The sequence below is a fragment of the Phoca vitulina genome, unplaced genomic scaffold (assembly GCF_004348235.1).
Source record: "Phoca vitulina isolate PV1807 unplaced genomic scaffold, GSC_HSeal_1.0 scaffold52, whole genome shotgun sequence".
NCBI lineage: Eukaryota > Metazoa > Chordata > Mammalia > Carnivora > Phocidae > Phoca > Phoca vitulina.
Window position 1 is genome coordinate 2,338,444 of NW_022589755.1, and position 255,788 is coordinate 2,594,231.

The 255,788-nt window shown below is 50.4% G+C and overlaps 15 protein-coding genes and 2 pseudogenes across 28 annotated transcripts in view; 5 read left to right on the forward strand and 12 right to left on the reverse strand.

Moving 5' to 3' along the window:
• ZNF787 (zinc finger protein 787) overlaps positions 1-9,223 on the forward strand; it is a 22,451-nt gene extending 13,228 nt beyond the window's left edge. The window contains exon 3 of the mRNA XM_032388172.1: positions 7,488-9,223. Within this exon, the coding sequence (XP_032244063.1) occupies positions 7,488-8,560 (1,073 nt within the window). The 3' untranslated portion in view covers positions 8,561-9,223. The remainder of the gene's footprint in view (positions 1-7,487) is intronic.
• A 16,051-nt stretch (positions 9,224-25,274) lies between these two features.
• LOC116622423 (NACHT, LRR and PYD domains-containing protein 5-like) lies at positions 25,275-45,452 on the reverse strand. The gene is made up of 11 exons (XM_032388894.1): positions 45,149-45,452; positions 43,589-43,666; positions 40,061-41,651; positions 38,531-38,701; positions 36,846-37,013; positions 35,205-35,375; positions 33,080-33,250; positions 30,853-31,023; positions 28,662-28,832; positions 27,247-27,417; positions 25,275-25,652 (listed from the first exon to the last, which is right to left on the reverse strand). The coding sequence occupies exons 1-11, from the start codon at positions 45,435-45,437 to the stop codon at positions 25,520-25,522; spliced, it is 3,285 nt and encodes a 1,094-aa protein (XP_032244785.1). The 5' UTR covers positions 45,438-45,452; the 3' UTR covers positions 25,275-25,519.
• An 11,192-nt stretch (positions 45,453-56,644) lies between these two features.
• Positions 56,645-76,191, reverse strand: LOC116622424 (NACHT, LRR and PYD domains-containing protein 8-like). The gene is made up of 10 exons (XM_032388895.1): positions 76,109-76,191; positions 75,750-76,075; positions 74,254-74,328; positions 71,142-72,741; positions 67,631-67,801; positions 65,733-65,900; positions 63,494-63,646; positions 61,773-61,943; positions 59,623-59,793; positions 56,645-56,819 (listed from the first exon to the last, which is right to left on the reverse strand). Exons 1-10 carry the CDS (start codon positions 76,189-76,191, stop codon positions 56,645-56,647), a joined length of 3,093 nt encoding a protein of 1,030 aa, XP_032244786.1.
• Positions 76,192-98,291: 22,100 nt separating this feature from the next.
• On the reverse strand, positions 98,292-98,779 carry LOC116622052 (annotated as a pseudogene).
• Positions 98,780-110,466: 11,687 nt separating this feature from the next.
• On the reverse strand, positions 110,467-111,373 carry LOC116622045 (annotated as a pseudogene).
• A 3,898-nt stretch (positions 111,374-115,271) lies between these two features.
• Positions 115,272-136,438, reverse strand: NLRP9 (NLR family pyrin domain containing 9). The gene is given in 12 exon segments (XM_032388896.1): positions 115,272-115,422; positions 116,374-116,557; positions 117,004-117,161; positions 118,533-118,703; positions 123,202-123,244; positions 123,247-123,362; positions 131,689-131,844; positions 133,126-133,656; positions 133,658-133,718; positions 133,721-134,494; positions 134,497-134,679; positions 136,106-136,438. Coding segments are annotated over 12 exon segments (2,808 nt in total). The 5' UTR covers positions 136,386-136,438.
• Positions 136,439-157,146: 20,708 nt separating this feature from the next.
• Positions 157,147-171,479, reverse strand: EPN1 (epsin 1). Of its 2 annotated transcripts, XM_032388142.1 has the most exons (11): positions 171,279-171,479; positions 168,193-168,519; positions 164,054-164,303; positions 162,927-163,051; positions 162,504-162,578; positions 161,841-161,924; positions 160,200-160,485; positions 159,451-159,561; positions 159,216-159,299; positions 157,858-158,115; positions 157,147-157,758 (listed from the first exon to the last, which is right to left on the reverse strand). In XM_032388142.1, the coding sequence occupies exons 2-11, from the start codon at positions 168,418-168,420 to the stop codon at positions 157,550-157,552; spliced, it is 1,710 nt and encodes a 569-aa protein (XP_032244033.1). In that variant the 5' UTR covers positions 168,421-168,519; positions 171,279-171,479; the 3' UTR covers positions 157,147-157,549. The 2 variants fall into 2 exon arrangements, with proteins under 2 accessions (XP_032244033.1, XP_032244034.1); XM_032388143.1 differs by lacking the exon at positions 162,504-162,578.
• LOC116622044 lies at positions 158,133-159,100 on the forward strand. The gene has a single exon (XM_032388179.1). The coding sequence runs from the start codon at positions 158,148-158,150 to the stop codon at positions 159,060-159,062; it is 915 nt and encodes a 304-aa protein (XP_032244070.1). The 5' UTR covers positions 158,133-158,147; the 3' UTR covers positions 159,063-159,100.
• Positions 171,480-172,037: 558 nt separating the features above from the next.
• U2AF2 (U2 small nuclear RNA auxiliary factor 2) lies at positions 172,038-189,333 on the reverse strand. 2 transcript variants are annotated; one of them, XM_032388163.1, is made up of 12 exons: positions 189,121-189,333; positions 185,612-185,747; positions 184,841-184,885; positions 184,439-184,542; positions 183,957-184,108; positions 182,551-182,667; positions 182,269-182,407; positions 176,931-177,010; positions 176,726-176,848; positions 176,349-176,447; positions 175,886-176,134; positions 172,038-172,790 (listed from the first exon to the last, which is right to left on the reverse strand). In XM_032388163.1, exons 1-12 carry the CDS (start codon positions 189,167-189,169, stop codon positions 172,656-172,658), a joined length of 1,428 nt encoding a protein of 475 aa, XP_032244054.1. In that variant the 5' UTR covers positions 189,170-189,333; the 3' UTR covers positions 172,038-172,655. The 2 variants fall into 2 exon arrangements, with proteins under 2 accessions (XP_032244054.1, XP_032244055.1); XM_032388164.1 differs by having other exon boundaries at positions 176,361-176,447; positions 189,121-189,332.
• A 1,445-nt stretch (positions 189,334-190,778) lies between these two features.
• CCDC106 (coiled-coil domain containing 106) lies at positions 190,779-195,154 on the reverse strand. 3 transcript variants are annotated; one of them, XM_032388184.1, is made up of 6 exons: positions 194,601-195,148; positions 193,913-193,988; positions 193,658-193,765; positions 193,387-193,563; positions 192,074-192,286; positions 190,779-191,638 (listed from the first exon to the last, which is right to left on the reverse strand). In XM_032388184.1, the coding sequence occupies exons 2-6, from the start codon at positions 193,941-193,943 to the stop codon at positions 191,322-191,324; spliced, it is 846 nt and encodes a 281-aa protein (XP_032244075.1). In that variant the 5' UTR covers positions 193,944-193,988; positions 194,601-195,148; the 3' UTR covers positions 190,779-191,321. The 3 variants fall into 3 exon arrangements, with proteins under 3 accessions (XP_032244075.1, XP_032244074.1, XP_032244076.1); XM_032388183.1 differs by having other exon boundaries at positions 194,605-195,147; XM_032388185.1 differs by lacking the exon at positions 193,658-193,765 and having other exon boundaries at positions 194,605-195,154.
• A 934-nt stretch (positions 195,155-196,088) lies between these two features.
• ZNF581 (zinc finger protein 581) lies at positions 196,089-212,537 on the reverse strand. 5 transcript variants are annotated; one of them, XR_004297507.1, is made up of 4 exons: positions 212,334-212,537; positions 208,514-211,053; positions 206,188-207,967; positions 205,054-205,131 (listed from the first exon to the last, which is right to left on the reverse strand). XR_004297507.1 is itself a non-coding variant. In XM_032388189.1 (3 exons), exons 2-3 carry the CDS (start codon positions 211,015-211,017, stop codon positions 196,837-196,839), a joined length of 663 nt encoding a protein of 220 aa, XP_032244080.1. In that variant the 5' UTR covers positions 211,018-211,053; positions 212,334-212,412; the 3' UTR covers positions 196,089-196,836. The 5 variants fall into 5 exon arrangements, 3 of the variants coding, with proteins under 3 accessions (XP_032244080.1, XP_032244081.1, XP_032244082.1); XR_004297508.1 differs by lacking the exon at positions 212,334-212,537 and having other exon boundaries at positions 208,514-210,465; positions 210,938-211,024; XM_032388189.1 differs by lacking the exons at positions 205,054-205,131; positions 206,188-207,967 and adding an exon at positions 196,089-197,419 and having other exon boundaries at positions 210,938-211,053; positions 212,334-212,412.
• ZNF580 (zinc finger protein 580) lies at positions 198,431-200,525 on the reverse strand. 2 transcript variants are annotated; one of them, XM_032388192.1, is made up of 2 exons: positions 200,401-200,525; positions 198,431-199,372 (listed from the first exon to the last, which is right to left on the reverse strand). In XM_032388192.1, exon 2 carries the CDS (start codon positions 199,358-199,360, stop codon positions 198,842-198,844), a length of 519 nt encoding a protein of 172 aa, XP_032244083.1. In that variant the 5' UTR covers positions 199,361-199,372; positions 200,401-200,525; the 3' UTR covers positions 198,431-198,841. The 2 variants fall into 2 exon arrangements, with proteins under 2 accessions (XP_032244083.1, XP_032244084.1); XM_032388193.1 differs by lacking the exon at positions 200,401-200,525 and adding an exon at positions 200,143-200,241.
• Positions 212,538-217,581: 5,044 nt separating the features above from the next.
• Positions 217,582-221,654, forward strand: ZNF784 (zinc finger protein 784). The gene is made up of 2 exons (XM_032388178.1): positions 217,582-217,740; positions 218,951-221,654. The coding sequence occupies exons 1-2, from the start codon at positions 217,663-217,665 to the stop codon at positions 219,815-219,817; spliced, it is 945 nt and encodes a 314-aa protein (XP_032244069.1). The 5' UTR covers positions 217,582-217,662; the 3' UTR covers positions 219,818-221,654.
• Positions 221,655-221,723: 69 nt separating this feature from the next.
• Positions 221,724-232,906, reverse strand: ZNF865 (zinc finger protein 865). Of its 4 annotated transcripts, none has more exons than XR_004297499.1 (2): positions 222,741-229,224; positions 221,724-222,418 (listed from the first exon to the last, which is right to left on the reverse strand). XR_004297499.1 is itself a non-coding variant. In XM_032388112.1 (2 exons), exon 2 carries the CDS (start codon positions 226,592-226,594, stop codon positions 223,415-223,417), a length of 3,180 nt encoding a protein of 1,059 aa, XP_032244003.1. In that variant the 5' UTR covers positions 226,595-226,621; positions 232,632-232,906; the 3' UTR covers positions 221,724-223,414. The 4 variants fall into 4 exon arrangements, 2 of the variants coding, with proteins under 2 accessions (XP_032244003.1, XP_032244004.1); XR_004297498.1 differs by having other exon boundaries at positions 221,724-222,656; XM_032388112.1 differs by adding an exon at positions 232,632-232,906 and having other exon boundaries at positions 221,724-226,621.
• A 1,110-nt stretch (positions 232,907-234,016) lies between these two features.
• On the reverse strand, positions 234,017-235,056 carry ZNF524 (zinc finger protein 524). The gene is given in 2 exon segments (XM_032388373.1): positions 234,017-234,856; positions 234,858-235,056. Coding segments are annotated over 2 exon segments (792 nt in total). The 5' UTR covers positions 235,026-235,056; the 3' UTR covers positions 234,017-234,232.
• A 2,422-nt stretch (positions 235,057-237,478) lies between these two features.
• On the forward strand, positions 237,479-242,638 carry FIZ1 (FLT3 interacting zinc finger 1). 2 transcript variants are annotated; one of them, XM_032388276.1, is made up of 3 exons: positions 237,479-237,592; positions 238,996-239,347; positions 240,346-242,638. In XM_032388276.1, exons 2-3 carry the CDS (start codon positions 239,036-239,038, stop codon positions 241,543-241,545), a joined length of 1,512 nt encoding a protein of 503 aa, XP_032244167.1. In that variant the 5' UTR covers positions 237,479-237,592; positions 238,996-239,035; the 3' UTR covers positions 241,546-242,638. The 2 variants fall into 2 exon arrangements, with proteins under 2 accessions (XP_032244167.1, XP_032244166.1); XM_032388275.1 differs by lacking the exon at positions 237,479-237,592 and adding an exon at positions 237,610-238,420.
• A 6,430-nt stretch (positions 242,639-249,068) lies between these two features.
• ZNF579 (zinc finger protein 579) lies at positions 249,069-252,240 on the forward strand. The gene is made up of 2 exons (XM_032388303.1): positions 249,069-249,138; positions 250,143-252,240. Exon 2 carries the CDS (start codon positions 250,145-250,147, stop codon positions 251,828-251,830), a length of 1,686 nt encoding a protein of 561 aa, XP_032244194.1. The 5' UTR covers positions 249,069-249,138; positions 250,143-250,144; the 3' UTR covers positions 251,831-252,240.
• The last annotated feature ends 3,548 nt before the right edge of the window (positions 252,241-255,788 follow it).

Below are 255,788 nucleotides of genomic sequence, written 5' to 3' on the forward strand. Positions count from 1 at the left end.
ACGGGGCCGGGGTGACCGGACCACAGAGGAGGGTGTGATGTGTACCAGTTGTGGGGGGAAAGCTGAGTATCTGGGTTTTTAGGGGAAATCTTCCACTTTTTCACTATTGGTACCCTGTTGTGTTTAATAAAGCATTATTTGGGTTGAATAAAACTCACCTTTGAGCACACGGGGCCTGGGGTTTGCTTGCCGAGACACTCCTTTCCAGGGGTTTTCCTGTAGGGCACCCGAGAAATAAAGCATGGACTTGGCTTTCATGCTGCTGTTGGTGTGTTTTCGTGCCGGGTGTTATGCCGGCGTGGAGTCAGCGGATGTGTTTTTTGCTGTAGAGGCCAGAGGAGAGAGATTTCTGGCTTTGCAGACCCTGTGCTGTTGCAGCGGGAAGGCGCCCGGCCAGTATGGAAGTGAGTGGGTGTGGCCACGTGCCGGTCGAACTTCACGGACGGGACGGGCGCTGGGTCTCGGCCCCGGGGCCGGCATCCCGCAGTCGTCCTCAGGGAGGGCCACGGGGACCTGCACCATGGTTGGGGGAGGGTTTTTAAAGTCTCTTGGCCTCCCCCTACGCATTAATGTAAGATCACCCCGAGGAGAATAAAGAGAAGCTCCCTGCAGGCAGGCCGGGACGGCCCTGGTTACCAAGGAGGACACGGAGTCGTGGGGGCTCCATGCTCACTCTGACCCGGCTGCCCTCCGTGGGGGAACCATGCCCGCCCTTCCCCGCTGTGCCCCTCTGGGCCTGCTTCCCCTGCCTCCCCCGATGCACGTCCTTGGCCTTCTAGCCCTTTTAGAATTAATTTAAAAGTCTGCATATTATGGGAACATTCGAGCTCAGTCACGTCATGACTTTGCCTGCACTCAGCCTCAGGGTTAGAGACCCCTTTCCAGTCTTATTTCTCCGTTTGCACCCTTTTCTCCCTCCTGGAGAGTTTAAAGAACATCCCAGATGTCCTGTCTTTGCACCCGTAGGTCCTCCAACAGGTGCGGGCTCTTTAAGAGCAAAAACGAAACGACAGCTACGAAACGCTTACCTCACCCAACAAAACACCCAGTCTGAGTTAACAACCCCAGTTTTCTCCAAAACGTACATCTGCCTTGGAGTAAGTCAGGTGTAATCCTACGAGTCCTCCGTTAACCCGTCCCCCTTATAAAACTTGTACGATGTGCAGGTGGGTTCTCACCTCCCCCTCGTCCAGCCTGCTGTCCTGAGCCTGCTCTCCCCCAAGGGAATCTGTTGGACGTCCCTGCTCCAGCCACCCCCTGCTGGGGGCCACACCATTTTGACCCCCCCCGCCCCCCCTTTGCTCAGCTCGCGGGCCTTGTGCCTGGATGCTTCTAAGTGGCCGTGCATCCCATGGTTCTGGGTCTGCCCCGGGGGGTGCTGCCCGCCTGGGTGTGGGGCCTCCTGTGGGGTGACCGTGCCAGACTCCTGCCCTGAGACACCAGCCTGATGCCCATGGTAGCTCTGGCCTGCAGGGCAGGGGCTGGGGTCTGTGCTGGCCCCCTCGAGAGTGGGGCAGGGCTGGGAGAAGGCAGGCAGGTGGGCTCACCCCCTGGCCCAGGGTCTGAAGATGGCAGGTGGAAAGTGCCGTCAGAGCCCTGAGTCGCAGCCTCATGGCCCAGCTGACCGTGGGGGCTCCCCGGGGTCCCCCCCAATCTGATTTCTGGCCCATCGAGTGTCCACTCACAAAGTACCTTCTGGATGTGGCCACGGAGCCCCCCTGGCTCCTGGATTGCCACCCTGCACTGACCTCCACCTAGTCCCTGCGTCCATCCCTGTCCAGAGCCCCCCGCATGAGCTTCTTGAGATGGGCGTGAGGTCCTGGCTTGCCGGGAGTGATGCCCGTGCCCTGCACTGCTCACCGTGCCCGGAGTCAGCCACACGCCATCTGCGGCACGGAGGCAAGCTCTGCCTGTGTCACCGCTCCTGTGGGGGAGGGGCTGGGGACGGTGTGCCTGAGGCCGACTCCCTGTCTCCACGGGGCCCACAGACTGGTGGTGGTTACAGAGGGGACTGCCGTGGAGACCGCCTCACCAGAGGGCCCAGCTCGTCGGGGGCAGGGAGGCTTCGCCAAGGAAGGGGCTGCCCACCGCGGGAGGTGCGGGCCGCTGGCTGGAGAAGAGCGCGGCTGGCTGTGGATCGGAGGCCCCGCGGACAGCTTGAGGCAGGGGACGCGGCAGCGAGGCAGGACTAGCAAGAGCCCTCCTGTCGTGGCTTTAACTGGAACGGTGTGTAGCCGTCTGGGACACCAGGCTGCACACAGGGCACTTCCAGCCATTTCTCCACGAGCCGCCGACATCCTGGCTCTGGCCGGCTTTGTGTGTGCCGTCCTGGCCACATGCCTGAGGTGGTACCTCAGCTCTGGCCCTCACGTCCCCCTCCCTGCTGAAGATGAAGGACAGGGAGGGGGCGGGGCAGAGGCAGAACTGGCTCCTGGGGCCTCTCTTCCCGGCAACCCCATGTGCATCCTGATCGGGGATGCGCGACCTGGGAGGTGGCTTCAGGGTCACCATGCCTGCCTTATCCCAGCTCAGCCCTGTGCTTGGGATTTTCTGGTGAGGAAGAGGGGACTGACCGTGGGCAGCCCCAGCAATGTCACCCCAGGGAGAAAGGCGTTCCTTGGGGGCTCAGGAGTGCTTTGGAAAGCTTTCTGGGGCTGCTGTGGGGGAAGGAGCACCGAGCCCCGGGCACCTTGTTTTTGCCTGGAGGCAGCCAGCCCCTCAGGAGCCATGGGCGATTGTGGGCCCGAGGCTCCTTCCCTAGGGAAGGCTTTGCCTCAGGGCCCCTGGGAGACCACGGGTTGGGTGGTGGGGCCTCAGGTGCAGATGAGGAGGTGGGCGTGGCGGGCTCCCCCCAGGATGTTGTCTGAAGGACTTTCCAGCTCTCTCTGTCCCCACAAGTTGGAGCCGCCCCGCCCTGTGTCTTCCTGCTTCGGGTGACTCCACTCCATGACAAGGAGGCAGAGGGGGACCCACGGCATGTCTTCTGACCATCGTCAAGGCCTGAGTCGTTCTGCACACGCCCTCAGCCCAGCCCCACGTGTGTTCGTGTGCCACGGAAGCGAAAGTCCCAGTCCTCCCTGTTGGCAGCACGGGCACTGTGTTCGCTTCTCCTCCCACCGTATTCCGTGTGGATCGCCTCTGGCCTGCTCCACACTGAGCTGACCCCTGCTGCCGGGCTGTGACCCAGGTGGAAGCTCGCTGGGGCGGAGGGCAGACAGCCGGTCACCTGGGCGGTGCTTCTCTGGCAGCTCCGTGCACATGAGACAGAAAAGAGCCAAGGGGTCGCATTTCCTTTCCATGACCTGGACCTGCCCAGGGCGTTTGTGAAACCTCAGGAATTGTAGCATTTTCTTCCCTGGATTTGGGTATTTTTGGGAATGGTGTGCAGACTGAGCGGGTGCCATTGTTCACAGCGGCTGGTGCTTTAGAAGCGCTTCCTGTCGGTCCTGCGCTCCCTCCAGCCGCCGGGCCATCCTGCGAGGTTGGGTTGCCAGCTAGAGTGCTGGAGCGGAGAGGCCAGGCCACCCACGCAGGCTGAGGCAGCTGGGGGGGGGGAGGGCGGGGGGGGGGGGGGGGGGGCAGGGGGGGGGGGGACAGCCGGTGTCTGCTGCGCTGTCCCCGGGGGAGGGCAGCCCTTCCGACCTGCTGCCTGGGGCTCCTCCTGATGGCCCCAGCCTGGCCATCCAGGGTGCAGGTGGTCGGAGGCCTGGGATCAGGTGGTGGCGTGCGGGGTGGGAGAGCCATCCAGGCCTGTCCTGGGGCTTTAGCTACAGGGTATTCAGAATGGAAAGTAATCCAAAAGAGGAATACATAAATAAAGATGACATTGTGATTCTGAGGAGGGAGCTCTCCCAACAGGAAAGAAGTGAGCTGGTGTCCTGGAAGGCACCCACTGGGGGACGGGGTTCTGACCTCCCTCAGCCAAGCTCTGGCTCTCACGTTGAAGTGCGCTTCAGAGTCATTCCAGGGGGCTGACCTAAAATGCATCCGGCCCAGAATGATGGCAGCCCTTAAGCCTCCCCAGACCTCCACAGAAAAACCATGTGGCAGAACCCAGATCCCTCCGGCCACACTGATGACAATACTCCTTAGGTGTGAAGGTGCCCCCGTGACCCCAGAATACAGTTGGATGGGGACAAACCAATGGTCACAAGCCTGTGTGGTGTTGGCATTGTGTCGGAGGGAAGGAAGCAAGGAGGAGCCCCAAATAGCCCTCAGGGGTCACTGGGAAGCTTGGGGGGTGGTCCCACTGAGACCAGCAGCTGAGACTGGAGGTGTTCTGTCCAGACCGGGAGCAGGGAGCTTGGGGCCACAGGAAGGTCTGGGGCTGGAGCAGCCTGGGGGCCCACGCGTGGGCTCTGATGCCAACCAGGGAGAGCGTTCTGCCCATGGCAGGACCCACTCAGAGCAAAACCTTCTGGGAGGGAACTCAAAACTGAGTGGGACCCCTGTCCTTGACCACAGGGAGGAAGGAAGGAGGAGGTACAGATAAAAACAGGGAGGCTGTGGCGCCAGGAGCCCGGGACACTGTCACACACTCCGATATGGTGTGAGAACGTCAGAGGAGGGAGCTCGGAGAACCTCGCCCCCTGGGAGTCGGGGGACCTTGCCCCCTGGGAATTGGGGACCTCGAGCCCCCAAAGTTGGGGAACCCTTCCGCACAAAAACGAGCAACAGGAACAAACTGAGCATAACACTAGTGCCCCCCCACCCCAAAATCGTTAGAATAAAAGAGAAAATGGGCAGGTAATATCTCCCCCGATCGCGAGGCCCTTGGAGATACACCACCTGGTCAGAGAGGTGACAGCCTGTGGAAGAAGCACGAAATCAGAACAGCTCAGAAGCGAGGATGCAGGACTCAGCAGAAAATACGAGCAAAGCCGTTTCAAAATGAAAACTGAAGGAGATAACCCAAGAGGGAATAAAAAGAACACATTCCCTGAGAAAAGTTGGAGGTAAAAAGGAGGGATGTTTAAAATTAAAAAGAAATGAAGGTTAAAACGAAGTATAAAAACAAATGAAGTCAGAATCCCAGCGCGGGCCTGGGGAAGTCCTTGCAGAAATCCAAAGCAAAGGAAGAGAATAAACAAGCCAAGAAGACTCCTGAATTGTCAAAATTAGGTCTTGAAAGAGCAAGTCACAAGTCTGAGAATACCTCCTCAGAGGTCACCGGAAGAAGCAAATCTTTGGGGCACCTAGGGGCAGTGCTTTATGCCAGAAGACAGTAGGGCCATATTTATGGTTCCCAGGGAAAGAAAAGGCGAGCCAAGGGTCTCCTTAAAACTGACCTACAGATTGGAAGGGCAGAGGAGGAGTTCAGTCCACAGCGTTCTGGGCCCTTTCGGGGGATCTGTTAGCAGGCGAGCCTCGGACAGCCACTGGCTGGAGAGAGACGGGCAGCGAGCAGGGCCGCGGGAGGTTGGGTGGGACAGGAGTGGCGCGCGCAAGGCCGTGCTTTGTGCTTTCAGAAATTGCAGTCGGCAGTGGTGGATTAGAGTGGTTATCTCAACACCGCAACATGGGGTCAGCAAAAGAATAATGACAGACTATTCAAACTCTCTTCTCCCTTTTGAAGAAGGGAGATGCAGACGTCCCCAAAAAAAGACTCAAGAAAAACCTGTAGGTCCGGATTTGTCTGGGAAGAAGTGTTGGTGTGAACTCAGCAGAATATTACTGTAAGGAAAAAAAAAAGCAGTGACCATTTCCAGATTTGGGTCTTGAAGTACTTTCCACCAGAAGAAACCAGGGCCTCCTGGAGAAACAGTGATTGCACGTCTGGGCGTCTCATGAGGCTGAGGAGCAGGGAAGCTGCCAGGGCCCACCAGGGTCCTGCCCGAAGGATGGGGCGCCTCCTTAGAGCGGCGGCAGGTGGGACGGCAGTGGATGGAGACCCACCAAATACGGGTAAATCCAGGAGTTCGTAGCGATGTTCAGAAAGGGGAGACTGGAGGGTGATCGAGAATGGTTCATCTGGCGAAGCGAGCGTGGATTCTGCCACAGCCATGTGTGGCTGACCGTAGTGATGGGGAGCACGTGTGGGAAGCCTTCCAGCTGCCAGTGCCACGAGCAGCTCCGGGCCGCGCTCCCCGGTGAAGCGGTCGTGAGTGCCCCAGAAAGGCGCCGAGGCCGCCATGTGCCTCTGGAGCAAGAGCGGGGTCTTGCCTTCAGCCCGGCTGCTCTCCAAGGCGCCCCCTGAACCTCATGCAGCGAGCGGGCAGAAGCCAGGGGCACTAGAGCAGGGCTCTCCCAGGTTGTGATTCCTCTCCTGGTGCTGGGGTTCTGTGCTGTAAAGACCCGAGTTCCGTAGCGCCTCCCTTACAGGACGTAGACGCATTGAAGCTTGTTGAGTGCGTGGCGCCCACCTCGGTGCATCCTAACGCCTCTTTGCATGTTTGTGAGTTACCCTGGGTCAGTGTGTGAGTGCTTCGGGCCTGGCTTGTGCCCTGGTGAGGGAGGGAGGGAGCGGGGAAGCAGTGTTCCCAATGCATGCTTGGAAGGGAAGCTGCAGGCACACCGTGGAGGGCCACGCCGGGCTGGTGGGCACCGTGGAGGAGTCCCGGCTGAGGCCCAGGCTCCGCTGGATTGGGGAGCAAGAGTCCTTGTTGCAGGTGCTCACAGGTCGGTCTCTGAGCTGGGCAGGTTGCCCGGGGGAGGCCAACGCTCTTTCCCTGGGAGATGGCTCAGGGCCAGGTGTGGTGCAGACTTTGGACAGGCTTTGAGTCCTCACTTCACAGCCGGCAAGACCAGGGCTCCATGCTCCTCTGTCGTCTGCATGGGGCAGCAGGGATAGGGTCAAGGACGTCTGTCACGGAGACTCCGGTATGCGGGGGTCGCACTCCCAGGTACTGGGGCAGGCGGGATCCCATGCTGGCCTGTGATCCCGTTAACCAGTCCTATTCCTCCTTCCTCTTCTCCACCTGCACCGGGATAGTCTTCCTGGAAGCCAGGTGCGATGCCATTACTCCCGGGCTTGCCTTGTTCCTGGGCCAGGGTGTGAGCCCCTCTCCCTGGACCCTCCCCGCCCCTGCCTGGTGCTTTGGGCTTCAAGTGTCATTTCCTAGACTTCCATCCATGTTCGTTTATGTGGATGCTGTTTATTTCCCAGACATTTCTGGAGTCCCTGCTACGTTCCAGGCATTGTTCCAGGTGTGGGGGAAGCAGCTGGGAAAGAAAAGTCTTGACGGTGGGTAGTGAATGACCACACGAACGTTCAGTGCAGTGTCAGGGAGTGAGCTCTGAGGAGAATACGGCGGGGAAGGAGGTGGAGAGACGGGCATCTGCGGAGGGCCAGGTCTGTGCACCGACCCGGCCGAGCTGCCCTCCGGGGCCGCCGGGCATCCTGAGCCGGCGCGCAGGCGAGGCTTTGCGCATGCCCGGTGGCAGGTGAAAGAGCCCCGTCGAAGCCCCCGGCCCGCGGCCCCGGCCCGGCCCTCTGTCGAGCCCGGGCTTCTCTGACTCTCCTCCCCTCCCACCCTCTTGCCTTCTAGTGGACATCCTCATCATGGATGACGACGACGTCCCCAGCTGGCCCCCGACCAAGCTGTCCCCGCCCCAGTCGGCGCCCTCGGCCGGCCCCCCGCCCCGGCCGCGGCCGCCGGCGCCCTACATCTGTAACGAGTGCGGCAAGAGCTTCAGCCACTGGTCCAAGCTGACGCGGCACCAGCGCACGCACACGGGCGAGCGGCCCAACGCGTGCGCCGACTGCGGCAAGACCTTCTCGCAGAGCTCGCACCTCGTGCAGCACCGGCGCATCCACACGGGCGAGAAGCCCTACGCCTGCTCCGAGTGCGGCAAGCGCTTCAGCTGGAGCTCCAACCTCATGCAGCACCAGCGCATCCACACGGGCGAGAAGCCCTACGCCTGCCCCGACTGCGGCCGCAGCTTCACGCAGAGCAAGAGTCTGGCCAAGCACCGGCGCTCGCACAGCGGCCTCAAGCCCTTCGTGTGCCCGCGCTGCGGCCGCGGCTTCAGCCAGCCCAAGAGCCTGGCGCGTCACCTGCGGCTGCACCCCGAGCTCGCGGGCCCCGGCGTGGCGGCCAAGGTGCTGGCGGCCAGCGTGCGCCGGGCCAAGGCGCCCGACGAGGCGGCGGCGGCGGACGGCGAGATCGCCATCCCGGTGGGCGACGGCGACGGCATCATCGTGGTGGGCGCGCCGGGCGAGGGGGCCGCGGCGGCCGCAGCCATGGCGGGCGCGGGGGCCAAGGCGCCGGGGCCCCGCTCGCGGCGCGCCCCGGCCCCCAAGCCGTACGTGTGCGTGGAGTGCGGGAAGGGCTTCGGGCACGGGGCGGGGCTCCTGGCCCACCAGCGCGCCCAGCACGGGGACGGGCTCGGGGCGGCGGGGGGCGAGGAGCCGGCGCACATCTGCGTGGAGTGCGGCGAGGGCTTCGTGCAGGGCGCCGCGCTGCGGAGACACAAGAAGGTGCACGCCGTGGGCGCGCCGTCGGTCTGCAGCCGCTGCGGACAGAGCTACTACCGGGCGGGCGGGGAGGACGACGACGGCGACGACGACGAGGCGGCTGGCGGGCGCTGCAGCGAGTGCCGCGGCGGGGAGGGCCGGTAGGGGCGGAGGCCCGGGGGGGCAGGGCCCCTCGGGCTTGGCGGGGACGATGGCGCAGGGCCCGGAGACCGGAGAGAGACGGACAGAGGGCGCCACGGGCGGCGGAGGCCTCGTCTCCCTCCCTGCCGCGCCCCGCCCGGCGGTCCGCGCTGTGGGGACGGGCGGCCCGGGGCGCTAGGGCCCTCCCGCCCCCGCCCTGCGCCCTGCGGCCTGCCCCAGCCTGGCCTGCCCTTCTGGTTCTCGGCGAGCCCGGGAGAGACCGCGCGTGGGAACTGGAGACGAGGGAGGACGGAGCCCACGACCGAAAGAGCGGCCCCTGGTCCCTCTTTCTCTTGCCCCGCCGCCCGGAAGGCCCCGCCCTTCCGCTTCACGAGGGCCACGCGGAGCGAAGGGAGGGGGTCCTTTTCCCCTCAGAGTTTTCTTTTGATCACACCCGCCTCCCGACCACCCTTCCATTATTTTGTCTCTACTTCCCCGCGGGTCCTGTTCTTCTTCTTGGCCCTCGTCCTCCCTCCCCTTCCTGGGTTCGGGGTCGTGGAGGAGTGCTGGAGCAGGACTAGGCCCTGTTCCCAGCAGACCCCGCAGAGATGGGGTCCCGTCTATTCCCTGGCCTGGACGCGGCTGAAGGAGGGGCGCGGGGGCAATAAATCGCACTATCTGATTGTCCCTGCTCTGCGTGGTTCTTGAGTTGGGAGGGAGAAGGGCAAGAGCATGACTTGAGGGCTCCCCAGCCCGCAGTCACAGAGGGGACACCGGGCGAGGGCTGGGCCGTGGAGAAAGCTGCTGAGTTGGTACCCTCCTGGGCTGATGTAGACTGGGCTGTCCTCCTGAAGAGTGACCCGACCCAGTCACCTGCAGTGGGCCGTGGGCTTTCCAGACAGAAGGCCACCGGACTTGGAATATTCCTCGGGCTTGTGAGGAGCTGGGGCTGGTTCCGAGTAGGGCCTGCTTCTTGCAGCTTAGAGGAGGAATCCCACAGCCTCAGTGGGTTAACACAAGGCCGTTCCTCACTCGTGGGACAGTGACAGCAAACGAGGTGCCGTGCTCCCCACTGTGGCTCCCCCCCCAGCACCTGAAGCCCCTTCCTGCATCTAGCTTCTTGGAGAACTTGGCCTGGAGGGGACCCGTCTTTCCCCTGCTCGCATCTCATTAAGTGTGTGTGTGTGTGTGTGTGTGTGTGTGTGTGTGTGTGTGTAGGGGGGGCAGTCACAGGGTCACATCGCACTGCACAGGAGGCTGGAAATGTCCCTGGTCAGGCCACTGTTTTCCAGTGGGGAGCTACACCATGGAGGAGGACTTTGGTGGGTCCAAGTGGAGGAGCCAGCTGAGGGGCTGGGGGGATGAAGACAAGGGTATTGACGGCTTATTGACGGTTTGGGGGCACTTCTGTGTCCCAGGCGCTGTGCTCTGCGCCTACAGACACGGTCCTGTAGGGTCATTGCAGCCGTCCTGTGAGGTGAGGCCCGCTAGTAGGTCGTTCATCAGGATAGGCCTCCCCCCATGCTGATGCCGATTCCAGTTTCCTGGGACCCACAGCCAGAGTCTGGGTGCCCACGTCCCTGGATTTGTGGGAGGCTGCAGTGGGCTGTCCTGGGGGAGAAAGGGCCCCACCAAGGGGTGTTTTCAGCCTGGTGTCCCTTTTACCTCTGGGGAAAGAGGAGTTTGCTGGCATCAGGGAGTTGAAGGAGGAAGCAAGATTTCCAGCGTGAGCTCGGAATCTGGCACCTGGTACTTCCCTGTCCTTGGGCAGGTCATGCTCCCCACTCTCCCCCCCGGCCTCAGGTCCTCCTCCGGAGGATGAGGGGCTCAAAACCAAGGTCACAGGTGGCCACCTGGCGGGTGGGAGCCTGACTCCCGGGAGGATCTTTTAGACTCTCTCTGGTTGTGATTGTAGGTCAGAAAAGCATGGTCTCAAGTGGCATTTCCTTGTTTGGAAATTGGTTAATGTGGTTCAATTTGGTTTGAAATCTCAGATTGCTTTAAAGGGGCGGGGGGTGGGGTGAAGCTCTTGTTTCTCCAGAGAGGGCACGCATAAGCAGAGCCCTGAGAAAACACGGCCTCATGCCCTTGGGTCCCCTCTGTGAAGCACTGACCTTGGACCCCTTGGGAGGCGGGGGTGAGGAGTTGTGGGAGCACAAGTGGTGGTGGGTGGAAGGAAGCAGCTGGGCCTTAGGCCTGCGTCTTCTGCTCCCTACCCCAGGAGGTGGGGAGGAGCTGACCCCTAGGGCTTGTGACCCTGGGCAAGTGAACTCTGACCCTCGGGTTCCCCTGCAAAGAGCTTGCCTGTCCCACTTGAAGGGATACCTGGGGCATCTGTCCGTGCCTCTCCAAGCCTCAGCTTACTTCACTTAACACAGAACTCAGTGAGCTAACAGGACCGTGTACCATTAATATTAATATTACCATTATTGTTGTCCCGATGCTTTCCAGGAAGACGAGTCATTGACTCACTGGAGTGAGACTAAATACATTTACCTACAGTGTTAACAAGGACACAGGATAATCATTCCCTGGGTGCACTTACTATGCTGTCCAAGACGCCAGTTCAATGTTTCTTCATCCAAGAGACCATGTATGCCCATGTGGAGAACTAATGCGCTGCACAGAATAGATCAAGCCCTCTCAGCATCAGCAGTATTGACGTTTGGGGCTGGGTCACTCTGTGACCCAGTCCCCAGTAGGGTGTTGAGCGGCATCCCACCCAATCGATGCCAGTAGCACCCTCCACCAGTGTCAGTCCAGCATGTCTCCAGACATTGCCAGATGTCCCCTGGGTGTGGGGCAAAGTCGCCCCTCGTTGAGAACCACCGAATGAAATTGAAGAAGCCCCGCAGCCCTTAGCTTTCTCCTCTCATGGAGTGAACATTCCCCCCTTCTTTCCCGCAGCCGACTCTGCCTTTCCTGGCTCTTCTACCACGTGCTTGATGTCTTGGCTTCAGGTCTCGGTGGTGCCTGGTCTGAAAAGTTCACCTGCAAGCTGCAAGCTTAGATTCTTGTGGGGTCCAGGCAGGGGACGGAAATGAGCGAGGGCCCTGGGAAGATGACCCCCCAGCCAGCGCGGGGCCTGCGGAATGTGGGCGTGGTATTGCCTGGCCTGATTTTCCAGGAGAGATCAGAATTAGGATTTTTAAAAATGGGAAACCCCCCCATTTTCTTTTAATGTTAGCAACTAATTAAAAAAGAATTAAAGCCCAGTGTGAACCAATCCAAACATACCGGTGACCGATTTGGGTTTAGGGGCTTCAGTTTCTAATCCTCTCTTTAGCATCGATTTGAGAGAATTAAGTTCTCACCAAACACAAAACAAAACAACCCCCCAAACAAAGCAAAGGTAACCGTGAGAGGTGAGGGGTGTGTTAATTAGGGGGTGGGAACTTTGACAGTGTACCCGTGTATCAAATTAAGATGCACACTTCAAATATCTTACAATTTGTCAATTTTACCTCAAAGCTGGCAAAAAAAATTTTTTAAAGGGGGAATTAAGGTTTTGGAGTCCCGTATCAGTAACCTTTGTCTCCTTTTCATGATCTCGAGCCAGAATTTTAAGTTGGAACATATCACATAAAAGCATGGATTCCTGGCTTCTCTTGGAAGTTCTGCAACACTGGGTCTTCATGCTGTGTGGGGACAGTTGGCCGGAGGTGAGGGTATGTGCGTTAGCGTGTGTACGATAGGGGTAGGGACCTTTCTCATGCTTGGTCACAGGACCCCAAAGCAGGTCTTTGCAGTGTACAGACCCAATACGTTTTGGTTTCCTCTTGAGCTCGTACGGTTAGTTCTGGAGGTCAGAGATTTTGACTCTGGGCTAAACATTCTGAATTGCAACTGGGGAAGGCCGTGGTGGCCATGATGCCCAGGACTCTGCTTACTGAGCATTTCGGGTGATTTGGACGGCTGCCCTAGTGGGGAAGCTGCCTGCTCCAGAATAAACTCAGACCTTCTCCACTGGGAAGGAATATGTGCTCTGTGTTGGGGTCTGCTGTCCTTGAGCTTCGACGGGCATGCGGATGTGGAGGGGCCGTTGCTGACCAGGCAGATGCCTGGGACCTGTCTTCTCATGCATCTTGTCATGTAGTCCTCGTGGTACGCCTACCCTGCAGCCGTTCACCTAGGGCAAAGATGAAGTATTCGGGGGCACATGAATTTGGGGGACCTTTCCAATTACATGAGCCCAGAGTGGTAGTGGTAGAAAGAATCACACTTGCTACCATGTATTTAGTGCCCACTTGGGGGCAAGGCTGACTTCCTGTCCCTCACAGCTCAGTCCTCACAAAGGCCCGTGGGGTTGGCATCAAGTTCTCCCTTGTTGGTGATGGAACTGCTACCAGATCATGGTCTGCAAAGCAGTAGAACTGAGATCTGAACCCAAAGCCCCAAACTTCACACTCCTTCTACTGTGTCCACATCTACTTCCTTATTTGTGTTTATTGAGCACTTACTACTTGTCTGGGACCCTGCCAAGCACTGGGGATGCATCACTGAACATAACAGGCACAGTCTGCCCTTGAAGCTACCCTCTAGTGTGTGTGTGTGCAGGGGTGGGGAGTGACACGCAGGCGAGGATTGATGTGGAGAAAGCCCTGGGGTGGGGAAAGGGGAATGGGCGGTCGTCTGGAGAGGTGAGGCCTCAAGGAGTGGAAGTCAGACAGTCACGGGATGTCTTATTTCCTGCTTATTTCCTGCTGTGAATGCGATTATCTGGGAATGTTGTGTTCCACGTATCCCCACACCAGGACTGTTAAATGAACATTTATTAAGTGGAGCACAGATGGTGAGCTGTGGCTCAACAATAGACCACAAGAGAAACTGAAATAGGGAAGTTTATTACTTACGGGTCCCGGAGGAAGTACAGAGCACGCCTCAAGGGGCCACATGGGGAGGTCAAGGCAGAGTGCAGACAGAGCCAGGACCTGGCGCACTTGCCTTTCTTGGGGTCTGTGGGTGGAGTGCTCTGGGGTTCCCGGGCCAGGACTGGACTGGGATTCAAACCAAAAGAGTGGGGTTTTGGTGAGCCCCACAGGGGTCTTAACCAAGGGGTGGATGAGGGATATAAGCTCTGGGAAGCAGGGGAGACTTGCTCACAAAGGTGGTTGGGGGAGTCGCCAGGAACTTGCCTTTGCTCATTACTCTAAGGTGTGTGCTGCTGGGAGGGGCGAGTGTCAGGTTCAGGCTCCCACAGGCCACCTGGCCACACAGAAGGGATGCTGAGGCAGCCATTTCCTGGAGTAGCTTAGCTAAGGTCTGGACACCACCTTTCCCAAAGTGTGCCCTGGGGAAGGTAGGTTCCAGGGAATGTGCATAAGGTGTTTGGAGAAAACAGGATCCTGTGTTCATGGAATTTAGGAAAATGTTGTATTTGAACTTTTTTTTTAAGATTTATTTATCTATTTGAGAGAGAGAGAGAGAGAGGTGGGGAAGGGGCAGAGAGAGAGGGAGAAGCAGACTCCCTGCAGATCGGAGAGCCCGCAGGGCTCAATCTCAGGACCCCAAGATCATGACTGAGCTGAAACCAAGTGTTGGGCACATAGTAGGTGCGAAATCAAGATTTTTTCACTGAATAAATCATAAAACAAATTTTTGTTTGTTCCCCTTCAGGAGCCTTTCATTGCAGTGGTCGGGGTGGAGGGTACGTTGTAACTTCTGGCACTTTCTGAACGTGTTTGATCATGAAACCTTCCACTGATAGAGCATCTTGGGGGCTTGTGGGCTCCAAGCCATCCCTAGAGAGGTGCATGTTGTGTGTGTGTGTATGGGTGTGCATGCATGTGTACATGTGTGTGTCCTTGTGTGTCTTCACATCTCTGCATGTCTATGTCATTGTGTGTCATTGTATATGCATGTGTGTGTGTATCTGTAGATGTGTGTGTCTCTGTGTGTGTGTGTCTGTGTATTTATGTCTGTGTTTCATACACGCACTCATCTGTTCTCTTCCACTTACCTTCCAAAGAAGCTATAGGTGTGGAGGGGATTGGTTCTGGCCCCATCGATTTTGCCTGCTCTCTGCCTCGATAGACGAAAAGTCTATCCACAAACCCTCCCCATTCTCATGCCTTGGCCAGATCCTTCAGCACCACGGACAGAGCCCCCATTGCTGGGTCTTGGGTGTTGGGAGTCCAGCTTAATCCACATGCATCATCTTCTGAAGCTTCCCAACCATCTCATGAGGAGGTATCATCCCCATTTTACAGATAAGGAGAGGCTCAGGGGAGGTTATTTCCCCCAGACTCTCCCAGCTCGTAAGTAGCAGAGCTATTTAATAGTGAAATCAGTTACCCATACTTACAGTGGTCTCTACTTCATGCCATTTGTGAAATTGATGTGGTCACCAGCTAGCAAAGCAATAAGAGTATTTCGATGGACAAAGTCATTATGGCTTCTGGGGGCTATGCCTAAGGAATTTGGGTCAAGAATTGATCTGTTTGAACACAAATAAGATCTTTTTCTTTTTTAAGTATTTATTTATTTATTTGAGAGAGAGAGAGAGAGCACAAGCAGGGAGTAGAGGGAGAAGCAGGTTCCCTGTGAGCAGGGAGCCCGATGTGGGGCTTGATCCCAGGACCCTGAGATCATGACCTGAGCTGAAGGCAGACACTTAATAGACTGAGCCACCCAGGCACCCACAAATAAGATCTTAAATAGAATAGATACTTGGAGGAAAATTACCAAGTCTCTTTTATACCAATTCCCAGATTCCTCATTCCTCTTCCTACATTATTCTTTGAGATACTCAATGAATATACAAATGTTTTTATTTATTTATTTTTAAAAAGATTTTATTTATTTATTTGACAGAGACACAGCGAGAGAGGGAACACAAGCAGGGGGAGTGGGAGAGGGAGAAGCAGGCTCCCCTCCGAGCAAGGAGCCCGACTTGGGACTATCCCAGAACCCTGGGATCATGACCTGAGCCAAAGGCAGATGCTTAACAACTGAGCCACCCAGGCGCCCGGAATATACAAATGTTTTTAAAAATAATTTACCAAATGGGAGCACATCATGCATATTATTCTGCTACTTGCCTATGTATGTATGTATGTGTATACGATGTATCTGTGTATCTACTCTTGTATCTATGTATGTATCTATCTAATCTGGATATCTATATTTCTATCAACTGTCTATGTATCTATCCTTGTATCTATATATCTATGTATGTATGTGTCTGTCATCCATCTTTCCACTACCACCTAGCTAGCTAGCTACCGATCTACCTGTGTATCCAAGATTGTTCCAGAGAGGCCCATATACATCATCTCATTCCTTTCAATATTTTCACAACATTTCATTGTGGATATAACATTTTATTACCTAGTAACACAGTAAGACTGTCTCTTGTCTTCTGCTATGATAACAATGCTCCAGCAAAACTCACTGCTTCTCTCCTGGCTTCCAGGAGCTGCATGAAGGGGAATGTGTATTTGAATTCTGACAGATACGACCTCTCCCCAGAGGCTAGACTGATTGATTGTGTCCCCAACAATGTACGAAGTGACACTTTCTGCCTGCCCTCCCCGTGAGGGTGATGTGGTTTGGAGTGTTGGGGTGCGGAGCAGACCACCAAGAAAGAATTCTTGAGATGTCTTTGGTGCAAAAAAAAAAAAAAAGGTGGTTTTATTAAAGCACGGGGACAGGACTGGTGGGCAGTAAGAGCTGCGTGAGGGGTGACTCATTATATACTTGGGAGTTGGGGGAGGTAAGGAAAAAGGGGGGTGTCCAAAGCGACTTTGATATGCTAAAGAAGACTCACCAGATTCTGGCGGCCTGGCTATTGTCAAGCTAAGGTTGTTTTTCCCTCTACTAAGGCATTAAGACAGTTGGGAGTTTCCTGGAGGAATGTTGTACTCGGCCTATCTCAAGTATTTATCAATAGGCTGCAGGTTATAAGGAAATTCCCCTCTGCCTTTGTTTCCCACAACACTGAGGAGGGGAGGGTGATGTTAGCCTCCAGGAAATGGAGTCTATGGGTCTCTGGAAGTTAGGCTAGTGATAAAAGTGCTTTTTCCTTGTAAATCACTAAGACATTTGTAAACTGATGGAGACTCCTGTCCTGTAGGACTGTGATCTCTATCAGTGAACCATTGGTTTTTTTCCCTTCCCTTAGTTTTAGGGCAACCAGGAATGCCTGAGGAGTGTCACATGTACCCCAGCTGGGGGGCAGAGGGGTTGTAGGGTCTCAGCTTGCGCTTGGCCCTCCGCTTGCCTTCGCTCCCTCATCAAGGGGACACATGAGCGAGGGTTTTGAGATGGCCATTATCTAGGGAGATACAATCTAATGTGCACCTACTCTGTGTCCGGTGCTTCATAGATATCATCTTGCCTAATTCCACACCAAAACTCGGAAGCAGGAGCTGCTTTCTCCGTCTGACAGAGAAGCAAACCTCAGAGAGGGGACGTGACACATCCTAAAAGCCGCTAGATTTTGTTATTGTTAAGTGGCCCAAGATCTGGTGATTCATTATCACTCCCCATGGGATAGAAAAGCTGCCCAGAGCTCCATCGAGTTTGGCAGCTTCCTCCAACCCACCCCCCTTGTCCTGGACCTCAGAGGCTCCTCCCTCTCCTTAGCTGCCTTTCATGTGGGAAATAAAGGCAGAAGAAAAAAAATAAATTTCCTTACTGCCTACAGCTCATTGACAAGTCCTTGAAACGGGCAGAGTGACATTCCTCTAGGACCCAGCTGCCTCCATATTAATACTTTGCTGAGGATAAAAGGCAACCTTAGCCCAACACCCAGGATCCTGTAAGTCTACTTTAACATATAAAAATTCCTTTAGAAATTTCCTTTATCTCTAAACCTCCCGAGAGACATGTTGGCAATCACCCCCCAAGCATATGATCCACCGATATATGTCTGAAGGGTCTCATGACTCACGTTTTTTTTTTTTTTTATTTAAAGAAAAAAAATCTTTATTTCATACATAGAAAAAATAAGAAAGTAATTAAGCTTGAATAATTTTTATTTTATTTTTAAATTTTTATTTATTTATTTATTTATATTATGTTAATCACCATACATTACATCATTAGTTTTTGATGTAGTGTTCCATGATTCATTGTTTGTGCATAACACCCAGTGCTCCATGCAGAACGTGCCCTCTTTAATACCCATCACCAGGCTAACCCATCCTCCCACCCCCCACCCCTCTAAAACCCTCAGTTTGTTTTTCAGAGTCCATAGTCTCTCATGGTTTGTCTCCCCCTCCAATTTCCCCCCCTTCATTTTTCCCTTCCTTCTCCTAATGTCCTCCATGCTATTCCTTATATTCCACATATGAGTGAAACCATATGATAATTGTCTTTCTCTGCTCGACTTATTTCACTTAGCATAATCTCCTCTAGTCCCATCCATGTTGATGTAAAAGTTGGGTATTCATCCTTTCTGATGGCTGAGTAATATTCCATTGTATATATGGACCACATCTTCTTTATTCATTCATCTGTTGAAGGGCATCTCAGCTCCTTCCACAGTTTGGCTATTGTGGACATTGCTGCTGTGAACATTGGGGTGCATATGGCCCTTCTTTTCACTACATCTATATCTTTGGGGTAAATACCCAGTGGTGCAATTGCTGGGTCATATGGTAGCTCTATTTTTAACGATTTTTTAAAGATTTTATTTATTTATTTCACAGAGAGAGATAGCAAGAGCAGGAACACAAGCAGAGGGAGTGGGAGAGGGAGAAGCAGGCTTCCCGCTGAGCAGGGAGCCCGATGTGGGCTTGATCCCAGGACCCTGGGATCATGACCTGAGCTGAAGGCAGATGCTTAATGACTGAGCCACCCAGGTGCCCCTCTATTTTTAACTTTTTGAGGAAACTTCATACTGTTTTCCAGAGTGGCTGTCCCAGTGCATTCCCACCAACAGTGTAGGACTGTTCCCCTTTCTCCGTATCCCCGCCAACATCTGTCGTTTCCTGACTTGTTAATTTTTGCCATTCTAACTGGTGTAAGGTGGTATCTCAATGTGGTTTTGATTTGAATTTCCCTGATAGCTAATGATGATGAACATTTTTTCATGTGTCTGTTAGCCACTTGTATGTCTTCTTTGGAGAAGTGTCTGTTCATGTCTTCTGCCCATTTCTTGATTGGATTGTTTTTTGGGTGTTGAGTTTGAGAAGTTCTTTGTAGATCTTGGATATCAGCCCTTTATCTGTAGTGTCACTTGCAAATATCTTCTCCCATTCTGTGGGTTGCCTCTTTGTTTTGTGGACTGTTTCCTTTGCTGTGCAGAAGTTTTTATCTTGATGAAATCCCAAAAGTTCATTTTTGCTTTTGTTTCATTAGCCTTTGGAGACGTGTCTTGAAAGAAGTTGCTGTGGCTGATGTCGAAGAGGTTACTGCCTATGTTCTCCTCTAGGATTTTGATGGACTCCTGTCTCACATTGAGGTCTTTCATCCATTTTGAGTTTATCTTTGTGTATCGTGTAAGAGAATGGTCGAGTTTCATTCTTCTGTATATAGCTATGACTCAGGTTTTATTAGATGGTAATAAATGACCTTTTCCCAACAATAGCTAGCCCCCTCAAAGTCCTGGAAGCCTTACTTCCAAAATTCCTTAGAGACTTATGCTATCCCTAACCCCCTCCCAATTTGAAAGTATATCATGGGCCACTCCTCATGACCCCAGTGCAGCTTTTTCTACCATGGGTTCTCTCCCCGTGCTTTAAAATCACCTTTTTGCACCAAAGACGTTTCAAGAATTCTTTCTTGGCCGTCAGCTTCAAACCGTAATGTCTTTCCTACATCATATTCACTGCTGTGAATACATCCAGAACAATCTATTTTTTATTTATTTATTTTAGATAGAGTGTGCCATGTGAGTGGGGGGAGGGACAGTAGGAGAGTGAGAATCTGAAGCAGACTCTGGCTGAGCTCTGGCCTGGGTGGGTGGGCGGGGAGGGGGGTCGATCCCACTGTGAGATCATGACCTGAGCTGAGACCAAGAGTCAGAAGCTTAACCAGCTGAGCCGCCCAGGCGCCACTATGTCGTATCATTTAAATGCATGGGTCTGAGTTACATCTTGTTTTGTTTGCTTGTTGAGGTAAAATGCACATAATGCAAAACCAACCATTTTTCTAAAACTTGGTAAGATTGTTTAACCAAAAAATTAACAAAATAACAAAATACCCTAAGCCATGTTCATTTTACTTTATAAAAAGTATAGATGACCTCATCATAACCTCATATATCCTAATCACCTCCCCTTGGCCCCACCTCCTAATACCATCAGATTGGGAGTTTCAGCATGTGAATTTGGGTGTTGGGGGGGACACAGACATTCAGTCCATAACAGTTATAGAAGGAGATTCTTTTCTTTTTTTAAAGATTTTTATCTATTTATTTGACAGAGACACAGTGAAAGCAGGAACACAAGCAGGGGGAGTGGGAGAGGGAGAAGCAGGCTTCCCGCCGAGCAGGGAGCCCGATGCGGGGCTCGATCCCAGGACTCTGGGATCATGACCTGAGCCGAAGGCAGACGCTTAACGACTGAGCCACCCAGGCGCCCCAAGATTTTTTTTTCTTTTAATAAAAATAGCTTCCTGAATTTTTGTCTCTCCGCTCCCCCTTCAACTTTTAATCATGGTCCCTAATCGTCTGTGGCAAAACAATGAAGAAACACCATTTCTGACACACGTGCTCCCAGACCATGAAATGACCTGACTTGGTTTTCACCAAGAATTTAAGAACTCTGCAGCCAGACTCTTTCTTTTTAAAAGAATAGACTTAATTTTTAAAAAAAGATTTTATCTATTTATTTGATAGAGAGAGAGAGAGAGAGAGAGAGAGAGAGCACGAGCAGGGGGAGGGGCAGAGGGAGAAGCAGGCTTCCCACTGAGCTAGGAGCCCGATGTGGGGCTCAATCCCAGGACCCTGGGATCATGACCTGAGCCGAAGGCAGACGCTTAACTGACTGAGCCACCCAGGCGTCCCAAAGAATAGACTTAATTTTTCTCAGGCAGTTCTGGGTTCACACAGTTCGTAGAAGGTGCAGAGATTTCCCAGTAACCGCCTGACCCACCCACGCACAGCCTCCCCCACTAGCAGCATCCCCAGCCGGAGTGGTGCATTTGTTACCACCGATGAACCTACACAGGAGCATCCTTATCATCCAAAGCCTGTAGGTTACATTAGGGCTCATTCTTGGTGTTGTATATTCTACTGGTTTGGACGCGTGTTCTAGCATCACACAGAGTAGTTTCACCGCCCTAAGACCACCTGTTCCTCCCGTCCGCCTCCCCCACTCCCTGGCAACCACTCATCATTTCACTGTCTCCATAGTCTTGCCTTTTCCAGAATGCCATATGGTTGGAATCGGATGGTGTGCAGCCTTTTCAGACTGGGCTCCTTTCACTTGGTAGGGTGCCCTCAAGTTCCCTCCATGTCTTGGCTTGATAGCTCATTTCTTGTTAGTGCTGAGAATATTCCGTTTTCTGGACGGACCACATTTCATTCATGCATTTACCTCCCGAAGGGCACCTTGATTGCTTCCACAGTTTTGGCGACTGTGGATAATGCCGTTACCCCTTGGGTGTCGGGTACACGGCCGTCCCTCTCCTATAGAAGAAGCCGCCGTGGAGGTATCCGATATCCTCAGCACTGCATGCTGACATGGGATTGCCTGGGGATCAGCCCGACCCACTGGGGTTCAGGGGAACCCACTGAGGGTGCGACTGAGGGAGGTTTTCTGCTGAATGTAGAGTGATGGTCCTCAGGTGAGGGCGATTGTGCCCCCGAAGTGACATCTGGTGGTGTCCGGAGTCATTTTTAGTTGTCACGACTGGGGGCAGGTCAGTGCTCCTGGCGTCTTAGTGGGTAGAAGCCAGGGATGCTGCTCAATATCCTCGAACGCGCAGGACAGCCCCCTCCCCCACAACAATGCTAACAGGGCAGAGGATGAAAACGCCGGTGCAGGGAGGTGTGAGCGGATCCTTCCTGCCGGTCCAGCTGTCGAAAGATAAGGATGGTGTTCTACTGCCATCTAGTGAGGATGGGGGGGAGGTTCAAGGGCATTGCAGAGCCACAGAAAGGCAGGCGGGGCATCCGACCCGAAGCCATATCCGTTCTGATGCGTTATTTATTTTTTTAATTTAATTTTATTATGTTATGTTAGTCACCATACATTACATCATTAGTTTTTGATGTAGTGTTCCATGATTCATTGCGTATAACACCCAGTGCTCCATGCAGAACGTGCCCTCTTTAATACCCATCACCAGGCTAACCCATCCCCCCACCCCCCTCCCCTCTAGAACCCTCAGTTTGTTTCTCAGAGTCCTTCGTCTCTCCTGGTTCGTCTCTCCCTCCGATTTCCCCCCCTTCGTTTTTCCCTTCCTTCTGAGGCTTTAGGCTGCACTCAGTAACGGCTCTGTGGGTGGCTGATTCCAGTTTAGTTAATTCAGCAATGCTGGGAGGTTGTGGGGATTAAGCGTGGGGTACAAGTGGGCATGAGGGATTTTTTTTTTTTTGGAAGATGAACTGTTCTGTATATTTTGGTGATGGCTATCCAACTGCTTGTCAAAACTCAGAACTGTACACTAAACAGAGGGCAATTTCTACTGCATGTAAATCATATCCCAAAACCAACTTAAAAAATTACAGGCAATGCAGAAGAAAAGCAGCCTTCTCAGGCTCTAAGGTAAAAAATGGCTGGCATGCTCTTGCTAACATGACTCTTCATAGGATGTACCGATTGAACATTTGCAGCTTGTACTTGTCGCCCCCCTCCCCCCCAGTTGCTAGAATGTAATAAGCTCCCAGAGAGCGGGGACCTTGTCGGTCTTGCATGCTGCTGAATTGTCAGCCCTGGCCCAGCAGCCAGCCCATAGGCGCTGGGCATTTCTAAGACTAATCAGCACCTCGCCGCCTCCTTTTGGAACTCGGAATCAAATGAGAGATCAGGAGTTAGATATAGATCAAGATGTCGCCTCTATTACTCAAAGCTCCATTGGTCCAATGGCCTATATTTGCAGATTTTTTTTTAAAGATTTGAGAGAGAGAGAGCGCGCACAAGTAGGGTGAGGGGCAGAGGGAGAGGGAGAAGCAAATTCTCTGCTGAGCAGGGAGCCCTATGTGGGACTCGATCCCAGGACCCTGAGATCAAGACCTGAGCCGAAGGCAGACTTCACCGACTGAGCCACCCAAGCGCCCCTGTATTTGCAGATTCCCAACACTTTGCCTTAATCAGAGTCGTAGGGGGAAAGAGTGCACATGTCCTAAGGACAGGCTGCTTGGAAGGAGTGCCCAGAGGGTCTAAGCCACACAGGCCTGGTGTTTTCCTTCTGTCCTTACCAACTAGGTAACTTCTTCTCTACCCTTGGAGATGGCTGGGGGGGTGGTGGTGGTGGGGACAAGACATTAACTGCCCTTTCCAACACGCAGAAGTGAGTTGAGAGTGGCTTCCCCCTAGAGCATAGAGCAGAGCATCGGACAGACTATAAGGTGGCCCAATGATCTCTTCATCCCTTCATGCCCTTCTGGGGCCTCTTCCCCTTGAGTGTGAGCAGGACTTGTGACTTACAGCCAAACAGAATATGGCAAAGTAGGTGGGACCTCACTTGTGTGGTAACATGAAATTTTAAGTCTGTTTTGCAGGGAGACTCTCTTGCTAGCTTTGAAGAAGCAACCTGCCGTGCAAAGGGGCAGCATGGCAAGTAGCTGGGAATGCCCTCTGACAACTTGCAAGAAACCGAGGCCCTCCGTCCAGCAGCCTGCAAAGAAATGAACGCCTCCAGGAACCACTTGAGTTTGGAAGAGGTTCCTCCCCCGGTTGAATCTCTGATGAGACCATGGCCCCATTGGACACATTCATTGTGGCTTTGTGAGACCCCGAGGCAGAGGACCCAGGTAAGCCACACCCAGACTCCTGACCCACAGAAACCGTGAGGTAATGTGTTTCAAGCTGCTAAGTTTGTAACAATATTTTGAGTGGCCATAGATATCACAAGTAGGTATTTAATAACATATTTGTGGGATGAATGTTCTAGCTTTGAGAGCTTTCCAGGAATTCATCTTCTCAAACTGCCCATAAGAAGTAGGTGCCATTTTCCTTATTTTACAGAGAAGGAAACGAAGGCTGATGGAGGTTGGCATCTGTCTTGTGTCATCAGTCATTTAGGAGAGCCAGGATGCCAACACAGGTCTGAATTAAAAACTCATTGCTTTCTCTCTTTGATCTTCCTTTTCGGGCAGTTTTCCAAAGCGGGACATATGTACCGTCGGGGAGAGGGGGACAGGCAGTGCTCAAGAGACTCCACTAAACACGGACGGCAGGTGTTAGGTACTTTTAGCTCCATGTCAGGTGATATTCCTTTAAAGACTAAAATAGTAATGCCTTATTAGCGGTTTTTTTTTTTTTAAAGATTTTATTTATTTGAGAAAGAGAGTGAGAGAGAGAGAGCACAAGAGGGGGGAGCGGGAGAGGGAGAAGCAGACTCCCTGCTGAGCAGGTAGCCCGATGCGGGACTCGATCCCGGGACTCCAGGATCATGACCTGAGCCGAAGGCAGTCGCTTAACCGACTGAGCCACCCAGGCGCCCGCCTTATTAGCGTTTAACACAAGCATTAGTGGTACTGCCTCACGGGGTCTGCTGGTCAGATGGTCATGTGTCCCAGGTGGGAGAGCCGGTATTCCGAAGACTAGGACGTCTCTAATTTAGGAGGTGTAACTGTGACCCCTCTCCCCCATTCACATCACACAAACCATGCCCCACTGGTCCAAGGCACAAGCATTATGTAGTCTGAGATACTCCCAGAACATGCATTTAAAAAGTATTCCTGCGGAGACACCACAGACTGAAGATAATGCTAGCAACATAAGCCCAAGGAAACTATAGGGCTGACATTTCTCCTATGCTCTGCATAAACTTTTCCTCAGCCATATTACAGGGCTGAGAGGAAGCAGGCTGATCACCATCTAATCGCCATCTGAGAGGGAACAAGCCTAAAACATTTCCAGGTTTGAAAAAAAATGAGGCTTGGAATTTGAAGACCAAATGAGTTAATTTGTAGATTGTGTTTCAAGTAGAGCCTGTGTTAGCGACCATCATCATGGACTAGAGAAATAAATGGAAGGACCAATAAATAGGGCACATTGGTGAGAACACAAGAATTTCCCACTTTCCTAGGAAGAGACTGGTTGATCTGTAGCCATGGTAACAAGTAGCTACCCAACCGGATCGTTAAATGGATCCAAGATGACTTGCCCCAGGGAACATGCTTTGACAAGGCAACGATGGACTCCCCTTAGCTTCTGAGATTCAGCCGATCAGGAAGGGATTCACTCTGATGAACACACTTGTGAATGCTAAGCAGTCTTACCTGAGGAACTACATGTCGCAGCTCACTCCAAAGACTCACCAATCCCTGAACTCCATGCTTCCCCAAATCCCTACCTACATAAGATCAGCAGTCTGCTCTTGGAGACAGTGGTAGACCAGTTCTTCACTACACTAAGCAATACATTTGGTTTGTTCATATTTAGATAGTGATAGTCACACCATCCTCCTCTGACTTTTAGATTGTGCTTTAATTTTTTTTTGTAACACCAGCAGAGTTGTATCATCAACATCTGGGGGCCACTTTTAGGACCTAAGTCCTCCCACTCTTCTCTTGGATCATATCCCCACTGCTCAAGAAGGTCACATGGTACTTACTCCCCAAATGCTCAGTGCTTATTTTATTTGATTTTCTCTATATGCTCCGAGGTAGGACAGACATTTCATAGATACAGAGATCCTAGGATTGGAAGGTCACAGCCTATGTCAGAGGCAAATGCAATAACCAAGTTATATTGGACACATGAGAATTGCCACCAGTGAGGGCTTTGTGAGAACCAGAACTCATATTCCATCTCTGAGAGGGAACTCCTGGGTACAGCTTGCCCCAGAAGACCGCTTTTATGTTCCTCCATCAGAGTGCGTGTGTGTGTGTGGTCGGGGGCGGGGTGGGAGAGTTTCATGTTTTCAGTTTTTCCACCAATACCGGTCATCTTCATCAAAAGAATACCAACCGTCACCAATTATAATCTGTGGCTTGAGTCGTTGGACCTCCTTCAGAAGCTTCTGTATTTGAGTGGGATATTGCCATTTCCACAACCTGGAGAGGCCGAAGGGGGACACATTACTCTGGGAATTTGCTTCTGCTTCTCCTTTCCTTAAAATTCCTGGAAACTCCATCAAGGATCTGAAACCTCTTCTTGTACTCTTGAGGTGCTCCATAGAGCAAGAGTAAATCCCTACATGTGAAGGCACACTTGCATGTATTAGGTGCTACACTGAGCTTTTATGGGCATCTGCCTCTCACCACGGTCCTCAGAGGCAGGCATGATTACTCATCCATCCATAAACTCCTTCCTGAGAACCTACTTTGTGCCAGGTCCTGTTATAGGGGTCAGAGGCACAGTGATGAGTAAGGCAAAGCCCCTACCCTCAGGAAGCTTATATCCTAGGGCAGGAGAAACAGGTATTCAAATAGATACACAGCATCATTTCCATTTTACAGATAGGGAAATAGGCTCCTGGAAGGTCCAGTAGTAAAATCCAGGTCTGACTCTTCAACTGCCAAGTCCCATGATCACAGGCTGAGCTTGTCCAAAGCTATACTGCTTCATGAGTCATTGATGCAAATATGCTCTCTTTCAACCCAATATTCTGCCTTTCCAGCTTCTCTGTTGAAGAGATCACTGTGACAGTTCTCCTTGTTCACACTGAAGTCTCTGAATCCACAGAGCCATGCCTTCCATTCCATCCTTCCCCTCAGATCCCACACTACAACTACTCTGTTACATCCATACGTCGACACTTGAGCCCTGCACAAACCCAACCACCGTAAGCTGGGCTACACAGAGGCAGTTTTTCAATCAGGGAGTTTGCTATTGAAATAAATATATGACAACCAACCTCAACGGTCTGTCCATCTTAACCGTTTTTCAGTGGGGAGTTCAGTGGTGTTAAGTACACTCGCACTGTTGTGCGGCCATCTTCACCATCTATCCTCATAACTTTTCATCTTCCCCAACTAAAACTCTGTGCCTATTAAACACCGACTCCCCATCCCCTCCCCCTCCCCCAGTGCCACCATCTACCTTTAGTCTCTATGGATTTGACTGCTCTAGGGACCTCACTTAGGTAGAATCATGCAGTATTCGTCTTCTTGCACCTGACTTACTTCGTCCATGTTATAACAGGTGTTAGAACTTCCTTTTGTTTTAATGCTGAATGATATTCCACTGTGTGGATATATCACACTTAATTTACCCATTCCCCTGACCGCAGATGCCTGGGCTGCTTCCGCCTTTTGACTACTGTGAATAATGCTGTTGTAAACATGGATGTACAAGTAATTCTTCTAGATCCTGGTTTCAGTTCTTTTGGGTATGTACTCAGAATTGTTGGATCATATAGAAATTCCACTTTTAGCTTTTTAAGGATAAACATCTGATTTGTATGTTGTCTCTACATTCTTCCTAAACCCATCCAGAAGTAAGCCCCATGATATCAGGCACCTTACCTCTGTCTCTATCCCTATCCTCAGTACGGTGCCCGGAACACAGTGGGCACTTAGTGGCTGAATCAAGGATCTGGTTGTTGAGCCACATCTCAGCTTCTGGGATAAAGCGTTTCTCCACCAACCAGCATGCTTTGTAGGAGAAGGAGGTTTGTATCTCGGAAGACAATCGCCAGGGACTCACCCGATTATTTGTAGGTTAGATGTGGGTTGTGCAAAGGCGGGACACAGCTTCATCATTCCTACGGGGCTGAAATTGTTCTGCATCAGATTCAGGCTGGTCAGGCGCTGGCTACAGAGGAGAGCCGAGGCGAGGGCCTCACAGCAGCCGGACGTCAGTCCACACGCCTCCAACCTGCAGGGCCAACACGCCAAGAAATGCCTCCAAAGTTCAGTGACCGACCCTTCAACCCACTGGCCTTTCATGGCAATGTTTAAGATAGAGGGGTGGGCTCTACCATTGGCGTTTCTGGTTTCTAATGGATTCCCAGGCGACGATGCTGGTTCTCCTGTTAAGAGCCGCTGGGTGACTTAATTACAGTCGTGGAAAGAATGAAAGATGAAGAAAGGGTGAGAGTGCTTGCAACTAGGGAACAAAGAAAGGCACATGGAGAAAGACTTGCTGAAAACCTGCATTTCACCTGGAACCCAAGAGGCAAGAAGGAAGCCAGGTGAACAGGGCAGGAAGTAGTGATATAGGCTTGGGAGTTGCACGCACCTGACCCTCGTGGAAGGAAGGCTGGGACATGTCAAAGACTCGGACAGTGAACCAGACAGCCACAGGGGAGTCAGAGGCCACGGTGTGAAAGGAGGCTGGGCATTTTAGGTCACATTAAGGATTTAGGATTTTATCCTAGGAGCAGCTGAGGGCCAAACAACTTTGTTGGATGTAATAATTGGATGGTGGCCGTGTTCTCCCATGTTGGAGACGCGTGTTGAGGTATTCAGAGGCTGAACAATAAACTATAACTCGCTATGAAATGGTTCACCAGATAGAGCAAAAGACTGATGATCGTTTAAACTGGGTGGTGAGCATGCGGGTTTTTAATGTCCCAATCATTCTAGAATCTGTGTATTTGGGAATGTCTTGTGACAGAGTAAAAAGTTGTGGCATGTGCTCAAGTATTTTTAAGTGCCTATAGTTAGATGGTGAGGTGGGGTTGAATAAAGCTTATTGTTATTATTGGTTTTGCCTCTAAAATAATATCTAAGCCTCTGTGAAAACAGGAAATCTCTACTAGGGAGGCTGTGGAAAGAGGTGAGGGAAGGTATTTCAGTGATAGCATAAGGCACTTGATAGATTCCCGATATGAGTGAGGTTAAGCTGATAGCGGTAGGGATTTTTCCTCTATTGTTTCAGAAAGAAGGGAACGTGGGTACAGATATTAAGTGGTTTCATGGTGGAACGTGCAGGGCTTTCCTATGAAATGGCTTCATGTTGATTCGAAGGGGGTGAGGTCATTTCTTAAGCACCAGGAAGAACAAGGCAGGTTCAAATGGAATTGTGAGAGTTGGAACACTGTCTTTGTTCAGCAACTTCACGCCCAGGTCCCCCTTCCTCTTCACCCAGCCCTCATACCGGGGACCCCAGGAACTCACCCGAGCCTCCTCAGAGAAGCCCTCCTGTGTTTCAGCCCCTCGCACAGCGCTATGATGCCTTCATCACCCAGGGCATTCACCGCCAGATCCAGGCTCTTCAGGTGTTTGCTCCTTGTGATCACATGGGACAGTTTCTTACAGCAGGCGGCAGTGAGATGACACTTAACCAGTCTGCAAGGGGAGAGCCCATGTCATTTGAGGAGACGGCTAGAGGGGGACGATGCCCAGAAACATCAGTGGGGCTTTCCTGGACTCCTTCCTCACTGGGAACCTTTCTGTCCATCCCTGGGAATGGCTTAGGTTGTGCAGCATCCAGTGGCTCAGGTAAGGAGGGATGATAGTGGCAGGTGGGGAAAGCATGTGATGTGGCTGGAGGGATCTCTGGAAAAAGAAATGAGCACATCAGAGCTTGCTTCCCACCTGCAGATGGGATGAAGATTCTCCCTGGTGGATGGAGAAAAAGAGACAGAAAAAAAAAATGAGAAGTTGGTAGAGTCCCTGAGAGGGTGAGAAAAGATGACAGATAACAGAAGGTACTGAAATGCTAGATGGGTTTGGGGTCCGAAAGGAGAGGCATCTTGTGCTTCTGTTTCCGGGACGAATGGGGAGGGTGGGGGCCGAGAAGGCCCCTGAAATACCGACTGCATGACTCATCTGAGTAGAGATGATGGGAACAGCTCCACTGTCTCCTATCTTCAGCTAAGAATAGAATGATCCCACTGGGGATGAGAGAGTCCATCTTCACGAGGCGTTCACACAAAGAATGAGCAAGAGCTCACACCTGCAGACCAGGTGTTAGGGCTCACACCTGTAGACCAGGTGGGAATGGCTAAGCCTAAGATGCCAGCAAGGATCAGTGATGATGATCCCCCAGCATTTAAACGTAACCCCAAAGAAGTGGCGCCTCCAAGTGATTAAGCTTTAGTTTCTACACCATGCAAAAGTAGAGCTCGAAACACTGATTTCATGAAAACAAACATAGGACTAATACTTGGGGGGGGGGCACTCAGATCTGTGGGCTATGATCTCTATCCAGTTTCTTTCTTTTGTTTATTATTGGAGAAGGAGAGATATTAAAATGGTCCTACTTTTTGGTTCACTGATTCTTTTTTTTTTTTTTTTTTTTTTAGGATTTTATTTATTTGACAGAGAGAGAGATAGTGAGAGAGGGAACACAAGCAGGGGGAGTGGGAGAGGGAGAAGCAGCCTTCCCGCGGAGCAGGGAGCCCAATGCGGGGCTCAATCCCAGGACCCTGGGACCACGACCCCAGCCGAAGGCAGATGCTTAACGACTGAGCCACCCGGGCGCCCCTCTACTTTTGTAACTGAGAAAAAGATACTACCAAGTACACAAAGATTTAGAAGGTACGCATGACTAAAACATTGGACGTAAGCTCAATGTCCAGCTTTAGGGGATTTTTAAAGTTATGATGCATCATTCAGTGTAATACCATACCATACTTAGTTTATGATTATGATCTGCAGATCCTCAAGGGACAGAATGTGAGACCAAAAGGCAAGGTTTGGGCTCCTAAGGGAGTTCTGGTTTCCCCTGCAAATGATTGGTAGGAGAACTACATGAGCCTAGACATGTGAAATATTTAAAGCCCTGTGCCTGCCATGTGGCAAGAATGCTTTCAGCGGTAACTGCTGGGATCCTTTCTTTGTAATACTTATGCATCCAGGAGGAATTTGCCAAAGTGTTAACTGCTTTGTCAGATTGGAGATTCATTTCTGTTCATTGATATCTTTTAACTTTTCTATAGTCTGTTTAAGGATGGAATATTCTTATTAAATAGAAACACTCCAATAAAAGGTAAAGAAATTTGAGCCCCAGAGGAAGAAGGTGTTGAGAGAGAGCCCCTCCATCTCCACCCTACATACAGAATGAACAGCTAAAGAGTAACTTAGGGCAAAAACAGGTTTTCTGAAAAGTGAACAGGTTTTAGAAATCGAGGGTGACCTAAGCTCCAAAAATCCAATCGTGGGGTTCCTGTCTGGACTCATTTCTGTGTCCTTCCCACACTCACTGTGGTAAACATATGAAAGCATGAGCATCAGTTGACCCAACTAGACCCAATTACCAAGAACTAATTTTTGGTACCAGTCTTCCTGCTCACATATCTGGACTTTCTAGGAACCCCAGTCCCCAATATGGTAGAACTGACCCCCGACAACCATTGAAACTTACTCCAGGTCCTGGAGGTGACAAGATGGTTCCATCAGGACCTCGCAGAGAAGGTTCATCCCACCATCTTCCACGGGGTTCATGCTAAGGCTCAGATGCGTCAGATGTTTGTTGCCCATAAGTGCAAACGCAAGAAAGCCACAGCCGGCGACATCCAGGTTGCATTCATTTAGTCTGTGGGGCGCACACAAGGGAAAGAGGAAGGTTATACTCGTGACTTGGTGTCACCTTGGGTAAGCCATTTCTGTTGGCCTCAGTTTCCTCCTCCTTTGGGAGGGTATTATGTAAGGGGGTACTTAGGGAGGTTTCAGCTTGGGTAACAGGATGACCATGAAGTGCTTGGTATGATATCTAGCAGAATGCATGCACTGGATGCCGTTCAAGATGCTCTTTTTAATTTTCCTTCATACTCAATGTGTCGCTTTCCTATGGCTACTGTAACAAATTACCACAAACTTAGTGGCTTAAAACATACATTTATTATCTTACAGTTCCGGAGTTCAGCAGATTTTGACTGAGGCAAAAATCAAGGTGTCAGCAAGGCTGTGTTCCTTCTGGAGGCTCCAGGGGAGAATCGGTTTTATTGCCTTTCCTAGCTTTTATAGGGCTGCTCATAGTCTTTGGCTTCTGGTCTTCAGTCAGCAATTATATCCTGTTACCATATCTCCTCTCCCACTTCTCCTCCTTTCCCTCATAAAAACCCCTTTGATTACATTAGCGCTACTCAGAGAATCCAAGATAATTTCCCATCTCAAGATCCTTAACTTGCTCACACCTGCAAAGTCCCTTTTGCCATGTGAGTTTACATATTTACAGGGATTAGGACATGGGCATCTTGGGGAGCAGGTCACTCTTCTGTCTACCATACTCAGCATCTTCCCATCACTTATTCACTGAAGAACCTTGGAACCCACAAGGTAGACATGTACATTAAAGTTATATTCTTTAACAGAATTTCTGGCTACAGGTATACCATTAACATATGTTGATTTTTTAAATTATAGAGTTATTGGTGAAGTAACTGGTCAATGGGGTGAAATGGCAGAAAGCAAAGTGACCCCAGCAAGGCAAGCTGACAGTGTGGGACAGGTGTAACACCCATCTTTTGTTCTCACCACCAGACCAAAGATGTAGGCTAGAAGAATAACCTGGCAATGGGGTAGCAGTTTTTAAAGCAGTTATGGAGACCCCTTGCTCTACGCTAGAGTACATGGCCTCCCCTCGCTGTGCATGTGGTACTATCCAGAGTGGTGGGGACACTACCTCTGTGGCTGCCAACCCTGTGTCACCATTACCATCATCCAAAAATCTCAACCATCCAGCTCTCCCTACCAGAACCTAAGCTCTGTGAACTTCGGGACCACATCGGTCATCTCTACATCACTGGCAACTAAAAGCGTTCGCCAGTTGCACGTGCTTACTATAGTCAGGCCTCATTATGCAGGGATTCTGTGTTTGCACATTTGCCTGCTTGCTAAAATTTATTCGCTACCCCCCCCAAGTCCATTTCGTGGTGCTCATGGGTCCTTCACGGACACACGTGCATGTGCAGAGAAATATTCGCACACGCTCCCCGCTGAGGCTGAACTCGTTTCAAATTCATTGTCAACAAGTATCCTTTTCATGATCCAGTTAGTGCCACGTTTTCCGCATTTTTGTGTTTTTTGTGGGTCGTTTTGTTGTTTAAGATGCGGTGCTAATGTGTGGAGCTGAAGTGCTGTCCAGCGTTCCCATGCCCAAGAAGGCTGTGCTGTGTGGAGAAAACGCTTCAGAGATGAGCTTCGTTCGGCCACGAGTCATGGCGCTGTCGGCCCTGAGCGCAATGTGAGTGAATCAACAATATGTATTAAATAAGGGGTCTTTAAACAGAAACACACAAAGCAAGGTTAGGTACTGTTTGGTTGATGAAAATGTGACCAGAGGCTCGAAGGAACCTAACCCTGTGTTTCCCCTGGGAGCAGTGGTTTGGTGTTTGTGACGACTTTATAGAACATAACTGCAGGAAATAATGAGAATCGCCTGTATTTGGATAAATGACGACTTCCCACTGTAAGAAAACGGGCCGAGATGGAATTTTCCAGGGAAGGAGGAAATTGGCGGGGACAGGATGCAGCCCTTATCTGTTCCCTTCATCATGACAACCGTCCTCCCACTGCTTTGAGCTTGCGAGCGTCACATGCTGTTTGTAACAAAGCAATGCAGTCCTCCCAAGGAAGCAAGCTGGACTCACGTCAGCCTCTGTAGCCCACAGGTGGGCACTTTTATGGCTTGACACAGCTGATTCACGCCTTCACTCCCCAGGCTGTTGCTCGACAGGCACACGTGCGTCAGACTCTGGTTGCTGGCGAGGGCTGAGGCCAGGTCCTGGCAGTCGGCAGCTGTGAGGTCACAGCTCCCCAGTCTGCAAGGAGAGAGCCCCCAGGAAGGAAAGGGTGAGGTCTGTGCTGAAGGTTCCCTCCCGCCCTCCTTCGCAAATAAGGGAAAGAAATCCTACCCCATGGCTGACCATGCTCTTGCAGACGTATGCTGATGTCACACTGTGTCTTGCATTTAACTTGCAAACCCAACCCTGATATTTATATAAATGGCGTGGGTGACTAGATCTGCCATCACCCACAACGGGAGACACATGGACAAGGTCAACCTGCTCCCCATCCAGGGGTCCTTGCTCCTTACATGCGCTGTGGTGTGAGGTGTTGCCCAGATTAGGAACCTTCCTATATAGAAAGTGCTCTTCCTATTCCATCCGTTTCTCAAAGCTTCATACACAATAGCACTTGAAAATAAGAATTTCATACTACTTCTCTCATGGGATTGTGGCAAAGTTAAATGAATTAACACATCTAAAATGCTTAGAGCAGTGCATATAGCAAACATTTACGCCCTATTACTGACAGTGATTTATTTTGATGAAGAAATACTGGCTGGGTTGGATTAGAAGGGGGTCAGAATATGTAAGCCTGAAATATGCCACTTGGGCATAAGGATGATCTTGAGCTGAAAGCAACTGAGAAAAAGCAGACACAGGAAGGGCTTGGTGCTCTCCCCCATCTGCCTAAAAACAGGGCATGAGTTTCCCCTGTACGTGTGTCCCTCCTCTTTGGTACCAGCAAGAGAATGGCCCTTGTCACCAGAGATGGACATGACATGGAGATGAGTCATCATATAACATTTATCTACCATTAATTCCTCTCATATACTTCCTAGTCACCTACCCACAATTTATCAGCCCCTAGAAGCCCCAAACGCCTTTTGTCTAGTCACTTCTCCACAATTTAGCGTAACTTTGTTAAAATGATATATAAGCTTGAGTCTAACCACTTCTTTGGGTTTCTCACATCTTTTCTGTGAAACCTCCATGCATGTTAAAAAAAAGTAGTACCAATACAATATGTGTGTCCTTTGTTCTGTCAATCATCAGTTTAATTTGCAGGCCTCAGACACTGAACCTAAGAGGATAGAGGGAAAGTTTTTTCCTTCCCCTACAGACTGAGGGAGAGAAATGTTGGCTTCTAATGTGATTCCCCCCCCCCCAGGAATTTAAAGGGTAATTTGTGCCATTTTGTTTTCAATTTCTGCTATGACTTTAGACTCAAACTCCCCAGGAAAGAGGGATGTTATTGACATGGCATGTTTTGGGAGTGATGGGGGGGGAAACAACTTTGCCCAGATTGTAGGTCATCGAGGGGGAGATTTCCAAGTCTTAGGTATCAAACCAGAGCTCATGTTTTAGTTTTGCCTTTTATTCCCTATGTGGCCCTAGACAAGAGATTTTTCTTTCTTCTGGATTCTGTTTTCCTTATCAGCAAATGGGGTGAAAATAATTCCTATGTGGCAGGTTGTGAAGGGTGGCATTAATGGGATTAGAACACTCAGCACAGGGCCTGGAAGGACGCCATAGACAGCAGCTCCAACCACAAGCTAAGACTCTCCGGGATTTTGGCATTGGTGCAACTTTCCAGTATATAACACGGCAGGGCTAACTCTAAGCAGAATGCCGTATGTGAGATCCCCAGAACTTATTTGTCTTTTAATGGTACATCTGTACCCTTAACCAACCTCTCCCCATTTCTCCCCCCAACCGCCAGCCCCTGGCGGTCAACGTTCTTCTCTCTGGTTCTACGCGTTTGGCTTCTCCCCTAGACTTTTATATCGTTCAGAGTTTGATAGCAAAGACACAGATGTTATTTACTGAGTCTTCTTTTATACCTCAATATTGGGGCACTCCCATGGGGTCAGAACTCCCATTCTAACCCTTGGCTTAGGCGTCCACTAATTCCCCTCCCCTCCTTCCCCACCATTTGGGCCATGTCAGCTAAGAGAAAGGAGCCCTGGTGGACAGAAGTGCAACTCACATCAGCTTCTGCAGGGTGCACTGTGAGGCAGTCAAGGCATTGCAGAGAGGCTTTATACCCTGGTTTGCCACCTTATTTCCTACCAGGCTGAGAGATTTTAGGCTGATGGACGTAACAAGGATTTGGGAGATCACCAGGCAACAGGCGGGGGTTAGTCCACAGTGATCCAACCTGCAGAGATAAACAACGTGAAATGCATTCTCACTTCTCCCCACAAAGCAACCCATTTCCCTGTGCACCAGCTACTCTGGCCATGTTGCTCATTTCTGGACACAGTTTGCTCTAGGCTCAGGGTCTGAGCATTTGCTATTCCTTGTGTTTGCACCATCCCTCCTCATCCCCAAACCCACATCTTTATGTGGTTCAATTTTTCATTCAGGTCTCCTGAATGTCACCTCTACTGAGTTCGCCAGTCTCACAACCTTATTTAACTGTGCCTGCCCCACCCCACTGCACCCGAAACCCCTCTATCCAGCATTATTTTATGCATAGCAATGATCACCAGCCAATGTTTCATATATTTGCACTTTAAAAAAATTGAAGTATATCTGACACGTAATATTGTGTAAGTTTAAGGTATAAGCATGTTGATTTGAAACATTTATATACTGCAATATGATTGCCATTGTAATATTAGTGAGGACCTCTGTCAGGTCACATAATTATTTCTTTTTTGTGGTGGGAATAATTAAGATCTAGTCTCTTAGCAAGTTTTATGTTTATAATACAATATTGTTGTCTATAATTATTATACTGTGTGCTAGGTCTCCAGGACCTATTTACCTACTAGTTGCAAGTTTTACCTTTCAACAACCTATTTCTACTTTCCCCCACCCCCAGTCCCTGATAAACACCATTTTACTGTGTTTTTATGAGTTCAGCTTTTTTAAGATTCCATATGTGAGATCATATGTATTTGTCTTTCTCGGACTTATCTCAGTTTGCATAATGTCCTCAAGGTCCATACATGTTGTTGCAAATGGCAGGATTTCCTTCTTTCTCAAGACTACTTGCACTTGTTTATTGTTTGTCTTCCTCTCCAGAATGTCATCTCGATGACCCTGGCTTGGGATGGCAGCTCGCAGGTTACAGAGCAAAAACACATGTGGTGCAAAGCGAAATACTCTTCCGCAGTTGCTCTGTGTCGATTAAAGCTCAAAACAGAGCTTATGTTTCTCTGTCTCAGCATGGCATCCAGTAGCAGTGTCTTTAGACCAAGTTAATCTAATTGACAAAACACATGCCCAGGATCTACAAAACCGTGTTAACAGCCCCAAACTGGAAATGACCAAATGTCCCTGGACAGGTGAATGGCTACACTAACTGCAGTGTATCTGTCCTACTGAATAGTACTCAGCCCTAAAAATGAACATGCGATTGATACACAGAACAGCATGGATGATGGATCTGAGGGGCATTTGCTGATTGAAAAAAAGCCAATCTCGGCGGCGCCTGGGTGGCTCAGTCGGTTAAGCATCTGACTCTTGATTTTGGCTCAGGTCCTGATCTCAGGGTCATGAGATCGAGTCCAGATTGCCCTCTTCCTTTCTGATAGGTTTGCAACTTGCTGCGAATAATTATTTAACAAGGAAAGACAACAACGACAAAGCCAAAAATGCAGAAGCCATACCCAGAATGTACCTCAAAGACTCCAGCAAGCAGTTTGGGTGTCTTAGCGCTTCACACGCCATCATCATATCTGCCTCCTTCAGGTGAGTGCTTTCCAAGTTCAGGTATTTAATATTACGGTTGGTAATGAGAGTCAACCAGAGATGACGAAGGCCCAGGGTAACCTGCGCACCTTTAAATCTACCCAATAGAAAGCAGAAAATACGACGAGACACAGGAAACATCTGTATCCCAATGTTCCCCTTTCCCCTCCTCTCCCATTCCAACTCTCTTATCTCTCAACTGGTGGCATTTATGTAATCTTAAAGATTTTTAAAAATTTGTAAGTGATCTCTACACCCAATGTGTGGCTCGAACCCACAGCCCTGAGATCAAGAGTTGCACACTCCACCCACTGAGCCAGCCAGATGGCCCACATTTAATTTTAAAGCAACAAATACTTGAGCATCTATGATGCATCAGGCACTGGAAACAGTATTAAGTGATGCTGATACTCCATGTTCTAATGGAGCTTGATCTCATGGGGAGACACTCATCAAAGAGCTGAACCAGAGTTATGCTGAAGAATGAAATATGGTTGGTCCATTAAGAACGGAGCTAGAGGGGCACCTGGCGGGCTCAGTCAGAGGAGCATGTGACTCTTTTGATCTTGGGGTCGTGAGTTGGAGCCCCATGCTGGGTGTAGAGATTGCTTAAAAATAAAATCTTAAAAAAAAAGAACAGAACTATAAACAGATATGGTCAAGTTCAGGCTGAAGAAAAAGGTCAAATGTCAGAAAAGTGTGTATATCGTGACACCACTTGGATTAAAAAAAAAGTCATTTGCCAATATATACATATAATTGCATGGGAAGTTTATGAGTAATTAGGGAGATAGGAAGTTGAAGAGGCATCAGAGGTTTTACTGAAAACCCTTGTAATGCCCGAATCTCGTTACCATTATGATGCATTACTGCTGTATTACAAATACAGTGATGACACAGACTTAGGCTCATCACTGCGTGGCAAGAGCTAAGAGCAGGGGTTCCCAGGGAAACGCTAGGGTAAAGCCGGCAGAGGGGTTTGGTGCAGGATGGAAGTGAACAGGGCATTGTCAAGACTCTGGCAGAGTCCAGCTTACGGAAACTACTTAGGGAAGGGATACAAGTGGCAAGAAGGGGAAGGGGTTTGTACGGAGAAGTTACATGTGCTTCTCTTGGTCTTGGAGGGAAGAGTCCAGAACAGAACCTTTGTCTGCGGCAGAACTAGCACTTCATCTCCTACTCCAGGTGCTTGGTGAGTACCCTGGGGTCTACCACAGACCCAGGACCTTATTGGGTGTTCATATATTTGTTACCTTATTGATGAACATAAAAGCATTAAGAACTGACTTAAAACCTCCCATGAGTCAAGTACTTTGATCTTGCAATGGCCTCGTGCTCCACCCATTTGCCTGCAATGAGCTCCCCGCACCTTTGGCCCTAACAAACTCCTATTCATCCTTCAATACCCAGAGTGAATGAACCTGCCTCAATAATCCCTTCACAGGGTCTTTAGTTTCTCCCTATTGTGTGCTTTTGGGAACTTGGCTCCTGTATCTTCCACAGCAGTTATCCCCTCTGATTACATTCTCAGATGGGTCTTTTCTGGTAGGTGGGAGAAGAGAGTGGTGACATAGCCATGCCAATGGGCATGTACCAGGGGCCGGGTAGCCTTACATTAGATTCTGTATTTTACAGGTTGGCTGCCTCAGTTTGATGCAGAGGGTCTTCATGGCCCATTCATTCAGGATACTGCCACTCAGGTCCAGCTGTCGCAGGCTTGGGTGGGTGCTGAGTACGAAGCAGAGACTTTTCCAGCACTCATCAGCAAGGGTCTTAATCGGCGTCCTACATTGGAGAAGGAAATCAACATTGGCTTCCACTGGATGGGGTTTAACATGAGCATCTGCCACAATAGTGTCAGAGGAGAGAAACCAGGCTGTTATGGCAAGACGGGGAGGACTTCAGAGGTCCTGAGGTCGATTTAGTGATGTCGCTTTGTGCTTTGAATGCATGCTTGCACACCCACCCTGCCTCCTGAACGGGGTACATACTAAGGTGATGCAGAGGCACCAGCTCCTGAATTGGGTTTGCCCTTAGACTCTAGCTCCCCCTTGAATGTAAAATGGTGCAGCCACTGTGGAAAACAGTATGGAAGTTCCTCAAAAAAGTAAAAATAGAGCTACCGTATGATCCAGTGATTGCATTTATAAAAATTCAATTTTGAAATTGAATTGAATTGAATTGAAATCAGGATCCTGAAGAGATCTGTGCACTATCATTCCCAACAGCCAAGATATGGAAACAACCTAAATGTTCGCTGATGGCTGATGGACGAATAAAGAAAACGTGACCCATACACGTATATATACACACCAGGGGATATTATTCAGCTTTAAAAAAAGAAGGAAATCCTGCCATTTGCAACAGCACGAATGAACCTAGAGGACGTTATGGTAAGTGAAATAAACCAGTAACAGAAAGATGCGTACGATCTCATATATAGAATCTAAAATAGCCAAACTCATGGAAGCAGAGAGAGGATGGTGGTTGCCCGTGGCTGGGGGAGGGGGAATGGGGCAATGTTGGTGGAAGGGTACAGAGTTTCAGTGACGCAAGACGGATATCTAACGTAGAGCAGTGTGACTGCCGATAACAATACTGTATCATATACTTGAAATTTACTAGAAGGATAGGTCTTAAGTATTAGCAACACACACACACAGAATGGTAACTAAGTGAGGTGATGGATATGCTAATTAGCTTAATCATGGTGATTATTTTACCAAGTTGTACATCTTAAATATGTATAATTTTTATTTGTCAATTATGCCTCTATAAAGATGAGAAGGAAGGGGCACTTGGGTGGATCAGTCAAACATCTGCCTTCGGCTCAGGTCATGATCTCGGGGTCCTGGGATGAAGCCCCGTGTTGGGCTCCCTGCTCAGCAGGGGGTCTGCTGCTCCCTTTGCCCCTTCCCTTGCTGTGCTAATAAACAAAATCTTAAAAAAAAAAAAAAAAAGAGGGCACGTGTGGTGATGGACACTGGGGGTTATATGCAACTAATGAATTGTAGAACACTGCATCAAAAACTAATGATGTACTATATATTGGCTAATTGAACATAATAAAAAATAAAATATAGGAAGAAAAAAAGACTAAAATGGCAAAATAAAAAAAAAAAAAGAATAAAATGAAGGACTCACCCTTGAGGAATGAGGGGCTGTGCCTCAGTGAACTCATCCTTTGAGAAGCTCTCGTGGACATCTATATGAATTTTCTGCAAATACTGGCAACGCTGCAGACAGAAAGAGGACACCATCAAGTCCATTCGGCGGTTTATCGGAAGCCACACTTCCTGGAAGCTGTTCAATGCCAAGCGAACAAACTCTTCATCTTGAGTCTCGAAAAGACAGTGGAAGGCGTCCAGCGAGTCTGGTGGGGCGGGGGTCCTGGCCTGTTGCCCCAGCAGAGAGATCCAGCTCAGAAGCCCCTGCTTCACCGCCAGGGGAACATGACATCCAAGCAGGACTTCCAGAGCCCCCGTCACTTCTTTGCTCATGAGGCCAAACAAGAAACGCTTCATCTGGAACAGGTGGGCATCAGAGCTGATCTGTCTGCGCTCCACCAAACTCCTCATGTTCTCCATGAACACAGGGTAGGGGTCCCTCTCCATTTCCAGTCCTTCCAGAACATAGTACAGGGCAGCAAAGAACTCCTGGAGGCTGACGTGAGGGAACATGTAGCACCTGTCGCCACCACGGTCTTGGAGGAGGATGTTCGTGTGAAACAGAGCGGAGAGCTCAGATTCCCTGAGTCTGTGAACACCGAGGTCATCTCCATAAAACACAAACTTCCTGTTCCACACTCCCTGCACAGCCATGAGGCACAGGCTCTTCAAAACGGCTCTCTCTTCCTGGTTGAGACAGTGCCGGGAGGCATCTCGTGGAGTGAGCTGATGGAACACAAAAGTGGCATATAAACCCGTGAGAGTTTGGCAGGTAGGGGGAAGGCTCTTTCCCGATGCCTCCTGTAGATTCAGAGCATCACAGATGAGCGACCCCAAGACGGGGACTTGGCACTCGTCCAACAACGGGTGGTTGTCCACCACCAAATGCAAGACTTGTGTCTTCTGATGCTCATTCTTCATGTGCCCAAGGAGCAACTGGATCCTTTTCTCCACAGAGATGCCCCCAACAAAGAGGTAACGGGGCGACGTGAGCATGGATTTGAGCTTCTCTATGCCCGTGTCTCTGATGGTGATCATCAGGGAGGACTCAGGGAGAAGGACTTTCTTCAGCAGACTATGCATCAGAACAGACATGGGTTGTTTAGCCGCCCAGTCTTCACAGAGATTTGTGTCATCGTCTTGGAAGGTGAAGTCCAGGTCATCGAAACCATCAACAACAAACAAGAGCCTTTCCGGTTGGGACATGATCTCCATCATTGGAACCTGGGAGTCTGGCCACTCTCTGGAAATTAAGTCTGCAAAGCTGCCCTCCCTCATGCATTGCATGTCTCTGGCACGGAGGAAGAAGACATAGGAGAACATGCCCTTGAAGAGGTCACCCTGTGCCCAGCACAGCAGGACCCTTCTGGCCAAAGTGGATTTCCCAATTCCTGATTTTCCATGCAAAACCACAGTGCGAGGCTGGAAGCCCCTCTGGTCTGGATTAAAAGCACCAAGCAATGTTTGCATTTCTGGACAGTCAGAGGCAAGGTTTTCAAAACCACGGTATTCATCCAACTCTGTAGCAAATTTTATCATCATGTAGCCCTTGTAGTCCCTTGTGTTATCTCCACGGCCCAGGTTGGACAGGGGAAGGGAGAAGAAAAACAGGAAACATTTTAAGAAAGTCTAGAATTTAGGAAAAAGCCAAAGCAAAACAAACCCCCAAACCCTGGACCTGGAATCAGTGGATCCTAAATCAGACAGTCTACATACATGGTTTTTTGTCCCTTCCTAGCAGTGTACTGATAACAAGCTCCATCCCTCAAAGATCACTTCCTCAAAGCTTAGGAACATCCTACAAAATAGCTCTATTTGTCCCTTTAGCCTCATCTTTCTTTTCAGCACTTAATACCTGACACATTACATTTTTGTTGGCTTACTGTCCTTCTCCCCTCAGTAGACTCTACTTGATGCCCAAGTTCACCAGAATCATAGGTTTTTGGAATTTATCTTTATACCCAGTCCCTGTAGATGATCACAGTGAACATACGTGACTCTGTCCTTGGTGAGGATTCTAGGAGCTCTTGGGGAAGAGACTGATGCACCAGAGACAAATGTGGATGAGCAAAGGGACAGTGGACTCCTCTGCCACCCAAACTCCATAGACTGGTTTTCACCCAGCTCCATCCCAGGGCAGGAAAAAAAAAAAAAAACAAAAAACGAATCAGTTTTCTTTACCTCCTTCTTTTGTCTCGGCGGCTATGACACCATCTTCTATAGCTTGTGAAATTTCTGCAATAAAGAGAGGAAGGATGGATTCCCCCACTCTTATGTGAGTATCCAAATCAGAGAGGGCACAGTCGTTGGGCATCTGCCTTCGGCTCAGGTCATGGTCCCAGGGTCCTGGGATCGAGCCCCGCATCGGGCTCCCTGCTCGGCGGGAAGCCTGCTTCTCCCTCTCCCACTCCCCCTGCTTGTGTTCCCTCTCTCTCTGTGTCTCTCTCTGTCAAATAAATAAATAAAATCTTAAAAAAAAAATAAAGCTAGGATAATAGTTTCTATGTTGTGGAGTTGCTCTGAAGATTAAATCAGGTGTTTTGTTGGAGGAATAACACAGCCTCTGGCATGTAATAGCTACCACTTTTCGACAATAATCATTATGTCTACTTATTAAAAAATAGTGTCTTTATTTCATATCATCACTAAATCACTAAGTAATCTTTAAATGCATAAGATACAATTTTATCCATGGAAAGATGATAATATATAGGACTCACCCTGTTAAGCTGACATTTATATTAAAATTGGAACAATTTATAACCTCTGGGATTCTGAGACTCTGACTCATCAATTGCTCAGACTTTCGTTTTGAAGGGGGTTTTCCTATCCGCAGCATGGACAAAGCTGTATCAACACAAAGTTGGTCCTGATTCTTTCAAGGTGTTAGACTTCGTGGTCAATGCTGACTGCTGGAAGATTAGTGATATACAAGTGGTAGTGTGGGTAACAGTGGGAAATGCATGTTGTCTATGCAAGCCTACATCTTTCCCTCTATGTTTTGGCTTCACTGCTTTCATCCCTTTTGTTAGTCTCCCTTTTCCTCCACTGAAGTATGAGCTTCATGAATTAAGGGGATTTGCACATACTTTGTACACGGATGTAACACGAGTACAGAGAGCAGTGCCTGGCTTGTCACCAGTTCTCAAATATTTGGGGAATTGTACTGAATCTGGTTTCATGCTATCTGGATCTCTCCACCAAAGCCTCCAAAACAGATCCTTAGGTGGAGCTTGTCCTGGCAAGGTCATGAAGTTCCCCAAACTGAAGATGGGAAACCAAAGAGTTGTAAGAAAGCTTTAAGATCACAGAGTTCTCTTGGACTTAGAATAAGAAAGACCATGATTACTAGATGCTCAGAAGCCATACAATCAGCTAACAACAGGATGCCAGACTAGAAAGAACACTGGACTATCAGAAGTCATGGTTCAAGTCCTGGATGGGCCACAAACTAATCACCACATGGCTTTAGACACATCCATTGTCCCACCAAATCCACACTGACCTGGCACTTCTTTCATGCTTGGTTCTTGGTCATTCTTCATTTGTGTAGAGTTTTCTGGTATTTCAGGCAGTGAATATTCTGCAACAGAGAGGAGATGACACAATAGTCTCAGTAAAGTCATAGCAATTACCCAGACTAGGGATGAGAGCATCCCCTGCCCAAATTACTGAGGGGAACCAAGACAAACCTCAGGATCTCACAGTTTGTTCCATGACTAGCTGGTAATGGAGACAATGGAGTCAGATCCTCCAGTGCCACCAGCACAGTAAAGCAGCAGAGACTGGTCACAAAGAGTGCTCAGAGTTTGAACTTGTAAATTCCAGTCCCATTTTGCTGTATGGCCTTGGGTTATTCACATGATGAGGCAGTATATTATGGTTAGGTGGAGTTTATCTTCAAGAGTCATCCTCAGCACCTGTCTTGAACTTCAACTAGTTAGTTAACTACTCACTAGAGGCCTGTGAATGATCCAAATAGAGGTGTCCAACTCATGAGTTCTAACACTGACCACTCTTTCTCCAGTCAACATATTTTCCACACAGGGCTTTTTTGAAGCTCAGAAGGGATGGCTTCTCTTAAAGTCCTTTGCAGCTGTAGATGTCAAGTTACATCTAGGGATGGCATACCTGTAGTCTTTAGGGCCAATCTGACTGCTTGCCCTTGGGACTCTAAGTTCTCTTTCTTTCTTTCTTTTTTTTTTTTTTAAAGATTTTATTTATTTATTTGAGAGAGAGAGCGAGTGCGCACACACGAGCAGGGGGAAGGGTAGAGGAAGAAGCAGAATCCCCGCCAGGCAGGGGGCCCAATGTGGGACTCCATCCCAGGACCCTGGGATCATGACCCACGCTAAAGGCAGATGCTTAACCGACTGAGCCACCCTGGACTCTAAGTTTTCTGTCCACAATTGAAGAGAAGAATTCCTCCTGATAAAGGAGGGCTATTTTTTCTACTACCTTTCTCCTAAATACCCTAAGCTAATCACACAGTTTGATCCAAATACATTGCTATAATAGGGACACCAACAGTCTGACAAGATCAGTCCTTAGAAGAGTTCCTTGAACTTTAGTCCTTTAGCTTGGGGCAAGAAATATGGGAAACACCCACTGTACAACCACCCTAGTGTTCTCAATAAATGAATGAGGATTTGTTAACAACTTCGTATACATTAGGTTATTGAGTCTTTGCAACAGCACAGGTGAGCATCAAAGTTACTGTTCCAAGATGTAGAACCCAAGGGGATTTGCCCAAAGTCACACATAGGACAAGTGGAAGGTCCAGAGCTCAAGCTTAGCAGTTAAGACTCCAAATCCTGTCTACAAACTTCAACCAAATTCTGTCTGGGTAGAGCGTCTGTCTACTCATTTCTTTTCTTTTTTCACAGGCTGGAGACTGCTCTAATTTCTAGCCAGACGGGATGACTAATGAGTGACTTCTCACAGTTCAGACTCACGCCATGGAGGTGGACCCAGTTAGTGACCAAGGATCCCTCTCCATTTCCATGGAAGCTTGAGGTAATCTCCTTTCTCTTCCACCCCCAGATTTGCCCCAAGTCTTACTCACTTTTCATCTCTTTCCTTGCCTTCTCAGAGAGTGTGGACATGTTCATCTTTTCAAAGATGTGAATGGATATTTTCCAGGCAAGAGATTCTTTATAATGCTCATGCAAGAGGGAGGCTAGATGTTCCACATTGGCATTGTTCACTTCAACCCATGGAAAAGAGTACATTGCCAACTCTGAAGCTTTTTCCATGAGCAATTCCTTAAATGTCTGAAACTCTTCCTTGCTTAGCTGCTTGAAACACCATTGCAGTCCATAGTTGGAAAAGGAGGGTAATTTGGCTTCTGTCATCTTAGTGCAAGGCTAAGAGCTCAGATTTTGATGGAAAAGTGGATTCTTTAATAATATGGAGAAATGGTACCTGTGAAAGAGTAATAAGATTCAAAAGAGAATCTTGCATCAAATTCTCAAGTTCATACAACCAACCTCGTCAGCTCACTAGAAACAACATTTTCTGTTCCTTTTGTGAAATACACAGAGAAGCCCAATTCATGGGTAACAATTCTTCATAGACTTAAAATTACTTGACATTATATCTATTTATCTTGTTATGAGAATATAAACTCTGGGATGTTTTGCTGCCCTTATCCCTAGTTCCCGAAACAGCACCTGGCATAGAGTCAGAATAAAAACACTTAAAGAATACAAAAACACTAATTGGAAGGTAGATGTGCACTGCTACATTTATTGCAACATTATTTACAATAGCTAAATTATGGAAACAACCCAACTGTCCACCTGAGAATAATTAAAAAAGATGTGGTATATACACAATGGAATATTATTCAGCCATGAAAAAGAATAAAATCTTGCAATTTACAATAACATGGATAGGCCTGAAGGGTATTATGCTAAGTGAAATAAGTCAGACTGAGAAAAACAAGTACCATATGATTTCAGTTATGTAGAATTTAACAAACAAAACAAATGAGCCAATGAAAAGGAAAGAGAGAGAGACAGACAGACAAACCATGCAACAGACTCTCAACTGTAGGGAACTGATGGTCAGTAGAGGGGAGGTGGGTGGGGACATGGGGGAAACAGGTGATGGGGATGAAGGAGTGCACTTGTCCTGATGAGCACTGGGTGATGTATGGAAGTATTGAATCACTATATTGTCCACCTGAAACTAATATAACAACAACAACAACAAAAACCCAAAACACTTGTCAGTGATGCTCTTGGCTAATATGTTATACTCATGGAAACTGGCAAATAAGTTACCACCATTTACGGAAAATTAGTCACTCTATTTATTTAAAGTAGGCTCTACACCCAACATGGGGCTTAAACACACGACCCTGCGATCAAGAGTTGCATGACAGCCAGGTGCCTAAATCACACGGTTTTTAGATCAGTTGATTCCTTTTGTGTGTGTTAACATAACATGAAGTTACATAAACATAGAGTTTTGGTGTAAAAATGGGTAAATATTTGAAAGTCTTATCTGATAAGGGTCTTGTATCTAAAAAGTAGAAAACCTTTTATAATAAAAAAAATCTAATTAAAAGTGGGCAAATGATCTGAATAGACATTTCTCCAAAGATACAGAAATGGCAGATGAACACATGATAAGACGCTCAACATCATTAGCCCTCAGAACTGATTCCATACCCCCGACCCCCTAAATCAGCTTGTTCTATAGGTGCACATCCATGACCTGTGCCATGCATTTCTTCTCCAAGTTCTCTGGAAGGCTTGTCTGTGATGACAAACATTTTGTAGTTATTAAGAATGCTCCAGGAAGAATTCTTAAACCTGGCAAATCTCCTCTTCCACCATTATATGGCCCCTATAAACAGTGACAACCAATATTGGTTGGGCATTTTTAGGCTGCTCTGGTCTTCCCCAACCATTACTTTGTGGTGGAAAAGAAAGCAATCAAAGGGATATCCTATAATATCCTATAATATATAATAAAACACTTTAAGGGGTCAAGTAGATGGCAACTTGTTTTCCCCCCCAGGAGCCCTATTAGGGTGGAAGTTAGCTGTGCTTGATGTTCCTACACTTGCTGTACTTCTGAGTCTGATCTGTAGATACCCACTGAGGTCCTATCTAGCTCCTTCCTGGTACTGGAACCTTCCCACCAAAGTACAACCAGACTGCAGGGGACAGGTCTGGTCAAACTCAGAGTTTTGCTGCTGCTGCTGAGGCAGACGGGGGGATATCTGCTCTCTGTTCCCTTGACCCACACACTTGTTTCTGGTAGGTCCTCTCTGCCCCGCTGCCTGCCGTGCTAAGATGATTTCAGTTTCCTATGAGAGAGTCAGGATAAAGAAACTGACGATTATAACATATAGGGAAGGAAACACAGAAGGAAGGGCTCTGTGCTGGTCAAAGAAGGGGACATAAAGATGCCATTGTGACAAAACGCTACATTTCCCAAGTTTGAGTATTTCAAACACTGCTTTCAGAGATGAAGTGGTCTACATGGGCACAAGGATATGAACTAAAAAAAAAAAAAAAAAAAACAGCAACTGGTTATGGCTTTTAAATGGACTTGAAATCAATGGTATAATTAATATGATAAAAAAAATTCCAATGATGTCCCATGTTTGACATTAAGCTAGCAGCGTCCATAATGTTTGATCATGCACTGCTTCATTACGGTGTAGGAAAAAGGTGCTCCTACGTTTTTGGTGGAAGTATAAACTCATGCCATCTCTTTGGGGGACAATTTGGCAAGATCTGTGCATTTTAAAATGCAAATATTATTAGACACAGGCTTGTGTGTAGCATCAGGACTGAAGACCATTGATCCATAACAGGTGGGTTAATTTAAGCAATTAAGCACTCTGCATCCTTAAAAATGCTCAATCAGCACAAAATGGTGCCCCAGTCTGTAGGACATTAACATAATCCCACCCCACCCCCAGCCCGCCCGCCACAGGATCTTTGGGGGATGAGCAGAAAGTGGGTTGAGTGGGGGACGATGAACTAACTGGGCCAAGGCAAATGTTAGGAGTTAGTTGGACAGATAGGCAGTCAGGGCCAGGATCCCCAAAAAGAAAATATGGGGTCAGGACAGCTAAGATAAAACAGCACTGACATCCTGTTTTGCAGCTTAGACAGGACCACATTGACATTCTGCTTCGCAGCCTTTACAGAAATGATTCTGCAAAACATCCTAAAATAAGACAATTAACCATAAAACATTTGTCACTATCGTGGGCAAGGGGCAGTTAAGACATAAGCCCCTCAGATGTCAGCCAAAAAAGACCATCGGCATGTAGACATTAACCTAATAGGTAGACGGATACGTGACCAGAGCCCTGATTGGCATGACTCAGTACACTCTGATTGCTTAAGACAGCTCTGCAAAAGAGCTCATAAAAAGTCCTAAACTTAGAAACTCCAAGGGCAACCCTCTTAGGCCCCTTCCCTCTCCGGGAGCTTTATGATATTACTCAATAAACTTTGCTTTGCTGCCTACCACTCTTCCTCTGGTCTACCTCTTCATTCTTCGAAGTGGTGTGACCAAGAAGTTTGCGTACTAAAGGCAGAGAATTTCTGCAAACAGAAGAACACTTTTCACTTTATGCCTTCTCATATGGTTTGCCTTTTCAAAATAATACTACCATTAAAAATCATTTTAGAAGCAACTAGAAATGTATTTTACTAACACAATTCTTACCATTACTCATCTATGAAAGACCAAAAAAAAAAAAAAAAAAAACTAGGGAGAGGGAGCCAGGTAAACATTACTAACGATGGGGAGAAGTTTATGTGCTGATTACTCAGAGCCCTTTCAAGAACATCAACTTTTCTGCACATTCCTATATATTTATGAAGAACACTGACCATATTGGTGGAAAAAGGGAAAATACTTATTTCTAACAAGTTAAAAAGTTTACATCCTAACCACAGAGCAATTAAAATTTTAAACTAAAATTTCCTAATTTTTTTCCCCTCCAACATAAAACAACTTGGATACATGGAGATTGAAAACAAAATACCCCCCACCCCCAATCTCCCAACTCTTTGGTTAAGTGACTAAATAAATATGGGAAGCTCATTTAAAAGAGAATGAATTTCAGATTGCCACACCTGAACACTGATATAGACATGATTTGAATTAAATGTTTGCTTTACTGTGCAAAGCAATCACTGAAGGGATCAGAGGAGCAAGAAGAGAACCATGGCTGTAAGAAGCCACAAAAATCTCAGTGATCTTGGGAAGGTTATTTTTTTGGATGAGATGAGTGACAAAGTTTATATGCTCAGAGTGAAGAGTAAGTAAAAGTACAAGCAGCAAACAAAAAAACTAAATGAGTACTTAACTCTTTTCTAAACGCCTTCTTACACAACTTATAGCAACTCATTTGAACTTCCCGTAAGTAATGTCAATATACAAAGAGCATTATTGTCTTCACTTTCCAGAGTTGAAAGCCGAGGTTCGGTGAAGTTGAACAGCTCGCTCTGCTTTAGGAAAAAGCATTTTAACGCATACCTAATTAGAATGCTCCACCTCTTCCAAAGCATCCCAGAGAGGGAGCTGATAATGAAACCCAACGGAGTAGAGAGGAGGAGAGCCCAGGTGGAAGGACTAGCAGTCCTAGGCAGATGGACACCTTCCCCTGTAAAACTGAAGAGGGACTGGGAAGAAGGTAAGGACATTATTCCCATAGAGGCAGGATTGTAGGTTGGAAGAATGTAAACTAAGAGTGGTGGTTAATGTTATTTTCTGGAAATAAAAGACTAACCAAAGCTCTCCCTTTGTCTCTGTCCTTTATAACCTCTACCTGCAACAGCTCTCTGCATGGGGACCTTGAATGATCCCATAGAAGCAGTCAAGACTACAGGGCTGGAGATCAGTCACACGCCGTTCTGAACATGGATTCACCCCTTGCTACCCCACACAAAGCCATTTAATTCATCTGTGGCTCAGTTTCCTCACTCAACAAAGAACACCCTCAGGACTGAATAGCACTTCAATAACCGTAAGCCATAAGTAACATAATTAGCACACTTAACACAGTGACACCCCCGATCTCCCACAAGTCCAGACGTCAGCTCATCTTGGACTCCGAACCACAGCATCCGCGACTCTGTCCTTTATTTTATTTTTATTTTTTTTGTTTTCTTCTTTATGTAGTGTTCAATGATTCATTAGTTGCGTATAAAACCCAGTGCTCACCACATCACGCGCCCTCCTTAATGCCCATCACCTGGCTACCCCATCCCTCCACCCACCTCCCTTTCCGCAACCCTCAGTTTGTTTCTGGGAGTCAAGAGTCTTTATTTTAGACCCAGAGGCTGGGAAGGATTGAGGACCGTACCCCAAGCGAATGTGAAAAACACCTGGGGCATGTGGGGGCACAGAGCAGAGCTCAAGGAATAGGTCCAAATCAGTAAATGGAGAAAGAAAGGAGAGGGAGAAGGCACTAAGAACAAGACAGGATAAAATACTCACTGACTCACCTCCTCGCCTACCAAACCAGAGCCTGCTCCCCAGCCCACAGGCAACCACACGGTGATGGGCTTTGGGGAATCCTGGGCCAGTGACGTTGTTGCTCCCCATTGGCTGCCCTGGGTTCGGAATGGCCAGACCCAGGATAGATGTGGAGGAGCTGCTTTCTGCACCTGTATGCACTGCCCCTCCCACCTGTCCTAACGCTCGTGGTGAAGACGCTGCCTCCACCTCAGCACACCTGTGCCCAGCCTCCACTGGGCTGTCCCACAGCAATAATTGTGCGTGGGTCCTTATTTTACACAACCTGTATTTACTGACCACTGTCTAATGCCGCTGCTGTTGTAGGTTCAATCTGCTTTCTCCATTAAACTCTTATCTGGATTCCCTGTGAACTCAAATAAGCATTCGTTTGTTGTCAGAAGAACGTTCTCCAAAATTCTCCCCTTCTCAAGTGTCCATCCTGGGTAATAGAAATACCAGCCACTTGGTGCCGTGAGTCTCCACATTAGTGGTGGTCTCCCAGAGTGTTTCTATCCTGTCCCTCGCGGCTTTATTGGGATATAATTGACAACACTGTAAGTTTAAGCTATGCAACGTATTGATTTGATACGCTGATTCACTGCAAAATGATTACCAGCTGTGGAAACAGCCCCTACTACAGTTCCCAAACTTTACCCCAGATTAGAATCACCTGGGGGAACTTTTAAAAACCCTTGATGCCTGAGCCACACCCTATTCCACTTGAGTCTGGAGGTCTGAAGTCCCCCCGCCAGGTAAGACGCTGCGCCACAAAACCTGGGGACACTGTCATACTTTCAAGCCTGGCTCTTCCCAAGGCACATTCCCCTATCGCTTTAGCAAAGGGGTGTCTCCTGGGCCTTATGGGGAAGATGTCAGTGGGTGGATTCTCTGGCTTTCTGTTGCCCAGCTCTGAGCCTGTTGACCCCAGGCAAGGCGGGTCAGCCTCACCTCACTCACTGCGGTGGTGCCTCACCATCGGCTCCAGCTGTTAAATTCTGGCCTCTGGAGAACAAATTAAAGCCAACTCTAAATGGAGAGTTTGACTTTGACAGACCTTTATTTTTCTCTACCCCTTAAGGATGGTGTGAGGGTGGGAGTGGGGTTGAGGATCCCAACTGCTCTGACTTTTGTAACAAAAACCCTTTTGGAGATCACTGCTTTGTAATATAGCTTGAAATCGGGCAATGTGATGCCCCCAGCTTGTTTTTCTTTTTCAACATTTCCTTGGCGATTCAGGGTCTTTTCTGATTCCATACAAATTTTAGGATTGTTTGTTCCAGCACTTTGAAAAATGTCATTGGAATTTTGATCGGGATGGCATTGAAGGTATAGATTGCTCTGGGCAGCATAGACATTTTAACAATGTTTATTCTTCCGATCCATGAGCATGGAATGTTTTTCCATCTTTTTGTGTCTTCTTCAATTTCTTTCATGAATGTTCTGTAGTTCCTAGAGTATACATCCTTTACCTCTTTGGTTAGGTTTATTCCGAGGTATCTTATGGTTTTTTGGTGCTATTGTAAATGGAATCGTTTCTCTAATTTCTCTTTCTATAGTGGCATTGTTAGTGTATAAGAAAGCAACTGATTTCTGTGCTTTGATTTTGTATCCTGCCAAATTACTGAATTGCTGTATGAGTTCTAGTAATTTGGGGGTGGAGTCTTTAGGGTTTTCCACATAAAGTATCATGTCATCTGGGAAAAGAGAGAGTTTGACTTCTTCTTTGCCAATTTGAATACCATTTATTTCTTTTTGTTGTCTGATTGCTGTTGCTAGGACTTCTAGTACTATGTTGAACAATAGTGGCTAGAGTGGGCATCCTTGACGTGTTCCTGATCTTAAGGGAAAGGCTCTCAGCTTTTCCCCATTGAGGATGATATTTGCTGTGGGTTTTTGATAGATGGATTTTATGAACTTGAGGAATGTTCCCTCTATCCCTATACTCTGAAGAGTTTTAATCAGGAAAGGATGCTGTATTTTGTCAAATGCTTTTTCTGCATCATTTGAGAGGACCATATGTCTCCTCTCTCTCCTCTTATTAATGTGTTCTATCACATTGATTGATTTGCGAATGTTGAACCACCGTTGCATCCTGGGGATAAATCCCACTTGGTCGTGGTGGATAATCCTTTTAATGTATTGTTGGATCTTATTAGCTGGGATTTTGTTGAGGATTTTAGAATCCATATTCATCAGGGATATTGGTACTGGCACAAAAACAGACATATAGACCAATGGAACAGAATAGAGAGCCCAGATATGGACCCTCAACTCTATGGTCAAATAATGTTCGACAAAGCAGGAAAAAATATGCAATGGAAAAAAGACAGTCTCTTCAATAAATGGTGCTGGGAAAATTGGACAGCCACATGCAGAAGAATGAAACTCGACCATTCTCTAACACCATACACAAAGATAAACTCAAAATGGATGAAAGACCTCAATGTGAGACAGGAATCCATCAAAATCCTAGAGGAGAACATAGGCAATAACCTCTTTGACATTGGCCACAGCAACTTCTTTCAAGATACATCTCCAAAAGCTAGTGAAACAAAAGGGAAAATGAACTTTTGGGACTTCATCAAGATAAAAAGCTTCTGCACAGCAAAGGAAACAGTCAACAAAACAAGGAGGTAACCCACAGAATGGGAGAAGATATTTGCAAATGACACTACAGATAAAGGGCTGATATCCAAGATGTATAAAGAACTTCTCAAAGTCAACACCCAAAAAACAAATAATCCAGTCAAAAAATGGGCAGGAGACATGAACAGACACTTCTCTGAAGAAGACATACGAATGGCTAACAGACACATGAAAAAATGTTCATCATTAGCCATCAGGGAAATTCAAATCAAAACCACATTGAGATACCACCTTACACCAGTTAAAATGGCAAAAATTGACAGGGCAAGAAACAACAAATGTTGGAGAGGTTGTGGAGAAAGGGGAACCCTCTTACACTGTTGGTGGGAATGCAAGTTGGTACAGCCACTTTGGAAAACAGTGTGGAGGTGCCTCAAAAAGTTAAAAATAGAGCTACCCTATGACCCAGCAATTGCACTCCTGGATATTTACCCCAAAGACACAGATGTAGTGAAAAGAAGGGCCATATGCACCCCAATGTTTATAGCAGCAATGTCAGCAATAGCCAAATGGTGGAAGGAGCTGAGATGCCCTTCAACAGATGAATGGATAAAGATGTGGTCCATATGTACAATGGAATATTACTCAGCCATCAGAAAGGATGAATATCCAACTTTTACGTCAACATGGTTGGGACTGGAGGAGATTATGCTAAGTGAAATAAGTCAAGCAGAGAAAGTCAATTATCATATGGTTTCATTTATTTGTGGGACATAAGGAATAACATGGAGGATATTAGGAGAAGGAAGGGAAAAATGAAGGGGGGAAATCAGAGGGAGAGATGAACCATGAGAGAGTATGGACTCTGAGAAACAAACTGAGGGTTTTAGAGGGGAGGGGGGAGGGGGGTTGGGTTAGCCCGGTGATGGGTATTAAGGAGGGCATGTACTGCATGGAGCACTGGGTGTTATATGAAAACAATGGATCGTGGATCACCACATCAAAAACTAATGATGTATGGTGACTAACATAACATAATAAAATTAAAAAAAAAAAAACCCTTTTGGAGAGCAGAGAAACCAATGCAGGTAATATGCTCATTATTTCCTGTAGAAAAAGATGATTTTTCAAAAGAAAAAAATGTATGGCTGCTTCTAGATCTTTGAGTTCCAAATGCTGTCCTAATACTTCAATCATGAACGGCATAGTTTAGACTTGAAAGAGTTCCATCTGCCCTGTGACATACAGTCCCTTCCCATGAGGTTGGAGGGGAGGTCACCTGCGTGTTCCTACACTTCTTGACGTCCTGCGGACCACTCTCTAGAGCAAGGCTCTAGTTCAGCCTGCTGCGTGTCCAAGAAACATCTCCCTTAACTTGTTCTATTTTATTAATGGACCAAATCCATTAAAAAGTTAGGAGTCACACTTCATTTTTTAAGAGAGTTCCTTAAACACAAGGTGAGGGACACCTGAGTGGCTCAGTTGGTTGAGTGACCAACTCTTGGTTTCGGCTCAGGTTGTGATCCTGGAGTGGTGAGATTGAGCGCCACGTCAGGCTCTGTGCTCAGCGTGGATTCTGCTTCAGATTCTTTCCCTACCGCTCCCTCTCTCTCTTTCTCAAATAAACAAAATCTTTAAAAAAAATGACGTGATTTCCCTTTTCCATCCCCCGCTGTATTATCTTCCTTGGAAATGTCCCCTGGACACTTTTTCAGACAAGGAACAAATTTCTTCCTTTTTTTTTTTTAAGATTTTATTTTTAATAATCTCTACACCCAATATGGGGCTCGAACCCACAACCCCGAGATCAAGAGTCTCATGTTCCACTAAGGGAGCCAGCCCAACACCCCCGAGATTTCTTCCTTCTCAACAGTTTGATATACTAGTCTACTGGTAAATAAATCACACTTGAAAAGTTTTCGAAGTGCATTCATGTATACATTTTTAATTAAATTCTTCCAATATCCTCAAAGGCCAGTCAGATATTTTTCAGAGACAATGTTAGCATGACAGATTCAGAGACATCTGGAAGCCAGGGGTGGAGGTGGGCTGGTGCCCCCAACTCAGTGACTAATCCGTGTCTAACACATGGCCCTCAGCATCTCCAAGGGAGGTGCTTAGAGGTCATGCCCCACACCATTTTCCGGAACCAACTGGGCCATTCCAGACTCAGAACGGCCCACAGAATAGGCCAACAATTCCCAAGGAAGAAAGTATGCAGGGCGCCACCGGGTCATTCTATCCATCTTGCCTCATCCCAGCAATCAGCGCTCCAGTCCTGTACGATCCTCAGGATTTTGTTCTTCACAACTGGGCCCTCCAGCCTCGTCATCATATTTGGGGCATAATTCTGTTTCGTCTCCCTGTGAAAGGTAAGAATCAGGCTTTGTGCCCTCACATTTGGTTTTCTTCTGTGGTCCTAGAGAAGTACTCACAACCTCAAGGACAGAAATTCACCACGCCGGAGACCACTCTGGTCCCACGCGGCAGACCGAGAACAATGGTGCTGCGCTTGGGAGTCAGGGATGGAGTCCAAGGGCCTGGGTTCAACCACTCACTGAGTGCGGTCCGCAGCCCCCGCCAGCTCAGTGATCCTGCCCGCTGTTACTCACACTCTGGGGGAGTCTCCTCCCTCACTGGGCTATGGTTCATCTGTGTGACCAAAAGAGTAAGGCCGAAGTGGTGGATGCCACTTCCAGCAGGAAGTAATCAAAGACTGCGGTCTTTTTTGGGTGCTCTCTCTCACTTGTTGTGGAGGAAGCCAGCTGCACTGTCATGAGCAGCCCTACAGGGAGCATCGAGGACTCTGGCCCACAGCCATATGGGTCAGTGTGGAAATATCTAGTCTCCATCCAACTCCAGTCGGGCTTACCTGAGGCTTCGGGGAAGACCATGAGCTAGACCCGCCCAGTCAAACTGCTTCCGTATTTCTGACCCTCAGAAATTTTATAAGGAAATTCATGTGTGTTGCCTTAAGTGACTAAACTTTGAGGTAAATTTGTTACAGGGCAACAGACAAGGAATACCCCAGGTGTCGTTACAACCTCCACCCAGAATCCACCGCTCGCTGAGAGCGTCGTGGTTTCATGCTTCATAGACACACTTCCTTTCCATCCTCACAAGACCTCCATGGAGAAGCCGCCATCCCACTTCACAGAGGGGGAAACAGACTCAGAAAGGTAAAGGAACTTGTTCACAGTCATATGGCTGTCAAGTGCTGATCGATCAGTTAAGACCAGGGTGGAAGGTGAAGGATAGAAAGAATTTAAAATCAGACGGGAGAATCCAGGTCAGTTTTCCCATCAGGCACAAGCAGGAGCTGGGTCTGATCAGCCACATAAGGGCGAGTATAAATCCCCAGGAGACGAGGGAGGGACATTAGCAACATCTGCACTAGCTTTTTGGGTCCAGAGTCTCCCTCTTTACGAGGAGCTTTGCTTGGGCGCTGTTTCTGCACAGGGAACCCAGCAGAGACTTACAGAACAACCTTCTCTCTCCACTTGCACTGCTGGAAGGCCTCCCACAGGAGCACTGTGCCCCTGCGCCCAATGTCGTTCTTGCTCACGTCCAGGTATCTCAGGCTCTGGTTGTGGAGGAGCATGGAAGCCATAGTCTGGCAGCAGACGGAGGTGAATAGGCACTTTTCCAGCCTGTGGGATGGAAGCAGACAGTAGACAAGTTGCCACGCCCCACATCTGAGAGCTCAGCCCATCCTAACCCTGTAAGTCCTAACTCCAGGAAGTTATGAGCCACATAACCTCTTTCCGAAATTGCCACCGTGCATCAGCTTTGCTCAACCAAAAAAATATTGACTTAGCACCCCCTGTGTACCAGGCACGGCCCTGGCCATTGTTGATACAACAGTGAGGAAAACAGCATCCCTGGCTTCCTGGAACTCATAACTGATTGGGGCTGGGGGAGGACGCATGTCACTAGATATATTCGAAGAGCACCGTTGGTTTCGCTATTCTAGTGTACAAGGGGTTCTGGTTCCTCTATGAATAGGTCCCTCTGCTTTCCCAGGCTGTGTGAAAAAAGCAGGAGAGATGGTCCCGAAAGGAGCTGCGTCACATAAGTACCGCATATCGTAAATTCAGAGCAAGCATAAAAGAGGAAGTGGTGTGTAGGTGAGCGAAAGGCACAGAGAGGGGGTGGTTTGGGGTCCCATTTTTGAGCAGAGTACAATTTCCCTGGGAGCAAGGCTATTATAAGCAATGCAGAACAGACAGGACAGAGGGGCCCTGGGGGTCCCTGTGTCTCCTACATGTGCATCCTTTGCTTTCTTTCCGGTGGCTTGCCTCCCCTGCCCTGTGAACCTCCGCTAGCTGATAAATGACAAGCTGGAAACTGCTGCCCAAGCCAAAACTACAAGGGCATGCATTCAGCTTTGCATTAGTTTATAAAGGTCCCGACCCTGTTTCTGTCAGGGAGGCACTTGCTAAACAGTGCACCAGCTAAAACATCCCTTAACCTTGATCAGAGTCAAGTAAATCATTTCCTTTCAACAGTAGAAGGAGGAGGGGTGCCTGGGGGGCTCAGCTGGTTCAGTTTTTGCCTTCGGCTCAGGTCATGATCCCAGGGTCCTGGGATCGAGTCCCGCATTGGGCTCCCTGCTCAGCGGGGAGCCTGCTTCTCCCTCTGCCTCTGCCTCTCTCTCTCTCATGAATAAATAAGTAAAACCTTTTAAAAAAAACAATAGAAGGAGGACAGTCATTCTAAAATAATTCTAACTATAAGTAAGACCCACAGGTATGTGAGGATTTTTTTTTTTTTTAAATGAAGAGAATAAGCAATAGAAACCTAGGTTCTTCTTGGGAAAAATAAAGATATAGATGGCTTTTCTACAAGACTAGAATTCCACAGAATGAAATCTAGGGGATTTTTAGATCAAGAAGTTTGGGATGGGGCAGTCCATGAATTTTATACTCAGCCAAGTTACTGCTCATCAGTGGAAGTAGATTATAAAAAGTAGTCTCACAAGCAAAGGCTTAGAGAACACTACGTAAATGCTCACCTGGAAATTTATTTCATTCTGGAAAATATATTTCAGTCTAAGAGATAAATCAATGCTTAAAACCTAAGATTAGATTTCTGAAGAAAAAGAATCGTGAGCTGGGGCGCCTGGCTGGCTTAGCCAGGAGAGCATGTGAGTCTTGATCTCAGGGTTGTGAGTTTGAGCCCCATGTCAAGTGTACAGATTACTTAAAATAAAAATTTTTTTTTAAATATTTTTTTTTTTTAGAGAGAGCGCACGCATGAGGAGGGGCAGAAGGAGAGGGAGCGAGAACCTCAAGCAGGTACCACACCGAATGCAGAGCCTGACGCGAGGCTCTGTCTCACGACCCTGAGATCATGACGTAAGCCAAAATCAAGAGTCAGGTGCTTAACCGACTGAGCCACCCAGGTGCCCCAAAATAAAAATTAAAAAAAAAAATGAGTTATAGTGAACACTGAATTTCCTTAGACTAGCTAATTATCAACAAAAATGAAATCCACTATCAGTACTAATCCTAAGAAATTACAGATGTAACATAAAACAACGATTTTAATGATCTAGTCTTCAAATCCTGATTATACTAATAGAGAACAGAAAATGCAGGCAGAAAAGAGGCAAAACAGTTTCATCCATGGATCACTAGAGAAGAGATGTTTCCAGATCTTTCCCAAACACTTAAATGTAACCATGATACGAATTAAAAATAGGATGGCTCTTGTCAAATCGCTGGCTAGTATGCATGTTGGCATAGAGACCATTTAGGAGAAGACAAAAAATTATGTGTAAAAAAGAATCCCTAAGTACAGACGCCGATTTCAGAAGACCAGCTACGTCAGGCATCAGTCCACAGCCAACAAAGAAACTTTTACCGAATGGAAGACTATTTCCTACAACCATGGTCCTCCAAGTGCACCATGCATGGGAGCCACCTGGGCGTGAAGGTTGAGGGGTCTGCGGGCTCACCCCCAGAGTACCGCCTGACCCAGCAGCCCCACCTCTGCGTCCCCATCCAAGGAAGTGGAACCAGGATCTCCAAGAGCACCCTCATCCCCTGCAGCATTACCCACAGTAGCTACCACACAGAAACAGCCCCCATGCCCACCAACAGGTGAATGGATACAGAAAATGTGGTATTTACACACGATGGAATATTATCCAGCCATAAGAAAGAAGGAAATCCTGCCCTTTGTGACATCATGGATGCACCTGGAGGGTTTTATGCTGAATGAAATAAGCCAGACAGAGAAAGGGAAACCCTGCAATGATTTGCATTTCTAACAACTCCCCAGAGGAAGAAGTTCCCGGTCTGAGGATCCTCTTTCTGAACCCTGCACTGAGGCTGCCCAGTCCTCCAACTAAATGGAGGAAAAACCCCGGAAGTGCAAAAACCCTTTCCCGTATTCTGCTCAGAGAATTTTACAGACCATTGTTGCAAAAGAGGAGACGGGGTGACTTACTCCAGAATCTGGAGGCCAGACTTGGGTTTCGTGAGGGCCTCAAAGAGCAGGATAACTCCATCATCCTTCAGGTTGTTAAAACCAAGGTCCAGGCTTCTCAAATTTTTGTTTTTATCCAGAGCGGAGGCCAAGTCTTGACAGCAGTCAGAGGTCAGGGCACAGTTTCTCAGCCTGCGAAGAAACATGTGTCAAGAAAACCAACCAAAACACCTTTAGATTTTACTCCTTTCCTGCCTTTTTTTTTTTTTTTTTCATAACAGCGTTATCAAGATATTCCTAACATAACCAATATCATTCACCCATTTAGATTGTACAAGTCAACATCTTTTAGTATATTTACAGAGGACATTTTTGTCACCCCAAAAAGGAAAACCCTGTACCCTTTTAATTCCCAATTTCTTCCCCCAGCCCACCCCCAACTCGAGCAACCTCTATCTGGTTCTGGATATTAATCCAAAGGAATTGGAATCAGGATCTTGAAAAGATCTTGAAAAAAATATGTCTTTCATTTACCATAATATTTTCAAGATTCACCCATATTGTAGCATGTATCAATACATTGTTCCTTTCTATAGTTCAATAATATTCCATCATTTGGATACACCACACATTCTCCATTCATGCATCAGCTTATCAACCCTTGGGTTGTTTCCACTTTTGGGCTATTACAGATAATGCCGCTATGAACATCTGTGACATTTCGGCGTGAATGTATGTTTTTCTGTTGCATATGTACCTAGCAGTGGAATTGCTGACTCCTACGTTAGGTCTACATTTAACCTTTTGAGGAGCAGCTAGACTGTTTTCCAAAGCACCTGCACCACTTCCTGCTTGACTTTGGGAAGCTAAAATTTAATGGGTTCAGGGGATATTTTGCGCCCCTTTTTTTCATTTCTGGTTTTAGGAGCTGGCAAATTTCTTTATGGTTTAAGACTGTCTAAGTTTATTTTCTGTTAATAATAGACAAAAGCACCCTACATTGGTGTTCTGAGTCCCATTTCAACATGTATGGGGGGGTCCCCCCACTAAGAAACAGGAAAGCCCAGATGGTAATGGTGTCTGAGAAATCCACTCAATTCTGACACTATGTACGGATCATCAGATTGTGCAGGCTAAGGGCTCAGTCCTACGAGACTGCTTCCCTCACCTCACTCCCCTCAGACACCAGCCGCAAGGCCAGGCTGGGCTTCTATAAACCGGAGGTTCCAACTCCAACCCAGGATGCCAATCACCAGTCAGGTTCCCATGACCCCCTCCTTGGATTCGGTTCATTTGCTGAAGCAGCTCGCAGAGCTCAGGAAACCCATTTACTCATTCGATTACCATTTTGCTATAAAAGGATAGAACTCAGGAACAGCAGATGGGAGAGATGCATAGGGAGAGGACACACAGAGCTTCCATGTCCTCTCCAGGTGAGCTGCTCTCCCTGCATCTCCATGTGTTCACCCACCTGGAAGCTCTCAAATCCCATTCTTTGGGGCTTATATGGTAGCTTCGTTACACAGGCATGATTAATTAAATCGTTGGCTTTGGGTGGCTGGTTCCACCTCCAGCCCCTCTCCCCTCCCCAGAGGCAGGGGGAAGGACTTAAAGTTCTTTTTTTTTTTTTTTTTTTTAAGATTTATTTATTTACTTGACAGAGAGACACAGCAGGAGAGGGAACACAAGCAGGGGGAGTGGGAGAGGGAGAACTGGACTCCCCGCTGAGCAGGGAGCCCGATGTGGGGCTCACTCCCAGGACCCTGGGATCATGACCTGAGCCGAAGGCAGACGCTTAATGACTGAGCCACCCAGGCGCCCCAGGACTTAAAGTTCTAACCCTCTAATCACAAGGCTGGTTCTTGGGGCAACAACCCCACATCCTTGGGTGCTTTCCAAAAGTCACTCATTAACATAATAATAGACACCTTTATAGTTCTCACCACTTAGGTATTTCCAAGGGTTTGAGGAACTCTGTACCAGAAACAGGGACGAAGACCAAATACATATTTCTTAGGTTATAAATCACAATATCACACATCCTGACGCCCAAGGGAAATCATCTAAAGAATTTATGATTGAGATCATGTGCACACACACACACAGCAGTTTTCTTCAATCACTCTATTCTACTCCAGGGATCCTCAAGAAGAGGATATTTTGGGACTCACACCAGCCTCTGTAGAGGACACGTAGGATGCTGCAGGGCGCTACAAAGCTGTTTGGCTCCTTCGTCCTTCAAGGCATTTTCTGCCAAGCTCAGATGGGTCAGCATCTCATTACTCTTGAGGGAAGAGGTAAGACTTTTACAGGTAAGCAGTGTGAGGTCACAATTCTCCAATCTGGGGGACAGAAACACACAGATGGGAGGCACTTTAATCCATGTGCATGACCAGATTTTCTTTGTCCCGTACTGAGAGATGAACATTGCCATCTGGGCTTTCCTTTTCGGTGTGAAAGCCTCATCACACCTCTGTTACCACCTCTTAGAGCTTCCAAGTCCTAAAGAAGAGTAGCAGCCTTCCTGTGAGGCTAGGGGAGTGGAGGAGATGTGGGTCAGGAAAATAGTTATAGGGATTAGAAGGACGGGAAAGAGACCACCAACAGCTAAAGAATACGTAACGGATACTGGGGTGGCCCACAGGAGACAGCCTTTCACAAGCTTAAAAAAATAAATGCTTACTCAAAAAAAAATATATATATATATAAAATAAATATACATAAATATATATACATATTTAAGCATATATATATATGCTTTAAAAAGATTCATTAAAGACAGGAACAGGCATTCGTAGTAGAGAAACCAAGATGAATAGTAAGGTCATGAAAACATTTTCATAGTAATGAGGGAAATATAGGTTAAAACAATGAGATATGATCTCCTGCTTGTCAGACTGGCAAAATCAGTAGGGAGAATACAGACGGTAACAATGGCCAGACAGGGACTCGGAGTTACGGGAAGCGGCATCCACCTGCTGGCGGGACTGAAAACTGGTGCAAAGACTCTGGACACAAGCTGGTAAAATGGAAGATGGATGCTCTCCATGACCCAGAGATCCCACTGCTGGAGTGCTCTTCACAGCGTGTGCGTGCGTGTACCATGTGCGTGTGTGCGTGCATGTAAACAGCCCAAACCTCAGGCCGGTAGGACGGATACCTACATTGTTGCATATTCACACAATTGTTATCATTCAGCAGTGACGAGGAATGGGCTTCTGAAGCAACTAAGCACAAAAATGTCAGTTGATCAGAAAAAGAACATATAGTAGCTGAGGCCACTTACGTGAAATTCAAAGCAATGCGAAACTGCATGGTGCTCTGTTTAAGAATACACATGTGAGGGGTGCCTGGGTGGCTCAGTCGGTTGGACGTCTGCCTTTGGCTCAGGTCATGATCCCGGGGTCCTGGGATCGAGTCCTGCCTTGGGCTCCCTACTCAGAGGGGAGCCTGTTTCTCCTTCTCTCTCTGTGTTCTCCCTCTCTCTTTCTCACAAATAAATAAATAAAATCTTAAAAAAAAAAAAAAAAAAGAATACATGTGTGAGGGGCCTGATCAGCCCAATTCAAGGCAGCTACCGTGAGGGGTAGGGCAGGGATCAATGTAACCCGTGAGGAAGGAAAACAGTACTGGTGAGGTTCTAGGGCATAAGCTGGATGACAGATACATCGGGCTCGTTGTAACTATGTTTTCCAGAGTATTAGGTATAAATGTGTACTTTTACATGGACATTCTCTCTCTCGTGTCTGGACTCTTCATGGACCCATCTATGCAGTTGACACCAGCACGAGACTTAAGTTGGCACACATTCCTCCATTACTGCTCTTCTCCCAGAATCACGCAATTCACCAAACAAATGAGCAACAGTCATGACAACAACAACAAGACTTACACCAGCTTCTCCAGTTGGGCCCCTGACAGGCAATACGCCCCAAATGTCTCCAGGCGGCTACTTCTTAGCATTAGTGTCTTCAAGTGTTTGTTACTTGCAAGATCCCTGGCAAGATCAACCCAACACTTAGGGGTAACCGAGCAGTCTTCCAACCTATGGAGGCCACACAAAAATGCCAAGCCTGAGCTCCTGGGGAAAATGGTACCCGTGTAGCCATGTAGATCCCGTCCACTGTCCCACATCCTTGTTCTTCACACAAGAGTGACTCCAGGGGCGATTTTCATCTTCTCCAGCTGGTAAGCTTGCACCAAATTCAGCATCTTAGTCACAGAGTATCAAATAATAGACACTTGGGGCCATAACCAGCTAGCACGGGCTTGCAGCTGGGCTCTATCCGTGAACCAGGGACTCAATTCAGCCCTTGAAATAAATGCAACTTCTTTTTACATTTATCTGCCCAACAATCTTCAAGACAAAGAACTGAGGTTTCAGTCACATGGGATCACAGCTGCCGTCTTGTCAAGCTAGGTTTCCATCGGAAGTCGACTGTTAACCCAACTACTGTGCTGAACCACCTCCAGGTCTGGCCACCTGAGCCTCGGAGGCTCCACTCAGCTCTGACCAGTGTGAAGGACCAGAGCTGCCAGGGGGAAACAAGAGGTTGCCCAGGCTTTGTCGGCACAACGTAACACACGGAAAGGCTGGTGGGGATGCTACGCACTTGGGTGCTGGGATGTGTTTAATTACTGACTCTGGCGAAAAAAGCCCTGATGTGCAGTGTTGGCCAATGTCTAGTGTGAATGCTCCCACGGTGGCTGATTTACCCATGCGGAGCTGTTAAATGCACAGCAGGAGCACCCCACCACACAAACTCAACAACCTCAGGAACACACACTGGGAGTTGGCAAACTATGGCCGTGGGCCAGTCTCCTGGCCACCTGGTTTTGTACAGCCTGTGAACTAAGAACTTAAAAAAAATTTTAAATGTTGGGCGCCTGGGTGGCTCAGTTGGTTAAGCGACTGCCTTCGGCTCGGGTCATGATCCTGGAGTCCCTGGATCGAGTCCCGCATCGGGCTCCCTGCTCGGCAGGGAGTCTGCTTCTCCCTCTGACCCTCCCCCTCTCATGTGCTTGCTCTCTCTCATTCTGTCTCTCTCAAATAAATAAATAAAAAATCTTTAAAAAAAAAAAAAAAAAAAAAAAATTTTAAATGTTAAAAAAAAAAATCAAAAGAATATTTTGTGACACATGAAAATTAAATGAAGTTCAAATCCCTGTACCCATAATAAATATCAGCAAATTATATAGTGCATAGTTATTAACAAATTGTATAATTCTTAATTATTAATAATTGGTATTAATAAATGGTATTATTAGCAGATATTCAATAAATTAATAATAATACAGTTTTATTGGAAGACAGCCACACCTGTTCATTTACATATTGGCCGCGTAAACTTTAGCCCTATAATGGCAGAGTTGAAAAGTAAAGACAAAGACCGTATGGCCCACAGAGCTGAAAATACTTATCTGGCCCTTCATAGAAAAAGTTTGCTGCACCTTGGCATTGATAATAGTATAGTAAAGAAATTAGGAGGTGATGGGTTTTGATAATCTATTAATTTTTTCTCATATGGTTTATTTAATTGTAAGTCTGTATGATTTAACTTTTCAATAATGCTCTTCGACAATCAGCTCACAAAACTGCCGTCCTAGCAATCTCCTCTTGTGAGCCAGTTTGAGGTAGGTGAAGCTCACCAATGGGGCTCTAGTCTCCCTATCTCAGACACATCTAGGACATGGTCCAATTGTAGAGCATGAAAAAGTGAGAGAATGGTGGTTGCCAAGGCAGGGGTGTGGAAGAAATGGGCGAGAATGTTCTTCTGGTTGTAAGATGCAGGAGTTCTGGAGATCTAATGTACAGCTTGGTAGCTGTGGTTGACAAAACTGTTGTATATACCTGAAATTTGCCAAGAGAGTGGATCTTAAATGCCCCTCCCCACAAATGATAACTGTGTGAGGTGGTAGGTGTGTTAATTAGCTTGATGGTGTTGATTATTGCTCAGTGTGTATGTATATCAAATTATCACATTGCCCACCTTAAAAAAAAAAAAAAAAGCCGAGTAAAACTAACAACGATGAGATCAAAAGAAAGATGACAGGAAGACCGCGCATGTAATCCCACCTCTGAAAGAACAGTCTGGGCGCCAGGGTCTCTCTAGATCCCAGGCTCATCTTACCTCAGACACTGCAGATAGCACTGTGGGCTTTTCAAGGCTGTGCACAGAAACTCCATGGCCTCACATCTCACTTCTGTGCCTTGTATTTCCAAGTATCTCAGATACCGGTTTTCAATCAAAACTTGGATTAAGTCTTCGTTCAACATGGAGGGATGTAGACGTCTAAAGCTGGAGAGGTAAGCAGTGCCTAGTTATAATAAGATCTCATCAGCTCATTAGTGCTTTTCTCAAAAACAGTTTTATTGAGGTATAAACAATATCAGTAAATGCATCTATCATATTTTAATGGTTACAACTTGATGAGTTTGGACATATGCATACACCCGGGAAACCATTACCACAGTCGAGGTGGCTAATTAGTCCTCCAGCTCTATTGAGATGTGATCGACACATAACAATAAGTTTAAGGTGTAGGACATGTTGATTTGATACATTAATATATTGCAAGATGATTACTGCCTTGGCATTGGGTAACACCTTCATCCCATCACAAAATTATCATTTCTTTTTCTTTTTTGTGATGAGAACACTGAAGATGGACTCCCAGCAACTTTAGAGTATACCATACAGTGACTACTGTCACAATGCTGAATATCAGATCCCCAGAACTTATGACCAACATCTGCCCATTTGCTAATCACTTCTAGATTTAATTCATCTATAAATATTTGAGGGCCTTTCTGTGAGGTCTGAACTGGGTTCTCAGCTCAGCGTGGCCTCCCTGGTTGGGTGACCTTATGTAGATCACTTACCTTCCAAACTTCAGTTTCGGGTCCACAAGAGAGAGTGCATGATGCCTTCTTCTTAAGATGGGTGTGGGAATTAATATACACGACACCTGTAATTGGCTCTGCAGAGTGCTTGATGTATAGTAGTTACTCAATACATGGGAGCTAATAATAGTCATCATAATAATAGGAGAGAAAATTGGCCAGACACTGGCTAGGGGCCACATGCTGTCTGGTGGGTTATTTCAAGGCATTTTGATGAGTTATTGGGTTTCTGGATCTTAAAAACCAGAGAACGAGAGCATGGTATAGTGGCTAGGAGAACAGACTCTGGAGCCAAGATGTGCAGGAGAGACTCTTGACTCCAGGAAACAAACTGAGGTTGCTAGAGGGGAGGTGGGTGGGGGGAGGTGGTAACTGGGTGATGGGCATTAAGGAGGGCGCATGATGTGATGAGCACTGGGTGTTATACACAACTAATGAGTCACTGAATGTTACATCAAAAACTAATGATGTATCATATACTGGTTAATTGAATTTAAATAAAAATTTAAAAATCTGTATTTTAAGTATGTATTAACTGTATCACCTTGCACCCCAGTTTGTTTATCTGTGAAATGGGGAAACCTACTCCATTTGTACGTCCTTTTTGGAAAAATGATCTCACTCATATGTGGAATCTAAAAAAGCCAACGAACCCAAAACTCAGAAAAAGAGATCAGTTTTTTGTTGGTGTCAGAGGCAGGAGGTGGAGGAATTGGGTGAGAGTGGTCAAAAGGGACAAGCTTCCATGTAAAAGATGCAAAAGTACTGGGAATGTGATGTACAGCCCGAGGACTGCAGTTAACATGGCTGGGTGGTATATTTGAAAGTTGCCAAGAGAGTAGATCCTTCTCATCACAAGGAATAAAAACATTTGGTCGCTCTAGGAGGTGATGAATATTAACTTACTGAAGTGATCATTCTGCAATATATGCATGTCAAGTCATTATGCGGCACACCGACACAAGGCTGTTTGTCCATTCTATCTCAATAAGACTAGAAGGGGAAAAACGATACACATGGATGCTTTCTGCAAGTCTATGTGAGTAGAGAAGGGGTAGAAAAACGGGATGGGAAACAGACTCTTTCCAAGGAATTCCTTCTAACCAAGGTCTGTTTTATACGCACATTAGTTTTTGCAGTTTACACCCAGGATGTCTCAGAGCCGTAGAAAGAACCTTCACTGACTCAGTCTCCATAGACGTGTTTGTCACAGTCAGGACTTCCAAATTCTCATGTGTCCTAAACACGGAGCAGAAGTCTTGCCACCAGAGAAAACACTGGTCACTGCTTTCTGGTCTATGTGCAAGAGAGAAAAGAGAACATGGCTCGTCGTCAGAGGTTAAACTTGAGAAAACCTACTTGTAAACCCAGGGCTGATGTTTCCGACCCTGGTTGTGATCACAGACCCTTTATGACTCCAGTAAGGCTCTCTAATTAAAAAAAAAAAAAATGCCCAGGAATACCATTGCAAGACTTCTCACTTTATTCCAGGAAAACTTGTGGCCTTAAATAAGGATACCTAGATTTTCCTATGACATAGGAAGAGAGTTGTTGTTTTAATCACTTAGGATTTATATGGGGGCAGAAATTGAATTATATCTGTATCCTATATTCTTACTCTTTGTTTAGAAAATTATTAAAAAGAAAAAAACTATGTAGGAACAGAATAAGGGAAAAATTAATTTCTTTTGGCATGGTGAGTACAGGAAAGGAAAATCCACAGCCAGACCAATATGGGATACAACTGGACTCTGGAAGGACCTGCTAAATATTTCCCTTCATTTTTCGCTGTGCAATCTTTTCAGAGAGGCTGGCCAAGAGATACTGTGAGGATTTTTGTTTCATGCTGTTTGTATTATAGTTGTAAATAACTGAAAAGCAAATGAAGGGGGGACTGGTTTAATAATCTCCAGTACACCTCGAAGACTTGAGTACACCTCATTGGAGAAGGTGTACCCAGACATTAAAATATTTCTAAGACATATTAGATGAAAAAAGAAAATTTCAGAATTCTTCTTACACTAGCATGCCATTTTTAAGATGAAATCCCATAAAATAAAACCATGTGCTTTTCACACCCATTTTAAATGCAAACACATAAAAATAATACTAACTCCATGTATGGGAGTGGGGGAAGTGGATACGGGTGGTCAAAGGGTACAAACCTCCAGTTATAAGATGAATAGGTTCTGGGGACGTACTGTCCGGCTGGATGACTATCAATGACAATACCATATTGTATATTGGAAAGTCGTTTGAGAGTAGAAGTTCTCATCTCACACACACACACACACACACACACACACACACACACACACACACACACAAACTGTAGGTGAGGTGATGGATATATTAGGTGACCTTATCATGGTAATCCTTTTGCCACGTGTACATATTCTCTACCTTGTATATACCTTAAACATACACAAGGTTACGTGTCAATTATAGCTCCAAAAAGCGGGGATAAATAGACCAACTCCCTTCCAGAACTGTCCCAAAAGTTATCAACAGACTGACCAACACAAAGGAAATTTCTCACCTTTTAAGAGTTCTGCTAGTGTTAGGTTTTAAGATTATTCAGACTTATATCAAGACATTATGGTTAGACTTTTGAGGTCTTTGTTGGGAAGACCAATATGCAAAACTGAGCTGTTTGGAGTTGCTCACATAAGTTGGAAGTAGACATAAAATAGTCTTTCCTGTGCAATCATTCCACCCACGAGATACTAAGGTTCCCTGGAGAGCAATTTGGAGCTATCTGTGATATAAAGTTAAAGATGTGATGTGTGCACCCTGTGATTGGGCAATTCCTTTTCTAACAATATACCCTAGCACAGGGGTCGGCAAATTTCTTCTGTAAGTGGTCAGCTAGCAAATATATTCAGCTTTCATAAACCAAAAAATTGGGGGAAACCTCCCAACTCTGCCGTAGCAGTGTGGTGGCAGTTGGGACATATGTCATAGGCAAGCATGGCTGAAATCTGACTAAAGTTTATTTACAAAAACCAACAGTAAACTGGGTTTGGCTCCCAGGCCGTAATTTGCTTACCTCTGCCCTGGAGAAACTCACATGTGCCAGAGGAAGATAGGGCATTGTTTGACGTGCGGACACACGGAGCAGAACCTAGATGTCCCCTAACTTCAGAAGAGGTCCATTTTATTTATCTAGCCATATGTTAGACTAATATAGGATATTTAAAATGAACCTGACAACAACCCAGCAACACGTTTAAGATTTATGCTGGCTTTCATGGAAGAAAAATGTGTCTGGAAGAGATTGTGGCTCCTTTACACAGAGCAACTAAGGAATGAGGGGTGCACTCTAATTTTGCATCAAAAAGGGTTGGGCTCCCTCCCATGACTCCAATCCCAGGGGTCAGTCTAGTTTTCTGGCTCTTCATCATAACCACCAGAGGTCTGATTTCAGTTTAAGTCTTAGCTTCAACCAGCTGTGTGACCTTGGACAAGTTATGACTCTATCTGACCTCCATTGCTTCATGGTGTCCAACGGTGACGTTAAAAGGAATAATTCACATAAAGTAAAAATACCTGGCACCATGTCTGGTACAGGGCAAAGTATGAAAACTGTATGAGAAAATGAGTGGTCAGTCTGTCACTTCTTAAGAAAAATAAATCCACTATATTTAAGTATAGATCTTCCAAGAGAGTATTTCAGTTGAGTGGTGGGAATAAGAATCACATTAGTAATTATAGCTTGTATTTATTGGTAGGAACTAAAGGCTGAGACAGGTTTGGTGTATCACGCCTATTATCTCATTTAATCTTCATAAAAACCTTGTGGGGTATGTACTATTTTTTTTAATCATTTTTAAAAAATCATTTACTCATGAAGAAACAGACCCAGAAAAGTTAGGTAAACTTGTCCAAAGACACACAGTTTGTTGGTCTCTGGAGGAGATGGAGAACTCAAGCTCTTGCCCAGGAAGCCAGAACACCCACTTCACATCACAGTGGGGAGTAGGGAAGAAACAGTGAGTAGAAGTGGTGTTTTCAAGGTGTTTGGTAGGAAAACAAGGAGGGAGATGTGATAGTCCCCTGATGAGGACATGTAGTTTTCAGTTCTTTTTTCCCTAATGAAAGATGGGAGTGATGTTTTTACACTGAAAGGAAATCTCCCTTGGAGCTGCACGGCCCAATATGGTGGCCACTAGCTACACGTGACTATTCAAATTTAAATTAATTAAAGTTAAATGAAATTTAAAATGTAGTGCCTCTGTCACACTAGCCATATTCCAAGTGCTCAGTAGTCACACATAGCTAGTGGATCTCCACCATCAGAGAAAGACCCATTGAACAGCACTTCCCTAGAGACTAACAAGCTGGTGGTATACAGAAGTGGGGGTGACACGTGAAGCAAGGTCCCCACATACGAGGGAGGGGAGGGCATGCAGAATAGAGATAGGGAAGGTAAACAAATCATCTTGCTTTTCCAGGATTCTCCTAGTTTTAGCATGGAAATCTGCATCCTAGGAGCACCTCCTGTCCTGGTTTTAGAACTGAAAGTCCCGTGTGTGAGGGACCGCCTCAGGACAGCTGGTCACCCTGGATGCCTGGGGGATGGTAGGCAAGGTCCCTGGGAAGCACAGGTTGCCAAAGGAAAGATAAGAGCACTCACTCAGTGGAATGGAGGGGATCCGGGTTGAGTGCGCACACTTGGGTGATGGTCAGGGTAATAGTCAGTTCTAGATCCCGCAAACGTTGACAGTGCTTAAGACAAAAAGCAGACACTTGCATGTCTTTCTTCTTGTTGATGATCAAAGCAGCTTTCTGACAATCACTTAGGATCTGACTTACAAATGCCTCCTCCTGGATTTCATGCAGACAGTAGAATAGCTGTGGGACGCCATGGTGCAGGGTTGGTGGGTTACATTCATATGACAGGGCTGCCACTTTCAGCAATTTCTTCTTATTACCCAGGGACAGCTTGCATCCAAATGACTTCCCTGCAGCTGAAGCACACGTTTCATTTAAAAGACCAAATAAGAAAAGCCCCATCTGAGCAAGATAGTTTTTTTTTCTTCCTGGATATGTTATCAGGCGTATGATCTGAACACGGTCCAACACGCGGAAATTTCTGAGTCTTTGTGGGAAGCACAGAACGTACAACAAGGCAGCAAAAAACTCCTGGAAGCTTATGACAGCAAAAGCATAACGGTCTCTGTCACCTGCCACCCTTTGAAAAATATTCACACGGAGAAAAGTAGCAACAGCGGTCTTATCCAGCTTGGCTTGCTCAAGGTCTTTCGTGTCAAATACCCATTGCATGTTCCACATACCTTCTGCAGCCAAGTAACACAGACCTGCCAGTTGCTTCTGATGAGTGTTACTGGGAAGTCTTCCAGGTTTGGTTGGAAATAAGCTAGACAGATATTGGACGAATACAGCTGTGGCATTTGGATATGACTGTGCAAGGTCTGCTCCTCTCTCCATCTGCTGCCTCAGACAAGAACACACCATCCAGCAAACTGCAGGGACCTGACACATGGAGAAGAGAATTGTGTTTCCCATGACAAAACTCAAGGCTTCATCAGCATCCCTCTTGTTTCTGAAATATGTTCTGAAATACTTGGCTCTTTCCGTCATACTAAACCCTGTAAGTGTTATAAAAGAGGGATGTTTTAGGAAGGGCTTAAGTTTCCTCCAAGACGTGAACCTCAGGGTGATCAGTAAGGTGGCTTCAGGGAGCATTTTTTTGCTCAGCAAACTGGTCAGGAGGACAGACCCAGGCAATTTCTGGCTCCAGTCGTCACTCAGGTCAGCTGGTCTATCTGTGAGGGTCAGTGATACTTCCTCAAAGCCATCAAAGAGGAGCAGAAGTTGGTCTGGTTTGGACATAATCTTGGACATGACGGACCATGCCCCGGGCCACTTATGGGCAATCAGCTCAGAGAAGCTCTGCTCGCCCACCTGGGCCATTTCCGTGCAATGGAAGTAGAAAGCACACCAGAACTTGTGGGGGTAGAACTTGTTTTCTGCCCACTCCAACATCACCTTTTTGGCCAAGCTTGTTTTTCCAACCCCAGCGACTCCCTGTAGGACCACAGTCTTGGGCTGTCTACCTTGAGGTCTTTTGGGAAGAAAAATACATGGTAAGAACCTCTCGTGTCTCTCTATGTCTTGGTAGAAGAAGTCTACGTGGTTCCCAAACCAAGTGGTCACGATACGTATCATGGAATACTCATCCATAATGTGCAGTTTGTACTCTTGTATTTTATCTAGATTAGCAAGGTGGGAGAAATACAGGGTACAGTGTCAGAGTTATTTAAGAACCGATCGAACGAAAAGAAAACTAGCCTTGACATCTACATCAAGTCCCATGACACACCTGCGCACATCATGCTCTTTTCCTGACAACACTGCACAATGAAGAAGCTGTGAGTAATCAGAAAAGTCAACTTGAAGTGGCTTAAACAGAGAAGGACCGCTTTTTACTTAATAAATTTGGGGAGGGGTGTGTAAAGCTGTTGAAATTGACTCGGTTCTGCAGCATCAGGGCCAAGTAACACCGCATTGCTGTAAGTACATTCTTTATACTTCTTGCCTCATGATTAAGAGATTACTGTTGTAGTTATGTTATCGTTATGTCCTAAGTTATATTTATATTCGAAGCAGAAATAGTGGGGAGGAGGGACATGTTCACAGCTCATGTATCCTTCCATCGGTACAAACTGAAGCACTCAGGAGACTTCTACTTACATCTCGTGGCCTAGCGCCATCAGATGGTTAACCCCAACTTTAAGGAAGCCCAGAAAAAAAGTATTTCCCTTAGGGCTGGGTCCATTTTATCCCTAAATAAATTATATTCTGTCAACACATGAGATATGGGGTAGGGAGTTAACAGGATCTGTCACAGCCTTTATCTCAACCTGTGATTCTCTCTCCCCTCCCCTCAAGAGGAAACTTTACAAATTAGACATGATGTCTGACTCCAACTTCATTCCCTCCACCTCCAGGTGATCGAGAGGAGAAAGCTTACTACAAGTTCAACATCTATTTACTTATTAGCTTTATGAGGATAAGCAAGTCACAGAATCTCTAAGCCTCCAGCCTGCCATCTCCAAAATAAAGTAGAGTTTACAACTCTGGCTCACACTGTGGTGTCAGAACCATCAGCCCTCCAGTGTTTGTTGAATGGGTGAAATCTAACTGTGCTAAGGCTGGAACTGGGGATCCCACACCCCACTTACTGTGTGCTTTCATAATAGATTAGAGTGTTGCCCTTGGGCCCTCAGCTCCTTTTGACCTCATCTCTTCACACAAGTACGTGGACCAGTCTTAACCAACCAGAGCTCTTCATCATTTCATTCATTGTTGAGCTCGTGAGCTCAGTTCATTCAGCTCAGTCAGTTCTAGGATGAGTGCTGGAGCAATGAGAAAATATTCCTCTTTCCGCTGATGGTGCTAAACAGATACAATGTAAGGTAGCTGGTGGCCAAGATGGCCACTGCGGTAGGAGAAACCACTCAAGGCTGAGTCCCACAGAGAAGAGAGAGCTAGGAGAAGGACAGAAGTGATGCCTCACTGACATCACTCAATGCCTCCAGCTGGGCTGGTGGCTGGACTTCTGAGTTAGGTATGTCTACAACTACTCTTTTTTCTTAAAATTCTGATTCATAGAAGAGACGCCTACGTACTAATTTACAATCTGCCTTGCCTCAGGAACCGAGCTTCTTACCCCAACCCACAGTCCGTTTTCTTCCAGGCTTTGTCACAATGCCAGGACATACCAGATTCTCCTTCCTCCAAATTCACTGGCATTTCTCTTGGGTTCGAGTCCTCTGGCTCCAGGTTGGGTAGAATGTCTGGAACAGACAGGAAAGGAGACTGTTGCACTGGAATGATTGACAGGACAGGGAAAGCCACATGGAAGGAATGGGCCCTTTCAGCATAGGAGCAACCACACCATCCGAGGGTCCCATTCTCTCACCACCTTAGTCCAGGGAGAAGAAAATTGCCTAGACTCCATCATGATGTTAGGAAGTGAGAAAATGGTGTTGTTTTAGGATGTACTGATGAAGTACTCAGTAACATAAATTGATAGCTCAGTCAAACACAGAGGGAGCAATATACACAAACACACATGCATATGTATATGTAAAATATATGCAGACTTTAAAATCTGCATGTGCACATATATATGTATGTGTATATATCTACATATCTACATATTTATATGTATGTATATGAAAATAATCATGTGTATATACACACAAACACATACATATAGAGTCATTGATTCTTCTTATTCATGCTATTTATGTTCTATAAAATTACTGTGAATATTCAATTAGCCCCATGAATATAGGGTTAGGTTCCTGTAGCCTCTGCTTACAACATTTTTGACTCTTCAATACATAACCATGGTCTACGTGTTTTTTTGTTTAAAGAAATCTAATTCAATATATATTATTGATTCATGAACACTGAACTCACAGTCAACAGCATTATAACTCATGCCTGAATGAAGCTTACCCAACACATATATTTTCTCTGTGCTTGTGATGCTAAACAGCCCTTCACCACTATGCTTGGGGAGGGGGCAGGTTAAATAGCAACATCACCAACAAGATACACAAAAACATAAAGAAGTAGCACCAAATAGACTGTGGAAAGGATGCTTGTTTACAGGATGAGTGCACAGGTAAGAAGGCAGAGCACTGCTTTATTCAACTGCAGCTGGGAACATCTGTGTCCAATTTTTCTCCACCCTACATGTCCGTAAATGACTATGAAAGTGTCACAATTACTGATTCTGGAGTTACAAATAAATTTTAATACACAGATTCACAAACATGGAATCCATAAATAATGAAGATAGAGTATATATAGATACCAGATAAGCAATATCTGGTTAAATTTTTTAAAACTATGCTAATATAATGGTCTTTGGCTTTTGGGGTCAGAGTCATCAGCATACTCCACTATTTGCCTTCTTGTTCAGGTGGCCAATATGGGTAGCCAGTAAAATATTTAGTTCTTTAACACTCAAATCCATTCCCATTTTTAAAAAATATTTTATTTATTTATTTGCTAGAGAGAGAGAGTACAAGCAGGAGGAGTGGCAGGCAGAGGGAGAAGCAGGTTCCTTGCTGAGCAAGGAGCCCGAAGTGGGACTTGATCCCAGGACCCTGGGATCATGACCCGAGCTGAAGGCAGCTGTTTAACCAACTGAGCCACCCAGGCGTCCCCCCATCCCCATTTTGTATACCAGATTATTACTCACCATTTAGCTCCATCTGTACCCGAAGACAGAGTTCTGTCTGGTTCATTTTGGCAAAGATGTCATGAGTCACATCCCAAGCTAGTCGTCCAGGGAAGAACTCCACCAAGAGATGAACCACCTCTCCCCATCTGGCTGTCCTCACCTGGTCCCAGGTGATCTGGACAGAGCCAGGCCGGGGCTTCTCATCCACTAAAAGCTGCTTGAATGTTTGTAGCTCCTCCTTGCTTAAATAGACCATGTACAGCATGACCCCATTTTCAAAAGGGGAGTTGGAGGAGGCAGAGGACATCAAGGATGAGATTAAATAACAAGGAGAAGAAGAAGAGCTAGAAGAGCAAGAGGAAGAACAGGAGGAAGACCAAGAGGAAGAGCTGGAGGAAGAACAAGAAGAGCGGGAGGAAGAGCTGGAAAAAGGGCCAGACTTCAGATTCACATCACTCATCTTCACTCAAGACCTAGAACCTTAGTGCCAGTGATAAAGACAACCAATTGGAAGAGAGAACAGACCAGACCTGTGGAGACATGAAAATATAAGAAAATGAAAACCCACCCAAGAGGACAGATTTATCTAATCCATATTTGGTAGAGCATACCATGTACCAGATACTCTCTTTAGCTCCTTCCCTGCAAGGTTCTTTCTCTTGTGGAAAAACCTAGGGACTTGTCCAGTATTTGGGCTTAGTGTTTGGACTCAAATCCACTTTGTAGTTTTTATTCTTTTTATTTTATTTTATTATTTTATTCTTGATGCCATGTATTAGCAAGGTCACTGGCCAAAGCACAGCACCTCTCTGTGCCTCTTTTCTGATCTTTGATCTTGGGACCAGAGCATAGCTATTGGTGAGGGTGTGAGGATTCTCAAAGAGACAAATCTACAGGTACATTCAGAGCTGTGCCTGGCACTTCATAGCTAACAATTATTTGGGGCTTAGGTCTATGCCACGGGTATTTTAAAGACTCAATGGGAGGGCGGAGCAAGCTGGCGGAGGAGTAGGAGACCTGGATTTCGTCTCCTCTCAGGAATTCAGCTGGATAGGGATCAAACCATTCTGAACACCTACAAACTCAACAGGAGATCGAAGAAAAGAATAGCAACAACTCTGAACAGAAAAGCGACCACTTTCTGGAAGGTAGGACGTGCGGAGAAGTGAATCCGAGGCGATATTCGGGAGCATAGATGGCGGGGGAGGGGCCTCCGTCGGCCGCTTCTGGCAAGTGATAGAGCCGCTGAGCACAAAATCGGGACTTTTAGAGTCTGCTCCGCTGAGGGACGTCGCTCCGGTGGCGAAGTGGGGGGTGGAACCCTCGCGGGACAGTGTGGTCTCAGGACCCTCGGGGTCACAGGAAGACCGGGGGTGCCTGAGTGCGGCAGAGCTCCCAGGGATCGGAGCGGGGAAGCCGGCTGCAGAGACGGAGCCCAGGCGCGGGCTCTCAGCTCGGGGTTGTCATAGACCGTGATCCGCGGCACAGTCGGGCCACTGCTCCTCCAGCAGGGACCCAACAAGCGGCAGATCCGGGGAGACTCCCCTCCTTCCCCCGGGAGGAGAGGTGCGGGAGCGCACCGCGGGGATCTGCTGGGCTTGGAGACTCCACCCGGGGTCGGGTGCCAGATAGAAAGGCGCGGTCACAGGCCGGGTGAGCGCGGAGTGCGGCCGGAGACCGGGGAGACGGGAGTGACTGACGGCTTTTCTCTGGGGGCTCGCTGAGGAGCGGGACCCCGAGTTCTCGGCTCCTCCGGGGCGGAGACTGGGAGGCTGCCATTTTCACTCTCCGCCTCCAAAGCTGTACGGAAAGCTTGCAGGGAACAAAAGCTCCGGAGAGCAAACCCGAGCAGATTACTCAGCCCGGACCGGCAAGGGCGGGGCAATTCCGCCTCCGGCAAAGACATTTGGGAACCACGGCAACAGGCCCCTCCCCCAGAAGATCAGCGAGAACAGCCAGCCAAGACCAAGTTTACCGATCAGTGAGAACGGCAGAACTCCAGCGCTAGGGGAACACTGCACATAGAATTCATGGCTTTTTTACCATGATTCTTCAGTCTTTCAAAGTTAATTTCTTTTAACTGTCTGATTTTTTTGAATTTTTCTTTTTCCCTTTTTCAACCAACATCTTATCAATCTCTTTTTTAAAAAATATGTTTTATTTTTCATTTTTAGAGTCATATTCTATCCCTTCATAGTAGTTACCCTTATTTTTGGTATATATATATATATAAGTTGTTCTCTCTTTAAAATTTTGAGATACAGTTTCTTCTAACAGATCAAAATGTACCCTAAATCTCTAGTGTATGGCTTTGTTCTAGTCTCCTGCCTGATCACATTCTCTCCCCCCCTTTTTTTTAAATCCTCTTCTTTCTTTTTTCAACCAACTTATCTTATCAATTCCTTTTATAAAATCTTTTATAATTTTCATCTTTACAGTCATATTCCATCCCCTCATCGTATTAACCCTTATTATTTTTTATTTTTTTATTTTTTTTTAAGATTTTATTTATTTGACAGAGAGAGACACAGAGAGAGAGGGAACACAAGCAGGGGGAGTGGGAGAGGGAGAAGCAGGCTTCCACCCAAGCAGGGAGCCTGATGCGGGGCTCGATCCCAGGACCCCAGGATCATGACCTGAGCCGAAGGCAGACGCTTAACGACTGAGCCACCCAGGCGCCCTTAACCCTTATTTTTTTACATATATAAGTTTTTCTTTCTTTAAAATTTTGGGAGGCATTTTCTTCTAACAGACCAAAATACATCCAAAATCTAGTGTGTGGCATTGATCTATGCACCAGCCTGATCATATTTGATCATATTCTGTTTTTTGTTTTGTTTTGTTTTTGTTTGTTTTTATCTTTTTCTTTTTTCTTTCTTTCCCTTTCTTTCCCCCCAGTTTCAGGTCTTTTCTGATTTGTTTAGTGTATATTTTCTGGGGACATTGTTACCCTGTTAGCATTTTGTTCTCTCATTCATCTATTCTCCTCTGAACAAAATGACAAGACAGAAAAAATCACCTCAACAAAAAGAACAAGAGGCAGTACCAACTGCCAGGGACCTAATCAATACGGACATTAGTACAGTGTCGGAACTAGAGTTCAGAATGATGATTTTAAAGATACTAGCTGGGCTTGAAAAAAGCATGGAAGTTATTAGAGAAACCCTTTCTGGAGAAATAAAAGAACTATAATCTAACCAAGTCGAACTCAAAAAGGCTATTAATGAGGTGCAATAAAAAATGGGGGCTCTAACTGCTAGGATAAATGAGGCAGAAGAGAATTAGTGATATAGAAGACCAAATGATGGAAAATAAAGAAGCTGAGAAAAAGAGAGATAAACAACTACTGGATCATGAGGGCAGAATTCGAGAGATAAGGGATACCATAAGACGAAACAACATTAGAATAATTGGGATCCCAGAAGAAGAAAGAGAGAGAGGGGCAGAAGGTATATTGGAGCAAATTATAGCAGAGAACTTACCTAATTTGGGGAAGGAAACAGGCATCAAAATCCAGGAGGCACAGAGAACCCCTCTCAAAATCAATAAAAATTGGTCAACACCCTGACATCTAATAGTAAAACTTATGAGTCTCAGAGACAAAGAGAAAATCCTGAAAGCAGCTCGGGAGAAGAGATATGTAACCTACAATAGTAGAAACATTAGATTGGCAAGAGACCTATCCACAGAGACATGGCAAGCCAGAAAGGATTGGCATGATATATTCAGAGCACTAAGTGAGAAAAATATGCAGCCAAGAATACTATATCCAGCTAGGCTGTCACTGAAAATAGAAGGAGAGATAAAAAGCTTCCAGGACAAACAAAAGCTAAAGGAATTTGCAAACACAAAACCAGCCCTACAAGAAATATTGAAAGGGGTCCTCTAAGCAAAGGGAGAGCCTAAAAGCAACATAGACCAGAAAGGAACACAGACGATATAAAGTAACAGTCACCTTACAGGCAATACAATGGCACTAAATTCATATCTTTCGATAGTTACCCTGAATGTAAATGGGCTAAATGCCCCAATCAAAGACACAGGCTATCAGATTGGATAACAAAACAAGACCCATCAATATGCTGTCTGCAAGAGACTCATTTTAGACCCAAAGACACCCCCAGATTGAAAGTGAGGGGATGGAAAACCATTTACCATGCTAATGGACACCAAAAGAAAGCTGGGGTGGCAATCCTTATATCCGACAAATTAGATTTTAAACCAAAGGCTGTAATAAGAGATGAGGAAGGACACTATATCATACTTAAAGGGTCTATCCAACCAGAAGATCTAACAATTGTAAATATCTATGCCCCTAACATGGGAGCAGCCAATTATATAAGCCAATTAATAACAAAAGCAAAGAAACACATCGACAACAATACAATAATAGTGGGGGACTTTAACACCCCCCTCACTGAAATGGACAGATCATCTAAGCAAAAGATCAACAAGGAAATTAAGACTTTAAATGACACACTGGACCAAATGGACTTCACAGATATAGTCAGAACATTCCATCCCAAAGCAACAGAATACACATTCTTCTCTAGTGCTCATGGAACATTCTCCAGAATAGATCACATCCTAGGTCACAAATCAGGTCTCAACCAGTACCAAAAGAATGGGATCATTCCCGGCATATTTTCAGACCACAGTGCTTTGAAACTAGAACTCAATCACAAGAGGAAAGTCGGAAAGAACTCAAATACATGGAGGCTAAAGAGCATCCTACTAAAGAATGAATGGGTCAACCAGGAAATCAAAGAAGAATTAAAAAAATTCATGGAAACAAATGAAAATGAGAACACAACTGTTCAAAATCTTTGGGATACAGCAAAGGCAGTCCTGAGAGGAAAGTATATAGCAATACAAGCCTTTCTCAAGAAACAAGAAAGGTCTCAAATACACAACCTAACCCTACACCTAAACGAGCTGGAGAAAGAACAGCAAATAAAGCCTAAACCCAGCAGGAGAAGAGAATTAATAAAGATCAGAGCAGAAATCAATGAAATAGAAACCAAAAGAACAGTAGAACAGATCAACGAAACCAGGAGCCAGTTCTTTGAAAGAATTAACAAGATTGATAAACCCCTGGCCAGACTGATCAAAAAGAAAAGAGAAATGACCCAAATCAACAAAATCATGAATGAAAGAGGAGAGATAACAACCAACACCAAAGAAATACAAAGAATTATAAGAACATATTATGAGCAACTCTATGCCAGCAAATTAGATAATCTGGAAGAAATGGATGCATTCCTGGAGATGTATCAACTACCCAAACTGAACCACGAAGAAATAGAAAACCTGAACAGACCTATAACCACTAAGGAAATTGAAGCAGTAATCAAAAATCTCCCAGAAAACAAAAGCCCAGGGCCAAATGGCTTCCCAGGGGAATTCTACCAAACATTTAAAGAATTAATACCTGTCCTTCTGAAACTGTTCCAAAAAATAGAAATGGAAGGAAAACTTCCAAACTCGTTTTATGAGGCCACCATTACCTTGATCCCCAAACCAGACAAAGACCCCATCAAAAAGGAGAATTACAGACCAATATCCTTGATGAACATGGATGCCAAAATTCTCACCAAAATACTAGCCAATAGGATCCAACAGTACATTAAAAGGATTATTCACCACGGCCAAATGGGATTTATCCCTGGGCTGCAAGGTTGGTTCAACATCCACAAATCAATCAATGTGATACAATACATTAATAAAAGAAAGAACAAGAAACATATGATCCTCTCAAGAGATGCAGAAAAAGCATTTGACAAAGTACAGCATCCTTTCTTGATCAAAACTCTTCAGAGTATAAGGATAGAGGGTACATACCTCAATATCATAAAAGCCATCTATGAAAAACCCACAGTGAATATCATTCTCAATGGGGAAAAACTGAGAGCTTTCCCACTAAGCTCAGGAACACGGCAGGGATGTCCACTATCACCAATGCTATTCAACATAGTACTAGAAGTCCTAGCCACAGCAATCAGACAACAAAAAGAAATAAAAGGCATCCAAATTGGCAAAGAAGAAGTCAAACTCTCACTCTTTGCAGATGATATGATACTTTATGTGGAAAACCCAAAAGACTCCACCCCAAAACTGCTAGAACTCATACAGGAATTCAGTAAAGTGGCAGGATATAAAATCAATGCACAGAAATCAGTGGCATTCCTATACACCAACAACAAGACAGAAGAAAGAGAAATTACGGAGTCGATCCCATTTACAATTGCACCCAAAACCATAAGATACCTAGGAATAAATCTAACCAAAGAGGCAAAGAATCTGTACTCAGAAAACTATAAAATACTCATGAAAGAAATTGAGGAAGACACAAAGAAATGGAAAAGCATTCCATGCTTATGGATTGGAAGAAGAAATATTGTGAAGATGTCAATGCTACCTAGAGCAATCTACACATTCAGTGCAATCCCCATCAAAATACCATCCACTTTTTTCAAAGAAATGGAACAAATAATCCTAAAATTTGTATGGAACCAGAAAAGACCCCAAATAGCCAAAGGAATGTTGAAAAAGAAAAGCAAAGCTGGCGGCATCACAATTCTGGACTTCCAGCTCTATTACAAAGCTGTCATCATCAAGACAATATGGTACTGGCACAAAAACAGACACATAGATCAATGGAACAGAATAGAGAGCCCAGAAATGGACCCTCAACTCTATGGTCAACTAATCTTTGACAAAGCAGGAAAGAATGTCCAATGGAAAAAAGACAGTCTCTTCAACAAATGGTGTTGGGAAAATTGGACAGCCACATGCAGAAGAATGAAACTGGACCATTTCCTTACACCACACACAAAAATAGACTCCAAATGGTTGAAAGACCTCAATGTGAGACAGGAGTCCTTCAAAATCCTAAAGGAGAACACAGGCAGCAACCTCTTCGACCTCAGCCATAGCAACTTCCTAGAAACATCACCAAAGGCAAGGGAAGCAAGGGCAAAAATGAACTATTGGGACCTCATCAAGATAAAAAGCTTTTGCACCACAAAAGAAACAGTCAACAAAACCAAAAGACAACCCACAGAATGGGAGAAGATATTTGCAAATGACATATCAGATAAAGGGCTAGTATCCAAAATCTATAAAGAACTTCTTAAACTCAACGCCTAAAGAACAAATGATCCAATCAAGAAATGGGCAGAAGACATGAACAGACATTTTTCCAAAGACATCCAAATGGCCAACAGACACATGAAAAAGTGCTCAACATCTCTCGGCATCAGGGAAATCCAAATCAAAACCTCAATGAGATATCACCTCCCACCAGTCAGAATGGCTAAAATTAACAAGTCAGGAAACGACAGATGTTGGCAAGGATGTGGAGAAAGGGGAACCCTCCTACACTGTTGGTGGGAATGCAAGCTGGTGCAGCCACTCTGGAAAACAGTATGGAGGTTCTTCAAAAAGTTGAAAATAGAGCTACCATACGATCCAGCAATTGCACTACTGGGTATTTACCCCAAAGATACAAATGTAGGGATTCAAAGGGGTATGTGCACCCCGATGTTTATAGCAGCAGTGTCCACAATAGCCAAACTGGAAAGAGCCAAGATGTCCATTGACAGATGAATGGATAAAGAAGATGTGGTGTATATATATACAATGGAATATTATGCAGCCATCAAAAGGAATGAAATCTTGCCATTTGCAACGACGTGGATGGAACTGGAGAGTGTTATGCTGAGCGAAATAAGTCAATCAGAGAAAGACGTGTATCATATGACCTCACTGATATGAGGGATTCTTAATCTCAGGAAACAAACTGAGGGTTGCAGGAGTGGTGGGGGGTGGGAGGGATGGGGCGGCTGGGTAATAGACATTGGGGAGGGTATGTGCTATGGTGAGCGCTGTGAATTGTGCAAGACTGTTGAATCACAGATCTGTACCTCTGAAACAAATAATACATTATATGTTAAAAAAAAAAAGAAGAAGAAGATAACAGGAGGGGAAGAATGAAGGGGGCGAAATCGGAGGGGAAGATGAACCATGAGAGACAATGGACTCTGGAAAACAAACTGAGGGTTCTGGGGGGCGGGTGGGAGGATGGGTTAGCCTGGTGATGGGTATTAAAGAGGGCATGTTCTGCATGGAGCACTGGGTGTTATATGCAAACAATGAATCATGGAACACTACATCAAAAACTAATGATGTAATGTATGGTGATTAACATAACATAATAATAAAGAAAAAAGACTCTGGGAATTTGTAAAAAGTGCCTGGAATCAAAGTCATGTTATTCCTCTACATCCACTGTCTCAACCTTCTTTTGTCTTCCTTTGTGATTATCATGGGCAAGAAGTGGAATGTGGAGAAGAAAAAAAACAATGACATTACCAGCAGGAGAGGGGTTCACTTCTTGGTCAATCTGCTGCTCACATACAATTGCTTCTCTGAGTTTTCATTGTTACCATCTTTTAATTCTCATCCCCATCATCTGAGAACTTCCTGTATACTTCCCTTAAGTCATTTTGTATTGGGCACTAACTCAATGTTTTATCTCCTTTTACTCACTGCAATGGTTTTGGACCTTTGAAGGTCCCTGTGGATGACAACCACCGCTTAAGTAAGCACTCAACTTTCTTTTTTTTTTTTTTTTTCAAGATTTTATTTATTTATTTGACAGAGAGAGAGAGAGTACAAGCAGGGGGAGCCGGCAGAGGGAGAGTGAGAAGCAGGCTTCCACTGAGCAAGAAGCCCAGTGTGGCACTCGATCCCAGGACCCTGGGATCATGACCTGAGGTGAGGCAGATGCTTAACCGACTGAGCCACCCAGGAGCCCCAGCACTCAACTTTCACCTCCACTCTTGGATTCTGTCATTCCTGATAGGTGAGCAAAAAAGCCTACATTAAGAAAAAAGAAAGTTCTCAAACAACCCAACTTTACACCTCAAGGAACTAGGAAGAGAAGAAAAAACTGAGCCCCCAGTTAGCATAAGGAAGGAAATAGTAAAAATCAGAGCAGAAATAAATGAAATAAATACCAGAAAGACATTAGAAAAGATCAACGATACTAAGAGTTATTTTTTTTAAAGATAAACAAAATTGATAAAACTTTAGCTAGACTAACCATGAAAAAACAGAGAGAAGGGACGCAAAATCAGAAATAAAAGACATTACGACTTGTACCACAGAAATACAAAGGATCATGAGAGACCACTATCAAAAACTACATATCAATGAATTGGATAAAGAAAAAGAAATGGATCGATTTCTAGAAGCATACAAACTACCAAGATTGAATCATGAAGAAATGGAAAACATGAACAAATCATTAACAAGCAAGGAGATGGAATCAGCAACCAAAAATCTCCCCCAAAAGAAAAGCCCAGGGCCAGATGATTTCCCTGGTGAATTCCACCAAATACTGAAAGAAGAATAATACTACTCTCAAATTCTTCCAGAAATTGAAGAGGAAGGAACACTTCCACACTCATTTTATGAGACTAGCATCACTCTCATACCAAAACCAGATAAGAATACTACAAGAAAAGAAAATTACAGACCAATATCTGATGAACATAGATGCAAAAATCCTCAATTAAATTTTAGCAAATTGAATTTAACAATACATTAAAATGATCATACACCATGACCAAATGGGATTTATCTCTGGGAGTGGAAAGATGGTTCAACAGAAATCAATAAATGCAATACAACACATCGATAGAATGAAGTGTAAAACCCATATGATTATTCCAATAGAGGCAGAAAAAACATTTGACAAGACTCAACATAAGTTCACAATAAAAACTCAACAAATTAGGTGTGAATGGAAAGTACCTCAACATAATGAAGACCATACATGACAAGCCCACAGCTAACATCACACTCGATCATGAAAAGCTAAAAGCTTTTCTTCTAAGATCAGGAACAAGACAAGGATGCCCACTTGCCCACTTCTATTCAACATAGTTCTGCAAGTCTGAGCCAGAGGCAAGAAAAAGAAAACAAAAGGCATCCAAGTCAGGAAGAAGTGAAATTTTCTCTGTTTGCAGATGACATGATATCACAAATAGAAAACTCTAAAGACTCCACCAAAAATAATGTTAGAACAAATTCACTTAAGGTGCAGAATATAAGATACACAAAAATCAGTTGTGTTTCCATACATTAACAATGAAATATCTGGGAAAGGAATAAACAATATAATTGCATCAGAAAGAATAAAATATGTGGGTATAAATTTCATCAAGGTGGTGAAAGATCTGTATGCTGAAAACTATATGACATTGATAAAAAAAATTGAAGACACAAATATATGTAAAGATCCCATGCTCTTGGATGGGAATACTCAATATTGTTAAAATATCCAAACTACCCAAAGCAATCTATGGATTCAGTGCAATCCCTATCACAATTCCAATGGCATTTTTCACAGAAATAGAAATAATAATCCTAAAATTTGTATAAAACCACAAAACACCCTGAATAGCTAACACAATCTTGAGAAAGAACAACAAAGTTGGAGGCATCATACTTCTCAATTTCAAGCTATATTATAAAGCTATGGTAATCAAAACAGTATGGTACTGGTGTAAAAACAGACACAGACCAGTGGAACAGAATCAAGAGCCCAGAAATAAACCCATGCATATATGGTCAATTAATAATTGAAAATGGAGTCAAGAACATACAATGGGGAAAGGATAATCTCTTCAATAAATGTTGGGAAAATTGGATACCCACATGCAAAGGAACGAAATTGGACTCTTATCTTACACCATATGCAAAAATTAACTCCAAAGGGATCAAAGACTTAAATGTATTGCCTGAAGCTGTAAAGCTCTGAGAAGAAAACATATGGGAAAGTCTCCTTAACATTAATCTTGGCAATGATTTTGGGGGTATAACACCAAAAGCTCAGGCAACAAAGCAAAAACAAAAATATGGGACTATATTAAACTAAAAGAGTTCTGCGTAGCCAAGGAAACAATCAACAAAACGAAAACGCAACCTACAGAGTGGATGAAAGTATTTGAAGATCATAGATGTGATAAGGATTAACATCCAAAATATATAAAGGACTCCTACAACTCATAATGAAAAAAACAAAAACAAAACAACAAATAGCAACAACATAAAACTGAACCAAAAACCCCACTAAAATGGGCAAAGGCCCTAAGTAGACATTTTTCCAAAGAAGATGTACAAATGGCCAAAAGATATGTGAAAAGATGCTCAACATCACTAATTACTGGGGAAATGCTAACAAAACCACGATATGTATCACACCTGTTAAGATGACTATTATCAAAAAGACAAAAGACAACACTAGAGGATGTGGAGAAAAGGGAACCCTGGTGCACTGTTGGTGGTAATGAAAGTTGGTACAGCCAGTATGGAAAACGGTATGGAGGCTCCTCAAAGAATTAAAAATAGAACTACTTTATGATCTAGCAACCCCACTTCTGGGTATACATCCAAAGGAAATGAAATCAGTATCTTGAAGATTTATCTGCACCCCCATGTTCATTGCAGCATTATTCACAATTGCCAAGATATGGAAACAATCTAAGTGCCCATCAATTGATGAATGAAGAAAATGTGGTTTATATACAATGGATTATTATTCAGCCATTAAAAAGGAGGAAGTCCTGCCATTTACAACACTATGGATGAACCAGATACAGAAAGGTGAATACTGTATGATCTCATGGATCTGTGGAATCTAAAGTGTTGAACTCATAAAACCAGGGAGTAGAATAGGGGTTGCCTGGGATTGGGGTTAGGGCAAATGGGGAGATTTTGGTCAAAGGGTACAAACTTTCAGTCATAAGATGAATAAGTTCTGGGGAATCTAATGCACAGCATGGTGACTGTAGTCTATCACATAGATCCTTTCTCCTTCATTTTACAAAGGAGAAAAAATGAGGTTTACATAGGTTAACTAAATTAGCCAAAGCGGTGACAGAAACCAGCAGTTGGAGTCAAGTCTCATTCTTAGCCCTATACACCAAGCCATGCAGCTGAATGATAATGAACTTTATTGAAAAGGAATACCTGGGGGGAGGTGGTGTCAAAGCATTTCTTTTTTAAATTTATTTTCTTTTTTTTCTAAGCATTTCTTAATCTTAGCTGTCTCCTCTTCATGACTACAGCTTTCTTGTGGTTTTTTGTTTGTTTGTTTTGTTTTTAAATCTTACCAGCTAATGGCTACCATAGACCTCGGAGGCTCTGCCGACCCTCTGATATTTCTTTCAGGACTCAGAACTGTGCTAGCTCTGACAGTTTCTTGGCCCTCAGCTACTGAGAGCTGGAAAAATAAGATTAAGAATTTAGGACTTCACTTCAGGGACAGGAAGACTGGATTTCAGAGATTGGTAAGGATTTCATCAATGAAACAGAACTGGTTGTTTTCAAAGGTGAACCTCTAGCTTTGCTTTGCATTTTTGATATGGGCCAACTGGACTTGGTGAACTTGAATGTCTGTCATTGTAACTCTAAGAAACTGAGATGATGCAGATGATAGGGATAGGAGAGAAAAAATACAACACTCACCCCGAAGGGAATTAGGCTCCCTGGCTCCTTCTTGTCAAGTGCATCTCCCAAAGTAGAAAGAAAAGCACTTGGTCTGCCCTGCCCCCAGCCCTAATAGGCTCTGGTGATCCAGGCAGTTAACATCATCCCTCCGATTGGCTAATCATCCTATCATCCTCCTGCACTGCACAGCTTTGAAAGCATTTAGCATCCCAGGTCCCAGGTAATGGGCTACAAGGCTTGTTCCGCACAGGTGCTTTCAATCTGAGAAGGACATGCTCCCCAACCCCTTAGATTCAGAACCAGCCACTTCAGAAAATTATGGTTTTGGAGAGCTTCCCAAACTCACAAAGGCTGACACTGGAGATAGTCCCAGTGTATTGCTTCCCATCTGAAAACACCTAGAGCAATTTATTGGATGATCTTGTGCACCTGTCCATCTCCCTTACCTGGGGTGTAATTTTACGGAGCAAAAGGAGGGTCTCAGTTTCGCCAGGACCCAATGTGGGTCCAAAAGCAACAGGCCTGTCAAAGAGAGAGCCAGAGACAGAGCATGTAGGAAAATGACATAAATATACATGTTGGAAGTAGTTTTTCCATTGAGTCTTTCAGGTGTTCTGATATGTAATCAAGTCATTTGCACATATGGTTTTATCTGTTTCCAATTCTTACACCTTTCTCGAAGTGCTTCCAAATTTCCAGTTTAAAATTGCTAATTTAAATTTAAAATGGTTAAAATCTTGAATTCAATCTGCTAATACCTCCAAGATGATGTTAAGTAGCCGTGGCATTAAAACAGTCTCATTGTGTTCCTGACTTCAGTGGAAAAGCCTTCACGTTATGATGGAATGCTGTCATAGGTGGTTTTCCTGGCCTTGGGAGATGAAATGGTCACTAAATGTGGTTGCCTCTGTGGTTTTATTTTAAGACCTCATGGGGGCTCTTTCTTCCTCTTATATTTCACTGTTCTTCATGACCTCTCAGATGGTAGGAGAGGTACATCAATGGTCTTTGGCTGGAGTGGAAGACTCCATTCACATCAGGATAGCATGGGTTTTCATTAGAAACCCACCTGTGCCTCCCCTTGCCCAGCTAGTGATGATTTGCACCTGGAGAAGGCGTCAGAGATTATGTGTGGCAGCTGGGTCCTGGGTGGCTTCTCAACCTAGCTAGAGGGAGTCAGAAGGGAGCCATAAACCAGGAGGTTGGAGAGAGACCTGATAGGCTGAGGAGGGGCCTGAGGGCCAATCACAGGCTGGGGAGGGGATGTGGCTGGCTACTTCTTGGAGGTTCCCTGAATCGGCGCATCTGGGAAGTTGCATGAGGTTAGAAGTCTGATCGGTAAGTGACGTCTCCTCTCTTTGTGGCTCCAAAACTCCTTTTCTAGTGTTCCTCCCCCTGTGGGATCCTGCTGGTGTTTTCTAAAGATCTACTTTATTGAGGTGTGATTGATAAACAAAAAAAACCTTGCACATACTTAAGTACAACGTTATGAGTTTGGATAAAGGCATACACTCTTAAAACAATCACCACAATCAAGGTAGTAGATGTATCCATCACGTCCAAGTGTTTGTGTCCTTTGGTTTGTGTGCCCACGAGGTGAGAACATTTAACATAAGATGTACCCTCTTAGCAAATTCTAGGTGCACAATGCACTGCTGTTGACTGTGTGTACTGTGCAGACTACAGCAGACCTCTAGAACTAAGTCTTGCATAACTGATGCTTGGCTGTGGGATATATGCCCAACAGAATTTTACTCAGCTTTAAAAAACAAACAAACACACAAGGAAATCTGCCATTTGTGACAACATGGATGAACCTGGAGGACGTTATGCTAAGTGAAGGTAGCCAGCCCCAGAGGGACAAACACTGCATGATTACATGTCTAAGAAGTATCTAAAAGAGTTAAACTTATAGAGGCAGAGACTAGAATGGTGGTTTACTGGGAGCTGGGCAGAGTTTGCTGCTGGCAGCTTTCTGAATCAGCAGCAGGAGTCTGCTGCACCTCTGTCCTCTGACTTGAAGCTTCTCGCTTTCTAGACCCAGGAGAGTCCATAGTTCTTGGAGAACTTACCACTGGGTTCCTCCATTCTTGTATCTTCTCCCTCCAGGGCTTTTTGCCCCTTGCCATTTTCACTGACCACTGCCCCATATCTTCTTCCACCCTCCTTGATTCAAACTGATGTATTTTTCAAACCTCCTACAATTCCCTCTCCACTCTCGCTTGCTTGTTCTATTGGCTGTGTGATCTTGTGGCACCTTGTAGGATCCTGTCTCAGACTCAGCACACTAATTAGAGTCATTCCCCATGATTCGCAGATTCTGTATTTGTGAATTCACCTACTCGCTAAGGTATATTTCTAATCCTCCTGCCACCAAATCAATACTTGTTGCACTTTCTCCTGGTCCTTCTTGGACATGCACAGAACATGAAAGATTTGAGAAATGCTCCCAGCTGGGCTTGGACAAGCCAATGCTCTGCCTTCTTGTTTTAGCTCTTATCCTCTATACAGATGTCCTTCTCTCTGGTCCATTTGGTGCCATTTCTTTTGAGATAACAGGACTATTTAGTATGCCCTGTGTGTACTGCTGAGGTGCTGTTTGGTGTTCTTCAGGTCAAGAAGGCTGGTGCTATGAGCTACAGAGAAACACCTGTGTTAGGTGTTCTTCCTTCAGGCATGAGTAATAGTACTGTGGGCCGTGAGGTCAGTATAAATGAATCCACGGTAGGTGCTGAATAAGATTTCCTAAACAGAGACACACCTAAACAAGGTTATGTATTGATGGGTTGACAAAAATGCTGTGATCAGAAGCTTACAGGATGCTGACCCTGTATTTGCTGCCGGCACAATGGTTTAGTATTTGCTAATTCAGTGTTCCTGGTGACTTTATAGAACGTAATGACTGCAAATGAGAACTGACTGTACCTACAACAGCAGATGGTATGCATTTAATAGAGTTGGTAGAGAAGTGGACAAGACACACAAAGACTTTGCAACCATGTGTTTTCATGGCTGGTTTGTGAGCTCGCGCAATCTGCTTGGTCAGGGCTGTGTCGCCAGTTCTAGCGCAGTGAGTCACTTGGCTCTTGGTAGTTGTTTGATGATAGTTTGATGCTATTCCAAGCTCAGACTTCCAGCTGATCTTTCTCCTCCCTATTAATACCTCCTAGGGCTTTCCACCCGGAGCTCCCAACCACTTTCAGTGCTAGTCCTGCGAATTTGGGCTGCTGAGATGTTTTTTAATTTAAATTCAATTAGCCAACTTATAGCACATCATTAGTTTCAGATGTAGTGTTCAATTCATCAGTTGCATATAACACCCAGTGTTCATCCCATCACATGCCCTCCTTAATGTTGACCACCCAATTATCCCATCCCCTACCCATCTCCCCTCCAGCAACCCTCAGTTTGTTTCCCAGAGTTAAGAGTCTCTCACTGTTTTTCTCTTACTTCCCATTCAGTTTTCCTTCCCTTCCCCTATTATCCTCTGTGCTGTTTCTTATATTCCACATATGAGTGAAACCATATGATAATTGACTTTCTCTGCTTGACTTATTTCACTTAGTATAATACCCTCCAGTCCCATCCATGTCAAATGGTGGGTATTCATCCTTTCTGATGCCTGGGTAATATTCCATTGTATATATGGACCACATCTTTATCCATTCATCTGTTGAAGGGCATCTTGGCTACTTTCACAGTTTGGCTATTGTGGACGTTGCTGCCAAGAACATTGGGGTGCATGTGCCCCTTCATTTAACTACATCTGTATCTTTGGGGTAAATACTCAGTAGTGCAGTTGCTGAGTCATAGGGTAGCTCTATTTTTAACATTTTGAGGAACCTCCACACTGTTTTCAGAGTGGCTGTACCAGCTTGCATTCCCACCAACAGTGTAAGAGGATTCCCCTTTCTCCACGTCCTTGCCAACATTTGTTGTTTCCTGACTTGTTAATTTTAGCCATTCTGACTGGTGTGAGGTGGTATCTCCTTGTGGTTTTGATTTGTATTTCCTTGATGCCAAGTGATGTGGAGCATTTTTTCATGTGTCTGTTGGCCGTTTGTAGGTCTTCCTTGGAGAAATGTCTGTTCATGTCTTCTGCCCATTTTTTGGCTGGATTATTTGGTTTTTTGGGGTGTCAAGTTTGATAAGATCTTTATAGATCTTGAATATCCGTCTTTTATCTGTTATGTCATTTGCAAATATCTTCTCCCATTCCATAGGTTGCCTTTTAGTTTTGTAGACTGTTTCCTTTGCTGTGCAAAAGGTTTTTATCTTGATGAAGTCCCAGTAGTTCATTTTTGCTTTTGTTTTGGATGGGTTTAAATAGCTATTTGTTCTGAAGGATGTCCTTGTCGGAGAGATGAGTCTGCAGACCAGTAGCCCCAAGCCTCTTCTCTATTGCCTTCAGTGCTTCCTGGGACTTGAGATGACTGGTGTCTTGGCTGGACCAAGCTCTGAGGGGAATAGCAGTAGATCTTTTTTTTGTTTGTTTGTCATAAATCTTGTGTATAAACTTAGAGATATTTTGGTGTTTATTTGTAAGATTGACAAAACTGAATTAGAGATATTTTAAGTAGATAATCCCCTTACTATTACTCAGCCATTAGAAAGGATGAATACCCAACTTTTGCATCAACATGGAACTGAAGGAGATTATGCTAAGTGAAATAAGTCAGGCAGAGAAAGTCAATTATCATATGGTTTCACTTATTTGTGGAACATAAGGAATAGCATGGAGGACATTAGGAGAAGGAAGGGAAAAATGAAGGGGGGGCGGAATCATGAGAGACTATGGACTCCGAGAAACAAACTGAGGGTTTTGGAGGGGAGGCGGGTGGGGGAATGGGGAGGCGGGTGGGGGAATGGTGATGGGTATTAAGGAGGGCACGTATTGCATGGAGCACTGTGTGTTTTACACAATGAATCATGGAATGCTACAACAAAAACTAATAAGTACTGTATGGTGACTAACATAACATTAAAAAATCCTCTTATTTTCTTTGATAACTTATTTTTCATTGCTTGGATTTGTGACCACTCTTGTATATTGGCATTTTTTGACATGTAAATAATACAAGTTTGATGTGTACAATTCAGTGCATTTGGGGATAGGTAGAAACCTATGAAATGATCATGACTGTCAAGGCCATAAACCTATCCATCACTGCTCAAAGCTTCCTCCCACCCTCTTTCTTACTATTTTCATGATAAGAACACTTAAGATCTACTCTCGTAGCATACTGTAAGCACAAAATACAGTATTGTTAGCCGTAGGTCCTATGGTGTCCATTAGCTCTCCAGAAGTTCATCTAGTGTGACTGCAACTTTGTATCCTTCAACCATCACCCCTCTTTCCCTGTCCCCCAGCCCCTGGAAATTGCCAGTCTACTCTCTGCTGCTGTGAGGTCCACGGTTTCAGATTCCACCTATAAGTGAGGTTACGTGGTATTTTTCTTTCTGTGTCTGGATGATTTCACTTACTGTAAGGTTCACAAATGGCAGGATTTCCTTTATTTATTTATTTATTTTTAAGCCTGGGTAATATTGCAGTTGTGTGTGTGTGTGTGTGTATTCACACGTTCTTCATTCACTGCTGTTTTGGTTCCAACATATTGGCTGTTGTGATTAATGCAGCAGATCTTAATTACTGATTGCTCAGTGGCCCTGATGGATGTAACTGAGCACTGATTTTTTTTTTTTCTCTTTCCTGTTTATTCTCCCTCCTATCCCCCACCATCTCTCAAATGTCTTTGATGTGACATTCACTTCAATATTCTTTTTTAGTCACATTTAGGGGGAGCCTCCTGAATTTAAGTCCAGTCTTGAATCTGTAACTTTTGTAGGACAAGAGTCACTATTTTTAATAAGGGGACAAATCAGATGTTGACTACCTCCTTATTTCTGGGAAGGGATGGGAGCAATGATCTTGAGTCTAGATAGGGTTGCCAGATAAAACACAAGATGTCCAGTTAAATGACAGTTTCAGCTACACGATAAAATTTTTTGGTCTATGTTCCAGAAGGCATTTGTTCTAAAATTTAATTGGAGGGGTGCCTGGGTGGCTCAGTTGTTAAGTGTCTGCCTTCGGCTCAGGTCATGATCCCAGGGTCCTGGGATCGAGCCCCGCATCGGGCTCCCTGCTTGGTGGGAAGCCTGCTTCTCCCTCTCCCACTCCCCCTGCTTGTGTTCCCTCTCTGGCTGTGTCTCGCTCTGTCAAATAAATAAGTAAAATCTTTAAAAAATAATAAAAAATAAAATTTAATTGGAATTGGCACTATCTGGGATTTCAAATAAACAAAAAATAATTTTTTTTTTACTGTATGTCCCAAATATTGCATATCTGAAAATCAAATTCAACTGGAATTGGCATCATCTGGAGTTACACTGGAGATAAACAACACATAGCTTTTTTCTGTTTAAGTGTGTCCCAAGTGTCCTTCCTCATTCACCTGAAATTCAGACTGACTTGAATTCAAATGCATGTCCTGTATTTTTATTTACTGCATCTGGCAATGCTAGTCTAGGATCTGCTGCCACTTCCTTCTGTCTTGATTCTTGCCTGAAATTCTATCCAGGTTATAAGCAGGAAGTTGAAAGCTATTGGTCCTTGGATTATCAGGAACATGGGTTACCTACTATCATCCACGTTTTACTGGATTTTCTTATAGAAATAGGTGCCTGATTCTTAAATGACAAGACGTATATGTATATAGATCTCCTTCCTGTCCCCTCCCCTTCCTCCTGATCACTGATCTTAGGGACACTGCGCATCCCAGGGGTTGTCCTCTGGTTGAGGGGACGAAGGCAAACTTTGAGCAGAGCCGAAGATCCTTGAGGTTTGCTGCTCATGGTGTTCCAAGGGCCTCTCACAGGGTAGAGACAGACTCAGAAATTCTTAATGGCTTTCTTTTTTGCATCTAGGGAATGAACCACTGAGGACGAAGGTTTTGGGTAGATCAAGTGGCTTCTCTGTTTCTGATGTTCTATTTGCTTCCAGCTCATTTGTGTTCAGGGAGCAGCTATCTGAGCAACAAAGAGCCCTTCACTTAGACCTGACAGCACCTTCAGTTTATGCAGGGAACACCTGAAAATATTGTTAGTGAGGCCCCACCTCGGACCCATTATATCCACATTCCTGAGGAGGTGGGGGCAGAGCAGACCTAAATCTCGTCTTTTTAAAGCTGCTCACGTGATTCTAATGTGCATCAAGGCTGTTTAGAAAGGCATAGTCTTTCAATTAAATTCACGTGTGACTTGCATGCCCTTTTGTTGGCATGTTATTCTGGGGACATTTCTTCATCCTGAGACAAAACCTCCTCCTTACTCCACACACTCTCCACTTTTCCACTAATGCATCTTAAATGTCTTACCTGAAATGCTTTTTTCTTCATCAAACTTGTTTCATAGTTTTTTCTTTAATTGAGCTCAAATTCATACAACATACAATTATTTTAATGTGTACATTTTGGTGGTATTTAGTATATTCACAGCCTTGTGCAACCATCCCCTTTGGTCCCCTAAACATGTTCATCACCCCAAATGAAATGTGAACCCATTAGGCTGTCACCCCACATTCTCCTACCCTGCTGTCCATCGGCTTTCTGTCTCTATGGATTTACCTATTCTGTGTATTTCCTATAAATGGAAGCATACAACATGTAGCCTTTTAGTGTCTAGCTTCTTCTACTAAGCATAATGTTTGTTGAGGTTCATCCACATGGTAGCATGTATCTGAACCTGATACCTTCTTTTTTAATGACTGAATAATATTCCATTGTATGGATATTCCACATTTCATTCCCTCATGTGTCAATGGACAGAAGTTTTCCCCCGTCTGAGTTTTGTGAGTAGCGCTGCTACGAACATGTGTGTACAAGTGTTTGTGCATCTGTATTCATTTCTTTGGGGTGGATACCCAGGAGTGGAATGGCTGCATTAGAGGGTAACCCCCTACTTTTCTTGACTCTTCAGGCTGAGTTAGATTGACTATTCTCCCCCTTGTGTTAACCATTGTTCAGTAAATATTTGGGTGCCAGCAATGTGTTGGGCAGTGTTGGAATAAAATGGTGAGCAGGACCAAATCTCGGTGTCCTCCTTGTTAGACTTGAGAGCTTGCACCAGGGCTATTTTCTGCCTCCCATAACTGGCATGAAGTGGGCCCTCATTATTAGGTTGAACCTTATTAACTTTCTGTCTGTGTAGATATGAAATCGTGGAGATCTTGGCAATCTGTACCTGATCCAGCCTGGTAGTTATTGAAGTGATTCTGTAGGGCAGAGGCTCAGATGGGCAAGGCTGTTGCCGACTTACTGTGCGGTTCTTAAAGGTTATGATGCACAGTGATACTGTATTTCTTGCAATCTTGGATTTCTTTGGTTCTTTTTTTGTTGAAATGTAACCGGCATAAGGCACAGACGTCTTTTTTTCCTTAGGTTTTTATTTATTTTAAAGATTTATTTGACAGACACAGCGAGAGAGGGAACACAGGCAGGGGGAGTGGGAGAGGGAGAAGCAGGCTTCCCGCTGAGCAGGGAGCCCGATGCGGGGCTCGATCCCAGGACCCTGGGATCATGACCTGAGCCGAAGGCAGACGCTTAACGACTGAACCACCCAGGCGCCCCTTTAGGTTTTTATTTAAATTCCAGTTAACACACAGTGTAATATTAGTTTCCGGTGTATAATTTAGTGATTGAACACTTCACCCAGTGCTCATCACAAGTAAAGCACAGACATTGTAAGTATACAGCATTGGGGGAGATAATTAAAAACAAAAGCTCCTGCCAACCCAGAAAACCTCTGCACAAAATTAAAAGAAAAAAGTTCTATTCTTGACTAAGCATTAAGCCAGACTGCAAAGTGCATCACAGGCAATCCACAGAAGAGGACACAAAGGCAGATAGAAATTTGGCCCTTCTCATAAAGCCGGGCAGATAGAGCCGGTCACAGACATGTTCTCAAGATAAACGATAACTGGTCGTTAAGTACGAGGACTTGTATGAGAGTTGACGGCAACATTTGATACGTGTCTTTCATCCTAAATTTACCTGGTAATTGGGGTGGCCATTTGTGTGAGCTAATGGTCTTTCACCAAAAAAGTAATGAAACTTACAGCTTCTCTAGGATAGGCAGGTAATCACAACGTGGAACCAGGACCTGAATTAAAGTCCCAGAGACCAAGGGATAGGGGTGCTATCTCCCTTGGCGTTTACACCTCAAAGGTGGTTAACAGCAGCAAGAGGCAATTTAGACTTTTCAGATACTTCTATGCATCTCAAAGGGACAGAGAAAGAATTTATAATGACAAGTTTGCTAAAGAAATGGCCTAATCAAAGGAAGGGGCAACCACTTGTCTACTCCCTGTTTCTATGATTTTTTACTTTTAAGATTACACATGTAAGTGATACCATGCATTATTTGTCTCTGTCTGGCTTATTTCACTTAGCAAAAGTTCTTCCAGGCAAATCCGTGTGGCAGGGGATTGGAAGATGGGGGAGATAGGGAGAGATTGGTAAAAAGGTACAACTTTTAGCTATAAGATCTGAGGATCTAATGTAAAACACGGTGATTGTACTTGATAACACAGTATTATATAACTGAAATTTGAGTAGAACTTGAATGTTTTCACATGTATATATAATAAGTGAGGTGATGGATATGTTAATTCACTCGATGGGGGGAACCCTTCATTGGGCTCTCTGCTCATTTATCAAATCACCACAATATACAATTTCAATATCTTACAGTTTTGTCAATTATACCTCAATAAGATGGAAATCTGAAAATGAGGAAAATCCTTTCCCCCTTTTACACGAGTAAGAATTAATAATTGTTAACTTTTTAAAAATTTAAATTCAATTAGCCAACATATAGTACATCATTAGTTTTTGATGTACTGTTCAATGATTAATTAGTTGCCTCTAACACCCAGTGCTCATCACAACACGTCATCTTTATCCATTCATCTGTTGAAGGACATTTCAGCTCCTTGTTAATTTTTTTTATGGTGAAAAAATTTAGATTTAGCCAGCTGGACTCAGTTTAGATGATCCCAATTTTGTTGGCAACATCCAAACCATCATAGTCAGGAGCCAGTCAAACATAGGCCTTCTTCTCTCCATCAGGCCTGATCAAAGTGTTCATCTTGGCCATGTCAATGTCATAGAGCTTCTTCATAGCCTGTTTGATCTGGTGCTTGTTGACCTTGACATCCACAATGAACACAAATGTGTTGTTGTCTATTTTCTTCGTGGCTGACTCAGTAGTCAGGGGGACCTTGATGATGACATAGTGATCAAGCTTGTTTCTCCTGGGGGTGCTCTTTCGAGGATATTTGGGCTGCCTTCAGAGACGCAGTGTCTTGGGTCATCAGAATGTAGGTGATGTGCGGATCTTTTTTTTTTTTTTTTCTTTTTTGTGACGACACGTTTCAGCACCGCTTTCTTGGCCTTCAAAGCCTTTGCTTTGGCTTTGGCTTCGGCTTTGGCTTTGGGAGGGGCAGGGGCTTCCTTCTTAGCCTTTGGCACCATCTTCGTAAAAGGGGTCCTTGTTCACTTTTGATTCAGACTTGTCCTGATAGCAGCTTAATGCCTTTTACATATATTGCATTGCACCCTCTCCTGTTTGACCCTGAATATTTCCAGTGCTCTAGAATGCCTCCAAGTGCCCCTCCCAGGCTCCCCCAGCACTAATCACTATTCTAAATTCTATCATGGTCGGTTAATTTCTGAGTTTCATATAAAGATATTATGCAGTGTGTACCTGTTGTGATCGGGACTCTTCTGCTCAACATAGTAATTGTGAGGTTGATTCATGCTGTTGCATGTGTTGTTTTGCTTTTATATTTCTGTATAGAATGCCATTGTATGGATGTAGCACATTTCCACATTGGTGGACACTTCTTCCAAGTGTTTGACTATCATCAGTTAGAGTTGCTGTAAACATTCTCGTTCAAGTCTTTTGGACATGTGCCTGGGAGGGGAATTGCAGGATCTGTGCACATGTAGCTCTAGGATTTGCTGCCACGCAGCTGTACACAGTGGCCGTATCTTTTCACACTCCTATAGGGAAGGCAAGGTTATTCAAGCTCCACATCGGTGACAACACTGGATGTCAGCCCTTACCATTTTAGCTCCTCTGGTTGGGGTATAGAATTATTTCCCTGGGATCTAATGGAAATTTTCTGATGAGCCCTGATGAGTGGTATCTCAATGTGGTTTTGATTTGAGTTTCCCTGATGGCTAATGATGATGAACATTTTTTCATGTGTCTGTTAGCAATTTGTATGTCATCTTTGGAGAAGTGTCTGTTCATGTCTTCCCATTTTTTTGACTTGATTATTTGTTTTTTGGGTGTTGAGTTTGAGAAGTTCTTTATAGATCTTGGATACCAGCCCTTTATCTGTAGTGTCATTTGCAAATATCTTCTCCCATTCTGTGGGTTGCCTCTTTGTTTTGACTGTTTCCTTTGCTGTGCAGAAGCTTTTTATCTTGATGAAGTCCCAAAAGTTCATTTTTGCTTTTGTTTCACTAGCCTTTGGAGATGTACCTTGAAAGAAGTTGCTGTGGCCGATGTCAAAGAGGTTACTGCCTATGTTCTCCTCTAGGATTTTGATGGATTCCTGTCTCACATTGAGGCCTTTCATCCATTTAGAGTTTAGCTTTGTGTATGGTGTTAGAGAATGGTTGAGTTTCATTCTTCTGCATGTGGCTGTCCAATTTTCCCAGCACCATTTATTTTTTTTTTTATTTTTTTATTTTTTTAAACATTTTTATTTATTTATTTGAGAGAGAGAATGAGAGAGAGAGAGAGCATGAGACGGGGGAGGGTCAGAGGGAGAAGCAGACCCCCTGCTGAGCAGGGAGCCTGATGCGGGACTCGATCCCGGGATTCCAGGATCATGACCTGAGCCGAAGGCAGTCGCTTAACCAACTGAGCCACCCAGGTGCCCCGCCAGCACCATTTATTGAAGAGACCGTCTTTTTTCCATTGCATATTTTTTCCTGCTTTGTCAAAGATTATTTGACCATAGAGTTGAGGGTCCATATCTGGGCTCTCTATTCTGTTCCATTGGTCTATATGTCTGTTTTTGTGCCAGCACCATGCTGTCTTAGTGATCACTGCTTTGTAATACAGCTTGAAATCGGGCAACGTGATGCCCCAGCTTTGTTCTTCTTTTTCAACATTTCCTTGGCGATTCGGGGTCTTTTCTGAGTCCATACAAATTTTAGGATTGTTTGTTCCAGCACTTTGAAAAATGTCATTGGAATTTTGATCGAGATGGCATTGAAGGTAATAGATTGCTCTGGGTAGCATAGACATTTTAACAATGTTCATTCTTCCGATCCATGAGCATGGAATCTTTTTCCATCTTTTTGTGTCTTCTTCAATTTCTTTCATGAGTGTTGTGTAGTTTCTAGAGTACAGATCCTTTACCTCTTTGATTAGGTTTATTCCTAGGTATCTAATGGTTTTTGGTGCAGTTGTAAATGAGATTGATTCCTTAATTTCTCTTTCTTCTGTCTCATTGTTAGTGTATAGAAATGCAACTGATGGGGCGCCTGGGTGGCTCAGTTGTTAAACGTCTGCCTTCGGCTCAGGTCATGATCCCAGGGTCCTGGGGTCGAGCCCCGCATTGGGCTCTCTGCTCAGCAGGAAGCCTGCTTCTCCCTCTCCCACTCCCTCTGTTTGTGTTCCTTCTCTTGCTGTGTCTCTGTCAAATAAATAAATAAAATCTTAAAAAAAAATGCAACTGATTTCTGTGCATTGATTTTTATATCCTGCCACATTGCTGTGGAAAGAACTGAGATGTCCATCGACAGATGAATGGACAAAGAAGATGTGGTATATATACACAATGGAATATTACTCAGCCATCAGAAAGGATGAACACTTACCATTTACATCAGTGTGGATGGAACTGGAGGGTATTACATTGAACAAAATAAGTCAAGCAGAGAAAGACAATTATCATATGGTTTCACTCATGTAGAATATAAGAAACAGTGCAGAGGACCATTGGGGAAGGGAGGGAAAACTGAGAAGTCATCAGGGAGGGAGACAACCATGAAAGACTCTTAACTATGGGGAACAAACTGAGGGTTGCTGGAGGGGAGGTGTGGGGGGATGGGGTAATTGGGTTATGGGCATTAAGGAGGGTATGTGATATGATGAGCACTGGGTGTTATACACAACTGATGAATTATTGAACTCTACACCTGAATCTGATGTACTATATGTCGGCTAATTGAATTTAAATTTTCTAAAAATTATATGATTGTGAGGTCCATTTGGTCTGTGGTGGTGTTCAAGTCTGCTGTTTCATTACTGATTTTTTTTATTATGTTCAGTTAGCCACCATATAGTACATCATTAGTTTCTGATGTAGTGTTCAATGATTCATTAGTTGCATATCACACCCATCACAACACGTGCCCTCCTTAATACCCATCACCCGGCTACCCCATCCCCCCACACCCTCCCTTCTGTAACCCTCAGTTTGTTTCCCAGAGTCCAGAGTCTCTCATGGTTTGTCTGCCCTCTCTGATTTCTTCCCACTCAGTTTTCCCTCCCTTCATTACTGATTTTTAAAATGTGAGATTTTTTTAAAGCTGTGCTGTACATATCACATAAATGGAATCAATTATATTACATTATTTCAAGGAAGAAATATTACTAGCATCTCATTGATAATGAAGTTGAGGCTAAACCAAGTTAAATTTTTTTTCCAAGAATGTACAGCATGTTCATGAAGGGAAAGGAAGTCAAGCTCACTTGTGTGGGTTTAAAGCTTTTCCACCCTACCATGGTGCTTTCAGTAAAACCAACTAGTGGTGGGGGGCACAATTTGTTTTTATGTACCTACTATGTATAGAAACTAACAGATGAATGAGATACTTGATATTTTCCCATGTTAAGATTGACAAAACTGAAGTGCAGAGAGCAGGTCACTTGTCCAAGGCTCATCATTATGGGTGATATAACAGATCTTTTTGTATTGGGAAAATTCTCAATCCTATCTTGAGAACTTTAAGGTACTTTTCAGGTAAAACCAGAACTGAGACCTTGTTTGTCAGATGTCTCACTAGCCAAAGTAGGTAGAGAAACAGAGATTCAAAGTTGCATCTGTTCTTAACCACTGCATACATTTACACCTGATACGGTTTGGGAAAAAGTGTTCTCCACCATCATTGGGGGTATAGACATGAGGTCACAACAGAGGAAATCTAGGAGACCATGTTTCTCAGTAGAAAATAGAGTGTGTACTTTTGGTGCCAGGTCATCCTGGAAGTAGTTGAAACAAGGGTTTCTAGGACTTGGGGATAATGTCTCTATTCGTTATGAGTGCCCCTAAGACAAGAAGGTGGAGTTGATTGTCTTAAAGCTATGGATGCATGGAAAAATCTGTCTTCTCTGTAGGGAGGAACCCAGGCTTGACCCTGTGGACAAATCTGTGTCAGGCACTGTTGTTGGTCTTTCTGCAAAGCCCTATTCCTTAACTTCTATACATTCTGGTTTCAGGGCTTGGCATCTCAAAGGCAAAAAGAAACCATTGGACTGTAGATTCCTGAGCTAGATCCAGGCTTGGGGAATAGGTCCACGAATTTGGGGATTTGTTATGAAGAAGCTTTCAAGTTTTAACTGTGGGATCTAAATCAAGGCTTCTCAACCTCAGTACTATTGACACTTGTGACAAGATCATTTTTTTGTTGTGGGAGGATGTCCTGTGCATGGTGGGATGTTGAGCAGCATCCCAGCCTTTTACCCACTAGATGCCAGTAACAGGAACCCTTCCTCCAGTTGTGACAACTAAAACTATCTTCAGACAGGGCCAAATGTCCCCTGGGGGAGAAGATCAACCTCTGGCCTAGAAACGGCCTTGCATACCCAGCGTCAGCAGTGTGACCTGAGGTGTCTACAACCGGGAGCAGGGTGTTTTCTGTGGGTGTAGTTTGGAAAGGATTTGCATGTAAGAGGACTCTAGGTAAGTATTAGTTGGATAAGTGAGTGGAAAATTCCAACAAAGACTCAAAGGATTTGTTTCTTTCACCTTGTCAAAGAGATATGTTAAACTAATTAGGCTTGGGGGGGGGTCATTATGTTAAAATGCTGTATGTCACAGAAATAACTAAATTTCCTTGTCAAATGAACTCTCACTTGATCTTTAATCTTGGCCATTTTGCATCTTTTGTCATCCACAGATTGTTTTACTCTGATTCTTTTCTTTTCTTTTTTTTTTTAAGATTTTATTTTGACAGACAGCGAGAGAGGGAACACAAGCAGGGGGAGTGGGAGAGGGAGAAGCAGGCTTCCCGTGGAGCAGGGAGCCCAATGTGGGGCTCGATCCCAGGACCCTGGGATCATGACCTGAGCTGAAGGCAGACGCTTAACGACTGAGCCACCCAGGCGCCCCAACCCCTGAACTTTAATAGTAGTTCCAGGCATTAACATTTGGAGCCAGACAGACCTGGTTCAGCCATGTCTGAAGCCAATGAAGTTCTGCATTTTCCCACTCAATGGGCCAATAATTTGCAATACCCCCTTAAACATTTTTTTAAAAGCCATGTTAAATTGGGCTTCTGTCATTTGCAACTAATAAAGTAATTAGAATTTACTTTAAAACATTATTTAAGGGGCACCTGGGTGGCTCAGTCAGTTAAGCTTGCAACTCGATTTCAGCTCAGGTCCTGATCTCCTGGTCGCGAGATGGAGCCCTCCCTCCCTACCCCCTTTCCCTGTGTTAGTCTCTCCACTCTGCAGGGAGCCTGCTTAAGATTCTCTCTCTTTCCCTCTCCCTATTCCCCTCCCCTTCTGCTCTTGCTCATGTTCTCTCGTTATCTCTCAAAAAAAAAAAAAAAAAAAAAAGATGTGACCGCCGACGTACCCATGAGCTGCACCTGGGTACTCAGAGGCTCCTCATCCTCTCTCCTGACCTTGGAACGTGGATTTGCTTGCCTTTCCCACTTCCAGAGGCTGCTCCAAGGGCATAGCCTTGAGATAGTGATGTGCTGTTGAAAAGACCTGCCTGAGCCCAATTAGCACCTCTTTATAAACTTAGAAGGTTTGGAAGGCAGATTCAGGGATCCATTCATCTTGCTGCTGCCCGAGACAAGCCTCGTATTTGCTTTGCTTCTTAAAATTTTGCTTATTAAAATTGCCATCTACCAACCTGGAGTGGCCTGCCTCCTTCTTCGGTCCCTTCCTGCCCTCTGTGTGCGAGGGGCCAGCTTCCAGTAACACCAGGAAAGCTCCCTAGAGGGCTCCCTTTATTTCCAATGGGGTATGTTCCTCAGTGCTTTTTCATCTTTCCAAAATACTGACCATCCTCACTGGGTCAGGACTCTGGTCTTAACATGACTTTAAATTCCATGCTTCTTGCTGTTTATGGCCCTAGGTCTTTTTAGTCTGGAAAATACCCCATTTTGAAAGCATTTTCCCACCTCAAAATACAGGTATCCCTAATCCCCACATGACTCCAAACAAGATGATAATTTCCCTTCCAAGTCCCCATTCAGCCCGCCTCCTGTGCCTCTCATTGTGTAACCAGACTCCCCTCTTTATTCTGGACCATTTGCACATGAAGCATTCCTGAGCCTACACAGTGGGCAAAGGGCAAAGCCATATAGGAAACATAAGTGATAACAAAGGAATTCAGACTTACAGTGCCCGCCACCCACCCTGGTATCTAAAGTCCATAGTGCCCCCAACCCCTGGGACAACCATACACTCCCTATGGGTTTCCAACAGTGTTTTCACCAAGAAATTGCTCTTTTTGCTGTCTTTTGTTTAATATTGACTATGACCTCATGTTTTTTATTCTACTTTTAGGGCTAATTCTTTAACACTATATTTCACCCACAATATTTTATATTAGTTTGAACATTTATAATTTCAAAGAGCACTATTTAACATTTGCTCATTAAAATATAAATTTTAGGGATGCCTGGGTGGCTCAGTCAGTTAAACATCTGCCTTGGGCTCAGGTCATGATCTCAGGGTCCGGGATCCAGCCCCACATCGGGCTCCCTGCTCAGCGGGGAGTCTGCTTCTCCCTCTCCCTCTGCCCCTCCCCCGATCATGCGCTTCCTCTCACTCTCAAACAAATAATAAAAAAATCTTTAAAAAATAAAATACAAATTTTATGGACCCCTGGCTGACTCAGTCGGAGGAATGTGCAACTCTTGATATTGGGGTCATGAGTTTGAGCCCCACGTTGGATGTAGAGATTACTTAAATATTTTTTACAAATTAAAACACTTTAAAAAAAATAAAATACAAATTTTAATGGACGTTTTCAAGCACACAAAACTGTAGACAATAGTATCACAACCTTCCCCCTACACACACACCCCTCAGGAACACCTTGTCTACTTTAAACCATCATTTACACTGAGCAGATCTAGTTTCATTTATATCTCCCTCATATTTCCTTACCGTGGAGAACGATAATTATACTCTGGCTAGGAACAGCTGGCTGTTCCTATTAACAGACATCGCTATGATGATGCATTCATGGGGTGAAAACCTTTATCAGTTAATGCGTTCAAAGAGGGATGAACAACTGGGGAGAGCTCATGATAGGAGTGTCACATCATCGCTTCTATGTTGCCTTTTGGAATGTCCCAGTCGACCACTTCCCCCCAACCTCCTCACTCCAATTGTGCAAGTAAACTAAACATCATCAACTACAAGCATTAAAAGAAGATGATTATTTGAGAGCATGAATAAAGCAGAAATGTTAAAAAATGGCACCATGGTTGATGTGGTTGGATCTCTGCTCTGATTCATAAAATGTTAGATCACCTAACGGATTGTGTGCTTTACTGTTAGGAGCATAAGATCTCATAGCCCAGAGGTAAATTTGTATGCCTTCATAAAAAGGATAAACAAATGGGTAATCTGTTACAGTCACTATAACGAGAACAATCTCCACAATAATTGTGGACCTGTGCTTATCTGGGTCAACAGCAATGATTTAGGGTCTGCAGATGTCCTTTTGACTGTGGTAACATTTGATGCGGTCAGACCCACCATCTCCCTTAGTTCCCTTTGCTTGCTTTCCACAGAGCTACGCTCGTCACATTTTCCTTCTACAGAGCTAATTACTTATGGAGATAGGATTTGTTGTTAGTTGCAGATACTTATTATCCAAGTCATTTACTCATGCCGCAGATTTGGTGATCTCCATGTACACTTCCCCTAGAAGGCTCACAGGTGTTTGAACTTAGAGGTTCTCTCAAGTGCCAAAACTAGAAGCATCTGGAGTTAAGGCCTCTGGTTCCAGTAAAATTGTATGTGGAACCAAGAGAGACCCTGCCCATCACAGCCACATGAAAATGCTAAGCCCAAGACCTGTCCTTGGATGGTTCAAAGCAGCACATTCTATGGATTGGAAAGTGTGGGATATGGGAGTGGATGGAAGTCAGGGCAGAAACTGTCATGGCCTTTGGGTGGCCAGATGTGAGAACTGAAATGAACTCCCACCAAAACTACTTTGGGGCCGAAGTAAAATGGATCCTTCTAGATCTGGCCACACGAAAATGTCAGAGAATTAAAAAAAAAACACTATCAAATAATTTTTTTCTATGGCAGTTGTCAATCGATGATATTCTAATTCCATCATTCCTTCTACATTTACTAGTTGCTACCAGACCCATCTATCTTTGGTTGCTGGCTCTGCCACTCCAGCTGTGTAATCTTGGGCAAATGAAAGAAGCCAAGGGTCAGCCTAGAATTTTGCATCCAGTAAGAAAGACCTTCAGAAATTAGGGTGACACCTCCTTCTCTCCTTCTCTCTCTTTCCCTTGTTCATCCCTCTCTTGCCATATCCTTCCCCCTCTCAGGCTACCATGCAGTTGATAGAGCTGCAGAGGCACCCTGGTGGTGGCATGGGAACCCTCTAGATTGCAGGGCAGTGAGGACAGAGGCGGACAAAACAGCTGTATAGTTGTGTGTTTTAGTCACCACACACCCAGGGATGCAGGTGGTGAGGAGATAGGGGAGCCATGGGAAGGAACAGTAGAAGCAAACCTGCATTGCATGAAGGTACTGGAGGGATGGGGGAAAGTAGGCAGAGGACTCAGGCACTGTGGTTATGAGTGGGATCCTTGAGCATGTAAGTGTTGAGCAAATAGAATGTAATACAGGTTTCTCACTGTTGGAGGAAATATTTATAAGCAGAGAACAGGGAGAAGCTAGAATGAATCCTAGGGGCTGGTTCTGATGGGAGGAATTCAAATGTGAATAACTCATATGTGAATAACTCCTAGTTCATTACGCACATGCATGTATGCACATGTATGAAACCTAATTATGAGCTTTTTGCTGAGAGGTCCCAGAAGCAATGGCACACTGGTAACAATGCACAAAGCTAAAAGCAGGTCTTGGTTTCCAGCAACCAACCTCCATTGAAGGGATCTTATTCTTTGGTGAAGTGGTAGATACCAGGGCTACGTCTTGAACAGCGCAAGATGAGCCTACGATGATTCCTTTTGTTAAATCATACAGCCATACAGATCTTCCACTGGCCAATCTGGGATGACATGAACATGAAAACAGATAATGATTGCATCACAATGCAATCCATTGAACCATACAGGAATTTAGGAATCCTTTGGACGTGAATAAAAGAGAATGAATGAATGATTAAATAAATACATGGGGTGAAGGGAAGCCTCTTCCTTCAGTAGATTCCTACTAATTAATGTTGAGGGCTGATGTTAGAGAACCATCCTGTTGGTTGTTCCAATGGGAGCTGTGATAGCTAAGGCACATGAGTGTAAGGTGACAAGGAACAACACAGTGGGACAATCTCAGGACATCACCCCATAATGTGCTAAATCAGTTGCAAAGACCAAATGGTACACATAAGATGGAGAGATTTGGCAGATGCCAACCTGACCAGGTGATCAAGGTGAACATAAGCACCATTAGGATGGGTGAACACCGTGCGTGCCCTGGTGTGAAGCACTGGGAAGAGAACAGCAATGTTTCCCAGGTCCTCCTACCGAGGAAATGTGAGCTGAGTTTGGTCTTGAGGAAGCCCAGAGAGACCCACGGGGAGGGTCATTCAACAGAACAAAGTAGGGCAAGGATATGAAAGAAAGGGAAAGTCAGCAATAACAGTTTGAGACTGGAGAACAAGGAAGAGACACAACAAAGTGCACATTCCTGGTGGGTAATTCCAACCAGAAAGGAAAAGGAGATGTTTCAGATCCGTTGGAAAATTTGAGCATGACCCATGGATAGAGCAGTGGTGGTGTGTCTACACTGATTTTCTAAATCAAAGGACAGTATGTTGTTATTGCAGGAGTGTCTTTGTTGTAGGGAAAACCACACCAGTGAGTTTACGGTGTATACACATTGCTTTCAAGTGGTTCAGAAAAAAAAAAAAAAGGTGATAACAGAATAAAATGTACAGAAATTAGTTAATAAATCAAATGTAGTAAAGTATTAATTGTTGGGGTATCTGGGTAAGGGAGAAAATTATGTATATTTGAAATGATATCAGATTAATAATTGTAAAAATAAAATTAATTCAAAGGCATTGAATTTCTCAATTTTTAAAATGAGGTTGGATAGTGCTGAATACATCTTTGTTATTGATCACATTTTTTTTAAAGATTTTATTTATTTGACAGAGAGAGACACAGCGAGAGAGGGAACACAAGCAGGGGGAGTGGAGAGGGAGAAGCAGGCTTCCCGCGGAGCAGGGAGCCGTTGCGGGGCTCGATCCCAGGACCCCAGGATCATGACCTGAGCCGAAGGCAGACGCTTAACGACTGAGCCACCCAGGCGTCCCTATTGATCACATTTTATTACCTTTTTTCAAATAGACATTTTGTATAATTTAATGGGAAAAACAGTGAGATAAAGATATATTTAGATAAATACTGAAATAACTCACATAGAGCAAATCTGTACTTCAAAAAAGCTGAAGGAGGTGTTTCATACTGAAGGAAAATTATACCAGAGGAAAACACACAAAAAAGAATTATTATCAGCAGAATTGGCAATCGTGTGGATACATGTGTAATCTATACTTTATCATTTCTTATTTTCTCTAAGAGACAACTGGCTCATGACAGCAAAAATAATAGCATTAATTGTGGGTAATAACATATGTAGAATAAAAATTTATAAAAACAATATCATAAAACAACTGGGTGATGAGTATTAAGGAGGGCATGTGTTGTGATGAGCACTGGGTGTTATACGCAACTAATGAATCGTTGAACACTACGTCAAAAACTAATGATATATGTTGGCTAATTGAACATAATAAAAAATAAATAAAATAAAACAACTATGACAACCACTAAAAATAGTTATACCTTAACACCATTAATTTTAAAAATACCAGACTGTCCCAAAAGGAGGCAAAAGGAAAAAGAGAGAAAAAAGCAGATAGGACAAAGAAAAAAACTGAGTCCCCAGTTTCTGTATTTCAATGATAAACTAGAAAATCTGAGTAACAAGTTTATAGATGGCAGCTGTAAACCCTCCTTAATATTACTTCACTTATCCGAGCACTGGGTGTTATGCACAAACAATGAATCATGGAACACTATATCTAAAACTAATGATGTAATGTATGGGGATTAACATAACAATAAAAAATTTAAAAAAAATATATTACTTCACTTATCCAATTGATGAACTTCACTGGGGGTCAGCCATGTAAAGAAAACCCACAAGGTATAAAGGCAAAGCAACCCACTGGACAACATCGATTTTCTGTGTCGGACTACAGCATATTAGAGAAATAGGAGTGAAATGCAGTAATCAAGTCAGGCAGAAAACACCTCTCCATCTACCAGGTTTCTTACCTGCATCTGTGAAACAAAGCCTCTGCCCCCCCCTCCGGCGTAGTATTTACCTGTATCAGTATTAGATTGTGTACCAGTGTATGCGAGGTGTTCACCGTGCCCACACGGAGATAAAATTTGCAGAAACACTTTGAATATTCCTGAAGAAAGACGCTTTGTTTCAGCATCAGCACTGGTCGAGAGGGAAGACATGTTTCCTTAACAGTTTTGTATGTCTGTCTTAAGCTCATGATTGGTGAGTTGACTTTGAGATCTCCCTCGGCAGCCCCCGTATCAGATTTACCCTCCAAGGTTGTATAGAACACTGGTGCTGAGTAGATGGTCACTGAATAGAGTGATCACGGTTATCAAAGCTGTCTTCCACGCATTTACATCTGATCTCTAACAACTCAAGAGCAGGACCTAGGAGGCCCAGGGCTGCGAAGGATCAGCAGGAAGGGGCTAAAAGCGGGGAAACATAAAGCCAAAATACTAGAGGTCTGTATCAACCACAGACGGAAATCCACAAAGGCAGTAAGATAAAGTGACAACGGAATTCAGCACGTAAAAGCTGACGAAGGTGGGCCACCAGCCACACGACGGTGTGGGCAGCTCTGCTCCAGGGGGTGTTTGTGGAAGCTGTTGGGGCTGTGAATACACGGCACTCCCTGGTGGCTGCTCGTGCGGAAGCAGCACCATGGAACCACCGGACCAGACCATGAGGCCAGTAAACATGGCACCCGCGGCAACCCACAGGATGACTGTGCTCGCACCGGGACGCACGGAGGAGCAGAACCACCTCCCTCGGGTGTCAGGACTAGTTCCCACATCCTGTGCACCAGTGACGCTCATGGGAACACAGGTATTCATGAAGATACTGAACATCCAGCAGATGCAGCAGGAAGGATGAATGACCTTGGGGGCTTGTCCTCTGAGCATGGTCCACACCATCCTCCCCGGGATGAGTGTGAGGAACCGACAGGTGCTCAAGATGAAGGTGGAGCACATGGTGGCGCTGCGAGCCACTCTGTGTATATAATATACAAATTTACACCCAAGACTGGACAGGGGCTTCCTCAAAACAAAAGTAGCCTTCATGTAGGGAATCCCGGCAGACAGAAAATCCAAGAGATTGGCTGCAGCCATGTGGGTGAGAATCACGTGGGGAGGCCTCTGCTTGTGTCCATGCAAGACTGGAGAGAAGTTACGGAAGAAGAGGGTGACATTGGCCAGAGCCCCAGTGCCCATCTGGAAAAACAAGATGGTTTTCAGAGCCTCTTCCCCTGTGGTTCTTAGGGCGTTGCTCTGCGAAGACATGGTGAGGGCTTCAGAGTGGCCTGGAGTGAAGAGCAGGCTCTGTTAGTGCCTCAGGAGGACTCTTCCTAATTATAGGACCTCATAAAGGGATCCTGGGCCTTTTCTTCTCCTGAAAAGGGAGACAGTCGTATTCCACATGAGACTCGACCTGGAGAACATGCCACAGACACCAATTTCACATTATTACTTTGTACTTCTACTTACTGTTTTAAATTTTATTTTATTTAAATTCAACTAATTAACATGTAGTGTATTATTAGTTTCAGAAGTAGAGGTCAGTGATTCATCAGTTGCATATAACACCCAGTGCTCATCACATCACGTGCCCTCCTTAATGCCCATCACCCAGTTACCCCATCCCCCCACCCACCTCCCGTCCAGCAACCCTCAGTTTGCTTCTTGGAGTTAAGAGTCCCTCATGGTTTGTATTTACTATTATGTTCTGACTCTTCACCAGAATGTAAACTAACATAAACTTAAGAACCATGCTTGTCTTATGAAAAAATATGATTGACTCACAAAAAGTGTTAAGTAACATGCACTTAGTAAATAAATAAGTGAAAGGAGGTGGTCATACTGTACCCCTCTTAGAATTTATCATTATTCTGTCACCATAATTCATTAACCTAAGATAATGAAGTAGAAAAATGCAAACTCATGTTCAAATGTATAAGATTATCCAACTCATTAAATTTGCAACAGTCAGCTTTTGAGAATGCTTAATATTATTCATCAGAGTGACTGAATATGATATACCTTCCAAAAAATCAGTAGCCTTCTGATTAAGCAACATGACCCTAAAATGACCTCAGAGTGACCACAATGTGAATTTCATGTCAACTGTTGATCGCAGTGGCCAAAACAAAGTTAGTTCCCATACAGTGTTAGAAGTTGTAATAAAAAAAAAAAAAAAAAAGGAAGTTGTAATAATAGCAGTAGAAACATGATTATGGTACAAAATATTTGTTTCCTTGTTTTGATTATCTATCACTACAATATGAAGTAAAAGGTATTACAATATCAAATGGGAAAAATGGATCAGGTATGTTCCACCAAACTACTTCTGAGACTTGAAAATTAAATATAATTCATCTCACTAACATTTTTTCTCTCTCTCCTTGACGCTTCACACACACACAGAGCAACACTCTCTCTCTCTCACACACACACACACACACACACACTACAAAACAAAGAAAAATGACCCCAAAAATCTCCAGAAGAATACAGAAGCAATTGCATTCTACTGCAGTAGGATTTCAGAAAGGAAAAAAAAAAAAAAAAAAAAATAGAGTCATTAAATCCTAATATCATTACACCACAGACTGTTTTTCTCTGTGAATATCTCTCTGTATGTGTATGTGTGTGTCAATGGACCTTATTTACATCAGCATTTTGAAGTTATAACCTGAACTCTGCACATCAATTTTCTACACGCATTCATACACAAGCCTAAAATCTGTTAGGTCTGAGAAAATAAGCAGACTCTTCTGTACATGGTTGAGGAGGTCAGTGACTCTGCTCATCCAAAGCTTGGCTCAGATTCCTAAGAGATCCCATCTTTTTTCCCGCATTGTCAAGGACTCTAGGACACAGAGATCTACAGTGACTCTCTCCACTGCGGTCCCACCCAGAGACAGTCCCCAACACATGTCTACCAGCCACCAGCCCAGCCAAAGCGCAGGCAGAGTTAGTACCTGTCCTCTACAACCTTACTACACAAACCCAGTTCTGAGTTCCTCTCCTGTTGGAGACGACTTGTCTCCTGGTTTTTGCCCTGAGACTGAACGTAAGAAAGCACTCACCTGGCTGGTCCTGCTCCAGTGTTCCGTGCAGCAAAGTGTCAATCAGGAAGAGCCACAGTTATAGGGACAGGGTCCCTAGACCTCCTCTCCCCACAGAGACGCCATTACCATGTCAGTGTGTCTCAGGAACACTGTCTGCCTGGAGAAGCTGGGGCGTCTCTAATAAGAAGCAAATTTTATCCCCATTGCAAGTCTTCACCAGCCACTTCTGGTAATTAATGGTAATTTTTGGTAATTAATTTAAAGTTCCTGAAAAGCTGCTAAACAACAGGCAGAGAAAAGTTTCTATGTTCCCAGTGGAAGAATCTAAGTTCAGAGTCAAAGTTGCCGTCTGTGGTGGAATTGAAACTCAATGTATGGACTCTGGAAAACAAACTGAGGGTTTCAGAAGGGAGGGTGGGTAGGGGGATGGGGTAGCTGGGTGATGGGTATTAAAGAGGGCACGTGTTGTGATGAGCACTGGGTGTTATGCACAACTAATGAATCGTTGAACACTACGTCAAAAGCTAACGATGTACTATATGCTGGCTAATTGAGCATAATAAAAATAGTAATAATAATCATAAATAAAACCATAAATCATCAAAAAAAAAAGAAACTGAATGTTGGGTCAAGGGTTCCTCTTATAGTATTTCCAAATGGGCATTTCCTATTTCCAGAATCAGGCTGACACCATGATTAGCTCATACTGAACATCTCCATTTGATCTGGAAACTGGTCTCTCCCTTGACTTAAATAACACAATTCCTGTTACTTAGGGCCCCACGTCTTCTACATCTGGAGAACATCCCACTTGAAGCTAGTCTATCTTACCTCAGAACCTGTGAGCGTCTCTGATGTCCACGTGACTCCCCAAGAGCTCATTATATGCTTCCCAAATCACCCAGAGAGCACTTCTCCCTTGTCCCTCATCGGTCAACCAGGCTGTCCTTTATTTTCAGAGTTTGCCCTGGGAAGAAGTATTCCTGGATGTACAGAAAAGATTCAAGGGGAAGTAAAATATAGCACAGATAGAGGGAAAGCATCAGAATTATTTAAAATCAAGAGAAGGGCCAAAAGCCAAATAGAAAATTGGGCAAAATAATAAAAAGAAAATTCACAAGATAGATGAGATGACCCTGAATCATATGTATGTTATTTATGGCAAGTCAGTCAATAAGTTATTTTTCAAGATTGGTTTGGACATTCTATATTTTTTGCATTTCCATATTATTTTTAGAGTAAGCTTGCCAATTTCAACAATAGCAACAACAAAGACAACACAAGTGGGATGGATCATGACTGGGATTTGTCAACTCCTTAGGTCAACCAGGGGCATATATAGGGTGAGGGGGGTGCATGGAAAATCTCTGTACCTTCCTCTCACTTTTGTGGGAGACGTAAAACTTCTCTGAAAAATAGTTTGTTGCAAGTTTTTAAAATACTCAACAAAAATTAAGTTCTATATAGTGTCGATAAGGCATGAACAATTTCTTATAGAGGCAACAGAAAACCAGACAACATTTAATTAAGACAATGAGGTATTTACGTATATTTGAAAATGTTGAATTAAACTGTGTAACATTTGGAAAAGAGAATACTGAAGTTTTTTAAAAGGCTATTGGAGTGGCATATTCTAAAGGATAAGTACAGATTTGGAAATGTATTTTTTTATTAGACCATGAAACTGATCAAATGTAAATTTGTACAAACTAAAAATGGAAAGTTTGGGTGGGTGCTAAATGTAGTGATAGCAATAGAATCTAGAATCTATAGATGCATTCTACCATCGCTTCTAAGTCAAAATTGTCAAAGGATTGTGGTTCCTTCAAATCCAAGCTCCTACTTCCCAAGACACTCACTAAGAAAATAAAGTCATGCTTTCTAAAGTGTTCATCCATTTAATGTATTCTTCTATCAAAAGCTAAGATGGGAATTTTAAAGGTGGGGATGGGGGCTTAGGCACAGATGGCGCATCCACAGTCATACCGCTAGGACTCTGTAAAGGGACAGGCCTGAAAGCACAGCGCCCACCACCATGAATTACAATTTACAGGACAGGGTGTGCTGGGAGGAGGATGGCCCACTGTGACCAAGGAGAAGGCCTTGTGAGATTACTTGAGGTGCTCCCCCGTCAGGTGAGCACCCCTGATCCTGTACTCTTCGTTGACCCAGAGAAGATGGGAAATGGTCAGGTGGGGATTTTTCTCTTCCACAGTTGTGAGCAGCATCTGAATCTCCTCGTCAAAAGGAGATTTGCAAAGCCTGGGAAAATAGAAATAAAGTTTTCTTGACTCTACACATGATTGTTCGCCTCTCTACATCCCAGTGCCTACTTCCAAGCCATTCTTCCCGAGAAGTGACTGGCAAGATCGTTTTGAGTGTGCAGAGAAAGCACGTATTTCTCCTAGAGGATAGGAATGTGGAGAATAGGGATGTGATCCACTCTGTTCCTCCTCAGCATGTCATCCAGGGGCCTGGCGTATGGAGGGCACCCAAATATTCATTCTATGGATGTCAAATACATACACGTCACATGCAAATGTGACGTTCAGAACAACGCTGACTGCTGCACTTCTAGAAAGTGCCTCTGGGTCGGAACTGCTCAGCCCTTTATAGACCCAGCCACCATGTCTGAGCTGATGTTCCCTCCTTATGGACAATGTGAGCAGGAGGTGGTGTTTACCGTAAGGCAGTGCTTCTTGCCTGGGGCAATTCTGCCCCTCCGGGGACATTTGACAAGGTCTGGAGGTGTTCGTTTTTTTATTTCAGGGAATGGATGTTATAGCTCTTCTGTTTTAATTTTCAATTAATTTATTATTATTTTATTGAGATATGATTGACATAGAACATTGGGTAAGTTTCAAGTATACAACACATTGGTTTGATACATCTCTAAATTGCCAAATGATTGCCAACTTAGCATTAGCTAATACCTCCATCATGTCACATTATCATAGTTTCTTTTTTGTGGTGAGAACAACTGAAATCTTGTCTCTTAGCAACTTTGAAGTTCCCATTTTTGATCATCATGACTGAGGGAAGGTGCTGCGGGCATGTAATATGCGGGGAGAGGCCAGGGATGCTGCTCAGCGTCCCGCAATGCTCAGGACAGTCCCCACAGCAAAGGACTCCCGACCCAAATGTCAGTCATGCCAAGACTGGGAAAACCTACCGTGGGCTGACCTCACTCTGAGGGAAAGGACATCCACTCACCCGAGCTGCTGCAGGGCACAGTCTGGGTGGTTCAGGGCCTCACACAGCACAAACACCCCATCATGGTCCAAGCTAATCCAGTCCAGATTCAGGCTCTTCAGTGATCTGCACACAGTGAGAACCGAGGCCAGGACCTCACACCAGGTACCAGCGAGCTGACACATTTCCAGCCTGCAACAGGGAAACACACACCAGAAGGCACACCACTGTGAGATGCCAAATCCCATGCCTCACAGGGCACTTTACAGTCTAGTCTAGTGTTTTTCAACCAAGGCCACTGTGTCCCCTGGGGGACATGTGGCAATATCTAGAGACATGTGACACACCTGGGGAGTAAAACTGGCATCTCATGGATAGAGAGAAGCCAGGGATGCAGCTGCATATCGTACAATGAGCAGGACGAGACCCCCTTCCCCACCACAGCAAAGAACCACCCAGTCCCAAATGTCAATAGAGTCAAAGTTGAGCAAGCCCTGGCTTCATGGGATAGCATTTTACTTATCACATCGTTCAAGACACACTTGTTCTTAAACTTGCTTCCTTTACATACCACCAATCCTTGAGGTTTTCCTATTCTTGAAATAGGTACACCTTCTCATAAAGGCAATCAGTGGACACTCATCCAAGATTCTCTACAGTCCAGATGCTTCAGAGCTTCACATAACTGCTCGACACCTGCGTCTTGGATGTCATTGCTCCCTAGTTTCAGGGTCTTTAGTTTTTCATTGCAAACAAGAACAGCAGAGAGGTCCTTACAACAGAGAGAAGTGAGGCAACAATCCACCAACCTGGGGGGAAATACACACCAACAGACACAATCATGAGGTCCCACCTCGCAGGGCTTGGCTTGTTTTCATTTATTCATATGAAGGAAGAAGTACACAAGTACTTCTGAGATGGTGATGGTGATGGTTCCATGACTTCACAGGCCTGCACCTTCCTGCCCAACATGCTGGACTGCAATTCTGCCGTCTGTCTCTGCTTCCCCCGGGGCCTCGGCTCCCGTTCTCACTGATTGCAACACTCCTGCCCAAATATCAGTGGGTTACTCCTTCACCTCCTCCAAATCTCTGCACAAATGTCACCTTTGGTGAGGACCTCCCTGAATATTTTATAGAGACTTACGTCCCCAGTCTGTGTCCTACCTCTGAGCTCCCCACAGTACTTACCACCTGCTAACATACTTGTACATATATTCATGAGTCTGGTATGTGCACACATGTGTGTATAAGCACACAGACACGTGTGCAGACATACATATACACACATGTGTGTCTGTATGTGTCTGACATCTACACATATATGTGTATGCGTCTCTGTGGTTCTCAAACAGGAATGACTTTTGTCGCTCCTCCCCGCCCCAGGGGACATCAAGCAATGCCTGTAATTTTGGTCTGCCACACTGGGAGAGAGGGTACTACTGACATCTAGTGGGTACGAGCCAGAGACGGTGTTAAACACCCTACAAAGCACAGGGCAGCCACTCCCCACAACAAAGAATGATCAAAGCCAAAATGCCAATAGTGCTAAGATCAAGAAACCATGATATATACACACATACTTGCAGCCCACACTTGTGTGTGTGTGAGTGTGTGTGACACTCCATAAAACTGATATCCATGGAAACAGAGATACTGGAGCATTTCATTTACCAATTCATCTTATCTACCCAGAAGAGTTTCCAGTGCCCAGGAGAAGCCGTGAATGATATCTATGCTATATGCCTTCTGCCATCATTTACTGAGTGCTTGTTTTGGGCAAGCCATTGGTAATAGTACTTTACATATGCTATTCCCGCTGGTCACCTCGATTCTTTGATGTGGGAAATGCAATTATCCTTATGTCACACTGGAGGAGAGGTGAGGCACCTCACAATTCACCCAGCTAGCCCAGGGCACTTGGGACTCCATTTCTGGTCTTCTGGAGGCCAGAGACCCTACTTCAGAGTAGCATGTCCTACCAAGTCCTGTCAAGCTCTTTGGTCAAGCTCACACCCGTCAGCACCACTGGACACTCCCACAAGTATCAGGCGGGGTCAACATTCAGCCTTGCTTTCTTTCAGCAGACCCCATGATTTTACCCCTTCCCATTTCCTTCCCAGGATGCTGATATCCAAAAAAAGGAACTCTGACATTCAAGCAAATCATAGCCAGACATACCACAACTGCTCAATATTGTAGTTTGGATGCTTCAGTGCCTCACCAAGAGATGCCACTCCATTATCTTCCAGGAAATTTGACCCCAGATCAAGAAGGGACAGGGATTTGTTGCACAGAAGGACTTGGAAGATGTAGTCACAGGCCACAGAGGTGAGGCAACAGCACATCAGTCTGCAAAGACATATATACACTCAACTGATCAACCCGCTCAAGCTCTTCTGGTAATATTTTCATAAAGCCACATGCAAAACTTGCAAGTCATTCCTCATATTCCACGGTCATCTGAGAAAAGTAAGAGGATTAGAACATGCAGCAGCAGCTGCAGAAACACAGAAGCAAAAATGTGGACTATGGAATAGGGCTTCTCAAATTCTGGAATCAATTCCATTTACAATAGCACCAAAAAAACCATAAGATACCTAGGAATAAACCTGACCAAAGAGGTAAAGGATCTATATCTAGAAACTACAGAACACTTATGACAGAAATTGAGGAAGACACAAAGTTGGAAAAACATTCCATGCCCATGGATTGGAAGAATAAACATTGTTAAAATGTCTATACTTCCCAGAACAATCTACTTTCAATGCAATCCCTATGAAAATGCCATTGACATTTTTCACAGAGCTGGAACAAACAATCCTAAAATTTGTATGGAACCAGAAAAGACCCCGAACCGCCAGCGGAATGTTGGAAAAGAAAACCGAAGCTGGGGGCATCACAATGCCTGACTTCAAGCTATATTACAAAGCTGTGATCATCAAGACACAAAAACAGACCCATAGATCAATGAAACAGAATAGAGACCCCAGAAATGGACCCTCAACTCTATGGTCAACTAATCTTTGAAAAAGCAGGAAAGAATAACCAATGGGAAAAAGACAGTCTCTTCAATATATGGTGCTGGGGAAATTGGACAGCTATTTACAGAAGAATGAAACTGGACCATTCTCTTACACCATACACAAAGATAAACTCAAAATGGATGACAGACCTCAATGTGAGACAGGAATCCATCAAAATCCCAGAGGAAAACATAGGCAGTAACCTTTTCAACATTGACCACAGCAACTTCTTTCAAGACATATCTCTAAAGGCAAGGGAAACAAAAGCAAAAATGAACTTTTGGGACTTCATCAAGATAAAAAGCTTCTGCACAGCAAAGGAAACAGTCAACAAAATTAAGAGGCAACCCACGGAATGGGAAAAGATATTTGCAAATGACTCTACAGATAAAGGGCTGGTATCCAAGTTATATAAAGAACTTCTCAAACTCAACACCCAAAAAACAAATAAGTCAAAAAATGGGCAGAAGACATGAAAAGACACTTCTGTGAAGAAGACATACAAATGGCTAACAGACACATGAAAAAATGTTCATCATCATTAGCCATCAGGGAAATTCAAATCAAAACCACATTGCAATACCACCTTACACCAGTTAGAATGGCAAAAATTGACAGGGAAAGAAACAACAAATGTTGGAGAGGTTGTGGAGAAAGGGGAACCCTCTTACACTGTTGGTGGGAATGCAAGTTGGTACAGCCACTTTGGAAAACAGTGTGGAGGTTCCTCAAAAAGTTAAAAATAGAGCTACCCTATGACCCAGCAATTGCACTCCTGGGTATTTACCCCAAAGACACAGATGTAGTGAAAAGAAGGGCCATATGCACCCCAATGTTCATAGCAGCAATGTCCGCAATAGCCAAACTGTGGAAAGAGCCGAGATGCCCTTCAACAGATGAATGGATAAACAAGATGTGGTCCATATATACAATGGAATATTACTCAGCCATCAGAAAGGATGAATACCCAACTTTTACATCAACATGGATGGGACTGGAGGAGATTATGCTAAGTGAAATAAGTCAAGCAGAGAAAGTCAATTATCATATGGTTTCACTTATTTGTGGAACATAAGGAATAGTATGGAGGACATTAGGAGAAGGAAGGGAAAAATGAAGGGGGGGGGAATCGGAGGGAGAGATGAACCATGAGAGACTATGGACTCCGAGAAACAAACAGGGTTTTAGAGGGGAGAGGTCTGGGGGAATGGGTTAGCCCGGTGATGGGTATTAAGGAGGGCACATACTGCATGGAGCACTGGGTGTTATACGAAAACAATGGATCATGGATCACCACATCAAAAACTAATGATGTACTGTATGGTGACTAACATAACATAATAAAATTAAAAAAAAAAAAAAAAAAAGAACTTCTCAAACTCAACACCCAAAAAACAAAGAATCCAATCAAGGAATGGGCAGAAGACATGAACAGACACTTCTCCAAAGAAGACATACAAATGGCTAACAGACACATGAAAAAATGCTTAATATCACTTGCCATCAGGGAAATTCAAATCAAAACCACAATGAGATACCATATTACACCAGTTAGAATGGCTAAAATTAACAAGACAGGGAACAACAAATGTTGGCAAGGATGTGGAGAAAGGGGAACCCTCTTACATTGTTGGTGGGAATGCAAGCTGGTACAGCCACTCTGGAAAGCACTATGGTGGTTCCTCAAGATGTTAAAAATAGAGCTACCTTATGACCCAGCAATTGCACTACTGGGTATTTACCCCAAAGATACAGATGTAATGAAAAGAAGGGGCACGTGCACCCTGCTGTTCATAGCAGCAATGTCCACAATAACCAAACTGTGGAAGGAGCCAAGATGCCCTTCAACAGATGAATGGATAAAGAAGATGTGGTCCATATATACAATGGAATATTACTCAGCCATCAGAAAGGATGAATACCCACCATTTGCATCAACATGGATGGAACTGGAGGGGATTATGCTAAGTGAAATAAGTCAAGCAGAGAAAGACAATTATCATATGGTTTCACTCATATGTGGAACATAAGCAATAACATGGAGGAGTAAAGGGGAAGGGAGGGAAAAATGAAGGGGGGGTAGAATCAGAGAGGGAGACAAACCATGAGAGTCTCTGGACTCTGGGAAACAAATTGAGAGTTGTGGAAAGGGAGGTGGGTGGGGGGATGGCGTAACTGGGTGATGGGTGTTGAGGGGGACATGTGTTGTGATGAACACTGGGTGATATGCGCAACTAATGAATCGTTAAACACTACATCAGAAACAAATGATGTATGGGGCGCCTGGGCGGCTCAGTCATTAAGCATCTGCCTTCGGCTCAGGTCATGGTCCCAGGGCCCTGGGATCGAGCCCCGCATCGGGCTCCCTGCTCAGCGGGAAGCCTGCTTCTCCCTCTCCCACTCCCCCTGCTTGTGTTCCCTCTCTCGCTGTGTCTCTCTCTGTCAAATAAATAAATAAAATCTTTTTTAAAAATGATGTACTATATAGTGGCTAACTGAACATAATAAAATAAATAAATAAAAATAAAAATAAAAAATCTTAAAAAAAAAACAGAGCATCTCGGAGGCTAGAGCAGGTTTCTCAATCTCAGCACTACTGACATGTTGAACTGGAAGATTCTCTGATGTGGAAGCCATCCTGTGTGTTGTGGATGTTGAGCAGTATCCCTGACCTCCACCCACTGGGTAAGCCTGTAACACCCTCCCAAGGCAATGATGACCATCAAAAGTGTCTCCAGACACTGACGTTCCCTGAGGGACAAAACTGCCCTCTGTTGAGAACTAATGATCTGAGAAGAACCTGATTTGGGGCACCTCTCACCCCCAAAACAAAACTGAAGTCAAGCATATGGATGGTCTGTTCCAAGGAGGCAAAGTTTCCAGCAATAAACATCTACACCTGACCCCTGGTTTCCTAGATCTGTTCCCCAGTTCTTATGGTAAAGTAGAATATTAAAACCTTATGCAAATGGCATAATATGAAATAGAGCAAAATACTAGGGAATTCTGTAAGTTCCCCCTGAGTAGAGAGCTAGAGTAGAGAAAACAAATGTTATGATATGGAAACAGCTCAGATGAGGAACAGGATCTATAGAAAGCCTGTGTGTTCGAACAACTCTTATGCGTGGAATGTGCCTCTGTCTCCTGAAGAATCTTGACCGAGTTACAATTAACAAAGTGTATGTGAATCCATTAATTATATTCGCAACTGTTACAGCAAAGGAGAGATGCTGAACTAGGAGAGAGAAGAGCATATTCTCCAAGTGGGTTTAATGAGTTGGTTTTGTTGACTGCTACCTCTATGACTTCCCCCTTCTGCTTTCTGCTGAAATATGGATTGAGCCTGCCTAGAAACCACCCAACCATGGGAGGAGCATCCCCGATAATTTTCAAGAGGAAGAAATGATTTGGAGCAAATGGCTTCCCTTATGACCTCCATGTGGTCACCTACCAGATTCACAAGAGCACACTTGTGATCATTAGTATGATTTCTCATTTTAAGATGAGTATGAATATTTTCAGGGGGGAAAAACGGAGTTCTGATTTTGGCATGGTTGACGTTGAGGGCAGAACCAAGAAGAGGCAGGTCAGGTGTCCACAGGAAGTGAGGAAGAAGAAAAAGAAGAAAGAGAAAGAAGAAAAAGAAAGGAAAAGAAAAAGAAAAGAAAGCTGGAACAAACTTTCTGAGAGGTCTGGAGATGCTGAGGTGGAAAGTTTTCAACGTAGGAGACAAATGTTGACGGGGGAAGGAAATGGGCATGTTCAAACTGTGAATTCCATGCTGGACAAGAAGCATCCCCACGCATGGGCAACCCGAGACTTACCTCAGCTCGTCTGTGCTGCACACCGGGTGCTTCAGCATCTCACGCTGACATCCACGTGCGAGAGGCTCATGCCAGGCAGGTTCAGGTATTTCAGATGAGGGTTGTGAAGAATGGCCTTATGCGAGTAGGGGCCACTTCCAAGGTAAGAAGCAAAATTATACCTACAAAAGATGGGGAAAAGGTGGACTCACACCATGGAGTCCAAGCACAAAGTAAAAACCACCCAACCTTTCCTGCCTGCCACACTTAAGGTCACAACACCATTAGACACCTGGTTACTCCCACCTATACATTCTCTCTCTCTGGGATTTTCAGACAACGGACAAGCGCAGAAACCCAGCCTCTGGGTCCTCTCCTGTCTCTCCTAGTCCTTGCACATCTGCACACCACCACACACACTAGAAGTGAGGCAAGCCAGACTGATCCCGTATTAAATCCTAAGCACCGTCAGGACGGGGACACTATGCTTACACCTCTTTGCATCTGCAGGTCCAGCATGGAGCCTAACATACAAGGGAGATGCAGTATTTGAATCCATGCACAAGACTGCACTTCCCAAGGAAAGGATCCATTTGTTTAAAAACTATGGGGTTTTTTGTCCCTAAAGGAGACAATAATAATAACAACAGAAGACCATATCTGCAGTTGTTGAAGAACCAGGTTCCAGGGTTATAGAAAACTGGACTCCAATTTTTGCTTTTCTCCTGGATACTTTTGCAAGGTTGGGCAAATACAGATTAACTTCTTAGTTTCTTCATGAAACAAATAGTATCATGATGGTTACAAAATTAAAATTTAGGGGTGCCTGGGTGGCTCAGTCGGTTAAGCGTCTGCCTTCGGCTCAGGTTATGAACTTAGGGTCCTGGGATCAAGCCTTGCATGGGGCTCCCTGCTCATCAGGGAGTCTGCTTCTCCCTCTGCCTGCCACGTCCCCTGCTTGTCCTCTTTCTCCCTCTCTGTCAAATAAATAAATAAAACCTTTTAAAAAATTAAATTTAATTAATTAAATTAAATGTATTGTGGTGCCTGGAACATGACCAATGCATGTTGGCTTTGATCTGTAAAAGCCATATATGTATTATATTTTTATTTTATATTCATTTATATGTGTTCATAAATAGAGGCCACATAAAATGTGGCTCCTGGGGTCACAACTTGAGCACACCCTGACTTCTCCCCTCCTGATCAACTTTGAGAAGGGAGATTAAAAAAAAGCAAATATTGCACCACATTGAAACACCAGCATGGGAATTACGAACAGCCCAGAGACCAAAGACAGATGAGAAACAGACGGAGGAGGGAAATGACAGCCTGGAAGCCTTATGGCAATTTCTGGCAGAAATTGGGTCCCTAAATGTGGGCACTTCCTGCCCAGAGACGGAGGGAGCGGAGGGCTGGCAAGGGGGGGCCTGCAGGGGATTGAGGGAGAGGGTCAGCACAGGCAGGAGAAGACAAGTTGGCCAGCCAGCAAGGAGACGAGGGGCGCCCATGATATCTGGAAACCTGTGTGAGACACGGAGGCGTACAAGAGCAGCCCCCAAGCCACCTCATTCCTGAAAACGTGGATTTGCCGCCAGGCAGCTGCCACAGACTCCAACTTTGGGTGGCAGCAAGGGCTGAGTCAGCAGAGAACACTGGGGGAGTAATGGTGATCAAGAATCACCCCCATCTAAGCCATCGGACTCGTGGAAAGGAGACAAGCTAAAACAGAAGGGTTGACAATAACACAGTTGGTTCACTTTCTGCCTTCCTGAGAGTTAAGGAAAAGGAGTCTACAAAGCAAAAAAGCAGAGGATCGCAATCCTCAGCACCCTGTGACATTCGTGAGCTAAGAGCCAAGCACCGCAGGGGCCAGATGGGCTCACCCCTGCCGACCCCTTCACCACCTGTGTGACCTTGGCCAAGCCCCTTCCGCTTCCAGGTCTCAGTTTCCCCATCTGTCGGGAGGAAAGGAAAGTGCCTACCTTGGTAGGTTGTTGTGAGCACAGACTGAGTTAATGAATGGAACCCCTAGGGCAGGTACTGGACATGCCCAGTGCTCTCGTGCCCGTGAGCACCTTATCTCTGCGTGAGAATTAGAGACCCTGCCTTTGGCCGTGGCTTCAACAGCGCAGCGGAGTCCAACAGTGGTCCAGGTGAAATCTACCTGAAATGATGGACAATCACTGATGAATTTTGCTGTTGGCACACAATGTTACATTAGTTCAGGTGCACAACACAGTGACTGAGCATCTGTATGCCCTATGCTGTGCTCACAAGTGTGGCCACATCGGTCCCCCTATTACAATACCATCGACCAGGGGCACCTGGGTGGTTCAGTCGGTTAAGCATCTGCCTTGGGCTCAGGTCATGATTCTGGAGTCCTGGGATCAAGCCCTGCATCAGGCTCCCTGCAGCCGGGAATCTGCTTCTCCCCCAGCTCATGCTCTCTCCCTCTATCTCTCTCTCAAATAAACAAAATCTTTAAAAAAAATAGAATACCATTGACCATATTCCCTATGTTGCTTCCCTTATTCCTGTGACTTCACTAGAAACCTGTATAATGAGCTTGCTAACCTTTTTTTTTTTTTAAGATTTTATTTATTCGAGAGTGAGTGAGAGAGAGTACAAGCAGGGGGAGTGGCAGGCAGAGGGAGAAGCAGGCTCCCCGCTGAGCAGGGAGCCCAACATGGGACTTGATCCCAGGACCCCGGGGAACATGATGCGAGCTGAAGGCAGACACTTAAACAACTGATCCACCCAGGCGCCCTAGCTTGTTAATCTTTCTTTAAAGTTTTAGGTCCAAACCCTATAAAAATCTAAGTTTATCTTGATGACATTAAGACAAATGGATTCAAGTTTTTACCTCCCTATTAGGGCAGAAGTAAGCAATTCTGATAGTTTTCCTGAACTTAAACACAACTCCCAAAAGTTATTTACTTTAGTAACCATTTGGCAGTTCTACAATTGAAAGGGTCCCAGTAAGTGCCAGGAAAATTAAGTTAAACAAACTTCCCACAGGGATCCATTATATTGAAATTGGTAAACTAGTAGGGATAAAGAAGAATCTGAAACACTACCAGAGGATTTTTTTTTTTTTTAAGAAATGACCTACAACTGAACAAGAATGAAAATGGTATCAATCTCTGTATCTGCAAGTAAAATGAGTCAGGCAGAGAAAGACAAATACTGTGTGTTTCCACATTTATGTGGAATCTAAAAACTAACTCCTAGATACAGAGAACAGATTGGTGGTTGTCGGAGGTGGGGGCAGAGGGGTGAAGGGGGTCAAAACATATGAACGTCCAGTTATAAGATGAATTAAGTCCTGGAAATATAATGTACAGCATGGTGACTACAGTTGATAAAACTGTCTTGTATATTTGAAAGCAGCAAGAGAGTAGATCTTCAAATTCTCTTAAAGTTCTTTTTTTTTTTAAGATTTTATTTATTTATTTGAGAGAGAGAGAGAGAGTGCAAGCAAGCATGAGCCGGGTGAGGGGCAGAGGGAGAAGCAGGCTCTCTGTTGAGCAGGGAACCCAATGCGGGCCTCAATCCCAGGACTCCAGGATCATGACCTGAGCCAAAGGCAGTCGCTTAACTGTCTGAGCCACCCAGGCACACCTCTTAAAGTTCTAAAGAAAAAAAAATGTGTGGAAGATAAGGAAGAGCATGGAGGACATCAGGAGAAGGAAGGGAAAAATGAAGGGGGGGGTATCGGAGGGAGAGATGAACCATGAGAGACTATGGACTCCGAGAAACAAACAGGGTTTTGGAGGGGAGGGGGGTGGGGGGATGGGTTAGCCCAGTGATGGGTATTAAGGAGGGCACGTACTGCATGGAGCACCGGGTGTTATACGAAAACAATGGATCGTGGATCACTACATCAAAAACTAATGATGTAGGGGCGCCTGGGTGGCTCAGTTGGTTGAGCGACTGCCTTCGGCTCAGGTCATGATCCTGGAGACCCGGGATCGAGTCCCGCATCGGGCTCCCTGCTTGGCAGGGAGTCTGCTTCTCCCTCCGACCCTCCCCCCTCTCATGCTCTCTCTCTCATTCTCTCTCTCTCAAATAAATAAATAAAATCTTAAAAAAAAAAAAAAAAACTAATGATGTATTGTATGATGACTAACATAATAAAATACATACATACATACATACATACATTTTAAAAAATTTTTTTAATTAAAAAAAAAAGAAAAAAAATGTGTCACTCTGTGAAGTGAAGCACCAGATCACTTCACAATGTATACATTTATCAAATCATCATGTCATACACCTAAAACTAGTACGGTATTATATGTAAATTATACCTCCATAAAACTGGGGAGAAAATCTCTACAAAGCTGGATTTGAGAAATAAACCAATAGACTCAAAGAAAGAAGGAAAAAACATCTCCAATATTCAATGTGCATTCTCATCATTAAAGGGTACCATTAAAAGGGAGAGGATGTTAGTCTCAAATTTACTCCAACTTTGGACTCATAGAGTCTCTTGGAAAAGCCATTGGACACAATGACGTAGAGAGAACAATGAACTCAACTGGACAGAACAAGACACAGAAGCATGAATAAGCTAAGAAATCAGTGAAGTTGTCCAAAGTAGCCACACACTCTTCAGTAACAATTTGGTGTTTTGTGATACCTACATGAGAGGTAGCATTGGTGTAAGATGGGAGGTGGGTAAGTAACAGAAGAAAGGCCCACACTCTAAAGGCATTCCCAGAGAAAGATACAAATACTTATTGACACAAGATCTTCTGCTTTAAAGGATGATCCTTAAACTATGCAACCACCACAAACTACCTGTGCCCTCTCTTCATCCAGCAAATCCTGACCTTCCAACCGTGGGCCAAGGTGTGTGGAGGGTATAGCTGTGAATGGGATGGTCCAGGACCAGGACTCACAGAACTTATCATCCCATACTCAGGAGAGATGCAAGACAAAGGGGAAGACACAATTTCATGACAAGAGCCACAGGATGCAGTTATGGAGTGACTGGGGTGGGGGTTGCTCAGTTTGGGGGAGTGATGGTCAGAGAAATCATTTGGAAGCGCTTGCCAAGCGGAAGTCTAGAGAAAGACTGTCCAGAAACGAGGAGAGCCAGAACAAAGTTTCCAAAGCAGAAATGAGCTTGGTCAAGGGCTTGAAAGAGAGTTACTGTCCTCGGGCCACAGCCTGATGTGGAGAATAAACGAGGGGGAAGGAAGGGATCAGACCACATGGCCATGCTCTTCTCTTCACGCCCAGTAGAATTTTTTTTCCTAGTTATGGGAAATCAGGGAAAGGATTTTAAGGTGTATGTTATTTTTTAAGATTGCTCTGGCTTGTATATGGAAGAAAGAAAACACACATTGATGGAAGACAAAACAGGATCCAAGACCCTGAGGCAGAGGTGATTGGAGTGACTATCCCAGGTAAGTGGTGCTGGTTTCTGGAGGTCAGGTGGCAGCTGCAGAGACTGAGAGAAAGGGATGGATTCCCTGGCTCACAGAGGGGTTATGGCCCAAGGAATCACAGACAGATAGGTCTGTTCCCAAATACAATTACTTCCCACATTCCTCAAACCCCATGCCTGGACAGAGATTGGATTTGAAGTTCAGGGAATGAGCCAGGCTCCCCATTCTTTATTCATCCTAGCAATTACACTGTTTTTGTGTTTTTTTAAGATTTCTATTTATTTATTTGAGAGAGGGAGAGGGAGCACAAGCAGAGGGGAGGGACAGAGGGAGCCCGATGTGGGGCTCGAACCCAGGACCCTGTGACCAGGACCTAAGCCAAAGGCAGATACTTAACAGACTGAGCCACCCAGGCTTCCCTCAATTACACTGTTTTAAAATCGCATGTATAGGAGAAGAAAGAGAAGGAATACTATTTCTTGATTCCAAGACATATGGCTAGATATTTGGGAGGACAAATGGCCAAACTCATCATCTCTATCTTGTTTGACCACTTAAAAATGAATCCAGTGATATTAAAGCTAAAGCTAAAGAACTTTAGGTATAATACCAATGACTGGTTTCCATGTACACTGTGAAGAGAAACTCTCTTCCTCATTTTGCAACCTGAGGGAAGACATGCACAATTTAATTCATGCCTTCACCTGGATGTCTCGAATTACTCATCTTCTCCATGTGGTCATCACATTGACCGCATCTAAATTCACCAATAAAATTAATTAATTAATTAATAATTCACCGACAGACCGCTCACTTTCGAGCCCACTCACAACCTCTCCCTTGCTATACTATTCCTCATATCTGGCACTAAAACTCATATGCTAAAAGCCCATTTATGAGCACACCAGTCCCCTACTTTACCTTTAACACATTTCCCAGAAGAAAACAAAAGTTCAATGACCCACATTTTACTCTGTGTGGGGTCTTTACCAGTTCATTTCTGAGTCAGTTTCCTTATCTGAAATAAAGAACCCATTTTCATAATACAGGGATCCATTCATTCATTCAACAGATATTTAATGAGCCCCTACAAAGCTCTGTGTTTTGCTAGCTGGTGGAGATATGAGGACAAAGAGGTATCACCTCTCCCATCATGGTGGTGTACTCAACACAGAAACACTGTCCCCAAGACCTCCCCTGGCTTCAGTGACCTGCTAGGACCCACAGGACTTGGCATATAGTTGCACTCATGGCTATGATTGATTACAGTGCAAAGACAGAAAGCAAAATCCGCAAAGGAAAAAGGCACAAGGGCAAAATCCAGAGGAAACTAGGCGCAAGCTTCCAAGGGTCTTTGCCAATGGAGTTGCCATTGGACGTGCTAAATTCCCCCAGCAACACACTGTGACAATGCGTGTGAAAAGTCATCTACCAGGGATGCTTGTTGGAGACTCAGCACCCAGGGTGTTTATCGGGATGGTCACAGAGGCACCCACTGCCCAGCACGAGCCAAAATCTCAGACTCACAGAAGGAAAACAAGTCTTCAGCATAAACCACATTGTTTACACAGTATGGGAACAGTGAGCCCTTCTTATCAATTAGGGTGGTGGGAATTCTCCCCAAAACCCAAGTTCCAACACGCCAGCCAAGAGCCAACCTAGTAAGCAGGCCTTTCTAAGGACAACAGTCTCAGACCTACTCTATTAACTCTTCTGCACAAAGACAGCAACCAATAATTAGATGTGTGATAACTATGACCAAAAAAAGACATATAAAAAGTGCTTTGGGAGCATAGAAAATCTTCCATGAAGAAGTGAGCTTTGGGGCACCTGAGTGGCCCAGTAGGTTAAGTGGCCAACTCTTGATTTCGGCTCAGGTCATAATCCCAGGGTCCTGGGACCGAGCCCCACTTTTGGGCTCCCTGCTCAGCAGGGAGTCTGCTTGAGATGCTCCCTCCCTCGGCCCCTCCCCCCCACTCTCTCAAATAAGGAAATAAATCTTTAAAAAAAAGGAAGTGAGCTTTGAGCTGAAGGAGGAGTTACATTTAAGCTGAAAGAGATAAAGTTCTGGGGGTGAAGAGAAGAACATGACCCAGGCAAACCCAGATATCCAAAGTACCAGGGAGTAGCTGTGTGCTCCTCTGGGCTTCTGTGTGTGATCTGTATTAAGGTGACAGTGAGACCGTTTGAGGATTAAAAGGAAACAATACAGATAAGGAATGTGCCTAAAGCGGCCAGCTCTGTGCTAAAGAGCTGTTTTATAAATGCTGCCTAGTCTCTATGTCTATTCTTACTATTTTTCTCCTTCATGAACTTAAGGCTATTTTCCCATTGGTCCCTTCGTTACCTGGGAAACATCTATTCACCCATCAACATCCCAGCAAGTGTCACCAAATTCCCTCTGCGGCTCTCCAACCACTACATTTAAAACATCTGCTAGAGTCGGGGCACCTGGGTGGCTCAGGTCATGATCCCAGGGTCCTGGGATCGAGCCCCGCATCAAGCTCCCTACTCCACGGGAAGCCTGCTTCTCCCTCTCCCACTCCCCCTGCTTGTGTTCCCCCTCTCGCTGTGTCTCTCTGTCAAATAAATAAATAAAATCTTTAAATAAATAAATAAATAAAACATCTGTTAGAGAAAAACTCCCAAACATACCCCCAAACCAAAACACACATGGTCATGTAATCCAAACAAAAGACTGATGTCACTGAAATGCATACTCTGCTTTAAAAACTTACACTTTCTTTGTGCCAACGTGAACTTGTAGCTTTCTACTAACAGCCTACACGCAAGTGAGCTGGTGCGCTGAGAAGGGGAGTGCTCTCTGGCGCAGAAAACCAAGCACTTCCCCATTAGTGCTTAGAAACTGACCTGTGGTGACTGGGGACTGAGCCCCTTGACAATGTTTGGTTCTGAAGTCCCCCCCCCCATTTGCCAACAGTTTCTTCTTGCTCAATATAACATTGGTATCAGGGCAAGTGCTCCAAAACTTTTCTTGAGACATTGGATTGTAGCTCTGTGCTTACACATTGGCCTTTCCAAAAAAGCCAGAGTAGAAAGAATGAAACTCAGTTATTTAAGGAACGGTTAACATCCAACTTACATGAACTTCTGGAGTTTACAAACAGGCTGAGCCAGAGCCTTACAGAGAATCGCCAGGGAGGCTTCACTGAAATTACAGTTGTCCAAATCTAACATCTGGAAGTTCTTGTTGGTGGTGAACACAGAGCAAAGGTCTCGCCAAAAGGAGAGCTTCTTACTGAGACTACGGGGAGAACAAAGACTGTGACTCTCCAATGGCTCAAAGCAACTCAACACATTCACAAAACAAGCAGAACGCCATTTTCAGGGCCCCTCAAAGCTGACGCATGGACACCCGTGCCTGAACAAGGAGAGGGGCAGCCAGGTACACTGAGTCCATATGGCCTAGTGGTGAAGGAAATGGACCCTGATGCCAGAGCAATTGGGATCAAACCCCATCTGAACCACTTATTAGCTGTGTGACTCTGGACAAGCTACTCAACCGTATTCAGTCTATACTTCTTCCTCCGTTAGGTAACAATGCTTAGTTGTGGTGTAAATGAAGGTTGGTATTTGGTGATCCACCAGTGAAATGGAGAACTATATCCAAAAATAAGAACATACAGGTATAAAATAAAGCCTTGGGGATGTAATGTCCAGCCTGGTGACTGTAGGTAATAATACTGTACTACATATCTGAAAGTTGCTAAGAGAGCAGATCTTAAAAGTTCTTATCATGGGGCACCTGGCTGACTCAGTCAGAAGAGCATGTAACTCTTGATCTTGGGGTCATGAGTTCGTGGGGTATAGAGTTTACTTTAAAAAAAGTTCTCATCACAAGAAAAAAAAATTGTGTAACTATGTGTGGTGACGGCTGTTAACTAGACATATCGTGGTGATCATTTTGCAACATATACAAATACTGAATCATGATGTTGTGCACCTGAAACTCGTATAATGTTATGTGTCAATTATACCTCAATTTAAAAAACTAAAAACCAAAAGTGTGACCGTGAAAGGTGATATATATATTTTTTTTGGAGGAGTAAAAATAATTTATTAATAGACTATCAGAACTGAAGTGTGAGTTGGTAATCTGAACCAGCTGGTGAAAAGACACAGGTTAGACCAGCAAAGAGGAGAAGCCCAAGGAAACCCTCACAAGCTTCCAAGAGTCCCTTCCTGATAGATATGCTCAAATGCTATGGGAGGAGGGGGGGAAGCATAGTCATGGCAACAATAAAAGCTGCTTACCTTTCAACCTCATACTGGCCCCACCAAGTAGGTAAAGTGTCACGCTTCTTTATACAGATAGAAAAACTTAAGAAGTTACTGTTCATGGTGACACAGCTAGCAAATGCCAGAGCCAGAACTCAAAGCAAAGTCTCTCTGGTTACAAAAACCATGGGTTTTTTGGGGTTTTTTTTAAGTATAAGGATCCATGAAGTATCCACTGGGACCTGAAACAAGCAACAAGTATGGCGTGTGTGGCATGGCGGGTGGGAGAGATTATAGATGGACTCACTTTGTGCTGGATCCAGAGTCATCTGAGAAGACATTTTCTATACACAGGTGAAGTTTCTGCAAATTTTGGCAAAGTTTTAGGCAGAATGCAGATATCACCAAGTCTTCTGTGTTACCAATATAAATACTAACTTCCTCAAAGAAATCCATCACTTGTGCTACAAACTCTTTTTCATGGGTCTCAAACAAACTGCTGAACAATTCCTGGAAATTCACTACCTCCTGATCAGAGTTATGCTGACTTAAACTTTTAAGGCATCGGGTTATTTCCTGCTTTATCTCTTTGGCCAGGAGAAAACCAAAGGATGTCTCCAGCATGTTGGTTATTTTTTCAGTTGAAAATGCAAACAAGAATGTTATCATCTGGGACAAGTGGCCTTGGACCTGACTCGTGCTTGCTGTCACAAGCTGGGTCACACTTCCAATGGCCGGGTTAGGATTGTCCTTGGGTTCTTTGAGCAGATAGAACATGGAGGCACAAAACTGTTGGAGGCACACATGTATGAAGGGAAAGCATTCGCCATCCCTTGAAGAGTCTCATGCCCATCCACATCAAGGCATCGGACTCAGATACCCCATTCCTCCTGAGGTCCCATGGCAAAACACAAACATGCGAGTCCATATTCCCTCTGCAGCCAAGGAACACAGGCCTTGCAGTCGGGCTCTGCTCTGCTTCGGTGGACAGTTCTCATTTCTTGATTTGAATACGCTAATAAAAAAGGATGCATACAAAGAAGTGGTGCTTTCAGACACAATGTCAAGGTCTTCTCCTCTCTCCAGCGGCCATTTCATACAAGTACAGACCCGCCAGCATACAAGGGGATTATGACAGAAGAGAAACAGCGGCATATTGCCCCTCACAAAACTGAAGGCTTTCAGGGCTTTACTCCTCTCACGGAAGAAATGGTAGAAATACAGCTTCTTTTCATGTTCAGAGAATCCTGAGAGGGTTATGTATTTTGGACACTGCAACAAGAAATTTTTTCTCATGCCCACTATTCCCAATGCAATAAGCAGAGAAGACTCTGGAAGCATTTTTTTCTGCAGCAAACTGCTCAGGATAATCTCCATTGGCTGTCGCTGTCTCTGGTCATCGCACAACTGAGTCGTTTGCTCCAAGTCAAATTTCAGTTCCTCAAAGCTATCCATGATGAACAGGATCCTCTCCAGCTGAGAGAAGATGTCCTCGTCTGGCTCTGAAGACTGAGGCCAGTCCCTGGAGATGAGCTCCACGAAGCTGGTCTTGGTCATAGCGTTCATTTCACAGCCATTGAGGAAGAAGATAAATGTGAATCTGTCCTTCCATAGGTTCTCCTCTGCCCATTCCAGCATCACTTTTCTCGAAAGTGTTGTTTTTCTGATTCCCTCTGACCTTGCAAGACCACAGTGGGTGAAGGCTCTCCTACCTGGCTGGTGCTACACGCAGCATGCAGCTTTTCATACTCACACTTTGTGATTTCTTTGTAGAAATCATTGGGAACCAGAAGGCAGGTTTCCTTTTCCCATAGGAGATGGAATTTTTCCTTCATGTGATTTCTGTATGGGCTGGGTTTATCTGAGTTCACAGGGAGAAAATACAAGACAATTAAAAAGTGCACTCGTTAACACTCAGAATGACCCTTAGAGATTTACTTGTGCACATATGTAAAGACTACTGCACGTCCACGGATGACCAGGCTCATTAACTTAGTTTTTGTTAGGACCATAATTTATCTAAAATCATGTCCATGGAAGCACTTGAGCAAAACTGGAAGCCTGTCTCAGAGTTATAGGCTACATAGTGTGAATTCCATTCCAAACCAGAAGGGGGGTGGTCGTATCTCCCCAGTAAAGAATCCACAAGCACTATATCATTTACTGAGTGTCCGCCGGGAACCAGGGTTGAGAATGTCCCTACCGATACCATGTCTTCCATGTCAATAACCCATCAAGACTCATTCTACTCCCACTTTACCAAAAAAGTGTTGGGAGAATATATCACTTGATTAATTTGCACTAGTGAATAAATATCAGGGTCAGGTGTCTGTCCCACATCTGTCTGACTTGAAACAATAAGCGATTTCTGTTCCACCATGCTGATCACAGGTTAATTTCAGAAACCAACCCCTGAACCATCATGCATTCAACCCGCCCTTATGATGTACCTTCCATGTTCAAGGCACCACATTATGGGAGGTCAACAAAATTACAAAAGTGGACAAGGATCATACCCTGCACTGGAGAAATATATGCCACACTAGATGAGGAATTTCTGCATGCCTTCCAAGCAAAGGGCACTAATGGTTTTGTTCAGGGATGTATGACTAGAAAACATTCTTGGGATGTACCAATGGTCCTTCCTCTCTCTGGGGCAAAGGAAGATTTGTTTCTAAAAACAGGTCTTTCTTTCCCCTCTGGAGAAATTCAGAGATGTCTCTCACTCTCTGGAGACATGCTAGGGTAACAAAGCTAGTATCTGTCTCTGGAGGGCAGGGGACAGGGCTGTCAGCAGGCATCACCTAAGATCAGGATCTCTGACTCTCTAGGTTCCTATGACACAGATCTGCCTGAGCTCACCTCCATAGCCCCCTGCTGAGAGATTCAAGGGATGAGAGGAATGGACATGAGCATGAATCTCATGTTCCTGTTGTGGGTGAGCAATGAACCTTCAAATCCATCTGGGCTCATTATGTCCTTTCAGACCAAACTTATGGACATGTGGCAAGCTGACCTAACAGTGGCTTGCTGCTTAGGAACTGCCTAAAAATGGGGAGACACCCCTTAGATGAGCAGGACACTACCCATCCACAGTCCATCGCTAGCCCATGTATGCCCAGAGTTGGCTTGCAATTCCTCCATGACCTCCAAGCCTTCCTCAACCCACAACACATTCTCAATTGATGGAGGATGGCCACTAACTCAATAACATCGCCTTCATTCTTACAAGCTCCCAGCAGACCAACCTTCCTCCGCAGGTCACTGCCCCTTCACCCTACACTTACTTCTGATCTCCTCCTGAGCCTTTGTCCAGAGGTCACGCCGATCGATCTGTAGAAATAGGTTCAGGGTCACCTCCCATGCCCACTTTCCTCGGTAATGCTTGTCCAACAACTTCGCTAGATCTTCTCTTGAAGTCTTCTTTAACTCAGTCCACGGGATTGGCTTGAGGTCAAGTTGCAGAGGCTCTTGTTTGAGGAGCGCCTTAAATTTCCAGAACTCTTCCTTTCTGAGCTCCTCCAGGTACCACAGCAAGCCAAAGTCCGAAAAAAGGGATTCAGTCATCTTGTCCTGGGATTGTGAGCTTGGAAATCTCCAGAGGAAAAAAATCTTCAAAAACAAGGAATAAGTAGTACCTGAGGGAGAATGATGTGATTACAGAGATAAATCTCAGCAGTTGGTAGTGGCTTAGAATTATTGGTATCCTGCATTTCCTGCTTAAAACATATCTGGCCAGCTTCACTTCATCCTTCCTCTTTTTCCACGGCCGTACACATGAATTCAGTGCTAGCAACTAAAAATGTAGTTTACACTAAACCAGGTGGCAGGGAGAAGTGTAATTACCTAAAACCATAATAAAGCATTGAAGTTTATCAGTGGGCCATGGAAGGAGGAGTTAGAATAGTTCTGTCCTAGTGCTCACCACTGCGTGTATCTCTGGGGACGCTTCTGAGAAAAGCTGTTGACTTGGTGTCATTGTGGGAGCTTCTATCTAAAATTCAAAAGGTCATATTTACTGAACATTCCTTAAAGGAGAACAGTTTCTGACCTGGCTTCACTAAGTTATGAAGACTTTAAAATTTCAAAAACCTGGGGCGCCTGGGTGGCTCAGTGGGTTAAGCGTTTGCCTTCAGCTCAGGTCATGATCTCAGGGTCCTGCATTGGGCTCCCTGTTCAGTGGGGAGTCTGCTTCTCCCTCTGCCCCTCCCCCCACTCAGACTCACTTGAGCTCTCTCAAATAAATAAATAAAATCTTTAAAAAATATATCAAAAACCTAAAGCTATGTCTTTGGGGGCATGAAGGTTTTGCTGAATCCCTGCAAGATAGGAAACAGGGGTGCGCCTGGGTGGCTCAGTCGTTAAGCGTCTGCCTTCGGCTCAGGTCATGATCCCAGGGTCCTGGGATCGAGCCCCACATCGGGCTCCCTGCTCGGCGGGAAGCCTGCTTCTCCCCCTCCCGCTCCCCCTGCTTGTGTTCCCTCTCTCGCTGTGTCTCTCTCTGTCAAATAAATAAATAAAATCTTTAAAAAAAAAAAAAGATAGGAAACAGGGAGCTGTGACTAAGGGGGAAAAAATCCAAATTTCAAAATAAGAGCAGGAAAAACGAATCCCAAGTCACTCCAGCTTATGTACTGTGCTCCTGGACAGAAAGAAGAAACTCTGGACAGCCATCTCAATGATGCGCAAGAAAGTACATTTCAAACAGCACTCAGCACAAAGAGAAAGGATGAAATGTTTAGATACTGTTAATAACTCCAGAAATCCCAACATCCATCTTATTGAAGTTCCAAAGAAAAGAAACAAAAACAAAAAGAACAGAGGGAACAGCAAGAAAGAAAGAATTCATGGAAGAAATCTCTGCAGATCTATCTGAAATACAGATTTGCATCTTTAGGATAAAAGATTTTGCCAAGTGTTAAGGGGAAGATAAAATATTACATCATATGAACTTCAATTTCAAAGATAAAGAAGAAAAATCTAGAGTCTAGATGAGTACTGCCCAATTGCAATATAATGTGAACCTTGCTTGTAATTTTAAATTTTTGAGTAGATTCATTAAAATTCTCCCACAAACAGGGATAATTCGTTTTAATACTATTTAACCTAGTCTATCTAAAATATCAATTCAACGTATAAACAATATTTTTTAAGTTTTATTTATTAAGCAATGTCTACCCCCAATGTGGGGCTCGAACTCACAACCCCAAGATCAAAGTCGGATGCTCTTCCAACTGAGCCAGCCATGCACCCCTGTAAACAATATTTCAAAAAAATCAGGGGCGCCCGGGTGGCTCAGTCAGTTAAGCATCTGCCTTCAGCTCAAGTCATGATCCCAGGGTCCTGGGACTGAGCCCCACATCGGGCTCCCTGCTCAGCAGGAAGCCTGCTTCTTCTACCTTTCCCTCTGCTGCTCCCCCTGCTTGTGCTCTCTCTCTGTGTCAAATAAATAAAATCTTTTTTAAAAATCAATGAAAAGATGCTTTAAATTGTTTCAAATACTTCATTAAAATATTTTATTATAAGAAAAAAATCAATGAAATATTTTACCTGTTTTTTTAATACTAAGTCTTTAAAATCCATTGAATATCTAAATTGCCATTGGAAATACTTGATCTCTATCTAGATTTCATAAAATATGCAAAAGAAAGGTAAATTTTCCTACCCAAGCTGTCTCATACACACATAAGCTTTCTAGAAACTGAATGGCGGGGGTGTGCCTGGCTGGCTTAGTTGGAGGACCAGGCAACTTTTGATCTCGGGGTCATGAGTTCAAGCCCCACATTGGGTGTAGAGATTACATAAACAAACAAACAAACAAACAAGCAAGCAAACTTTTAAAAAGTTTAGAAAATGAAAACAATGTGACTAGTGAAAAAGAACAAGGAAGAAAAAGGAAAAAAGAAAAAAAAGAAAATGAAAACTGAATAGAGTATCAGTTTTAAAGTTAAAATTTGCATTAATTAAAATTAAAAGTTCAGTTCCTCAGTCTTATGGGACACATTCTAGATGTTTAGTCATCAGCTATCATTCCAGATGATGCAGATCTAAACTCCCAGAAATGTAAGTCATTTCTTACCAAGAAGGGGAGGTATTCAAATTATTTAACAATTTAATTTTTAATAACCACGACACGCACATTCCCAAACAATGCTCTGAATATCATTTTTTGTCTACACGAGGTTAGGAATTAGTTTGTGAGGACCTTTAATGACAACACTGACTATAAGTAAAGAGTAAACAGAAGAACTCTGCCAAGGATTTAGACAGTTATTGATCAAGCCTTCTCTACCAAGTGACATCTTCCCTTCAAGCATAAAAGTCAACCATTTCGGGCATGAAGAAATTCGTGGTTTTACCATCCAAAATTCTCCTCTGAACAAGCAGAGGATATACTCAAACAAAATAAAACATTATTAAGGAGGGCACGTGTTGTGATGAGCACTGGGTGTTATACGCAACTGATGAATCGTTGAACACTACATCAAAAACTAATGATGTACTATACGTTGACTAATTGAACATATAAAAAAATAAAAAATAAAAATAAAACATTAATCAAGAAGTTGGGAAGATACCAGGGGCACTTCTGCTACGACCAGGAACAAAGGTGAGGGTGGCCAGGATGCCCGCCATGGCTACTACCCCTCGACACTGGGTACTACTGGTCTGTAGAAGCAAATAGGTAAGAGACACCGATTGGAAACACCAAGTTTTGAAAAGAAATAAAATCATCTCTCTTTGCAGATGACATAAGAGTAGACCTGGAAAACCCCAGAGATTCAATGATAAAATTTATATTATAAAAAAATTCACTAAAGTGCTAAAAAAGTAGATCTTTAAAAGATCTCATCGTGGGGCGCCTAGCTGGCTCAGTTGGTAGAGCATGCGACTCTTGATCTCAGGGTCGTGGGTTCCAGCCTCTCACATCGGGTATAGAGCTTACTTTGAAAGAAAAAAAAGTTCTCAAGGCAAGAAAAAAAATGTTATAACTATGTGTGGTGATGGGTGCTAACTAGACTTAATGTGGTGATCATTTCACAATATATACAAATAGATACAAATATATCAAGTCGTTATGTTGTACACCTAAAACTAATACAATGTCAAACATCAATTACATCTCAAATAAGAAAATTTTATAAATTCTTTTTTTTTTTTTTTAAGATTTTATTTATTTGACAGAGAGAGAGAGAGAGCAGGAAATCAAGCAGGAGGAGTGGGAGAGGGAGAAGCAGGCTTCCCGTGGAGCAGGGAGCCCAATGCGGGGCTCAATCCCAGGATGCTGAGATCAAGACCTGAGCCGAAGGCAGACGCTTAACAACTGAGCCACCCAGGCGCGCCTCAAATAAGAAAATTTTAATTCACTAAGTATCAGGATGTACAATTGACACACAGAAATTATTAGCTATCATATAGACAATGCCCAGTCAGAGAATTTAGGGTAGAGAAAATCCCATTTATAGTAACAACGGAGAAAATAAAATACTTAGGAATAAGTTTAACAAGATATGTACAAATCCATATGAGGAAAATTTTAAAACACTCAAAATAATGAAGACGCCACTGAAAGAAAAAACAGGGGGTAGATATTAAAACATACTCTTAATGCACCTGCAATTAAATCATAGTGGTACTCACAAATGACGAGACAAACAGATCAGTGGAATAAAGAATAAACTACAGAAATAAACCAATCACATGTGGACATTTAGTAACTGATAAAGCATGCATTTCAAACCACAAGTGCAAAGGCGGACTTTTTGACAAACAGTTCAGACACAATTTGTTAGCCAGCTAGAAAGAGCTAACGTGAAATTTCAAACCTCACCCCCTATTCAGGAATAAACTACACATGGATCAGTAATCTAAATGTAAAAAGTGAAAACCTACAAGTATTAAAAAAAATGTGAATTCTCTTGCAACCTGGATATAGGAAGAATTTTCCAATTATGACTTATAATCCCATACAATAAAAGTTGGTTTTTTTTTAAGTTCATATGGAATACAAATAGTGGAGAACAAAAAAGCAAAAATGATAAGAGTAACTTCTGTTTAAGTTTGTAGGCATAAAACATCATAAATAAAAAAGCACATAAAGCACACGCCTAGTTTTTGAACTTCCAGGAAATCCAGTGTAACCACAACCAGATCAAGAAATCACATCTTGGGGCGCCTGGGTGGCTCAGTCATTAAGCGTCTGCCTTTGGCTCAGGTCATGATCCCAGGGTCCTGGGATCGAGCCCCGCATCGGGCTCCCTGCTCCGCGGGAAGCCTGCTTCTCCCTCTCCCACTCCCCCTGCTTGTGTTCCCTCTCTTGCTGTGTCTCTCTCTGTCAAATAAATAAATAATAAAAATCTTTAAAAAAAAAAAAAAGAAATCACGTCTTATGTGGCCCTTGCTTTATAACCTCTTCCAAGAGATCACCACTATTTTCATATTTATTTTTAGGAGTTGTGTTTTATAATTTTAAAACAAATATGTATTCCAAACAAGGTAGCTTGGTGTCATATGATTATTTTTGGTGAATGGAACAATAAATTCTTTTCTATCTGGTCTCCTTTGCTTGCCATTATATTTGTGAGATTCACCCATGTAGACGTAAGTGGTTCATTTGGATTGTTTGTATAGTAGTCCCCCGTCAGTATTCCACTGTTTATTAATGCTGCAGTTGGCTGGCATTTATATGTTTTTCTGGGGTTTTTTAGTAACATAAATGATGCTTCTACAAACAAACTTTCACGTGCACCTTGGTGCAAATAAGCACACATTTCTCTCGGTTTGTAATTTTGGGTCACAGCATATACGGACCATCATGTTTACAACATAATGCCCAAAAATTTCCCTTTGTAAATATAATAATTTACATTACCACTAGCATCCTATGAGAGTTTCTTTGCTGCACAATCCTGCCCATACTTAGTAGAGTCTAATCCAATTTCAATAATGGAAAAAAATGAACGGATATTAAACTCACAGATGATCTTATTCTAGAAGATGAAAGTAAAGAGTGGGGAGAGAACATTAAAGCATATTTGGGCTTTCCTCTTATTTGGAGGGGTATGCTTTCTTACTGTAGTACAAAGGACAAATAAGATGTTTTATTTGTATATTAAAAATTTTTAATTTTAAGTCGTACGTCAATGGCTAGAGCAGTATTATTCTCAACAGCCCAGAGGTGGAAACAACCCATATTTTCATCCATGAAAAAAACCCAAATGTTCTATAACAAATAAATGGATAAACAAAATGTGCTATATACATGCCATGGAATATTATTCAGCCATAAAAAGGAATTTTGACACATGCTAGAGCATGGATGAGCTTTGGAAACATCATGCTCAGTGAAATGAGACAGACACAAAAGGACAAATATCTTGTGGTTCAACTTACGTTAGACCCCTAGAGTCTCAAATTCATAGGGACAGTAGGTGGAATAGAGAGTCCTGGGGTGGGGGCATATAAACTAAGTGGGTGTGGTCTCAGTTGCAGGGATGAGAAAGTTCTGGAGATGGATGGTGGTGATGGTTGCACAGCAATGTGAATGAACTTAATACCGTGAAACTGTGCCCTTAAAAAATGGTTAAAATAGTCAATTTTGTTTTGTGGATATTTTACCACAATTTTAAAAGGAAACCCTCATGTGTCCTAAATCTTTTCTCTAAACATTCCTTTCTCCCTTTTCTAGGTGAAACCTTCCCCTTGAAGATACAGTGTTCCCTGAAGCCCTTTCAGATACTGGCTGCTTAGTCAGCCCCAGGACATCCTCACAGACACTCCCTAACACCTCGCAGACCTAGTCAGGCAGACTTAGGCTCCACCACCCATTATCTTTGGTTGTTGTGGCCACCACAGTCCCTGGCACAACCTGCCATGTTCCTCACAAATTACACCACCTAGCTCACTCCCACTCTGATATGATGTCCATACAAAGCAAATGTCACCAACAAAGTTACTTACATGTCATTGAACGTAAGGTCAGGGCATCCTAGAACTTCTGGGTAGTGAAAGATTAGTTCAAAGCCAATCAACCGAATTACCATAGCAACAGGTCTCAGACTTAAGTCTCCGATTTGCCTGCTGCTTGCCTTTCCTCTTTCATAATTTCCCCATTGCCAAAATTCTGTTTTTCATTTGTCTCCCCTGGTTACGTGCATCTCACAATCAGAACCGATAGACCAACCGAGTCTGAGAAACAGCTCTTGGGCTTCTGATGTGTTCACCCTTTCTCCTTTATTCTCTGATACGTGAGGTCCTCTAATTCTCCATGTCTCCGATTACATTTGAGGAAAACAGGGAGCCTGTTTCAGGAGGAAGACTCTGTTCTCTCACCTAATTTAGAGTTGGGATACACAATCTGCAAGTTTAAATGCTTTTCATGTTAGTACATCCTTGTGGAATCAAAGGGGCAAGATTTGATCATTTCTGGTACCCCTCTACCTTGTTCTTTATGCATGCTAAACCTACAGTAAGTGTTGAAGGAGAAAAATGAAGAAGAAAGAAAGTCAGTGAGAAGACTTCCTCACCCAATCTGGCCCCTGGTCCTCCCGGCTGGTCCCCATCAAACAACAGCTGTGGAAACTAACACTAAAAGGCTGTGCTTGACCTTTGATTGGCCATAGAATCTCTCCCTTCCCATTGGCTGGCATGACTCTTGATTGACTAAACTCCGGAGGTGATGTGAAACCACTTAGGCATGTTCTCTGCACCTCAGGTGTGAATGATCTTCCTTCAGGGATTGCTGAGAGCTACCAACTAATGGGTATTCCCATGATGCTACCAGCTGCATCTTCCTATGTGATAGAACCACTTGGGCTTCTGTGGGCAGTCTTCTCCCTCTACCAATGAGGGATAATGTGGAAACTGGTAACAGGAACCACTCTGCTCATGATCTGGATATCTGACTTCTGCCATCGAAGATACCATAAACTTCCCAAGGGAAGCTGTCTTGGGCAATTTCTCAAACTTCCATAGAGCACCTAGAATGGAGCATTTATATAGGAGGAAATTGATGAGTATTTTCAAATAACTCGCTCTGGATGCAAAAGGCAGAAGTTAGATTTTACAAATGTCTTTTTTTTTTTAAGATTTTATTTATTTGACAGAGAGAGACACAGTGAGAGAGGGAACACAAGCAGGGGGAGTGGGAGAGGGAGAAGCAGGCTTCCCGCCGAGCAGGGAGCCCGACGTGGGGCTCGATCCCAGGACCTTGGGATCATGACCTGAGCCGAAGGCAGATGCTTAACGACTGAGCCACCCAGGTGCCCCTTTACAAATGTCTTTTTTTTATTGTGATAAGAACACATCTGTAGGCTTAACAAAGTCTTCAGTGTGCAGTACAGTATTGTTAACTGTAGACACAATATTGTATATGGCACATCTCTAGAACTCATTCGTCTTGCATAACCAAGTTTATACCCGTTGAAAGATCACGCCATATTTCCCCCTGCCCCCAGCTCTTGGCCACCACCATTCTATTCTGCTTCTGCGAGCTTGACTTTTTGAGATACTCCATTCAAGTGGAGTCATGCAGTATTTTTCCTTCTGTGGCGGGGTTATGCATAATGTCCTCCAGATGCAGCCATATTGTTGCACGCGGCAGGATGGCCTTTTTTAAGGCTAATATTCCAGCACAGGTGTCTACTGACGCCCCTTTATCCTCATCACTAAATCTTGTGCAAATCCTGCCTCATCTTTATTCTAATCACCATCAGTGCTATTAGCTGTCATAATTGTCCCCACTGTCTCTGACGTTAATTGGACGCTATTAATGTAAAGGCCCTATAGCTAAGGGCATTTAATGCAACATCTGATTTTCTTCAGCCCCCTGAAATAAGTAGTGTTATTACTCCCCTTATCAAAGATACCTGAGGACATCAGGGTGGAGGCTAGAGGTGAAACCATTCCTACTTTGTCAGCCGAAATTTCAACCTTTCCACTGTGGTGCCTCTCAGGCAGCATTGATCCCAGCGGGGCTTAAAGAGGTCTGTCTTGGATCAGTGTGCAGGTACACCTTAGTTTTGTCGGCTGACACTGAGCTAAGAGACTCAGTGGATCTTTTGCCTCCACGATATTGATTACTGGTTAACCCAGACACTCTCCACCAAAATTCTGACCTCGTGCTGACTTTCTAAACCATTCTTAGCTGGGCCACAGCTCACATTAGAGCACTGAGTTGTCTTGATTTCCTTTCCTTTCCTTTCTCTTCTCTTCTCTTCTTTCTTTCTTTCTTCTTTCTTCTTTCTTTCTTTGTGTGTGGCATTCCCTGGCAGCTGCCACAGGATCTGACATAGAAGGTTAAAAGTGGTTAAGCGCTCGACCCGCCACACTCAGTCACCTAGGCTCTATTCCAAGCTATCTTTGTGGCCATGGGCAAGTGTCTTAACTTCACTGTATTTCCCCCACCCCCGTAAAAATGGAGATGGTGATGATGATGAAGGTAATGAAGGTGATGATGGTGATAAAGATGGTGATGATGGTGATGATGAAGATGATGGAGGGGATTATGCTAAGTGAAATAAGTCAAGCAGAGAAAGACAATTATCATATGGTTTCACTCATATGTGGAACATAAGGAATAGCACAGAGGACCACAGGAGAAGGGAGGGAAAACTGAATGGGAAGAAATCAGAGAGGGAGACAAACCATGAGAGACTCTGGACTCTGGGAAACAAACTAAGGGTTACAGAAGGGAGGCGGGTGGGGGGATGGGGTGACCGGGTGTTGGGATGAGCACTTGGCATTACACGCAACTAATGAATCATTGAACGCTACATCAAAAACTTATGATGTGGCGCCTGGGTGGCTCAGTTGGTTAAGCATCTGCCTTCGGCTCAGGTCATGATCCTGGGGTCCTGGGATCAAGCCCCACATCCGGCTCCCTGCTCAGCAAAGAGCCTGCTTCTCCCTCTCCCTCTGCCTGCCACTCTGCCTACTTGTGCTCTCTATCTGTCGAATAAATAAAATCTTTAAAAAAAAAAAACTTATGATGTACTATATGCTGGCTAAATGAACATAATAAAAAAATAAAAATAAAGAGGAAAATCAAATATACTACTCTTAATTACAGAAATTTGTTGTTGCGGGGCACCTGGGTGGCTCAGTTGGTTAAGTGTCTGCCTTCAGCCTAGGTCATGATCCTGGGGTTCTGGGATCGAGCCCCACGTCTGGCTCCCTGCTCAACGGGTAGCCTGCTTCTCTCTCTGCCACTCCACTCCTGCTCTCTCTCTCACTCATGCTCACCCTCTCTCAAATAAATAAATATTTTTTAAAAATTTGTTGTTGTGGGCGCCTGGGTGGCTCAGTTGGTTAAGCAACTGCCTTCGGCTCAGGTCATGATCCTGGAGTCCGGGGATGGAGTCCCACATCGGGCTCCCTGCTCAGCGGGGAGTCTGCTTCTCCCTCTGATCCTCTCCCTCTCATCTGTCTGTCTCCCATTCTCTCAGATAAATAAATAAAATCTTTAAAAAAAAAAATTTGTTGTTGTTTATGGATCCTAACATAGCACATATATTTTCATGCTATTTTTGACTTTCCAAAATTCTAAAACCCATGTATTTGTAATAGACTGAAATGATATTCCACTGTGACCATTTTTTTTCTGTTTGATATTTTATTTATACATTTCATATTTTCTTTTATTTGCTTATCTCGGGTTTGGAAACTTTTGCAAAGAAACAATTATTATTTATATGAGAAGAAAAATGAGGCATTAAAATAAAGAATAAAGCTCAATGGCAATAAGCGCCTTACCGAACACTGAGATTCAACCCAGAGTAAAATAATAGGGTCTCGGTTCTCCTGGGGTTCAGCCTGTCATTCAGGAACCTGTTGCTTTATCCTGTATCCTCCAGTGACCCTATACTATGTTCCATTTGTGTCAACCCTGAATCTATTTTTCAAAGCTCTCCTTCTTTTTCTTCACGTGAAATGTAATCTCTACACCCGAGACATGTATCACAAATAATTTGCATGTACTCTTTTTTTTAAAAGATTTTTTTATTTATCTATTTGACAGAGAGAGAGATAGTGAGAGCAGGATCACAAGCAGGGGGAGTGGGAGAGGGAGAAGCAGGCTTCCCGCCGAGCAGGGAGCCCGATGCGGGGCTCGATCCCAAGACCCTGGGATCATGACCTGAGCCAAAGGCAGACGCTTAACGACTGAGCCACCCAGGCGCCCCAATTTGCATGTACTCTTAATATTTCCTTTTCACCATGCCTTACCAAAACTCAGAGGAATTTCCCATGCTTCTATGTATGATTCAAAAAGCAATCTTTCTTAATACTGTATTATATACTTGAAAGTTGCGAAGAGAGGAAATCTTATGTTCTCAACACCAAAAAGAAATGATAATTATGTGACGGGAGGGAGGTATCAGCTAACACTCGCAGTAGTCATGTTGCAAAATATAATGTATTAAATCAACACGCGGTACTTTACACTTACACAACCTTACATGTCCTTTATATCTCAATAAAGCTGGGAAGAAATAGAAAGTCATTTTCTATAGTCCATTATGATGTAATTTTTTTCCAGAATGTTTTTTATTTAAATTCAATTAATTAACATGTAGTGTATTATTAGTTTCAGAGGTAGAATTTAGTAGGTAGAATTTCATCAGTTGCATACAACACCCAGTGCTCATCACATCACGTGCCCTCCTTAATGCCCATCACCCAGTTACCCCATCCCCCATCCCCGCCCCTCCAGCAACCCTGTTTGTTTCCTATGATTAAACCTCTTATGTTTTGTCTCCCTCTCTTATTTCATCTTGCTTTATTTTTCCCTCCCTTCCCCTATGATCCTCTGTCTTGTTTCTTAAATTCTACATATGAGTGAAATCATAATTATCTTTCTCTGATTGACTTATTTTCTTCAGCATAAGACTCTCTAGTTCTATCCACATCATTGCAAATGGCAAGATTTCGGGTTTTTTGATGGCTGAATAATATTCCATTGTATATATGAACCACATCTTTATCCATTCATCTGTTGAAGGGCATCTTGGCTCCTTACACAGTTTGGCTATTGTGAACATTGCTGCTATGAACTTTGGGGTGCATATGGCCCTTCTTTTCACTACATCTGTGTCTTTGGGGTAAATACCCAGGAGTGCAATTGCTGGGTCATAGGGTAGCTCTATTTTTAACGTCTTGAGGAACATCCATACCGTTTTCCAGAGTGGCTGCACCAGCTTGCATTCCCACCAACAGTGTAGGAGGGTTCCCCTTTCTCCACATCCTCGCAACATCTGTCGTTTCCTGACTTGTTAATTTTAGCCATTCTGACCGGTGTGAGGTGGTATCTCATTGTGGGTTTGATTTGTATTTCCCTGATGCCCAGTGATGTTGAGCACTTTTTCATGAGTCTGTTGGCCATTTGTATGTCTTCTTTGGAGAGATATCTGTTCATTATGATGTAATTTTTGTTTTGGATGACCTCCATGGGATGAGAGATTTTTGTTTGGATGATAAAAATCCAGGGGTGGGGGGAAGAAACATGAAAAAGAGACCAGATTGACTTTAAAATTTAAACTTAATCATTGAAAGATTAAGTGAGTAAATCAAGTATATATGATTAGATCACGGTGCCAGCCATTAACTTCTTAGGTTGTCCTTCATTCCACTGCGGTGATGTGCCGGATACTCTGTGATTTAATGTCAGCAACAAAGGCGAGGGTGTTGGCTTTCCAGAGCGGCCGTCTCAATAAGGAACATGAAGAACAACACAGCTCTGCAGAGCCCGATTCTAGGAAGGTTCACAACTGTGCAGGCAGCTCAAGGTGGAGGAATGACTGTCATGGGACCAGAGGAAAGGTTCTGCGAGGAAGGAACAATCAGGCGGCCGTGCCTTCATTGGAGTTTTGCCAGATCGAACATGCTTAAATATTTCCAGGCAGAAGGAAGGGTGGGTCATTATGTACCTGTGAATTTAAACCGTGGTGATTTTAAATAGTCTTGTGAAGAGCGGATAGTCAAGATGTCCCGAGGCACCAGGGGACATAAACGTCTGCTAAACGGAGCAGTCTTGGTATCAGATGAGTCCTGGACCTCTGGAGTGTGTTTCAGAAAGTAGGATGGAGGCGGGAAGCCTCCGTCAGAACAGGAAAGCACAAGGGGGCCACCTGGGGGACGGGTGTGAGCTGACCCGAATCAGGTTTTATAATTACTTCATTTATCAGAGGTGGTTAGAAGTGCAAGAGCTGTGACTCACAAAGCAAATCTTTCCCGGGCTTTTCATATATGGAGAATCAAGGACAAAATAAGTAGGAAAATATCTAACAAAAACCAAACCTCAACTTACACTGGGAAAATATATGTATTTTATATTTATATTTCTGAGCTGTCGTTATGATTCTTTCATCTTCATGAATTTCAAAAATATTTTAAAGATTTTATTTATTTGTGAGAGACAGAGAGCACAAGCGGGGGGAGGGACAGAGGGAGAAGCAGGCTCCCCCCTGAGCAGGGAGTCCGATGTGGGGCTCGATCCCAGTACCTGGAGATCATGACCTCAGCCGAAGGCAGACGATTAACTGACTGAACCACCCAGGCGCCCCTCAAAAATATTTTAAATGATTTTTTACACACTTACATTTTTTACTTTAAATGTGCAACAAAGTCAGATGACAATAAGGGATTTTTTTTTCTAGTCATTCATTAGCTGTAATACCAGGGGGAGGACTCGATCTCATACAAGGGGATAATGTACAGCCGAATTCCATTTCACCCTACTTTGGACCATAGTAGAACGTGATTACTTAGCAAATATATTATTCCTCAATCAGCTTGGACCTGCATTACCTCAGGACCAGAAGTTTTGGTAAAGGGGAAGGTAAGAGAGCCATTGCTAATGTTGAAATAAGAGAATGATTTCTAAAGGAGAAGCCTCACCAGGTGCCGTGTGGGGCCCCTGTGGTGGACACTCCCATTCATAGCCCAGAATCCAAATCCTGAAGACATTCTGACTTCCCCATGGGGGAAATAAATTCTTTACAAATGCCACGATCCCACTCGTGGCTGGTTCCCATGTCCACCTCCCAATGGCGTCCTGAGGTGAACCCAGGGTACAGAGTGCAAAACTGAGCTCTTCGGCATGCTTTTTTGGCATCTGGTTGATACGCCCACATGGCACACTCCTCGGGTCACCCAAAATGATGAGGGGAGTGTTGTCTGTGCCCCATGCAGGCTCCTATCCACTGTGGGGAGAACAGAAGTACTTTCACAAATGGGCAGACCCCGTGGCCCACATGGCCCCTTTTCACTTAACCTGGTTTATTCTATGTCTTTCTCTACTCGATAAAACTTTCCCACAGAAATCTTTCCCGACTCTGGAACTAGGACTGAGTTAATGGCTCACGTTAACACGGACCCTGCTTCACGATAGTTAACTACTTAGTAAATGTTTTAGAACAAAGGAAGGAAGCAACACCAGATACACGAGACAGAATCACTTTTGAACTGTTGGGACTTTGGGGTTCCTTTGGTGCTGCCCAATCCCCATTTCCCAAACCAACCACTCGACCACAAACTAGAATTACAGAGATTTCTTTTTTCCCTACAAGTCTAAGAAAAAAAACACCATTATGTCAAGTATCTTGTGAGAAAATGAAGAGCAGACACAGAGGCCTTGCCCCTGTCTACACGGGACGCCCTTCAGGCTCGGGCCCAGGAGGGACAACGGTGACGAGGCTCGGGTTTAGAACTCGGGGAGGTGGGAAAGCACGGGTGGGAAATGTCGGCCGGCCCCATGCCTCTGCTTGGGATGACATGGGGTAAGGATCTCCAGCAAGTGCCAACAAGGGATTGCCGTGGAAATGATGAAATGAACAATATTGAACATAATCACTTAGGCACCGTCTAAAGCCCTGCCACACCCCACCATCCCCAATTTTTCATCCTGCCCCTTAATCCGAGATCCCCAATGAGTCCTCTGATGCCACAAGGAACAGGTTTTGCCCATGTTTGAAAAGAAATGTCTCCTCGTGTCTTATCTCCTCTCATCTATGTTGTGATGGAAGGAAAACACTAATACTGTGAAACATCTTTAAACTTCTGTAACTAACATAAAACGGGACCTCCAGTGGCTGACTTGTCATCAGGGATCAGTTTTGGGCTTTGCTTTCCGAACTTGTAAGCAAGGGTCCTCACGTTTGCGGAGAAACACTTTTGAAGAAGAGACTGTGGTCTAGTAAGTGGGATTTTAGGAGAGACTTCTCAGTAGGCTTAACCAATTTTCTGGCTCAAAATGGGGGGTTTCACTGACATGATCAAAACTATTTGAAACTGGCCTCATTTGTGTACAAAGATTAACAACGATGACACATTTTTTAAAAAATTGTAACCCTGCTTCCAATTCTTATCACCAGCAGAGGGAATATTCCACATCTAATCTAGAATGATTTTATGGCAACATAGTGAAAAATAACACCTTCGAGATACAAGTACTTCCCTAACCTGCGAGAAAAGTCCCACTGACGGGCAGCATGAAATCCGATTCTGACTGGATTAGGGAGGCTGCGGGATTAGGGAGGCTGTGAGCGGGGAAGCATGCCTAATAAAATGCCCTCCTGGGGGATCTCGCTCAGAACTGCTGGGGAAGACCTGGGGCCAGAGCAGGGCTGAGGTGAGTCCAACCTCACAGGTGTCCTTTGTATTTCTCAAACGTCTACAGACACCTGCAAATACGGAGAACAAACGGGTGGTTGCCAGAGGGGGGGTGGGGGATGGGCAAAAAGGGTGCAGGGGGCGGGAGGTGCGGGCCTGCAGTGACGGAGGGAGTCCCAGGGAGGAAAGGCACAGCCCGGGGAACACAGTCGGGCGGATGGGTGGGGTCCTTGTGCCAACCAGCATTCTGAGTATCAGGAGCCGCGAGTCCTGTCTGCACGCCCTGCCTTCGTGACCCCGCGCCCGGGTGAAAGCGGCCCGAGGCCTGATCCCCGTCCGGCTCTCGCGAAGTCCCCTCTGCGCATCTTCCCCACACAGTGGCCACGGCCGGACACTTTAAAGAAAGAAGCAGATGTCCGGTGTGCCTGACTCACCTGGAGATGCCCCTTACCTGCAGCGTGGCTTCGTCGGCTGCCTCCGCTGCACCGATTCCTGCGGAAGGAGCCCCGAGGGGAGGGTCTCTTGTGCCCCTCCTGCTCCGTGGTCTCAGAAGAAGGACCTCAGGCCCGGTACCCATCTTGGGAGGCTGGTTTCGAGGATCAAGGAGTTGGAGCCCCAGCTGACAGCCGTTCTGCAGATGAACCCGAAGATGCGCAAGTTCCAAGATAGGGCCTGCCCCCGACCCCTAAAGAGCCCTGGAAAACGCAACTTGCCTACAACTCTCCACACACAAGGGCATGAGCTGAAATGTTTATCTTTGCAAGCCACAGCTGTTCTTACCTAGTATAGATTAGAACCATCTGTAAGAAAATAAGCTTCCGTCCCAGACCTGCACCTAAGAGGAATCATGCCTGACTCTCTCACAACTCCGAGTTAGGGTGAGTTCTCCCAGTTCCCCAGCACTTCTCACCGGCTCAAGCCAGGATGCCAGGCGGGACCTCCCAGGCTCCCTGGAGCGGGGTCGAGTCCTTGCTCCTTCTGGCTCTGTCCTGGCTCTCCTACGATGGGTCCTGAGGAGTGGTGTGGCCCTTGGTGTGAATGGGGTGTGAGCAGTGTGCTGTGGTGGGCACTGTGGTCCCCAGTGTCTTTGTGAAGGACAGGGGTGGCTTTGTGTTCTGAGTGTAGCTCCATGCACCTCGAATTTGGGATGGCGAGCCCTGTCCCAGAAACATGACAAGTCTGGTCAAGTCCCCTGTGATGGTGAGACAGTCTGAGCATCTTCCAAACAGCTGTATGTCAGGACGCCAAGTGAAACAGCTGGTCTTTGGTCCAGAGGGTTTGTTTCCGGGCTGTGTTGGCTCCGTCCGCATGGTCCCCTTAGGAAGCCTCCTGCTCAGGGGCCGCAGATGTAGGCAGCACACACAGTCCCCATGGGATGGAATCTCCCCACCCCTCTGAGCCATGCCCTGCGTCTAAGTTGCTGCCAGACCCCAGCACATCCCCACTCCTGTCCACGGAGCCCCTTCCTCTGCCTGGACTGTCACCCAGCTCCTCTCAGGACCCCCAGCCTTACTTCTTTGTGTGTTTGCAACCCCAGGAATCAAAGGTCTGGGATGCGTTTGCCTGTTAACAGCAGTAAAGGAAGAAGGTAATTGGCAAGAAGACGTGAAAAACTTCCATATTTAATGTTCTAAGATTAAGTTGCCATCATTCACATATTCATTTCGTGACTGTACGTCAATGGAATATGTGGTTTGCATAATAATTTTGAGAACAAACAACAGTCATGGTCTCTTCATGTATGATCTGTGCCAAAGGAAGAAGCATCTTTAATCAAATAGAGGAGCGCCTGGGTGGCTCAGTCGTTAAGCGTCTGCCTTCGGCTCAGGTCAAGGGAGACGAAGCAGGCTTATGCTTCTCCCTCTCCCTCTCCCCCTGCTTGTGTTCCCTCTCTCGCTGTGTCTGTCAAATAAATAAAATCTTAAAAAAAAAAAAAAAAATCAAATGGAGAACTTAATGTGAAGAAAACACCTAGTAGGGGTCAGAGGGACTAGTTCTGATTATAATCATTCTCTCTCTACATTCGACCACATCAGGGGCCAGGGAAATTCTGATCAGGGAGGAAGCACAGGGTGAAGACGTGAAGGCGGGCGAGACACTGGGGCCTTTGCAGCAGACGTGCAGAGTGCATCGAGCACGTGTGTTTGCTGATTGGCTTGTTTTCCCTCCACAGTGGAGGTGACCCTGGATGTTGACTCCGCCAACCACTACCTCATCGTTTCTGAGGACCCGAGGAGTGTCCACTGTGGGTATTCCAAACAGAACCAGAGAGCCCGAGCCGAGAGATTCAACTATGCCCTGTGTGTCCTGGGCTCCCCTCGGTTCCCCTCTGGCCGCCACTACTGGGAGGTGGACGTGGGGACGAGCAAGGAATGGGATGTGGGTGTTTGCAGAGACTCTGCTGATCGACAAGGGCCAATTCTACTGTCCGCAGAACTTGGCTTCTGGACGGTGGGCTTGAGAAAAGGAGAGCTCTTCCAAGCCAGCACCATGCCTGTGACTGTTCTCTCGGGGAGCCCCCGGTTACACCGACTAGGGATTTTCCTGTACATGAATTTTGGCACCCTTTCCTTTTATCACATTAGCGATGGATCCCATATTTTCACCTTCACTGAAATTCCTGCTGTGGAGACACTGCGTCCGTTTTTTGCTCTTTCGGATCCCATCACGGATGGTCAAGGCTTCCTGAGAATCTGTCCTGTGATGAGTCCAGCTCCAGTGGGCTCTGATACAGAACAAAGTTTCTAGAGAATCCCCGTGTGCTCAGAGCCGCAGCTGGGACCTTTCCTGCTTGTTACGTGGACGGCGCAGCAGGCAGCAGAAAAGCATGGAACAGCTGGCGAACACGAACACTAATTACACAAGGGAGCAGTGCCTTTCAAACATAAAGTATCGCCACAGTCATTCTCTTTGGGACTTTTCATATTTCTGTTCCAGTGAATGGGTTCTGGATTTTCAGATCAATTTCCAAATGTATTTATTTTCCGCAGTATTAACTTCGTGTGTGATGGAGATTATAAACTAAATAAAAACATGGATGTGACCGAACAGATTGATTTTCTAGGTACTATGTAAGCAAAACCTACAGAAACAGTAAATATGTGTGCGTATGTATTCAGTTTCCCTCAACGGCTGAAATGCACACATTCCTTTCAGGTGCACAGCATTTGAAATATAGGAAGAAGGCAGGCAGGGCAATCGGGGGTGGCTTCCACTGAAGGGGGATTGCAGCCTGGCACCCTCTAGCTGCCCCTCATCACTGTGCCTGCAGGCCGTGGGGTAAAGGGAGTGAGCTGGTGGCTGTCAGCCCAGGGGGGTTCTCTAGCGGCTGGTGGGCGTGTCATTGCAGGGGGGACTGTGTGTGCCACCCCGGCAGGGGGAATGTGCATGGGACCCAGCCCTTTCCAATAAGGACCATGCTTAACTTCTGTATGTGGTCAATCTGTCCGATCATGGAGACAGTCAGTGAGAACCTTCCTAGGTAACAGGAGCACTTCTGCCACGGTGGGTCATCCCCCCTGGAGAGCAAACGCTTGCAGGTCCCCGAGCAGCAGAAGGGACTGCCTCGGTGCAGTTCTCAGAGGGGGCTCCCAGGGTGCTGCGGATGAGGAGGACCAGCCAGGAACACTCACCGTCAAGTCCCGCGGGCATTCAAGGGATTGGGAGGCAGATTATGATACTGTCGTCGAGTTGTGTGCTTGAAAACGTCCATAAAATGTGCATTGTAAGGAGCAATCGTTAAATGGAGCCCTCTGAAATTACAAATATGCAAACTAAAATACATGAGTGATGAAAAAGAATTAGCCCTAAAAGCAGAATGACAACAGAGAAATAATAGGAAGTGAAGGATGGCAAAGACAGTGCCCCTGGGGAGTGTGTGGCTGTCTCAGGGGCAGGGGCATGACAGGCCTGCAGACACCAAGACAAGGAGTTGCAGGGAGCTAACTCTTCTTAGTCGGGTAGTAAATACATTCGGCTCACGGGCCGTGTGGTGTCTGCCGTATCTACTTCCTGCTGCCTTTGTAGATGGAAGCTGCCATAGACAATATGAAAACAAGGGGCCGTGTTCCAATAAAACTTTATTTACAAAAAGCAGCAGGCGGCCAGGCCCTGGCTGGCCCACCCGCGTCGGGGCGTCATGCACTGACTGCCGGCGGGTTCACAGCCCAGCGCAGGGTGTGCGCACACCGGAAGCGCGGAAGGGGCATGGGGTCCAACGCGCAGGGCGGCGCAGCACGGGGCCCAAGCAGGAGGAGAGGATTCTGCACAGAGGGGCAGACCGAGTTCTCGAGGGAAGGTGAGGCAGAGGCAGGGGCTGGCTGAGACAGGTGGAGAGACGGAACGCGCACGCAAGGCTGGAGCAGGGGGCCGCGCGAGCACACGCACTGAGGCGCTGGGGAGCAGGGGAGCGCGGGCGGGGTGCGCGCTGGGAGCACAGCGCAGGACCTCCGTCTCCAGTGCCACGCGCCGGTCACAGACCCAGGCGCTCCCCCAGACAAGCCCTGGGCCATCCTGTCCCCTCGGCCCTCAGCCCCCGCAGACACACGCACTGGAACCCCACAAGCACCCACTAGGGCCGCCGGGGCAGCTCGGCGGAGCGCCGAGAGAACCACTGAGGCAGGCACAGCTTGGATATCCGGCTGCGCTCCTTCAGCGTTCAGGTGGGATGGGTCACAAGCGCAGGCGATCAGGACTAAGGGGGGGCTCTACTGAGAAGGGGCTAGCATATTCTGGACAGATGCACGAGTGCGGGGACACAAGGTCTTTGGAGCTCAGGTGTACTCACGCTGAAGGACGGAAAAGGAGCAGGCCCGAGAGCTGATTCCGAAAACCCCCCAAGTTGTGCAGCTGCGTGTGTGACCGCGCTGCTGCGGGGCTTGGCCGTGCTTCTCGTGTGTGACAAGGACGGACACGCAGACCGTCACAGCCTTCCAGGAGAGCACGATGGGGCGCCGTGCTGCCTCGGCCCCGTGTGCGGCCCCCCGACCCCGGCAACGGCGCCACGTTCTCCAGGGTCAGCCCAAGAAACACTCACGGCCAGCTTCCAGCGCCCCAGGCACTCCCTTCTCTGGATGGGGAGGCTGCCGCTCTCCCCTCCATCCACCCCTACAGTCCCCCCCGGTCATCTGCAGGAGGGAGCCTGTCAGCCTGCCCTCACCCCCCCACTGGACAGCAGGGACAGAAGTCCCACCGCCCTTCTCCTGAGCTCACTCCTCCTCTGCCATCTGTCTCAGCCCCCCGTCCCCATGGCTGTTCGGGGCTCACAAGCCAGCCTCTCAAGTGGGCCACCTCCTTGGGGAGAGACGCTCAGCCCTCATCGCCGTGGGAGAGGGATCCAGCGGGGGCGGGTCAGCGGAGGAAGAACACAGGCCCAGCAAATGGGTGGCACCGGGGGGGCCTGGGCTCCAGCAGAAGCGGACTCCGGTTTCTCAGGACCGCTGGCCGGACGGGGGATGTGTGTGCGGTGGGGGTCACGTCCGGTGGGGGTCACATCCGGTGGGACACAGCGCAGCAGCTTACCGAGCCCTGGACGACCCCGACCCCCTCCAACAACCCCATCAGCTCTCCAGCCCTAAGTGGGCTGCACCACCCCTCCTACACCCACACAGCCCCCACCTGCCCCCAGAACAGAAAGGCTTCTGAGAAGAGGCAACCAGGTTGGAGCCCTGGTCCCCCAGGTGAGGGGTCCTATGAATCACGGATGGGAACTTGGGGGAGCGACACCCATGAGAATTGCCATTTATTCCCGAAGTCGCCAAAATTATCACCAAGGATTCACCAAGGGGTGTGCATGGGGACGAGGAGGCTCAAACACTGATTGAGGGGCCAGTTGGGAGGGAGGGGGATGGATGGGGGGACCCCCAGCTGTCCCTCCCCTTTCTAATGCCACAGGAAAGGGGTCCTCCTCTGGCCAGCACCCCTCCCCATCCCCCATGTCCAGTTTCTCTCCAGGGAGGTGGGGTGGGGGGACATGGAAGAGGGTGTAGTGTGAGTGGGCCCCAGGAGGGAGAGGGTGCTGGGGTGGGGGTGGGGGGTCCCCCGCTTCACATGCACTCACAACACTGGTCTCCCAGGGAGCAGAAATGGGGGAAGCCAGGCCAGGCCAAATCCCCCTCCCTCCTGGATTATAGGAGGAAGGGGTTAGTGTTGGGAGCCGGGGGGCCTGGGGGCATCATGGGGGGCAGGCCAGGGCCCCCACCAAGGGGAGAGATGTATGTTGGTGGTGCTCCAGGGACTGGGGGCACAGGGCTAAGCCGGAGCTGGTTCAGCGTGAGCGTCGCAGGGGGTGCGGGCTGGAAGGGGTTGGTGATGGAGGGGCCGGTGGTCGGGGCTCCTACAGGACAGAAAGGAGAACAGACACGCAGAGCAGAGTCAGGGGTCTGCCTGGGGAGGAGGTCAGCAGGCAGGACCGGCCTGGGAGGCCCACACTCACCACTTGGCAGGAAGGGGTTGGAGGCCTTGGCTCCCGGCGGCGTGGGGCCCGGCCGGCTCACCAGCGAGTCCAGGTCGACGAGAGCTGCATTAGGCCCCAGGAATGACTCCGGTGTCTTCCGTGTGGGTGGTGGTGGTGTTGGGGCAACTGCGGGTGGGGGGCTCCCCACGGCCTCAGCCAGAGAGCCCCCGACCCCACTCATGTCAAACGCCCCAGGACTGCGGGCGGGCACCTCTCCGGCGAGCAGCTCCAGCTCCCCTAGAAGAAGCCAGAGAGGGGGTCAGGGCAAGATGGACAGTGGGGGCCTCAAACAGGGAGGCCGTGGTACTGAGAGGCAGAGCCCAGGGAGGGACACGGGCCCAAGAACAGCAGCGCACGGCCTCCAGGGCAGAGTGCTGGGGAGAGCCACCAAGGGACAAGAGTACTTGAGGGGTGCTCCCACAGCCCCACAAAAACCCCACCGGTCCCATAGTCCCAAGCAGAAACTTCATGGTGGACAGACAATGGCAGGCACCCAGGAGCCCAGCAGCCTGGATGACGTCTGTCAGCTTGACCTGATTTCCTTAAAAAAAGAGATCCAGGAATCCTATCTGACGTCGGGAGATGCACAAATCGCTGCAGAGAGAGAAGAGGCCCAGAGGAACGCCCACTACAGACTGCACAGCAACCAAGGCGGGCCTGGGGGGACGGGAGGGGACCGCTGGTGCCCCACCAGTCCCACGTCCTCCTGCGGGCCCACGTCACTCAAAGATGAACAAGGAAAGGGAACGAGGGCACCGCCACTGCTGTGGGAAGAGAGGCTCCCGTGCCCTCCAGACAGCTCGCAGGGACGGGTCTCCTACCGAGGACAGAGCCAGCCTGGACTCTGGCCAGGAGGAGGGAACGCAGGAGCCAGGACACCCAAAGGCGAGGTGCCCCATGGATGGGACGCCTGGTGGGAAAGATGCGCTGGGCCCCAAGGCAGCCGTGGGCAGGCCAGGAAGGGGACACTCGCCAGAGGCCCCTTGCAGTCACCGCACTGCTGGTTATGCAGGTACGGCCGGCCGGGCCCTCAGAAACACGCAGAGAAACGTTCCAGGGGACAGAGAACTCAGAGATCACTATACGGGGCACCCCAGAAAGAGAACTGTTTGTACTATTCTTGCAACTTTTCTCTAAGTATAAAATTACTCGAAACAAAGTTAAAGCTTTCTTTTCCAAGATAAACCAACAAGCTTTAATAAAACCATGGCCCATGGGGAGCTGCAATCCACCCTGCTTAACCCCTCACTCAGAAGCCCACCTGCCAAGGAGCCTGCGGGCGGGGGGCTGGGGCACAGGCAGGGCGGGGGGGGCACGGCGGGGGCGGGGCGGCTCACCCGTGCTGCTCCCGGAGGTTGGCAGGGCTGTGCGCAGTCGGTCAAAATCGGAAAACTCATCAGGCTCCGTGTCAAACCCCACTGCTGTAGGGGCCCAGGATGTCGGCTCAGCTGGTCAAGGGGACCAGCCCCCCACTCCCCCTGCCCCAGCACCCGAGAGCAGACACCTCACGCTCACCGGCACACACACTCTCTCTCAGGCCCCCGCAGCCTGACCCCAGAGCCCCCCCAGTACCTGCAGTGCCGTTGGTGCTGGGCTTGGCAGGTGACCCTCCCCAGGGGTCTGAGAAGGCCGGGGCTGGAGCCCAGGGATCAGAGGCAGGGGGTCCGCCAACTGGGGCCCCACCTGGGTGAGGAAGGAGGCATGTGAGAGGCTGGTGGTTGGAGGATTTGTCACCTACGAATGTAGGCCCACTCCCTCCCAGAAGCCCCCGCCACCCCGGACGTCCTGGGATGCAGCTGGACATCCCAGAGGCTTCAGGTGGGCGCAGCCCCAGCCAGCCCTTCCCGCCTGGTGCCCACGATCTACCCACGGTACACCGCTGCTGGGCCTTTGCCCACCTGTCCCTTCCTGGCAAAGCCCTCCTCAGCCTTGAGGCCTCTGGAAAGCCCCCAAGAAGCTCGCCAGCTGGGTAAGGGGCCTTGGGTGTGTGCCTCACCTAGGTGTGCCCAACCCCCACCCCGAAGCCCCCAGAGCTCCCTGAAGTCCCCACGGGGTATGTGGCCCCTTCCCAGCCTGCCTGTACCCAGCCTCACCAGACACCCCACCCTGACTCCACCCTGGCAGCCTCTCCACAGCCCGACACCCCCTGGTGCCCTTCCCACTGTCCTTCAAGGCTCCCTCACCCACCCTCCTCTGGGCTGTCTTATCTGACCCCCCAGCTGCCTGTCACCCACTTGACTATATGTAGCCCTGTCCCCAGGGTGTGCCCCGCACTGCACACTGGATGTGGAGGCTGGAGCAAGCAGGCAGCCAGCACTCACCATCAGAGCTCCCCCATGGGTCAGGCGTGGGCCCCTCTCCAGCTGCAGGGGCCTGGGTCCCACCCCAAGGGTCAACCGGGGGCCCCGCAGGGGCAGCTGGCCTCCAAGGGTCCCCAGAGGCTGGTGTAGGGGCTGGACCACCCCAGGGATCAGCAGCTGGAGGGACAGGGGCACCCCCCCAAGGGTCCGAGGTGGGGGCGCTCATGGGCGCTGGGCCCCCCCAGGGGTCCGAGGCTGGCGGTGGAGCCGGGGCCGTGAAGACATCAGCAAGATCCATGAGGGATGACTGCAGGAAGCAAAGGAGAGAAAGCATATGAGGTCCGAGCAGGCCAGGCCAGCGGACTGGGAAGAGAACCTGGAGGAGAGATGGCCGCAGAACAAGAGAGAGGAGAGAGCCGAGGCGTTGGGGTGAAGACCCACCGCCACAGAGGGACAGCCAGGGGCCGTGAGACAGGAAGAGGCAGCCTCCCCACCTCCCATTCCCACCCCGCCCCCGCTCTATCCGCTCCCCCACCACCCCAGCCCAACCCAGCCCAGCACCAAATCCAAGAGTCCCACCTGGTCCTGCCCCCATCCCTCCATTCACTCCCCAGTTCCCACCCGGAACGAGAACAGAGGCCAAAGCCCAAAGCCGCCCCTCCCAGCCCTGCCTGTGCACTTCCCACGCACTCTGGGAGGTCTGCCCTGGGGCGCCCACCCTGAGTCTCAGGTCATCACAGGCCCCCCTGAACGGTCCTGGCTGAGGCCCAGCACCTGTCCCACATCACTGCACGCTCCGTGCCTCACGTGACCAACATACACGCGTGTGCATACAACCTCCCCTTGTCCTGGGGGTGAACCGAGCCAACCAGAGCCCCTGGTGTCTCTGGATGCAAAGGTGCACATCTCCCGTCCCCACAGGACAAAAGCAGCAGGTGCTGGGACCGACACTCTGAGCTGTCAGGCATCGGGAGACCCTTTGGCTGAAGCCGGCGTGAGCAGGGTTTTCCACCAAGAGCTGCCCCATGCCCATCCGGAGGGTGTCTACACCCTCTGATCGGAGCTAGCCCCATGACCCACCCCCCTGTGGAGGCCGACCGCACTATGAAGACGCTCAGGACACTCACAGCGCCCGGTGTGAGGCCACACAAGAGGCCAGCTTGGATGCCCCAGCCACGTGAGTGACCGTGGCCCTGACATGAGGAGGAAACCCGTCCACCCTCAGAGCCAAGAAAAGGGTTGAAGTGGCAGAAACTGAAACACCACCAAACGTCATCTGTCTCCACCGGGGGGACTGGAGGCCCAGAAGGTTGGGGACCAGACTGGTCTCGCTCACCCACTGACCCTCGGAGTCCGGGGTGTGGGCGGACACTGAGGTGCCCCAGACAACGTGAGCGTGCAGGAGCTCTACGCCATCCCCTTCTCACACGATCAGGCTGCTCAGTGACAAGAACTGACCAGCAGCAGCGGAGTCTCCCACGGCAGGGACAGACGGAGCTCACACCTAGAGCGCTCTGTGCTCCGGGCACTGACCAAGTGCCTTCCGGTCTCCAGGTCTCCATGCACCTCCGTGAGAAGACAGTTACCTGCAGCAGCCGCCGCCTGGTGCCCTGCCCGAGGCCCCGGAGCGCATGGAGAGCGGGGCGGCCTGCCCGTGCTCACCTCCTCCTGGCCGCCGGTCTCCCTCCTGCTCTCCTCTATGGCCATCTGCAGCCTCAGGTCGTCCCCACGGCGGATCCGCTCTTCCTGTTCGGGTCACGGAAGCAGGTGGCAAGGGAGGGTCAGAATGTGAGCGGCAGGGCTGCCCCCCGCCCAACTGCACGGCCCCCAACGACCCTCTCCCACCCAGACAAAAGTGACAAAATTAAAATGGGATGTGGACAATGTGTGGGGAGGGGGGACGGGGAACAACGTGCGGTCTAAGGGATGGGGACACAGGGGTGGTGTGCGGGAGGTGGGCCTGGCCCGGCACGGCTCCGACAGGCCTGGGAAGCATGGGGCCCCGGGGAGGACGGGCCCTCCCGCCAGATGCCTGAGTCTGTGGCGTCTGCTGTGCTGGGTGGAGGTAACCAAGCCCTGGGCTGTGCCGGAGGGCGAGGGAAGGGCTCCCTCGCCACCCGGAGCAGCTACGAGGCATCTGCTTCACGTGCTGAGACTGCACCCGTCTGAGAATCCGTCTGACACAGGTCTCCCAGCTGGAAATGCTTCGGCAGAACGTGTGTAAACTAGGGAGGGGGCTGGTGGGGGGGCAAGGAGGGGCAAGGAAGTGGGGACCTGAGGAGGGTCTGAGGGGAACCCTACGGAGGGTAGGGAGGCTGCTCTGACCTTGTCGTGCTCCTCTCGGCTCAAACTAAGGGCCAGCTGGAGCTGGACGTCGTCCTCGGGGCCGCAGGACGGGGGCTGGGGGAGAGAGAGCGTGAAGGGGCCGGGGCGGGACACGAGATGGGGGGAGAGAAGGAAGGAGGGAGAAGAGGAAAGACACACACACAGAGCAACGGAGGGGAGCCAGGGACGGAGAGAGCCACGGACAGCTCACAGACAGAAGAGAGAGACGAGCATCCGCGCAGAAAAAACAAGAATTCTCAGGACGAGGTCAGAGGGCGAGCAGAGGGAGCAGCGGACAGACCAGAGAGGCAGGGCGGGGGGAAGACCGAGCAGCAGCCCTCAGGAGCTGCGGGGCGAAGGATGGAGATGGGATGGCAGAACCAAAGGCAAACCCCTGCCGCGCCCCCCCAGCCCGCCCGGCACCTGGTCGGCCTCCTCCTTGCTCATGGCCAGGGCCAGCTGCAGCTGCAACTCCTCCTCCCCGCTGCTCTGTGGCCACGCCTGCTCCGCCTCGGGCGGGGGCCCAGAGCCCACCGCTGCTGAGGAGGCTGCCGTGGGGAGAATCAGCTGAGACCCCGGTGCAGAAGGGGAAGGGGGCCCCGCAGCCCGGACGGCGGGCCTCCACTGGGGGTAGGGGTGGCCTGTGAGCCGGGTCTGTCCCGCCCCCAGAAGCCCTGCTGGCCCGAGAGCAAGAGCCCGCCAGGAGAGAGGGAGGAAGTCTGGGAGCCTCGGAGCGCACGACCCAGATTCCCACACTGCACGCCTGGGGCCTGGCCCAGAGCCCGGGGCGGGTGGGGGACACACAGGTCCTTCATCCCGGCTCCCACAAAGCTCCCAGCACGTCCAGCGGCCTGCATTTCCAGGGCTGGTGGAGAACTGTAGGACCAGCTGGGCGTTCGGGGAACAGATGCGCCCGCATCCTCAGCCCCCAACCTCTTCCTGGCTGTGGCTGACGCAAGGGGTGAGGGGCAGCAGTGAAGGAAGGGAGGCAGAGAATGGGAAGGGGGATGACCATCTGGAAGGAGGGACGGACAGGGCGCGGGGGCCTAACGCAGGCAGAGGACCAGCTGAGCTGGGGGGAGCAGCCCGCCTGCTCCTCCCCGCTGGCCTGCTCTCGTACCGGCATGCGCGGCCCCCCCAGAGAGCCGTCCCGAACCTCCAACCCTCGGCAGCCCCCGCCAAGTCCCGTGCTCTTGGTCTCAGGCACTGAGTGCCCTCAGGCGGGCCCGTGGGCAAACCAGCTGGCAGCTCCAGGGCCCAGGCTGCGGGCAGGGGCACCCCCGGGCCCTGAGGTGGCTCTTGGTCAACATTTCTGCATGAACAGAATAGTTCTCGGCTCTCGGGTCCTACAGTGAGGGGGACGGGACAGGGGAGGACCGTCATGGGAGGGGAGGGCCTGAATCTGGAACCCCGGCCCACCTGGCCGGGCAGGAGAGGGAGCGAGAGGGCTCGGCGGCTGGGCATGGGGCGCCCAGCAAGGAGGCCACCAGGGGCTTGGAGAAGAAGGGGCGGGTAGGCCGGGAGGGACCTCCTGGGGGCGGCGGCCTCACCAGTGGCGGTCTGCGCCAGCTTCTCCTTGGTCTTGAGCGCGTGGGCGCGCTCCTCCCGCAGCCGGTCCTCGTCACGCAGCAGGGCCACCAGCTGTTTGGCCTTCTCGCGCACGTTCACGCCCTGGTCCTTGCCGTCACGGTCCACGTACTGGAAGTCCTTCAGCGTCTGCACGGCGTACATGTTCTCCTTGCACTGCTGTGACACGCGCTCCGAGCCGGTCTTGATGAGGTACTCCATCAGCGTCATGGCCTTCGGGGCGGGGGCACGCCGGTCACTCACACGGCCGCCGGGATCCCCGTCCCAGCACCAACCCACACGGCGGACCCCACACAGCCGCGAGAAAGAACAGAGCACAGCCACGCGCGGCCACCTGCCGGGACGACCCCGAAGACGCGGCGCTGCATGAAAGCAGCCAGACTCCAAAGAGCGCGCGGCGCAGGCTGTGCTCACACGGAGCGTCCTCGCCAGGCCCATCCACAGAGGAAGGGGTTCACGGCCGCCAGGAGCTGGGGGATCCTTAACGGATATGGGGTTTGTGTTCAGGGTGACAAAAACGCTCTGGACGTAGGCGGCAGTGAAAGCCGCGCCGCCCGGGAACACGCTCGATGCCCCGGCACTGCACGCTTCCCGAGGGCGACCTGTGCGGCACGGCGTCTACACGTGTCTGGTAGGAAGACGGGAACGGCAGGCGCGTCCCTGCAGCCTCACCTGGACTTCCCACAGGGGTGCAGACCCCGCTCGACTTCTCTAAGAGGAAAACCCAAAGCAGCACAGCCACAAAGACACGCTTGTTTATCGCCCAGAGCAGCCCGGGACAGGGGCCCGCACACCGCTTTCTCTACCGTCCGAGAGTCTGGAAAGCATCACCCTTCCTGCTGAAGACTTCACAACTCAGGATGACGAGGAGGCGACTCCCCCCCGCCCCGAATCGGCAGGAGGGAGGGAGGCGCCAAGCTGCAGGGTGTGCTCAGGCCCCGCTCTCTGCAGGGCAGCGGGACACCCCGCGACAGCTGCGGCATTCCAGGGCGGAGGACAAATTCTCTTCCCAACAAGGCAAAGTTAAGCGGGAGCAAAAAGTGCCAGTCCTCAGACAACAGTGCACCTCAGAGTGTGCAGGGGGCCCGGGGCACACGGAGCCCGACAGCCGCCCAGAGCACAGCCGAGCAACAGAGGGAGGCCCCGCCATTGGGGCTGAGCTGGCTCAGCAGCTGTGAGATGTGCCGGGGACCCCGCTGTGGGTCATGAGTAACTCCCCACCGTCCACGGGAGCCGGACCTGGACCTGGCCGGCTGCCCGAAGGTGTGTGAACAGTAATCAGAGGTGAGTCTTTAACCAGCCCTCGAGGCATTTCGGCATCACGGCAGAAAGAAAGCAGCAGACCGCGCCGGGCATGGGGGGCAGGCAGGCTCGGCGCACCCTGGGCCGGCTCTGCTGGGACCACCACAGCCGCACACACGACACAGGCCTCCCGCAGGTCAGTCACCCTATGTGACACAAACAGGTGGTCTTGCCTCCGTCCGGGATGGGACTCGCACCCAACAAATTGGAAGAACCCGTTTCCAGGGCTCTGGAGAGCTTGGCAGTGAGTGCGGTTAGAGAGACAGGGAACCCGGAAATAACCCGAACACCCGTCAAGGGTCAAACGCACACGGAGGATGCACAGCGTGCTCATGGGATGGAAGCAGCACACGCAGCAAGGGAACTAAAGAAACCTCCCAGATGCAGCGGACACAGAGGACCATGTGCATGAGCCCATGGAAAGTTCTAGAACCAGCCTGGCAGACAGGAGACAGGGCAGGATGCTTCTGGGGGAGGGGTGTGTGAGCAGGCCGGGGGGACGGGGACACCCTCCATCTCCATCTGGGTGCTGGCCTCACAGGTGTGTGCACGTGTGAGAGCTGCCAGGTCGCACGCTCACGACGGGTACCGCAATGGCAAATGGGAACGTTTTCTCAAAAGCAAGCAACAGGACGACTCAACAGTCCCTGTTAATTTTCAAAACCGCCTGCTCACGGATGGCGGACGGATCAGCATACGAGCGTCTAAAACAGGGACCAGCAAACTTCCTCTGAAGGGCCCAGGTGATCAGTAACCCAGCTTTTCGGGCCACACGGCCCCTGTGCTGACCACTCAGCTCTGTGCCTCAGAGGGAGGCAGCTGCGCACGCACAGGCCTGGCCGCACCCACAGGCTTTACAAACACGGGCGGCAGGCCAGATTCGACCCGTGGGCCGTTGTGTGTTGACCTCTGGTTTAAAAAATAAAATTTGAGGGGCGCCTGGGTGGCTCAGTCGTTAAGCGTCTGCCTTCGGCTCAGGTCATGATCCCAGGGTCCTGGGATCGAGCCCCACATCGGGCTCCCTGCTCAGCGGGAAGCCTGCTTCTCCCTCTCCACTCCCCCTGCTTGTGTTCCCTCTCTCACTGTGTCTCTCTCTGTCAAATAAATAAAATCTTTAAAAAAAGAAATAAAACTTGAGACCCTGTTTCCTCAGAGCAGAGACGTGACAGCCGAGTCAGAACGGGCTCCGGGACTCCTTTCCCCCTGCCCTCTGGGCAGCCCCGAGCCTCCTCATGCCTCCACGTCCCCACCTAAAAAGTAGGAACAGGAAAGTACGTCTCAGGGATTCTGTGCCCACAGCTGCGTGTCTCCAGCTGCAGTCAGGGCTCCTCAGGACTCACCTCCCCCCGCATACGGTCCATGAGCCCCACCAAGCTTCTCCTCCCTTCGCCTCCACACGAAGGCTCACCCATACCCCTCACCCTTTCCCTGATTCTCAGCTAGACAAACGCCACCCAGTCCTTCACAACAAACAGCAACATAACTGACCCAGCACAGAGTCCACGGGAATGAGAACCCAACCCGGGTTTGTCGGGATGGGCGTGAAAACGAGCCAGAGCATTTCCAGGCCCAAGGGAAATGAGGGAGCTACCGTGCCGGTGAGGGACGGAGAGCCCGGCCGGCACAGGCCCCAGCTGGAGTCCATGGGGCCAGGAGCTTCATCCGCCTCGTCCACGGCCACACATAGAGCAGGCCCTCCACCAACGTTCACTGAAGAAACGGCAGCAAGAGGACTCGCCAACACGGCTGAACCTCGCTCCAGCTCACACAGAAGGAGGTCCACAGGCTGGTCTGAGCCTCACTGCCAGGAATGGGACCTGGCCATCTGCCCCAGCCTGTGCCCACTGCCACTTCTTGACCCCAGGGGAGGATACCAGGACCCAGGCCAGAAAATGGAAAAACTGCTCGCTGAGTGTTGCCCAAAGACACGTTCCCCTTGACCACAGCCTGTAGTCTTGTCTGGTCACTAGATGAGGACACGTGCACACATCACTAGGGACCAGCAAAAGGATTCCTGTGGAGAGCATTCTGTCCACGTTTCTCCAAATGACACGTGCATGTGCCCCTTGACCCAGAAATTCCAGTTCCAGAGAATGACAAATATACAAGGCTACCCGTGGCAGTCTTGTTAACAAAAGCAAAACACCACAGACCACTTAAAAATTCAACACCAGGTAACCAGCAATTGTTAAAAAAGGAAAGGAAGGAAGAGCAGAGAAAAGGATGTAAAGAACAAAGGAAAGAAGGAAAAAAGGTGACAAATCCATATTTTGACAAAAAACGATCTCTAAGATCGTTTTTCCTTTTTAAAACTGGGGGTAGTTTACACATGATAAAATGCACCAGTTTTCACATGCAGCTCTGAGTTCTGATAATCGCCTATGACAACAAACCAAACAGCCCCGCGGCTCCGAGAACTCCCTGGTGCCTGTGGACGTCCACACACACCTGAAGGAGAACACAAACGCTGGGGACACCAGCTGCCTCTGAGAGGAAACTGGGCTCCAGGCACACAGAGGGACAAACACTGGGCACCCGCTTCGGCCTTCTATGTGGACGAATGCACTATGTTTTCAAAAAGAATTTGAAGTCCTAAGGCTCAACATTCTCAAACCCTCACGTCTGTTACCTTCATTAAATGAGAAGAGGGACGAAGGCAGAGAGACCGCACATAAAGACCTAGAACCCCAGCTCCTCCGCAACACGGGGAAGGTGGGCCCGGTGGCAGCCCCACCTGAGCCCTGCGCCCACCCACGCAGTCGTGTGCACGTGAGGGCCCGCTACAGGCCCGGGCACTGACCTTGTAGACGTGCCTCCAGTTCTTGCCATGGTCATTGAGCCGCTTCCAGATCATGCTCATGATCTCGGAGAAGGCGACGACATTGTAGGTTAGGTCAGCGATCTCAGACATTAGGGAACTGGACGGGCCCCAGGGGTCGTTGCTCGTGGCTTCTCGGACCTTGATCTCGGCCTCTGAGTAGTTGTGGACTATGTTCTTCATCTGGCGCCGCAGCGACGAGGTCGACATGGTGGCGGGTGGTGGCGAGGGTGCTGGGCCCCCCGGGGTGTGGCGAGATGGAGTGACTCGAGGAAGACGACAGCAGCAGGAGCTGGTGGGTCACCGCATCTGAGAAGGAAAGGCCCTTTGGAAATACAAGCGGGACCTGGGGCTGCCCAGCCTGAACCCACACCCTCGTGGGGTTCCCCACTGCCCCTGGGGCCTAGAAGGCTCTGGTCCTCATTAGCCCCCATCTTAGTCACCCAGTCCATCTTTCAGTTCCTCAAATATGCCCAGCTCCTTCCTGCTTGGGGGCCCTGCTCAGTGAGGCAGGCAGGCAGAGTGTGCAGTGAGGGATCACAGGCCGGCAGCACCTCAGTGCAGCACGTCCTACCCTGTTGCCCTGGGTGGGCCAGGAAATCCTGCACCTCAGTTTTCCCCCTAAAAAGTGGGGTTTCGTTCTGTAACCCAGGGAGCTGAGAGAACCCGGTGCGTGGGAAATGCACTATGAACATGGGCGGTCATGAGATGGTCACCCTGCTCTTCCTCTCCCTCACCACCCAGATCACGCCCACTCACCCTGAGAACTCTGTTTAAGCTTCCCAGATTTTACACACCCAAACACCGTGGTCACTGTTCCCCAGGGGCCCCACGGGTAGACTGAGGCATCCTCGTGATTATATACTCGTCTGTCTTGACTCTGTGGCTAAGGCCGACCCACGAGCCCCATGGGGACAGAAACCATGTCTGTATGGACATGAATTTTCCCATCAGAGCAGCTGCCCCAGAAGAGCCATTCAATAAACCGCTGGAAGGAAGAGAAGGAGGGAAGGCAGGAAAGACCTCTGGAGCAGGAGTGGACCAGGCAGAATCTGAGGCAGAAACAAGGACACACAAGGAGACCATAAAGGGAACAGAGAGGCAGGCAGGAGGCGGGCAATGCCAGGGGGACAAGGCGTCCCAAGGGTGGGGGAGCTGGAGGCTCAGGGAAGGAGAGATAAGGGCGAGCACAGCCGCTGCCGGGGTCCCAGCCGCATGCCAGGTGCTCGCTGACCAAGAGATGCCCATTATCTCATCCAACACCATGAGCAGCGCTCTGATGGGAAGGCAGGGGCTCATGGAAGCCGGACAATTCAGCCAAGGTCACGCACCGAGCACAGCAGCACAGACTCCACCTGTGGCCGCCTGGACGCCAAAACTCCACTTTTAAACTAACTTGTGCTGAGAGAAAGGCGATGGGAAGAAACAAAAGGACGGGAACCAGGCAGACGGTGATGCTCACAGCGACACGGCCCTTACCCTGTGCCGGGCATTCTTCCCCAAGCTTTACACACAGCGACTCAATTAATCCTCCCAACCCCATGATTCATAGCACCTCACAGCGGAGGAAACTGAGGCACAGGAAGAGCCACTCCCCGGGCCTGGCTCCAGAGCCAACTCTGACCGCCACAGTCCACATCCACGCCAACGAGCCCTCCCACCACCTACCTAAGTCCTGGGACAGGCAGCTGGCCCCAGCTCTGAACTCAGGCTGGAGAGCCAGGCTCTTGAAGGCACACGTGAACAGCCAGAAAGACACGGTCAGGGGGCCGAGCAGGCCAGCCAGACACACTGAGATGAAGAGCTGATGGGACCGACACAGAGGACACAGAGGGACGGGAACGAGACACATGACGGGAGAGAGAGAAGCTACCCAGAGACACGGTGAGCAGAAGTCACAGGAGACAGAGACAGAAACTCGGTAGACAGTGAGGCAGACGACCAAGAGCAAAGACTGAGACCCTGAACGAATAGACAACAACCTGACGCTACAAATTTGCAGAAAAAAACTAAGAATACAGAACACATGAAACCTGGGCCCAAATCCTGGCCAGGAGCTACCAACAGGGCAACCTCCTTGAGATTCAGTTTGCAAGACTCTGACCTGAAGGAAAGAATTCCTACCTGGCAGGCTTGGTGATTAAATAAGATGGGTACATAGAGTGCTTGGCACCCTGCCCCACAGATAGTAGCTCAATAAAGCTGCCCGCCCCTTATCATCAGAGGCAAAGAGCATTTTTCCAAAAGGGTGGTATCAGAAGATGCCCTGCTTTAACGCTGTGGAACTGTACGAAAGCGCGTTAGAAAAAAAAGTCAATAGGGCATCCAAGCTAAAATTTCCGGGATTGCTTAGAATGGCACCAAGTTTTTCAAAATAAACGAATTCCAGCAGAAGTACTAGGTTAAACAAAGAGCAACGATGGGGCAAAATTCTCCGAGGAGTGTTCAAAGGACTGACAGAACACACTTGGTGCGGAACGGGAAATCTGGGAGCAATAATGGAATCCGGAGCTCCCAGCAGTGGACTGCAGGGCCAGACGGCGCTGGGCGCTTCACCAGGACCACCTCCATACACACGCACAGCCCCGACCTGAGAAGTCACCCGAGGAACACTACCGGCCGGCAAGCAGTGGGCCCGACTGCAGAGCCGGACCCCAGACCACCGCACCAGAGACCCAAAGCCCTGCGGGAGGGGGCACGTCCCAGGCCAACCAAGCCACGCACGCGCGCGGGGGGCCCCGGGCTCGCGGGGACGGCAATGAATGAGAAACGGGGGGGAGAGCGGTGCCCAGGGTCCCCGGGAACTGCAGACGCGGGAGCCCGACGGGAGACAGAGGAAGAGGGGCACCGCCGTCACCCCGACCACCGCGCGCCGACGCCGGACACAGGCAGGCGCACGGACCCCGGCAGACACCGACACCGGCAGCACCGAGGCCCGGGCGCAGGCCGGCAGGCGCCCAATGCCGGCCGGCCACACACACACACAAAGGCCGCGGGGCTGAGCCGAGGGGCCACACGCGACGGACGCCCGAGCGCCCCGGCCCGCCGCGCCCCCGGCCCGCGCTCACCTCGGCCCCTCACGCCGGGCTCCGGGGGGTCATGGCGGGCAGACCCCTGCCCCCGCTCGGCCTCGGTGTCGCGGGGCGCGCGCCTGGCCGCGGGCGGCAGACGCGGAGGCGCACTCGGGCGCACGCGCGGACGCACGGATGGGCCGCACGCCGACGGCCCCGCCGCCCCGGCGCCCGGGAGGGGCGCAGAGAGCCCGGCGGGGGAGGGGAGCCGCCGAGCGGACGGGAAGCAACCGAAGGAGGCGACGGACCGGAAGCGGAAGTGGCGGCGCGCCCCGCCTTCCGCGCCGCACCCGGCGACCCTCCCGCAGGGAGCCTGCGTAGTCGCCGCTTCCGCAGCCCCGCCCGCCCTGCAGCGTCATTTCCGGCGCGCGAGCAAAACGGCCGGGCGCCGCCGTGAGGTCCCGACGGACAAGCACGGCGAAGCGCAGGCCTCAGACGGGCGGGCCGGCAAGCGCGGCCGAAGGAGGCGGGGAAGAGCCCGCGTGGTCGCCAGCCCGAGCGGCGCTCGGGGTTCCCCGTCCTCCCGGGGTGGGGGGAACGGCCGCCCGCCCCCTCCCCTCTCCGTGCGGGCCCGTCCGGCGCGGCGGCCTCCGCGCAGCCACGCCCCCGCCCGAGCCGAGCAGACGGCCACGCTGGCGGGGTGTGCCCCGGAGGGCGGGCCAAGGGCGTCCGGGCCAGAGGTCAGAGGCGGCGGGGCCACGGGGGACCGGCGTGGGGGCGGGGCTTACACACACCGGACACAGAGCAGCTCCGTAAAGTAAAATACAACAAAATGTTTAATGAGCAAATTCGTCTTAGCAAATATGAAACTGCCACAGAGAGGAGAGGGACGGGGCCACGGGGCTGGGGCGCAGGTCAGGGAGACTAGAGAGGAGAGAGTCAACTACGTAAGAAACCGGGGAGGGCACCGGGGGGAGGACCAGAGGCCAGGAGGACGGGAGCTGTGGTCCTGGAAAGGGAGAAGGCAGGGCACCGGGGCGGACAACAAAATTCAAAATAGTTTGGCCATAAAATATAAACACACTATGTTTCTACGGTGGGGAAAGGGAGGGGGAGGGTGGAAGGGAGGAGAGGCGAGGCTGTGCTGGGGAGGGGCTATGGGGGTCCTACCCCGCCCTGCTGTGCACCCCCTCCCCACCCCGACCCCTTCCCTCTGTGTCTGTGGGTGCATGTGTCTGTGTGGGCCTGTGCGCGCACTTCCCCATTGCCCTCCCCACCCCAACCCCCACCCCACCCCAATTGCTGCCATTCCAGTTGCTGCCGGCTGTCATTCGGCTGTCACTCCTCTGCCCATCTTCTTCAGAGGGGGAAAAGAGGGGGGGCGGGAGGGGGAGAAGCCCCCAGCCACCCTGCCCCCACCCTCCCCCTCCACCTCTACCAGAAGTCCCGGCGGTGGTAAGAGTCGGGGTCACAGTATTTTGTGACAACCACTCTGTTGGCGAACTTGCGACCCGTCAGGCCCTGCATGGCTTTCTGGCAGTCGAATACAGAGGTGAACTCCACGAAGATCTGCAGGAGTAAGAGACAGGTTGTGAAGGCAAGGTGGCCTCAGCCTCGGAGGACAAACTGGCTCAGCCACAGCCACCAGCCAGATCTGCCCAAAACCCAGAAATCAGAAAGAGGAGGGAGAGGGCCTTGCTGCAGGTCGGGAGCATTTACCCAAATGTCCTCCAGAACCCCAGGATCGAAGAACAAGAGTGCACAGAGCAGAGCCATGTGGAGGCGTGGGAGAGTGAGTGGAGCCAAGAGCCACATGGGACAGCAGCAGCTCCCCAAGGAAAGAGAAGCACCTGTGTTCAGTGGTCTCCCTGTACCACAACCCCTGCTGGGCGTTCCCCAAGGGCCATGTTCTCCCCAGAACACAGATAAGAGAGATTAGGATTCAAACCTGGAATGACTCAAAAAAACCAAACCAAACCAAACCAAACCAAACCCTGATCTAGACAAGTTTCTCTTGTTTGAACCAGCAGTTTATGGGGGGGGGGGGAATAATACCAACCGTATTCACAACATGGGAATTCTTTAAGACAGATACCCTGTTGCTTCAACAAAATGGCTTGCAAAAAAAATAAAGAGCAGTACGTGCAACTGTTAAGTTCTAAGAAAGTTCTAAATAAAATTGCAAGAATCCTTTTTTGGATACTTAAAACCAAGTATAAAAAAACATGTGGGACAGGGAAATCTGAACACAAATTTAAGTTAATCCTAAGGGTAATTCTGTTAATGTAATAATGGTACTGTGGTTTCATTACGATGGTTTAGAAGTTATCTGTTAAAAAGTTTAGAGCAGGGCGCCTGGGTGGCTCAGTTGATTAAGCAACTGCCTTCGGCTCAGGTCATGATCCTGGAGTCCCTGGATCGAGTCCCACATCAGGCTCCCTGCTCGGCGGGGAGTCTGCTTCTCCCTCTGACCCTCCGCCCCTCATGCTCTCTCTCTTTCTCTCTCTCTCTCAAATAAATAAATAAAATCTTTAAAAAAAAAAAAAAAGTTTAGAGCAGTAGTTCTCAACCAGCACAAATGTGTCCCCAAGCAACATTTTGCCATGTCTGGAGATGTTTCTGGCTGTCCAGAGGAGGGGGTGTAGTGTCACCGTGCAGGAGACCCCATCTACTGGGTGGAGGCCGGGAATGGGGTTACACATCCAAAAGAGCACGGCACAGACCTCAAAGCAAGACTTACCTACCAGGCACCAAATATTTGTAGCTCAGTTATTAGAGAAATATACTTATTGCAGATAAAATATAGGAGATATGCTTTAAATTATTTCAGGAAAAAATTGGGAAGCTAAATACAGAAATTAAGAATGACAAGCTATGGATAATTTGAAGCTGGGTGACGGGGCACTAGAATACATATATTCCACAACAGAACTGAACTGACCTACCGTAGGATGTCACTACAATACCTGTACTTTGATGTATGTTTGAAAAGAATGACCAAGTTTTAAAAACTAAGATGATCCCAGACACCAGGCAGGTCTTCCATTCATCCTTCCCACAAATACTGACTCGGCCTCTCAGGAGCCAGGCTCCGTCCCAACACCCATGACGGCACTGAGTGCAACGGACACGCCAGGAGCGGGTGCTTCCACCACCCCACACCAGTGAGGACTGGGCAGGAGAACAGGGGGTAGGGAGAAAGGAAATGCTGCCCATCCCCCCCACCACCACCCCCAGCCCTGTCCCTTGGCCCGACACTCATTCCACTGCTCCCTGGGCAAGCTCATCCAGCTGACACCAAAACAGGGATCAGTATGTTCATGACGCCTAAGTTTCTATCAGACCTCATGCCTGGAACACAGCTCTGCTGAGGTGTCTCAGGACCTCAAACTGCCTGCCAACACTGTTCCCCAACACCGACCCCCACCCCGAAACCTGCTCCTCTCCCTTGCTTCTCACCTGCCATCTCTACCCAGTCACCAAAGCCAGGAGTCTGGGCAGCTTACCTGACTCCTCTTCCCCCTCCAGCACACCCCAATCAACCACCAGGATCTGGGTGTTTACAGGTCATGTGTCTCTCAAATCCACGGACTTCGCTCCATCCTCCTGCCGCTACTTTCAATCAGGTCACCATCTTCCAACCAGCTGACCACAAGCTGTTAGTTCTCAAAGCTCCAGAGAGAGTACCACCATCACTTCTGCCTGCTCCATGTTCCCGGCCTGCAGAACCCAGCTCTGCAGGGCTGGAGTAATAACTACCTACTCTATAACCCCCGACCAAGCTTACCTGATTAGGAGGAACTCTATGTGCCAGGTAACAGACCACACTCCAGACCTTTCAAAGGCTTTCTTCTCACTCCAGGAACACCCAACATTCTTCTAAGACCCACAGAGGCCAGCAAGATCTGCCACACTGGGCCCCAGCTCCCAACCTCAGACCTCATCTCCCACTGCTCTCTGCTTAGGCTACACGAGCTTTGTCACTGTCCCCAAACACACCAGGCTCTGAACACGAGGGATCTACGCTCACTGGGCTCCATGCTCAGGACCCCACCTGCCTGCTGGGATAACCTGGTGTCACTTGGGCCTACTTAATGCCACCTCTCGACCTTCCTAAGAAAAGCATCCAGAGCTATTCTACTCCCTTCCCAGCTGCTACCTGAGGCAGCTCACATGGTGTCTTTGACAAGGCTGGCCCCAGGACCTGCCCTGCTTAAAGGCCTGAATCACTAGGTGAGTGGTTAGATGAACCTAAGTCACTCCCCCTCCTGTGCCCCAAGAAGGGTTCAAAGTGCTGACACCTGGCACAGTGCCAGAAGTGACATGACTCAGTGGGCTGGGAAATCAGGAGCACAAGAATTGGAAATCTGACCATGTGGCCTGAATCCTCTGAGGAAGGGCCCAGAGAGCTGCCGTGGAGTTTGGGGTCGCACAGGTAAGCTTAGTGAGTACCTGGCAGGCAGGAGATACAAGTGGGTTTGCTGCTGTTGTGACTGTTTTTAGCACTTTTCTCCCCACTGCACAGACAAAACCAAACATGACAGAGCCAAGCTGTGAAGCACAGTTGCAGGGCCACGCTCCAGGGGGCCCCCCAACCCATCTGGGTCACAGCAGTGGTGTACACGCATGTATTGGGGGGGAGGGGCGCATGCACACACGCACACCTTTCCGCAGCCGGGCACCTCAACGCCGTCCACAGGCCGGGGGATCTCAATGGACTTGACAAGCCCATACTTGCTGCACTCATCCCGCACATCCTCCACAATCTCCTCGTACTCCTCATCGTCCAGTAGCTCCTCGGGCAGCACCATGTTCATGAGGCACAGGACCTCAGTCGGGTGGCCACCCATCTGCACCTGGGAGCTCATGAGGCCCGGCACTTGCAGGGTCACGGGGGTCTGGTTGATGGTGCTCTGTGGGGAAAAGAGTGGGGGGGGCCGTCACGGCTAGGGCCACACAGCACCCCCAGAGACCTACCCAGTAAAAAACACACCCTGCCCCTGAAGGCCCAGGTGTCCACTGTCAGCGCAGCCCAGGAAAGCCAGGGCCAGAGCTTACAGGGACCTACTCCCATTCCCACCCAGCCCCACCCCCCCGTGTCCCTCTAGCCAATGGAAGATGACGTGCCGGGGGGCTCACCAGCGTGGCATTCTTGGCTCCCACACTTGCCCTCTGAACGAGCAGTTTCTTATCCCCCAGCTGCATCCCATTCAGCCCTGCGATGGCCTGTGTATGGAGGATTGGGGGGGGGCGCAGCGAAGAGGTGCGGGTCAGGAGCCAGGAGACTGACACCTCCCCCCAAGCCCCAATACCCCAGAGCCGGGCATTGGTGGGGGAGAGCTTGGAAAGAGCTGGAACCGAGGGAGAGGGGGCCAGTCCCCCACACGGGCCCTGCTGCAGGCCGGCCTCCTCCCACCCCTCCCGAGGCGGGGGAGACCTCAGTGTGGACACAGCAGGGTGAGAGGCAGGGGTGGGTGCAGCAGCGCCAGGGACCCGGGGCTCACCTGGTCTGTAACGTTGATGTCCACGTACTCACAGAAGGCGTAGCCCTTGGAGAGCCCTGTGGCACTGTCCTTGACCAGGTTGAAGGCCTTGAGAGGCCCGAACGATGTCAGCAGCTCTTTTACCTGCGGCGGGGCCGCAACTCCGTCAGGGCTGGTTTGGGCAAAGACTGGGAGGGGAGAAGCCAGGAGGAGGCAAGGGGTCTACCTGGTCATCATTCAGGTAATTGGGTAAGCCCCCGATGAACAGCTTGTGGGCAGAGTCCGGGACTACGGTGGACACAACTCCTGGGGAAAAAGGGGAGTAGACAGGCTTTGGTTTCCAGCACAAGGTGTTTACCCAGAGCCCTGGGGTGAGGGTACAGAGACAGGCCCGTTATGTCTGCCACGGCAACAACAGGGTGGCGATCCGCCATCCACCCACCCACTCTAGCCACGGAGGCCCAGCAACCACTGTCTCCCAAACCCACCTGAGACTCTGAGACTCACACTAGCAGCTTTCCTCGGAACACGCCATAACAGCAGCGTGGCACGGCAGCAAAGGTCCCCCGCTCGGGGGCCACAAAGACACAAGCTCACACCCAAACCTGCCCATCACGGCAGCTCATGTTGGCTCTCGCCCTACTCGTGAGGTATCAGGATGACACACCTACCCCCTCCCTCCGTCAGACCACAACTCCAAGCCCTTTCCTACCACCTGATATTTACATCAGGTATCCCGTTGAGACTCTTGGCCCTTTTCTCTGTGGTCCTGTATTTTTCCCAACTACAAAAGCTCAGCAACTCCCTCTCTGTTCTATTGTGTGTGAAATCGGAGAGGCCTGCTGCTCCGGGTCCGTGAGGGCAGAGACAGGCCCAGTTCGCTCAGCACCCTGACCGCAGAGGCCAGCAGGGATGTCACAGGGGACTCATGTCCGCTGAGTGGGTTTAATGACCACTACGTGTCCACCCCCATGGTGCTGTCTCCACTCAACTCTGGATTCAGAGATAAGTGCCTGCCAGGGGGCTCAGCCCATTGGTCCCACTCACTTCAAAAGTGCGCCATTCAATTCCTGGAGGCTTCCTGTGAGCTGTGAGCTACCCAGAGCCCCAGCTCGCTGCTGGGGCTCAGTGTTAAGGGAAACACCACCCACCCAGCCTGACCAGTTCCAGACTTTCCAAGGTCGGAGCCCACTACCAATGGCAGCATGGCCTGGCCCGCCTCTGCAGTCCACACCAAGTGGCCCCTCCCCACCTCCTCCTGACCTAGGAAGGGCAGGTGAGATACAAAATGGGAGAAAGCATCAGACACGGAGTCACTGGACCCAAAAAAGGGTGCATCCTCTACTACCACCACTCCAGCTACTTCAACAACCAGAGCTGAGCCCCATCAGGGTGGGGCCATGGGAGTGCGCATGGAGATCCAACATGTCCAAAGTAGGATAAGCAGAGGCCACAGGCCAGGCACTGCAGGTAAACTTAAATCTACTGCCTCCGTGCTCTCCAAAGCCCTATCCATAGTAAGACAAGATAAACTAACGCAGAAAAAGGAAGTTCTACCCTGGATTCATTCAGGCAGAAAGAGAGATCTCTGGGGTCCCTATCACCTGTGACCACAGGTGGTTCTCAGCAAGCTAAGGCACTATCGCTCTGACCGATGGCAGACGAGGACAGGGGCAGAGGTTTGTCACCCCAATAGGGGAGTAGCAGAGCCAGATGAACCTCAGCCAGCGGGCCGAGGCTGAGACCTGCTGTGCCGTGCACCCCAGGGAAGTACATAGTGCTGAGGGCACCAGGGTCGGGATCCCTGGGTTCAAATCTGGGGTGCAGCACCAAGTAAGGCTCCCCTGGGCCTCAGTGTTCTCATCTATGAAACAAGAACAGTCACACCTACAACAGAGAATGAGAACAACCCCCAAGGAGTATGCCCCTAAAATGGGACCTGAAGCCAGGCCAGTACCAGGGAGAAGTCAGAGCCACAGTGACTGCAGACCCTGGGTGCACGATGGTTCTGAAGCAGGGGATGACAACCCACACAAGGTCACACAAACAGAAAGGGGTGATACAAATCAGTCCCAGTGCCCAAACATCAACCCTGGGCAACCTCCTCTCCCAACACGACGGGCAGGCTCCTCCCTGACCATGCATCTACTGTCTCAGAAGGGCCACCTGGCACATACCTCTCATCCTCAATTCCAAGGCCTCACCTCGTCTCTGAAGGCCATGCTGGACCCCCAACAGCTGAGCAATCTTTTCTTGTACCTGGAATACCCCTTCCTCCTACCGTGCACTCACCACTGGGCCTGGCCAAGAACTCTGCTGAGGGAGTGGGTGCATGGGGGTGAGGTCCCACTGGCAGGAGCCTGCTGAGGAAGATTATTGGGACTCGGCCCTGCACTGAGCAGGGAGCCTGGCATGGCAGTGGGCGGGTGCTCAGGGCTAGCTGAATTCACACACTGAATGGCTATTCTGCTTTCCTGCCTCCAAAACAGCTCTAGCTCTCCTTATTCTTCCCCTGCCCCCCTTTCCCTCTTGTCTTAAAAGGAGGGCCAGGATCCCACCATCAGTCCTAAATAGCTAGGCCTGACTTCAGTGGGAATGAATTTAAGGTTTCACAACTCCAGGTGATGCGTGTTTAGTTTTAGGTCAACGCGCTTCCATCAAGGTCAGGAAGTCGTCTTCCAGGTTCCTGAATTGTTCCTCGTCCAACCAAAAATGTCTGAATTTTATTACATGCTTTTCCCTTTTAACCTCCTTATATAACTTTTTTTTTTAATTTTTTTTTTAAGATTTTATTTATTTGCGAGAGAGACAATGAGAGACAGAGAGCATGACAGGGAGGAGGGTCAGAGGAAGAAGCAGACTGCCTGCCGAGCAGGGAGCCCGATGTGGGACTTGATCCCGGGACTCCAGGATCATGACCCGAGCCGAAGGCAGTCGCTTAACCAACTGAGCCACCCAGGCGCCCTAACTTTTTTTTTTTTTAATGGAAAATGAAGATCAAAACCTAAGTTTTACTCTGAATTGGAGAAAAGCCAACCGGAGGATGCTTAACCTGCAGGCAGAATCCCACTTCCTGCCACTTCCCGCCACACTCCCAGAGCTGAGCATGCCCGCCCAGGCCCTGGTATTGCAGACCCTCAGCCCTCTCTGGGTGGGCAAATCCCCAAGTGAGGAGAGCGGTAAGTGATTTTTCAGCAGCTTCATCACACCAACAGCCACCTCTAGAAAGGGGCCCATGACTCCAGGAAGACTCCAAAGCAGCTGTCCCTGGATCTATGAGGTCTCCGTTCCCAGGGAGACCACTAATCGTGCCCTTGCCTTGCTTTCCTCCTGAGTGAAATGGGATCCCAGTATCCACAATGGTGGTTGTCAAACTGCTCACTAAAGGGCTGAGTGGCAAACGTTTTCTTTGTGACCCACAGGGTCTCCGTCACTCAAATTGGCCACTGCTCCACAAAACAGACTATAGACAATCAGTGGGCTGGACTCTGTACTAATTAATCTTTATTTAAAAAACGTGCAGGGGGCGCCTGGCTGGCTCAGTCGGTAGAGCACGTGCCTCTTAAGGACGTGAGTTCGAGCCCCATGTTGGACGTGGAGCCTACTTAGGAAAAAAAAAAAAAAGACAGTAAGCCCCGTGTGGCCCTGTAGTTGTCCCTCGCTGACCTTGTACTACAGGCGGTCATAAAATTAACATGATGCACAGAGTCCACTTGGGACACTACCTGACATAGTAAGCTTCAGCAAACAGGTAGGCTCCTTACATTATTAAAAATGACTTAAAGCACACTAAATTTACTTAACAAAAGGGTGCCTGGGTGGCCTAATCAGTTAGGTGCCCGACTCTTGGTTTTGGCTCAGGTCATGATCTTGCGGTCGTGGGACTGAGCCGGCATCAGACTGCTCCAGGCTTTCTCCCCCCCTCAACCCCCCTTCCCACGCACTCTAAAATAAATAAAATCTTGGGGCGCCTGGGTGGCTCAGGTGTTAAGCGTCTGCCTTCGGCTCAGGTCATGATCTCAGGGTCCTGGGATTGAGCCCCACGTCGGGCTCCCTGCTTGGCAGAAAGCCTGCTTCTCCCTCTCCCACTCCCCCTGTTTCTGTTCCCTCTCTCACTGTGTCTCTGTCATGTAAATAAATAAAATCTTTAAAAAAATAAATAAGGGCGCCTGGCTGGCTCAGTCGTTAAGCGTCTGCCTTCGGGTCAGGTCATGATCCCAGGGTCCTGGGATCGAGCCCCACATCGGGCTCCCTGCTCGGTGGGAAGCCTGCTTCTCCCTCTCCCACTCCCCCTGCTTGTGTTCCCTCTCTCGCTGTGTCTCTGTCAAATAAATAAATAAAATCTTTAAAAAAATAAAAAATAAGATAAAAAATAAAATAAATAAATAAAATCTTCAAAAGGTTTGCTTTGCACAAAACAAAGTACCACGGCTTCACCTGGGACATGGTCCCACAGATGCGTGCCCACATAGAAAGTCATCAGGCTGTGTGCTTAGAGCAGGTCAGTACGTAGAACACCTCAGGCATTGAAAGAATTCAAGAGATCCACCGAACCTACCCAATTATTATGGTGGAAAACACTGGACAAGCCAGGGAACCAGCCCCCAGTGGTGAGGTACCACTCTCTCTGGGACTCCAAGTACCCTGCTTTGCCAAGAGTGGACTCGGTTTCTAAAATGTATCCTCAGGGCGAAACCTCAGCCTTCTACTTCTCAGTAGAAGTAGAAGGAATCCCACCTTCTACTACTTTCTCCCCCCATGCCCAGAGCACCAGGGCTCACCCACCTTTCCTGGAAGAATTCCAGGGCCTCAGACCCAGGACCCCCAGCTCCACTACAGCACGGGCTCCTCCAAGCCCACTTTGCTCCCTGCACCGCAACAGGGCCTCACAGAGACGCAAATCCTCACTTACGCTCACCACAGGACACGGCAACCAGCCTGCAGCTCGACTGAGGCCTGCTGTCTGTTTCCGTAAAGCCCGCAAGGGTTTTCAGAGGTTATTGCACAACATGGGGTAGTACACGAAACAGGAAAGTCAACATCCGTAAACGACAAGGCCGTGCCCATTCACTTAGGTATCACAAGGCTGTGTGCAGGCTGCCACGTCACAACACAACAACTGTGACCCAGACGGTATGGCCCACAAACCCGAAGATGTTTACTATCTAATCCTCCACAAGAAAAGCTTGCCGACCCCAGATCGGCTATACTCTCCGCTGACCCAGAATACTACTGAACATGGCTGTGGGGAACGGTCCAAAGCACACGAGTCAAGAGAAACACCGAGGCCAAAAAAATGAGGGAATATCCAGCTGCCATCCCCACATGGGGAGCCTACCTGCTTGTGCTCACACTGACCACCAAGGTCCCAGAACGAGAATGACAGCCAGGCTGCAAGCCCTTCACCTCCCTCAACACATCCCACAGTTGAAGGAGTGCAAACTCAAGCGGGGAGAACGCCCAGCTCCAAAGGTCTGGGGAAATGAACGAGAAGCACTCACACCATTTCCCACGTGTCTCCAGCTAGGCCGGAGACGGAAGGGAGGAACTAGGCCCCCACTCACCAGGCACGTAGACAGAGGGATTCTCTGACATGCCAGGCAGAGGCTGGTAGTCGTGAGGCCTGCGGATCTTCAGCGACTGGCCCTGGAAGATGATGCCATCGAAGGCCATGGCCTGGGTGGTCTCATCCACTGAGCGGAACTGAAAAAGAAGGAGTGGCGAGGGTCAGGGAGCCCAGCGGACAACGGCCTGCAGAAGGGCCCTAGGCAAACAAGGGCTGCTGCAGGGGTGCTGCCGCCAGGAGGAAGGCACGATTTCCTGACCCCACCGTGCACCCGGCTCACCTCCAGGAAGGCAAAGTTCTTGTCCTGGTTTATCTGCACAGCCAAGACGGGGTTGCCGGGGGCCTGGGTCAGCCCCCCAAGGCGCATCTGGGCGTTGAAGAAGTCCATCATGGCCTCCTGCAGAGGGAATAGGAGACAGGGAGGGGCGGGGGAAGGGAGGTGGAGAGAGGAGGGGAGGGTGAGAGAGGGAGACACAGAGGGGTTTGGGGGTAAGGGGAAGGGAGGGGGAAGGGAAGGGTGGAAGAAGGGAGGGAACAGTGGAATAGGGACGGGGACACAGAGATCAATAGTAGGAACAAAGGCAAGAGAAAATGAGAGAAAACAGGGAGGGAAGAAGGCAGTAGCGAGAGACAGCCAGAGGCCAAGAGTGTGGGGAGGGCCACAGGGACCCCAACCAGAGAAGAGACGTCATCCAAGAAAAATGCATGGAAACAGTGACAACGGGAAAACAAGAAAGAGCATCAAATAGAAAACAAGGAGATGGAACGTGAAAAAAAAAAGCATCCAATGGCAACAAGAGAAAAGTGGTAGGAAAGCAGCAAAGAAAAAGCAAGCAAGAACAGAGAGCACCAAGTCAGAGAGAAAAAGGAGCAAAGGTACAGGGAGGGTGGAGGGAAGGAGGGTGGGGTGAGGGAGGGTGGGCGGGAGGGGAGGAGAAAAGAGTGATGTGGCGGGATCTGGCCCTGGAGTCCGGGGGCTGCTTTATCAAACGTAGCAAAGTGCAGGTTGAGAAAGTCAGAATGGACCTTACTTGCCTTCGACGACGGTAGCAAACTTTTTGTTGCTACGAGGGATCTCAGCCCCACAATATTTCACTTTAAAGAGAAATGGAAACAACTCTTTGATCTCGGGATTCTCGGGGTGCCACGGGAAGGGGTTGGGGAGAGGGGAGGGGAGAGGAGCGGTGGGGAAGGTTGGGGAGGTCAGGGCCATCAAAAACAAAAGAGCAGCGACCACGGGAGGGACGTGGGGAAAGGATGGGGAACAGGCGGCAGAGAACCAGCGGTGTGTCAGAGAAATCTGAGGGGAGCGTGCGTCTGTGTGTCTGTGTGTGAGTGCGTGTCAGCGTGCGCGCGCGCGCGTGCGAGTCTCCCTCTCTGTCTCTCTCGATACGGATTCATGGATTTTCGTAGGTTCGTTATGTGTGCGCTTGATCCCTGGGTTGTTGGAGGAGGTTGGGAGAAGGGAGACGGGAGAGGGGAAGAGGAGGGAGGGAGAGGGCCACCCCCAGCCCGGCCCCTGGCTGGCTCAACTCCATCGGTCCGTCTGGGAGGGGGCCGGGGGGCCTTGCAGGAGCAGAGTCTGACCCGTGCAGGTTGGGGGAGGGAAGGGAGGGAAGGGGAGGAATGGGTGGGGGGAACTGGGGAGAGGGTAGGGGCAGGGAAAAGGCAGGGGGCGGGCAGTACCTCAGTGATGCCAAAGGGGATGTTGCCCACGTAGAGGCGCCGGGCCTGTCTGGTCATCTGGCTCCCGACCACGGGCACCGGCGTCGGGGTCACAGCCAGGCCGTCAGGGGTCATGGTGGGGAGAAGGGCGGTGGCTGGAATCTGACCCGCAGCTTCAAGAAGAGCAGAACAGGATTAGACCACAACAGGGCAATCCTCTACACCCCCCCCGGTTCGGGGATCACCCACTGCACACCCGGAGTGCCACGGCAGGGCAGCTTCCCATGGACCAGCCCAATGGAGGTTCAACCCCACTCCGCCAAGGAGTCTTGCAGCATCTCCTCTGTGGCGGTCGGAAAGGCAGAAAGCAGGAAGCCCGGGACACAAACCTCATCCTGCCACCCCACACCACCACCACCTACCCCTCCGCCAGATCAGAGTCTGCTCCCTCAACCCCCCAGCACGCTCAGTTCATTAGCTAACGAAGCAGCACTACAGCCCACCTTGCATGGCCTTGTACTGCATGGGGGTGATGTGCTCAAAGCCAGGCGGTGGTACGTCCCAGTATTTACGGACCTTCTTCTTCTTCTCATGGCGGGGGGAACGACTGGGGGGGGGGGGGGAGAGCAGGGCAGGACAACCTCAGTCTGCCCAAAGGTGGGCCTGCGAGCACCCCAGGCTCCCCTCAGCTCCCCACCAGGAGTGCAGCGCTCTCCAGGAGGGAGAGGATCTGGGTCAGGGTCGCACCCAGGCCTGCGGGAGGGTGCTGGTTTCAAGGCAAATGGACTCTCTTCCCCAGTGCTTGGGCTAGGGCTGGACGAGGACAGGGCAGGGCGCACGGGGGCGGGGGTGGGGGGGCAAAGGGAGTGGACATCAGGGTGGAAGGGGCAGGAAGAGAAGCTCACATCAATCCACCGTGCTCCTCTTTAGCGCCTCTGGTCAAAGGTTTGCTGGGGGGTGGGAGGGAAAGGTATGGGGAAGGGTGACTGGGGACCCTTGTCTTCCCCACACGCCACACCTCCCCAAGGGCACAGAGCCCCAGGGCTGGGGGCAGGCCCCCTCGGCCCTGCCATTCCCCCCAAACCCCCCACCCAGGAAAGAGGAACTGAGGAAGGCAGAAAAGGCCACACAGACCACTTTCTATTTGGAAAAACTGAGATGGAAGGAGGCAGGAGAACTTCAACCTACCCCACCCTTCCTCACCTAAGGGAACAGAAAACAGAGAGGGCAGTCTACAGAGAGAAGCAGCATTAGAAGAGCAGAAAGCAGTCAGGAATAGGAGATGCTGCCCCACTTCAAAAAGCCCCTCTTCCCAGGAAACAAAGCACAGACCCCAAAAGACAATCCCATAGAGAACCACAGACAATGGAGAGAAAAAAAAACCAGCCCTAAGAAACAGGGACTAGGATGGGCCTCACGAAAGAAGAGAGTCGAATGCCCTGACTCCAGACTCAACTCCAAGATAAACAACCTACTGCCCCCACCAACCCACCAGAAACTGAAGAAAACTCCAGGAACAGGGTAAAAAAACAAACAAACAAACAAAAAAAACTTAAGACAGACAAAGAGCAGACCCCCCCCCCCCCCCAGATACACAGAGAGAAGCACACAAGATCCAAGTGCACCGATACCCGGTTCCCACGCGTGCCCAGCCAGGAGTCCCCAAGCCCTGGTACCTTCGTCGTCGCCTGTCCCGGGAGGCGCTCCGCTGGTCCCGGTTACGCCGGTCCCGACTTCGGCTCCGGCGCTTGCGGTCCCGGCTTCGAGAGCGGCTGTGGCTGCGCTTCCGGTGCCGGTTCTCCTTGTCTCGCTCTGAGCCAGGGCGAGGGGAAGGAGAATGAGCTGAGGGAGGACACGGCCCAGCCCACCCACTCTGGTAGCTATGCCCCGAGCCCCAGGGAGGCCACCCCCAAGGGGAAGGGACTCAATGGAGGAGGGGAGATAACAGGCTTCCTGGGTCCACAGGCGAGTCCAGGGACCCTGGGGGACCAAGGGGACGGGAGCCGGTTACCTGAGGGGACAGGACCTGGAAATGCCCCCGGGGTGTAAGATACCTGAGGATGCTCAGGAGGAGCTGGGGAGCCAGAGAAGACAGAGGAGGCTGGCTCCTGGTCCCCCTCGAGGGCTGAGGGGCCTGACCCCAGGGTCGTCCCTGAGAGGGGCAGGGCTAGAGGCTGGGGAATCAAGAGACCCAATGATGTTTTCCTGAATGAAGGAAACTGGCGACCCCTCAGGAAAGACCTCCTCAACCAGTTGGTACCCACAGCCCCACCATCAGGCCCCAGGGTCAGGTGCCAGGCAGGATCTGATATCCCCAGGAAGCCAGGACACCCGACAGTCCCTGCCCAACCAGGTGAAGAATGCAAGATGCCCTCCTCTAGGGAGGTGCCCCTTTCTGAATGTGGGCTAAAACAGGGAACTACCTGGCCTGCCTCAGGAGGTAGGGGAGGAGCGTGCCCTGCCCACTACCCCTCGCAGGCTGGCATTCCAAACCACCCCATCCTGCCCACACTCCCTCAAAGCTAGTGACTGGGGTCAAGCCCCCAGTTGGCTCCCTCAACCCCCTCTATGGCCTTGGGGGTGGCGACTAGGAACGGAGCACAGCCTTGCCCGTAAAACCACAGAAACCTCTGCTCAACAGACCTCTCGCCCTGGGAAGGAAGTGCAGAGCAAACCACCAGCACCACGTCACAGTGCATTTCCTTAGTCTTTAGTTCAAACACCCCCGACTCCTCCACTACCCCATGTCCATGGACAGAAGCAGGAAGAGGCAGTAAGGACAGGGTGTTAAAGTGGACTTCAGCCTCATGGGTTCTACTTTATCTCGTTTTCTGAGACTTTAACCATGAACTTCCCATAAATAAATCTCAATTCCAGAACCACTAAAACAGAAAAACACGCACCTCAGAAAGGGAAAAAACAGAGGAGACACAAGAATGCTCCTAAAACCCATCTGTACTCAGTAGCCCCACTTGCCCTCAATCCTCACTGCGCAGAAAAAAACCTTTCTACCCACTCAAACAACAGAGAGGGAAACTAAGGCACAGGAGGTCACGTAACTTGCCCACGGCAAAAACAAAAATACAGTGAAGCCTGAAGATGAACCCTGTAACGTTAGCAAGTACAAGTAGGCACCCGGGCACACTCCTTAACTCAGGACAGGCAGAACACTTAAGGGTCTGCCTAGGACCGCTAGTTAACAACATTACTATCTCTACCAACCAAGAAAACAGAAGACAAGTCCGGGACTCGAGACAACGTGAAGTAATAAGCAGACAAGCATGGCAGTGGACACAGAGCAGCTGGGGCCTGGGGCTCTGGGCCTCTGGCTGCAGCCCCAGGAACCTCCCCTGAGGCTCAGGCTCTGAAACAGACAAGCAGGCAGAGGAACCAACACAGAGGAAGCAGCGCTGCCTGCTGGGTGCCTGCCACCAGACAAGAAAGTTGGTTCTCCGGGGACACACGTGCCCCAGCCACGGGCTGAAGCTCAGAGGCCGGCCCCCAGAGAGAACACAGGCAGCGCAACACGTGGACAGAGCTCCCAGCCTCCCGACACACACAGATCCCAGACAAAAACAGAAAACGAACTTCGGTCGCTCAAAATGCTGTGGCCGCATTGTGGGACAGCTCCACCAACCCAGAAGTTCAGGCCAGGGCTGAGCGCCAGGGAGAAGCCAGACGACTCACGTGCAAGCGCCTTGAGGGGGAGCTCAATCAGCCCACCTGGCAGCCTGGCCAGTGGAACCTGGCCTCGCACCAGCCAGACTCAGGGTGGGTTTCAGCTCTCCTGCTCGCTAACGCTGTGCAAGCACGCGAACACAGCCAAACCTCCCCTGAAACAAAGGTCCCGTGTATCCCAGGCGTGTGAGGACGTGCAAGAATGCCAGCTGAACGAAGACGTGCCTCTCCACTTGGCAGTGGGCACCACACTAACGATAATTCCAAAATAAAAGATATATCGCTTATTAGGCGCTTAGTGTGTACCAAGGCCCAGCCACACACGTTTTCTACGTGTTGCCCTACGGGATCTCAGCTCTGCCTCTTTCCAGCTGAGATCCAGACAAGTGCCAGAACTTTCCGAGCCGGTTTCCTCCTCTGCAAAAGGAAGAAAGCCCTTTCAGCCTCACACGGCTCTTACGAGGAGGCACGCAGAAAAACTGCAAAGAGCGTAGCAAAGCGCCCAGCACTTGGCCAGCGCTCAGCTTCGTCTATCATTACGATCCTCCTCCTCGATTCCACGAACGCGGTGACACAACAAGAACCACTCCACGAGCGGGAGACACGGACACCGAAATCCTACAAACGCAACAGAGCAGGTGTTTGAAGCCAGGCGCGCCCGGCTGCACGGGCGCTCAGGAAGAGGGCCTCTCCCCCGCCGGGGCCGCTCTCCGTCTCCCACGGATCCCCGCAGCGTCCACCGCCTGTCCTCCTGACACGCCGCAGCCCCCACGCCCCTCGGCCCCAGCTTGGGGCAACGTGCTTCCGCCCGCCCCGAGCCTCGGCTTCCTCCTGCCCGCGCAGTGCTGGGGCCGCGTCTACGCGCCCCGACGCCGGGACCGGACGAGCAGTCAACACTCCACGCTGCGGGCGTCGGGCTGCCCCAACTCCCGCGTCACAAGGACGCACGCGTGTCCTCTCCCACGAGGGACACCGCGGCACGCTCGCTGCCCCGGGCCGGGAGCCCCCCCCCCCCGACCGGCGCCCACGTGAAGGGGGCTCGCAACCGCCATTTTGGAACAAAGGGGGCGTGGAGACCCGGGCCGCGGGCCCGGCCGGAAGCGGAAGTGCCGGGACAGTGGGAAAGAAAGGAAGCATTACGGGACCTGATACACAAAACCCTCCTTTCAGATTAATTAAAAAGGAAAAAGTGGACAAGTGGTGCGGAGTCCGCGAGGGAACACCCGCCCAGCCCGCGAGTCCGCGCCGCCTCCGCCGCGCACCACGTGGGGCGCAGAATGGAGCGCGCCGCGCATGCGTCCGGGACCCGCGCCCGCCGCCCCCTCCCCTCCCCTCCCGCGCGCGGCGGCACGCCGGGTGGTCACGTGAGCGAGGCGCGCGCCGCGGAGCGGTGGGGGGGCGCCGCGCTGCCCTGAAAGGAGGGGGAAGAGAGGGGGAAAATGGCGGGGGGCACGGAGAGAGGCCAGGAGCCGCCCTGCCCGCCGCCCCGCGCCCCCGGCGCCCTCACCTTGCTTATTCTCGTTGAGCTGCCGCTCGAACTCGTCGAAGTCCGACATGCTGAGGCGGCCGCGTAAGGGCCCTGTGCAGCTCTGGCCTCGCCTTGCCGCCCGCCCGCTCCGGCCGCTTCGGCTACTTCCGCCGCTCGCTTCGGCTACTTCCGGCCGCCGCCGGCGCTCCGCCGCCTCCTACCTAATCAAGCCCCGGCCGCCCGCCCCGCCCCGCCCCGGCTCCGCCCCTCTCCCCGCCCTCCCGCCCGCGAGGCGCCCCTCCCCCCAGAGCCTGGCTCCAAATAGCGTCCGCTATTTCCCGACCGTAGAAGGAATCGGGAGCGGCGGCTTCGGCTGCTTCCGAAAACACCCGAAGCGAGGATTTCACGGCTTCCCAAGCAATCGTAACTTTTCGGAAACTAGCTCTTCAACGTTCGGGTGTTTCCGTAGGTCCGCGCGTTCCTCTGCGCCCAGCGCCCCCCAAGGGTTCGGCTTCTTCCGACAATTCAAACCGCCCCAGTCTCTGGCTGCTCCCGCAGATTCTGCCCGCTCTTCGCCGCCGGCCCTATCCAAGCAATCGGCTACTTCCGATAATCCTAACCGTCCCGGACTTCTGCGCTTTCCGAAGGTTTCCAGCGCTGGCTCTCGGAACCACCCAGAGGATTAAACCCGATGCCAAGCTTCGGCTCTTTCCGGACAGTGCACTCACTCCTCCCCAGCCGGAGAACTTCGGCTCCTTCCGCCACCGCTTCGGGAAGACCTTACTCACGGGGACAGCTTCGGTTTTTTCCGTCGGCGCTTCGGCTCCTTCCGGCTTCGGGAACCGAAAAGGGAGGGAGGACAGAGACGAGGTTGGTCAGGAGAAGGGATACAGAGAAAGGGCGGGGTCCCGGCTCTCTGCACCTGGCTCTCCGGGTGGGGAGAGCGGAGAGAAAGAAGGGCCGATCTCGCGGAGGGCCTAAGAAGGTTGCGCGAGACAAAAGCAGGCAGCGGGGTGAAGGGTGCGCGCGGCCGCTGCGGAGGTTGCCAGCGCGGCTTTGTGCGCCTGCGCAGAGTGGAAGAGAAAGGGGGGGGCTAGATCGGCTTCTGCGCCTGCGTAGAGGTCGGTCTGAAGCGAGGTTTCCCACCGTGCGGGAGGCGAGCGCGTTCCAGAGGCCCCAGCACGCGTGCGCGAGACTTTCCCTTACTCCGGGAAAGGTACTGAATTGCAGACCGTTAAGCACATCCGCCGTCTCCTGGTTGCTGTAGCAACCGCGTAAGCGCGCTCGCGCCCCTCCCGCAGCGCAGGCGCAGCAGGCGACGTAGAGGGCACTTCCGGAAGACCAGTAATCCGGCAGTACCGCCTCCTAGCGGGCGGGCGTGGAAGCCTCCGCCCAGACGTGTTTCGCCGCCCTCGCGGCGGCCGCTTCCGCTCGCGGTCATCGAGTCCCGTCTCCTGCCGCCCCGCCTCTAGTCGAGCTAGCCCCGCGGGCAGCGTTAACACCTCTCTCCCGGAGCTCTGCCCCTTCGAGTTCCCTGGGGCACAGCTGCTGCTCCCGCCGCCCCTGCCGCCGGGAGTGCTAATTACACCCTGTCTCCCCAAGCTCCGGCTCCCTGCCTGACCGCCCGCTCCGTGGAGCTCCCCGGTGCCCCCGTCACTGTCTCCGCGGCAACGGACACCCCAAGAAGAGGCCGGGCCTAGTTTATCCCAAATTTTATCGTCTCTCTTTAATTTAAATTCTCTGAATAATTCTTTCTCGTCCGGAAGGCGGGTGGGGAGCTCCTGGCAGAGTAGGCCAGCCTGTCGTTGGGGCTGGGGGTAGAGACGGGGTATGTACAGTGCCTGGCCCCGCAGAGTCTCGCAGTGTCCCCAGGAGGGAGGGCCGGTGAGGGCAGGACGGTGCAGCTCGCGTGGGAGGGGTGCCAGTATTTGGGAAAGGGCAGAAACCGACCCCTGGGCGGTAGTTCTGGGGAGCCTGGCTATGTGGACGCCCCTCCCCAGGGAATGCAGAAGAAGGGGAGCGTGTTAGGACCGTGAGAGGCAAGGAGGGGACCAGATCTATATACAAGGGACCCGGGGTGGGAGTGGGGATCTGCAGGAGCAGGAGAGGCACACGCAGAAACACCCCAGGCCCTCTGGAGGAGCACACCACTCATGCACACGCTCGCCCGGTGCCAGGACGGGCACAGGAGGAAGGGAAGTGGGGGCCGACGGGCGCGTCCTGGGCCAGGTGGGGCAGGATCACCGCTTGAAGCGGTAGGTGATGGGAAGCAGCAGCTTGCTCTTCTTGAGGGCCTGCACCTTCTTGAGGGTCTCGTCATCCAGGGCCAGGAAGCAGCGGCGCGAGTACTCGAGCAGACGCTCCTTAGAGGGGTCGAACTCGCCGACCTCCGCCAGCTTCTCCGGGGCCACGATGAGCAGCTCCGCGATGGGCGTGGTCAGCGCCACCGTGTTGCGATCTACTCGGTGGTGCTCAAAGGCCCGAGACATGCTCTTCAGCTTCTGGAAGGTGCCCAGGATCTTCTTGTAGCGGCAGAGGACGCCGTCTGCATCCTTCACTGCAGGGCCAGGGCGGGGCAGAAACAGAGACATGAGGAACAGAGATGGACACGGGAGGCAGAGATGGGGCCAGGACAGACAGGGAGCCCCATACCGGAGAAGCCAGGAGAACGACATGGAAATCCAGAGGACAGGAGGGTGAGGAGTCAAGAGGTGGTGGGAGACATGGACACAGAGTGAAACAAGTGGAAAAATCAGAGAAGGCAGGCCCAGAGAGGAGGGGGAGTTCCCAGCCCAGCTGAGCCTCACCCACTCCCCTTGTTACTGACGAGGAGCCTGAGGCTCAGATAGAGACCCCAGACGGCAAGGCTGCTGAGGGTGGAGGCTGGGACAGACACCCAGGCTAGGGGAGAAGGGAGGGCCTCCTCGAAGGTCACAGCGAGCCCCCAGCCCAGACCCCTTGAGCTCCCACCCCCTGCGTGCGCCTTGCTCACCCCGCTGCCTCTCCCGGGCCTTGGGCTTCCCAAAGCGCCTCCGGCCAGCACCTCCCTTCTGCTTCTGCCTCTTCCTCTCCATGGTACTGCCTTCTTCAGACGCTCCGCTGATCGAGGAGGCCGCTGACTCGGGGTCTGAGGCCTCACCCCCAGCCCCACCCCGGCCATCCCCCTCAACCCGCCTGGGCCCAGGCTTCACCCGGCAGTGGTCCTCTGGAGAGACACAGAGAAAGAGAGACCCGTACACGTGAACTTCCAGAACAGGAGGGAGAAGGAGGCGAGAGGCTGGCTGTAAGATGGGGACAGATGCCACATCACACAGGTCCCCAGGAGAGGGGGGCCTCAACCAGGGCTGGAGCCCCCAAGGAGACCAACAGAAAATGCAGTATAGACATTGTAGTCCTCACCAAGATGGCTGAATACAGTGTACTTGGTTGGATTTGGGGGCAGAGATCACAGGTGGGGCATGGGTTCATGCTCTTCTGACTTCTAAACTTTATGGCAAGAAATCTGGGGGGGAAGGGCTGAGAGAAGCAAGACAGGACCAGACACCTCAGAGAGTCTGTTACTATAGGCTCCCCCAGTGGAGAAGGGGGCTTCTGGGAACTCAGTGGGACCTCCAGAAGAGTAGACTCTAAAAATCCAGGAAGCAAGCAAGGCCTTGGTTGGGGTGAGGGACTCAGACCCTGAGAGAAATCCCAGGCTCTGGGTCTAGTGGGCTGGGAAAGTCAGGCGCCCGCCTTCACCTGGACAGAAGGTGGGCTGGGGGGAGGTCCAATGTTGGGATTCTCACTGAGAAAGTCCAGAAGACCCTGGGCCCAACCATCCTAGGTAGGTTCCCATCAGCATGGGGAGACAATGGGAGGTCCCAGCAACCCAGGCCACAGGTAGTTCCAGAGCACAGGGGTCCCCAATAACACAGATGTTGAAAAAACACACCCCCTGCCCAGGCTGTCAGTTGAATCACAGGGGATTACGGGGTCCTGGGGAGGAGCCAGCCAGGGGCTGAACATCATGTGGAGGAAAGCAGAAGTTGGACTCTCCAAAACAGGGTGTAAAGATTTGGAAAAGGGAAGCCCTGACTATCCCTGGCAGGGGATGGCCACAGGATTCTGCCCATCAGCAGTGGCAGGAGTCAAGCAGGAAGGAAGCCGAGCTTGGGGTCCCGGAGACGGCCTCGGGAGTAGGGAGAGAGCCCCACTGGGCCACCAAAGGATGAGAGTAAATGAGAAGGGTCCCGTATCCCAGAGAAGGGCCAGAGCTGTGTCAGGGCCCAGGAGTGAGACGAGGGACTAGCCCCTCGGGCACCTCACCTGCATCTATGCGGGCAGAGGAGATAAACTTGTCTAGCTGACACCGCAAGAAGTCCCTCTCCTCCTCCAGGTCCTCGATGCGCTTCTGCAACCATGAGTTTCTCTCCAGGGCCATGTGCAGCTGGGCCCTGACACCATTCATCAGGGCCACGGTCGGGGATGCGGCCTCCGGAGGCTCTAGGGACACCGGGGAGCCTTGGTCACACCCCAGGCCTCAAGGGCCCTGCACCCCAGCTGACTGGGGTCCCTCCGAACCTTCCCCCCAGCTCACCCTCGAAGTTTCCCCGAGAGGGGCTCAGACTGTAAAAGATCTGTGGGTCTAGGTGGGGCGTCTCATCGAAGGGGATGGAGATCTCGAAGGCCTCATCGTCTTTCTTCACTGGAGGGGAGAGGCCAGGGGTCACCCCAGGGAAGGCCCCAGGCACCTCAGACCAGCCCCCAACCACAGCAGCCCTGGGGAGGAAAGGGCAGGGATGGGCAGGGCGGTGGTGGGACCAAGGGTGGGGCAGGGTCCCAGCTTCCTCACGTGTCCTCCTCCGGCTGTTTCGGTCATTCATGGCGCGGCCTCCAGTGGACCCAGGCAGCTTAGCGCCTCAGGGGCACTGGACAGAAAGGGCAGCCACAGATGGAGGGACCCCCCAGGGGAGGTGGGACCCAACTCTTTAGCACTAGGGGTGGGGGGATGATGCTGAGGGCCGGGACTCCTGGGTCTGAGGGAGGACACCTGGGGTTTCAAACTCCTGGGCTCCTAGAAAACGAGGGGGCTGCGGGCCAGACCCTGAGCTACTGAGAGGAGGAGGAGCGGGTTCCCCGCGGGGCACAGAGCCGAGACATCCTGGCCTGGATAGGGCGGACCCTCATCACGGGTCACCTCGGGGCCAAAAGAAGCGAGAGGTGCAGGGGGGGAGGGGACCGTGCCCCAACTTCCAGGCGTAGGGTGGGGGTCCAGCCCACACGCAGGCCCTCCCCGGCACTCGTGTGGGCGAGCAGAGCCCCTCCCCCGTGGTGGAGGGGGCGGGGCGCGTGCGCAGTGCGGGGGGAAGGTCACGCGTGGGGATGCGCCCCCGCCCCCGCCCTTTGTCCCCCGGGTGGGAGGGGGAGCGATGTGGGCCAGGGGTCCCAGCGAGAGACGCACTAGGCTGCGGGTGCAGATGCGGCCACCACCCCCCGCCCACAGGTTCCCGGGGTCGGAGGGGCCAGAGCCCCGCGCTCACCCACCCGCGCGCGGAATCCGGCCAGGGGACCGACAGCGGCGGCGCCCATGCCCGGCGCCGGGGAGCGTCTGCAAAGTATCGCGGGGAGTGGAGGGAAGCGCCCACCCGCCGCGGGCGGGCTGGGCGGCAGAGGCGGCGAGTCTCGGGCGGGGTGGCGGGCCGGTGGGAGCGGGCAGGGATGTCGGTACTTCCCGGTCCGCCGGTCGGTGCGCTCCTCCGGGACCCTCCGGCCCCAGGTGAGGCCTGCCGTTTGCGGCAGAGGCGCGGGCTGCACTTGCGCGACGGCCCCTTGCCGTACTACCCCGCCCTCCGTGAAGCCCGGGCAGGGAACGTCGAGAAACTCCCAATTCCTGGAGAGCAGGCGGCTCCGGGGTCCCCGGGGTGGGTGGCGACACACCGAGTCGGGCCCGGGAGAGAGAAGGAGACAGCCAGACAAGTTGAAGCACAGGGAGAATCTTTTTCAACGGTACCCCAGGAACTGGCCCCACGGACCCGCGCAACCCGCTCCTTCATCTCCCACAGTACGCACATCACCAGCACCACCAGACCGCACGCACGGTTCCTAGGACCGTGGGAGGGCGGAGGGGTTCGAGTTACCCTCCTTGAACATAGGGGCCCGGAACACCACCGGCACCACTCCTGTGGTAGCGGTTAGGAGCTAGCTTGGGAGCCTTCAGACCCAATCTTGGCCGCTCCTTCTCCCCCAACCCCGCCTCAGTTTACTCACCTGTAAAGTGGGGAAGTTATGGTCCCTTTTAGGTTCCTTGTGAGGATGTACTGATATGGTGCAGGCAAAACGCTCAGCCCAGCGTCTGGCCATAGTCTAGGCTCAAGGTCAGGGCGCTGGCAGTGGTATTTGAGGTCAGACAGTGGGAGGCTCTTTCCCTCTCTGGGGAGTGGAGATGGCTAATTTGTTCTTCCACCCAAAAAGAGGTCGGAAGAAGAAATGGGGCCCAGCACAGTGCCTGGCACAAAACAAACGCGCAAGGAAAATTCATTAAGAAGGCAGATGTTTATTCAGCTTCCGGCTCAGCTCCCTGCCTCTCCCCCCAGTCACCAGTTGCTACTGGGATTTTTGCCAGCCCTACGAGAGTAGGGCTTTAACCTTGCAGAAGGAGAATTTAAATGTCTGCACCACTTAGAAAGCTGTGGCCACCCTCCTCTCCTACCTGCTTCACATTACAGACAAACTGCAGGCTGGGTCAAAAACGTCCAGGGGGAGGTACCTGCCCTAGATCGGTGTTTTGCAAACTACAGGTTCATGGGAATTCAATATAATAGAACAGAATTGGCAGGAGGAAGAAAAAGTGGACTGCACATGGCAGAGATTCAGTATTGTTAAAGTTTTGTTTCACATATATTTTGTGTAACGTATACTGGGTTGCCTAATAAAATGTATCGTACAATAGATCCTATCTTTAAAAGGGGGGGGCGGGGGGGGGTTTAAAAACACTCTGCCTAGATGATGCACCTTGTGAGGAGCCACGCTAGGATTGACCCCAGTGCACCCCAGTGCGGAAGGCCAACCTTCCCATCCCATGCCAGGCAAGCCAAGCATTTTGCACAGGTATGACCCATGCAAGGTGCTCAGCGCAACACCTGGCCATAGTCTAAGCTCAAGATCAGGGCGCTGTTCCTGTTATTTGAGGTCAGACAGTGGGAAGCTCTTTCCCTCTCTGGGGAGAAGAAATGGCTGATTTGTTCTTCTGCCCAAAAAGAGGTGGGCCAGGCACTTGCTGAATCTCCCTGTTGGGCAGCAGGCTGGCCAAGCCGCTGTCCCCAAAAACAAATCTCAAGTGCTCAAAATGGGAAAGGTGTTTATTGGGTGTCCAGTCTCAGGCCCTGGCTGGGGGCTGGGAGGCAGGTCAGGGGCCCCGTCCCCCAGCATCAACATGGAGGCCTCGGGAAGCTGGTGCAGATTCTTGATGGCTCCCAACCCCATCTTTCAGGCTGGAGAATTTCCACCCATAGCACTCTCCCCCACACCTCCAGTCAGGGCTCAGCCGAAAGCTGGAGGGCTCCACTCTGTGAATGTGAACGTCTTGTCTCCGGCTTATCTCCAAGACACGAAGGCTACTCATGAGCTCCCCCTTCAGGCAGGGCTTGGCCTTTGCAGGAGGTGTGTCTGCGTCCAGGGCTGCAACCCAGCCTTCGGCACTGGCCTGGTGTCCGAGGGCGACAGGAGTCCAGGCTCCCCCCAGAACCCCATGGCACCTGGGGTACCCCGCAGCCTGGCTCATGGATGCTTCCACCGAGTATGCTTTTGCAGCGTGTTCTGCTCCATAAATCGGCGTGGGCAGTGGGGGCACTGAAATGGGCGCTCTCCCGAGTGGACCCGGCTGTGCTGGGCCAGCTCACCGGCCTCACGGAAGCGGCGAGGGCAGAGCGGACAGCCATGGGGTCGCCCACCGCCAGCCCGGTGGATGGAGTGGTGCCGAGCCAGGTGGCTGGCCCGCTTGAATGCCTTCCCACAGGTGTCACACTCGAAGGGCTTCACCTCCGAGTGGGTGATGCTGTGTCGCTGCAGGTAGGACATGTACTCGAAGACCCGGGAGCACACAGGGCAGCTGTAGCACTTTTTCTGAGCTGATGCCCCGTCTGCCCCAGGCTCTCTCTGAGACTCCTGGTCCACCAGCACGGTGTATGGGATGCCCTGGGTGTCAATAAGCAGGTAGTGGTTGGGCCTCGGAGACGAGGAAGTCTGGGGAGGTCCTGTGGAGGAGGAAGGTCCGGGTTCGGGAGACCTGCCTGTCCGAGAGGGCGGGGCCTCCATGGCCTCTGCGGAGGGCAGCACCAGCATCCGGAGGGGTGGCTGAGGCCTGGTGGACGGGAGAGAGGGTGAGGTTAGGTAAAGGAGGGAAGCTGGCTGCACGAGCTCGTTCCTTACCCTCCGTGTACGCTGCCCACGACCTGTGCATCCCCCAGCCTCCGTCCCCGGACTCTGTGGCCTTCTGTAAAGCTTCTAGGGTCCTTCCCCTGCCCCCCGTTCCATCACCCACTGTAAGCACAGGCGCACCCGGGACCCCGCTCTATCCTCCTTCTTCGCACCCTCCTCAGGTGCCTGGGCGCCCCTCTACTCTGGCCACCCGCAGGGCCTCTCCAGGCCCCACCCCCTAGACCTGCAGGTCTCTCTCTCGGCTCTCCACGCCCCTGACCCGGGTCTGGGTGTCGCCCCATCCTATTACTCCACCCAGAAGCCTGGTCTACCCCTTCCATGTTTGCCCGAGCCTTCTCCAACGGGCTGCCACGTTAAGACCCGCAGGTCCTGACCCTCCATCCAACAACCTCCCTGAACAGCCCTGCGCCCCCCTCCTAGCCCGGCTACCTCCAGGTTCTCTCTCGTCCACGCCCATCCAGCTCACCCTCCCCAAGTTCTTTCTGGGTCCTAGCGCTCTAGGGCGTCGGCCCCGCGAGTTCTGGGCGGTGCCCTCCCGAGCCCCCACAGCGGCCCCTCCCCGCCCAGCGCACAGGTACCCGCTCCCGGCCCCGCCCCTCTCGCGGCCCGCTCCCCGCTCCCTCCCGCCTCCCGGCCCCCGTACCCGGTGCAGCAGCCTCTCGGGTCCGGGCGACTCCGGAACGGCCCCGGGCTACCCCCGTGCTCGCAGGTGGTGGCGGGACGAGCGCCTCCGGGTGTCCCCCGGGAGCTGGTGGCACCGGTAACAGGAGAGCGGACCGGGGCGCGGAGAAGAGGGTCCGGGGAGGAAGGTGGGGGCGGGGCGCCCGGGCCTTCGGGAAACGGATCCGGCCAGAAACACACGCCGAGAGGAAGGTTCCCAGGTGCTCACGGTCCTGGCTGCCCCCTCCCAGCCCGTTGCGCACCCCAACACACACACACGCAAATCAAAGCCCTGAAGTGGAGTGCGGAATGTTTATTGAGTAAGGGGTGAGGGCTGTGGGTGGAAAGGGGGAGATACAGAAACGAGCCAGACCGCGCCGTGCTCTTTTGTCAAATCTTCCGCGCACACAACCGTTCACCACTTCGGAGCAGAAAACCAAGGCTCGGAGACGTTGTCACCTGCAAAGGCTCGCGCAGCACAGCCGGGCCGGAACCCAGCTCCGAGACTGGCTCCCAGGCCCAGGGAGGGGCAACGGCTTGGTCTACATCACACAGCTAGAAGGAAGGTGAGGAAGGGCTGGCGTTTCTCCCTTTGGGCGGGTGGAGAAACGGAGGCCCCGGGTAAGGCTGGGAGCGCGCGTGGGAGGGACGCTGTGTGGCTCGCGAGGCCCCGAGGGTCTGGAACTCAGTGCAGGCGCACGTGCTGCGCCAGCTCCGCGGCGTCCTGGAAGCGGCGTGGGCACAGCGGGCAGGTGTGCGGCGGGCCTGCGCGCGCGCGGTGCGTGGCGCGGTGTCGCGACAGGTGGCTGGAGCGCTTGAAGGCCTTGCCGCAGGCGCCGCACGTGAAGGGCTTGAGGTCCGAGTGCGACACGCGGTGGCTCTGCAGCCGCAGAGGGCTGGCAAAGACGCGAGCGCACTCCGGGCAGCTGTAGCCCTTGCGCGGCCCGGGTTCTCCCGGCGCTGCCTCGCGCTGGGGCGGGCCCCGGGGCTCCTCCTCCAGCTGCACCGTGTATGTGTAGGGCACCCCGTTGGCGTCGATGAGCAGGTGGCGGCCCAGCCGCGGGGGCCGGGGCCCTGCCGCCGAGGATGGAGTGGAGGAAGGGCCTTCCGTCTTGGGGAAAGGGGGAGCCTTGGGGGGCGGTGGGTCCATGGCCTCTGGAGAGGAGGACCGAGGGTGGGGTGGCCGAGGCGGCAGCAGCAGCATCTGGGGTGTCAGCTGCGAGCAGTGGAGGGGGGAGAAATTAAAATCGCGACTTCCTGGGGGAGAGTGTCCCCATTACCACTGCTCGTTAGGCTCTCTGTACCACTGACCCACCTCTCCTGCAAAAGAGAAACCGCCTCTAGGCCAGGCGGCGCCGCTCCCAGGACACCCCCTGCCTGCCTTTCCTCCCGCGGCTCCCTCTCAGCCCCAGGCCAGGCCGGAGGTCCCCATCCTGCGCCTTTCCTATCCCCCAACTCCCCCACAGCCTGCCAGTCGGCAAGTCTGGTTCCTCCCTCTACAGCTTGTTCCTAACGGGTCGCTCGCTTCCTCGGCTTCCCAGGCCCAGCGCGGGTGGCACCCTCTCCCCCCGGGGCCAGCACAGCAGCCTCGTTCCCTGGGAGGCCGCCCCATCTCTGCACACATCGTAGCCTCGCTCGGATTCCCTTCTGGGTACGCCCTCGGAACGCCAGTTTTCACTCCGGGCTCCCCTATTCCGACCCTGCACTTAACATCTCCACGTCTCACCCTCCCCCTCGCCTAGCGGACCCATTGTCTGGATTTCACGCACACATCCCTGGGACGCCTCAGGGCTGCTTCTGCGCAGCGCACACCGGGCCCTGCTACCAGCTAAATGCCCCCCAGGGGTGCCCCGTCTCCCCCGCCCCTAGGCTCAAGTCACCGACATCCTTCTTCCTTCTGTCTGTGCCCCTCAGGGGCCTCGTCCCGCTCCCCGTCAGCCGCTCCGGGCCCCGGAGCCCCCTCCCTCCCCTCTGTGCATCTGGCACCTCTGTTTCTCCATCCCTCCAGCCAGCTCCCGTGTGCCGCCTCCTTCTGCAACCCCAGCGCCCGGGGTCCCCCCGTCCCCCTTCTCGCTGCACCCTCAGGGCCCCTCTCCCCCTCCGGCCCGTCCCCCGCCCGGCTCCCACCGCGCCGGGCCCCACCCCCACCCCACCCCACCCCCGCGGCGCCCGCCCCTCCCCCAGCCCGGCCCGGCCTCGCGCCGTCCCGGAGCCAGGCTCCTCCCTCCGTCCCGGCCCCCGTACCCGATGCGGCGGCCTCTCGGGACCGGAGGAGCGGGCCGAGGTCCCGGGCGGCCCGGGCTTCCCCTCGCGAGTGCCGGCGGCGGCGGGACCGAGACTTCCGGGAGCTCCGGGCCGGCGGCGCCGGGGACGCGGGCGCGGGGGGCGCGGGCGCGGGGGCGCGAGGGGCGGCGGCGTCGCTGGAAAAGGGCACCGTCCGGAAACGCTCACGCCGCAACGAAGGTTCCGCTGTCCCGGAGCGGGCCGCTCCCACGGTCCGCTTCCCTTGAGCCCCGGCGGTGCGGGCGGAGGGCGCGGGCGCCGGCGGCACAGTGAGAGCCCTGCCCCCGCTCCCGCTCCCCTCCGCTCCCGACAGGAGCTGTTCGGGCGCCGCGACACATCCATTAATAAACGGGCTAGGCGGTCCGTGTTTGCCGGACGCGCCTCACGGAAGGGGCGCGCCCAGGTTTGTGCAGTTGAGGCTGGACCGTCCCGCCTGCTCCGCCTGCTCCGCCTGCTCCCCTGCTCGGCAGTGCGGAGGGCGGGAGCGGGGATGGTTCTGTCGGCCGGGCACTCGGGGAAACCAAGGCCCACAGAAGGCCAGGCGTCCCCCGTCACAGAGATGGGGCGCTGTGGCGTTCCCCACTGGGCGCACGGGGAGACCGAGGCCCACAGAAGGCCAGACATTGCTGGATGTGGAGGTGGGAAGCGTGGCTCTTCGCGTCGGGCTGATGGGAAGTTGCGGCCAGAGGAGGCGCGGCGGCCGCGCCTTGATGGTGCCCGGCACAGAGCGCGGTGCGCAGGGGGAAACCAAGGCAGTGCTCGGTGCAAGTGGGTCCACCCACAGGCCGCGCCGGGTGGCAGGTGCGACGCGCAGCGGCGCGGCAGCTACACGGGGAGCCGCACTTGGGCGCCCGCTGCGCATCTCGCAGCCACGCCCGGAACAGTCAGAGCAGGGAATGGCGTGGCGGGGAGCGCGCCGCCCGGACCGGCCGGAGAGGGGGCGGCAGCAGCTCGCGGGTGGGGGCGGCGGGAGCGCAGAGCGCAGGGAGAGAAAGGGCGTTACTGTGGCGCGCAGCCCCAGGCCCCGGCGGAGGCGGGGGGCGGCCAGAGCTGCATCCCACTGAGCTACCAGAAAGAACTGTCTGCGGTGACCAGCCCAGTGTGGCTACTGCGGCCTGAGGACCTGAATTTTAAATGCTGTTTCTCTTAAGGTAAATCTAAATGGCCACACGTGGCTAGTGGCTGCCTGTGGTTTGGGACAGCTCCCACCACCCTCAACCTGGAGGCCCGCAGGCCAGAAAGGACTCAGAGTTGTATCTGGTTGGGACCATATGCTACATTTCAGTGTTTCACTGGGCAATATTTAAGAAGCCAGACAATACACAAATTCAAAATCCCAGACACAGCTGGAAAACAATTTCTAGATGTGGCAATAAGCTGGAGCTGAGAAAGCATTCTTCCGAAAACCTTCCAGAAACCTCCCTAACATCTGTGGAATTGGGCTAAAATTAAAGATCCTCTAGAATTGTACTGCCCAGAACAGCCACGTGTGGCCCCTCGGTTCTTGACATGTGTCTGGTCTGAACTGAGATATGCTGTAAATGCAAGACGCCCCACGGATTCTGAAGACTTAGTTTTACAAGAAAAGAGTAACGACTTTTTCATGAATGACTTTTATATTGATTACATTTTGAAATGGTAATGCTTTGGATATACTGGGGTAAGTAAGGCATCTTACTAAAATTGATGTCACCTCGTTCACCCTTTTTTTTTTTTTTTTTTTTTTTAGTGTGGCTCACATTCTGTTGCTATGAGACAGCACTGTCCTCACCGGGCAGTAGGGAGAAGGGGGACTGGTGAACAGAGGACATGCCTCCTTTATAGGGCAACTACACTGTCTGTCTACACCAGGGTTTCTCAGCTCCGGCACTACTGATATTTTGGAGCTGGATCATTCTTTGGTGTGGGGGATGGCTGTCCTCTACATTGTAGGGTATCATCCAGATGCCTGTAGATGCCCTCTCATCCCCACCGCCCCCTTGTGACAGCAGACATTCCAAGTGTCCCCCAGGGCAACACAGATTCTGGTCCACACAACTACCCAATGAGTCTTCCTAGATCCCTTTCTTGCGTTTCAGAACCGTATAACTACCTGCATCCATGAGAGCTGCATTGCTAAGCGTGTTGCATCCTCAGGGCAGACCTTCGAGGTAGGGGTCATGACAATCCCTTTTATGGATGAGGTAACTGAAGCTGGGAGAGATCATGTGATTGGCCTGGGGTCACACCTCCTCAGGACAGCACCAGCTTCAGCCGGAGCTGGTGACCACCTCACACTTCCCCCCAACCTGCCCTGGGCAACCGCTGTGCAAACCACGGTCTGCCCCCCACCCTCTGCCTCCTCCAGTACTTTCTCTTTATGGCGATATTGCAGCGATGTATTTTTTTTTAAACCCACGGAATCATGTCATGTCCGGACTTAAAACCCCTCCGCACTGCACTTAGAATAAAGCCCAGAAACCCATCGAGCACAGTGCTGCCCCCCAACCTCTCCCATCCTCCAGGGCCTCTGTTTGCTCTTCCCTCTCTCTGGAGTATTGCCTCTAGCCCCTCAGCAGGATGGACCCTTTCTGACCACTCAGGTCTCCGCTCGGACAGTATTTCATCACTGAAGCTTTGCTGACTGTGTTTGAGGTCAAGCAGGTGACACCCTGCTCTGCCTCCTCATTCTGTTCTCTCTCTTTCAACATCCCATAGGGCAGTCCGTGGTGGCCTGGCTTATTTATCAATTTACTCTTCTCCTGTCTGCCTTTCCCACTCCACAAAGGCAGAGAGTTCTGTCTTGGTTGACATTGTATCTCAGAACCTAGCCAAGGTCTTGGCAGGGGGTAGGGGCTCCATTCAATTTTGGTTGAATAAATGAGTGAATGAATGAATGAATGTTTTCAATCACCCAATCCAAAAGTGAAGCATTCTCTACCCCCCCCCCATAAAAACCCCTGCTTCTCTCCTGGGACATGATCATGATGAAGCCCCCACATTCACTCGAGTCCAGAACCTTGGATGTCCTCATTCTCGCCTGCCCCCCTTCCTCAGCTCCCCAGAGCCAGACCGCACCCCTCACCTCACACAGCACCTTGCAGCCCCTGACGAGACCTTGAACTTACATGGCTCTAGGTGCAAAGGCTCCTGTGTTTTCAGGCTGGCTATGCGCCTCCTGTATGCCCCACTCACCAGCTCCTGAAGGATCCTCCCCCGGCTCAGCCTGGCACGCCAGGCCTCTCACCGTCTGCCCCAGCCACCCTGACCAGTCGGCCACATGTGAGATTTTGGATCACTGTGCCTCTGCTCACACTGGCCGTCTGGTATTCCCACCCCGTGGCCCTCAGCAATCTCTCCAGCTTCATCTGTGACCGATTACTCATGTCCCCAGCCTTCAGTTCACACAGCCTCTCAGTAAGCCAGTGAGGCAGGCACTCCCCTGGGCCTCAGGGAGGGCGAGAGGCTTGCATCCGCTCCCCAGCCTGCAGCCCGAGCTGCAGGGACAGTATCAAAGCCAGGGTCCCCCCGCTCCAGCACCCTCGCTTCCCTCCACAGCCTGCAGCCCGAGCCTGCCTCCGTCAGGAACTGTTCTGGACCACTCTCCTCTCAACGCCCACCGTTCACTCCACACGACCTTGCATTCCCATGCAACAAGCCCTTCTCCCCTTTGGGGAACGAAGTGATTGCCAAGCCTGTGCGTCTGGGTCAACCTGGGTCTTAGTAATCCACTCACCAGGCTTCCTGCCCTCCTCTCTGCACCCCATCCCAGGTCTCCCCAAACCTCCCTCGCAGGGGTTCTCAGTCTCCAAGCCCCCTGCCCTTGGGGCCACTCAGTCCCACACCCCAAGTCCCTCGTGTGGCCCAAGCCCGCACTGCTCCATTGGGCGGGATCCTAACAATGCCACACCTCCTGCTCCCACTCACTCCTCCAAGCCTTGGCTCAGCCATCCTACTCTCTTCAGTAAGTGGATGCATCAGTGAGTTCCTGAGGGCTCCAAGCTCCCAAGCAGAGGGAGGTGTGCCTAAGAAAGCTCTCGCCAAGAACTCACACCCACAAAGGAAACGTTCCCACAAAGTTTGGGTTTCACCTCCACCCCAACAACTTAAGAATCAAAACTCACATTGGTTAGAGCCTGTCGTAGAAGCCCCGTGAGTTGGGGAAAGTAAGGAAGGAAGCAGTACGTGCTGCCTGTGGGCGGCACCGCACACTCGTGGCTCAGCTGCGGTCCTCAGGTACCCTTCCATCCACCTACAGGTGGGAACGGAGTTACAGAATGGCACAGCCGTCCATCCCGGGCTATGGAAAGCAGCTGCGGCAGCCAGGGATCCAACAAGAGCTCCCACCTCTCACCCCGGACCAGAGTTGGCTGGGAACCCCAAGCCATTCCCTCTTCCGGACCAGGGAGACGGAGGCTCCGGTCACACAGCAAGTAAGAGCAGGGCCTCTGCCATCTGTACCCAAAACAGGAGATTCTATGGAGTCTCCGTGGCCTCTCCGCCGTCCAGCAAGTTCCCTTCAGCCTGCACGTGCTGGGTCAGGCGCTGGGCATCCTTCGGACTCCAGGACAGAGCTGGCCGGCGGGGGCCACCCAGCCGGGCCAGTGCACCAACGAAGCGCGGCCTCACTGCAGCGCTTGCAGGCTCCACGCGCGCTCTGAGTGGGCGATGCCGTGGCTCCCGGGTGCGCGCCGCTCTCGTGGGCCGGGATCACTGGGGGCCAGCGGGGGGTTGAGATGGGGGGGGGCTGGGCTCCTCTTGCGGGCCTGGATCATTGGGGGCCAGCGAAGCCCCCCGGGGGGGGTTGCTGGGCTCCTCTTGCGGGCCCAGATCACTGGGAGCTGCCGGATCACTGGGAGCTCCCGGATCACTGGGGGCCAGCGAAGCCCCGGGGATGGGGGGGGCCAGGCTCCTCTTGCAGGCCCAGATCATTGGGGGCCAGGGAAGCCCCCCCCGGGGGGGGGGTGCTGGGCTCCTCTTGCAGGCCCGGATCACTGGGAGCTCCTGGATCACTTGGGGCCAGGGAAGCCCCGGGAAGGGGGGGGCTGGGCTCCTCTTGCGGGCCTGGATCATTGGGGGCCAGCGAAGCCCCCCGGGGGGGGTTGCTGGGCTCCTCTTGCGGGCCCAGATCACTGGGAGCTGCCGGATCACTGGGAGCTCCCGGATCACTGGGGGCCAGCGAAGCCCCGGGGGGGGGGGGGGGCTGGGCTCCTCTTGCGGGCCCGGATCACTGGGAGCTCCTGGATCACTTGGGGCCAGCGAAGCCCCGGGGAGGGGGGGACTGGGCTCCTCTTGCGGGCCTGGATCACGGGGGGCCAGCGAAGCCCCCTGGGGGGGGTTGCTGGGCTCCTCTTGCGGGCGCAGATCACTGGGAGCCGGATCACTGGGAGCTCCCGGATCACTGGGGGCCAGCGAAGCCCCGGAGGGGAGGGCCTGGGCTCCTCTTGCAGGCCCGGCTCACTGGGGGACAGTAAAGCCCCCCGGGGAGGGGGGTGCTGGGCTCCTCTTGCGGGCCCGGATCACTGGGAGCTCCCGGATCACTGCGGGCCAGCGAAGCCCCGGGAGCGGGGGAAAGCTGGGATCCTCTTGCGGACAGGCTGGGGTCGGGGGGGCGGCTGGGGTCCGGCCCGTGGGCCTCCTCCCTGCGCATGTGCACCCCGGCCGCCGGGAAGGGTCCGCGGCCGCCAGGGGTGCGCCGGGGCAGGCGGGGCAGCCGAGGGGCCGGGACCTGGACGGGGACCTAGGCAGGAAGGGCCGGGGCAGGCCTACCTCGGGGCGCCCAGCGCCATGCGGTCACCTCCACGGGCCGCCCCGCGCAGCCCCGCGCTCGGCCCTGACGCCACTGTGGCCGGACGCCGCCCCGGAAACCCGCCCCGACGGGAAACGAACACCCCCAAACAACGGTTCCGGCGTCGCAGGGGACAGACCGCAACCAAAATCAGAAGGGGCTGGCCATTCCTCTGTGGCCACACAGCAAAGCCAGAGGGCCGGACGATTCCCGCCCTGCGACAGCAGAGGAAACCCCGGCCTTGACACGTAATACATCACAGGGCAGGAAGACAGAGTGCCGGTGGTGAATCAGAGGCCAGAGACAGGCGGTCAGTGGCCCAGGGCCAGGAACCGCGCCGCCAGTCCCTCCGTGGGCTGCAGTCCTGGAGGGAACTGATCCCCAGATCCAGAGCACAGCTGAACCCTTGGCCTCCAACTCCACAGCCGGCCAGGAGGCCCCTCCCTGAGGAATCCAGCAGGATCTGCTGGGCCAGCTGCCGGAGAGGTCGGCAGCGGCAGCCCACCCCGGGGGGGTCAGCCAGCGCTGGCTGGGGCTGCTGGAACGCGCGGAGGTCTTTCTGCAGGGACCGCACACTCAGGGCCAGAATCCCAAATGTGAGACCCACGCCGGCTGAGGGAGAGCGTGCTCACACACTCTGCAGGCGCATGCACGGCCCGGTGGGAGTCGGCCCCTCTCCCTCTGCATCAACCTGAGCTGCCTCCTACAGCCACAGTAGGACATGTGCAGAGCACCCCACCACAGCCAGTAAGTAAGTGACCACTGGAGCACGGGGGCCCAAGTGAGGCCAGAACAGGTGACCGACTTGGCCTGGTTTGGGATGCGTCCCACGACTTTCCCAGTTTTAAAATGCAGAGGAAGAAACAAGAACAAGGCAGGAAGCTAGATGCCTTAGCAGGTTTGGCAAATTATTGCCATCTGGTGCTGACAGGGAGGAGAGAATTCGTTCCTGGGTTACACAGGGAGGACTGAAGCCAGAGAGTGAACTCCCCAGTCATAAATCCCACCCCGTGCAGAGTTTAAACCCAAGGTCCCTGCCTCTTGGGGGAGGCTCAAGGGGAAAAGATCATTAATCCCCTTAGGAGGTGAGGGCATCTTTTTCATTACTTCCTCCCGATTTCCCCGCCACCCGTAGGCCTGCAGTGCACCTCGAGGTTGGAGATCATTCAGGCTGGGATACAACAGCCCAGAAACGGATGCCGCCTGTCCACATGCCAGAGCCAAGCTCCACACTGGAGAGCTGGGGAAACGTTCCCAGCACACTGTTCACTAAACGCATCAGCTTTGTGTCCATATCAGTAAGAGACTCAGTTTGCCCTAATGCGCCAGGATGTGCTGAGCAACACCTACAGGAAGCCCGCGGGGTTGGCTGGATTGCCTGAAGCCTTGGCACGAGCCTCAAAGATGCTGTGCTGGACATCCAAGTGGGACAGGCCATGTGCCTTGGGACAGAAAGCATTCTGGAAGACCTGCAGGCACTTAGGACAGCTGTAAACCGGGGGGGACGAAGCTCCCTTGTCTTGCAGGCTGTCATCAGGCTTCTCCACTCCCATCGTGGGTCTGTAGGTGTATGGTATGTCCCTCTGGGCACTGAGCAGGTCCGGCCTTGACCCAGGGCAGGAAATGAGCCTGAAGGCCCAAAGAGAGGAGGAGGGGCAAACGCGGGGGAAGGGTATTCGCTGGGGATAGGAGAAGCCTCCATTGATGAAAACAAAGCCATGGGCATCCTTGAATCCAGACGAGCAGCTCAAGGAGAAAAACCTGCCTTAAGTGAAAGCAGGGAGAGCTGTGGTGACCAAAGGCCCTCCCTGCAACCCCCCCAATCTCAGCATACCCATGTCATCCTCCACTCTCTACTCCTTAACCATCCCCCCCCCCGTCTGGACAAGGGGCAGGGGCGGTTTCCATGGCCCCTGTGCCACACGCTGGACTTGCTGACTTTACCGCTGCTCCATGCTCCCAGGGTTCACACGGGCCTCTAGCATCTATCAACCCATTCCTCCTGGTGTGCACTGCGGTCCTCTTACACTCCCCGGAATCCGCACAACCCCCGCACTTTCCTTTACGATGCTGGCCTCCCTCTTGTCTTCCAAACGCCCCGCGGGGAGGATGCACTCCTCCCTCCCTCCTGGGACTCCCCGCGCTCCAAACGAGCATCTGCACCTCTCAGAGGTGCCTCCCCTCTGACGACCGGCGTCCCACCCCCGCCCTCCGTCCCCCATCCCCACGGCCGCGCCGGTGTCTGCCCCGTCCGTGTCCCCGACGGTCGTCCGACCCTCGCTCCCTCCCATCCCCCTGGATGCCCACCGGAGCCTCGCCCCAGACTCTCTGCAGAGCCCTCCCTCTCGGCGCAGGGTCCTGACGCTTCCGGATCCCCACTCCGGACACGGCCTACTGTCCGTGCGGGTCTGGATCTCCTGGGAGCCCTAACGGGGCCAGCCACTCCGACCGGAAAGGAAGGGGGGGGCGTTCGCGTGAAAGGCTTCCGGGCGTAAACACACGCCATCAAAGGAATGGTTCCAAGAGCCTTTTGTTCCACTGAGCCGAATCTCATTCCTTCACTCCTTCAACAAATACTTGTTAAGCGTCTCCTTCGTGGCATCTTCCGGGGATGAAAGAGTGAACAAACCAGACCGAAGTAGTCTGTGCCTTCCTTCCCTTCAGAGGTGACAAATCTTATTTTTATCGGACACCTGCTGCAGCAAAGAGCTCTCCTCTGGGCCTCGTGGGGGCGACAGAGACCAAAATATTGAACTGTCACCCCACCTAAGCACCTGGGAGAGGTGCGGGGGGGCGGAGATGACCATCAGGAGACCCAAAGCATCACTAAAGAATCTTATGTAGGGGAGACAGGGATTTCAAAGGAGAAGGTCCTTTAGTGTCTCAAACTAGCCCTACCGTTTTTCGGAGACAAGTGAAGCCCAGAGAGGTTCAGTGAAATGTCGGCCACACAGGTGGACACCAGAGCCAGGACGGCAACCAGAGCTGGGACTCGACAATTTCTCAGCCCATTATGTTCATTTTAGGGAAACTGTTCTGTGGCCCCTGAAAGTTAAGGGGCGAAACTAGAAAGGCTGAAAAGAGAGCTGCCTCGGGGAAGGAGTCCCGAGTGCGAGGCAGACGGGTGGATCCTCCAGCAGAGTGGTCGGTCTGGCTGGCCATCTACACGCTGGCTGAGCGTGCTGCCAAGGAAAAACCGGAAGGCTGAAGCCAGACTCCATGCTAATTCTCTGGAAGGATTAAGCATTCCATCAGGATTTTGTAGCAAACTTCAGATTTTAATGAAGCAGCTTAGAAATGACAGGGTTCCAATATAGTCTCCGAACGCTCAGACCCCAAAGTCTCTCCAGGTGAATCTGAGAAGCATTGTGTGACACCATTCTCCCTTGGTGACTCAGTTTCCCCATTTGTCGTATAGAGGCCACCATTGTTCGGGGTTTTTTTATATAAGATGTAAATTACACAAAGTAACAGACCAGTGAATTTTTACATATACACAGAGCAATATAACAGCACCCCGGAGAGCTCCCCCGAATGCTTCTAGTCGGTCATTAACCCCGAGGAAGGGTAACCACGTTTTCTGATTTCAACTCCAAAGACTACTCTGGCTTGCTTTTAAACCTCATAAAAATATAGTTATATTTTTTTTAAGTACTTTTTCACGCCTGACTTCTTTCACTCAACGTATGTCAGCCATGCTGTTGTTTTCAACAGTTCATTTGTTTGTTTGTTTTTTCCCATTGCTGTGTAGGTTCCGTTGTATGGCTATCCCACAATTTCCTTCTCTTTTCTTTCTAACTGCTGACGGACATTTGTTTTGAGTTTTGGTCTATTATGAACAAGGCTACTAGGAGTATTCTCATACATGTCATTTGGTGGATATAACGACACACTTCTTATGAGTGTGCATCTGGGAATGGAAGTGCTGGGACCTGGGGTACGTGTCCGCTTAGTCTTAGCGTGTATTAATGGTCTTCTAAGTGGCTGCAGCAATTTGCATACCGTCAGCAGTGTACGTAGGTTCCAGCCGCTTCACACCCTCCCCAACACTTGATCCTGAAAGTCTTTACTCTCAGCCTGGCGGGTGGGAAGTGTATCTCATTTCATACCTTCCTGATGCCCAGTGATGCTGAGCACATCTGCCTGTGTTCACCGGCCACTTTAATAGCTTCTGTTCTGAAACATCTGGCCCATTTTTAAGTGGAGGGATCTCTCTCGATGGCCATGGAGGAGGCTTGGCAGGCTGAAGAAACCAAGGTCTGGAAAAGCCGCACAACGTGCTCACGTTACACAACATTCCCAGTCCACTGGACTGCCGTCAGAGAACACCAGATCCGGGGTGGGAGAAATGTACTTCTCACAGTTTGGGAGGCTGGGAAGGCTATGGTCAAGATGCCGGCAGATTCAGTGTCCAAATTCACAGACAGCACTCTCCTCACATGGAAGGGGCGAGGAAGTCTCTGGAGTCTCTTTTATAAGAGCACTAAACCCATTCATGAAGCCTCCACCCTCATGACCTAATCAATTCCCAAAGGCCCCGTCTCCTAATACCAACACATTGGGGATTAGGTTCCAACATATGAATGTGGGGAGGGGGGAGCCATAAGCATTCAGTCTGTGCAAACAGCAAATCAGGCACATACACACAGTCTTCATCCTAGCACCTGAGTCTCTGATAGTGAATATGTTCAGACACTGTCCCATCTACATCCCCCAACTTAACGCACTTACCAAGAATCTAGGAAGCAGCTGTGGTACAAAGGGCAAGAAAAAGAAGCTGGATGGATGAGGTGGGTGCTTCCAGAGGTCATGCGTAGTTCAAGTCCAAGTGGGAGGTGCTGCAGGACCTGAAGGAAAAGGCCGTTGGGTGAACCCAAAGACACACCAGAGCTTGATGAGGATGCAGGGAAAACTGGAACCCTCAGACATTGCTGGTGGGAATAAAAAAATGGTGTGTCTCCTCAAAACATTAAAGATGAAAATTTACCATGTGACCCAGCAATTCCATTTGCAGGTAGATACTCAACAAAACTGAAAACACACGTTGATACAAAACCTTAGGCATGAACGTTCAGAGCAGCATTATTCGTAAGAGCGAAAACGTGGAGAGAAACCCGATGTCCACCGGTGTTTGAGAAGTGGATGAATCCTATGTGGTGTATCCATTCCACGCACTATTACTCAGCCAGGACTGAACAAGCCTGGAGAACTACTTGTCCTTCAGAGTGACAACGCATAAAGCACGCAGGCAGGGTCACTGGCTGGAGACATCAACAGGTCCTAGCCCCAGGCACTTGGACTATAAGCTGCACCGTCTTGGGAGGGTTTTGAGCTAGGCAGGGACTCTACCATGTGAGGGCTTTGGGATTCCTCTGAAACTAGTGGCCTGAGGTCAGCAAGCGAGAAGCCTGGGGAGAACCTGGAGGTCGGCAGGAGTCAGAGGATGCTTTCTGGAGGAAAGCTTCAGAAAGGCCTGTGTTGGCGGCTGGTGGAAGCCGAGGGACGAGGGAGGGGGCTGGTGCTGAAATGCAAGCATGAGAAAGAATGAGGTCCGAGCAAGCGGTGGTGCACATCGAGATGGCAAGAGCGATGCACAGGGAACCCTAAGTTCTCGCTGTTCGTGCTCCATGGGCAGACTGCAATGCCCTGGAGAATCTCAGCGCTGCAGAGAGGAATTCACCCCGGAGAATACCACCAGCAGCAGCCCGCGCGGTCCGGGGTCCGTGCAAAGGCGTTATTCCGCTCGGCGCCTTCACACCTGCTTTTATTCAGTCACCCCGCGAGGTAACACACAACCATTCCCGTTTTGCAGGGAAGAAGACTGAGGCTCAGAGAGGGAGTTCACTGCTCAAGGGCACGCGGGCACCGATAAAGCACCAACATCCCTGCAGCCGAGAGTCGGTCGGGTCGCAGCTTTACGGCGCCTTCGGAGGCCGAGCCCCTTCCCTACACCCCCTGTCTTCCGCCCCGCCCACCACGGCCCTTCCAGCCTCCGCCGGCCTCTCTATGGTCTTCCCTGCCGCCCTTGTACACACACGCGTCCTCTCGTTTCCCTCCCAGCCTGGCTGCTCTATCCGCCGCCACCCTCTCTATGGTTCCCACCCCCACCCCCACCCCCGCCGCTCACACGGTGTCGGCTATTTCTCGGAGTAACGCAATCCCGGCCTTCGGCCTCTCGCGCCGCTCCGAGCCGAGCTGGGGCGGCCTCTCTGGTCCGGCTGGGCGGAAGTGGCGCCCACCGGGAGAGCGCTCGTACGGAAAGCCCGGGCAAGGAAGAACCGCGACCTCCAGAGAGAGACCCTGGAAAGACGGTGCGCCGCGCAGGCCCTCCTGGAAAAGGCTCCGGCCGGAAACGCGAGGCCCGGAGAGGAAGGGTCCGCTTTCCGCTTGGCCCCGCCCCCGAGGAACCGGGATCCCAGAAAGATCACGGTGTTCAGAGGAGGTTCCTGCCTCGTGTTTCATTGTTGTCTGTCTGTCTGTCTGTCTGTCTATTTATTTATTTATTTATTTATTTATTTATTCTTTAGATTTTATTTATTTATCTGAGAGAGAGCACAAGCGGGGCAGACGGAGAGGGAGAAGCAAGCCCCCCGCTGAGCAGGGAGCCCGATGCGGGGCTCGATCCCAGGACCCTGGGATCATGACCTGAGCCAAAGGCAGATGCTTAACTGACTGAGCCACCCAGGTGCCCCTAAAAATCAGATTTTAAAAATCATCCACAGGCTCAAGGGACACCTGCCTGGCTCAGTGGGAAGACCATGCAACTCTTGATCTCGAGGTCATGAGTTCAAGCCCCACATTGGGTGTAGAGATTACTTAAATAAATAAAAAACAATAAATAAATATTATCTAGAGGCTCCCTCAACTCCATGTTATATTATGGAAATTTACAACCATAGAGAAAAGATGGAAGAATTGCATAGTGAACATCCATAGACCTACCTTACAGGCTTATGTTTAAATGTCATCTACAGTTTGATCCTAAAAGATCATGTTCAGCTAATTCTTTTTTTTTTTTAGCAGCTTCATTGAGATATAACTCACATACCATATAATTTACCCATTTAACTGATGATTCAGTGGTTTTTAGTATATTTGCAGATATGTGCAGCCATCAGCACAATTTTAGAACATTTTAATCACTTCAAAAATAAATCTTGTACTCTCTAGCTATCACTCCTCTATTCCCTCAACCCCAGTCCACCCATCCTCTGGCCCTTAAGGAACCACAAATCTACTTTCTTTTTCTTTTTCTTTTTTTTTTTTAAGATTTTATTTATTTATTTGTCCGGGAGAGAGAGAGAGCACAAGCAGGGGGAGCGGCAGGCAGAGGGAGAAGCAGGCTCCCCGCCGAGCAAGGAGCCCGATGTGGGACTAAATCCCAGGACCCTGGGATCATAACCTGAGCCGAAAGATGATGCTTAACCGAATGAGCCACCCAGGCGTCCCTCTACTTTCTGTCTCTGTAAATTTCCCTGTTCTGGATAGCTTGTATGAATGGAATAATAAAATATGTGGGTTTTTGTGTCTGGCTTCTCTCACTGAGCATAATGTTTTCAAGATTCATTCATGTTGTAGCATGTATCAGCACTTCATTCCTTTTTGTGGAATAAAAAATAATAATCTATCTTATGGATAATATATATCCATATATATCCACGTAATATATATATTACTTTTTTTTTTTTTTTTTTTTTACCCAGTCATGAATTGATGGACATTTGGGTTGTTTCCACCTTTGGCTATTATGAATAATGGTGCTATAAGCATTTGTTTACAAATTTTTGTGTGAACAAATATTTTCATTTCTTTGGGTACATCCCTAGGAGTGGAATTTCTGGGTCATATGGTAACCCTAACAGCCAATTCATTTAAAAAGCAGGGGATCCAGCCCAGCAAGGAGAAGTGATGTGCTCACAGGAGGGACAGAAGGAAGCAAGACTAGACCCCACATCTTCTGATTCCAAGCCCGGGACTCTTTCTGCCATTTTATAGTGGCTCCACGTACCAGACTTCTAGCATCAGATCATGCAATAGAGTACTACATGCAATTAATGTAGTACCAGGCCATGAAGGACTCAGGCAAACAGGGGAAAAGGCAAGGGACCCACAGCTATTGAGCACCAGTTACTTCCAGGAATTGCACTAGACCTGTAGCATTTTCCATCTGTGGTGTTCTCAATACAATCCCACCCAAGCAGCATGGCGCTGCCCACTTTGTGCATGACAGCTGGATACTGAGAAGGCACATCTTGCCCAAAGTTGCATAGCAAGTGGATAGATGGCTCTGAACCCAGTTTTGTCTGGCTTGAAAGTTTATGGTCACTCCACTGAACTATGGTCTCCTCCACAAATAGTTGTCTCTAGCTCTGATACCCAAATTCTTCTATATCTCCATTAATTTAGCTACTCATCCATTCATTAATTTGTTCGTTCACTCACCAAACGTTCACTGAGGCCTTCTGAGGATGCAGAGATGAAACAGACCCAGCCCACAAGAAAGGAGAACAGAGGATGAGCTCTGTGCTAGATGCAGTATCGTGAATTATCTCATTTAATAGAAGGAATCTCAATGAAAAACCATGTCACACCCATCAGATTGGCAAAGATTTAAGTCTGACTATCAAATATTAATAAAGACTTTAAGCAACAGGAGCTCCCATTCAATGCTGGTGGATGTGTAAGTCAATAATAATTATAGCTAATATATAGTTCCTACATTACACTTTACAGATAATGGCTCATTGAATCATCATAGCACCTAACACTTAACCCTGTTAAGTAAGTACTATTATTTTTGCTTTACAAATGAGAAAACAGAGGGCCACCTTTCTCATTAGACACAGCAGGTACATACAGTGCCTAGGGCTCATGACACTTTTAGGAGCCCACGAAAAATATTTTTTTTCAAGATTTTATTTATTTATTTGAGACAGAGAATGAGATACAGAGAGCATGAGAGGGGGGAGGGTCAGAGGGAGAAGCAGACTCCCTGCTGAGCAGAGAGCCCGATGTGGGACTCGATCCCGGGACTCCAGGATCATGACCTGAGCCGAAGGCAGTCGCCCAACCCACTGAGCCACCCAGGCGTCCTATCCACGAAAAATATTTTAATTTTGAAACCAGAAGAAAAAAGAATGTAATCCAGCCTAGCTTATGTTCATCTTTATACCAACACAGTCATAAAATATAATTTTAAATATATTTGTTGAAATGAAGGGGCCCATGAAGGCAGAAATGCCAGGGCCCATGAAAGCACTGGAGACACTGAGTGGTTAAATAATTTACTCAAGAGGGGCGTGTGGGTGCCTCAGTCTGTTGAGCATCCAACTCTGAATTTTGGCTCAGGTCATGATCTCAGGGTAGTGTCATCGAGCCCTGCAACAGACTCAGTGCTGAACGTGGAGTTTGCTAAAGTTTCTCTCTCTCCTTCTCCCTCTGCCCCTCCCCCTACTCTCTAAAATAAATAAATAAATATTTAAAGAAATAATTTACCCAAGAGCCCCCAGGTAGTAAGTGGTGGAGTTACTAGAAAAGCAACCGAATAATAAAGATGGGAGTTGAAGATGTTAATAAACTTTGATCCAGCAATTCAACTTCCAGTGATATAATATAGAAAAAGCTCTCTTTGGGGTTCAAGGAGACATGAGCAAGAATACTCATGGCAGTATTGTTTGTAATAATAAAAATTTGGAACCAACCCAATGTCCAACAATAGGAGAATGAAAACATGTAATGGGACATTATCATCAGTGGGATATCACACCAGCATTGACATCAGCAGTAACTAGACTACATGTATCGATGTATACAAATGTAAAGAGGGGAGGAGAAAAAAGAGAACATTAGACTGAAATTGTATCATTTATTAGAAAAATTTTTAAGTTGATTTATTTTTTAATAATCTGTACACCCGGGGCGCCTGGGTGGCTCAGTCGTTAAGCGTCTGCCTTCGGCTCAGGTCATGATCCCAGGGTCCTGGGATCGAGCCCTGCATCAGGCTCCCTACTCAGTGGGAAGCCTGCTTCTCCCTCTCCCACTCCCCCTGCTTGTGTTCCCTCTCTCGCTGTGTCTCTCTCTGTCAAATAAATAAAATCTTAAAATAATAATAATAATAATAATCTCCACACCCAATGTGGGACTTGAACTCACAAGCCCGAGATCAGATGTTACACGGTCTTCCGACTGAGCCAACCAGGCACTCCTAATTTATTAGAAAAAAAATTATTTTTTTAAAGATTTTATTTATTTACTTGAGAGAGAGAGCATGAGCGGGGGGAAGGGAAGAGGGAGAGGGAGAAGCCAACTCCCCGTTGAGCAGGGAGAACAACGCAGGGCTCGATCCCAAGACCCTGGATCATGACCTGAACCGAAGGCAGACACTTAAATGATTGAGCCACCCAGGCGCCCCTTATTAGAAAAAATTTAAAGCACACAGAACAATATCATATTTCGTATGTGTAGGAAAATAAGGAAGACATGCCTGGGAATGATAAACAGAAAATACAAAATCTAACCTCAGGGGAGGGTGGGAGAATGGGGGAGGGGTACACAATTTAGATTGTATCTGTAATGTTGTGTATTTTAAGTTTATTACTGAGTATGGGCAGTTTATATTACTGAATACTCACTTATATACTTTATAATAAAATAAATGCAAATAAAATGCTCCGTATGTGTATCAGTTAAGATGCAATAGCTTACGCCTGTAGTAGGAACCACCACAATGGCTCAGTGGCTTAACAAAATAAAACGTTTTTTTGTATGCTACATAAACGCTGCATCTCAGGAGGTCCAGCACCAGGCTCTGTTCACTGTAGACGCTCTGGAACTCGGGCTGATGGCAACCAGCCGATGCCAAGCACGGATGGGCAGGGGGGATCCTGGCGAAGGGCCCGCAGGCTCTCGCCGCGAGCTGAAGGTGATGCACCTGCTGTCTCTGACGGTCCACTGGCCAAGGAAACCCACCGGGGCCACGACCAAATTCAAAGGAAAGTGCAATGTTATCATGTCCCCCAGAAGGGGGAGAAACAGCTCATTTAGGAACGATGGTAGTGTTTAAGCATCACCTACCATGGCGTCCCCAGAAAACCTAAGGATGTTCAAAGGTGTCCCGTATCTCTTTTCTCATCGAGTTTTCACAACACCTCTCCAGTTTTATAGAGAAGACTATGTGTACGTGGCCCAGAGCGGTGTGGCGACTTCTCCACGGTCGCCCATGTGCGTTTCCAGACGTCGCACCGACCTGTGGGTGTTTGCAAACTCCCAGGGCCCTCGGGGTCGCTGACAGGTGGTCAGAAGGGACGCGGCACTCCCCCCGGGTGGGCGGGGCGCGGCCTTCGCAGAGCCACGCCCCCTACCCGCCAGTGTGCGCCTGCGCGGCGCCTCTGACGACGGTCCGAGCCCCGCCCCCTCCCACAGCGACCACGGGCCTGGGGGCGGGGCCTGGGCACAAGATGGCCGCCGCGCGCCCGGAGCCCCCGAGTCCGAGCTCAGCGGCCCCGGAGCCGCGATCCCCGGAGACGCCGGACCTGGTGCGGGCGGGGAAGGGGCCTCGGCCGGGGACTCGAGGCGGGAGGAGGTCTCAGGGCAGGGGGCGGGGCCGGGGCGGGGCCTATGAAGGCTGGGCGGGGGAGGTATTTAGGGCTCCGGGTCTGGAGGCGGTGCTTCTCGGGGTGCGCGAGGGGCGTGGCCTAAGGAGGAGCCTATGAGAGTGGAGGGCGGGGCCCTGGCGGGGCGGGGCCAGAGGAGGGGGTTGGGTGGAACATCTGGGAGGGGGATGAGTCCAGGGAGAGGTCTCAGAGATTGAGTTTGTGGAACTAGGGGGCGGGATTTTCCGAGGGGCGGGGCCTCAGAAATTCTGGGGCTATTGGACTTGGGTGGAAGGTTGGGAAGGTGACCCTGAAAGACAAATGCGGGTAGTTATGGTCGGGGCACCCACGTTGGAGTGGGGTAATGATTCTGCAAGAGTCCGAGTGACGTGTCTCGAATGCCTGAGGGAGGATTTTGGGGGGAGGAATGACTGCTCCAGGTGACTTAGGAGCTTTCCCCACTCAGGACTGGAGAGTAACAACAAACATTTCCTGAGCTCCTACTTAGGCTCAGTATATAGAGAGGTGAACAAAACAGGTGAGGATTGTATTCCCTTCGAGCTCACAGTCTAGAGGAGAGAGACAATAAAGGATACTTATTGTGCTGCATGCTGTAAAGGAAATAAAGAGTGAGCTGATAGAGCGGGGGTGCAGGGGAGCTAAATTTAGATGAGAGAAGTCAGCTGTGTGCCAGCTTATATTTACGCTGGGGTCGGAGACCAGCCGGAGCCAGATCATGATGGGTATTGTGATGACGGCTTTGGATATTAAATGCAGTTGAAGCCATGGGAGGGTTTTGAGTGGGAAAATGACTATCTCATTTCCATTTTCAAAAGGCCATTCAGGCTGCTTTGGGGAGGTAGCAGACATAGAAACAGGGGTTCTGCTCAGGAGGCTTTTTCAGTTGTCAGGCCAAGAAATAATTGGCTTTTAACTGGGGTAGAGGAGAGAAGTGGCTGGATCCGTGATGCGGTTGGGACAGGAGTCTTGATAGGGATACTGCAGAATCCTGGAGGGTGGAGAGCAGGATCTGGAAATTGAAGGGCCCAGTATGCTACAAAGGAGATGGATGTTTTAATAAGTGGGGGCGTGTTGGGGAGGCCCTGAGGAAGGGTCCACAGGCTCCTGGTTTTTTCTCCTCGCCCCCCCCCAGGTCCTGGTGCCAGATGATGGCCGCCCCGCCACACCCCCGAGTGACCTCATCGAGATCCAGGTGGTGAAGGTGACAGACACCACGCTGGTGCCCGAGCCCCCGGAGCCAGGTTCCCTCCACTGTGCCTTGTGCCCAGCTGCCTTCCGGCTGGTCTCTGAGCTGCTATTCCACGAACATGGCCACCTGGCGGGGGCGGAGGGCGGCGGGCAGGGTGGGGACCCCAGCCGGTGTCATGTGTGTGGCCACAGCTGTCCAGGCCCCGCCAGCCTCCGCGCGCACTACAGCCTGCACACGGGGGAGCGGCCCTACCGCTGCCCCCTCTGCCCCCGGGCCTTCAGGGCCCTGGCGCCTCTCCTGCGGCACCAGCACCGACACGGGGTGGAGCCAGGGCCCTCTCGGAGGCCTCCGGAGGCGGCAGCGGCTCGGGAACAGAGGCCCGGGGTGCCGCAGGAGAGGTCGGAGGTGGTGATGGCGGCGGCGGCGGCGGGCGCGGCGGTGGGGAAGCCTTTCGCCTGCAGGTTCTGCGCCAAGCCGTTCCGCCGCTCCTCAGACATGCGCGACCACGAGCGGGTGCACACGGGCGAGCGGCCCTACCACTGCGGCATCTGCGGCAAGGGCTTCACGCAGTCCTCGGTGCTGAGTGGCCACGCGCGCATCCACACCGGGGAGCGCCCCTTCCGCTGCACCCTGTGCGATCGCACTTTCAACAACTCCTCTAACTTCCGCAAGCACCAGCGCACCCACTTCCACGGGCCAGGGCCGGGGGACTCTGGCAGCCAGCTGGCCTCAGGGCCCGAGGGGCCAGGAAACAGTCTGGAAGAAGGGCAAGGGGAGGTGGCCAAGGTGAAGGTGGAGGTCGACCAGTAGGCTGGGAGAGCAGGGCCGTGGGAGCATTAACACGGGACAGGGAGTAGGAGGCAGATCGCAGGGGAGGGGGTGGGTGGGAAAAGGAGGCAGGAGAGGGGAGACTGGGGGAGAGGTGACCAGAGCTAACAGAGATGGCCATGAGCAGCTAGTGCGGGAGAACACAGAACCCGTTTTGGGACACCCACAAACCCATACAGCACCTCCCTGAGACTTAGAAAGGCACAGACACCACCCTGTGGATGCTCGGTTAAATGTGAGGAACATGGGCTGGATTTCACTGCCCAATCTGCCTGCTCGTTGGGTTGTCCTCGTGCGAGACACAGCTTGTCCCAGCAGAGCCTGGGCACTACATAGGGGGAGCCAGGGTTGAATGGAAGGGGCAGAACCAGGGTCTGCCCTGGTGTCTCTGGGCTAGCCCTTCATCTGCAGAACCGTGGACTATCTTGGGGCCTAGGGTGGGCCAGGATGGAATCTTTTCCTACCTCACTGGATTGCACTGAACCTGGGATGCCTACCCACCCTCAGGCAGAAGACGCCCACCAGGTCCTCCATAAAGAGACTCTGGGATCCCATCACCTTGAAGCCAGAGGGTCCCCACGTCCTAGCCAAGAGCTCTCAAGCCTCAAGGATGTAAGCCTGGCCATAAAGATCTTGACTCCAAGAGCTGCTCCCGCTCCCATGGTGGTCCCCTCCTTAACCCACCGACTCCGAAGCAACAAAAAAATCCGGACAGCAAACAGCCACCTAATATCCCTCTCATAAGGCTTTAGGTTCAGAGCCCATGGCCCCCAGGGCTACAAAGTAGTCTCAGGTTTCTCTGATTTCCTCCACGCCCAATTTGAAGCAAACAGCTTAATGCCTGACCCAAGGCTACCCCAAGGAAGGGCTGGGAGATGGCAGCATGGTGGGCTGGCCTGTGTACAGTGGGTGTGGGAAGAACTGAGGCACTATGGTGGGGGCGTGAGGAGGACCGGGGAGCTGGAGGGGGGAACCTCCAGTTCTCCTATTAAAGGACTTTCTGAAGGGTTTATCTATGTCAGTCTTGTGTTTGGGGGTGGGGGCAGAGGGCCCACACAGTGGTCTTGCCATGAGCAGTGAATTGCAGCATATCTCTCTCCAAAACCGTTTCCTCATTTTTAGATCTCTATTCAGTGATACGTGTTTCAGCTGTGGCAGTGGATGTCAGGGAAGTTTGGCAAAAGGAAGGGACTCCTGTGATCAGTATGCCTATCAAGGAGGGAGAGCCCTAGACTTGCACACCTTCCTGTTCACCCAACACCTCCCACGAGATATCCCTTAGGTCAGAACACCAGCAGAACTCATTCCGTTTCCTCCAAAGAAATGCCTGTTTCCTATCACTGGCGTCGGCACCCAAGCTAGAAGCTGGGTGGGTTCCTGAAGCCTTCACCCCTCGTGCACTCATCTAATCCCTGTCCTCATCCCTTTCCTGCTGTTGAGCCAGCTAAGTATCTTTGAAATCTGAACACTTTTCATCATCACTACTCTTGTGGGCCAAGCCAACAGCGGCCCCACATTTGGATACCTACCCAGCAGCACCGTCTCGTCTCCATACTACAGCCTCATGGACCCACTGCTCCTTGTGGCTTTGAGAAAGGATCACAAGCATAAACGCCTATAGGAGCGGGGTGGCTGTGTAAATAAATGAGGGAGGTGGCTGGATGCAAGGGGAAAGCACCAGCACCAGTGACACATGGCAACTGACACTTGTGCTCAGGCTGAGCTTCGAGGCAGGGCAGGAGTGGGTGGCAGATCGGAGAGTGTGTGCTCTGTTTGAAGAGGGCGGTGGTTACCCAGCTCTGGGAGAGGGCAGGCTGGGTTGCTAAATCTTGCAAATTTTTCAGAAGTTGCATTAGTTCATTGTGCAAAATCTTCTGATTTTCAAATGTTGGCAACTAAGTCAAACTTTATTATTATTTTTTTTAATGCATGAGCTAAACAAAGGGTGTCAGCGGCTTGTGTCCGGCAGCTGCCAGCTTCCAGCCTCTAGCCCACAACATCATCTAAGCTTCACTATTTGGAATCCAAAGCCCTTCAGGATGCAGCCTCCCATACCCCAACCTCTCCCGCCATACTCATCTTTTGAGATTCTCTGGAATAGCTGGGTCTGGTTAGACACACTAAACCCTCCACCTAGAATTCTTTGCTCACATTACCTGGCAAGCCTCTGTGGCTTTTGTTATTGTTCGGGCATCACTTTCTCCTCCAGGAAGCTTGACCAGCCCCCAGTCTGATAAGGTGACTCCTCCATGCTCTCAGCCCCCAGTGATCATTCCACGTACTTTCATGGTGGTGCCCCCGGGGCACTGGCGCCGGGTGCGTCTCATGCTGGATCTTCAGCACGGGCATACATTGGCCACACTAGGTTGCTGCCCTCATGTGGGTCCAACTGGACCTGCCCAAGCAGTGTCCCTGAACCAGCTTGGTCTTCAGGTTTCAGTATTGAGGCACCCTGGGCCTGCAGTCCCAGTTCTACCATGGACTTGCTAGGTGTCCTTGGAGCTTCTTTCTTCTCCCAGGACCTCAGCCTCCTCTTCTGACAGATGGGAGAACCGAACGTACGTTGGAAGGGCACATGGCTCGCTGTTGCAACAATGGAAATGAGGGCTGTTGGAAGGGCTTTTGAAGCTCCTCCAAATTATCCTGGAGGGACAGGCATGATGGGTGAGGCTGTAAGAAACATGGGTCCATACAACGCTGGGACACGGCAATGGCTTAACAAGGGATCTCTTCCACCTTACTCGAGGGCAAGGAGCATGTCCAATTCGTGTTTCCACAGTGTCCAGTGAAGGACCCGGCAGACAAGGGGCTTCAGGAAATGCTGGCCAAACAAACAAATGCCGAAAACATCTTTGAAGGGGAAGGAGTCCGAGTACACTGTCAGTTTCCGAGAACAGAAACTTACCTGTCTTGTTCATCTCCCTTTGCTCAAGGTGCAGACTACAACTTGGATATGGTAAATCCTCAGCAATTACCAGCTGAATGAGGCAAAGCAGAAAACATGAGAACGAGGCAGAGGGTGCTGGGGAATCCAAATCCCTGGGAAACAAAAGTTCTCAACTTTCTCTTTGTCAGCACTTAATCCCCTCTCCCTGGGATGCAAGAAAGGACTCCAGCGGCCCTGTGGTAAGATTTATTATTCTCTGCTCTGTACAAGCCGCGTCTGCCACCCCGCCCCCACCCCACAATCCAAAAGAGCACCCAGTCCCCTTGTGCCCTCCCAACTCCGCTTATACTCCACTTTCCAGCCAGGTCCCAAAGGAATGGGGAGGGGCAGTTCAGACCCACATCCTCCACAAAAGCTTATTGGGGGACAGAATGCTGCGGGGGTGGGGGGGCGCTGATGAAGGTTACAAAACGGGGCTGGACGGAGGATCAAGTTCAGTGGCTGGCAGGATGAGAGGAGGACCAGAGAGGTCCGGGATGGGAGTGATCCAGTCTTGAGTCTGTAGGGCATGGGCCTTAAAGGAGACTAGTCTGTCTGGAGTCCTGAAGGATGGCTGGGGCAACAGCGAGGAGGGGTAAGAGTCTGATCAGCAACTGGGGACGGGTGAGTGCGCACGGGGCCGCCCCTCCTGGTCAGGCGTCCTTTCCCGCCAAGGTGCCCGCCCCCGGCCCAGGACCCCCGAGACCCTCGGCTTTATGAGCCAGGCGGTGTTTCTTGAGGCCATAGGTGTTGGCGAAGCCCTCGCCGCAGGAGGAGCAGCGGAAGGGCCGGCCGCCCTGGTGGGCCGCCAGGTGCTTACGGAAGTAGCCGGGGTCCTTGAAGGCCTTGAGGCAGGCCGGGCAGCGGAGCTCGGGCCGCGGCGGCTCGTGGGCGCGCTGGTGGCGCAGCACGGAGCTCAGGTAGAAGAAGCCCTTGCCGCAGTGCTCGCAGCGGTAGGCGCGCTCCCCCAGGTGCAGCCGCTGGTGCTCCAGCAGGTTGGAGCGGTAGCGGAAGGTCTTGCCGCAGGCGCCGCAGCGCTGGGGCCGGGCCACGGCGTGCAGCCGCCGGTGCTCCGCCAGGCTGGAGGACTGCGCGAAGCGCTTGGCGCACACGCCGCACTTGAAGGCGCGCTCGCCGGTGTGCACCACGCGGTGCTGCCGCAGGTACCAGGAGCGCAGGAAGCCTCGACCGCACACGCCGCACCGGTAGGGCCGCTGCTCGGTGTGGCAGCGCTGGTGGCGCATCAGCAGGGCCGCCTCCCAGAAGCGCTTGCCGCACACCGGGCAGCGGAAGCCCCGTTTCTGCCGGTGGCTGCGGCGGTGCAGGAGCAGGTCGTAGGCACCAGCGAAGCTCTGGCCACAGAGGCCACAGCCGAGGGTCCGCCGCACCAGGTGCACATACTTGTGAGTCACCAGGCCCAGGAAATGCTTGAAGCTCTGGCCACACGTGGCACAGCTGAAACGCTCCGGACCTGAACTGGCACCCCCACCGCCCCCAGCCACCGCCGCCCCGCTGGCGTCATCACCCCCGGACACCCCTGCCAGGGCTGCCACAGCCGCCCCCACCTCTCCCGCCAACCCGTTGTCCAGCACACTGGCCGCGTCGGCGCTGCTGGAGCCATCCTGGGTCTGGGGGCCGCCGGGTGCGGGCGGGAGCAGGCGCTCAGGGGCCGCCTGGTGGACTAGCTTGTGCCACATGAGATTCTCGATGAAGCCGAAGGTCTTGCCGCACGCATCACAGCCGTAGGGCTTCTCCGCCATGTGAGCCTCCTTGTGGCTCATCACGTGGAAGAGATCGGGGAAGTGCTCGCCGCAGTCCGAGCAGGCGTAGCTCAGTGCATCCGCGGCCCCCGCAGAAGTGGCCGAGGCGCCCGGCCCACAGGCCCCTGGCGCGCCCTGGGTGGCCGGGAGGCCGGCAGCCCCGGCCAGGGCGCAGGGCAGCTGGAGCCGGTGCACCTGGCGGTGGCGGGTGAGGCTCTGCGGGTAGCCAAAGACTTTGCCGCAGAGCTCACACTTGTAGGGCCGCTCGCGGGTGTGCACCACGTGGTGCTTGCTCAGGTGGAAGGACTCCCGGAAGCGCTTCCCGCACACGGGACACTGGTGCGGCTTCTCGCCGGTGTGGATGCGCTCGTGGCGCTTCAGAGTCTCGCGCCGCCCGAAGCCCCGCCCGCAGATGCCACAGCAGAATGTCTTTCCGGGGACGCTGGCGCTGGAGCCCCCGGCCCCGCTGGTCCCGGCCCCGCCAAGCAGCAGCGGGTGGGCCCCCAGCAGCGGGACGGGCACGGCGCCGTAGACCACTGCCGCCGCGGCCGCCGCGGCCTTCTCGCTCTCTGTGGCCGGAGGGTCGGGGGGCAGGAGGTAGGGGCCCGCAGGGAAGGCGGGCGGGGGCTGCGGGACGGAGGCCCCCACGTCCTTGGGCGCGTCGGGGGCGGCGGGTGGGGCGTGCGCGGCCTTGTGCCGGAGCAGGCTCTGGGGTGCAGAGTAGGACTTGCCACACAGGTCGCAGGGGTACGCCGGCCGAGGCCCCGCCGCGCCCGCGCCCGCGTGCGCCGCCTGGTGCTTGAGCAGGTAGGCGGCGTCGCGGAAGGCCTTCCCGCAGACGCCGCACGGCAGGCGCAGGAGGTCCGCCGAGTGCGTCTTCACGTGCCGCTTGAGGCTCTCCCTGCGGTTGAAGCTCTTGCCGCACACGGAGCAGGAGAAGGGCTTCTCGCCGGTGTGGATGATCTGGTGCTGGTGCAGGTGGCTGGGCTTCTTGAAGACCTTCCAGCAGAGCGGGCAGGCAAACGGGCCCTCGCCGCCCCCCGCCGCGGGAGGGGGGACGCCCACCCCGGCGGGGGCACCGCTGCCTTCCGCGACCGTGGCGGCCACGGTGGCAGCGCCGGCGGCAGCGGAGGGCGGGGCGGGGGGGCCGGAGGACACGGGGGTGGGGGCAGCGGCGGGGGGCGCGCCGGCCGCGGGCGCGGGCAGGCCCAGCGGCGGGAGCGGCGCCCCAGGCTGCGGCGGGCCCCCGGCGGCGGGCGGCACGTCCTTGTGGCAGCGGCGGTGGCGGATGAGGCTGGACACGTGGTTGTAGGTGCGGCCGCAGACGCCACACTCGTACGGCCGCTCCCCCGAGTGCACCAGCATGTGCTGGACCAGGTGCGAGGACTGCTTGAAGGACTTCTGGCACACGCCGCAGGGGAAGCGCCGCTCCATCAGGTACTTCAGCCTGCGGAAGTAGCCCTTGTCGTCCTTGCTTGGGTCGCAGGCTGCCCCCGCGGCAGGTCCGGGCGGGGTCTGGGAGGGGGCGGGGAGCGGCCCCGGGGTCCCAGTGGGGGACGCCAGCCCCGGCGTCACCCCCGGCCCGGATGCGGGCCCCCCGCGTTTCAGGTTCCCGAAAAGGTGCTGGTGTCCAGAGAGGTCGACGATGCCCCACTGCGGGGCGGGGAAGGCCGCATCAAATAGGGGGGGTGGGGGGGGGCCGAAGGCGGGCGGCAGGGGCGGGTCGGGCTTCTTGGCCTGGGAGGAAGAGGATGAAGAGGACGACGACGAGGACGACGACGAGGACGACGACGAGGACGGCGCCTCCGCCTTGGGTTTGAAGGTGGACTGGGGCGGGTAGTCGTACTGGGGCGGAGGAGGCTGGGGTGGGGGCTGGGGCGGCGGCCCGGGGGCGCAGGGCAGCGCGGCCACCGCCTTGGCGTGCTCCCCATAGAGTTCCATGGGCTCAAAGCGCTGGTGGTTGAGGAACTCCAGAAAGTCGAAGGGGTAGCTCTGGAAGTGAACCCCGTCCTCGCCCCCTATGCCGCTGCCCCCACCACCCCCGGCCGCGCTGCCTGCTGCGTTTGCCTCCATCTCGGGCGGGGTGGGCGACGGGAGACCCTGCGGAGAAGAGGATGGGGCTGAGCAAAGAGGACCAGGCGCCGGCTCGGGAGCTGTGCGCGTTGGAGGACGTGTCCAAGTGCGGGGGCCACACTCCATCTTCCAGCCTTGCTCCTCTCCTGCCCTGTCCCTCCACCCCATAGGCAGACTTCTCTGCCGCCGGCCACCTTCTTTGCTCCTCCCCTCCCATCCCTTCCATTTTCCCCATTGTTTCTGGGGTCTTCACACATCCTCTCTACCCATCCCCCAGACCCCTTCCCCAGTGCTGCCTGCAGACCCTCGGTTCCCCACCCCCAATCTCATTCTCCCAGCATCCTGGCCTCTGGTCACAGTCCCCTGGCAAACTCTTGGGCATCGGCACTGCGCCCTACCCTCCTCTCCAAAACACACACACACGAGCCCTGTTCTCAATCCCTTCAGGTTTTGCCTCTGTAAAATGATAATAAAAGAGGGTGGACTCTAGAGCCAGAATGCCAGATAGACTCTGAGCCCCACCACATTTTAGCTGTGTGACCCCAGGCAAGTGCCCGAACCTCTCTGTGCTTGGCTTTCCTCATCTACAAATAAGAGGTGACAAAGCACATCCCTACTTCCCAAGGCTGATGTGAGGATCCAATAGGCACAGCACGTAAGGCCTCCGGGCAGATGCTTCGGGCACTTCGCATGCACTGGTAAAGTGGAAGGTATTCTATGGATACCGCTCTCACTGGTGGCGACAAGAAGTCAGGACAAACCAAGACAATGGGAATGAAATCAGTGTTGGGGGGAGGTGTTCTTTTACTACAAGGTGGGAAACAGAATGTGTTTGCCTGGAAGAAACAAGTTACGGCAGAAGGACAGGCACTGAGAGGGAAGGCAGCCTGACACAGTAGAAAATATGTGTGCGCCCTGCACCTGGGCAGACCTGGGTTCAAGTCCCATCTCCTTCCCGATCCACACTTTCTCCATTTCTAAAAGGGGGCGGCCCCTAGGCTGCAGGGGACTCAAGGGAGCTCACCTAGGACGTAAGGAAATACTTACTGGCAGAGCTTTCAGTCCCCAGAACCATCCGTACCTTCAGGTCATCACACACCTGGGAGGAGCCCGACCAGCGAGCAGCTGCCCAGGGACTGCAGTTCCTGTCCTCACCCCTGCCATGGCAGTCATCCTCTGGGCACCCCTCCTTTACAGTACTTTTCATTCCAGATGGCAGCTGTCCATGTCTGGACCCCCTACTCCCACCTGAAGCTCAGCTCCTACAATTAATTTTTGAACCTGAGCCACCCAGGGGGCTGTGGAAATGCCCCCACCAAGTCGGTGCAGAGCCAGTAGAGAGAAGAGCCCCCGAGGTGTGGCATGCTTCTTGGCCATAATCCCTGGCCCCTGGGGGTCTGGCTCTATGCCCAGCCCACGGAAGGGGTCAGTGGTGACTACCAAGGCCAGGGCCCATCAGCCCCCATCCATCCAGCTGGCTCTCTCCCCCCCACAGGTGAAAGGTGTCCCCTCCACTCCCCTCGCCAAGAGGCCGATATTTTTAGTCTCTAGCTCTGGGTGTCCTTGGATGAGATTCAACATCCCATGCCCTTCACACCCGCTCTAGTTCATCTGATCTCCAGAAGGAACAAAGGCATGGCTGGAGTGGTAGTGGAAGCCTGTGGGTGACACCTAAATCTGGAAGACCAGGCTGGAGTGGGCCGGGTGGGCAGAAAGAAGCACATGGTAGAATGGAGGGGGCTGGGAGGCGAGTGTCTTAGGGAAGAAGCCACCGCCCCGGCTCACCTCTGTCAGAGTACATATTAATAACAACAATTTGCCTGGACATTTCCTACAGGCCTGATGTGTTCCAAGCCCATTACATACGTTAACTCAATCCCCACAAATCTATGAGACTATGACATAGGAACTACTATTATCCCCATTTGACAAAACAAAAGCACAGAGAAGTCAAGTGACTTGCCCAAGGTCACAGAGCAAGCCTGCGGCTCAGCCCACCCCTCCCCGCACAGGGTTGTTTTACCAGGTTGCTCTCTAAGGTGGACAAAGGTGGGGTGGAACTGTGGGGGCAGGAGCCTTATTTGGGGGTGTTCTCTAGGTTATGGGGGGTCATGCCAGGGGCTGTGTGGGAGGGGAAGGGGGTCACCATCTCGAACGGTGCAGCAGTGATGTGGTGAGAATGTTCTCCGACGTCAAGCCTCCGTCCTGTGCCTGCTTTGGGTCTCTGCTCAGATGTCATGCCCACCCTGTCCTCCCTAACCCCTCGTCTTGCTGCATTTTTCACCATTTTCAGTCACTGCCATGACTTGCTGCATGTATTTCCTTCACCATGTGTTTACCTAAGAGGATGGGGATTTGGCCTGTCTTGTTTGCCGCTGCGGCCCCCCCAGCACCGAGCACAGCACCCAGGACAGTGTGGTTGCTTGGTAAGGATTTGCTGGTATGTGGGAATTAAACACACACTCTGAAATCGCCAGTGGGTCCATGAAGAAATCTCAAGGAACCGCAGATGAATAAAAGTGAAATCACAACCTACCGAAACAGTGAAGATGCAGCTAAAGTAGGGCTCAGAGGTAAACTGATAGCCTACACTGATAAATATTTGTTGAATGAGCAAAGGGATGAGACTGAGCTATCCAGAACTCCCTGAGGGAGGGAGGGGGACATTTAGCAGAGATGGAATTGACATGGGGGAGGGGGTCCCCAGAAAAGGGAATTTGAAGGGCAGTGATGTTACAAGGAGCGACTGACCCAAGGGCGAGTAGGAGAATGCTGAAGAGCTGCTGCCCTGAGGAGCAGGTAGTACTGGGGGGCAGAACTGATCAGGCTCACAGCATTTCCACAAGGAAACAGGAGGCCTTTCCTCTTTCCAAGCCTTAAATTAGTGTCTTTCTAAGGACAGACATGTCATGGGAGGGTTTCGTGTGGACAGTGGCATGATGGGGGGAGGCCCTCCCCAGGGCAGGAGTCATAATCCTAACAGCCATGTTTATTGTTCAACTGGTCTGAGCTGTGGCATCACCCTGATGCCTCACAGTGGTCCTGCACTGCTATTGGTCCCGCTTCATAACTGGGGAAACTGAGGGGGGGGTCATTTCCCCAAGGTCACGTAACCAGTAAAGGGGAAAGCAGGTATTGGATTCCAGGTCTCTCCGATACCAGGACAGGTGGGCCATTCTGTTGCACCAGAGTTGACTTGTGATGAAAGTCTAGTCTGTTAATAACTGTAACAGTGACACAGAGTAACACGTAACATGAAGTGCTTTCTTCAGGCCAAGTGCTCTTCTAAACCCTTTACGTGTGTTGACTCAACAAGTCTTCCTGTTAACTCAAGAGGATGGTTACCGTTATTAACTCTGTTTTACAGAGGAAGAGACTGAGGGCTAGAGAGATCAACTAATCTCCCGAGGTCACACCAGTAACAGGCTGTAGTGGAGCAAGGAATTGAAGGAGGGCAGTGGGGCTCCACAGTGCGTTACTCACGACGGCATGCTGTCCTTCAATATTCGCTCTCCGAAATAAGGAAGGCCCCACTCCGCCTTATACTAGAAATATACTTCACCCCGCTTCCGTGCCACCTGGCCCTAGAGCTAGCCACCAGCATTTACTGAACACTAATAAGCACAGTTACTAAGTGCCTCATGTGGCTTGTCTCAATCAAACTTCGTAACAGGTTCATAAGATAAGCACTGCTATTATTCTCATTTAATAGACAGGACGACTAAGGCCAAACCATGTCCCTCCTCTGCTCAAACCCTGCAGTGACACCCATCTCACTTAAAGTCAAAGTCTTTATGATGACCTGCACAGCCTCCACGGCCACCGGGCTGCTCCTCCAATGTGCCAACATTCCTGCCCCAGGGCCCTTGCATGGGCTATTGCTTCTGCCTGGAATGCTCTGATTGTTATCTATACACTTCTCTCTCCCCCTCACCTCCTTCACGTCTCTGCTCAAATGCTCTCTCCTCGGCGAGGCTCTCTATGACCACTGTAACCCATCATCCAGACCTACATTCCTGCTCTTCCCAGCCGGCTTCATTTCTGTCCTTCCCTGTCAGCATCACCTAATAAACCACATATTCTGCTTGTCTTGTTGCCGGCCTCCCCCTCAAGAAGGTAGGTTCCATACAGGCAAGGGTTTTTATCTGTTCTGTTCACTGTTCTATCCCAGAACCTAGAACAGTGCCTGTCTCTGAAAATATATGTGAAATCAGTGAATGAATGGGGCTAGGAAAAGAGGGAGTGGTCTGTTCAGAGATGTGAACACTGGAGGAATGCAGGACTCACCCTCTTAACCACTTCACTCTTGGGGGGAGCTAGTAAGAGCAGCCCCCGCTTGGCCACAGTTGTCCAGGAGGGATGAGGTTCGCACACAGCTGTAACTTTTTGGTGTGTGGTGTTTTGGAGCAACAAGATGACAATGGGAATCTTTTGAAGGAGGCCTTCTTGCCTTCTCCCTTGTAACTATACCCTGATCCTGCTGTATTTTCTTCACACAGGGTATTTTGTTTTTTAATTGTCCCATGAACTAGCATAGGCACTCCACGAGGGCAGGGGGTTTTGTCTATTCTGTTCTCTACTGCATCCCTAGCGTGCAACAGGTCCTCATCAAACACTTGTTGAACAAATGAATGAATGAACAAATGAAGAACATTTTGGGCTTGGTAGAGCTGACAAAGGCCAGATATTTGATCACAACACCCTTACCCCCGAGGCCCTATGAGATCAAATTCTCTGTCCCCTTTTTCTTCTCTTCAATTTCTCTGCCCCAACCTCACTGGCCTCCCCTGGTGCTCTTCCACTCACCATGATCATGGCCACCTCAGGGCCTTTGCACTTGCTATTCTCTCTGCCTGAAACAGTCCACCCATATCTTTACATGGCTAAGTTACCTCTGCTAATTCAGGATTCATCTCTGAAGCAGCCCATCAGGCTCTGGGAGAACCCAGAAAGCAGCATTTCTCCTAGTCACTTGTTTTTGAACTCTCTCCTCAACTAGACTGTAAAACCCACAAAATGAAAGACTGGGTGTATCTCTCTCCTTCACCTGTGTATGCCCTGTACTTAGAACACTGAATGAATGAATGAATGAAGGCATGCATGCATGCCTAGGGAAGAGAAGAGGTCAGGCCACAGTGAGGCTGGGGGTCTCCTCTGGGGTGTGCAGGAAGATGAAATGGAGCTGGGTGAGAGGTGGCAGGCGGAGAGGGCTTAGGGCCAGGGAAAGAGGTGCAGCCTGAGGGACAGCCTCACGGTGGGGCACTGTTCTGCGGAAGGACTGAAGACAGGGGCTGCTCCCGGTGGGGGAGGGGAGGGAGGCGGGGCACAAGTATTTCATTGGAGCCTGGAGCTAAACAGGCAGCGATTTCTACCTGAAGGGGGAGAGGATGTGGGTGTGAGAGCAGAACTCTAGAGGGAGCTGTTCTATAGGGGGGTCGAGGGGCGGTGGAAAGGGGTATTCCCGAGAACCACGGCGGGTGGGGGGGTGCAGAAGGACAAAAAGGCATTCTGGGCTGCGGACCAGCACAGAAGTATTTTTACACCAGGAGGCGGCGGGCGGGGCGTGTAGGACGTCTGGGGGCTGCTGTGTGTGCACAGAGATAAGAGGGGCAGTCCTGCAGCACAGCACTAAGGCGACACTCTGGAGGCAGCCTCTAGGCAGGACTAATGGAGGGCTCGCGGGCAGCTGCCCTCCATGAGGGAGGGCAATGCTGGTGGCATCTCGGGGGCTGTCCTGGAGGAAGCAATGACGGGGGATTATGCACAAGCGATCCTCCGAGAAAGCATTAGTGGGGGGCCCTGGCAGCAGTTTAACGGATCGCCACTAACGAGGGCGCTCTGGCAGCCGTCCTGCACGGGGGCGTTAATGGGGCAGATGTCCGGAGAGGTCTCATGAGCGAGCAGTGATTGGGGACCCCCGGCGAGGGCCCGGCGGGAGAGACACTGACGGGGACGTTGTGGGGACCAGAGCGGGCCAGGGCGGGACCCCCCGCCCCCGTTGCCCCCGGGCCCCCGGGCCACGCGCCCCGTCACTCACCGGCGCAGGGGTCTCCGCCGGGAGGAGGCCGAGGAGGCGGAGGAGGCGCCGCCGCTCCGGGGAGACCCGAGGGCCCGACCGGAAGTGCCGCCCCCTCCCCCTCCCCGGCAGCCCCGCGCCGCCCGCCTGCCCGCCCGCCCGGAAACGGAAGTCGCGCCCGTCTCCGAGGCGCCGGCGTGGAGGAGCGGAAAGAGGGGGCGGTGGCGGCGACCGGGAAGAGGAACTGCGCCTGCGCACTGGCTCGGAGACGCGGACGGGGAAGCCAAGGCCGCTTCCGGTAGCCGAGCCGAGCAACGTGCGCCTGCGCCCTGAGCGCCCGCCTCCTAGGGCACCGCCCACACGCTCCGGACATCCGGTTAAAACACGCCCCTCGCGTAAATCTTGCATTTAAGCCCCGGCCCCGCTCGGAATCACGCCCATTTTCTGGCTTAATTGCTTAAGCCCCGCCCATTGTCTCAAAAAAAAATCCATCCTCCTCTCCCCAGCACCCAAGATGTTTCTCCTGTTCTTCCCGACCTCCGAGTCCCCAAGAACTCCACCTCTCCCTCCTCAGCCCCGCCCACAGCCGCAGCTCTTTCTTCTCCACCGGGCCTCTCAGAGGTCTTTAGGCTGCACCAAGCCCCCTGCGTTACTGAGCCCCTCGGTCTCGGGGGTTTCCTTTCCTTACTCCCTTCTTAGGTACCCCCTTCGCTCCCTTTGGCCTGAATAACAGTCATGCCCATCTCTTAGCTCCCGCCTGTCCTAACACTTTGCTCTCCTGCAGTTCACCCTTGAAACCTCTCCTCTCAGATGAACCCTACTCATTCCTTCTAAACCGCTCCCACCTTCTGCCTGCCAACCCAACCAATTCAAGCCCCACCCTTGTTCTCAGCCCCTTCCCCTAAGCCCCGCCTATAATCCTCACATACAGCCTCACCCCAGTCCCGACCCCGCCCCCTGCTTCCTTGGCCACGCCCCCTCCTGGCCACACCTCTTACCTACCTAAGCCTTACCAAAGTTCTGGGTTCTGCTCACCACCCTCAACTCAGTATTTCCTCACAGTGTCAGGACAAAGAGATGGGGCAAAGTAGTGGGTGCAGAATTTCCAAGAATCTGGCTGGAACGGGGGATGGGGACCTAAAGTCACGTTTGCACAGAGGGTCAATGTTTTACTCAGAGCGGATATTTACAGGGAGTCCTTTGAGGTCTGGCTGGGGATGAGAGAAGGGGCAAAGCCTTCCTCCAAGCCAGCCTTCAGCGCCAAGCGTTATAACAAGGCACATGACATGGGGTTCTCCCAAATTCCATGCACGCCCATCAGGGTGGCATAGGGACGGGAGAACATTTGAAGGAAGGGCCAGCCCTGGTACCGTCACTGAATACACACAGAAGCCAGGAGGCAGAGATTTATTTCCAAGGCCCCTGCCCCCAGGGGCCTGTCAGTCCGGGGGAGGGTGGCAGAAGGCAGCAGGACCCAGGAATTTAGGCCCTCACCCTCGACCCCCTCCCACAACGGGAAGACCACCAGGTATAAGGGTGTCCCCGCTTTCCTGCCCAGGCTCAGCACCAGCTGAATTCCCAGCTCTACACCTGACCCGGGGAGCGCTGGCCCAGGGTGTGGGTCAAGCCCGCTCTTTCCCCTCCGGCTCCTCCACCTCCTCCTGGGCCCCCGCCGTAGCCGGAATGCCCTCGTCGTCCCACGGTGGTTCAGGCCCTGGGTCCGGGGAACACAGGGGTACCCCCATGGCCTCGGGGTGCTTGCGTTTGGCATGGCGCCGGAGCGTGTTGGCCTCCGTGAAGCGCAGCCGGCAGACAGGGCACTGGTAAGGGCGCTCCCCGGAGTGGACACGGTGGTGGTGGGCCAGCTCGCCCGCCTCGCGGAAGCGGCGAGGGCACAGTGGGCAGCGGAAGGGCCGAAGGCCGGCATGGATGTTGCAGTGCCGCCGCAGGTGGCTGGACCGCTTGAACGTCTTGCCGCAATCCTTGCACTCATGCGGCTTCAGCTCTGAGTGCGAGATGCTGTGGCGTTCCAGGTCGGAGAGGTAGGGGAAGGCCCGCAGGCACACCGGGCAGAAGTGCGGGGCCTTCTTAGGGCCAGAGCCCTCAGGCAAACCTGCCGCTGACCCCTCAGAGACCGTATATGGCACACCCTGATCATCGATCAGCAGGAGGTCGCTGCCACCGCCGCTGCCCACAGGGGCTGTCACCCCTTGTGCCAGCGGGGGCTCCTGCCCTGACTTGGGGGGGGCGGCCCCGCTTGCGAGGGAGGGTGGCCTTGAGCGTCCGATTCGAGGAGGTGGCCCCCCCGGGACGCCGGCCTCGGCGGCCCCGGGGTACAGAAGGAGATAAGGCCAGAGGTTTCTCTTCCTCCCCGGGCAAAGGCGAAGGCAACGGGTCTGGGCTGGGGGTGTCCATTGAGCAGTGGGGGGCTTGGGTCTGGGCACTGGAGCCGGGCTAAGAGGAGAGAGGGGGCAGCCGTCAGTGCAGGGAGGGTCTGGAGCATCCCTTGTCCCCCAACACCTCGCCCATCCCTGGGTCTGAGTCTCTTCACCTGGGCACGGCCGGACATTCACCTGGACAGTTATAGCCACACTGGTGGGAAGGATAGCAAGGCAATTCTGTACCAGTTGGTAAACAGACACTGCCCTGAGCCACACAGGTGTCCCCTAAGCCTCCCTAAGCCCTCTCCTAGAAGTTCAGGGTCAACTTGAACCAAAATGAAGAAAAATCTTCATGGGAGGATAGGATAGAGTCCAACTAAGGGTCTGAGCCAGTATTTTGATCCTCAAAATAAAGAGCCCATCAAACCTGAGCCATGGAGGCCCAGAAATGTTTTGTGCCGCTTCTGATTGGCAGAGTGGGAGGAGTGGGAGTTCAGGACTAGAAGAAGAAAGGGACCGGTCCCAGGTGATGTTTGGCTCCGAGTCATGGATGAAGAAATGTGCCAGAACTGTTAAGAGTCTGGGCTCCCAAGTCAGAGTTCTGGGTTCAGTTCCGAGGCCTGTCGCTCACTCTCTGTGTGGTCTGGAGCAAAGTGCTCACTTCTCTGAGCCTCAGTTAAGCCTTTTGCAAAATAGGATGAATAGTCCCACCTATTCACTCAGACATGTCATGAGGATAATACACATAAAGTGCTCAGTGCACAGAAATGCCTAGGAGATAGCAGCCCATGTTATCCTGGTGAGTGGCTAAGCTTCACACCAACCCTCTGAATAATGGTACATCACCCCCACTTTGCAACTGGGGAAACGGAGGCACGGGAAAGCCAAGTCAGTCGCCCAAGCTCTCTCTGCCAGTAAGTTGCAGGACCAAGACTCGAACCAGACCTCAAGGACACCAACGGTCCAGGGAGTGAGAAGACATGGACCCAAGGAGACAAGGTGACATCATGGAGCCCCTTACACCTGGGTTAGACTCCAGCTCTGCCGCTAATTAACAAGTGACTTTGCTTCTCTGGGCCAGTTTCCACTTCTGTAAAATGGATATAGCAGTGTTGTCGGTTTGCAACTGTAAGCACTCGATAAACTACCATCATCACCACCACCACCACCATCAGCAGAACCACCAGCTCTATCACCAGAGCCTGGGACCACGAGACTAAAGTGTCATGAAGGGGAGAGGGAGGAAAGGAGATGTTCAGTTAATAGCTGGGGCTGCAGGTGCCACTGAACCCCCCCTGGAACAGGCATATAGGCTGAAGGCCAGAGAGGGGCCACCGCTTTTCCACGATCACAAGGTTCGCTCCGGTGGGAAGGCCTGGACTAGAACCCGGGTCTCTGGAACGGTGCCCTCCCCCTTGCCCCTCTGCCACCCCCGTGCAGGCGCGCGCCCGCCGGCCCAAGCGCGCGGGGCGGGCCCTGCGGGGGCGGCGGCCAATGAGCGGCGCGCGGGCCGCAGACGGCGAGGGCCGCCAGGAAGGGGGTCTGCGCGCGCGCGCTCGGGCCGACTCCGCGGGGCGCGAGGTCGGCGCGCGCGCTGCGGCGGGCGCGGGCGCAGAAGCAGGTGTGGGGGCGCGCTCCAGGAGCGCGCGGCCCCGGGCCTCCCCTCCCTCCGCTCCCCTCTCCCCGCCCGGACCCCCGCCTCTCGGGTACCTCATTTGCATGTCGCCTGGGCTCGCGAGTGTGCGCGCGCGGGGGCGACGGGCCGGCGCGTGGGAAGGGGCGGGGGCCGGGGGCCCTGCCCCTCGGCGGCGCGCGCGGGGACGGCCCCGCCCCCTCCCGCCCCCCCCTTCTCCGTCGGGCCCGTGCCCGCCGGGAACAAAGAGGACGCGCTGGGTCCTAAGGACCGGTCACGTACTCGCAGAGAACAGGCGCCTGCGCGCCCGTCGCCCTTACTGGCCCCGAACGGGAAATAACCCCACCAATACATTCCCAACCACGTAGAAATGTCTTTCCTCCCACAAAGCACCCAGTAGGGTGACCCAATCAAAGACAGGTACCGCAAGGATGAGGAGCGGGAAAATGGCCGCTTGTTCCCGTCATTAACATGGCGCCTGATAGGCTTCAAAGCGCCCTGGAGGGCTGACAAGATGGAACATGCTCTTTCCTCCTAGCTCTACCACAGTGGCCGAACTTCAAATTTTCTTTTATCCTGGTGCACCTCTACCAGAAGGAGCCTGAGGCTGCGAAACGGGAATCAAATCTGCCCTGGTTTATGTTAACACCCGTCAGGGCAGGCACGGAGGGGAAAGAGGCCGCGCGGGGAGCTTGTTGCCCTTAGTCTGTATGGCGCCGGGAGTCACCCTAGGCCCCGCCCCTAGCCTGCCCTCATCAAAGATGGCGCCATCCTGGCTTCTCCAACCTCCAGTGCTAGGGGATGGGACGGGAAACAGGGAGAAGGGCGGGCGGTGAGGAGGGGGAAGCCAAGGGGGCGGGAGAAAGGAGGAGTGTGGGGGAGAAGGGAGCCGAGGCGGAAGTCGAGGGGCCCCCGGGTGGAAGTGACGCTGCCCCCGCTGCCCAAAATGTCGGCGCCCAGAGGGAGGTGTAAGTAATTAAAGAGAAAAGCCGACTGACTTTCCCGGCTTCCTGGGGCCGCCCCAGGGCTCCAGAACCCCCGCTCCGAAAGAGCGAGGTGGACTCGCCCGGCTGCGGGTCCCGCCTGACCTGCTCCTGCCCCGGGCGCCCCGGGCCGCACCTTTTAGGGACAGGGGGGAGGGGCACAAAAGGCCGGTACTCGGGGCCTCGGTCCCAGAGCCGACTGGGGAGGTGGGGGGGGGCAGCCCTGCAGGCGACTGGGTGGGAAGGAGGCGGGGCTTCGTGGTGGCAGAGGCGGAGCAATCGCAGGGAGGAGCTTCCCTGTGGGCGTGGCTTAGAATGGAAATGGCCTGGACTTGAAGGATGGAAGGGACTTACCTGGGGCTGAGTGGGGAAATGGGGCTCAGGGCGAAGGTGGGCGCAGCTTGGAGTAGAAGAGGAGTAGTTGGTCTAGGAGTAGGCACGGTGAGGTGATGGGATTGAGGTGTGCAACTTGGCTAGTCTTAGTGGAAATAGTAAGTCTTCATAACGTAAGTGCAGCTACTTAACAGAGGTAGGGAGGGGCTCCCAGAGGAAGGCTGAGAACGAGAGGTTGAGGGGAGGGTCTTGCAAAGGACCGGGCTTCCTTCCAGGCTAGGTTTCAAGGAAAAACTGAGTGGTGTTTTGGAGGCAGACCTTAGCGGAGAAGAGATGGTGGGACTTAGGGAACTCAGAGGAGCCTAGCGGATAGTAGTAGTCAGAACAGCTTACCTGTTGAGCCCTTGCTGTGCCCTGCCTAAGGAAGCGCGCAGTGCACATTGCCCCAGTTTTGCCTAATCCTCACCTCCACTCCATGAGGTAGGTACTCCCCTTCTCCCTATTTTGCAGATGGACAGAGTTTCAGTTGGTTTCACTGGAGGTTCCGGGACTGGTTCTGGTCGCCCTGGAAGGTTGACTCAAGTGCACTTGGCCCCAAATCTTTGTCCTCTCATTCCCTAGGAATGTGAATCTTTATCTGAAGATGATTTTCACTCTTGAAGAAGAGTGGGAGGGCCTTTCAGAAGGGTCTTGTCAAGGAATACAAGACGCTTCGGGAACAGTGTGGGGACTTTGGGAGGACTAGGTCGGACTTGATTGAGGGTGGGCGGGGTTTAGAGAGGAGTGGGGAGTCCATTGTAAAAGAAGGGGAGAGGCTTAAAAACCGTCCAGTAGGGTCGAAGTGACCTGGCACTGATTAGGAAGATCGGCAGATGAGTGGGAGAAGGGTTTGTAGGAGAGTGGGAGGGGCTTACAGAACGGTGGGTGTGGCTTGGAGGGAAGCGGGAAGGGCTTCCAGGGAACAGATGGTAGGTGTGTGAGTCCAGGGAGCCTGATGGAGAGGGCTCATGGGAAGCTGACTCCACCTGCCCTCCCATGTCTCCTCCCTGCTCCAGAGAGAGCCTCCATTTGCTACTGCCCTCGCACCACGCCATCATGGATGATGCCCCGCTGCCAGTGTCCCCGGTCCCGGCCCCGGCCCCGGCCCCAGCACCTCCCGCTGCTGCTCCCCGGGTCCCATTTCACTGCAGTGAATGCGGCAAGAGCTTCCGCTACCGCTCGGACCTTCGGCGCCACTTCGCCCGGCACACTGCACTCAAACCCCACGCGTGTCCACGCTGTGGCAAGGGCTTCAAACACAGCTTCAACCTGGCCAACCACCTGCGTTCACACACCGGCGAGCGGCCCTACCGCTGCTCTGCCTGCCCTAAAGGGTTCCGAGACTCCACCGGCCTGCTGCACCACCAGGTGAGTTCCGCAGGCTGGACCCAGACTGGCCTCTCTGGGCTGGACACACCCTTGGAGCCACAGGGCTTCACGCTGGGCAGCAGAGAGCACTGTGTTTTCTCATTTAGCCTTACAGTTCTCCAGGCAGGCACTACCAATCGAAAGGACTCGTCGCTCAAAATCTGTCTCTGCTACTCCCAGACAAAGGCCAATATCTGTAAGGCACAGTCTTGCACGGTACACTGGCCACATTTCAAGTGCCCAAGAGCCACATGTCGCTGGTGGCTGCCACACTGGTCAGTGGCAGATAGAGAACATTTCCATCATTGCAGAAAGTTCTGTTGGACAGTTTTTGCTCTAGAAGTTTGGACATGTACCTTGAAAAGCCACCTCCCACCCCTGGGGATTATAAAAGCTCCTCTTCACCTTTCCCCAACATCTGCTGCCGTAAAGGACATCAGTAGGACATTGGAAAGTTTGTCAACAATAATCCTAATTTCTAGTAATTGAGTTGTCCTTTAGTGATGATTTTATCCTATCATTACAAGAACCCTGTGAAGTGGCATGTCTTATTGTGCTTATGTACAGAGGAGAAAAGCAGAGTCCCAGAGATGATGTTTACTTGTCCGTTTGTCACTGAGAGTGGAAAGCAGAGCTGGGATTTGAACCCAGTTTTGTTAGTGCTCAGAGCCCTAGTACTTGGCCACTCTCCCAGGGAGTCCCCAATCTCCTAGGTGGGCTTGTTGAAATGAGTTAAGAGTTAGTCTGGAAGAATGGGAGGAAGAGTCTTCCAGCTTTAAGGAACAGCACGTGCAAAGGTCCTGAAAATGAAGGGACTGAAAGAATGCCAACATGACCCAAATTAGAGAAGTCAAGTGAGAGGGTTGAAGCTAGATGGGGCTTTGTAGAAGCTGCAGGGAGCTTGGGCCGCACCCTTCTGGGAGTCCAGGAAACTGACCTGCGCGCTAGACCCTCAGCCCTGATGCTACGCTCTCCCTCCCTCCCTGCCTCCCTCCCAGGTCGTCCACACTGGTGAGAAGCCCTACTGCTGCCTGGTCTGTGAGCTCCGCTTCTCCTCGCGCTCCAGCCTGGGCCGCCACCTCAAGCGCCAGCACCGTGGGGTGCTCCCGTCCCCGCTGCAACCCGGCCCAGGCCTGCCGGCCCTGAGCGCACCCTGCTCCGTCTGCTGCAATGTGGGGCCCTGCTCGGTGTGCGGGGGGGCGGGGGCCGGTGGCGGAGAGGGCCCAGAGGGGGCCGGGGCAGGCCCGGGCAGCTGGGGGCTGGCAGAGGCGGCCGCCGCCGCCGCCGCCTCGCTGCCCCCCTTCGCGTGCGGAGCGTGCGCGCGGCGCTTTGACCACGGCCGCGAGCTGGCGGCCCACTGGGCGGCGCACACAGATGTGAAGCCCTTCAAGTGCCCGCGCTGCGAGCGCGACTTCAACGCCCCCGCGCTGCTGGAGCGGCACAAGCTGACGCACGACCTGCAGGGCCCGGGCGCGCCCCCGGTGCAGGCCTGGGCCCCGGGGGCCGGCGCTGGGCCCGAGGCGGCCAGCGACGGCGGCGGCGCTGCAGAGGCGGGCAACGCCCAAGCGGCCTGGGACGGCGGGCTGCTCCTGGGCCACGCTGGGGGCAGCGTGCCCGAGCTGGCGGGGCTGCTCCCCGAAGGCGGCGGGGAGGCCCCCGCGCCGGCGGCCGCGGCCGAGGCGTCGGAAGACACCCTGTACCAGTGCGACTGCGGGACCTTCTTCGCGTCAGCCGCGGCGCTGGCCAGCCACCTGGAGGCCCACTCGGGCCCCGCCACGTACGGCTGCGGCCACTGCGGGGCCCTGTACGCGGCGCTGGCGGCCCTGGAGGAGCACCGGCGGGCCAGCCACGGCGAGGGCGGCGGAGCGGAGACGGCCCCCGTGGCCCCGGAGGGGGAGCCCGCGTCCGGCGAGGCCGCGTCCGGCTCCGGCCGGGGCAAGAAGATCTTCGGCTGCTCCGAGTGCGAGAAGCTGTTCCGCTCGCCGCGTGACCTGGAGCGCCACGTGCTGGTGCACACGGGCGAGAAGCCGTTCCCGTGCCTCGAGTGCGGCAAGTTCTTCCGCCACGAGTGCTACCTCAAGCGCCACCGGCTGCTGCATGGCACCGAGAGGCCCTTCCCCTGCCACATCTGTGGCAAGGGCTTCATCACGCTCAGCAACCTCTCGCGGCACCTGAAGCTGCACCGGGGCATGGACTGACGCCGCCAGGCTGCGCCTGCGCCCCGCCGCCCCTCCCCAGGGGCTGCACTCAGGGCCCGGGGCCAGATCCCCGGGTCCTGCCGTCAGGGGACCCCGGCTGCAGATAGCGGGCCACCAGACACCCACACAGGCCCCTGAGCTGGGGGCAGCAAATAAATGGAGGGACCCCTCAGCTCCGGGGTCCAGGATCTAGGAAGAGATTCCTGAGCACCCCCAAATCAACAAGCCTCCCCAAGCTGTGGGGACCTAGCAATGAGAAATGGGTCTCTACAAGTACTTCTCATCTTGAAGACCCTAGTAATAAAAGATGGGCGTCCTTCCCCCAAAGGAAGACTGCCCCTCTCCCCAAGAGCCATCATTCCCAACGACCTTGATCTGGAGAATGTGGGGGACCATGTCCCCGAGTTTCCCTGGACCCACCCGAATGCTACCCACCAGTCACTGGTGCCCCCCCGAAAATGGATATAGCCGGAATCTGCCTTCCCCCCCACCCCGACCCCATTTCATTCCTTATGCTGAAAGAGGACCAGGGTAGATGCCCTCTGCCCTCAACCCCCCTCCCCAATTAGGTCTCCCTCCCCTACTGCAGAATGGATCCATCCTAATGATCTTTCCCATCCCAAACACTAGAATAGGCTGGTTTGAAATCCCTCCTGCCCAGTAGAATGAACTGAATCAGATACACACCCCTGTCCACTGGAATGGGCTGGTCCAGATTGTGGCCTGTGCCCACCCTCCTTAGGCGAATACAGCAGACACTCCTCCCTTCCTCTAGAGTGTGGGCCAGTCCACATCATTCCCCATCCTGTGAACTCATCTGAGTGGGAGGTGGTGGACATTGGGGTTTTCCTCCCACTCTGCTGTAGCACCTGTCTTTCCATCTCTGTTGGTTTGTCTGTCTCTGTGTTCCTCTCAACCCCAAGGGGAAGGGGGTTTGGCTAGGGGCTTCCCCCCTGTGAGCCTCGACCTTGCCCCTCATCCCACTCCCTAATGTCTCCAGGACCCCAATAAACCTCGTCCTGTCAGTCACTGCTGTCTCATTTTCTGATCCTTGGTTCCAGAGAGGTAGGGTATTTCTCCCTCCCTGATTTAGGATGAGCTCCCTAAATAGAAGCTCCCGCCTGGCAAATCTTTCCTCCCTCCTGGCAAATGTTGAGTCCCTTAGATAGTACACGACCATTAAAATAAAAAATGGTTTAAGTTTCATCTCAGTGGAACCCTGTCCCTTAAACGCAAGATCCACCTCCAATGGACTGTATGTGCCCCATAGAACCAGACACGCCCTTTATACACCATCAATCCCACAAGACATGCCCCCTACAAACCAAACTGTCTCCTTAAAGAAAAGTTCTACCCCTAAGAAGAGACCCTGTATCTTAGACTCTGCCTCCAGGTGACCAGATACATACATTAGACACTGTATCCAACGCCAAGGATAGGATTCACCCATCAGGGAAGGAGTCAACCATTCCTCTTTTCTCCTAGGCACTAGATTACATTCCTGTCCTGAGCGCTGCTCTGTGCCAGGCATTGTAAGCCTCTCTGGGGATCCAACAGTGAAGAAAAAAAGAACTCCTCGTGGGGCTTATCTTTTAGTGTTTGCGCAGTGGGGTGGACGAAAGTAAAGAAATGGAAGTAATTTCAGGTGGTTCTGAGCATGCTGAAGGAGGGGAGGAAAGGTGTTAAGAACGTGAGTGACCCCGTGACAATGCCATCTCAGTGCAGGTGTCCCGTGGACGTCTCTACAGAGGCGGCATTCGATCTGAAACCTGAAGGGTGACGAGAGACCAGAGAGCCGGGTGGGCACGGAGGAGAGAGGGATGAAGGGAGGTTGAGGGGTCAGGTCCCACAGAGCCTGGTGGGCCAAGACAGGCATTTGTGCTCTCCAGGTAATTGCACGCCAAGATTTTAACGTGGAGGGATGTGGCCACTCTTGCACTTCACAAAGTTCCTTCTGGCTGCTGAGTGGAGAAGGAACTGCAGTCCAGCACGAGAGATGCGTAGGAGCCTAGACCAGAATGGTGGAGAGAAACGGGTGGATTCGAGATGAATTCTGTAGGTGGAATGTGAGTGTGTGTGTGTGTGTGTGTGTGTGTAACTGAAAGGGAGGAATCAGGAGGGACTGGTTGGGTGGTGGCAGTTTGTGTTAAGGCCAGAAAAGGGGAAGAACGAGTTTGAGTATGGGCTTAGAGGGACCAAGAATTCCATTTTGAACTTCTTAAATTTAAGATGCCTGGGAGATTGGCGTGCACTAATAAGGCTGAAGATGTGTGTATCCTGTGATACGGTGATCCCACTGCTAGAACAACTGATACGTCATTGCTATGGTCTGAATGCTTGTGCTCCCATCGAAATCTCTATGTTGAAATCCTAAAGCCCAATGTGACGGTATGTGGAGATGGAGCTTTTAGGAGGTGCTTAAGTCATGAGGGTGGAGTCTTCATGCAAGGGACCAGTGCCCTCATTTAAAAGGCTCCAGAGAGATCCCCAGCCCTTCCTACCCTGCGAGGACACAGCAAGAAGCACTGGCCATAAACCCAAAAGAGGGCCTCCCCAAGAAGACAAGCATGCTGGTGCCTTGATCTTGGACTTCCGGCCTCCAGAGAACTGTGAGCAATAAATTTCTGTTGTTTATAAGCCACCCAGTCTGTGGTATTTTGTTACAGCAGCTGGAACAGACTAAGACATCCGTCAACAATGCAGCAGATAAATAAACGGTGGTATATTATGCTATGGAATACTATACGGCAGTGAAATACCAGAGTGCAGATACACACAATTACATGAATGAAAAGTTACAAAGAAGCCCAACACACGAAGTCAAATACATAGAGTATGATTCCATTTACTTAACGTTCAAAAGCAAGCAAAACTAAACTATAATATCGTTTAGGATGTATTGTGGGTAGTGAACCATCTGGAAAAGCAAGAAAACCTTCTCCCATAAAACTCAGAACAGTGCGGTTGGATGCGTTAAGCTTGGAATGGGACTTGCCAAACCTATGGACTCTGGGGCGGCTGCTAACATCCCATTTCTTAATCTGGTGATCTATTGATAATTATTTGTTAACTGTGCATCGGTATCGTGCCCTTTTAGTCTATGCGTCTTATATTTCACAAGGAAAAAAATTTAGAGGAGGGAGACATATTTGGGGGGACAGAAAACAAGAAGACATTTTTGCCTGGAGATCCACAGTTGCCCATCTGAAGGCTCCAGGTCAGCTCCTGGGGACGCTCAACCTTAGAGATACTTCCTCTCCGCTCTCCCACCCAGGAACCAGGAACAAGACTCATCCCCTGGGGCAAAAACCAAAAACCAAAAACCAAAAAAAAAAAACAAAAAAAAACTGTCTTGGAGAAACAAGACCCGCCCCCTTAGATTCAGGCACCGCCCCAGAGACAAGACCCATCCACTTCGAGACCTGCTCTGCTGGAGCACTGAGGGTCTGGACACGAGCCAGGGTTGTCATGGAGATGGCCGCAGGCTAGGGATTAATGAATAGGGACCTCTGGAGGCTGAGGCTCCGCCCACCTCACCTCCAACCCAATCTTTTCTCTTCTGAGACAATAGCGACAGGGACTCACCCATTTCCTGCGGGCCTCCCAAGGGCCTGGCGCAAGGCTGGACCTCGTACGTAACTCAGTCTCACTGTGGCCCCATCTTATAGATGTGCTAATTGAGGCTCAGAACGGGTGGGAAGGATTATACTCCGGGGGCGATCTCAGCCTCTCCCGAGCGCCCGTTACGGGGCTGAAGCTGACGACGCTCACGTGTCCGCTGCAGGAGCTGACTCTCCAGCTGACCAGTCGAGCCAGCCACCTGCCCGCTCAGCTGAGCTCCGCATGTCCCACCACCTGTCTTCTCCCTTCGGGGCAGTCACCCTCTCCTGAAGCCCCAGCCTCACTCCTCCTCACTCACTCATACACTTTTCTGGGCGCCGCTGGGCGCTGACGGGTGAGCGGTTAAGCAAACGGGCAAAGCCGACCCCTGCCCTCAGCGAGTTTATATTCGAGGGGAGGGGAGATAGGCGATCAGTGGATAATCCACGAGTAGCCTACTGCTTGTTTGCGATAAGGACAGTTTGAAAATTAAGGCACAGTGAGGACTACAAGGTGACGGGAGGGCTGTTTTAGCTAGGGTGGACAGGAGAGGTGTCTCTGAGGACGTCTGGAAGAAATGAGGGGGAGTAAGGGACACTTTTTGGAAATCCAGGGGAGGGCATTCCAGGCAGGGGGAACGCACGTTCAAAGGCCCTGAGTCCACAAAGAGCAAAGAAGGTGGTGTAGCTGGCGCGGAGTGAAGCAGGAGAGAGGTGGCAAACAGCTGAGGGAGGCTCCAGGGGCCAGACCTGTCGAGACTTCCAGGCAGGGGGTGAGGAACACGGGAGGAGGGCAGGGAAGCCACGGGACGTTGACAGGATGTGATTTCTGGCCGCGCGGTAGGGGCGCTGGAGGCAGGAGAACCAATGAGGAGGCAGTTGCAGGGGGACTGGCACCCGGGAGTGCAGTCCTGAGCCAATCAGGCTAGGGCCCGCCCCCTGCCCGGGAACCTGCTGCCCCGCGGGGGCCGGCAGTGCCTAGGCCCCCTCTCTCACCTGGGCCTGCGCCCCGCCTCCTCCCTGCTCCCAGCCTTGGTCTCCCCTGCATTCGGCCGGGCCTCCACGCGGGTCCCACAGGAATTTCTCTAAAACATTAATCGGATCGTGTGACTTTCCAGCTTAAAACCTTTTCAATGGCTTCTCAGTGCCCTAGGAATGTGTCCAGCATTCAGCCTGGACTAAGAGGCCGGACACAGTGGCTCGTGCAGCTCCCGGCCTCTCTCCACCACACTGCTGCCTTTGATGTCCCAATCCAAGGCCTGGAGTCTCCCCCAAGACAAGATCTCCCTCCCCACCCCGCAATATGCTCCTCCCTCTTCCATTCCTGAATCTTTCTTCCTTCCTTCCTTCCTTCCTTTCCTTCCTTCCTTCCTTCCTTCCTTCCTTCCTTCCTTCCTTCCTTCCTTCCTTCCTTCCTTCCTTCCTTCCTTTCTTCCTTTTTTGGAAAGAAATGTTAAGCCTTTAAAATATAGATAATAACACCCCCCCACCCGCCCCGGCCAGGTATAGACTCAGAAGAATTGAAAACAACCGTGCAAACAAAAACTTATACATGAATGTTCATAACAGTACTATTCCCAATAGCCAAAAGGTAGCAACAACCCAAATATCCATGAACAGATGAATGGACAAAATGCAGTATACCTATATGGTGGAATATTATTCAACCAGTAAAAGGAATAACGTACTGACACATTCCACAACATAGATGAATCTCGAAAACATGCTAAGTGAAAGAAGCTGGTCATAAGAGATTACGTATTGTATGACTCAACTGATATGAAATGCCTGCAGTAAGCAAAGCCATAGAGACAAAGCTGGTTATTGGTTGCCAGGGGCTGGGAGGAGAAGGAAATGCAGAGTGACAGTTTAATGGATCTAGATTTCTGTTGGGGGAGATGAAAAAGTTCTGAAACTAGATAGTGGGATGGCCACACACACCCCCATATACTGTCTATCATATTTGAAACGTTAGAGGTATACCTCACTCTCCATAGGCCCCTCCGGGATCTGATTGCTTCTCCCTGCTACAAGGTAACTCCTACCACGAATTTGGTGCTTATTGTTTCCATGGATATTTTTAGACTTTCACTCAAAGTCGTACTATTGACCAGGCGCTTTTAAAAGTCATGCTCTTCACCTCTGTCTTTTCTCCCATCTCTTTGTGAAATGCAAAGACTCACTGAGACTCACTAGCTTTGAAATGTTTTAGTACCTCACTTTACTGCTCTTTAAAATGGGAGAATAATGTGACCCACTCCATAAGGTAAGGAGAAACAAATGGGTTTGCATTTGTAAAGCACTTACAAGACTAAGCTATTATTTTCGTTTTATTTATTTTTATTACCCCACCCCCGATTTTATTTCTTGTTCCTTTACTTTTTTGAGTATGGAACACATTCACATGGCTTCAAATTCAAGAAGTACAAAAGGATAGAGTGCAGTAAGTTTCAGTTCTGGGAGTTAGACAATGTTGCTAGTTTCCTCTTCTTCCAGACACAACCCACTGATAAGCACAGATAGAACAGGTGCCAGGCTGTTTTCCACCTTCCTTTCTGCCTGCCCCCCTTCACTTCACATTATCACTTGGAGTGTTTCCATATTTTTACACAGCAAATTTCTTCATCTTTTTTTTTTTTTTTTTTTTTTTTTTTTGATACATAGCATCCACTGGGCAGGTCAATCATGACGCCACTCGAATCCCCTACGGATGGGCATTTAGCTCATTTCCAGTCTTCTTCAGTGGTGTGCGATACTGCACTGATTCACCTGGTACAGATGTTGTTTTGCATGTTTCTGAACAGATCTGACAGATTAGTTCCTGGAATTGCTCACGTGTTAAGGCTGTTCCAAATTTCACTTGCCCCAGCCATGTACAAAAAGGTCCTGTTTCCCACACTCTTGTGGACAATGTTCAGCGTGTACTTCACCTTAAACAGCGACAGGCTGCAGGCATACCTCTGCAACAAGTCTTTCCTGCTCAGCATGGAGCATTTGAGATGTGTTGAGGTGCATTTCTCTCTCATTTCCCTTGACTCATCCTTCTCATCTCTAACCCTTGGCTTTCATCCTGCAGGTTTCAGCTGAAACACTGTTGCCTCCTGGAAGACCTTGAGGATTGCTCTCACCCCAGTGGGAGATCAGCTCAGTGCCTTCTCTGTTCTCTGTCTTCCCACCAAATCCTCTTTCCTGCGTTAGAGCACATTTTCCAGGAAGGCGATTGGATCTGTGTCTGACTGCCTCCTCCATCTGACGGTGAGCTTCCTGCAGACAGGGGCCAATGGTAGCTCCAGCACCAAGGACAGAGGTAGCCCACAGTAGGTGCTCAGTAAATATCGGTAGCTTAGGATCCAGTGACTATATATAGCAAAATATATGCAGGACTCAGGAGCACAGTAGGTGCTTAGTACATGTTGTTCTCTTAAGAGCGAATGCATATACGCAGGGCTTGTTATAAGGGGGGGGCACTGAGGCTAGGAGAAGGGACAGTCGCTTGCTCAGACAGCCAAGTGAAGGCTGGAGTGGGGTTCTAGTCCAGAGCGCCCCTACTTTCCTTGGGGCCTCTGCCACTGCCTCATTCACCTCCCTCCCCGGCATCCCCTCGCCCAACACAGTGCCTGGCACAGACAGGACCTGATAAATGTGTATTTGTTGAAGGAATGAATGAATATGTGTGTCTGCTGAGGTGGGGAGGGGAGCTGCGTCCAGCCTCCCAGGCCCCCAGCCCCCTCCCCGTGCAGGACCCAGGAATCCAAGCCGCCCGCCCTCCCCGCCCCTCTGGGTCCCCTCGTCCTCCCGCTTCCGGCCTTGCAGCCAGTCTTTCCTCTTTTGGGCTCGGTAGAGAGGCTGGGTTTCCGGGGGGAAGGCTTAGGCGGTGACACTGAGCCCAGCCTCCTCCACCCCCCACCACGCTCAGGCCCTCCCTCCCTCCCCGCCACCACCGTCCGCGTTTGGCCGGCCGCGGGGAAGGAAGAAAGGAGCGAAGGAGGCGGAGGTAAGAACCAGGCGCCCAGCGATCAGGGCCGAGCCCCAGGGCCCGGGCTCGGAAATCGGCAAGGCCACGACCCGCGGCCCCAATTCTGCTGATCACGCCTGTGGGAAAACCGCAAGCTGGGCCCGGTGGGGAGCTCGGACCCCCGTGGGGACCTAGGGCTCCGGACCCCAGCAGCCTTGGTGGGGGGCAGGCGTCCAGGGGCTGGGCCCTCAGCCGCCTCCTCCCTGGAGAATTCGGGCAGCTGAGCCCCCAGCCCCCCTCCCCCAATCCTCCCTGCCACTAGGACCCAGGAATCCATACCTCCCACTTACAGGAGTGGATCCGAGTCACCTCCCAAACCTGGGGTTCCAAACCCCAGCTCCCACCTCTCTCGGTCCCAGGAGTCCAGGGCCCCAGCCTCCCCCCCCTGCCCAAGAATCTGAGCCCTCCTACCCCTGGCCTCTCCCAGACCCTGGTCTGGGCACCCACACTGCATTTCCGGGGCCTCCCAATGTTGAATTGTACCCGCTCCACTCAGGCACCACAGGCTGGATCCCAGCCCCTCCCAACATGCTCCAGCGGGCCCCCTGGAGAAAAAGCAGTTAGGCTGACTCCCTGTCTCCTCTTCTGTCTGTATCTCTGGCTTGTCCCCTCTCTCTGTCTCTCTGTCTCTCCCTACCTCCATCCTGCTGTGGCTCTTCTGATCTCTGTGTTTGCACCATCTCTCCCGAAATCTCTTTGTTTTCTCTCCATCTCTGTCTCTGCTGGGAGTCCCCATCTCTCTCTCCTGCTGGCTCCCACCATCCTGTCTTTACCGCTTCTCCTGCTCTCTGTCTGTCCCCGGGTCTCTGCTCTGTCTTTCTGTCTTGCTGGCTCTCTCCTTTGCCTGGCTAAACATCTGACCATCACTGAATCTCCATCTCTCTGTGTCTCTGCTTCTCTGCCTCACTCCACACATCTCCCTTTATCTGACCCACCCCATGCGCCCCCCCCAATGTCTCCTTGTCTCCCCTTTCTCCTTACAGGCATGGATCCGCAGCCCCCTCCACCCGCCCAGGGCAGCCCACCTCACCGTGGCCGGGGCCGGGGCCGTGGCCGAGGCCGTGGTAGGGGCCGGGGCCGTGGCAGGGGGGGCGCTGGAGCCCCTCGGGCGCCCCTGCCCTGCCCGACCTGTGGCCGCCTCTTCCGCTTCCCCTACTACCTGTCCCGGCACCGGCTGAGCCACTCAGGCCTCCGACCCCACGCCTGCCCCCTGTGCCCCAAGGCCTTCCGCCGGCCCGCCCACCTCTCCCGCCACCTGCGAGGCCACGGGCCCCAACCCCCACTGCGCTGCGCGGCCTGCCCCCGCACCTTCCCGGAGCCCGCCCAGCTCCGGCGCCACCTGGCCCAGGAGCACGCAGGCGGCGAGGTCGAGCTGGCCATCGAGAGGGCGGCCAAGGAGGCAGCCGAGTCCAGCTGGGGCTCCCAGGACGCCGGTGCGGAGCAGCCCACCACCGCCGCAGCTGGGGCCACTGAGGAGGAGGCCGCGTGGCCCGAGACGTGGCCGGCGGCGGAGCCGGCCGCGCTGGCGGCCCCCCCGAGCGCCGAACCCCGGGAGTCGGAGGAGGAGGAGGCCGAGGCGGGGGCGGCGGAGCTGAGGGCGGAGTTGGCGCTGGCGGCCGGACGGCAGGAGGAGAAGCAGGTCCTGCTCCAGGCCGACTGGACGCTCCTGTGCCTCCGCTGTCGCGAAGCCTTCGCCACCAAGGGCGAGCTCAAAGCGCACCCCTGTCTGCGCCCCGAGGGAGAACAGGAGGGTGAAGGGGGCCCCCCGCCCCGGCCCAAGCGCCACCAGTGCTCCATCTGCCTCAAGGCCTTCGCCAGGCCCTGGTCGCTGTCCCGCCACCGGCTGGTCCACTCCACCGACCGCCCCTTCGTGTGCCCGGACTGCGGCCTGGCCTTCCGCCTCGCCTCCTACCTCCGTCAGCACCGGCGCGTGCACGGCGCGCTCAGCCTCCTGGCCCCGCTGCCCCCGGCGGGCAGGAAGGACGACAAGGCCTCGGGTGGACGGAACTCAGGGAAGGGGCCCGAGGGCGGCGAGGGGGCAGAGTGCGGGAGCGCCTCCGAGGGGGGAGAAGGCGGGCAGAACGGAGGGGACGCCACCCCGGCCCGGCCCCCCGCGGGGGAGCCCCGCTTCTGGTGCCCCGAGTGCGGCAAAGGTTTCCGGCGCCGCGCGCACCTGCGGCAGCACGGGGTGACCCACTCAGGGGCGCGCCCCTTCCAGTGCGTGCGCTGCCAGAGGGAGTTCAAGCGGCTGGCCGACCTGGCCCGCCACGCGCAGGTGCACGCAGGGGGCCCGGCCCCGCACCCGTGTCCGCGCTGCCCGCGCCGCTTCTCGCGCGCCTACAGTCTCCTGCGTCACCAGCGCTGCCACCGAGCTGAGCTGGAGAGGGCAGCCGCGTTGCAGGCGCTCCAGGCCCAGGCCCCGCCGTCGCCCCCGCCGCCCCCGCCGCCCCCGCCAGCTGGGCAGGAGGAGGAAGGGCTCCCGCTGCCCATTGCACACATCAAGGAAGAGCCACCCTCCCCGGGGACCCCACCCCAGTCGCCGCCGCCGGCTCCCCCTGTCTTCCTCAGCGCCTCCTGTTTCGACAGCCAAGACCATTCAGCCTTCGAGATGGAGGAAGAAGAGATTGACAGCAAGGCCCACCTGCGCGGATTGGGAGGCCTGGCCTCCTGACCTTCACACCCACTCTTGGCCCCTCCATTTGGCCCCCGGTTTGCAATATGGAGGAGGGAAGTCGAAGGAGAGGGCCTCCTGTCTACCCACCCTTCCCCTTCCAGCCCTCAACACTAAGGAGGGGGGGCCCTGGACCGCCCCTCCCTCCCCATCGCCCACCCCCAGGACCCCTGACTGGCTAGGAACTGTTTGCCCCAGTAGGCCTCTGAAGGCAGGACGCCTTGGAAAAGGAGGCGGAATATATTGGCCAGAGAGATGGAGACTGGGGGGGATCCCCTGCCTGGCTGTCTCCCATTATACACACTGGACACCATCACCTCTTTGGAACTGCCAGACCCTTGGGGTCCCCAGTGAGCAAAGGTCCATCCCTGTCCTTTTGTCTGTCTGTGAATAAATGTGAGTTCGTGAAACAGGAGAGAGTGAGGCTGTCTGTGGGGGCTGCCAGAGGGGGTCTAGGGTGAGGCGGGGTTCATCCAACAGGCTCTGAGCTTGCATTCCAAGCAGGAAGGATCCAGATTCCCACATCAGGGAACGGCAGGGAGGTGCTCAGCCAGCAAGAAACTCGAGAGAAGAATCGGGAGTGTGGCAACACTGGTTACCATCTGCCCAGGCATCTTTGGGGAGCCCCATGGCCCCCCTGTGCAATCTCTGCATGCATTCTTTCAGCAAACATTTGCCAGGCACAGTGCTGGGCCCTGGGGATGCTGGAGATGAGAAAGCCATGAGGAGCTAGAATTCTAGATCCGCACTGCCCAATACAGTTTAGCTGCTAGCCGCACATGGCTGCTTCCATTTAGATTTAGGATGAGTAAATCGATTTAAAATAAAATAATTAAAAACGTTCAGTTCCTCAGTCACACGGTTTCAAGGTTCAATAGCTCCATGTGGCTGGTGGCTACCCTGTCGGACGGCACAGATCTAGAACATTCCATCACCGCAAGAAGTTCTCTTGGACAGGGCTGCCCTAGATAATAAACCGATCTGCAACAGAGCACCAGGTATTAATAAGGGCTACTGAGAACACTGCATGGCTGGGAAGGAGGGCCCTCTGGTGACCTTTGACCTGAATGAAGAGCTGGGTGGAGGGAAGAGCAGGGACAAAGGCCGTGAGGTAGTTTGGTGCTGCATGTTTGAGAAACCACAAGAAATTGGGGGTGAGGGAAAGTGTCATTTTCTGCAAACCTTCTAATGGTTTTTTCCTCACCCATCTATTTGGGTCTTAAGGAGTGGAGAGGGAAAGATGTGTTCAAGCCATCTTCCTTAAACCCCTTCTCTTTCCTTCTATTGACCTCCTGCCTTCCCCCAGCGCCTTCAATGGCTCTCTCTTTCCTATGCAAATAATGATGACATTGACCACTTAGGTATCTTCATGCGTATAAGGCCAGGAAAAGAGGGGTGAGGTCATCCCAGTTTTCCAGGGCAACAAACAGAGGCTTTGGGAAGGAGGATTGCTCCCTATTGTGATGAAAACACCAGGCAGGGGCAGGGATGGAGGGAGGCAAGCCGGGAACATGGAGACTGAGGGTCTAGGAAGGGAGATGACTGACTACCCAGAGCTTTGCAGAATCCTCCCTGGCAAAGATTCAACACACCTTGCCTGAGCCCTTGGCACTGTGCCTGGCACGTAGTAGGCATTCAATCCATGTTAGCCCGTTTGATTATCGCTGTATCACCCAGGGCTGGATGTAGGGGAGGCAGTGATGAGTGAGACCACCTGGGCACCAGCCCTCATGGAGCTTACAGACCAGCAGAGGACGTGGACAGTAATCAAATACTGGCACAAATAAATTAGGGTTTCCAAATGAGACCAGTTCTTCCACAAACTAGGTCCCGTAACAGCCTCAGATGTGGGGAGCTGGGGTGTGCTTTCATGACGTCAAAGCTACCTCCCTCCTCAGGAAGCTTCAGTGGCTCCCTATTACCATATCCAAACATGGGCCACCATTTAGCGAGCACCTACCGTGGCCAGACACCTTTTCAGCTCAATCTCATTGATTCAACTCATTGAGGGAGGGGATTATATAGCCCAATTTACAGAAGGAGCAAACAGGATTAAAGTTAAGTCATTTGTCCTACTTTGGAAATCACTACCATGAATTGAGCTCTTTGTATTCAATGAGGTGCTTTGCGGGGAGGGCTGAAAACAGGGGTTGGCGCCGGTGAGGGAGTCATTGCTGTTGTTGCTTTGTTATGATTATTTCCCCAGGCTGGTGTAAAACTGATCTCAGGGAACCCTCACCACCCCACTGGGGATTAGGAAACATCCTCATCACTTTCTAAGGGCAAGACAGCACTCAGAGAGGGGGTCCCTTGTCCAGAATCTCATAGCTAGGAATTGGCGACGTGGAATTTGAGCCCAGGCTGGACAAACTCCATAGCCTGCGCACCCTTAGCCAGGCCAGTCTAATGCTTAGGATTAGCCCCCTCTTTGCCTGCATCCTGGTCTCCAAGCCCCAAGGCATCATGCCCCACCCCTCCTGGGCTTTGCCCACCACCTGCCCCCTTCCCCGCAGGCTTACTCTGCCTGGAGGATCCACTGCATCCGGAGAGAAACATTCCTAGAACAAAACACAGAACTTAGAGTGAGAAAAGGTCTCTAAGGATAGAGCCCAGTTCTCCCGTTTTGCAGACGAGAAGACTGAGCCCTAGACATGTGGGACAGACACAAAACATGATAAAACACCCAAAGGGTCACTATTATTGTGAAGAAGTGCTGCTGGTGTTCATGAATCAGACCTTGTAGCTTGTCTTGCCCTGTGCTGAGCATTTTACATATATGACCTCAACCACATGTTCATAATCATACAAAATACATTTTTAAAAGATTTTTATTTATTCATTTGAGACAGACAGATACGGGGTGGGGGGGCGGAGAGAGAGAGAGAGAGAACATGAGGAGGAGAAGAGGCAGAGGGAGAGGGAGAAGCAAACTCTCCGCTGAGCAGGGAGCCCAAGGCGGGGCTAGATCCCAGGACCTGGAGGACCTGGAGATCATGACCTGAGCCAAAGGCAGACGCCCAACCATCTGAGCCACCCAGGTGCCCCACAAAACACATTTCTTGAGTACTTAGCCTACGGCTCCTTCTAAAGGGATTGTGTGGATTAGCTCACCTACTCTTCCCAACAAGATCAATTGATAGATGCTATCCCGGGCTGCGTTTGTTTCTCTTAAACAGCTTGAGATATCATTTGCATACCATAGAATTTACTCATTTTAAAGGCACTCAGTTAGGACACGTCCACCCCAAAGATCTCTTGTGCCCACGAATAGTCACTTCCCATCCACACCCCCAGCTCCAGGCAACCACTGATGTATTTTCTGTCTCGACAGATTTGCCTCTTCTGGACAGTTCCTATAAATGCATCATACAATATGTCACCTTCCGTGTCTGGCTTCTTTCACTCCACACGCTGTCTTTAAGGCTCATCCACGTTGTAAGTTTTATGAGCACTTCATCCCTTTTTATGGCTGAGTAACATTCCATTGTATGGATAGACTGCGTTCCGTTTACCCACTCATCTGTTGGTGGACCTCTGGGCTGGGTCCGCTCTTCGGCTGTTGTAAATAGTGCTGCTGCGAACACGCTTGCGGACACAGATTCTATTCTCTTGGGCAGATTCTCGGGAGCAGAATTGTTAGGCTCTGTGAGAAGCTCATGATACACTTTTTAAGAAACTGCCAGACTGTTTCCCAAAGTGGCTGTACCATTTACAGTCCCATCAGGGATATGTGAGGGTGAGGGCTCCCCATGGGGGCTCCATTTTCCGGAGAAGGAAGCCCAAGATCTCCTGGCTGGTAAGTAGCAGATCTGGATATGTCTGAGGGCATTGTGGTTCTAAAGCCTGTGCTCTTAAGCCTCATGCAAAGATTCATTCTTACCCTATTATTCCTCCCTCCCTCCCTTCCTTCCTTCCTTCCTTCCTTCCTTCCTTCCTTCCTTCCTTCCTTCCTTCCTTC

Bases quoted from the DNA above. Each gene is read 5' to 3' on its own strand.
- LOC116622423 (XM_032388894.1), bottom strand. From the start codon at position 45,437: ATGACAGAAGCCAAATTACCCTCCTTTTCCAACTATGGACTGCAATGG. The intron at 41,652-43,588 runs GTCAGTGTGGAT...TGGGCCGTGGAG, and splicing joins AAGCATGAAAGAAGTGCCAG to ATAACACAAGGGACTACAAG. The intron at 28,833-30,852 runs GTAAGTTTCAAT...CTCCCCTTGCAG, and splicing joins TGTCACCTCCAGGACCTGGA to ACTGGTTAAGTGTCATCTCA.
- LOC116622424 (XM_032388895.1), bottom strand. From the start codon at position 76,191: ATGAGTGATGTGAATCTGAAGTCTGGCCCTTTTTCCAGCTCTTCCTCC. The intron at 72,742-74,253 runs GTATGTCCTGGC...TTGCTAATCTAG, and splicing joins TTTGGAGGAAGGAGAATCTG to ATAAAATACAAGAGTACAAA. The intron at 65,901-67,630 runs GTGCGTATAAAA...TTACCTCTCCAG, and splicing joins TGTAAACTGCAAAAACTAAT to CTTTAGACGTCTACATCCCT.
- LOC116622044 (XM_032388179.1), top strand. From the start codon at position 158,148: ATGGACAGTGGGGGCCTCAAACAGGGAGGCCGTGGTACTGAGAGGCAG.
- EPN1 (XM_032388142.1), bottom strand. From the start codon at position 168,420: ATGTCGACCTCGTCGCTGCGGCGCCAGATGAAGAACATAGTCCACAAC. The intron at 159,562-160,199 runs GTGAGTGCTGGC...TTCCTCACCCAG, and splicing joins CCCATGGGGGAGCTCTGATG to GTGGGGCCCCAGTTGGCGGA. The intron at 157,759-157,857 runs GTGAGTGTGGGC...TCTGTCCTGTAG, and splicing joins CAACCCCTTCCTGCCAAGTG to GAGCCCCGACCACCGGCCCC.
- U2AF2 (XM_032388163.1), bottom strand. From the start codon at position 189,169: ATGTCGGACTTCGACGAGTTCGAGCGGCAGCTCAACGAGAATAAGCAA. The intron at 182,408-182,550 runs GTGAGCCGGGTG...CTTCTTTTTCAG, and splicing joins AGAACTTTGCCTTCCTGGAG to TTCCGCTCAGTGGATGAGAC. The intron at 176,849-176,930 runs GTAGACCCCTTG...GCCCCGCCGCAG, and splicing joins ATTACCTGAATGATGACCAG to GTAAAAGAGCTGCTGACATC.
- CCDC106 (XM_032388184.1), bottom strand. From the start codon at position 193,943: ATGAATGACCGAAACAGCCGGAGGAGGACAC. The intron at 193,564-193,657 runs GTGAGCTGGGGG...CGGTGTCCCTAG, and splicing joins CTCTCGGGGAAACTTCGAGG to AGCCTCCGGAGGCCGCATCC. The intron at 192,287-193,386 runs GTGAGGTGCCCG...GTGTCTCTCCAG, and splicing joins CTCTGCCCGCATAGATGCAG to AGGACCACTGCCGGGTGAAG.
- ZNF580 (XM_032388192.1), bottom strand. From the start codon at position 199,360: ATGCTGCTGCTGCCGCCTCGGCCACCCCACCCTCGGTCCTCCTCTCCA.
- ZNF581 (XM_032388189.1), bottom strand. From the start codon at position 211,017: ATGACCTCTGGAAGCACCCACCTCATCCATCCAGCTTCTTTTTCTTGC. The intron at 197,420-210,937 runs GTAAGTGCGTTA...CCCGTCCACCAG, and splicing joins AGCTGCTTCCTAGATTCTTG to GCCTCAGCCACCCCTCCGGA.
- ZNF784 (XM_032388178.1), top strand. From the start codon at position 217,663: ATGGCCGCCGCGCGCCCGGAGCCCCCGAGTCCGAGCTCAGCGGCCCCG. The intron at 217,741-218,950 runs GTGCGGGCGGGG...GCCCCCCCCCAG, and splicing joins CCCCGGAGACGCCGGACCTG to GTCCTGGTGCCAGATGATGG.
- ZNF865 (XM_032388112.1), bottom strand. From the start codon at position 226,594: ATGGAGGCAAACGCAGCAGGCAGCGCGGCCGGGGGTGGTGGGGGCAGC.
- FIZ1 (XM_032388275.1), top strand. The intron at 239,348-240,345 runs GTGAGTTCCGCA...CCTCCCTCCCAG, and splicing joins CCGGCCTGCTGCACCACCAG to GTCGTCCACACTGGTGAGAA.
- ZNF579 (XM_032388303.1), top strand. From the start codon at position 250,145: ATGGATCCGCAGCCCCCTCCACCCGCCCAGGGCAGCCCACCTCACCGT.